Raw genomic sequence first — 288358 nt, 5'->3', positions numbered from 1 at the left:
TTTCCACATTTGAAGATGTTTTACTTCCCATCCAGGAAGCTTTTTCAATTCACAATGTTTGGATTAGCCTTGAGTTCCAAGCTTTTTAGAGTAGCCAAACAAAGCCTTGTTTTGGCTTAGAAAACATGCAAACCAGAAGAACAGGTCCACCCCTTACACTGCAAAAAACATCTAGAAATAACTAAAAAATGTCTTAAATTAAGTGTATTTACCCTTAATTTGAGCAGATAAATAAGATGATCTGCCAATGGAATGAGTATTTTTACTCTTAAAATAAGATAACTAGATAATATACACTTGAAATAAGACAAAGCAAATGTTTTTTTCTTATTTTACATGTAAATTGTCTTGTTCCATTGGCAGAGTGTCTCACTTACTGTACCTCCTCAATTCAAGACAAAATGCACATAATTTGAGCAAAAATGACTCATTGAGTCATTGAGGGCTTTGTTAGCCTGCAATACCTGATACTGGTCTATGCCTCTGAAAGGGGGGAGTCGTTAGGGGCGTTGATTCTTTCCAGTTCTGTGCAGGCAAATAACCTGACTCCGCCAGATGGATTTGCTCCGCATATCCATCTGGAAACCTTCCGTTGAAGTAATTTTGGGAAGGGGCGAAAATACTGGTTACCTGATTGGCCTATGTTGGTGATAGACGAGCCAAATAAACCAATCAGATCAACGAAGCAACGAAAACACAACCACAAGCCAGGCTACTCGTGCCGAAACCAGTCGGGAGAAGAGCAAAAACATCTTTTCCTCTGAGAAAAGCCTCCAGAGCAGTGTTTTGCTCTTCTTTCAGTGAAGAAATACTCTGTAATTCTGATAAAACTTGCTTGATAGCCGCGCTAACGCTAGTTTCATCGGCTGAAGCCGCCATGTTCTTTAGACTGAACTGTCGCGCTTCTCGTTGCGTCACACCTCAACCCGCCTCAAAGCCAACGCTGATTGGACGTTCGTTTGGTGAACGGCTCCAAGTTCTCTTTAACGGAGAGTCTCCAGACTGATCTGCGAGTGAAACCTTGAAAGCTCGCGAGATCAGGATGGTTTCACGAGGCTAACAGGCAAATAGATCAATGACAAATAAACAATCATTTTAACATTAAAGATGAGTCAACAGTTCTCTGTGTCAAAATTAGGGGACAAAGAAAGCCATCGGAGAGACCGAGGACAGGTGTCGGGTATCACAGGCGAACAAAGAAACTAAACCACCCCCATTCCAAAGGGGCGGGCCCATTCGTCCGGTTCAATTTGCATGTTTCTAAGCCAAAACAAGGCTTTGCTTTGGTCCACTCTATGAAGCCACAAACTCAACGCTATTTGTGACATTTTCAATTTAAAAAGCTTCCTGGATGGGAAGCAAAACGTCTTCAAACTTGGAAACAAAGATTGTTTGTTAATTTTTTTGGAAGGAAAGCCATCTAACATGAATATACAGGTCAGCATGGTGTGGTAAGGCTCGACAGTTGTTAATGAACCTGTGGGAAGCATGATAAACAGAGTCGATCATTTGAAGACTTTAAGCTGAGGTGGACATATATACAAATATATACAGGAATGTTGCAGTGGGGACACAGGAAAGCATGAAGCCAAAGGAAAAAAAAAAAACGGCAAGGTGTTCAAATATATTAAGAAAGCCACATGAAGTGAAATTTCAATTCAATTAGTTTAATCAACATTTTACAACTGCAAATGTTTATTTCTGGCTTGAAAATGTTCATTTGAATTATCGTTAAATTTAAAATAAAAATCCCTAAGCATAGCAACAAAAGCAACTAAAGAAATTGCAGCTATATAAATATCTAAAAGATCAAATACAGCTATAAATACTTAATTTAAGTTAAAATTACTTCTTTAAAATCTGAATTAGAACTTAAGAAAAACTGATAAATGCAGAAGATAGCTTTTTTTTTTGTTTTCACTGGAAAAATTATCTAAAAATAATAAGCGTATTTAACCTTAATTTGAGCAGGTAAATGAGATTTTCACTCTTAAAATAAGATAATTAGATAATATGCACTTGAAATAAGAGAATGCATTTGTTTTCTCTTATTTTAAGTGGAAATTGTCTTGTTCCATTTGCGAAATGTCTCTCTTACCTCCTCAATCCAAGAACAAATGCACTTATTTTAAGAAAAAAAATGACTTATTTTGATTTAGATTTTTTCCAGTGTTGAAAACAAACATTTAGCAGATAAAAACGGGGATCCTGTCTTAATACCACTGAAGCTATCACCTTATTGTTTTAAAATAATTAGTAAAGTTGAATTTTTTAAGGAAGATAATGAAATAGATCTAAAGGACCTATCAGAAACCATGTCTGTTCCAGCGCTTATCACCATTAGTATTTCTCTTAGTATTATGTCATTGGTACAGGGGCCGGCACCTGATCTACAGGGGCACTGGCCCCTGTTGGCCCCCGTCTAGAACAGCCCATGGATATACTTTACTTCTAAGATTAAATTAAAGTTATTTTTTGCAGTAGGTTGTGTATAAACTAACTGTTTACAATGTTTAGCTTTGGAGATTTAAACCAGTGCTTGTTTTAAATCGTCTCCATTTGTTCCTATTCTCTATCCTCTTATTTGCATTCTCTCTTTTAAACAATGAAAAAGCGGTTAGTTATGCTTCTGTGAGCCCGTCTGGAACCAAACTAATTTAGTCTGTGTTGACAAACTGCAGCTTAACTCAGACCTTGTAGTCCTGCTTTTTGTCACCAGGATGTTTCATATTCAGCCGCAGATTTATGGCCCGCCGTCCCTCGCTTCAGTGGGGCTACCCCTGTGTTTATCTCTGAATTACAGGTTGGGCCTCTAAATACGCTTTATATGCGCTTGTCACCCGCTCGCTGAGATTTCCGAGAAGTGGCAATTTTTCAGGTGAAATCAAAAAGCTGTATCGATTGCACCGACGTGGAGTTCAGCTCCCAAAATGAAGTGCGGAGGTGATTTTGAAGGCTTTGCAACTGAACTGAGGCACTTTGATCAGGGAATCTGAGGAGGAAACAGCTGTGACATGGTTGTCTTCACTGCAGATGAAAGAAGAGCTGTTGTCTTTTCCCTGCTGTCTGTAGCTATTGTGCATTTACAGTAAACATCGTCTGACAGAAACGAGATGCAAGTTATCCAGGATTCAATCAAAAAACGCATTTTTATGGAGTGGGGGAAAGAAAACTCTCTGTTACTTTCATGTTCAGAAGTTTTATGTGATGGATGCTTGTTGAATATGTTGCTCGGAAACTCCACAATGGAGTCCAGCCCAAAGACGGCATACCTCCATCTCCTGAGGTCCTCCATCCGTCATGGCTGATTATACAGCAGGGCCTGCCAAAGCAGAGTGAGGCCTGGCTTTACCTCTGTCATTACCATAGTGTGGATATATACACTACAACGCTTCTCTTTGGAGGCAGCAGAGGCTTTGGCTGCTGGGCACATCTGCACGGGGCGTCGACTGCCTTCATTAATGATGCAGCAGAGGATGCCTCTTCTTTTGCCAAGAAAGACAGAGAGAAGAGATGGAGGGGGGGGGTTCCTGAACCGATCAGCCCGGTGGGTTAGCCTCTAACTGCCGGGTTGGCCCCAGTCCTCGGCATCCTGCGCGCCCAACACTCCCAGTCGCCTGCAGTCCAAGTCCTCGTCTAGTTAGTCTCCAACCGCAGCCGAGGCTGAAAGTGAGCTGGTCCCAGAGCAGCTTAGGGGGTGGGGAGGTGCAGGCAGGTGAGGGTGAAACAGGAGGAAGGCCAGTAGTGGTTAAGGATGCTTCGACCGCACTTTTGGGAGCCGTACACTGCAAAAACCATCTACAAATAAGAAAAAATGGCTAACTATCTCATTTTTCTATTCAAATCAAGGGTAAATACACTTAATTTAAGACGTTTTTACACATTTCTAGATCATTTTTCCAGTGTGAACATAGCAGCTGGAATCTCTGCACTGGAAAAACGCTCCAGAAAAAAGTAGAAATGTCTTAAATTAAGTGTATTTACCATTAATTTGAGTAGGTAAATAAGATAATTTGCCAATGGAATGAGTATTTTAACTCTTAAAATAAGATAATTAGATAATATTCACTTGAAATAAGACGATGCATTTATGTTTTCTTATTTTAAATGTAAATCGTTTTGTTCCATTGGCAAAGTGTCTCAATTACCTCCTCAATTCAAGAAAAAATGACTTATTTAGATTTACATTTTTTGCAGTGTAGAGATAAGCGACATCCTGCCAGACTGGATCTCTCTACTTTTACACACGTTGTAGCTCTTTTCAACTTGTCTCGTTATTTTTTATTTTATTTTTTTTACCTGATGCAGTTTTTCAACCATTATTTTCAAGCTGAAGACATTTTTTTTTTTCTTTAATCCAGAAAAAAAAAGAAGTGTGGTGCCAATTTTGATTAAAATCAACCAGCAAAGCTTTTTGAAAGTTGTGCCATCGCTGCCCTCTGGCCTTCCTTTATCAAAGCAGATACATGTACCAATTTGTAGCTCTGCCTTTCTCAGATAACAAGACGCTGTTACTCTCAGAATATCATACTGGTAATCTTATGCAACCATATGAAATGCAGTCCCCTGCAGTGAAAACCTGAGAGGCTGTCTGGCTAGAAGTCGCTACCTAAACTCGTAAAGCTGTTTTGTTTTGGTTTCTGGAACTTATCGGCACTCGACTTCCAAGTGTTTTAAATGACTCTAATATTGCGTATTTAACAGAAAATGTAAAACGAGAGCAATTTAAAATCTTATCCGCTCAGGGGCTGCTATGAGATGGATTCATCCCACACTCTGCACTGTAATTATTTGAGTGGAAACTAAAACACTCTTCAGTGGGTTTTTTTTTTTGTTGCGCTCAGCACAAACTCCTAATGTGGATTGCGAGACGCATAGCGGCGTGATTGAAAGGTGCGCTGTCCGCAGGAGATGGTGTCTCAGCCATGCAAACTATCCCTCCTTCTCTCCATCTTCTCCCCATCCACTCGGAGCAAAGTGGCATTTTCATTTTAAGATTGCCTTCCAAGTCCCTTTGTGAGGAGAATCGAATTACGCTGAAAAGCACCAATTGATTCTTTCGGAGCACAATAGTTTTCATCATTTAAGCCAATCCCAGCAGGTTTCGCTTTCCTTCAAGTACCTATTGAATCCGGCCCAAGAAGTCGTTGTGACCATTTCATTGTTTCTAAATGGGTAAATGAGTGAATGGGAGCTGAAACACACCTCTGAGGAACCCGTGTGAAGGCGGAGGTGGGTTAAGAGTTTACCCCATATAAGCTTCAGGTCCAGGGCGTGCATTTCGTTGCTTTAACACACCGATGGGCTTGTCTCAGAGTCTATCCAGAACCAGAGAGTACTATTAAATGTTGGGATTCAGGACTGGGTTCCAGCTCATTAATTCAATTCAATTTCTATAGCGCCACACTGGAAAAATACAAATCTAGATAAGTCGTTTTTTTCTTAAAATAAGTGCATTTGTTCTTGGATTGAGGAGGTAAAGGATACATTTTGCCAATGGAACGAGACAATTTACAATTAAAATAAAAAAACACAATTAACCCCTAGAACCCTACGGACCCACCGGTGGGTCCAGCTGCTACGTGACCTCGTAATTTTAACAAACCCCCAGTATTGATGTAAAAAACACATTTGGCACAGTTTGGTGACATTTTTGGATAAATGTGCCAAAATGGCCTCTCCGCCTAAGAAATTTCTCACTAATACCATTCTAAAATAAATATGATTCATCTGATTGAGTCCAAATTTGGTATATTTTTACACAACATTTAGATTTAAAAGTCTGTACTACTTTTTGTGCTATAAATAATATTTTGGTAGTGTTTTGCAATGTTTATTTCAAAGAAAATTTTGGCGAGGTTCAAAACATGCAAAATATTTTGTATCTTGTCCCTAATATTTCAGGCAGGATCAAAGCTACAATGGTGCTGACACCAGAAACCCATTCTATGACATCTTACCTTTACAGAGGTACCAAAAGTTTCTTCTTAAATCTAATAGCTGTGAGGCTATAAGTGATTTACTTTTGTGTGTTTTTGTCAGGCAGAAATGTATTTATACCCCCTGAGGGTGTAAGAGGTTAAGTTTTCTTATTTCAAGTGCACTTTATCTTATTTTCTTATTTTAAGAGTAAAAATACTCATTCCATTGGCAAACTATCTCATTTACCTACTCAAATTAAGGGTAAATACACTTCATTTAAGAAATTTTTACTTATTTCTAGATCGTTTTTCCAGTGCATTTCACAACACATGTCATCTCAAGACACTTCACTGGAAAAACGATCTAGAAATAAGTACAAATTTCTTAAATTTACCCTTGATTTGAGCAGGTAAATGAGATCGTTTGCCAATGGAATCAGTATTTTTCCTCTTAAAATAAGATAATTAGATAATATTCACTCGAAATAAGACAATGCAATTGTGTTTTCTTATTTTAAATCTAAATTGTCTTGTTCCATTGGCAAAATGTCTCTTTTATCTCCTCAATTCAAGAACAAATGCACTTATTTTAAGAAAAAATTACTATTTTGCAGTGTTTCCAGTTCACCAGTTCATCCAGTCAGATTGATTCAAAGTTTTCTATCTGAGGCAGAGGTCTTCAACAGGGGGTCTGCGACCCGTAGGGGGTCCACTGAGGTACTGCATGGGGGTCGCCAAAGTTATGTTGATTAGACTTTATATCCCCCCCTGCAATTTTTTCCACTAATTGAAATGTCTTTAAATCCACATTAACATGAAATCAACACACTGTAGTAAACAGATAAATGGAGGCAGAAGATGTCTTTCAGTCATCAAGACCAAATGTCAGGGGGGGGGGGGGCACAGTGTTTACATGGGGGCACAGAAAAGCATGAAATAAAAAAAAAAAACAGAGCAAGGGATTCAAATATATTAAGAGAGCTGCATGAAGTGAAATTTCTCCTCAATTAGGTTTAATTAAAAATCTGATTTAGAACTCAATAGAAGCGGATAAATTCAGCCATAAAAATTAGAGCAATTTGTTGTTTTGTTTTTTTATTTAGCAAATGAAAACTGGGATCGTATCTTAATACCACTGAAGCTATCACCTTGTTTTAAATAATTAGTTAAACAGAATTTGTAAAGAAAAAACAAAATAGATCCAAAGGACCTAATAGTAACCATGTCTGTTCCAGCGGATATCATCGTTAGAATTTCTTTTAGTATTATGTCTTCAGTGCAGGGGCCAGGACATGATCTACAGGGGCACTGGCCCCCGTTTCCCCCCGTCTAGTATTGCCCATTATCAATGCACACATTCAGCAACACAATGACGAATCCGAATCAGAAATACTTTCATAATATCAGGGCAAAATTACTTTCATTACATTACTTCATCTGTTATAGAGTGACTATAAGGCCAGTTTGATATAAAATTATTTCATACAATATATATAATTAGGGGGTCCATGCTCCATATCCCCATCAGTTTGGAGGTCCTTGTTCTAGAAAACGTTGAAGATCTAAGTAAAACCAGTTGATTGCATCCATTCATCGACTCAAAGGAAATCCCTCACACTAAGCATGCTTGTAGCGACAGTGGAGAGGAAAAACTCCCTTTGAACAGGAAGAAACCTCCAGCAGAACCAGGCTCAGTTTGAGCGGCCATCTGCTGAGGCCCACTGGGGTTCAAGGAGACAGAAGCAGACATAGAAAAAGAAGCATAGATACAAAAGGCAGCTGTAAAAGGCGGCCCTGTCCAGGAAACACACAGCCAGGCAGACGAGCTCCGAGCCAGCTCCCATGTCAGAGGATGAAGAGAGCACATCCAGTTAGTCACAGTCAGAGAAACAGGACTACACTGGAAAACAGGCAGCTCTCAAACATCTATAAACAAATGTGTCGATTGCAGCAGCACAGCTGATATTTCTCTCCTCATTCCAGCTGCTGAATTAGCAGGAGAGACAACAGGTTTAACTTTCAAGAAAAGATGTAGGAGAAGCTTTTTGCTGCACGGCCCCGTTCTGATGGGTGGAGGGAGTGTATCCTGGAGGTGTTTGATAAATGAGCATCCACCCATACCCACGCTGGGCCCTCTGAGGCCAGCATAATCTCACAAAGTATGTGGCACGGTGCAGACCTAACCTCCACTTCAACAGCGATGAAAGGCAGAGCAGGTGAGGAGTTCACGTCTCCTCTCAGGCTTTAATCAACTTTCCTGCAGACATGCAGGAATGTAAAGCAGAGTATGAGAGACCGATTGCAAATCTGATGCTCTAACAAGCTCAGTTTCCCCCCCCCCTTCACTTCAGCTGCCTTATTAGTGGGGGAACGGCAGCAAAAAGCAGGGATAAAGCTTCTCCAACCCCACTCAGCAGCTTCTGACATCAGCTGCCAGATGCAGGAGATGGGGAGGAGGAGCCCAGCAGAGAGCCTCTGGACCCGACTCAGCATCCTAAGTCTCTCTGCTTTGACTGAGCTACCTGTGCAGACGGACAAAACGAGCGCAGGAACTCTGGGTAGTCAACAAAGGGTTTGAGTTGGATCTGTCGCCAGGAGCGGCTGCAAGTGATGTTCAGCCAGCGCTGAACATCACTGCTGTACATGGACGGGATCCACACCGACACTGATGCAGCGTATCAGCGAGACGCTCCAGCTCTGGAGAAATGCCAGCCTGATGACCTAAAGTTAGGCAGATTTTATTTTTTTGGACAAGTTTCACTTATTTTACATGCAGCTGCAGCAGCACCTTCTGCTTTGAGACACGATACAGGGAGAGGCAGCCTCTGTGTTGCCTGATACCTTGTTTAAAATCTGTTCTCCCTCACAAAATGAGGACGTTTAGCATCTAAAGGAAGAAGAAAGGTGATCTTATGGAGCAAACATATTTTTGGGTATTATTTAACATTTAAAGAGGGTTGAGTTATTTGACTGTTAGTGAATTCCTCTATACTTAAATAGTAAATATATTTTTAAGTATTTAAAAAAGCAAATAGTGCCTCGTTTTTTTGTGTAATCTAAGATTTAAAAACATTTACTGATGACTAACTCCTTTATTTGCACCTTAATTTGTTAGATTTGATTCTTACTGTCAGAATAGTAAATAAAATAAAATAAAATCTGCATGAAATACTGCAAAAAATCTGAATCTAGATAAGTCATTTTTTCTTAAAATAAGTGCATTTGTTCTTGAATTGAGGAGGTAAAAGAGACATTTTGCCAATGGAACAAGACAATTTACACTTAAAATAAGAAAACACAATTAAATTGTCTTATTTCAAGTGCATATTATCTAATTATCTTATTTTAAGAGTAAAATTACTCATTCCATTGGCAAACTATCTCACTTACCTACTCAAATTAAGGGTGAATACACTTAATTTAAGAAATTTGTACTTATTTCTAGATCGTTTTTGCAATGAAACCACCCAATAAGGAAGAAAGTATTTTCTAAAAACATTCTTTTTTATTTTTTTTTTTTACACTGTTATAAGAAATTAAAAACAAAAGTAAACTTAATTGTTTTATGTTTTAGAGGTGAAGCAAAGTTTTCTACGAACTTTTTCTAAAAGTTGTCAGTTTGAAAAAACTCAATCTGAAAATTTTTTGGGGGGACAATTGATTCTGTTGACAGTGCATTAAAAAAGATTTGTAATTAAAATGTGAAAATAAAGATAGAGATCAAAACAGAAAATAAAATATCAACCACCAGTAAAGCCATAGAATAGAATAGAACTTTACTGATGTCACAATGGAGAATTTCACATGTGACATCGGCTCCTTTAAACAAAAAGAATGTCCATAAAGGAGGAAAAGGTGTATCGAGTATATATATACAGAGCATCTAGATATATACAGCGGATGGTAAAAAATAAAGGAAGCATATAAGGTTATTTAGATATACAGTATCTTAAAGGAAAAGTCCGGCCAGCAAGAAAAAATTAATGGATCATTATTTATACCTAAAACTAAAGGATTTGCAGTGATTTAATGCAGGCATCCCCAACCTCGGTGCCTGCTGTCCTGCAGGTTTTAGAGGTTTCCCTGCCTGTTAATCAGCTTTCAATTAAAATCAGCTGTGCTGGAGCAAGGAAACCTCTAAAACCTGCAGGACAGCGGCCTTCGAGGACCGAGGTTGGGGATGCCTGATTTGATGAATTCAGCGTTTTTCAGTACAAAAATAAAAAAACAATAATTTTTGTCGCAGTCACTGAGCCAGGGAGCGGCCATTTTTTTTCAAATATATTAACGCCTCCCTCCTGCCATCTTCCAGCAGTGACGTCACGGTGCGGTAAGCCTAGCGCCATTCTCTCCGCTTTACAAGCTAAATCAATGGGAACTACTAGACACATCTGCAATCAACAACAATTATTGAAGATTTCCAGAGGACTTCACCATTGAAATTCACCAGAGCTATAGTGAAACTGACAATGCCCACGTGCATGGCAGCTGGATGCTGGAAAAAAATGAAAAAAAAATTATTTTACGATACCGATACCGCACCGTGAGGTCACAAACCTGTAGGTGGCAGTAGTGTTCTTTGACAAACATGGATGCCTCCAGTAAAGGACATTCACATGAAAATTACTGTAAAAACACTGATCATTTATTGAACAGGATGGAATCATTTCATATTTAAAGAACTTTAAGAAGGTTGAATTCTAAACATGAACGGACTTTTCCTTTAAAACCCATTGATATAAGAAGCATTTTATTAATATAAAAATCTAAATAAAAAAGTTAAATAACTGATATAAAACCTAAATCACTTGACATTTGTACGGAAGAGGATTAGGGCCACTGGAAAAAAAAAAGGTTAACTGATTTTTAAATTTTATTTCAGTTTAACATGGGAAAAAAGAATTATTTAATCTCAGAATTCTGACTTTAATCTCAGAATTCTGACTTTTTTTCTGAGAATTCTGACTTTAATCTCAGAATTCTGACTTTTTTTCTGAGAATTCTGACTTTAATCTCAGAATTCTGACTTTAATCTCAGAATTCTGACTTTTTTTCTGAGAATTCTGACTTTAATCTCAGAATTCTGACTTTAATCTCAGAATTCTGACTTTTTTTCTGAGAATTCTGACTTTAATCTCAGAATTCTGACTTTAATCTCAGAATTCTGACTTCTTTTCTGAGAATTCTGACTTTAATCTCAGAATTCTGACTTTAATCTCAGAATTCTGACTTTTTTTTCTGAGAATTCTGACTTTAATCTCAGAATTCTGACTTTAATCTCAGAATTCTGACTTTTTTTATTGTCAAAATTAATTCAGAATTCTGAGATTAAAGTCAGAATTCTGAGAAAAAAAGTCAGAATTCTGACTTTTTTTCCAATGTTAAACTGAAATAAAATTTAAAAATCAGTTAACTTTTTTTGTTCCCACTGGCCCTAATCCTCTTCCGTACATTTGATGCATTGTACCATTTGGTTACTTTATTGCCTTAACAGTCCTAGACACTCTGCCATTACTAAACGTCGAGCAAATGATTGGAAAGTTTATAAATACCTTAAATATCTTTAACAATTCTAACCATAAAAACTGTGCAATTAAACAAAAGATTAAAACATGGAAACATTTCTGTCATCCAGAGAGGAGCTATGGAGTAACTCCACAGGAAGTTCTTTAATAATAATTGGCAGCAGCATATTGATACTTGAGCCACGGAGTGAAGAATGAAACCCTTTTGCCTTTTCAATATTTATTCCAGTTCTTACAGTTAATTATTATCGTAGCATTAATCCAGCAGAGCAAGTTTGGTCTTTTCCCGTTTTTTTTTTTTTTTTCTCAAGATGCATTAATTTTGATCAAAGCAATTTAATTAAAGACGGGCTGATTCATTGGTTAGCCGACTCAATGAGCCAATTACTGAGAATCTGGAGTTAATCTGCAGCTGGAAAAAAAAAAAGAAAAAGTTTTACAATAATAAAATTACCGCAGGCAATAATGGAGCAAAGTTCTTCAACCTGAAAGAAGTGCATCGCAAACAAATAAGAATGTATATTTTGAAGAATGTGCTAATTTTTAATCAAATGCATGATGAATGGGAATGATTTCTCCTCAGCTGGGATTCAAAGTGAGCCTGAAGGAGAACTGTCATTTCCGGCTGCAGAGTCAAAACACAGCCGCTAAATGAATTTTAAGGCATCGGAGTAAATAATAACTTTTTTTCCTGTGAGCAGCTCTGTTTATGTGGGATGTTTTATTAAAGGCAGCTGTCTATTGTGTTTTCAAATGGAGGTCTCCTGACCTCCGGAGTGAACACTGCTGAAATATTAACCAGCGGCAGAAAGTGTCGCTTTGCCCGCTGTAGCCCGATCAGTCATGTGGCCCGGCTGACCCGTGAATACTTCCAACCCCCGGCCTCCCCGTCAGGCTACATGATCAGACCCTGGTGGCTGCTTTTGTCCTTTTCCCGCCGTAATGTAGTATTTCATGCTCTCTTGGCCGACGTGCTCGATCAGCACTATTCCCCGTGTCCCTCTGCACCTCCCCCTCGTTCGCCCCCGTCCATTTGCTCCCTCCGTTGGTTCGACACGCACGGCGAAGAGCAGAGGACTCGCTTTTCATCGAGGTGGATTCACTGGAAGTTTGGATCATGATGCGCTTATTGACTTTCCTTCGCTTCCCATCTCTGAAGCTTGTCTTGGAGTAATGGGGGAATAAGGAGAAATGTCAGAATGACCAGAAAATGATATTATACTTCATTCTGCTGCTCTTATCTAAGTAAATGTGTTCCTGATGATATCATGGAGCTGGTCACAGGGCAAGAGAGGATATCTTTTAATACCCAACTGTGACAAAGTGCTTTTTTGCGCAAAAAGAAAGAGAATTAAAGTTTTACTAAAACAGTGAAGAGTAGAAGTCGATATGTATCTTGAGATTCCTGAATGAGATCAGATATAATCCTACAGCTTTCCCTCCATCGCTGGATAAACACAGACAATCTCCAAGCTCCCTTTATTTAGATCCTTAAGGCCGAAACCCAAACCTTCACTGTATATTTTTCTTTTGAAGATCCCTTCCACGGATTATGGCGCTCCTAATTGACTCAATTATCCCGTCCCCGGCCAAAGTTTGAAAAGTAAAAGCGTCGGCCGTGAGGATTTTTCTGGCATTAAGTCGTCATCGAGGGGGCCGCTGTGTTTACCGCGTTTATCCGACCTGATGCCTCTAATGCGCGTATCAATCTCCACAATGCGTCCTGCCTCCAATATGGGTCGTGTCATCTCTGGTTAGTGGAGTCTCCTGATGAAATTGTCCAAAACTCCACCGATCAATCAGGCTTGCCGGGTGGGGGGGGTGGGGATTGATTTTCCTTCATCTTTCTGGTCTTTTCTTTCTCTTGCTGCCCATCTTGATGCTGATGTTTCTCGTTGCACGGAGGGTAAAGGAACGCTTTGACCTGTGCTTTGAAACAGTCAGTTGTTTCTTTCGCTGGGAGCGGAGCAGCGAAAAACGCTCCTGCAACCAGTTCCCCCTCTCCGACGGATCAACAGCCTTCCCGCCCCCCCCATTTCTATGGGCCTCACGACTTTCCCCGTAATGAAATATTCACAGGTCACCGGTTCCCTGAGAAATGATGGGGGTCAGTCAATTGCTTTTCAACGAGTAATTTTCTCCCCCTTCAGACAGCCCTGCTTGTCGTGTTGACAGTCATTAGCGCAGGAGGAAGGCCGGATCGAAGCGCAAGTGTGACACTTGTCAGACAGTAGCAGTCTTTAGCTCCTCTGCCTCTCTTTTTATTTCCTGCAACTCTTTTCTTCCTCTATTGTATCTGGCTTTTAGCCTCCTTTTCAGCTCCAAGTCAGCTGGATAAATCGCACCCCCCTCTTCTGAATTTGGTTAAATCTGTCCAGAAAATCTACTTCATCTTATTGTGTTGAAATGACTCGCCTGTTTTCTTCTCATGCCCCCCCCCCCCCCCCCCCCCCCCCCTTTTTCCACGTGTTATGAATCGCTGTGAAATGAGGCCATCAAAAGCCAATCAAAAGAGACACTTTGGGTTTGGCGATTGGTGATTTGACCTCTGGAAATCCCAGGGAAAGTTTAGCTAAGGCTCTTTTTTCTTTATGACTTGGAGTGACCTTTAAAGATATTAACATTTGACGTGATGAATGGCACGCAGAGGAGACAGAGACTTTTCCTATTAACCAGCACACACACACACACCTCCCTTTCTTCAAAGGTGGAGAGAGAGAGAGAGAAAGCAGTGACAGGGTGTTAAAAACAATGCACGGCTGTTTGAGTAGGGGTCTCTCCTGGCAAAGGCTCTGCAGATGGCTTCCCTGACCCTGAGGAAAACTCCAATTAGCTAACAGTAATGGCTGGGCCTGCTGCTGCGTGTCTGCAGGCGGCGGTGGAGCTGACCCTAAGGCCCTTACGTTCTCTCGTTCTGCTAAGATGTGATCGAGAGCTGCAGAGCAATCGTGGCGATCCGTTTCCATCATGTCAGCTGTCTCACAGCTGCACACACACATGCATATCTGTGTGCTCAGGTTACACCAATATATCTTGCAGAAGCCTTACATAACTCCTGGATGCCACCAGACGGGCCGCTGCCATACGATGCGGACATGACCGGTCTGTAGGAACACAGCTAAGGGTCTGGATCAGGAAGGTTTCTGTACAGGGAAGCGGATCAATTTGTCTGAGGATAAAGGTTTAAACATAAACAGCTGGATTGGGTCCAAGTGGTTTTAATATCCCTCAAAAACCTCTGTGGTTATGAATGGAAATGAGTCCTTAACATGTTTGTTTGAATCCAGATGCAGGGTGCAGATTGTGTCCAATTAGAGAGGCTTGTATTTCATGTCCCATCATTACTGGATATCTGACAAGCCCCAGTAGGGCTGCAGGTTGTAACTTACAGTATACAAACAACATTACGGTGCTACTGTTTCTGTCTCTGCCATCTGCTAATGTGGCCCAAATATAATTTTCTCTACTCTGGCCTGTGGGGATACCCACGCCGAAAACGCAATGTTTTTATAAACTCTGGCAAGTTTCACTCTTTCCAGTTTGTTTTAGTTTGAGAACAGAAAATCAGTGGGATCAGAAAAAGCCTTCATACCAAAAAACAACCATTTATTTCTAAGGATACTCTTTGGTTTTAAACGAGAATCTGATGTAAAATCTTGTAACCAGTCCAAAAAAGTAAAAAAAAAACAATCCATTGGACTTTTTTCCAAGTTTTTTAAAGCTTTTTCAATTCAAAATGTCAGGAATAGGTTTGAGTTTAAGGCTTTATACAGTAAGCCTCGTTTTTGTTTTGGAAACATGCAAATTGTAACGGACGAACGGGTCCACCCCTGGGAATGGGGGTCGTTTAGCTTCTTTTGTTAGCCTGCAAAGCCCCATACCTGTCTATGTCTCTGAAAGGGGGGTCATTAATAGCCTCCTGATACCATCCTGATCTCGCGAGCTTTCAAGGTTTCACTCGCTAATCAGTCTGGAGACTCTCCGTTGAAGAAAATTTGGAGCCGTTCACCAAACGAACGTCCAATCAGCGTTGGCTTTGAGGCGGGTTGAGGTGTGACGCAACGAGAAGCGCGACAGTTCAGTCTAAAGAACATGGCGGCTTCAGCCGATGAAACTAGCGTTAGCGTGGCTATCGAGCAAGTTTTAGTATTTCTTCACTGAAAGAAGAGCAAAACACTGCTCTGGAGGCTTTTCTCAGTGGAAAAGATGTTTTTGCTCTTCTCCCGACTGGTTTCGGCAAGAGTAGCCTGGCTTGTGGTTGTGTTTTCGTCGTCGCTCTGTTAGTACGTCATATGCTTCATTGATCTGATTGGTTTATTTGGCCCCGTCTATCACCAACATAGGCCAATCAGCTAACCAGTATTTTCACCCCTTCCCAAAATTACTTCAACGGAAGGTTTCCAGATGGATATGCAATGTTTTAAACCCCCCATCACTATGGAGGGGAACAAAATATCTCGTCAGGACAGCCAGGCCAACAATGACCCTTGGTGTCGGATATTGCAAGCCAATAACGACCTCAACGACTCCCATTATTAAGCAGTGGAGCTGAATTTCGTGTTTTAATATTTTCTGAGCCGTTACAAGGCTTTTGTTGGGCAACTGTATAAAAGCCTGGAAATCAATGCCAATCCAGACATTTAGAATTGAAAAAGCTTCCTGGATGGGAAGCGAAACGTCTTCAAACTTGGAAAATAAAGTCCAGTGGCTTTTTTTTTTTTACTTTACCTTTTTGGAATGACTATGACCTGGATGACTGAGAATCTCCACTAGTGATATTTATAAACTATCATTTTTGCCGGTTCCATATTTTATTATGAACATGTATTCTATGTATTCGATGACTTCGTAGCTCCATTTACCTCGGTAAGCTACATGTGCCTCTTCAGTGCCATGCTGCTGTGTTTACCTCCGATGAGCTGTCTGCGCATGGTGGTTTTGGTGTGTTTGTGTGGTAGTGTCACAGCGCCATCAAATGGCCCGGCGTACGCACTAACCCGTCTTCATCAGTCCTATGTACACCTTTGTAGATAGCAGATCTTCTACGTTTATTGAAATATACCATGTTCATCTTCCTGTGGACTAAGTGACGCTTATATACCCCCATACTGGTTGATCAAGGACCCCAAATGGGGTATGGAAATCCGGGCTATAGTGATATCACTGTTTGTATTGATGAAAATGCTGCAATTAATTAATATAAATTTTTTACCTTTATCATTGCTGCAAACAAATGCATTACAGAGAAGGATTCTGGAAGGAAAACTGTTGGCAGCAGCAGCAGAAGAATGTTTTAGGTTTAGATTTAGTGTTAGAAAGACCTAGTCAAAAATGTTCTCCATCCATCCGTCCGATCATGAACTGTTCCACAAAGAACCAGTTTTCATCTCTGAATGTTTAAATTTCCTGGAAGCAGACCCTAAAGTACTCGCACTCAAAGCCGGTTCTACGCGGTAGTCTAGGAGGAAGGCTCAGTACAGACGAAGACTGCCACACTTTTCAGATTTTTGTTTGTTAAAACTCTGTTTTCGTTGTCCTCTTGGTAGGTCTGCCATGCTCAGATGATCAGAGCTCTTAAAGATGTTCGATGTTTTATAAAACCACTCTGCTCTAAACTGAACCAAAGCTGCTCAGAAGGAGAAGCAGAGGAAGAACAGCTAGTTTTATGCCGTGAATAAACACATTATGTAAAACATGTTGATGTAACACGCTTTTTAGTTGTTTTTATTTGCAAAAAGCATGTTTAAGTTTGAGATTGTAACAAAAAATTGAAATCTAAAAACATTTTTTTTTCTGAAAATAACTGCTTTTCTTTCTTGAATTGAGGTGGTGAGGGAGACACTTTACCTTACATCTACGTTTAGATTGTCTTGTTTCAAGTGTACGGAGCCTCTAAAGGGACATGGAGGGAAAAAATAAACTATTGCGGGGTCACGCAAAAGTATTGCGAGATCCTGCAAAAGCATTGCGGGGTCGCGCAAAAGTATTGCGATATCCTGCAAAAGTATTGTGGGATCTCGCAAAAGTATTGCAAAATCTCGCAAAAAAGAAACTTTTGTGAGATCCCGCAATACTTTTGCAAGATCTCGCAAAACTATTGCGGGGTCGCGCAAAAGTATTGCGATATCCTGCAAAAGTTTTGCGGGATCTCGCAAAAGTATTGCGAGGTCCTGCAAAAGTATTGCGGGATCTCGCAAAAGTATTGCAAAATCTCGCAAAAAAGAAACTTTTGCGAGATCCCGCAATACTTTTGCGAGAAGTATTGCAAAATCCCGCAAAAAATAAACTTTTGCGAGATCCCGCAATACTTTTGCAAGATCCCGCAATACTTTTGCAAGATCTCGCAAAACTATTGCGGGATCGCGCAAAAGTATTGCGAGATCCTGCAAAAGTATTGCAGGATCTTGCAAAAGTATTGCAAAATCTCGCAAAAAAACAAACTTTTGCGAGATCCCGCAATACTTTTGCGGGATCTCGCAAAAGTTCTTTTTTTCTCCTCCATGTCCCTTTAGGGGCTCCGCACAAGTGCATATTATCTCATTATGAGTAGAAATACTCATTCCATTGGAAAATAATTGTATTTATCTACGTAAATTAAGGGTCAATACTCTTAATTAATTTTTTTTTACCTATTTCTAGATCCTTTTTGCATTGGATGTTTGAGATCTGAATGTGTCTTACGGAAATGCAGCTAAAAAACTATCTTAGTAGCAGAATCTGTGGTCAAATACAAAACTCAATGAAAGGACTTGAATATTTTGGAGGACTGGAGAATTTTTTTACTGGCCATACAAAAACATCTATGTCATCAAGTAGTTTAAATAATTCATCTAAAATATAAAAATTAATGCTTTGGAATCCTATTGTTTTACCCACGGCTGCAAATAAAAAAACAACAAAAGATCAGAGATTTTCACTTGCAAAAGAATCAGATTTTTCTTTTCTTTTGATAAATTTCTTTACAGTTTGATCAGAGAAGCAACATAAAACCACATTCAAAGCATGATTTTCACTGAATAAAACATGCCGAAATAAGAAAACAACAACAGTTCGTTTCATGTACAGGCCTCTATTATCCTGTCAGTCGATGTGCAGCAGGATGGTCATCAGAAGAACACCATCACAGATTGAGATACGGCGGAACGCGGAGGGGAGGCGTGCAAATACAGCAACACTAAAATGTCACGTCATTGTATCCTACCATGTTGTCCTTTCTATTTTTCTTGAAGATTCTCACCCTCCATTATGAGGCTGAATGGAAGCAAAAAGCAAATCAATGTTTTTGAGCCACTAGTTTTTTTCTCTGTCCTCCCTGTTTATTTATTAATTTTATTATTCTTTTACCCCCCCTCCCCACGTATTGCTGTCGACCACGTGTCTGCTGAGTGTGCATCTTCTCTACCAGGCGTCGCCCTGCAGTGCTCTCACTCAGCCGGCCAAAGTCTCACTATGGTTGGTTAGGCGGCTGGTTGTGGGGTAAAAGTGCTTTGCTGAAGGGCACAGGGGGGGTTGGATAGGAAATCAGAAGGCAGAGGAAGGAATAATGGGAAAAGGTTTCTGGTTTTTTGCCAGTATACTGAACAGAAACATTTAATGTAAAGGATGCAACTTGGTTTGGTCTTTTTTGGTTAAAAACAAAGAAAAAAAAACATATTTCATTTTTTTTTTCCTTAAGAAATGCTTTGAATGATCATATAAGAGGCTGCTGATTAACTGGGAAGGAAAAATCTCCCCCCATCCATCTACCGAGGGAGCAAATGTTTATAAGAAGCTTCACTGCAGCAAAGCTAAACATCCATTTTCTATCAAAAAGCTTAAAGATGGTTTGATCTTGCTTTGATTCAGATAAACATGAGCAGAACGTGGTCTTTGAAATCCCACCGTGTGAGAGCGAGTGCCGAACACACGACCAGCTGCGTATCACCGTTCCAGCGCGCGCCGACATGTAAACATCGGACGGCATCAATCATGCACTCAGCACAAGTGGACAGAGCTATTATGTTAAAAGCCCATTTGCCCCAACATGGTCTGAGCAAAGATGGCTTCCTTCCTCGATGGGAGGAGCCTGTTGTGGCGAATATCGATAAGCTCATTGATTGATCAGCGGTCCCGGGTGATTTAACGATCCGCTGCAGTTTCAAATGAGCTTCGAGTGCTTTGCTGCCCTGGGGAGGGAGGGGGGGCATGCACACAAATCTTTTAATGAGAATCCAGCAACTTATTTTGAGCTGCAACATGTAGGGTTCTCTCTTCTCTTTTTTTCGTACCCCCTACCAGAGGAGAGATGTGCTATTTGAAATTGAAAATGAAAATTGTTGCACGCTGTTGGGAGATTTGGAGAAAGATTCACTGGGGCAGAGCATTTTCAGCAGATAACTACACAAAGTCAATCTCCTCCTCCTGCAGATGTTTCACTTGGACTTTCCCGAAACGTCCTGGGGTAGTTAAAAGTGCATCGGCTCTGGATGGGCGAGTGGGATGCGTAGATTAATGCCGTGGAAAGCCATCCCTCAAAGTGCTTAGAATAATTAGAGTCAGGCTTCCAACAGAATGGGCATGTCACTGGAGGAAATTGTATTTTTATTTACTGTGTCGGGTCTCCCTCGGCCTCCCCCTTGCTCTCTCTCTGCCTCTCTCCATTTGTACGGCAACAGCGTTTCTCAGAGTGTCTTAAAGGTGCTGTCAGCGCCCCATGATGCATCTCTTCGGATTTGTATCATTGTGTGTTTCCGCGTTTGTGCTCTGATGCCGGATTTAATTACTCCATTATGTTTTATTAAATCAAAGGAAGCAGATTCTCTCAGTAAGAAATCAAGCATTTTATTTATTTTTTTTACTTAACAATAAAAACATTTTTGCAGATTAAGTCTAGATAAAACATGGAGCTTGTGTTTAATTCTCCCAAAGTGCTTCCTCATGCCTTGTTCCTGTCGGCTTCCTGGAGAGGCATTTCCCATCTTGGTGCAGTGGACAGCGAGGCGGGTCATTGATAAATTGATCAGAGTGAAATGAGACACGCTCTAAATCCCTCCCCTCCATCGCCGCACACCCCACCGCCGGGGCGCGCTCTCACGCACGCCGGCTCTGGCATCAATTATTGTGGATTGCGTGGTTGACAGAGTGTAAACCAGGTGCCAGGCCTCAATCCAATTAAAGAGATTTAATTGGGGAAAATAAATGGAGTGTGTCCACGAAGTGCTGGCTTACCCACATTTAGAAGATTTTTCCTACCTTTTTTTCAAAAGTGAGCTTTTGTTTATGAAAGACTGATTGAATCTAATAAAGCCTCAAAGCTGTTGCTTTTTTTTTCCCCCCCAGAGTGCCTTGCTCCACAGGTCAGCAATGCAAACAATCCAATTTCGCAGAACGAGAGCGGCGCTGGCATGTAGAAATGGGATTATTATCCCAAAAGGGCCCAGCTGGGTAATTTTAGGAGAGTCTTTCACGTGCTTAAAATTCCCAGGGATGCTTTTAAGGAGTCTAACAAACGCAAACGCCGATGTGTCCTGAAGCGGATCGGCCGCGGATCGGCCGCCGGGTCCTGCGTTATGGCACAACCGTCAATTCAATTCAGTTTATTTATATAGCGCCAAATTCACATCACATGTCATCTCAAGGCACTTCACAGTTCAACCAGATCATACAGTCAAATTGATACAAAGTTCTCCATCTAAGGAAAACCAGTTGATTGCATCGACTCATTGACTCAATACAATCCCTCACACTAAGCATGCTCACAGTTTGAGAAGTTCACCGAGTTAAAGAGAGACGTCGGAAGCCATCAGTTGGACCCGACTCCTCTACGCTGAACTCCTTTCTATCCAAATTTCTCTCAGGGGATAAGAGAGTGTTGCTTGTTCCCGTTTCCTCAACCCCAAAACTCCTCACGGGGGACGGACATGCATAATTCAGGATGATCTGTCTGTTGCTTACCCCTTTCTTTACCCCACCCCCAAACACACACACATCTGCACCGAAACTGTATGACTTCACATCAATGATTCACCAGACAACACCGCCTCCTCCTCCTCTCCGTTGAGGGAATCATATGAAGCCGACAGGGACTCCACAGGCATGCAACTTCCTATAATTGGAATGAAAAAAGGGCGAGCCGGGGAAACGCTGCATCAGGGATCTGGCAAAAGCAGCATAGGTGTTCAAACAGCCACTCAGCAGTGTCAAGAAGCAGATGGGCGACTGGGTGTCGATGTTTGCCCGCTCGTTAAGCACCAGGCAGAGACGGAGAGGGCCATCCTGTGCCAGAGTGTTTTTTATTTTTAAATAAAAACTTGAGTGTTTCGGCTGCGTCTCTGTGAACTGAAACGGTGCCGGGACTTTGAACGGTCTTAGCCTTCCTCCCGGGACTTCCAGCTGCGAGCGTTCCTGTTTATCCCCCCACTCACCTTTTTTTCTTCTCAAATATCACAGGGGGGAATCAGCACACGAGTGATTGTACGAGTTTTCTCAAGCTTTCGAGATTTACCACCGTTTCATCATGGATAATCACAGTTAATAACCCTTCTCATTAAGGAGACGAGAATCACGGGTCATTAATATTGTTAATATCTTCTCCCTTTCCTTTTCTTCTATCCCTCCTATTCCCTTTCCCCGCATGCCAGAGGGAGTGGAAACAAAAGGATGACTAAAAAAGAGCTTAGCGTGACAGTGATTAACCGATTGGGGTAGATGGACTGTGATAAATCAAAGTTATCTCTCAAATCTTAATAACTGGAATTAGCCCCTGATTAGATGAGCTTTGGCTACAGCGGCGAGTCGTAGGCTTCTTCACTTCAAAGAATCCCCTTTCTTGTAAACCTGTCTCTCCTATCAGTGCAAAAATAAAAGCAAAAAAGAAACGGGCAAAGAAAGATTTGAGATGTAAACACAAAATGAGGGAATGGAAGAGATAAGGAGGAGTTCCACCTGTTTTCCTGCCGGCGTTAAGTCATTATCGGGGCTCCGTCTTCACTTCCTTCCCCTCGAACATGCTCAGGGTCCAGAGGGAGGTGTCAAACTCTCCCTGACAGGGGTCATAATGAGAGTGGCACTCTCCTCCATTTGCATATGTTTGCCTTTGTCACAGCGGTCAAAGAATGTCATGTTGAGATTCCTGCATGCTTAAGTAATGGCGTTTTGTCCCCACGAGGAACTCTGGCCCCTGTACCGTAACCTTCACACACTGAGGGGGTTGATAGGGGGGGCTGAATTAACATGACAATCAGCTGGTACAAAAACAACTGTTGTCATTTCGTCCCCTGAGGGTCCCAGAAGACTCATCTATAGTCTGAGGGGATGGCGTCGCGACACGGTGGAGCAGATTTACGGGTTCGAATGACCAGAAGACAACAGCTTTACCTTTATCTGAGTATTTACCATAGTACAAACAAAAAAAAGGTTTAACAAACTTTAAGGTTGCTATTAGTTTGACAGTTTTTAGAAGAAAAGGCATTAAAAAACGACTGCGGTTTGATCCACCGAGGTCAAACGAGTGCATCTTGTCTTTTCTCTCCAAGTCTAAAACCAAAAAGGATGCATCCCATAAGTTAATCCACAGTTTTTTGACACCCAGTGTGAAGTAATTAGTCCCAGATGTAAATATCTGTTATGCAACAAAAGAGGCATCAGCACTGAAACCGACAATTATCTCCTCTTATGGTGTTGGCAAAACGCTGTGAGTCTAACCAAGTGGAACTGATGGCTTTTTCACAGGGCCTGCAGGCTTTATTTGGTTCTGTTTTCCTTTATTTATTTATCTGCGTTTTTACCACGCCGAGCCGGAGCCCAGACAGCACCGTGGGGCTGAGACAGACAGGTTCATTACATGTCACCGGAGTTCAAAGTGATCCTCTGTCTGCTATGTTTATTAAGAGGCGCTGCAGCGTCTCTGAGGTATAGTAACACTCGCAGTCGCGCCGCAAAGAGCGGTCCCATCTCGTGGCGAGGCTTTCGCAGCGCAGCGCCTCGGCTGCGGCGTAATGAAGAAATCATCAAGGGATTGGAGAGAAAATGAACTCTTTCTAATACCTCCATCCGAGGCCGTGGAGAAAATAAGTGCTCCCAATAACGAGGAAAAATCAGGTTAGAGGGGATGAAACATATGTGACACGTGAAAACGATTAAGCCCCTCGAAAAAAGCAGCAGGGAGACATGCACGCAATCCGAATTGACTCGACACTCGGTGTTTATTTTCATGAATTGATTTTTCCTCAAATGAGATGGAAAAATGGAAAGAAGGGAGTTTACAGGGAAGGAAATGTGAGACAAAACAATAACCTGCTCCAGAGCCTATTTGAAATCATAAACCTACATTTGGGGGGGGGGGGGGGTTGCCTTGTGTTGTGTCGCTAGTGGAGGTGAATCTGCATTAAATTGGGCTGCTTCTCCGCGCCAGTACTTTCTCTCTTGCGTTGCTGTAATTGGTCGACTTGGAGGAGGGGAATAGCCGCTGTCTCAAATATGCAGCTCATCATACGAATCTGTTTTGTTTCCTTGTTGTTGTTTACCTCCTCTCCACTTCCCTCTCCTGGCTCACCTTGGACTCTCAGTGTGGCATGTGGTAGTAATTAACACATGCTGCAGCCTCTGGTGAGCATAAACATAGAGACGTGGAATAAGATCATGTGGCTCTCCTAATTAAAATGGACCCAGCTACGCGCCTTCAAGACAAAATGAATGCCAGTTGCCTACAGGAATCATCTCAGGCCGTCTTTTTTCGCCCCGGCTGTCGGCGTGCGGGGCTACAATTAACCGAGCGTCAGCGCCGGAGCTGGGGACAACCAGAGGCTTTCATGTAGTCGGCTGAAAACCGCTCAGTGTTTCGTTTGTGTTGCATCAACTGAACCCCGCTCGCGGTTCGCTCCGTGACGGCCCTGCAGGATTTCGCACCAGTTTGCCAGCATCACTGTCAGCCGGTCATTAAAACCGAAATGAGCCTTGTCTTGCCAACCCTTTTGGAGAACAACAAAATTTTCTGGCGCCAAGCAGCTTAGGTTCCACTTAAGAAAATGCTGCCACCTGTAATTCGAAGTTTGTCTGCTTGTGTTCTCCATGGAAGCATGTGTTGGTAGAGAGCCCTGAGAAATGCTTCCAGCTATAAAGCTGCCCACTCCATCACATCCCCTATCACCGAGATTGATCAGCCTGCTCCCATCTGAATGATTTCCCTCCGGATTCAAGCAACGCAATTAGTCTGCCGCCGTATTTTTTGCCTTTGCGTTCCTCTTTGACCCGCCGTCGCATGTATGAGTCAGCGCAGCACTCATGTTATGAATTCCTCCCCGTATTTGGGCGTCTCCACTAAAGAGGATCACGGGGCGCTGGCGAGCATCCAGGACGTTGAACCTGCTGAGATGGAGTGATGGTTTGACCATGTGCAGCGGGGGTTAACACCAGTCAAAGTGTCTGGGAGACAGGCATCCTCAGCCCCCCCCTCTCTGACCTCTCTGGCTCCTGATGCAGACTGTAAAATCAAAAACTCCACTCCAGAAGTGATCTCCTTAAGTAAGGGTTTCCAATCCAATTTTACACAGGCAGAGTGCTTAAGATTAGAGATAGTGTTTTTATTGTGCTCTTCAGTAATAGAAGGAGTGAAGGGAGAGATTGAGGGTAGGAAAGGATGGCAGATCGATAAGGGCTGCTCTCCATGCCTGCCTTTGCTCTCCGTCATTGTGCCCGTGGAGATGAGGTTTAGGCGGCTCGTGGCTCCGGGCCATGTAAGGAGGGCATTAAAGCGTCGCAAAGGGAGCTGCTCTTCTCCCATAAACAGGTCCGCAGGTAGAGAACGCCGCCAACAGAACGATTCATACTGCAGCCGTAGCAATCTTTTCCGGGAGAATGAGATGTGGAGCGTACCTAACTGCTTTGTCAGAGGGCTTTTCATTAGGCGCTGAGGATGTTCGGCGGGGCCCGGCGAAAAAGGCCGCACCGGAACGAGCGCAGCTCCACTGATTTGCATGGGCCTTTTTTTTCTTCTCCCAGTTCATTTCCAGTCGAATAACTCGTTTGTCACATACATCAGAGGAAGGCGAAGATCATACGAGAGGCAGTGTTACTTTGTGTTTCACTAATGAGGCCTGTACTCTCCGCCTCCTTGCTTTTGCCTCTACTGCCCTTTGAAAAGCCAGCGACATGGTGCTGAAGCACTTTACCACTTCTCTGTCTCCGATGCGGAGCTGCAGGCAGGGAGGCTGCACATGTCACTTGGTTTTGTGTCCTTTTTCCAGGGTCTCGACCAGTTACTGTATGAGGAGGGCTGATCTTTCCCCCTACCTCACAGGGACAGATTTGCAGAACCAAGCTGCAAACAACTTCACAGACGCTTAGAAACCTACCAACGATCAAATTAGTGAGGATGTCAGAAACAAGAAAGCCAAACTAGGAGCTTCGCCTCAATGAAAGAAGACAGAATAAAGCTCTAAAAAGTGCTGCGTTTCATTACTGGACGGAAGGATTACCTGAAAACAAACCAAACATTTCAGCTCAATTCCCTTCACAACATGTTTATGTGAAGAGAAGGTGATTTCCGTCACGTCGCGCATCACCTCGCTCGACGAGGATCTAATTGTTATTAATGGAGGACAAGAAGAACAATATTCCTGGAATTTCATTTTCTTTTCAGTGTGTAGATCATTATCTTTCTTGCTGTATTGATCAAGTGGTGTTGCACTTTCCCTTTTTTGCCTGGCAGACACAAAGCAGCATCAATGAGAAGATGAATCTAAGGCTTCATGACTCCATCATAATGTACGCATCACAGCGCGTGCACCTCAAAGCAATGTGGAGAGAACGCCGGTTCTAGACCAAATGTTCCAGAAATTTCCATTCAGTGAGGTTTAATTAAAAAATTAAAATCTTCCAACTGAAATTATTTACTTTTGCTTGAAAATGTTCATTTGGATTATTGTTAAAATCTAAATAAAAATCCCTTAGCATAGCAAAAAAGCAACTCGAATAGTGTAGCTGTATAACTAAAAGATCAAATAAAGCTACACTGCAAAAAATGTAAATCTCAATAAGTCATTTTTTCTTAAATTAAGTGCATTTTTTGTTGAATTAAGTAGGTAAGTGAGACACTTTGCCAATGGAACAAGACAATTTACATTTAAAATAAGAAAACACTATTGCATTGTCTTATTTCAAGTGTATAATATCTATTTATCTTATTTTGAGAGTTAAAATACTCATTCCATTGGCAAATCATCTTATTTACCTACTCAAATTAAGGGTAAATACATTTACTTTTAGACTTTTTTTTACTCATTTTTAGATCATTTTTGCAGTGTATTATCTGGAATATTAGGTCAATATACATTCATAATTTAGGAATTTATAATTACAGTTTTCTTCACTGGAAAAACGATCTAGAAATAAGTAAAAATTTCTTAAATTAAGTGTATTTACCCTTAATTTGAGTAGATAAATGAGATAGTTTGCCAATGGAATGAGTATTTTTACTCTTAAAATAAGATATTTAGATAAAATGGACTTGAAATAAGACAATGCAATTGTGTTTTCTTATTTAAAATGTAAATTGTCTTGCTCCGTTGGCAAAATATCTCTTTTACCTTCTCAATCCAAGTACAAATGCACCTATTTTAAGAAAAAATGACTTCTCTAGATTTTGATTTTTTCCAGTGTATGAATACTTTTCTTCACAATCCAGAAGAGAATAAAAAAAAAAAAAAAATGTTCTCAGTCGTCACTTATTTAGCTCAATTTTTCAAATGCACAAATCAGGTTTGAATGGCATAAGTAACTATAAACTTAAAATTTCCTGGATCTTCCACGAGTCACTTAAAAAAATTGGCAGAATGCACAGAACTATAGTAAGGCCCAGCCTATAAAATGTAACTTACAATACTGCTCAACATTACTTAAAGTTTTCCATTCAACCCATTCTCCACAATTCAACCACAAAGATCCTTTTATGGACACAGCGAGCCGCAAAGCACAAATAACGCAGACATAGCAGCATGTCAAAATGTAAACATGACAAAGCAGCAACAAGAAGCAAGAATGTCTTTATTACTGCTGTTATTAAATTCATGGATAAAAAAAACAACTTTGAGTTGTGTTTGAACTGATGCAACTGGGCTGTGTTTTACTCACCCAATATTCTGAAACTAGGTGTTAACTTTCAAATAATGTATCATACAATTAATTTGGGCTTACAGTGCCTAAGTTATTTGCTTTTCCATTTGGGTTTGCAAAATAGGCGAGAATTTCCCAAAATATGGTAAAAACTAGTAGCCTGACGTAGTCCGACTCAATTCTAGTCAGAATATGAGTCTGATGCTGCTCCATAGAGCTGTGATTATGGGGCGTGTTTCGAACGAACCAGGAAAAAAAATGCCTCTGCACTCAATTGGATAGACCTACAACCAATAAGAGCAACGGAGTGCGTGACGTATGTTAAGCGATGCATAGTTGTTGTCAACAAAAATCAAAGCGTTGCAGTTGCACGCCTAGAATAAGAAGATGAGCCTTGATCGCGTTTCTCTGTTCCTCTTTTAAAATTAATTTGCTGTCGATATCTTCTAGAACAGACCTAATAGCAGAATCTACTCACCTCAACTCTCCAGCAGCAGCCATTGTTGTTGTCACCAAAGCGCGCTTTGGTCACGTGGTTGATTACGTTACTGTTGATCATCTGTCCATCATCGTATAAAGCCCGCCCTGACAATTTGATTGGCCCACCAGATATTGTGCGAGCATACTCGCGCTACTACGGGGCGGGACTAAGTTCGGAATGGCACCCAGGCTAGAAAACTAGGATCCTATCTCAATACCACTGAAGCTATCACCTTATTCTTTTTAAATAATTAGTAATACATAATTGGTTTACAGAAAAAAAAATGAAATGGATCCGAAGGACCCATCAGAAACCATGTCTGTTCCAGCTCATCTCATAATTAGAATTTCTTTTAGTATTATGTCTTAAGTACAGGGGCCAGGACATGATCCAGCAGACCAGCATACCCATAGTCAATACCTGTTTATCCCTTTAGTTTTGTATGAAAAATACACTGTAAACTACCTCAATGGGCGTATTTCCCTTTAGTCATGCACAAAAAAACAATTTAATTACTTTTTGGTCTTTTTTGAAGCGTTGAAGTAGTTTAAAGTGTATTTTTCGTAATAAACTAAAGGAATAAACGTAAATCTGACGTCTTGCGAATGCGTATTTACAATAGGTATGCTGGTCTGACCGAACACCGGCTCTGCATAGCCGTATGGCGTTACATGGCCTTGGTAGGGATCGTTTTTCTAGATGCAGAACACAGAAGCTGAACCTGGAAGCTGGTTTGGATGTGTGGGCAGCCTCAGCGTAGGTGGACGGCCCTTTTATCTTTTCAATTCTTAAAAATCACCGACAGCGTTTCGAGGGCAGGTGTGTTGACAGTGACTAAATAAAAGAAATACCTGCAGCTTTGATCTCTTTAATGACGGGAACGCTGTTTGATGTACAAACGCAGCAGCTTTGTCTTGTTTCCGGAGCTGCAGAGCTCCTTGCCTCTGCCGGACTGTCGAATCGTTGACGGACACAGGATCCGGTGGTACTTTGAGCTCTCCTACCGGGAGGTGCATCCTTTTTTTTTTTTTTTGAGGTACCAAACCCCATTCTCCTTTTAAAATGGGCGCTTAGAAGTTGAAATTTGCCAACATCAAGAGCTTCCTTGAATTAGGATGCCCTGCACTGCAAGTGTGTTATATAATGCCATGACTGGAGGCAGAGAAAAAGTAGAGCACACAGGGGTAGAGATTAAAAAAGTTTCTGCATAAAAAGAGAGGGAGGGAGGAAGAGATGAGCATAAAGGGAAAGGAGGGGGAGGAGGATTGAGGGAGAGACAGAGGAGATGGAAATACAGAGTAATAAAAATTAGAGGGGGGGGGTGAGTGTTTAGGTTGTGCAGGAGTGAGGGTCCGCCTGGCAGGAGGCTGGTCAGCTCCTCTTAAGGCTTTTTTTTCATCTAGATAATGGAGCATTTGGTTAATTGGCAAAGCGCAGTTTAGGCCGAGCTTTTGTTTGCCAACACGTCACAGCAGAATTATTTCCACTACATTTACAGCAGAGTGTTGCTCTGCTTCCTCTCATTAAAGCTTCCTGACCAGATTGAGCTTTCTGCAGAAATCTGCAGGCAGAGGCCAAAAAACCGCTGCAGCAAAATAAAAGAAGAGAGGAATAAAACCCATTTATCTCCTATCTCACCATCCGCAGCCGCCTTGTAAAGGAACAGACAGAAACTTCTCTATCTGTTTACCGTTATTGTTTTTTGCCACTCATAAAGCTCTTACTTCTGGCTGCTTCTTTTCCCTCCTCCTCTCTTATCAAAAGAGTTATGCGTCGCGCTCGCATGATCTGTATCTGTAAATTTGATTGAGGGTATTTGCAGGGGGTTGTTATTGGATTGTGCTGTTATTGTCTCACCTTTTTCTCTGAGTGTTTTTAATGCCGGGGATGGATATCCGCTCCAGCAGCACTGATCTCACCGTTCTGCTCATTAGGCCGAATTCTCAGAGACTAGTGCTTCGCAAACAATAAGACACGCACTTCTGTAGTCCAGCCATTACCCAGTTTAACAATGTGCACAAGCCGGAAAAGTCCATTATTTCTGCAGCTCATCATCCCAAGCATCCACACGAGACAAAGGGGCTGTGAAACCGCCTCGGTGCGAGGGCCCATCAATCACTAAAGTCAGGAGTGGAGAAGGCGAGGAGGGGGGGGTGGGAACATGTGGTGCACATACCCCATACTGGGAGTTCTGGCAGCATATGGGAGCAGCTGTAAGACTTCAGCAGCTTAAGGGGGGAAAAGTGTTATCTTTAATAAAAGTTTCTGAGTCAGCATAAAAGAATAACATTTAAATGAGAATGTAATCAAAACTTTGTGGATGGATTCTGGTCCATAACTACACAACAAGCTTAAAAAGAAAATGGTTCCGCATTCCTTCATGCTGCTGGATTATAAAATCCATTTATTGGGAAGATTTACTGATGTTGAAGTAAAAAACAAACATAAAAAAACATGAATTAAACTGATTTGTACATTTAAAGAGCAGAACATTAATTGTTGACTAGTTAAATCCAACAAAAACAGAACATGACTTTATCTTTTCTCATTGTTCTCCTTTCTTTCCAACCTTCTAACATATTTCTGCACATACCTGTATGCATCATCTGGCTTTGACAATTATCAGCCTTAATGTTTGATAACAGCAGGAATGATTAAAGAGGTCAGTGAACAGTAGTGCGCATAGGTGGAGTTTCACTTTTGCATCAGCGGGGTGCAAAAATATTTTTTTTCACACAAGTGATTAGACAATTTTCAACATAAGTTGTTACATTACTGTATACAGTACAACGTAGGTGCTAGGAGTGTTCATTTAAAGAAAGTCTTAACCCAGGTGTTTCCAGATCAACATTTGTTGGTACACTGAAAAAACAATCTAAAAATAAGTAAAAATATCTTAAATTAGGTATATTTACCTGTAATTTGAGTAGGTAAATGAGATAGTTTGCCAATGGAATGAGCATTTTTACTCTTAAAGTAAGATAATTAGATAAAATACACTTGAAATAAGACAATGTTGTTATGTTTTCTTATTTTAAGTGCAAAATGTCTATTTTACCTCCTTAATCTAAGAACGAATGCATTTTATTAAAGAAAAGATGACTTGTCTAGATTTCGATTTTTTTCCAGTGTACTGGCTCTGGTTCGAATTCTTGCAGGGTGTTGGCAGAGGTCATGGGATGTTTTAAAAATGTTGAATATCCATTTGCAGTTTTCACTCACTTACATGAGGCAATTCTATGCTTTAACATTTATGTACAGGCTAGCGAGATTGATAATGAGAGGGAAACCACCAATTACACTGCAAAAACGATCTAGAAATAAGTCAAAATATCTTAAATTAAGTGTATTTACCCTTAATTCAAGTAGGTAAATAAGATGATTTGCCAGTTGAATGAGGATTTTTACACTTAAAATAAGGTAATCAGATAATATACACTTGATATAAGACAATTAATTTGTGTTTTTCTTATTTTAGATGTAAATTGTCTTGTTCCATTGGCAAAGTGTCTCACTTACCTCCTCAATTCAAGAAAGAATGCACTTATTTTAGGAAAGAAATGACTAATCTAGATTTCCATTTTTTCCATTGTAGCGGACGGAAACAGTAGTCAACGTCATTATGTCACATGATTGCAGAAAAATAAATCTATTACAAAAATGTACTAGGATTCGTATTAATTTCATACTTGCATGTATTTTAATCAAAACATTGCAAATATCATTACTTATATATTTTTAACATATATATTTTGCCATTTCCTTGACTTTATGTCATTACATGTTTCAGGCCACCAGGGGGGACAGTGCCCCCCCAAAAACTCCGCCCATGGTAGTGCGGCTTGTTCAACAATCTTCCTCCTGGTTTTTTTCCTCTAAAGCAGAGCATACTCTGTACTTATTGACACCTCGGTCTGCTGGTCTCGGTTTGCCATCACAACCAGAAAGCAAAGAATGCTGCGTTTAGCAGAGCAGCGCTGCCTGTCACTACCCGATCCGTCCCAGAAGCACGATCCGAACCATCAGCTCATTTCCACATCCAGACATACATCTGGGTCACCCTTTGATTTTATTTAGTAAAAATTATGTTTTTTTTCCTCCCCAAAAATAGTGAGCGTACTAAATTATAATGTGATAAATGTTAATAATGTATTTACTAAGAAAATAAATGCATAAAAATCCTTTTTGTTTTATCTCTCTGTGCCTGATCTGGGATCTATGCTACTTCCGGTGGCTAACTTTTTTTGGCTTTGGAGTTGAACATAAATCTAGTCTTTTTGACGTTTTATGTTTTCCTATCTTGATAAACTTATGGTATATAGTCTCTTATTTAAAGGCAGAAACAACTAAAATGCAGATTAACATGGTTGTTTCATATTTTGCGGCTCTGCTCTGAGCATGTCCCATGATGACGTCAGTAAAGCAGTTAAACGGAGAAAATGCATAAAAAATCAAAAATGTATCAGAAAATTCATAAAACTTTTTTTTTTTTTAAGTTGTGTATTAGTATTCTTTAGTGAGTTAAGGATAGAAATAAGTAATTTTAGACCATAATTACACTATTTATGGAAACGGACGATCGTGCTTCCAGGACATTTATGTTCAAAATAAGTGCATTTTTTCTTGAATTGAGGAGGAAAGTGAGACACTTTGCCAATGGAACAAGACAATTTACATTTAAAATAAGAAAAAAACAATTGTTTTGTCTTATTTCAAGTGTATATTATGTAATTATCTTATTTTAGGAGTAAAAATACTCATTCTATTGGCAGATCATCTCATTTATCTACTCAAATTAAGGGTAAATACACTTAATTTAAGACATTTTTTACTTATTTCTAGATGTTTTTTGCAGTGTAGTGACAGTGCACTGAAAAAATTATCTAGAAATAAGAAAAATGTCCTAAATTAAGTGTATTTACCCTTAACTTGAGTAGGTAAATGAGATAGTTTGCCAAGGGGATGACTATTTTCACTCTTGGAATAAGATAATTAGAAAATATACACGGAAATAAGACGATGCAATTGCTTTTCCTTATTTTAAATGTAATTTGTCTCGTTCCATTGGTAAAAATGACTCACTTTCCTCCTCAATTCAAGAAGAAATTCACTTTTTTTTTAAAGAAAAAATGGCTTATGTAGTTTAAAATATTTTGCTGGGTGCTAAACGTTTACAATTCTAGCGCCCCTAGTGGCTAACAGTTGCAGTGTTGATTTAAAGGTGTGAAGCAATCATTGAAACTACATCCAGATGGAATAAAAACTGAACAAGGAAATTAAGGCTGAACGATTTTCCCGAAAACCTAAATTGCGATTTTATTTTTTCCTTGTAGATGTTTCGGCCCAAGCTTTCATTTTTTCAATGCTCGTTTGCCCAAAAATCCATAATTGCAGGACTTTACTGTAATGTTTTTGTGAAAAACTGCTTACTTCTTCTTGTCTGCATGAATCTGCTACTTTTCTGTGTGACGCCTAACCCACTCGGAGCATTTTAACCCCATTGGAGTTTGAAATTTAGTGTCTTAATGTTGTTAAATACAGTGTGATTAAAAAAAGTTGTGCTTTTGTGATCAAATTGCAAATGCAATTAATTGCCCAGTCCTACCATGAAATCAAACATCTTTACTCTTTTTAAGCCGATTCTGGAAAAGCTTAATAATGAATGTTTCCAGAAATAAAAAAACCCATGAAACCTGACTTTAAAGCTTTTTTTTTTCTGTAAGTCTGACCCACTAACCTGAGACAAGAAGAGGGGCAGGCATAGTGAGAGGCAGCAGAGTGAGACGCAGCTTTCTGCTGCTGGAAGTATGAAAGCCAGGGAGCAGCTGCTGGTTTAACAGACCTGTCACTGAAATCAAAGGGCCTAATCAAAATTTGATCAATTAATTGATCTTTCCTCTTGTGCTTTGAGATTCCCCCGGACTCGCGGCCCTCCGACTGGAAGCTGCTCCCAACAATGTAAACTATGTTCATTAGTGATGATCAAGGATTCCTCTAATGTAAGCTGAGACGTGATATGATGGCTGCTTCTTCTCGGCTCTGAAGGCAACCCTCCCGTTTGCCCCTTCAGTCTCGGGGGTGGAACCCTCATGCCTTTTAATGCTGCTCATGTTAGCCTAACAAAGTGTTTTAGCTTTAACTTTCTCTCCCCTCCTGCTGTGTGTTTCTCTCAGGGTAACCAAGAGGCCACCAACCCTCCTGAAGCGATGGCCCAGCCCTACACCCCAGCTCAGTACCCGCCTCCCCCACAGAATGGCATCCCTGCAGAGTTTGCGGCACCGCACCCGCTCCCGACACAGGACTACACCGGGCAGAGCCGGGTGCCCGAGCACGCCATGACCCTGTACACGCCCACACAGACGCACAGCGAGCCGGCCGGCACTGACAACAGCACGCCCACCATCACCGCCACCACGACCGCACCGGTCAGTGCCCTCCATCACCTGCAAACACTGTTCTCAACATGCAGTCAGCAAGTAAAATATATTCTTCTTTATACCTTTCATGTTTATGATTGACTGTTTGTGATTCTTTTTGTGCTACTGACTAAAAATCTGAGATAAACTGATAAGGGGGTAAAAATTCACAAGTTCGATTGTTCACAGCCTCTGCCTGGAAATATTTCTGAACTTTAGCGCAGAGGGAACCCGTTCTGTTTCCAGAAAATTCCAGGGTTGCAGATGTGGAGGTGCATCTCACTAAATAAACATAGCAAAAAGGCAAACCTTTAAAGTCGTAGGGAAGTCATTTAAATTTGAAATCATTCTGCCTTAAATGTGTATATAAATGTGTTCTTTATCAGACCACATTATCCCAAAATTTAGAAAATTTCTATTTAAAATGAAATCCTGTCTCAAAATCTGTTGTTTTTTTGTTATCTTATTCAGGCCAGTTAGTTTTTAGCCTGAACACCTAAATTCGGCCAATCATATATCAACGGTCATCTGTCAATCAAATTTTTTCGGTCATAGCATCTTGATTCATATGTCGCAGCTAATATACGCAACGGTTGAAATCAGAAATCAGAATCCTTTCCTTTCCCATTGAGTTCCATCCCAGTGTTCACGGGGATGGACGTCTGTGTCTTCGGCAGGCGTAGAGCTAACAGAACTGGCAGCGTTGCGAGGCAAGGGCTCAAACATGTACGGCTGGAAGCCTTCTACACATAACCAAGCTTCTGCCGCCCTGGCGTCCTCTTCCACAACATCTTCGTCCCTAACCTGACTCCGTCAGATGGATTTGCTCCGCATATCCATCTGGAAACCCTACCGTTGAAGTAATTTTGGGAATGGGCGAAAATACTGGTTAGCTGATTGGCCTATGTTGGTGATAGACGGGCCAAATAAACCAATCAGATCAACGAAGCATATGACGTACTAACAGAGCGACGACGAAGAGGAGCCAATTGATAGATCAAACTCTGCCCAAAACCAGTATGGAGAAGAGCAAAACCATGTTTTCCTCTGAGAAAAGCCTCCAGAGCAGTGTTTTGCTCTTCTTTTAGCGAAGAAATACTCTGTAATTCCGATAAAACTTGCTCGATAGCCACGCTAACGCTAGTTTCATCGACTGAAGCCGCCATGTTCTTTAGACTGAACTGTCGCGCTTCTCGTTGCGTCACACCTCAACCCGCCTCAAAGCCAACGCTGATTGGACGTTCGTTTGGTGAACGGCTCCAAATTTTCTTTAACGGAGAGTCTCCAGACTGATCTGCAAGTGAAACCTTGAAAGCTCGCGAGATCAGGATGGTCTCATGAGGCTACTTCATCCCTGCTTTCCTCCTCTAAATAAAAACTGGATGACGGAGGAGACTCATCCACTCTCCTCCTCTCGCATGTTTCCGCTGTCCATAGCGTTCCTTGACAGCGTCGTTTCTAAGTCACCAATTTAGTGCTACTTGGTCCCAATGGAATTTCCCATTGGGAACCTACTAGCACTAAGTTGCTAACTGGTTAGCAAGATGCTTCCCACAAACCGGCCACAACCAAAAAGCTTGTGAACCTTCCGCCACAACAATCCCGCCCCCTTGATAATCGACCAATCACATTCACTTTATTCACTTGTGTAAAGTCGGCAACACTTAGGAGAATTCTAAAATGCAACGTTTGGAACAGCTTCCCTACGACTTTTATAATTATGATAATAATTGAACTTTATTAATATCACATTGGAGAAATTTCCCTCCACATTTAACCCATCCTCTGGGGGAGCAGTGTGGGGTTAAGGGATTTGCTAAGGAACCCAGAGTGCAGGCTGTGGGGATCGAACCGGGTACTTGCAACCTTCTCAGACTTCATCTGTATTTTAAACAGAATTAGTAAAATGATGATAAAATCTGTGATACTTTTATTTATGTAAGATGTTGTCCTATCCTGAGCAGAAATGGCCGAGTGACGTAAAATTGTTAGGATTATTTCTGAAAGAAAAGGGGTTTGGTTTGATTACAGCAAACAGACCAGTTAAAAAAAAAAAGATTTACTGAAGGAGTTTGACAACATGAAGCAAAATCTTGGCCGATTTTCGCCCCCAAAAAGCTCTCTGACCTGTTATTGTTCTTTAGAGAAATGAAGTTTTACTTTGCTGATTCCTGCGTAAAAATTAGCTGCATTCAGCCGTTACATTAGCTTTAATGACACGTCACATAAATCATAATATAATGTGTTTGTACATGGCTTTAAACAAGGTGTGCAAACAGATTGTTTCAGGAGACTTTAGAGAATTATTTTCTGCATAATTTAACATGCACATGTGGCCCCATCTGTATTAGTGTAATATGCATTTTTAATTGTCTTCTCTACCCACCATATTGTAGCTTTATTATGTCAACATAAGTTGCATATAGGAGTTTTGCACACTGCCTCAGAGAATTGCTGCTTTCGTATTTTTCTCCATTGCTTGTGCTCCAAGCCTCCATCTACGACGGCCCGATAAAGCCTTACCGTCAACGAAGTGTCTAAACATCCACTTTATGCTATTGAATGTTTATATCAGGGGTAAAAATCCGTGGGGTCGGAATAAAGAAAAGCAGAGACATTTTTAAATATAATCCGTTTTTTTTGTATGCATCCATGTTATACATTGAATTTAAAAAAAAAAAAAAAAAAATATATATATATATATATATATATATATATATATATATATATATATATATAAAGAAAATTTTTCCATTTTAAACACTGGAAAAATGATCTAGAAATAAGTAAAAACTTCTTAAATTAAGTGTATTTACCCTTAATTTGAGTAGGTAAATGAGGTTTTTTGCCAATGGAATAAGTATTTTTACTCTTAAAATAAGATAATTAGATAATGCGCACTTAAAATAAGACAATGCAATTGTGTTTTCTTATTTTAAGTGTAAATTGTCTTGGTCTATTGGCAAAATGTCTCTTTTAACTACTCAATCTAAGCAAAAATGCACTTATTTTAAGAAAAAATAACTTTTCTAGATTTTGATTTTTTCCAGTGAAATCTTAAGTGTTTTTTGAAGTAGAGAAGAACAATTCAGTTTGGTTTATAGACAATTTCCTGATTCTCATATTTTATCAAACAGCTGAACTGACCATTTTTTATTTTTCTTTCTTTTTTCTGTCTTAATGTTGGCAGTGGGCTTTATGCTGCCCTGCAAGGCTTTAAACCTGGGTTTGAATGGAGACTAAGCCATTCTCACTCTGGAAAAAAAAATGAAATCTAGATAAGCCATTTTTTTCTAAAATAAGTGCATTTGTTCTTGGATTAAGGAGGTAAAAGAGACATTTTGCCAATGGAACAAGACCATTTACATTTAAAGAAAGAAAAAATGATTGCATTGTCTTATTTCAAGTGCATATTATCTAATTATGTTATTTTAAGAGTAAAAATACTCATTCCATTGGCAAAAAACCTCATTTACCTACTCAAATTAAGGGTAAATAGACTTAATTTAAGAAATGTTCACTTATTTCTAGATCGTTCTTCCAGTGCAAGCACTCAACTCAACTTTATTGTCAAATGTGCTACACGGTAAACATACAACACAGATGAAATTGCAGTCCTCTCAACCCCACGGTGCATAATAAAATACAATGAACCATAGCACAAAAAATAAAAAATAAAAACCTAAGATATAAAAATAAATATAGGTATCTGCTCGGATAACTAAAAATCTAACAACGAACTAGTTTAAATACTAAAGAAGATTACAAATGTGCAGATGGGAAGTGTAACTTTGTAAATTTTAAGAAAGTAACATTACAGCGGTCCTGATGGATGACTGATGCATCTGGATCCAGATTTATTGTTGATTCTGTTCATGGTGGAGAATCCTGCTTCACAGCAGCAGGTTGAGCCAAACATCCTCTAAATGTGCAGGGTCATCTTTGAGCACGCCATTTCACTTTTCTTTCACCAGTTCACCGCAGTTCTTCCAGCAGTCCACACTTTCTCTGCTCTCTTTTTCTCATGGTCTTCTCCTTCTTTCCCATCGCCCGGCTTGCCACAGGTTTGCCTGCTGTGTCTAAAAGTAGCAGCAGCAGCAACCCAGACTGACAGCTCATTGGCTCATTTGGATCACGTGCAGCCTGGAGCCGGACGCTCCCCAGGGCTTTACCGTATTAACAAGAGAAGAGGAGCAAGTGAAGTTAGACAATGTCGTCAGACAACATGCGGTAATTTATAAATGTTTTAAACCAGGTTGGTCCGGATCCGGACCGCGTCCCACTAATCCGTGACCTCTGGTTTATATAATTCCAGCTGCTTGAAAGAAAAATATGTAGAAATAAGGAAGGACTTACAGGATTTTTTACAATTTTCAACATTTTAACAAGCGTAAAAACATATGAGGCTTTTGTAAGATATTATTCCTGATTCCATATTTGCTCATAGACTTGCATAAACATGCTCATAGTAAATAAATCATAAAATAAAACAAATGATTGAAGATGAGTTTCAACGTGCAGGTACAGTAAACTATGAGCTGCAAGGTCGTTATTTAAAAATATTACACCAGCTTGACCCCATACGCCTGTGGAAAATTTCGATCAATGCCTAAATTATTATGCACATTACTATTTGTGCATAGAAGACATTTAAAGTTTTTTTTTTTTTTAAACGACAGTAAATAATCTAAACAGTTTAACACATTTATCCTTAAGGGAAAAGTGAAATGTCTGTTTCTGCTCTCTGGGGTTTTATGAACGGATCAGGAACTACGGCTGCAACTAACAATTATTTTGCAAATCAGTTAATCTGTTGATTCTTTTTTTCCAATTAATAATGGGATAGCAAAAAGGTTCCTTAAAGGAGACTTTTTACGAAATTAAACCAGGTTTAAACTAAAACTTTTCCACTTTAAGAGTTCTGGATAGAAATTATTGACTATTAAAGATTTTTTTCTATCTTACCTGCAAAATGTTCATATATATATATATATATTTACAATTTTGTTATAATTACTGCTCTACACTGCAAAAAATTTATATCTAAATATGTCTTTTTTTTTCTTAAAATAAGTGCATTTTTTTCTTGAATTGAGGAGGTAAGTGAGACACTTTGCCAATGAAATGAGACAAATTTACTCTTAAAATAAGATAAAACAATTGCATTGTCTTACGATATTGGGATTTTGGCCGATATCCGATATGCTGATATTTTAAAACTCATGTAGCCAATAACTGATATCGATACCGATGTTAAAGCTGGACAAAAATAAGTAGTCATTGAAAATAGCAGTTTTGTTATCCATTTCTGACACTTTGAAAAATAATATACTCAAATATATTTTCATATGCTGATATCAAATAGATTTTTTTAAAACGCGGTATCGATCTATTTTACTTTCAAAATCTGGTGAAATTTCATCGTTCTGTTACAAACTCTCGTGATATTTTGCAAATTCTTGTGAGATTTTGTTAGTAAAATAGATCGATACCGCGTCAATATATCAACATATAAAAATATGGCAACATTTGGTGAATTTTCGGGGGATTTCGTAGCATAACGATGACATAAAGCAATATTTCATTAGTAAAAGAGATTGATATGGTGTTTTTAAATGGCAATATATCAGCATATGAAGATATTGGGATATTTTAATGTATCAATATTATTTCCCTCGTCTTTAGAAGTTTTTAAGTCTGTAAAAAAGAAGTTTTTGAGGAAGAAGAAGAAGTAGTATTTTTATTTTTTTTTAGACTTTAGAAACTCAGAAGCTGATCAAATATCGGGTTAAATATTGGTGGGGTGGCCGATGTCTGATAATTAATTATCTTATTTTAAGAGTAAAAATACTCATTCCATTGACAAACAATCTTATTTTTTTTCCCTCAAATTAAGAGTAAATACACTTAATTTAAGTTATTTTCACTTATTTCTAGATAGTTTTTGCAGTGTAAGTGGGTCGCTCTGTCAGCTAAAGGCTCCTTTTCAAGTCTCTTTACTCCAGTTAACGATTAATCAATTATTAAGTTAGTTCATCACGATTTATCCGATTAATTGCTTTAGCTCTAGTCAGAATCTATTAACTAAACTTTTTATCCTTGGTTGTCTTAGTTGGGGCCCTTCTTGCCTTCTGAACTTCCTTAGATTGTCTTGAAGGATTTAAAATGGCGTCACTAAACTTGATCAGAGATTTTGATCCCAGTTGTAAAGGAATCACCACAGTATTTACATCCCAAAAGACCTAAAGAACCTAAAATGCTTAAACCCAGAGCCCTGCTACAGGGCAGGATGGATCCATGCTTTTATGATTAGGGTTAAATACAGATCTCGCCATTTGAATGTTGCTCTAATTCAGCCAAGCAGCATTTTTTTCCAGCCTGGTACCGTTTATGTGAGCAGGTGTAAACGATTCGCCTCGGTTTCAGTGTTTAGAGACGGTACTCCATTGCATCCCTGACCAGTCCGCCCATTGTCCTCTGCCATCTGGGGGAGAACTTTTCCATGAATAACATTTTCCCCTTTTCAGACCCTTCTCTGCGAAACCGAGAGAAGACTTTGTGTCAAAGCTCTCCTTAGATCAGAGCTTTCTGAAGTACTTAGAACAGTAAGTGGTCTTCAGCACATCTAGTTGCCTGAAGCATCGACTTGCTGCTTCGCGATTGGCTGAAAGGGAGAGTTGAAGTGCTGCTAACGAATGCAGCCAATGAGGAAAGGCATCAGGAAATAAAATAGCGCTCAGGGGTTGGGATGTTGTTCATATTGAGACCTTGTGCTCCAGGCTACCCTGAGCGCAGACTTTCTGCAGCGGTGGAGGCTCAGAGTGGTTATAGGACCTCCCTGAATGGAAGCTGAGGACCTGCAGAGCTGATGAGATGTTATTTGAAGGGTTCAGGCTCTCTGACAGGCCGACACGCCCTTCACCCTCTCTGAAAGCGGCACGGCAGAGATGCCTTTTTACTTCAGCCGCTGTCCGGTCGGATCACTTCAAGAAGAGCGCGCGTCCCGCCGTCTTCCACCTCATCTGGAGTGTGCATAAGTTGACGAAAGCCAAACATACATCTTTTACTCTGACTCAGGGTTTACATGTGACGTTTCAGATAAAAGAGAAGAAAAAAGGTGGCTGAAGCTGTTAAAGATGAAAGGAGACCTTCAGATGGTCTGCATGATAACGCCTGCTCTGGGGAGGGGGGGTCACGGCGAGGCCACAGCCCCCCCTGAGAGGGATCCAGGTCGCTCATAAAGAACGTTGCTAATACTTCCATTTTCCCGGCCTCACGATTACTGCACAGCCATGAATATTTGGCAGCAGAAAAGTGCTTAGGCAGCACAAGCCGCGCTGCAGCGCATTATCATCGCCTTGTAATGCAGCAATGTTTGATTTGAAGATCTGTGTGACATTCTCCAACCGCTCCATAGTTATATCCTGCACTTACAGTAATGGCTGACATGCAGGAGGGTTTAAAGTGAGGAGGATGGGGTGAGGGGGGGGGGACTTGGCAGGAGGTTCAGTCTCCCCCCTCCTTCCCTCCCTCCATCTGAAACTGAACTCCATTCCTGTGCTCCATTCCTCCCTGTCTCCCTTCTCTCTCCATTTCGCATTTGATTTCATTTCATCTGTTCGCCTGCTGTGAGAAAAAGCCCAGAGATTCTCGCCGTGGAGAGATGAGAGCTCACCGGGCTTCCCCTGCTCTCCTCCATCTCCTCTCCCCGCATCCAGCCGTCTCTTCTCGGGGAGGACAGAGGGATGAGATTAGTGGGGTGTAAACACGGAGCCTAATCCTCGGGGGCCACTGGTGTAGTGTCGCCCACTGCTGCGTTCCCTGCCTTTAATGACTGGCCCAGCCTGTTTGCTCTGGGTGCCACAGACGGGCCCGGGTGCCTTTGATTAGGGCACCCTGCAGAAACACAGATTGAAGGAGCAGATCAGCTTGCTGCAAATCTCCCCCCCTCGCCCCCTCTCCTGGCTCCACTCTGCTGTGCTCAGCTCCTCCACCCCGCCACGACGCTTTGCTCTGCACATCTTCTTGACTTAAAGACTTAAAAAGAGTCAAGTGAGTGAAAATTCAGCAAAACGTATGGATTCTGTGTGGATTCCCCACAGAGAGCGCAGGCTGTGTATGTTTTAATGAAGTACGCTCCGTGTCTGCTCTTGTCTACCAGTCAGAACTGGGAAGGTGGCGCTGTCCACCGCCGGATCTCTGGGACCGCGCTCTGCGTCGTGTTCAAACAAGCTGACTTGAAAGCGGGCGACTTGAGGATGAGAGGCAGTGCCGAACTTTTCTCCAAATCCTTAGAGATGAGGGTAGCAGAGGGGCTGCCGGGGAGCGAGCTCGTTATCTGGCTCGGCTCAAATAGTCGGAGGTTTGGTTGAATTTCATGAGTAATCATTCTCTTTTCAGATAACAAATTAAGGCAGTGGCATTAGGGCAGCACTCATTTCCAGATTTTTCACAGCCCGTGTCAGACTCTCCAAAGGGTATTCTGGGGGACTGTGATAACATAGAGACGCACACACTAACAGGAGCATGCAGGAAACATGCAAACACTCACACATGCTCTCTCATCTCTGTGTTTAAAGGATTGAGACGCCAGCAGGGTGTCGCTTTCAGAGACTGTGCTGATGGCATGAAGGCCACCATTAAAGGGGAACTGACTGGGTGGGAGGAATGGATGACTTAACAATTGGTAAAATTCTGCTAACTAACCAGGAGTGAGTAAACTCCACTAAAAAGAAAGTTGAGTCGCAACAAGATTTCAGACCTAAAGTGAATCAATAATTCAATATATTTATTAAATATATAATCATTAAAGTTTTTTCAGGGGTAACCAATCTATCTAGAGAGACTTTATTCTCATTTTGTACACATATGGTGCTGTGGCGGCTGGTGGAGTTTTCTACGGTGGCCCTGAAGTGCAAACTGCAACTACAAATCTAAAAGCGCAACTACATTAAGAAAAACAAAACTACATAAAGCAAAGCGCAACTACATTAAGGAAATCACAACTACATAAAGCAAAGCGCAACTACGTTAAGGAAATCGCAACTACATAAAGCAAAGTGCAACTACGTTAAGGAAATCGCAACTACATAAAGCAAAGCACAACTACATAAAGCAAAGCGCAACTACATTAAGGAAATCACAACTACATAAAGCAAAGCGCAACTACGTTAAGGAAATCGCAACTACATAAAGCAAAGTGCAACTACGTTAAGGAAATCGCAACTATATAAAGCAAAGCGCAACTACATAAAGCAAAGCGCAACGACATTAAGAAAAAGAAAACTACATAAAGCAAAGCGCAACTACATTAAGGAAATCGCAAGGAAATCGCAACTATATTAAGGAAATCGCAACTACATAAAGCAAAGCGCAACTACATAAAGCAAAGCGCAACTACATAAAGCAAAGCGCAACTACATTAAGGAAATCGCAACTACATTAAGGAAAACAAAACTACATAAAGCAAAGTGCAACTACATTAAGGAAATCGCAACTACATAAAGCAAAGTGCAACTACGTTAAGGAAATCGCAACTACATAAAGCAAAGCGCAACGACATTAAGAAAAAGAAAACTACATAAAGCAAAGCGCAACTACATTAAGGAAATCGCAAGGAAATCGCAACTATATTAAGGAAATCGCAACTACATAAAGCAAAGTGCAACTACGTTAAGGAAATCGCAACTACATAAAGCAAAGTGCAACTACATAAAGCAAAGCGCAACGACATTAAGAAAAAGAAAACTAAATAAAGCAAAGCGCAACTACATTAAGGAAATCGCAAGGAAATCGCAACTATATTAAGGAAATCGCAACTACATAAAGCAAAGCGCAACTACATAAAGCAAAGCGCAACTACATTAAGGAAATCGCAACTACATTAAGGAAAACAAAACTACATAAAGCAAAGTGCAACTACATTAAGGAAATCGCAACTACATAAAGCAAAGTGCAACAACGTTAAGGAAATCGCAACTACATAAAGCAAAGCGCAACTACATAAAGCAAAGCGCAACGACATTAAGAAAAAGAAAACTACATAAAGCAAAGCGCAACTACATTAAGGAAATCGCAAGGAAATCGCAACTATATTAAGGAAATCGCAACTACATAAAGCAAAGCGCAACTACATAAAGCAAAGCGCAACTACATTAAGGAAATCGCAACTACATTAAGGAAATCGCAACTACATAAAGCAAAGCGCAACGACATTAAGAAAAAGAAAACTACATAAAGCAAAGCGCAACTACATTAAGGAAATCGCAAGGAAATCGCAACTATATTAAGGAAATCGCAACTACATAAAGCAAAGCGCAACTACATTAAGGAAATCGCAACTATATAAAGCAAAGCGCAACGACATTAAGAAAAAGAAAACTACATAAAGCAAAGCGCAACTACATTAAGAAAATCACAATTACATTAACCTACCTGAAAAGGTAGGTACCAGTGGGAAACATGAGACATCGCTGATTGGACGACGGCGCCGTTTGACCCTTGAACCGGAAGTCATTCTGCCTGCTGCGGCTTTTGAAAACATGGATATTGTCGTTGCCCCAAACATAGCTGCCGTTATCCAGGAATATTTAGAATCAGGACATACGTACGAGGTGATACTGGATATGCTCAAGACTAATCACGGAATTTCAGTTAGTTTGCGTACACTGAAGACGCACTTAAAAGAAGCTGGACTGTTCAGACGACGCAACTTCCGGTTCAAGGGTCAAACGGCGCCTTCGTCCAATCAGCGATGTCTCATGTTTCCCTCTGGTACCTACCTTTTCTGGTAGGTTAATGTAATTGTGTTTTCCTTAATGTAGTTGCGCTTTGCTTTATGTAGTTTTGTTTTCCTTAATGTAGTTGCGCTTTGCTTTATGTAGTTGCGATTTCCTTAATGTAGTTGCGCTTTGCTTTATGTAGTTGCGATTTCCTTAATGTAGTTGCGCTTTGCTTTATGCAGTTGCGATTTCCTTAATGTAGTTGCGCTTTGCTTTATGTAGTTGCGATTTCTTTAATGTAGTTGCACTTTGCTTTATGTAGTTGCGATTTCCTTAATGTAGTTGCGATTTCCTTAATGTAGTTACGCTTTGCTTTATGTATTTTTGTTTTACTTAATGTAGTTGCGCTTTGCTTTATGTAGTTGCGATTTCCTTAATATAGTTGCGCTTTGCTTTATGTAGTTGCGATTTCCTTAATGTAGTTGCACTTTGCTTTATGTAGTTGCGATTTCCTTAATGTAGTTGCGATTTCCTTAATGTAGTTGCGCTTTTAGATTTGTAGTTGCAGTTTGCACTTCAGGGCCACCGTACAGTTGCGCCTCGGGACTTTCCCCTTCCAGTTCTTTTCCTGGGAGCAAGTTATTTACTACTCTTAACTCAAACTGGGTAAAACCATATTTTTTTTACATTATCACCTCAGACCCCGAACAGCTGACCCCATGATGACTCGCCTCCTTCATTGTTTGCAGTGCCTACAGATAAGTCAACTAAAAACCTCAAGCAGGATCGAAGTTAACACCTTCCACTGAAATGTCAAGATATTTATTAAAAATCGACCAAAACATCCAGACATTCCAGAGAAAAACTATTATCCTCCGTTTGGAGAAATGTGTGGGAACCATGTTCATGTTTCTTTTTTTTAATGCATCTCATCTGATGAGACAGTGACGTCGTCTTGCGGTCCCTCCTGAAAGCAATCGCCTACTTTGTGGGAAAACGCGTGCAAAGCTGGGTCAGAGCCGCCGCTCCTTCAAGTGATGGAGAGCTTATATCTGCAGCTTCTTTAGAGAAAGAAAACAAACCATGGCGCACCGGAAGAGGAACGTAATGAATTAAGACTTGAGCATTATAATTCTTGTGAGCGAAGACTCTAAAGCCCCCCCCCCACCCCGGCTGCTATTTAATCGGATGTAATCTACCTGCTTGGCAGCATTCCAATCAGATAGTTTCAATTATGCTCTTGTAATGCCACTCTGCGAGGAGGGGGAAAGTGCTGAGCAGAGCACTTTGCAGGCGATTTGCAAATAACAGCAAGGGAGTCTTTTAGAGAAATGACTGAACAGGAAGCCAGAGAGCTGCAGGAGTTGACAGCTCTCTCACTCTTAGCTTTGCCGGCTTTGGCGGTGATGGTGTGTTTTGCATCCCACCTCCTCCTCCCTGTGACAGCAGCTGTCGGGACAGTAAAGTGCCACTGAAGGTGGCCTCCTATGGTAATATGGAGGTAATTATTTTCCACTGCTACAGCACCATTTCACAACCAGGCAGGCGGGTTGGAGCCTCGGGAGCAGAGGCGCACAGGCAGCATTCCCCGGATCTCAGTGACACTCGAAGTTATTGAGTTAGTAGTTTGCAGTCTGGGGCGCTCGGAGTCAGCAATTCAGCGTTTGTGTTCTCAGAATGTGTGCTTGGCCCTGATGTCAGCGGGCTGCTGGCCTGTCTGAGCACCGACTGAAAGTTAATCTGGATGTCTGCAAACACGCCAGCGCGCGCGGCGTGATAAAAAGCCCGACAGACAGAGCTGGAGGACAGTGGTGCTCGGGAGTCTGGCAACATACGCTAAAGGTCGATAGTGTCATGTGTGACCGATGAAACAGATTGACCCGAGGGGCTCCGGTACCTTGTCACCCTCCACGGTCCCAGCATCTGTCTGCAACGTGTCACCCCTGGGCCCAACATGGCTACTCAGGCTATTAACCTCCAGCGCACGAGGACACGGCAAAGTTAGAGCCCCTACGCTCGTCTCTCTCTGTCACAAATCCACTCCTTACTCTGCAAATCGGGAGAATTTCCCCGGCTGGGTGACCGGACGCCGTCCGGCTCAGGTGAAACTACCTGAATGGCTGCAGGGGAGACGGAGTGGGGACCTTGAATCAAACAACTGTCACCGCTAACAATGTATGTCACCATCTCCGAATGGGCCATAAAAACCAAATAAATGACGGCCATTACGGTGGAGATTGTGATTATGATAATGAGAATAATAAAGGCGATCATCATCACGATCATGATGATAATGATAATACAGCCATGATGAATTATAATGAATAAATCCCTAAGCCCATTTCCTAAATGGAGGGAGATGTATCAATAAGAGAGGCCTGCAGCCATGCGACGGGCTCCGAGCGGCGGCGGTTATCAGACTCGCCGAGTCATTTGAATCGTTTGGACTCTGGCAACAACCTCCTCTCTTTTCACTGCTGTATCACTACAAGATTGTGTCTGTGTGTCGGAGTGTGTAGGTGTGTGTCGGAGTGTGTAGGTGTGTGTCGGAGTGTGTAGGTGTGTGTAGGAGTGTGCAGGCCGGGCTCAGAGAGCGCTTCCCAGGAGACCTTGCAGTTTACATATCACATTCAAACAGCTTTTGTGCTCAATATCTGCCACTTCCACTCTCTCAGTTCAAGATCCCCCCCCCCCCCCCCCCCCTCCTCCTGCCACTCCCCCCCCCCCCCCCCCCCCCCCATCATCACCCGCACTAAATCAGGCTCCATTTCTGTTTTTTTTTATTCATTTCTTCACTATTGTGAAACTGAAACTGTCTATCAGCAAGAAGCACAGCTACTGTTGCACATTCAAACGCCCCAAAACAAACTTTATCTTTCCCTGATGAGTGACCTCTTGTGGTCAAGATTGTAAGTACGTCATTCCAGAAGATGACATTTTATTTATTTCCTGAAACTCATAGACACTGTTTTGTTTTATTTATATGTAGATTTTTAAGAAAAATCTTCTGAAGTTCAGCTTTTAATCTTTACTTCTGTTTGTTGCAGGCAAATCTATTTAAATATATTAAAAATAAAACAGTGGAAGAGGCCATAAATAAACAGCTTTTATTTTTCTATTTTCTATATTTTTTTTTTGGTTCTATTTTTTTTGGTTCATTTTGGAAAAATTCATTCTTTTTTTCTTTTTCTTACAACAACATATGCAACACAAACATAAATAAACAAATGAAAAAAAAATCGACATAGTATGAGAAGTTTTAACCCATATTAAGAAACAGCTTCACTCAAATAAACTAACTTTAAATCCCAATTAATTTTGGAGATTGAGACTTTATTGTGGACAAAATCGAGCTGTGAGTGAATTCAATTAAGGTCTATAGCTTAGTTTAACAAAATAAGCTTAGTTTTAAGCGTCCTTTTAATCATAAAGTGTAAAAGTTATGTAAAATAAAAAAACTATTTTAGCTTGATAAAGTGTCTTTAATTCGTTTTTTTTCTTATAAACAAAACCAATTTTATAAATAAGTTTTAAACATTGCAAACTTTTAAAATAAGTTTGCAATGTTGGATAATTTTTAATCACACTGAAAAATAAATAACATTTAGACACATTAACGGTAATTTGTGCAAAAGTAGTAGAAGTTTACAATCTATTTAATACAAAAAATATTAAAAAAAAACAGTCCAGAGCAGATTCAAACACAGCATAAGATCCAAACACTAAAAAACGAATCCATAATTGGCTCAAATTAGACCCCTTTCACAAAAATAAACATTTGTATTTTGCACTGCTTTGCTTTAATTAGTGAGCAGCTTTGAACAGCCCAGAAAAGAACCAGGCTTCCAGTTTTAACGCTGAGCTAAGCTAATTGGCGTTTGGCTCCATACTTAATGCTCATGTATTGACATTTTTTTGTTTATTTACTCCTCCAAAACAAAGAAAACTTTAGAAAAAAAAACAAACTTCCGTCGGATCAGACGGGGTAAACTGTGCGTTTGACCAATGAGCTTTTTGTCCGCAGAAAATAAAACAAGGTCCGTCTAAAGAGACAAGCCAGCAGCGGGCTCGCTGAAATCCATCACCGGTGTCACACTGAGAAACAAGTGGAATTTGTCATTGACATCAGACACATCATTTATATAGAAATGTCAGCGTCGTATTCGCATAATGATGGAAACAACAACGCTGAGGGCTCTGGGCCTCGCACTCTGATGGCTGTGTGCAAACGTCACCAATAATGTGTCTTTAGTCTAGACGTGTCAGGGCTCTGGTGGGATCTATATCCACGCCTTTTTGTCAGCGCCTTCAATCTTCCCTGTTGCTCAGGAGCTAAGTGCAAGAGATTAATAAGTGGATTTGTAATGCACAACCTCAGGTTTGACACTATAAGTCATCGGCTGTTTATCGCTCAGGCTTTCTGAGTAGATTGAAAAATGGCAGATGTGGAGTTAAGTTAGTGAGCCAGGCCTCCCACCCCCTCACTGTCGCTCTCATACTGCAGGACCGGGAGGTACAGTGCGCTGTAGCAGCAGCAGCTAATGAGCAGCTTGTGTCTTTTCTGTGTTTGTTTCCCTCTGGCAGACAGATGACGTGACGCAAACAGAGGGTTCTCAGCAGCTCCAGCTCCAGCACTCAGACTCCTCAGAGAAGCAGCAGCCAAAAAGGTTACACGTCTCCAACATTCCTTTCCGCTTCCGGGACCCAGATTTGAGGCAAATGTTTGGGGTGAGTATCTCCGAGACACCCTTTTTTTTTCCAGTAGGTTTACCACCAGCCACAGCAACACTCCCACTGTGACACCTGTGACTTTTTCCAGTTAGCTCCGTCTCCTCTAACATCAGAGGAATTTATAACACCTTAAAAGTGGAAACTGGAGCTGCTTATTTATCGAGCTATGCCATTGCTGCTGCTGTCATCTAGTTTATGCATTGATTACTGTGCTGTCTGGGGAGAAAAGAGTGGCTTGGAAGATTTCGCAGGTGATAAACAGCTCAATCAGTCACAATCAGCTCTTGAACTCTGCTGCACCGTAGGTCAGACGCAAGGGGAGGGGTTAGCTGAGCGATGAAACCTGCATCTGATCGCCATCCTGCTTCTAAACGCCGTCCTGCGTTCGTAGAGTTTGTGCATCAGGATCTCACGGATCTCCGTCCTTTTTTTGGGCCGACTAATGAGGCGGTGCGCCGTTCAACTGCTCACCTTTTGTGTCGCACACAAGCTTCAACACAAAGGGAACCGAATTCAATAGCAATAATGGATCTGAATGGAGACGATAGCCAAAAATGTACTTCAAACGTTAGCCGCTAATTGGACCATTAGAAGCCAGAGGCGTTAATTTTGGCCGTTATGAAGACAACATTGAGCCGATGATATTAATTACCAGAGAGCCCTAGCTGTGGCTTTATAAATTGCACACAACATGGCTGCTTTCTCTCTCTGATTGTTGGCTTTATTGTTCCCAGCTCTGGTGCAGGTCGTGTGGAATCCAAATCACCCCGTAATTAGCTTGGAGGCTTTGTGTGCCTGGCCGGTGCATGCAGATATATGATGGAAAATTGATTGCAGCCCACCCAGCCTCCCTCAATCACCCCTCCCCGCTCACATGTTGCCCGCTCCTTCCCGTTACTCTCGCTCTCGTCGCTGGCAGGGTGGAGGATTGCGGGATTGATTGTCTTGGTGGGAGCTTGGCAAAGAGATAGCTGGTCCGCTCCACCCTCTGACATGGCCCCCACAATGGGGCCTTTGTGTGATCAGTGTGTGCAAAGCCTCATTCCTCCAGCTCTAATGGCTTCTGGAGCGCCACCGGCTCAATACGCCATTACTGTTACGCATGAGTGAAGCCCGCAGACATGGAGGGGGAGGTGGGAGGTGGTGCTGCTCGGGCTCAGTGGAACCTGGAGCCACATTTTAAGCCCAGCTGAAAGCAGGAATCAGGAAACAAGACAAGGAGAGTGTGAGTTGGCGGTCCAGGGTGCGGGGAGACCTGTGAGCTTTTAACGAGGCGCTGAATGAAGGTCTCATTAGGGCATCCACAGCGGACGTTAATCAGTAATTAGAAACTGTGATCTCTGAGAGCTAGTGAGTGCGCGGGAAATGAAAACACTCCAAGCGCCAGCGAGCTTCTTGGAGGAGCCCACGCTGCGCCGCTCGAGGGTGCCCTCATTTGCGAGGCTGGATTCTTCTCTCGATGGGCTCTCACGGCGCTCCCCCAGAGCAATCCGACCCTCACCGCCCCCCCCCTGTCCCACTGTCACGATGACTGCTGGGCTTCAACAGCCTCTGAACACACAGGCCACCGCAGCCTCATTACAGCTTTATGAGGAGCGCTAAGATATTCAGGCTAATCAAAGGTGGAGGCGCGGGGGCCTGGGCTGGAGCCAAGATAAGAGATAAGCTACAGGTTCACATCTGAGGGGGGGGGGAATATCTGTTTTTAGCTCCTTAACTTTAACTTGCAGCCTGAATTGATGTACATGTACATAAAAAAACACATTTTGTGCGTTTTTTTCCACTTCAATGAGATGCAAAATTAAAATGGTTAATTTTACTAATTAAATAGAAATGAAGGTAAAGTATATTTTGTAACAGCAACTATAACTACATAATAACATAAACTGTGACTAGCACTGCACTGGAAAAAACCCAAATCTAGATAAGTAATTTTTTCTTAAAATAATCTTAAAATGTTCTTGGATTGAGTAGGAAAAAGTGACATTTTGCCAATGAAACAAGACAATTTACTCTTAAAATAGGAAAACACAACTGCATTGTCCATTTTCAAGTGCATTTTATCTAATTATCTTATTTTAAGAGTAAAAATTCTCATTCCATTGGCAAACTATCTCATTTACCTAATCAAATTTGGGGAAAATAAACTTAATTTAAGAATTTTACTTATTTCTAGATCGTTTATCCAGTGTGGGGTGATACAAATACGTTACACTGGAAAAAATCTAAATCTAGATGTCATTTTTTCTTAAAATAAGTGTATTTTTTCTTGGATTGAGGAGTTAAGAGACATTTTGCCAGTAGAACATGATAATTTACTCTTAAAATAAGAAAAAAAACAATTGCGTAGTCTTATTTCAAGTGCATAGGATCTAATTATCTTATTTTAAGAGTAAAAATAGTCATTCCATTGGCAAAATATCTCATTTACCTACTCAAATTAAGGGTATACACCTAATTTAAGTAACGTTTACTTATCTCAGGATAGTTTTTCTAGTGGGCTGTTTGGCTACACTGCAGAAATGTTTTGAAAATGAGTAAAAATGTCTTAAAATTAGTGTATTTTCCCTTAATATGAGGAGGAAAATAGGATGATCTGCCAATGCTATGAGCATTTTTACCCTTAAAATAAGATAATTAGATATTATGCACTCGAAATAAGACTTTGGAACTGTGTTTTCTTATTTTAAACGTAAGTTGTCTTATCTCAAAGGCAAAGCATCTTACTTACCTGCTCAATTCAAGAGAAAATGCTCTTATTTTAAGAAAAATTGACTTAGATTTAATTTTTTTTGCAGTGTAATACAAGCGGTTTGTTGCTTATTAGCAACAACAGGCATCAAAGGGTTAAAAAAGACTAGCTTGTTGTCAGATCAAACACTAACATCATTCTGCCCCCTAAGAAAAATTGACTTAACGAAAAACCTACAAGCAGTTTGTTGCTTATTAGGAACATCAGGCATCAAAGGGTTAAAAATTCTAATCATTTTTGTATGTTTCTCTCCTCCTTTCTGATGGCTTTTAGTTTCCTAGGTCATCAATGTTGTTTTTTTGTTTTTTGCAATGTTGCACAATTCATTAGAATAGAATTGAAGCTGAAACGCTCAAAGATGAACATACAGTTGCTGATAAATGGTCTAAAACGACGCAGTCAGGGAAGTTAAAGTTGTTCTGTGGAGGGATGGAGGGATGGATGGAGACTCCTCCCGTCGAAGCTGCTGTGTATCGGTGTTGCTGATGCAGCTGTTTGTCTGTGTGTGGGAGAAAGCGAGTGGGTGGGTGGGGATGGGAGCGTGCGAGATCGGCGGTCCCCAGTGCCATGTGGAAATCCACAAAGACGACTTCCTCTGAAACTAATTAATTGACGCCACAAGCCCATTACACTCGGTTAAAACAATTAGCATCTGCACGTTGGGTGGGGTGGGTGGGGGGGGAGCGCCGTCTTCTCGGGCGAGAAAAAGGGGGCGTCACGCTGGGATATAAATGCCTGCGTGTACGATCGAGCCCGCGTTCCCTCCTCGAATCAGTGGAGCCGAGCGCCATACGAGACAGATGTGTGGATGGGATCTATGGAGTCTTCCTCCAAGAGGAACGGATATATAACAAGAAGGTGGGGGGGGGTAAATAACTCAGCCATTTGTTTCAAAGTTTTTCAGCTAACCCTCAGCGTTTTAAGCCCACTCCACTCACTGCAGCCAGATAATAGCCAGCTCCTCCTAACCCCTATTAGTGGCTCAGTCAAACGATCCATCCATCCCCATTGAGCGTCGACCACATGGAAGGCCCATTTCTTCCCCGTTGTGCTGAAATGAAGGCGACGCGGACCGCTTGACAGGGTAATTACTTTTAATGAAATAATACGGCCATTGTAGACGGCAATTAAAAGTGGCGCTTGCTCGACTCATTAGAGGAACTTCTAGTTTACTTCCATCCCTCTGTTTTCTAATGATCCGTAGGTAGGCCTGTTAAATCGACAGGATGGGGCGGCGTTGAGTTAAGCCCCCCCCCTGACCTCCCCCTAGGCGCCGCTGACCGTGTGAGAGGAGGCAGAAAGGTTGGTGGGAAGGTTCTCCAAAGGTGAAGACATCAAAGCGCCATCTGCTGGTTTTTCTTAATCGCGAATCAGAAACGTTGGAAACAGTCGAAGATGTAGAATTTATTTTTACAAACGCCGCTGTCTTGTTCCACTGATACACATCCAAAGGCATTTAAGCGGCCATGAGTTGCTTTAAATCACGCCAACAACCTTCAACAACTGTTTGCTCAGCTAACAAATGCAAATTGACCACCATTTCCCCACCAAAGTAACATTTCCATATTGCCTTAATGGTTCTTCTCTCTCCAGCCCATCCTCCTCATGAATTCACAGCCAGGGAAGCTCTCTGACTCCATCTCTGCTCTTCTGTCTTTCTTTTTCTCTCTGCAGCAATTTGGAAAGATTTTAGATGTGGAGATTATCTTTAATGAGCGAGGATCCAAGGTAAGTGAACTAGAACGCCAGCTGCTTCATTACCATGCACTTCTTCTGTTTCCTAATGATGGCATTAGTGCGGTGTGTACGTTGGCGGAGAGTAGCCGTCTCTAAGCCCGGTCCTGGAGAGCCGGATCCACCCAGCCCCTTGCTCTCCGTCTCCCTCCCTCCCCTTTGTTTTCATTGTTTGTTGCAGCTCTCACACAAGTTGTGAATCATTAGTCCTGTCAATCAATTTATTATTGAGCTGTTTCACATTTCGCCTAATCCACCAGCAAGCCACAGGTCCTCCAGCAGATGGGATTGAACCGCCTCCTTCAGGGACCCAAACCCGTTTCAAACGCGGGCATCGATTAGTTTGGTTTTACATTATTCAGATTTATCACCTTTGTGATGAAAGGTAGCGGTTTAACAACGCAGCTGGCTGACGGAAAAATACTCCGAGATTTTAATGATATGTTTAGAGAAACTGGGAAATTCTAACGCTCATACTTCTTTTTGTTCCCAACTCCAAAAGTGAATTTATAAACCTCCCTTTGTTGCAAATCAGGTTCAGGTTTGCTCTAAGAGACCTGGAACATTTATTCAACCCATAACCTTCTATAGAGCATGTTGGAAATCAACATTTCAAGCCAATAGTGTTATTGGAATCCAGGAAAACCTTTGTAACATTCAAAAAATATGGATATTTTGATGGGAAAAATGAATGTCAATGTTATCAGAAGAAACGCCAACTTCCCTGAATATATTAAAAGAAATAACAAAAGTGCTTCTATAAGAAATTCCTGCAAAAAAACTCTGAGAGTGAAAGAAAAACATTTTTCATGGTAGAAAATATAATCGTTAACTAGGATTATTAACTTTTCACCTTTTTTTCTTGGCTTAACTTCTTTTCCAACTTAATTTCCAGTAGGTAAATTATCATTCAAGGGCTCATCTAATGGGTCAAATGCCAGATTAAGATGTACAGCCATGTAGCAGGATCTTTCCTGAATGGCTGGATATAGATCTAGTGCTTCTAGACCTCACTGAGGGGGGGACTCCATTTAAAAGAGGTATGCAGGTGGTCAAAAATGGTAACTTGCTCTATAAAGGGATAAATAATGCTGTTTACAGTCTTAATTTGCATTAAAATAATTTAAAAGCAAGAGAAATTTTAACAGAGCACATTGCTAAAATGGTTTTGTTAAAATTGTCTTAGTAGTCTGGCCTCAAAAATAAGTTAACTCTTTTATTTTGAAAAAACTTTACTCATTAACTCAAATCAAATGTAAATTATCTTATGTCAAGTTAGCTTTTTAATTTACGTTTAGTTCACATCATCTAGTGCATACAGTAATCCACAAAGACACAGAATATGAGCTGAGGTATCTTCCAGTAAATTTCCTGAATTAATTTGATGTTGAATAAAAAAAGAAAATCAGCCAGTGTATAAAGTTTAGCAGATTCCCTGCCTTCACAACTCAATCCAAATGGTCCTGGGGAAGGAAAGAGGACCAGCAGTCTACCAGGGAGGTTTTTCTGGGGTATATTCAGGCACCGTTAACGCCGTAATAAAAGTACGGAGTAAAAAAACGACCGTTATTCCTGATCACAGTTCCTGTAGTGGAAACGCTTCAATAGAGACACACATTTGACCAGGCAGACCTTTATTTTTTAGAATTTTCTCGCTCCTTACAAGTTTTTAGTGTCTTATATCATCATGGTTGAATTTATCCAGAAAGTAATCAATATTGTTAAAAGGATACAATCAACAACCTGAGGGTCTGAAGACTGGTGTTCTTCCTTTGTACTTCAAAATAAGAGTTTCAGTGTTTCAGCTGCATCAAAATAAAACGCAATAACAATTTATTTTCTACGGAAGAGGATTAGGGCCAGTGAAAAAAAAAAAAATTAATTGAATTTTAAATTTTATTTCAGTTTAGTATGCGGAATTCTCAGAATTCTGACTTTTTAAAGTCAGAATTCTGAGTTTTTAAACTTTTTTTGTGACTTTTTAAAGTCAGAATTCTGAGATTAAAGTCAGAATTCTGACTTTTTTTCCATGTTAAACTGAAATAAAAAAAAATTTTCCACTGGCCCTAATCCTCTTCCGTAATTTTCTTTCAGGAATTCAGTTCAAATGTGAAATCCAGTTCATGTAGTCACTTGGTTGTTCTGTCAAAGTAAAAGTCCGCTCGGCAAGGAATGATCAATGGATCATTATAACCAAAACTTATACGTTGGCACTGATTTAATGAATTTTAGAAAACTAATATACTAACTAAAATAATAATTTTCGTCATGATCACTGAGTACGGGACCGACCAATTTCCCTTTAAGGCTATCAGCAGAACTGCTGACCTCCTCAGAGTTCTGCACCAGAACCACAGAAGGTTGTGTTAGAGAAGGTTAAAGGGAAGATCAAAACATGGCAGTTAAAGGAAGATGGAAAAGTAGGATAAGAATCTATGTTTAATTATGTGTTTGGGATCGAAGCTTCAGATCGACGGACGTCTCCAACTGTTGATGTCCTCACCTAAAACTAGAGCTGGTGTTCTGTCAGATGAGCATATCCCGTCAGACCAGCATACCCATAGTCGATTTGTGTTTTTTGAAGTGTTTGGGGATCTAACCTTTACAGAGAAAAAGTTCTTATCTCCGATCCATTTTCATTGTTTGGTTTTATTTGGAAAGAAAGAATTATAAAATTATCCTGGGTGGAACCAACAATCTGGTCCTTAAATCATCAAAAGAGTCTCTACACTCCAGTTAACGATTGTAAAAACATCAAATTCCCTTTTTCAACTGAATCACTAAAATGCATCAACTTCCTGATGAGGATTATGATGATGATGATGATGGACTCTGCTATGAATGGATTGAACCTCTGCTTCTCAGCTATGGAGTTACTTTTGTTCCATTATTGCTGTGAGCAAATATGTTTTGAGAATGGAAAATTTTAAAATTACAATCAAGAAGCAAAGCTTTGTTTAACTTCTTAATAAAAAAAAAAAATTTTGAGACAAACTTGGCTGTTTTTTTTCTATTTTATTTTTTTCAAATTATTAAAATCTTTCAATTTTTTTTTTCCAAATGTTTTTTTTTTTTTAAAGTTGCTTTTCTAAATTTCCTTACAAACTGCATCATTATAAATTTGTGTTTTTACTAAAGCTACAACTAACGATTATTTTGCGAACAGATTAATGTGTATATTATTTTTTCCATTAATAATCAGATAGCCAAATGTTCTTAAAGAAGATATTTTACAGAATTAAACCAAGTGAAACTACAACTTTTCCACTTGAGGAGTTCTAGATAGATCATACTGACAGCCGAACAAGTTTTGTTATTTCAAAGGCAAAATTTTTATATATTTTTTTACAATCTTGGTATAATTACTGCTCTAAGTGGGTCCCTCTGTCAGCTAAAGGCATGTTTTACAGTCTATACGCTCCAGTTAACGATTAATCGATTACTAATTTAGTTGACGTTTATTTCAATAATTGATTCATCACGATGAATCCAATTAATTGTTTCCGCCCTAGTTTTTACAGATCAAATTCTCTATATTCAACGGCTCGCTCTTGGCTACTAAAAATGTTGTTGCTAAGGTCCAGTAGACCAATAGAAAGTGATCTGTAAAATGCGATTTACAAAAAAGTTAAATCACAAAAGTTACTGCAAAAGCCAGTTTAAATTTCATTTCTGGATTGCGTTTTTTTTTATTTCCATTTTTAAAACATGTTATTCATTTGCAACAATAATGGAGCAAAGCTCACTCCATACATCCTGGACTTTTTATAATAATTGTGATGTATTACTCCAGATGCAGTGATACCACTAGACCTGAGTCCAGTAGCAGATATCTGAGCCCTCAGCGTTGTGGGATCTCTTTCCACACTAAATAAACACAACATCACTTTTATATTAATATTCAGGTTGTTTCCTCACAAACAGGACATCTATATGTTGAATAAATTAATTAAAAGGAGCCAGATGAAGGATGAAGATGGCCTTATTTTGCATTTCTTCTCGTTATATGTAAAAAAAAATAAAAAAAAATCCAATAATAAGACCAAAACTAACAATGTGCTCCTACCTTTCTCAGCACTTTCTGACTCCTCTCCTAATGCGGCGCCCGGCGCCGAGCTCACCGTTCCTACCCAGGTTGTTAGTCTTTAGAAAAAGGTCACAAATATGCAGATTTATTTAGATAAGAAGCAGCTCAGCATTTTTCCCCCAACGTGGAGCTGCTGTAGTTTGAATTAAACAAACAGAAGCGTTGGGGAATATTTCCAGTAGCAGATTAATGTGACCTGAGCTAACGTGTCCATCACTGAGTCGACATTAACTGCACTTTAAAACAGGTCTGTAATAAGCACCTGGGAGCATATGACTGAATTTAACCCCTGAATGTTTTAAAACATGGATTGCATCAATCTGAGGCCCGGAGAGAAGCGGGAGTAGCTCTCAGGAGGAAAAATGGCTCCAGCATTGAGGCGTTGCTGCAGTATCAGTCTCCTAACCACGTAGCAGGACAGGTGAAGCCTGCGGCGCTGTGAACAGCCGAGTGCTACTCATCCAGCTGTTCATTTAATAGAGTGTACTAAGCTCCACGGCTTTCCATTCATAAAGGCGACAGGCTCCCCGGCTGGGTGTTGAGGCATGAATACTATTGATTCCCATTCATACCCGGGAGTGCTTCTGGGCCGCTATACGGGCTCACAGGGAGACCAGGAACCAGCCGCTGCCGCTGCTGCTGCTCTCAGCCCCTTCTGCCAGACAAGATTGAGCACCGGATAAACCTGCCTCCTCCGCCGTAACAAGCATTTATTGTTTGTGCCCCACAAAGCCATTACCCATGATGCCTCTCTCCCTCGCGCACTCTCTATGCTATATAATGAACCTATCAGGCCATTAATAAATAATCTATTTCCTATGAAGCTTTGGCAATTTGCATTCAATATGTTTGTCTCCTTTGAAAAATGGAGCATCCACTCTCTCCTCTTGTAAGCTAATTATTTGTTCTTGATAAAAAATAAATAAATAAAATAGACACCAGAGTGCAAAGGATTCATTTTGCCCTGGAATCCTTTTTCTGAATTTATTTCTTTATCTATGTTCTTCCGTCTTGGACAGCTCCCATGTTATTTATACTAGAGGAAGCTTCCAGGGGATCGTGTGCATGGGCGGTTCTAGAAGGGGGCCTATGGGGGCCCTGTTTTTGCCCCTGTACCCACGACATAACACTAAAAGTAATTCTAATTATGATATGCGCTGGAACAGACATGGTTACTAATTGTTTAAAAACAATAAGGTGATAGCTTTAGTGCTATTGAAATAGGAACCCAGTTTTCGTCTACTAAATGTTATTTTTTTCAAAACAAATAAAAAAAATACTCTAATTTTTGCAGCTGAATTGATCAGTTTTTCTTAAGTTCTGATTAATATTTTATAGAAAAACGCTAATTTTAACTTAAATTAAGTGAAAAACATATAAAATTCCTAAATCATGTATGTATATTGACCTAATGAGAAATAGAATTTTAATAAACCTAATTTAATAGAAATTTGACTTCATGCATTCAGTTATTTGAATCCCTTGCCCTGTTTTTAAAGGGCTGGTCCTCCTCCCGCAGCAGTGTGTCGCAGTGAGCTTGTCGCAGATATTTTTGATTCATCCCCAACATTGAAGCGTGGTCCGCGCTAAGTTATTCCACATCACAAAGCAAGAGGGACAATCAGGAACTAGCTGTGGGTCTAGATGCGGCCGAGGCGCTGAGCAAGTGGAAAAATGCAAGGGGCAAGTTTGTGTGACAACGGAGGGACATGAGGGCCAAAAAGAGCGGGGATCAAGGTGGAAAAAAGGGTCCAAACATTCTCGCGCACCTCTCTCTTCTCAGTGTATTCTCATTATTAGTTCGTATGAAATCGTACGAAAAGTTATGCACCGTAATTTCGTATGTTTTAGACGTTTTTTTCGTCGCATTTCGTCGTATTTTTACGTCTTGCCTCGAGACAAGATATCCTTGCGCATGCGCATCTTACGCACCATTAAATAACAATTTAACATACAATTAACCAGAGATGGGAAGTAACGAAGTACAAATACTTCGTTACTGTACTCAAGTAGATTTTTCTGATATTTTTACTTTACTTTACTACTTATTTTTATGGCGACTTTTTATTTCTACTCCTTACATTTTTACACAAATATCTGTACTTTCTACTCCTTACATTTTAAAAATTGTCTCGTTACTTTAGTTTTGAATCATTTCAATGGAGTTACCGTTATTATTTTTCACGTCATCCATACCAAATTCAATCTAATTGGATGGGAATCTACGTTGCATTTGACGCACCACTACAAGATGAATCGACAGATTCGGCGGTATTCATTGGCGGCAAATCATTGCAGCTTGGTGGCGGTGGCGTTAGCATAGTAGCATGGACGACGAGATGATTGAAAATGAACACAACGGAGATCTAGTCCTATTGGCAGACATCCATTTAAAATGTAGGCAGCGGCATGAAAAAAATGGTTTCTACTTTTACTTTTATACTTTAAGTACATTTACAAGCCTGTACTTTGTTACTTTTACTTGAGTAAAGAAGTTTAATCAGTACTTCCACTTTTACCAGAGTATTTTTTAACACAAGTATCTGTACTTTTACTCAAGTATGGAAAGTGAGTACTTTTGCCATCTCTACAATTAACCCTAACCCTAAGATACAAAACAGCAATCAACCTAGTTAGAGACCTGAAGAAGTGATTATTGCACTGTTTTTCCCAGTTTTACGTCCGTCCGCGTTATGCACAGTATTTCGTACAAAACGTACGAAATACTGTGCATACTTTTTCATACGATTTCATAATTGATAATAAGAATATGTTGCTTGTCTAGCTGGTCCAACTTCATTAGTCGTTTTCCACAATGGCGGTCATACAAACAGAACCACTGTTGCACCGAGTACCAACCAATAGCGCACCGATACCATTTTGAGAGTTTCTTCAACTATTGTCGCCCATTCCAGTTAGGCAATAAAAAATTCTACTGGATTCACTTTGTTTTAGTCTTTTTCCTGCTTCACAAAGGTAGGCAGCAGCTTGATAAAGCCATGATGGCAATTATTTTACATCCAAGTAGTTTGCAGTTCTTCATATATACACACATCAGTTTCAAACAGATGGTATCGGTGCCAAAAACTGGTATCGGTGCAACAGTAAACAAAACAAACCAGTAAGGTAACAAACAGGAAAAACTCATAGGGCCGGATTTATCAAGATCCAATTTTGCGTGCAGTAATTTGCGCTCGCAAACTGGAATTTTGCGCGAGGGGCTGAACCATGGTTTGCGGGTGATTTAACAAGAGCGATTGCGTAACTGGTGACAGGTGCAAAACTGTTGGAGACGCCCTATTGAAATGATGGTTTTGCGCGTTTTGTGGTTTGCGGCATGGCGAGTTTGGACAGCAGAAGGCGCAAAAGGAAATTTGACCCCATGGAAATGGAGGATTTTGGTGGATGAAGCCAACAAACATTTAAGTGAGCTACAGCAAAGAAGTGTGACTGTCACACAGAGGAACGCTATTTGTGAACAAATCTGTAATAAAGTAAACGCTGTTGGTGAAACCTTGCGAACAGTGGATGAAGTAAAAAGAAGATACCAGGATATTAGAAGGCGAACCAAAGAAAAACTGGCATATAACAAAACATCTGCGAACAAAATAGGAGGGGGCACAGTAGATGAGATGCCTCTGACCAGCATTGAGGAACAAGTACAGCTGACGCTCTGTGAGGAGCAAATCACTGGAATTGCAGCTCCAAAATGGCAATGCTGGATAAAAGAAATGTTTTTATGATCGTTTCCTCCTTCATTCCAAAAATATTCACACGGAGTGAAAAAATGCGTTCTCTGCGTCTCCTTGCTTCATTTCCATGTCTCCTTCTTGCGACAATAACCGCTGCCATGTGTGCGCAATTACGCATACAGACCATTTGCACCTTCTTTTGAAACGTGTTAAATATAGAGTCAGATACCGTTAGCAAAATTGCTTTCAGGTTTAATAAATCACTTTGCGAGTGCTAAATTAATATATTTACATGTTCTCCTCCCACAAGACGCACTTTTGCGTGTAAACGCCCCAAATTGCATATTCATTGCAGAAAAAGTACTAAATGGATAAGAGGCGTTATTTAGCACGTTTTAAAGACCAAATCCTTTTAGCACGCTGTTGATAGATCAGTTTGTACATTTTTTAGCGTGCGCAGTGAAATAGCTCACGTTTTTATATACGCAAACCTATGATAGATCCGGCCCATAGTGTATAGCGAATGTAGATTTGACCAATCAGAGGCCTCCTGTCTGCAGCACTGTCTGCACTCACCTACAGTTTTGGAAAGGTGCAGCAGTGTCACACACACAGACGACCTGGTTTCTTTTTTTTTTTACACAGTGTCCTGTCTGGCAATGTGACAATAACAATAATTGTCTTGATGCCAAAAAGAGCCCAGCAGATTTTACTTTCACTTTACTTTCATGCATATAAATAAATAATAGCTTTATTATAATTATAGAGGGAGTTTTACAGTTTATATGGACACTGCAATGTAAATAGAGCAGAAAAACAGAAAAAGAAAAAAAAGAGAAAAGATGAAAGAAAGAAGAGATAGAAAGGAGATAATGACAACCTGGTTTCTGATTATAAATTAGCCTTTATTTCATGATTTTTCGTGCCCCCATGAAAACACGCCGGTCCCCTCTTGGCCCCCTGATATATTTCGTCTAGAACCGCCACTGATCCTGTGTGTGTGCATGCGGAATCACGCCGCTCGCCATCTCTCACATGTATTAAATCCTCAAGCAATTATCAGGCAGCAGCGGTTATACTCCCTGCCTCCCTGCACATACCTCTAGAAGTATATATAGAAACTAAGGGAATGGGACTTGTTTGGCCGGAATATTTTAATGGTTCCACTACAGCGCTCAGGTCCAGTATCCCAGTCCACATAACTCAGCGAAGTGACAAACCCTCCCAGGGGAGTGTTGGTGTGGAGAGCGAGAGGTGGGGGATGGAAATGAGAGGTTGGGTGGATGTTAGTCGCGTTCTAGAGTCAATATCAGTTCTTTATTCTAGCTTCTGTTGAGATGTTCCAGCTATTAGAGCTCTGAATGCAAAGCAGTCTGAGATCAAGCTGAGGAGAAACCCTCCTCTCCTCTGCTGCCGGGTTTTCCTCAAACGAAGGGAAGGCTGCAGCAGAAGCCACGCTGTCGAAGTTACTCAGATAATTAAAGCACTATTATGGCAGCCAACAGTGTTTTGCATCCTCTGCTTCCTGACGTTCACCCATGCCACCGCAGCTGTGCCGTTTAATTGGATAAAGCGGGCAGGTTTGTTGGTGTTGCCGTGTGAGGTCATGTCACTGTTCTTCTCTCCTCCTCGGATCTCTCTGTTTGCTGTTTCCTGACGCCTCACTAACTGCCTCTAATTAATCTGGCTGCTTACAACTCGACTCCACTGCCGCCGCCGCTGCTGCTGCTCACCACCTCCTGTCTTCTCACCTCTTTCTTCCTTTTCTCTCCCCCCCCCCCCCCCCTTCTGTGTGTGTGTGTGTCTTTTCTTCTCTACCTGTGGCTAACGTGGCGCTCTCAGGGCTTTGGGTTTGTAACTTTTGAAACAAGCACAGACGCTGATCGTGCACGGGAGAAACTAAATGGTACAATCGTAGAGGGACGCAAAATCGAGGTGCTTCCATTTTTCCCCTTTTTTTCCCTCCTTTCCTGCCTGCTGTGTTCTTGGTTTCCCTGCATATCAAAGCAAAAGCATGCGGCTAGCGTTTGTGTGTGGATCTGGTTGCATGCATGCATAATGGTGCGTGTAATCCGTTCTCAGTAGAATATGGAATCCATACATGTCCACCTGGACAAGTTGTCCATCATCACCTGACAAAGCAGGATGAATGCATGCTGTCTCCCTCTGGGGTCCTATTGAATCTCAGACAACCTGCACTTCCTGGTTGCCTTCGTTTGCTGCAGCTTGCTTCGAGTTACAGTTTTGTTTATAAAACAGTCGCTCCCATCAGGTCAGTGGGAGCAAACCAGTTTATTTTTCCTTTTTTGTGGCACATATTCGGTTCTTCAATCACTCCATAAAACTGGAAGAAGATCCCTTTTTCTCAAACATGTAGATGTTGCATGCTCTCCTTTGTTTTTGTTGGTTGATTTTAAAGCAGCAGGTATGTCTGTGATGGAACGAACCGTTTACAGTCCTGTGAAGCAGCTTTTCTCCCCAGGATTTCTGCTCTTTTTTGTTTTTTTTTGTCCAACAAAAGTGTTTCAGATCAAACTTATTTTAAAACCAGACTAAAAGAAATTCAAAAAAAACAATCCACTGGATTTTTTTTCCATGTTTGAAGACGTTTCTCTTCCCATCTAGGAAGCTTTTTCAATTAAAAATGTCAGAAATAACATAAAGTTTGAGGCTTTATAGAGTGGACCAAAAACAAAGCCTCGTTTTGGCTTAGAAAACATGCAAATTGAAAACTGGACAAACAGGTCTGCCCCTTGTTAGCCTGTAATACCTGATACCTGTCTACGCTCTTTCTGACATTTTGAATTGAAAAAGCTTCCTGGAAGGGAAGCGCATGTCTTCAAACTCGCAAACAAAATCCAGTGGATTGTTTTTTAACTTTTTTAAAACTTTTTTAAAATAGTTTGTCTGATGTTTAGAGTCTGTTGATGATCTGAAACATTTAAAAAGTCCAAACAGGAGAAATCTGTAGACCTGCACAATCCTCCTTTTATTTTGAGAATGTGTTTCAGTTGGTTTTGGTTTGCTGCTTTCTCGTGGCCCAGTCTGAATGTTTGGCTTGTGTTCTTAACATTTGTAAACACTCACTGTGTCCCCTCCTGCTTTAAACAGGTGAACAATGCAACCGCACGAGTGATGACAAACAAAAAAGTGGCCAACCCTTATACAAACGGTGAGTGCCGAGCGCTGCCTGCTAATCGAGCTCCTGTTAAGCCGAGGTCTAAGTGGACTTTCTTCTTTGTTTCCAGGCTGGAAGCTGAACCCAGTGGTGGGAGCTGTCTATGGTCCTGAACTGTATGCCGGTACGACTGCTTTTCTCATTTCTCCCGGTACCTTTTTTCCGCCACACGCCAGAGTCCGCTATCGGCCGCAGCCAATCCCAATCTGACCCCCTGAATTTCCACAATCAGGTTCATCCTGAACCGAGTGAACATAAAATTCGCCGTAAATCAAAGTGGATCCGATAAGCAGTGGATGATCCAAGCTTCTCTGAGTGGCTGAGGGAGCCTGAGCCATTGTTTGCACAGTGTGCAACTGTAAAGCTAAAAAAAAAAATGATTTCAAGAGCAAGCGCCTCTGCAACTGTTATCAGATTGTGGAGGCTGCTGCTGTGGATGGATTTGCCAAGTGCACCAGATTGACTTTTACAGAGCTAACCGAATAAGGGAGATTGAGTGAGAGATATTGTTGGCACCCACCCTGTCGAAGGCCGCTATTCCTTCTGGTCTCAGTAATGGAGGAACGAGATGAGCTCAGTGGGGTTTTCCCTATCTCTCTCTGCCTCGACATGCCAGCTTTATTGCTGTATGTTATATGAACCCTTTGCATTTTAATGAGGGGGAAATGGTACTATTTCATTTGGAAGAAGTGCTGAGCACATCTCGCCACTTTAACGGCTTTCCTTTCTGCTCATTAGACTAAAATCTGTTCATTCCCCGGACAGCTTTACGGCGAACCTCTAAATAACTGTCCATGACAGAAAGCAGTCATCTATCATTTTTATTTCAGCCCCAACCCCTTACCCTCATCCAAGCCTCCTCCCCTGCTTCCCACTAACCTCCCCCCCCCCGGCACTCCTTTCATTTCAACATCTTCCTCTGCTAATTATTTATGCACACAAACATGTTCGCCTCCGAGTGTAACTCTTTTAACAGCATCAAACACATTCACTTTGACGCCATCAGAAGGAATTTTCTCCAAAACTAAAGGATACGGACATTATATAAGCCTGAACTTGGGCAAACAATCGTGTTCCCGCCCCTACGTGCGCACTCAGAGCTCCACCACCTGCCCTGTTTTCTTACACTCAGACCAAAGCATAGCAGCCTACAGAAATAGATAACCTATGTAGAACACAGACACTAATACACGTCTCTTCTTTCATGCACGCTTCCTCCATGTTCCTCACACACACACTTCCCAAATCATCTCATAAATCAGAGGGAGTGTGGTCCACCACTCCAGGCAGGGGAAGCAGGAGGGGCTGCGTGATTTATTGGCTGCTAATTTTTCAAGTCGTCTTGACATGGCGCTGGAGTTTGCCAAGCCTAAACGACAACATATGCTTGCCAGCTGGGAAGATGGGAAACATAAATAAAGAGATACATTTTTGAAACCAAACCATCCCTAATCTGCAGGAAAGTGCTTCCTTTATAAAAGAAAGAACAATCCAACCCTATCGAGGACATTCCAATGTTACAGGTTTGGGAAAACCATAAAATCCTGCCGCAGATTTTTCCCAAATCTTCACCATTATGGTTTTTGCGGGGTGTTAAAATGGTATATAAAGCCGATTAATCACTGTTTATCAGTCCTCATTTCTGTGCAGGAGATCAGTGAAATTGGGAGCCATAAATCGTGGCTGGGTGACAGCACACTTCGTCTCCATTCGTCCTGGCGCTACAGGTTTATTGTCCTCAAAACCCATTCAGGAGAATGACGGATGAGAGCCTTACGCCAGCTCCCCGCTCTTAACCTCTTCCAGGGTAGATTGGCTCCTCCTCCTGATGGGGGAGGGGAGCAGGAAAGGACCCGGTGGGGTCTGCAGCAATGCCCCCCCCTCCTTCCCCGTCTCCGTATCCTCCTCAAACTGAGGGCTCCCAATTAAACCAAGAGAGCTGGCAATAAAAGTTAGCGCTGGCACAAATTATGGTGTGCAGTAGCTGGTAGGCAAACAATAACTGTGCTTACCTCTCTCCTGTTTTAATGTGCACTAATGTGATTTTAAACTCCATAATTTATGCAGAATGGACTCAAATGGCCTCACATGAACACATGGGTGTGTTAGCGATGTGAAGCCCTGATTCATGCCCTCTGTTAAAGGAAATTATTAATTATGTGAGCTATCCAGCGGTTTGATTTTATTATTCATCGAAATAAATCCGATGCAGGTGTTAGAATTGCATAAAACGGGAAAAAATAAAGATTAGAATAACTAAAAGAACTCCTCTGAGGTAGATCTGCATTCAGCGTGCATTGCGCCGTTTAGCTCATAGTGGTATAATTGGCAAACTTTTCTTCATTACTGGTGTTGGAGGCTTTCAGCGCCACAGACAGCTGTCACTTAGACCCGCCATCGTATGGCCGCCCCCTCAGGCTACCACTCAGAGGCTCTTCTCTGCAGCTAATTCCAACAGAGACAGGAGATGAGTGGCTTTTCACTCACCAATTCAGATTTTCACTCACTAAGGTGGAGTCTTTTCTTGAGGACTTGTGGAAAACCTACCAGCTGTGTAAATGACAGAAAAGAAAGGCTAATTGCCGTCTTAATATATGTAGACAGATCCTCTCATTGTTGGAGTGTACTTTAGGGGGATAATTAAGCTCCAGACTCTTGATTAGATTAAGCTGTTTTTGGTCCCCAGCGCGTGGATTAAATGCTCATGTATTTGAGCAGGAAGTATTAGAGAGATCAACCTTGTGGAAAATCAGATCTTTCTTTATGAGAGCCGGTTATGACCCCATCACTGGATTACCCCGGGTCCAACTTGGCTCTGCAGGTATTGAGCTTCTCTCAGGTTGACAACGTATGACATATGAGGTGCGGCTTGACCCTGCCGCCCTCCGGCACATAACTCATATTTTCTGCGGCGCCCCTCCCCGGAAAAAGGTGTTTGACTTTGGTGGCTCCGCCGGGTTTGTGCTCTCTCCGTACGCGGCGGCGGCTGTTGTTGCTTTTCACGCGCTCACCAAGGTGTGACAGTGTCTTTGATTTATGGGTTATTATTGAAGCAGTGTAGCCTATCGCCAACTCATTATGAGTTTACGTTCACATACATCACCGCATGCAGATCGCATACAAATTTTAGAAAAGAAAAAAAAAAGAAAGGAAGAAGCATAATTTATTTTTCTTTGGGGGTGGACTTCAGAACGAGGGTTGTTTGTGCCCTTTAGCAACTGCATTTTCGGACACCCTCCCCTCCCCTAATTTAAATGCCAAGGTTAGAGCTATAAATCACTTTTGGGGGGAAATCGGGCACAGGTTGGTACAGTGGCAGCAAACAAAGCGCCTTGTGCGTTGGTGAGGGAGGTCACCTGACCCAAAGAGATGTGAAGTTTGGATATATCCACTAATGGAGCGAGTTGTTAATGATTGCAGACGTTATAGACGTTTTCAAAAACAAAGCTAATCCCTCTCCCCGTCAGTGCGTCCAGTGGCTGCGGGGCTAACGCCACAAACATAGCACAAGTTTTTATTCTTTTAGATGCTATTTACCTGTGAGATCAGACAACCCGGTTAACAGAACAATCCCTGATGGAAAGTACAAATACTCTGGATATACGTAAAGAAGAATAAGGTGAGGCGAGGATGACAAAGGGGCATTTTGCGGAGGATGAAGAATAATGGCGGTGACTGATTTTTTGATAGACTCTGCTGTGGGGGGGGGGTTGCAGAGGTGTTAGGGAATTACAATCGCAGGAAGAGTGGAGGCCACCTTAATCATTTCTGGAGATCGGTGTGTTTGTATGCACCCCTGCAGGGCTGTAATCAGACAGCCTCTGTGCTGATTGAAGGTTAAATGGAGACCTGAAGTTCCCATTAGCTGTCCTCTAATCTCACCGTGACCGTTTTGTCACAACAACCTTTGTCTCCCCACCCCCATTTTCCAACCACCTGAAACCCATCAGCGTCAGAGATCGCCTGATTGTTGATCAGCAGCCTCCTCAAATTCATCTCCTGAGTTCAGGCTCTACCTCAGGCCTCCCACTCTTCAATTCTACTCCAAACTGTGCGAAAGCCGTGGTGCGAAACTAGTGGTACTGCATCCATTAGTCGCCCGGACTTCAAGGCTGCCCCTCGCCAGGCATCAGGGAAGAATGCGTACAGCAAATGTGGATCCTTGCTGAGTACGACACAAAGCAGTGAGCTGGGAAAGGGTAGAGTGCTCGATGAGGCGCACCTAGAAAAGATTAAATCTATTGTTTCCTTGTCTTCCACATAATGCATTCTGTCATAGGGAAAGCAGAGCCACACGTCTCTCTCTAATGTATTCTGTCATAAGGTAAGCAATGCCAAGCTGAAGATGTTCTCTGAAAGCCATTTTCTCTCCCTTTTCCTCTGCAGTAACAGGGTTCCCCTACCCTGCCACAGGCGCTACGGTGGCCTACAGGGGTGCCCACTTGCGGGGAAGGGGACGAGCTGTTTACAACACGTTCCGCACGGCTCCACCACCTCCACCGATCCCTGCTTATGGAGCGTGAGTATTTCCTCTTTACCCTTGGAATAAACGTATCAAATTTGACCACCCATTTATACCTTTTAATTTCAACGATTCAAGCTTCAAATTTTGCATTAAATCAATCACAAAAATACTGAGATCTTATCTTAAAGCTTTTGTTAGCGTGAGGCAGAGATGGTGTTACAATTCTACAAGATTCAGTCAGCAGGTTTAGGAAGGAAATCTGTGTTCACAGCATTATCAAAGAAATGTTAGAGGAAGGACAAATGCATGGAGCGGAGATAACTGCTCATATTTAGAAAATTCCTCTTCAGTAAGAGGGCCGGGTCACAAGGCTTAATGGAACTATCTGGAAAATTTGGACTTTTTCTTTTGTAAGACCTCTAGAACTGGACAAAGTTATGTTGAATGTACAGTGAGGTGGAAAGGGAACCAGAGCTGCTGGATTTGAAGGGTTGAATGTGAAAAAACAAGACAGCTGCTACAGTAGTAGCCATTCAAAATTTCCCCACTTTCCTTGAGGGGCTCTTGGCTTTTCCTTGGCTGATCCTTGGCTGGTCCTTGGCTGATTCTTGGTTGATTCTTGGCTGATCCTTGGCTGTTCCTTGGCTGTTCCTTAGCTGATCCTTGGCTGACCCTTGGCTGATCCTTAGTTGGTCCTTGGCTGGTCCTTGGATGGCCTTGGCTGGTCCTTGGCTGATCCTTGGCTGTTCCTTAGCTGATCCTTGGCTGACCCTTGGCTGATCCTTAGTTGGTCCTTGGCTGGTCCTTGGCTGGCCATTGGCTGGTCCTTGGATAGCCTTGGCTGGTCCTTGGCTGATCCTTGACTGGCCATTGGCTAATTCTTGGCTGGCCCTTGGCTGTTCCTTGGCTGGCCATTGGCTGGCCCTTGGCTGGTCCTTGGCTGATCCTAGGCTGGCCCTTGGCTGATCCTAGGCTGGCCCTTGGCTGGTCCTTGGCTGGCCATTGGCAGATTATTGGCTGGCCCTTGGCTGGTCCCCTACAATTCCTTCTTAAACATCAATATTTGCCCTAAATTATTCTTTCTTTCATGATTTGTGGACATTAAGATCTAAAGAGAGGCGTCATCTTCTGGTCAGACCCTGTAATTCAGTGAAAGGATAGAGTCAGAGTAACAAAAATATGTAAGAGGGGGGTCACTCCAGTGGCTGGAAGTTGGAGTGGATTTTGCTGGGAGTTGGAGGGAAGTTAGCTGTCATTCAGTTGGTGTTTGACTGTATGAAAGCGGTTTAGTTCCTCAGAGCATTTGTCCAAAGATGGTCACAAATATATACTTGCTTAGCTGAAACCCGTGTCTGTGCAAAACATCGTCTTTTAGTGTTCAAATGTAATATTATGACTCTTAGAGAAATTGAATCCCTTTTTCATTTGCTCTGCCTCTTCCTCCATGCAGGTCCAGGTTTTTCTTCTGGTATAGTTGGTGCTTTTGACAGTAGCAGATTTAGAGTGGGTAGCATCGGCTGATCTCTTGCCTCTCACTCTGTTCGGACAAAGGCCAGCCCCCCTATGATCAGATCAGGGTTAGTCTTGCTGTAGAGAGACTCGCTGCTGAAACCAGGACCAGAAACCCCACGGTCCCCTCCCTGCTTCTCTAAGGGCCCCTCGGTGCTGATGGCAGCTGGTTGATTTATACTTCAGAGTCACGTGACGAAGCTGCCTTCACTGCTTTCTATTGTCCTTCGCTCCTCTCTCCTGACAACAACTGCAGAAACTGGAAAGACAAACAACTTTAGCCGAGCAGAAAATTGGACAGGGATTTGAAACGGTTGCACCTTTCAGTTTAATGTGTCATTCGTTATTTGTGGTACAGCGAGCTGAAGCTGCCAGAAATCTGACCTCACCCAAGATGCAGGCGGTGAACGCTGGAGGAGAAAGGCCACGGTGTTCTGTCAGACGAGCATACCCGGTCAGACCAGCATACCCATAGTCAATACCCGTTTATTCCTTTAGTTTTGTACGAAAAATAAACTTTAAACTACCTCAACGGGCGTGTATCCCTTTAGTCATGTACAAAAATTATTTAATTACTTGGTGTTTTTTTAGAAGCGTATGTCAATCTGACCTTAAATTGATTTTGTCATACATGACTAAAGGGATAAACACCCATTGAGGGAGTTTAAAGTTTTTTTTTTGTACAAAACTCTTGCTCATCCGTATTGACTGTAGGCATGCTGATCCGACGGGGTACGCCGATCTGACAGAACAACGTCCGAGGATTCGGCGGGATGCAAAGCCAACTAACTATTGTTTCCTATTTTATGGCTTCACAGGGTGGTGTACCAAGATGGCTTCTACGGAGCAGAGATCTATGTGAGTATGGCTGGTTTTCCTCCTGACTGCTCGTTTGAAAGAGAAGTAAAGCAGACACAGGACTCGGCCCTGGAGACGAAAACGTGATCTCCTCCCCCCCGGCTCTCACCCAGCGTCGCTGCCAAGCCGGCGTCGATTAGGCCTCAGTCTGCCGTGCCAAGAAACCCGACAACAAAATTTAAAACCCCCTCAGCTCCTCCCTTCTCTGATCTCAGACTTTGGCAAAGAGGTGGACCCTGACTCAGTGTCCCTTGTCAAGTTAGGTCATTTACTCCTTCAGATTTGTCTGCGTTTCTCCTGTCCTGTTCGCTGCTCATTCAAAGGGCTTGGCTGGGATATCCCTGCCTGTCCTGGGGGAGGAGGGGTGTCTACGTCGGTCTGAGTGGAGCCAGTCTCTCCCCCCCCAGCAATCACCGTGGGGGAGATAAGAGGAGCAGCAGATAAAGGGATTTGCCATCCCTCCGGATCTGTCCGTGCAGGCGGGGTCGCATCAGAGGCAGGCCGCCCCAACACAGAGGAGCAAGGAGGCTGTGGAGATAATGCTGAAATTACCACATTGCCCCCACTTTAACATCGGTCCAAACGTCTGTGTGTGGGAGGAGAGAGGGGGGGTGTAATTTGTCCCTTTGATTTTCCTCTCTCTGCCGAGATGACAGTGAGCACGGCGGCGCTGACAGCTGCTTCTCACTTTCGCCCCGACCAGGACCGGTGTCTGGGAATGAAATGCTAAACCCGGTGTGATAGATGACTTTCACACCAGCCCACATGATAGGACCGTATTTCACTGACTTTTATTGCACAGACACCCACCGCCATAGAAGAGAGCTGGGCTGTGGTCTGAGTGATGTTCAGCCTCTACTCACAGACTCTGTGTAAGCTAACTGAGGCCTGGAAGGTTGATCCATCTTCCCAATCCAAGACACCAATGCCATTCCCTTCGGCCATGACCACTGCAGTGCTTCAAACTGCCTCGGTGTGCGTAGAGTCTCTGGTGACCAACAGGAAGCCGTCCCTTAGCGCCTTAGTGTCCTCAACTGTCATCCAGCCGATGCCACAATGTTGTCAGAACCAAACATGCACATATAAACAGGCATCACCCAGGATATGTATGTGCTAATACATATGCATGCTGCTCCGTGTGGAAACGCACCAGTACACTTGTGCACGATTGCGCCGACGTGACAAAATAACAAATGTGTAGCAGCGCCGTGTGCAGGACTTGACAATGCAGTGATTTATCGGCCACTGTTTGTTCGGGCTGTTGCCGTAATCAGGGCGGTCCCAAGGCAGACTCTGTCCCACAGGAAGTCATCCGCTTCATCTGCCACGACTTCCTGCACCCCCTCCCTGGAAAACGACGGAAAGGGAGCTAGAATAGATTTTCAGCCGCAGAACTTTCACGGACGGCTTTAAAAATGAATGAAAAGGTGCATTATTAAAAGGCAGCTATCCGGCGTATGGACACAGATGGGCAGACGCTCGGGTGGCACTAATAGAAAAACAGTGGGGGAACACCTTCATTTTTCAAAGAGAGTAATAGCAGCACTCTACAATCAGGTCTTTAATTCCTTCCCCACTCTGGCAAATGAATACAGCAGTCCTGACTCCCCAACGGTTCGAACATCTCCCTTCATTTGTGAGACGAGGGGTCGCAGTAAGGGAAAGCTGCAGAAAGTCAGCTAAAAATGGGCAGCATTTGGGGGCTCTGCTTCTCCGCCGTGCTGTTGCTGCTCCAACAGGCTTGTAGTGCGACAATAAGTTGCTCCCCAAACGTGCTGCTTCCTCAGATCATCACTCATTCCCCTAATGCCACCTCCTGCTGCATGCACCATATATCAAACAGCACCCTCTGGTGTCTCTGAGGGAACCTGCAGCTCAAAGGTGTGGGCTCAGGACCAAAACACTGTGCAGTGACATTTAAAGCTCTGAGTCTGCATTGTTGTTTGCTTGTGTATCTGAGTTCTAACCTTTCTCTGAGCAGGTTGTGCTTAATCACTAATTAATACTTTGGTATTTTAACAGGGTGGCTATGCAGCATACAGATTTGCCCAACCCACCACCACCGCTGCTTACAGTGACAGGTGAGAACCCCTCCCAGGCAGTAAACACTCCATTTTCTTACTGTTTAAAGAAGTTGCTATAGTCTATATCAGAGAGGTGTTTCCGACTAATTTAACCACTTAGTACCTGGTCTGTACTGCCTGTGGCATGTTTTAATTTCTTCATCCTACAATTACTTTACAGCTTTTTTTTTTCTCCCTTAAAAATGATCAAACTAGTCAAATTATGTCACCTATTATCATAAACAGTCAATAATTAGAAAAATTAGTTTGCTTGGAAATGTCCCACAGTTGTCTGGTCCATTCATGCGTAGCCTTGTTGTGATTGAACAAAAAGAAAATAACAATTCCCGTGAAAAAACTCTTCTTTCAAAATTCAGAAATTAAAACTTACGTTTTTTCTTACAAAAATATTAAAATCCAACAGAGTTTTTGCCCAACAGTGGCAAATCAAATCAAAGTTTGGCCGCACGTAGGTCGAGCCGAGTAAAAAATGCTTCTCTTTCTACCTCTTATGCACATATCTGAGTCTTCAATCAGTAGCCTTACCTTATAAAGAAAACTTTTAACCAATCTGTCTGAATGATTTACAGTAACAGCCATTCAAAATGGCCGTTCCCAGTCAAACGCCATCCGAATGGAGGCAGACACCACTGCAACTCCCAGCAAATTCCCCTCCAACATCCAGCCACTTGAGTGACTCTAACTCCACCCTTTCACTGAATTATATGGTCTGACCAGGAGATGACGCTTCTCTTTAGATCTTAATGTCCACAAATCATGACAGAAAGAATATTTTAGTACAAAGATTGATGTTTAAAAAGGAATTGTAGGGGACCAGCCAAGGGTCCATCAAGGAAAGTGGGGAAATTGTGAATGTCTACTACTGTAATTTAACCAAACTAAAGTCGAAATTACCTCACAGATAGCAAAATATGTTATTTCAGTTTTTAATTATGGTCAAAAAGGTTAATTCTGGTCAAAGTTGATAAATTAAGTGGATTGACCCTTAAAAGCATCCAATATTGAAAAGATGCCACTGAATCAATGTTATTTTGTGGTGAAATTCTAATGATTGGATGCTAACGTCAAAACAGTTTCGGAAAAAACCTTGTCAAAAGTTTAGCCAATGGTTGTAGCATGATTTATGATTCAGCGTACAAGTCAACAACCACTAAAATTCAATTCAATTCAGTTTATGTATGTAGCGCCAATTCAATAAAAGTTTTCTATCTAAGGAAAACCAGTTGATTACATCAATTCATTGACTCAAATACAATCCCTCACACCAAGCATGCTTGTAGCGACAGTGGAGAGGAAAAACTCCCTTTGAACAGGAAGAAACCTCCAGCAGAACCAGGCTCAGTGTGAGCGGCCATCTGCTGAGGCCCACTGGGGTTCAAGGAGACAGAAGCAGACATAGAAAAAGAAGCATAGATACAAAAGGCAACTGTAAAAGGTGGCCCCGTCCAGGAAACACACAGCCAGGCAGACGAGCTCCGAGCCAGCTCCCATGTCAGAGAATGAAGAGAGCACATCCAGTTAGTCACAGTCAGAGAAACAGGACTACACTGGAAAACAAAGGTGTTGATGGCAGCAGCACAGCTGATATTTCTCTCCAGGATGGAGTCACAGCCAAACAGGAAGCAGAATGATGAAAAAAGGGGTCCCTATGTCCTCCAGCAGTCTAAGCCTATAGCAGCAGAACTATAGAGATAGCTCAGGATAACCTGAGCCACTCTGACTAGAAGCTTTATCAAAAAGGAAAGTTTTAAGCCTAGCCTCAAAAGTAGACAGGGTGTCTTCCTCACGGACTTAAACTGGTAGTTGGTTCCACAGGAGAGGAGCCTGATAACTAAAAGATCTGCTAAAAAATAAAATAAACTGAACTGAAGTACGTTATGACGCAGCACCGTCTCTATAAATGATTGACATAAAGGGGCAGCCAATAACAAGAGCTTTACTCACACTGAAGGATATTCAACATTTACTGTTGTCCATAAAAAAGGTCAAATCTGTAGCCTGGAAGATTAGATGTGTTTTGTTTTTTTTTTATGGTGAGAACAGAATCTGGTACATAAGGCACAACATTCATCTGGAGTTATTTTGTAGTCCCAGCAGTGACACAATCTTGCGAGGTAAAAAGTTAATTATGCATCGATTACACCATTTTCTCTCGCATCAAGCTTGTTTTGTTGTGACATTTTCATAATGTCTTTATAGAAAGAGCTCCGGCTAATTTTCTTTCGTTATCTGGAAATGAGGCTTCAAGCTCTCTTGATCGGGATCGTTCACGAGCTCATCTTTAGATAACAGATCTCAAGCTTGTTTTGACGTTATAATTTCATCATATCCAGATAAGATTTCAAACCCGGTAAATTATAGTCTCTAATAACAGATCTCTAACTCTTTTTTTTTCAACACAGCTGTCACAACTTTGGATAATTAGACCTCAAGCTGGAAACATTCATGCTATGTCAATGTTTTAAATCCTTAGGCTGCTATCGAGGGTCAGAACAACAGCGTTAATGAAAGCAGATGTGACTCCAGCATTACACATTTCTGCACTATTGTCATGTGAACAAGAATCAGAAAACCCTAGCGAATGTAAATTATTGCAGCAGCTTCAGTTCAGGTTATTTAAATGAACTAAATTGTTTAGTGCTGCAGCACATATTTTTACAGAAAGTTTATTTCAAAGTAATAACGTCCGTTTTTAAGGTCTTTAACAACCTGGTCCTGCCCTACTTAGGCAGGGCCTCTCCACCTCTACACCCACAATCAGTCGGTGGTCAGGTCAGCTGACCAGTTGATCCTGGTTTCCAGCTCTATTCATGTCGGGACATGTCGGAAAGGGTGGAGTCAGAGTTAAAAAATATATATACCCATGAGAAGGAGGGGGTCACTCCATTGACTGGTAGTTGGCAGCCATTCCGCTGGCGTTTGACTGGGAGGAGCCATTTTGAATGGCGGCATGAATATCAGAAGAAATGTAAGAGAAAGAACGCCAGCTGGTATTATCTGATTATACAAGAAAGCATTTTCTACCCTTTAAAGGAAATAAATTTCAATTCAGTTTATTTCTATAGCGCCAATTCACAACACAATTCATCTCAAGGCCCTTTACAGTTCAACCAGATCATCCAGTCAGATTGATTCAAAGTTTTCTATCTAAGGAAAACCAGCTGATTGCATCGACTCATTGGCTCTTCAGCAATCCCTCACACTGAGCATGCTTGTAGCGACAGTGGAGAGGATAAACTCCCTTTGAACAGGAAGAAACCTCCAGCAGAACCAGGCTCAATGTGAGCGGCCATCTGCTGAGGCCCACTGGGGTTCAAGGAGACAGAAGCAGACATAGAAAAAGGCGCATAGATACAGAAAGCAGCTGTAAAAGGCGGCCCCGTCCAGGAAACACACAGCCAGGCAGACGAGCTCCGAGCCAGCTCCCATGTCAGAGGATGAAGAGAGCACATCCAGTTAGTCACAGTCAGAGAAACAGGACTACACTGGAAAACAGGCCAAGCTCCAACATCTAGAAACAAAGGTGTTGATGGCAGCAGCACAGCCTATAGCAGCAGAACTATAGAGATAGCTCAGGATAACCTGAGCCACTCTAACTAGAAGCTTTTAAAAATGAGTTAAAGTTAAATTAGTTAGAAGTTAGTTATTTATTCATCTAGGTTAGTATTACATACAATAATATAATTGATCAATAGTTAATATATTATATAAATTCTTAATTTCAGTCAGTTTGTGTATTCTCATAAATATTTGTCCTTGTGTAGCCTGGTGGATATAGTGAGTTGACTTTGCAATAGAATTATTCCAGTTCTCCAAAATATAATCTATTACCGCGACCTTCTTCCAGTTTCTTCAACTGGCTGCCATGCATGATTAAATGGAAGGATATGAGCTAAAGTATATACAGTAACAGCCATTTAAAATGGACTTTCCCAGTCAAACGCCAGCCCAATGGCGGCAGACTCCCATGCAACTCCCTGCAAAATCCCCTCCAACTTCCAGTCACTGGAGGGACCCCTCCTGTTCCTGGGAGTGCATATTCTTTTACTTTGACTCCACCCTTTCACTGTCTGACCAGGAGATGGAGCTGCTCTTTAGATCTTAATGTCCACAAATCATGACAGAATATTTTAGTACCAAGATTGATGTTTAAAAAGGAATCGTAGGGGACCAGCCAAGCTGGAAAATGGGGAAATTTTGAATGTCTACTAGTGTATAAACCAGGCATCCCCAAAGTCAGTCTTCGAGGGCCGCTGTCCTGCAGGTTTTAGAGGTTTCTCTGCTTTAGCACAGCTGATTCTGATGATTGCAGTTCAGAAAAAGCCTGTTAATCAACCATCAATGTGAATCAACTGTCCTGGAGCAGGAAAACCTCCAAAACCTGGTCCAAACCAAAACCAAAAACATGGCCATCGAGGATCGACTTTGGGGATGTCTGGTATAAACCAAAGCCAACGCTACCTCCTACTAACGCCACCTACTGCTAGCTTATAACAGTGTTTATATACACAATAAGCCCAGTGTAAAAGTACAGAATTGTCAAAGATTTAATTAAAATAAGCTGCAAATTAAGAAACCTCCCCCTAACAGTCGGAGAACAGCTGTCTGACGTATCAGAGCGACTTCATCAAGCCAGGAGGGTCTGAAGATGCAAAAATTCTTACGTGTTCAGATTGATTGTTTGCTTCTTGCTTATATAAATCCTTAAATAGCCACCTTGTTCCAGCAGTTTTCTCCTGGCTCCTCCTGTTCATCCGGATAACACATTCAAGCCAACATTAGCTCTAATCTTAAACTCTTATGTTGTGCTATGGCTGGTAGAGGAAGCATTTTTCTTCATCAGCAGCTGCTCTGACACTTTAGATTCAGGTCAGAAGGATGGGAGCATCTATACGATGTTCGACAAGCTATCTTTGGTAACAAGAACTTTATTGACTGAAGCAGAATTGGTTGAAGACTGAAGGACTTGCAGAGGTTGGACTTTAGCTTCACATAATTAGTGTTTTCCTAACAATAAGGAACATATCTACGGGCCAAACGTAGCTGTGATAAATGGTGGCTGCTTCATCAGCATTTTACTGTATTCTGTGAAGGTTATTTAGGGTTTCCAGAGGTTTTCTTACTCTCATTTCATCTTATCCATTAGGCATGCCACCATATTCTTTTTTTAGCTCGGAGCTAAAGAACATGCATGGAAAAAAGGCTAACCTTGTTGGACTGGATGAGAAAGGCAGTGATATATGTCGTGACTCTGTGCTTGTGATGGGAGAGTGGGTATATCACTGCGGTATTTATGAACGGCCTCGGGTCTGAACCTGAGTGATGTCACTCTGGTTCAGGTGTGCTCTGTTGGAGGAGGCTCGGCTGATTCATCTGGGCCCCTGGAAGCAGTTGTCAGCCGGGATCTGAGCTGGTTTGGGAGTCTAATCTGGAAAGGATTGAGCATGTCTCTTGTGATAACGTACACCCTGCCCGAGAGCCTGAAGATCATATCGATAATGTAAGATTTATCAGGCCGCGCTGCGGCTCGAATTATGAGCAGCCGTGCTCGGTGAGAGCAGAATTGGACAGCAGCCCTTTTTTTTTCTCCACCCCCTCTTTCAGTGATTTAATTCCTCCTTCTACTGCCCATACCTCTCCCTTAATACAATTCACACCCAGGCTGTTTGTTTTGCTTTTTCTGTTTGTTTTCTTTTAAATAAGCGGACATTCCTATTGGATCAATAGGCGTTTGTCTGTATTGCCTCAGCAATACCTTATCGGAATTATCTGAGGATTGCGGAAGGTGTGTGAAAGCCGCCGTCAAATATGAAACATTTACAGTCAGAAAGGCCGATAGCGCTTAAAGTCTGCCGTACCGAAGCCAAACCAGTAGCTGAGAGAGGCCCCGCTGGGAGAAGAAACTTCTGCTGAAGCTCTGAGGAGACGGCGTGACATCGGACCGGATGTCCGACCCGCTCCAGTCACAGCCGTGCTGCAGACATATTAGCCTCATAGGGGCCCGTGGGGTTCAGACCGTCCCACAGCCAAACCTTTCCGCCATCGTGTCTTAACCTCTGCTTCTGCTGGACTTATTTACATGGTTTAACACAACATACATCAAGCTGTATGTCTTGCTGTTTCCTTTAGGGGCTTTTTTCCTCTCCTTTCTTTTTTTCTAATTCCCGGTTGATTTGGTGCCCTCAGTCCTTGGCTGGGTGTGCCTTATCTGCTCCGAGCAGACCCTCATTTGCAAGCAAGCAGTGGGGAAAAAGGAAAAGAAAAAAACACGAAGCAAAGTAAATAGAGGAATATGTGAAGTCAAATAAATAAATAAATGAGGCAGCCACATCTTGTCCTGTCTTAGAAGGAAATTGGAAGGATTAGTTCCAAACCAGCGGCAATGAAAAGACGAGGGTGTGAGCCCAGTGTGCAGCCTGGGTAAACAAGCACAGGGGAAGAGACCAAGCCCCTCCCACCCCCACTGCTCCTCACCTATTCCATTCAGTTAATCAAGATGACAGCGAAGAGACGAGCAGAATTCCCCAACCTTTGAACCTTCCTTTGTGAACCAGCTTGTATAATGCAGGAAGCCCGCGAGGCCGACGAGGGGAATAATTGATCCTGCGAGCGACTTGAAAGAGTCGCGCATCAAACAAGCATAACTGTTCTGCACTTCTCGTCAATGATAGATCAATGACTGTCTGTCTTCTCTGTGCCTCTTGTCGTGCAGCTATGGCAGAGTCTATGCAACAGCAGACCCCTACCACCACACGATTGGCCCTGCCGCCACATACAGTGTGGGGACCATGGTAAGTCTCTGAGAGCGCCGTCTCCTCCTGTCTGCACCCTGACGCTAACATCACGATGATAGCTAGCACACGCTGTAAAATAAAGACCAGAGGCCACAGCGGACGCTGGTTTTTATTCACCTATTCTTTCATTAATTGATTTAGTTTTTGTCATGCTCTCTGGCACACCCTAGTGGAGCTGAGCAGTACTGTGAAGCCCCCCCGGCATGTGGAAGTTGGCTCAGGCATTTAGTGCAATAAACGTATGTTCTGCCACACGAGCTCACCATCATGCATCCATGAATTGACACGAGTTCTTCCTGCAATGCGAATGTTTTTCCTTTGTTTTTCATTTGACCAACTCTGCATTTTCAAGCTTTTTTCTATTTTAATTTTTTTTTCCATCATTCAACTCCGAGCGAGTTGGCTCATCTTTTTTCTTTTCATTCAGCCAAACCTAAAGGGATGAAGTTCAATCGTTAATGTCTGTTTTTAGCTAGCTTTTGCAGCTACTGTAACATCAAAGATGAAAAAAAAAAAGAAAAGAAAACGGCTCACCCTTTTTTTATGAAACTGACAGTTTCTCTTTGGTTTTGTTTTATGGCGAGGAGGGGATGGGACCGGGCTCGCAGACCAAACCCAGAGATTAAGGGCCATCAGACGCATGCAGCAGCGTGCCGTGGGACATAAACCAGAGAGCAAGATAGAAGGGGGTGGGGAGTTGCCTGGCCGTCCTCTTCTGCCCAGTAGCCTGATGGGAGGCGTGCTCTCTGCTTGAGAAATAACAAAAATTTCCGGCATGCATGCAATTTTTCAACTGCATAAAAAAAAACAAATAAAGCTTTAAGTTCCCCGGTGCAGCTGCTAGCTAAAAGCTTTCATTAATTAAGACATTTCTTTCTCCCTCTTCATTTACTTAATTAAAAAAAATGTGCTTGAATGTTTTTTTTTATTCTTTCTTCTTTTCCCTCCAAATTTCCTTCCATTTTTTCCTCACTCTAAAAAAGAAAAGAAAAACGTGCTGTCGATTGAAAGTAGACGACGGGATCTGGCCCCTAAAACGATCAGAGCTAATGTTTGGTGTGTGTTGGGAGCTTGGGAAGCTCAACAGAGACCCGAGAGAGTGTGTGCGTGTCCACGTGCGTGTGTGTGGTGTTAAACAGTGAAGCTGCTGGGAGATGCTCTGCACAGAGGCCAATATCTAATAAACTCCTGAGCTAAAGAGGAAAGACCCATTTGGTTCCTAATTCTTTAATCATATTTGATTAATGCTCCTCCAGCAGAGTGAAGTCATTTTTGCATTTAAAAGCTATACAATAATTAGTTCCTCTGAGGTTGGAAACTCTCTTTTCTCATTTCCAGCTTGCAGATGCATCTAATATGAATAAAAGTTTTGCACAAGCAGGAGGACTCCCTGAAATTAGCCTTTGAAGGAACACACTAGCCTTTGGAGTTTATCTGAATTTCTAATTGCAACAGAACCACATAGAGATGAGAGGAGGGACTGTGTGCGTGCGTGCATGTGCAGGTGTGCATGCATAGGCCCACTTGCATGCTTTATGTGTGTCTGCCCTAGATATCCTGAGCATGGTGCTAAATCTAAGGGCTAATATCCTGTGGTGTGTTGCCCCTCTAGATAGGTGCAGGCACCTCTGCTAGACATAAAAAAGGAGCTGTGATTAAAGCTCTCTGAACTTCTTCTGCTTTCGGGTGAATGTCTAATTTACAGCCCTGCAAGAAGTGAATTCTCCAGCACAAAAATATACTTATTTCTACTCCTTTTATTTTTTAATTAGAGCAGCTATTAAATTTGGAATTAGTGTTTCTATGAGTTTTATTTAAGAAAGTGCTCTTTTTTTTTTCTTTGCTCCTGCAGATTTTAAATTACATCGGCTAAGCTCTGAATCCACCAATCTACTTCGGCTCCTGGTGACCCTGTTCCTAACACACACACTCAGAGAGTATCCAGTCAGGCAATCAATTCAGCAAAAAAAAAAAACAATTATCGGCTTAAATATATCAACTATCAATCTGCCTGCTGACCGGTCCCTTTCGGAAAGTTGTTCCAACATGGAAAGTCGATAAGTTTTAAAGGAAGGAAATTTGCAGAGAAAGAGAATCCAACTAAAGCTGTCACCTGAATACTGATTGGTACTTTTTCATCTTTGATGTTGCAGGCTAGCCTATACAGAGGAGGGTACAGTCGCTTCACTCCCTACTAAAAGAAAGAAAAAAAGCGAGAAAACACAGAGAGACATTACTACCCCACCCCCCCCAAAAAAAAAAAAAACTATCTTTAGAAGAAAAAAAACAAAAAGTCAAACACGTAACAAGCAAACAGCCGGTCCTTGGTGGAGAGCTAAATCGAAACAAAAAGCTTCCAGGTCCACATGCTGAGCCCCTTCCCCCAGAAACGCTCTCAAGCAGATATTTCTACAACAACCTCTTTGATGTCATCATTGGTCTGCTCTTGTTTTGTATTCATTTTGTGCTTCTGGTTTTCTTTTGGAAACTTTTATGCACATGTGCATTATCTTGACTGCTGTATATGGGTGCTGTGTCACCATAACCAATGTGAGCCTACTGCAGCACGCATGGTGCATGCTCAGAGGTGTGTGTATGCAGCTGCTGTCATCTGACTAAGAATATACTGGGCTGTTTCTCTGTCACAGCCAACCCAAAACGGGCAGGAATCGGGTCAACACAAAATCATTTCCTTACGCAGAAATATGACTCACTGACTCAACCCATGCCCGGTAATTCTTAGCTCAAAGACAGCGCTGCTCTGACTGCTTTGTTTCTACCTTTTGTTTAACATTAGAGTGTCCTACTGTTGTGCACTTGCAGTGGAGCCTTACAAGCTGTACAATGTGGTATGACAGCATGCAGAGTTAAGGGTCATGAAGGTCAGATTTCTGTTTTTTTTTTTGGACTCACAGCATTCACACGGTGGCCGTGTCTTCTGCAAATCGCCCTTTATGCCACTTTTCTGACGTAGTGCCGTTGTGTTTTTAGGGGAATGTAACCCTGGAGGGTTGCGTTCAGGGACAACATGGTGCATAAGTACCGCCAAAGGTAAATATGGAGGATGAGCATCAGCTTTGCCCACTGGCGGCCCATCTCGTCTCATGCTCAGTGGTATTTTTTAATATTTTATAGAACCGATTGGAAGGGGAACAAAAACCAAATGAAGCATGCACTTTAAGCAGCTTCAAAACTGCTTTAAGGGCTGCTCTTCTTTTTTTTTCACTCGACCTTGTTTGGTAAAACGTCTCCAAGCTCAGGCTTTTCACTATTAGGAAAGCAGCTCTTATGCTCATAAACCTCGACCACTGCAGTGATAAAGTAAACGGAACTTTTGGACCGAGAGAGAAGAGACATCGGGGTTTCTTTTGAACGTCGTAGCTTTTAGAAAATCCGTCCGTTTTCGAGTTAACGTGTCGTACTGGAGCAGAAACCTACGTTTTATTAGATTAAAAACCATGAAAAATCAGTCGAGACTGTAGCCTGTAAATAAGATTTATTACACGACTGTTGTAATGGATTACTGTAGAGAAATTAGATTAGCGGATCGACACAAGTTGCTTTAAAAACTTTGCTTCGTGTTGTAATTGCATATTGAGCTTCTCCAGGTTTTTTTTTTTTTTATTTTCATTAGAGCCAAACTGGCAGTTTGAAGATGTCACCTTTGACTCTGGAAGCTAAAGATAAGCGTTCTCTTCCATTTCTTCACGCTTCGCCGCCTAAATGAGTAAACTGGATAATGACATTAGCATTACAGTGTGCAGGGCTTTGATTGTCTGAGGCGTACCTTCCCCTAAAATCGGCGTCGGAAAGCCAAATAGTTGCAACGGGGGACTGGATTTGCAGCAGACCCGGTCACGTATCCTACCCCACACACGGTGGGAGTTCATGTGTGCATAAAGACACAGCTCCAAGGAAGGGGGGGAAACCCTTCAACAAGTCACTGGTACCTTTTCTTTAAGCATTGCACAAAATGTTTTACCTCAGGATAAGCTAACTAAACTTCACAAACTAGGATCCAGAGCTGCTCACTTCTCAGCATTCAGGACACTTCCTTTCTTACGCAACCAGCACGTTAAACCTCTCCGCAACACTTTGCTCTAAGAGGGGCTAAGATATTTTTTGTTTTTTTGTTTGAGACCCCAGGAGAGAATGATAAAACAAGACTGTACTGTTGTTGTGAAACACAACTTCTGTATTATATAGATAGACATATACTGTATAACACATTTTACACTGTATACACAAACACTGGAGTACAGGAAATATCCTAAAAGCACCCAGGCGTTAGATGTGTGTAGAGAGCCACAGCGCTCGCCTCTTAGCCCACATCCAGTCATTGCATCGGCTTCTATCTGTGCTACGTGAGTCGGATTTAAAGAAAATCTCTGTGTAGCTACTGTTAGCTGATTTCGGTGCAGCTATGGAAAAATCGAAGCTATTGCCAATAATATTTACTTTACATGTACTCACAGAAGTGTTTGTGGTCTCAAAAAAAAAAAAATGTCTGTTGCACTTTGTTTTTTTTTTTTTTTTTTTTTTATTTCTGTTCAAACTTTCTGAGATGTAACATATTTATGAAATCTCTCATATAAAGCTAGTCATGTTTAGTCCAAATGTTTAAATGACAGAGTAATGTTGTATATCAGAGAAAAAAAAAAAAAAAAAAAGAAGAAACTTAGCTCATTATGTCACGAGTCAAAGAAAAACTTTATGTGGATATAAAAAAGAAACAAATATTGTTCTTCCTTTTCTATGCTAGTGTGAATGCAACCCCCCCCCCCCGCCATTCAGGGGTTTTATAAGGAGCGAAACAACCTTTGAGAATTATTTTTAGCGTTTGCAAACTGGAGAGTTTCTCCAATAAACTCTGCAGCAGAGTTCCTGTGTGGGTGTTCAGTTAGTGACCACTATTAGTAAGCTAGACGGAAATGAATCTGTTTTTTTCTGACCTGAATGTGTGTGCCTATGATGTGCTATATAAAGACATAGATATAAAAGTATATATAAATATGCATCAGAATGTTTGACTGTGATGGAGGAATGGGAAGAAGGAAACGCAAACAAACTGTTTTCTGCAGGAAGTGAGCATGACTTCACTCAGCGTCCCCGTAATAACATCACCCGATCGCTCAGAGAAAAACTCATTTATTGGACGTTTTTCATGGATTGTTTCAGCGTTTTGGACGAGGCGGATCTAAAAGCCGCATTAGTCCTCAGGATTCCGACTCAAATGTCAGAATTTCTCCGTTAATTTGCCCCATTTCAAATGCTTACTCATAAATAAAGCTTTTAGAAAACAGCGGCCATTACTGCTCACTGTTCTGATCAGTCAGGTTAATGTCTGCAGCCACCAGAGAAACGGAAAGCATCAGTGCTAAATGTACAAGATTATCATTTTCCTTTTCATATTTTCAAAACAAAGTCTTTAGCTTTAGTGGCTCTGAGTATCTGGACCTTCCCACCAGCTTTAGAGCTGAGATGTCTCCTTTAAAAGATCTTCACAGAGCACAGGATGTATCTGGCTTTTCTTTTGTTTTCCTTAAAAGCAGTTTACTAACTTTTTTCTTCTTCATTCAAATGGAAAGCATCAAATTTAGCTTGGTTTTTATCTGCTTGGTGCCTTAAGATCCATTCTGATCTAAACCGTTGTTCTATTAAACAGAATGAAATATTTTTAGTTTTTAAAATCACTGATGGATGCAGTTTTATTTTAAGTAATCTTTATCTGATATGTAGAATGACCAGAGGAGAACAGGAGTGAATTTATCGGGCAGTTTCCGGAGCATCCGATATTCTAAGTCACACTGGGAAAAAAAAGTAATTTTTTCTTAAAATAAGTGGATTTTTGTTGGATTGAGGAGGTAAAAAAGACATTTTGCCCAATGGAACAAGACAATTTACACTTAAAATAAGAAAACATAATTGCATTCTCTTATTTCAAGTGCATATTATCTAATTATCTTATTTTAAGAGGAAAAATACTGATTTCATTGGCAAACTATCTCATTTACCTGCTCAGATTAAGGGTAAATACACTTAATTTAAGACATTTTTTCCAGTGCAGGTCTGGAGTTGTGGGTTTGCAAGAGGCTTGGTGGCAGTTTCACACATTGTAGGGGGGGGGGGGCAATTTCGTCTACCTCATTTAGGTGCCTACGGCGTCATTCTAGACATCCTAGCTCTTTGCAAATCAAATCAACGACCGGTCTGAATCTGGACTTTTCATCATGGATGCAGACTAATAATTAGGGGCAGAATGATGTTAGTGTTTGATATTTAGCTCTGATCTGACAACAAGCTAGTCTTTATTAACCCTTTGATGCCTGTTATTGTTATTAAGCAGCAAACCGCTTGTATTACACTGCAAAAAAATGTAAATCTCAGTCAATTTTTCTTGAATTGAGCAGATAAGTGAGGCACTTTGCCATTGGAACAATACAATGCACATTTAAAATAAGAAAAAAACTTCAGTCTCTTATTTCAAGTGCATAATATGTAATTATCTTATTTTAAGGGTAGAAATGCTCATTGCATTTGCAGATCATCTTATTTTCCTACTCATATCAAGGGTAAATACACTTATTTTAAGACATTTTTACTCATTTTCAGAACATTTTTGCAGTGTAGGCAAACAGTCGCCATAGCGTTTTTGCATCACCCCTCACTAGAAATAAGTAAAAATGTCTTAAATTAAGTGTATTTACCCTTAATTTGAGTAGGTAAATGAGATAGTTTGCCAATGGGATGATTATTTTTACTCATCCTATAAGATAATTAGATAATATGCACCAGAGGCATAGCCAGAAAAAGTTAAGGGTGTCCAGGCAATAACCAATGTACACTGAGGGGTGGCCGAAAGCGGATAGGTACCACAACCTCAGGGTCAAGCTACACCGTTCCAACATGAAAAAATCCATATTTTCTAAATAAAGACAAACTATATTTTCCTACAGCCTTTGCTAACAAATAGATTCATATATTTAAACATCCGTAATTTCTAGATAAAAGGTATAGTGGATAAAACTCAGTTTTTAATTCAGTTTTTCATTACTTACCTACTTGTATCAATAAACATTCTGCATAAAATTTATATTTACAAGCACTGATATCTACATAAATTCATTATTTGATAAGTTTTTTAACAAAATTGTTATCTATGATTTCACTGAAGACTCCAAGATGACTTGCAGAGACATATTTTCTCTTTACCCCATAAAAGAAAACATCTAGTTCTAAAAAAGAGCATGAATTCTGTATTCATCATCTTTGATATTAGTATAGTGATGAGAGTATTGTTGCATCCAATATCTGTACACTAGAAAAATCGACACAAGTAATTTTTTCTTAAAATAAGTGCATTTGTTCTTGAATTGAGGTGGTAATTGAGACACTTTGTCAATGGAACAAGACAATTTACATTTAAAGTACGAAAACAAAATTGGTTTGTCTTATTTCAAGTGCATAATATCCAAATATCTTATTTTAAGAGTAAAAATACTCATTCCATTGGCAAGCTACCTCATTTACCTGCTCAAATCAAGGGTAAAAACACTTAAGTTAAGACATTTTTACTTATTTCTAGATCGTTTTTCCAGTGCATATAAAGGGAAAAATGGTCGGGGTGTCCACAGGGGTGGCCAATGATTGGCTAAAGGTGGCCATGGCCACCCCTGGCCCCCCATTTAGCTCCGCCCCTGATTTGCACTTGAAATAAGACAATGCAATTGTTTTTCCTTATTCTAAATGTAAATCGTCTTGTTCCATTAGCAAAATGCTTCACCTTCCTCCTCAATTCAAGAAAAAATTCACTTTTTTTAAGAACAAATAGATTTAGATTTTTTGCAGTGCAGTGCTAGTCACACACTGGAAAAAATATCTAGAAACAAGTAAAAAATATCTTAAGTTAAGTGTATATACCCTTAATTTGAGTAAGTAAATGAGATAGTTTGCCAATGGAATGAGTATTTTTACTCTAAAAATGAGATAATTAGATAATATGCACTTGAAATAAGACAATGCAATTGTGTTTCCTTATTTTAAATGTAAATTTTGTTCCATTGGCAAAATATTTCTTTTACCTCCTTAATCCAATAAGAAATGCACTTATTTTAAGAAAAAATGACTTATCTAGATTTCGATTTTGTCCAGTGCAGGGTATGTTGTTACACTGCAAAAATTATCTAGAAATAAGTAAAAATGTCTTAAATTAATTGTATTTACCCTTAATTTGAGCAAGTAAATTTAATAATTTAACAACGGAATTAGTATTTTTTACCCTTAAAATAAGATAATTAGATAATATGCACTTGAAATAAGACAATGCAATTGTGTTTTCTTATTTCAAATCTAAATTGTCTTGTTCCATTGGCAAAATATCTCTTTAATCGCCTCAATTTAAGAAGAAATGCACTTATTTTAAGAAAAAATGACTTATCTAGATTTTGATTTTTTTTTCCAGTGTATGTAGTTATAACTGCTGTTACAAAATATACATTATTTCTATTTATTTTGTAACATTAACTATTTTAATTTGTCATCTCATTGAAGGGGAAAAACATGCACAAAATGACTTTTTTTTATATATATATAAACGTATATCACTTCAGGCTTCAACGGGTTAATACATGAAGATCATGGAAGGATTTGGTTTGAACTTTAAAGAAGCGTACAGGAGAACAGCGACAGGAAAGCCGGCTGAGCTCATTCATCAGTCTAATTAGCAGAGAACCTGTCAGGTTAATGTAAAGACAAAGAAGGGGAGCTCAGCGAGGAGGGAAAGAAAAGGCTGGATGAATACATTTGAAACATAATTGAACATCAAAGCAAACTCTAATCTCCAACATGAAGGAACAATTTATCACAGGACCCGCTGTTAATCACAGAAATTGTCTATCAAGCATTCATGAGCTCATTTGAATGACTACTTTTAATATCAGAGGTACAAATTTAGTATTAAGTATTAATTTGCACTCAAATATTAAAAGCAAAATGTCAAATCGGAATAATGATTAAGGCGGAGTGATAGACGACACCTTCAGGTTCTCGTTCTGGACGGATGTTTTTTTTTAGGGAAACAATTTAAATTTGTTGTTCTGGTAATTCTAAAGCAGCTTAATTAACTTGGAGATGTTTTATTCTGTAAATAGATTACAGCTTTGATAATAGTTTCTCCTAATGATTTGTGATTCATACTGCAGAAATGGACTTTTTAATCCATTATGGTCATCAGCGTGCGCCGATGCCCTAATTCGCTTTTGGTAATTACAGCGAATGTTAAAGCATTAGCATATGCGACGCAATTAAGAGGAAATGGAGATCTGTTTGTGAATGTAAAGTTATCCCGACAAACATCTTGCCACGAGCCAAACTCGTGACTTTCTTTTCTTTTTTTTTTATAATTTTTTTGTCTTGATGTGATGTTATTTCTGGGACGAGTCTGAGTGTCGTCGATGTCTGGAGCTGCTCCTAACAGTCTGCACGGGTTCGTCAACAGTTTACAGAACTAGTTTAAAATTAGCTGTTACAGTGTCAGCTTATCAAGGCTTAAATGTTAGATAGTATATTAATTAGCATTCTGTATAGTAAAGATCTAATGCATTTTATCACGCTTATAGTAAGTCAAATGTGAATTTATAGTAAAAACAAGAAAAAAAACGGCTAACTTTTAGGTTTGTTTGCTTTTGTTGTATTTCATAACCAGCTTAATATGCAACCAGTCCTCTATTTGATCCACCTGTTTACACTTATAGTAGTACTAAGCTATGTTTACATATAAGAAAATACTCGTTATGCATCATTTATATTTATAAGTATTCACTAAGCCCTGATAAGCTGGCAGGTGAGTTTATTAATCCACCCAAAATATTTGTACAAAAGAAAACCAAGCAAAAAAGTTGCAGCACTTGTAAATACATTTAAATGTATATACACACAAACTATATCACGATTCTCTGATTAACTGTTTTATATGTATTCCTATATGAAGTGGGGTTATATGTGTATTTTCAATTTAGCTCAACTTGTTCTTGAACTCTATGTAATTTCTATAATGAGACTATATTGTCTGAAAGGTGTAAAGTAATTTCCTTTGAAATTGATTTCATAGGTAAAAAGTTTACTATTATGACATTTTTTTGGTTCTTCTTGAGATCTTTCTGTTGTCAGTATGTGACATATAAGTAATCACTGATTGTTTTCTGAGTGTCAGAATAAAGCAGTTATAAGAACATAATGTTTGCCTTCACACATGGATGTTTGTTATCAGTCTTTGCAAAGAAAACCTGAATTGATGTCATTTGTTTTTCTGTTATTTCTCTTTTATTTAAAGAAGAAAACATGCCTGGATGTGTCTGGCCATACAGATAATAATCTGTAGGAAAAACAAAAGAAAAATTTGCACGTTTTATTAATTACTGGTGATTTTTAAAAGCTTTTAGTCATCTGTATACCAGGGCTGAAACAATTAATTGGATTAAACGAGCTACCAATTTAGAGCAGAAATTATACCAAATTGTTAAAAAAAGAAAGAAAAAAAAACATATATATACACAAATTTTGCATTTAAGATTTAAAAATGTCTATGGATATAAGAGCGATTAACCTACTATAGGAGTGGAGCAGAAATTGCAGTCTTTTAGGTCTCGACTTGAGATATGGGCAAAGAAATGTTAAATTAAATGCCATTTTAGTTTCAGTAAATAATATCTGTGTTAACATGGCCCTAATCTCATTTTAGCACGTTTTGATCAACTCAAAATCTACCGAAAAGGAGTTATTCAGTTATATGATCAGACCCACACTGGAATCAGAGTTGGGAGATGAATACATCAAAAACCATCAAGAAATCTACACCAGAACATAGATAATCAAACATGTTTGATTATCTATCTTTCCCAAATAGATTGTTATGACAGCCAAAGCAAAAGTATAATCTGGTACAGATGAAAAGAAAATCCACAGGAAAGCACTGATTGATCAGTGCTGCTACATCGTGATATCTCACCGTCTTAGGTTTGTAGCAGGCGTTCCAAATACATCTAAATATCTAAAAACCTCAGTGTGGACAGAATTCAATTCAGTTTATTTCTATAGATACAGATCATCCAGTCAAATTGATTCAAAGTTTTCTATCTATGGAAACCAGCTGATTGCATCGACTCATTGACTCGAAGGCAATCCCTCACACTGAGCATGCTTGTAGCGACAGTAGAGAGGAACATTCTCTTTTAACAGGAAGAAACTTCCAGCAGAGCAATGCTCAGTGTGAGTGGCCATCTGCCGAGCCCGACTGGGGTTCAACAAGAATCAAATTCCTAACAAGGGGTGTGGTGTAAAATAAACTCAATTTGCCGATATGACGTGATTTTCGGCTACCCGATATAAAATCCATATTTCAGTTCCTATTATTTGTGAAATTAGGGAGCTCAGACAGAGGCAAGAAAAAAGCTTCGAATTTATTTAAAGGCCTACTATGCAACATTTTTCAGTTAATTAATGTGTTCCATAACGTTTTGGATGATTAAATTAGTCATTTCAGGTCGAACAAAGGTTTTCTCGGCCGCCCTGGTGGTCTGTGGGGGAAATACCGTACTTGCAATTGCAGGAGCACCGACCCGCACCCACAGGCTCAGAAGTCTCGTCGAGAGTCAGTCTTGCTTTACGGCGAGAACTGCTACACGCCCCCAGTTAAAAGCATTCTCGTTGCTAGCGCAGTGGCGATATTTGTGCAGTTATCATGGCGGAACCAGCGAGAATTTTCAAACTCCAAAACTGGAACAAAATAGTCACTTACCGCAGTAGACATTGTGATTCGTTGTGTTTGCCTTTCTGCTAAGCTCAAAACAACCGCGCCTGGCTTGACGGAGAAACCAGGAGAACAGCTGAGCACATTTACGACAGTGCACTTTTACTTTCGCCCTCTGGGGGGAGCCTCGCTGTAAAATCAACACCGGTTGCATAGTATACCTTTAACGTCCTCCGACAGAGAGATAAGGCTCTGAAAGGACAAAGCTCAGTACCTACTTTTATACCTTACAAAAATCCAAACACACACTCCCCCCAAGGGAACCAACCCACCCACCGCATAAAGAACTTTCTCACACTTGAACAACAACTTGAGTTCAAGACCATTTGCTGTTAGGTTAATATATCTTTCACTGGCTAGATGGATCTCCTAATAAGAGCAGTCCTGCCCTTTATGCCATGGAGGCAGCTGTGTAATTCATTCATGATCTCTCATGACCTTCGTTTTGAGCCTGTGAGGCTAAGAACAGACATATCTTAACATTTTTTACTCCAGAAAATACAGATTTTCTACCTAAAACAATGAGAGAAAATGGGCTACCAAGGCAGATGGTGCTGTTTGGCCCTTTTGCTGCGCAGTGCATGGCCATATCCTCAGTTGAGGCAGTTGTGGTAGAAGACGTGGGCGGAGTCAATGATGAATATATACAACACTTGCTTTATCTATACATTTAATTTTGATAGCTGGGAAAAATATCACTTATGGCATAATCACGATAATAATGTATCTCGACCCAAGTATCGTGACACATTACGTATCGCAAGACCCATGCCAATACTTGACCCAATTGCTAACTATACATCATGCAATGCATTCGGCATAGAAGTCCCTTCTAAATTTTAATTTAAAATGAAATTTTCTTGATAATAAAGAAGTTAGCTTCCACTTCCAAAGTAATGGTTTAACGTTCAACTAGATACGCATAACAAAGAGCTCTAAAGAAGTGTGACAACCCTAACTGGAATGTTTCCAGTTGCATGGCTGCAGAAAGATATCTGAATGGCTCAGACCTACCAGGTTTTAGCAGATTTCTTAAACAAGCACAGAGTCTAACACCTGAGCTAACTCTCTCCTGAATCCTTCAAGTCTGCAGTGATTAATATATTTGTGTCTGCAGTCCTTCCAGGACTAGGCTCCTGTCAGCGAGGACTATATGTAGCTCTGCAGCTATTGTGCTCCCTCCCTGCTGAGTTGTAAGGCTGTGTGTGGATATTTTTGTATGGTGGCTCCCAAGTGAGCACACAGTAAATCTGAGGTATAGAAGAGAGCACGGTGGGGAAGAGCTTGGGCCAGTTTTGCTCTATAAGAAGAGATGGATGGCCGGATGGAGGGAGGAAGAGGAGGGGCAGGTCGGATGCTGATTGAGCACGCCGCTTGTTTCACTGTTTGTCTCTCCGGATTGGAAGTTGGACTACAAAGCCGTTTTGAAACGAACGCCTTATCTTCTTTCATTTCCCTATTTTTTCATCAGAAGCTCCTCAGATCACTGTGAATTAGCGAGCTTCTGTCACAACAAGGGTCCTGGGACGCTCGCTCGCCTGCCCTCTATACCCTCGCACCACGCCCTCTCCCCTCCGCTGCCATCCAGCCCCATTACGCTGAGACTCTGCACTGCGCTCTGCCAAAGTGCCGATCTCCACATGTATGATTACAGCTGGCTCTGATCTTTATTCTGGAGAGAGCAGCAGGCAGCGCTCGTCTTGGCAGGCCTCCGCTCGGGCTCCTTTTATGCTGCATTACAAGAGTGGGATGGAAACCGAACGAAGCGATTGTCTCAGAGTTTCCAAACTTTCTAAATCAGAGTTCCTCTCGGGTGTTAAGACTCTGTGCTCATCTTGAACTCTCCTTGTAAAATCCTACATTATACATATAGGAGGAGGTTCAGGGACGTTTTTGTTGCATGTTTTGCTCCATATGTTTCCTTTTTCTTTGACAAGCTCCACGACCATGAAAAGAAAAATGGCACACACTGACTCTCCACTGCACCTCTCAGTACGCACATCAAAATGAAACATCCCATTCTGCATATTTACCCGTTCTTCCTACTTCTCTCCCCTTTTTCTAGTAAATACAAAACGAAGAGCTGTACTCAGTATTGATGGACATCACAGATGAAAACAACGAAGAGAGGAGAACTAGCTTTAAGAAAATAACACAAGAAGAAGATGAAAAGGAGTCCCTCTACTGAGGCTGGCGAGGGAAGACGGGAGGCGTACAAAGTGGCGCCACGGCAGTGGTGTCAAACCAGCCACAAACTTGACAGATGGAGTGAGCCAGTTTCCACCAGGGACCACCTTTTTGCCGGGTAGAAAAAAAAAAAAAAGACAGAGAGAAGGAAGTGTCCCGTTATTATAAAACATTTTATTTTTCTATACTTTTGTGATTTACAATGGTAAAAAAAAAAAGTGTGTATAAAGCAGTATATATGTACAAATCTGTTTTTATGTTTTTTGGTAAGGGAGATGAACAGTTGGCCCTTGATGCTGATTCTGTGGTATGCAGGAAGGAGGAGGGAGGATGACCTCCCCAACCCCCGCCTCCTCTCTCTATGGCACACTGCTCTGTCACAGAGGTCGTGTAAAAAAAAATGAAACGAAAGAAAAAAAAAATAAAAATTCACCAAGGTGGCAGGGAGAGCTCGGCATCCAGGCAGATGCACTTTCTACGCTGTACTTCCTGTAGGCGGAGTCTCACAGCTCCGCCTTCTTCCTTCCAACCTCCTTCCTTTTTTTTGGGGGGTGGGGGGGGCCGATGAAGATGATGCCACCTCCACTTCCGCGCCTACTGTAAAGCAGCGTCCCCCCCCCCCCCCACGTGGATACTGTCGTGATGTCACTTCCTTTTTTTTTTTTTTGGCGGCATCCCCGCCCTCCCCAATGGGCAGCGTCGCTAGTTTACAGCTTTGGGGAGTGGGGGGGGTGAGCCACGGCGGGACGGTGTACAGCCGAGCCTCCCCCGTCTGCCCCTCTCCACGCCCCGGCAGAGGTCACTGACTTTCGGACTACTTAAGAGGGTAAAAATGGCGCCCACTGACTTTACTCACCTGCCAGACTCCGAGCCCAAGCCTTTGTGTCACTTTGCACCGACGGATGAACTGTCAGACCAACACGAAAAACAAGGTGCGTACAACTACCAAGGATGCACGTTTCCATCCGACGAGAATAACTCATCCACATCCATGTAACAAATTGAATTATAACCCAGTAATCCCATCGTACTACATCAGCAGGTGCATAACCAAAAGACAAGCCTGAGGCATATAGACTGTGTCGCTAGATGAAACATTATAGAAATACAGTAGTGCCCATCCAACAGTATCAAGGAACGAGGGCTGAAATATGTGATTTCTTTTTGTCAATGTATTCTGAGAATATTTGTATGTTTTTTTTTCAGCACTCAAAACTTTTGAACAGAAAAAAAAAGTTTTAATTTTATGAAAGCAGAACCTTAATTCTTTATATCAGGAGTCACTGTAAACGTGTTTAATCAAGAATGTTGGTTCAGTTTCTGAATGTAGTCTAGGGTGTCCAATAAGTATGTATTCTTTTTCTGTATATAAATATATATACATATCTATTATATGGGCTGTGGTGATGTCAGGGAATAGAGGGGGTGGCAGGAAAGCCTCCGGACCCCCGAGCATAGTTATCAGAACCCCCCCCCTCCTCCCGCCCCCCCTCAAACTAAATATGTCCCTGATATTTACTGTAACATGTGATCATGTGCTATATGATTGAAAGTGTGACGGTGATGGTGTGAACTGATCTCCCCTTGAATCCCGACTTTTTTAACCCGCAAACACGCTGTGCAGTTTCCTCCCAGACCAACGACACATGCTGGATTACAGACCCCATCAGAGCGAAGCGCCGTAGCCCGCTTTCCTTTCCGGAGACAAAGGTTTACATTCGCAGTAACTCTGACCCCTTCCACCGGAGCTGCAAAAGACTTCCTAATTAGCGTTTTAAGGTGTTGTTGGTGTCGGATAAAAAGTTTATGAATATTGATTTGTCTTTCTTACCAGAACCAAAGTATGATTTTAACACACAGGCTCAGTGCTCTTTGATCAGGAGACAGCGGGACTCTGGGAAGACGGCGGAGCCCGGATGCATATTGACGTGACCCAGATTTCATTCACTCATCTCTACAGAGGAAGAGCTCGCTTTTAACGAGCTGTGCTGGAGGAGCCCTGCGCGCAGCTTCCTGTGGCGGCCTCGGTTTACCGACCGCTAGTCTCACGCTGACCCTGGTGGGCGGCAGCTGGTTTCTAACTGCATATTGGATATAACCTGCTGGCCCTCACCAGAAACTTTTACTTTTTCTTTTTTTTAAAACAGAGGTGAGCAGGTTGGGGTGAAGCACAACTTAGTTTGAGAGTTCAGGGTACGCTACTTGGTTAGTGATGGATTGTGAAGAAGGATATTATAGATTAAGCTCCAGACTTCCTGTACAAAACAACACAGTGTACTGTTAATATTCTGTACAGTAAATCTCACCTCACACGTCTTGATTAACTTCATCTTCTTTCAGGTTAAAAATAAGTGAAACATAGACTCGTTCTGAATCAGGGCTCCTATCCACGCGACCTCTGTTCATCTCTAGACAGCCTCCTATATATTACAGAGTATCTATATCATGGCAACTAACTGTTGTGAAGTCTAATTGGGGTAAAGTCGGTCATTTGTCCCCCCCCTCATACAGCTTTCATCTGCAGATTTAGCATCTTCATAATTGTTGGTTTGTTTCTGAGAGTCATCTAGATTGTTCTGGCCTACTTAGAGCTCCGCAGACTCGAGGTGGGTCAAAAAAAACTCATGAGCAGGTTGGAGTTTTAGTTTGCCGACAACTTCTAGGGAGCCAGAGATAAAGAGCCACAGTTTGTCTCCTCTTCCTCCTCCTTCCTCTTTTTTTGTTTTGTCACAAAGTTGGAATTTATCCACTGAATAATCTATGCATACAGCAACAAAACACTTGATGTCATGTGTGATAGGCACATTTTCTGAAAGAACACTGTTGTGTACTTATTCTAGTTAGCTACTAGCAGATCAAATCTGACGGGATGAAGCTGGTATTATTATTATTATTACGTGTTTTAGTTTTGTCAACAAATCTAAGAAAAAGTGAAAAAAAATGTGTGTTTGTCTTCAGTACTCTCTGACTTAGTTACACTGTTTTTACAAACTAGAAAGAAAAAAAAAAGTGTAGTTTCTAGCAAATGCTACTCCGATAGTAAGTGAGCTCAAGTGCATTTCTTGGGGACTATTTTCAGCAGCGGATGAATTCACAAAACGTGCTGTTGTGAGTTTTTTTTTGTCAGTGGATGTGATAAAGGAACATTTCTCCACCTGCAGCAGATTTTGATGTATTTTTCTTTAGGGAACCATCAAGCTCTCTGTATCTGTTTGGGTTCAACTTATTTTTAAATCTGTTTTTATTTTATTATTTTTATTTTTTTTCTGTTTCAAGTTGAAGGACACAGCATTACTTTGAAGGAGTGATGTCAAAAAAAAAAAAAAGGCATGTATGATATCAAGCTGCCTCCGCTTCAGTTTATGCAAACCACAAAAAAAAGTTAACAAATTTTTAAACTAAAGGTTTGAGCTCTGAAAATAGCAACATTTGCAGTAAATTGTGCAAAAATAAACGACCCAATCTTCATTTGTTTCTTGTATTAAGTGTCGTAGATGTAGGAATAGGAAATAGGGGCTGTGTGCAATGTTGCCATTCTAAGTATTCTTCTGATGTTTACCTTCAGCTCATTTTTGATCCACGGTTCACAGGTAAAACCGACACAAAAAAAAACAACCTAAACTGAACCAATGACACTCGTCACCTCTTCTACAGTACTTGTTTCAAACATATATGCAGCTTTGCAGCCAACTTTAAAGTGCAGGTTTTGTAAAAAATAAATAAAAAAGCAAAACACAACTGAAGAGAAAATAAAAGTTCATGTAGAGGTGTGGTAATGGAGAGTCCCACCATGCTTATTGCAGCTCTTAATGCATGAAGGTATTTTGTTTTTAAATTTTTTTTTTCCACCTACCCACTACAGCTCCCATGACCCTCCCTCCCCCGCTGACGGCGTGTAGCTGCCACAGCCATCATGTGAGCTGCAGTTGAACAAACTAAGAAAAAAAGTATAAAAGATGAATTTTATTGCCTTAGAATTTTTATCCAGTTGATATGAAAATACTAAATAGATTTTAAATGTATAAATGGAAGTAGTTAGGCGTTAGCAGTGGTGAGGTAGACCTTGAGAAGACACTGTTTTTAACCTTTTAGGGCCGCTTTGTTCCCACTGTGGTTGTTTGTCTCGGCTCGCCGGCGGACGCTCTGAACCCAAACGGCGTCCAGAGCGTTCCTGTTGAGATAAAGGAAAAAAAAAGGCCGATCTAAAACTCCAGCCTGCGTCGTAGCAGTGGGACGGAGCGGAGGAGGGGTGTGGGGTTCCAGCGACCCTCTCTTCCTTCCTTCAGATGCCTTTAATTTAAGAAAAAACAAGAAAAAAAAAAACGGTCCTGATCTTCCTGAGCACAACTGCTTGAGCTGTGACACTTGCAGGATGCCCCTCGCTTCCATTTTAGCCCAAATAGCACCCCCACCCACCCCAGCCTTCCAGTATGTGAGTCGACTGGCCCCTTTTGTATTCCTGGTGTTCTGTACATAATAACCTTCACTCCCCCAAATGATCTCTTACTTCCTTTCAGGGGGAAAAAGAAGAAAAAAAAATGTTAAAAACATAAAAAAAAAAAAAGAGACTATCCTTTGACTCCCGAAATCTTGTATTTTGTTCTAATGATGACAAAATTTATTTATAAGGGATTTTTTAAAATGTATTTCTTTCTTCCTTTTTGTAAATGTTCCAGTTAAATAATGTTTAAAAATGTTAAAAAATGAAATGGATATATTGAAAGGTTAAAAAATATGTCTCTAGAAGTCCCCGCCCCCCCTCCTCTGGCTCTGTACTCTGAACTTTGTGTTTTTGTTTTTTCTCTTTCTGTATGCTTCTCTTTATGTGCTTCAGATGAAGAGTTCTATTTATTACGACATTAACGTTATTATAATTATGACTAATTATTAATATTATCATCCTCATCATCCTCATTATTATCATTAATAAACTTGTCTACTTCAGCTGCTGTGTGTCTGGGTTGTTTATGGTGACTGATGGCTTGCCATACGCTCGGCCCGGACCGGGGAGTCCCACGGCGCGACCCAGGCGCCCCATGTGATGAGGCAGGTGGAAATGGGCGTGCCTTTTTTTCCTCCAGCAATACCTCTTCTACCAAACCCTTGTGGGGCTACAAGATGGAGAGCACCCGTCTGCTGCAGAGGCCGACATTTACCTGCACGACGCCACCTTTTCAGGGCGCAGACGGAAAGCGAATACATGTAAATATTACAGAAGATCAGTTTCTTATCATGGTTGCTGGCTTTGTTTAATCCTCGGAGCCTGTGCAAACAAAAAGACATTTTTCTATCAAAAAAAGATGGAAGGTATCGGAGATCCATTGTTGTTTGTGTTTCTCCATCATCACATCAACATTTACACAATGAGACCTCTGAAGGCCTCATTCAGCAGATATATCTTAGCTGTTCCTCTATTTAAATGTCACATCTTTTCCTAAAGGCCATAACTTAGATTTCTGCCGGTAACAATATCTGCAGACACTCGATCGCTACTTTTGTCAATAGCTGATCCAAAATGAAACAAATATGGAGTTGTGCATTGTTCTGACATCTTCCCTTTCAATGGAAAACAAAGATCTGAATCAGAGCTTCAGAGTTCAACTAATTATAACCTCAGTCAAAAGCAATCTGAGGCAGAATAGGGATTTCTAGTTTGGCGCCACCCTGTGGAGAGAGGTGTTCACAGTGAGGTCTTACAGAAACTCCAGTGCAGGAAAAAACAGTGAAGGATTGTTTTATATTAACATGTAAAGGTAAAAATCCCAGATTCTATAAAAAATCTTTTTAGTTTCAACTCAAACTGTTTTTTTACCTTATTTTTTCAAAATTCCGTCTTTTCCTTTCAGTCCATATTTACTGACTTTGAAAGTTTATTTTTATATAATCAAGAAAAAATGATTCAACAAAATAAAGACTGTAACTGAAGAAATACATAAAAGTACTGAGGCTCATTATAATACTCAGCATTTTTTTTAAGTTGTCCTTTTAAATGAATAACAGAAAACTTCACAGATTACAGATTTTACTGCGTATACAACTGTTCCACTTAACGGAAAAGTCAGGTCATACTCAGAATTTAAACTCCTAAAAGTACTTTAAATGTGAATTTATTACGTACTGTTCAATAAATGATAAATCTTTTTAATTAGGAGTATTTTTCATGTGAATGTGCTTTACTGGAGGCATCCATGTTTGTCAAAGAACACTACTGCCACCTACTGGTTAGTGACATTGTCACGGTGCGGTATCGGCTGTTGATCAAGTCCCAGTGCTGTATCTGGTGTTTGTCACAACGCGCTATTATCCAAGTCATCTTGAAAACATTCTTCTTCCAAATGTTGGCTACATATTACGGGTTTTTTCTCTGGCCAGAAGTTCGATGGCAAATCCTCCCTCTTCAAGTTGGCGATCCAACGACCAACCCGTCCGTGGCGGATCAGGAATCAGAAAGGTGCAATAACTCTTTTTTTCACTTTTACCCGATGTATTTCAACATCCAATACCATGCACGTGGGCATTGTCGGTTTCACTATAGCTCTGGTGAATTTAAATGGTGAAGTCCTCTGGAAATCTTCAGTAATTGTTGTTGATTGCAGATATGTCTTAGCCTGATAAACCAGACTAGTAACAGAAAGCTGTAAGCAAATAGCCTGTCGGTAAAACGGCGAATACGTCCTTTTTAAAAATGAATGCGCGTAGAGCCTCTTCCTGCTCACATTTAACGAAAACCTCAAGTCTAATCCTTCCAAAACTGATTCTAAAGCTGAGTCAAACCAGAACTGCTCTACAGTTGTAGCCATCTTCCTTGTTGTGCTTTCTCCAGCGTCGCGCAGCTTTGTTGTCGCGCCCTCAAACCCCGCCCGCTTTGCTTCCAAAAATTGAAAACACATCTCTGCGTTGTGATTGGCCCGCCAGTTCTAGGGCCTGGGGCATTGATCAAGGCTAGACCAAAATGATTTTGGCTGCTGGCGGGTGGGGCTGGTTTACAAGCAAAATCAATGGGAACTACTAAATATACACCTTCTTCTTGTCCACACTCGATGTCTCGCTCACTCCTGGCATACAGCTTGATGTCATCCATGTAGAGGAGGTGACTGATGACTGTTCCGCTTCAGAATTGGTATCCATAGCCAGTCTTTGTGATGATCTGGCTGAGGGGGTTCAGGCCTATGCAGAACAGCAGCGAGGATAGTGCATCGCCTTGGTATATGCCGCACTTGATGGTGACTTGTGCAATTGGCTTTGTGTTGGCTTCCAGACTCATTTTCCACAGCTTCATCGAGTTCTTGATGAAGGCTATTAGAGTCCTTTTGATCTTGTACATTTCCAAGCATTCCAGTATTCATCAAGTCAAGTCAAGTCAGCTTTTATTGTCACTTTCTTCATATGTACAAGACATACAAGGGAAATTAAATTACATTTACTCTCTACAATATACATTTATACAAGAAATATACAAGACTGACATTTAAAAACTGACAAAGTGCGGGTCGTGACAGGTAACAGTGGTAAGATAAATATAAATATGAAGTATAGACATTACAATAAAATCAATAAAACAGCAGCAATAGTTTGTTCCAGGCTGAGGTAGTGCAGGTAATTCATGTATGTGGTATTGAGTCATAGGCTTTCTTATAGTCAATCCAGGCAGTGCACAGATTTGTCTGCCTGGTCTTACAGTCTCGAGTGACTGCTCTATCCACCAATAGCTGGTGCTTGGCTCCTCAGGTGTTACTGCTTATTCACCTCTGGGAAGAGTGCATGTATTGAGCCATGTGCCTACTCATCTTAGCCGCTATGATGCCTGATAGGAGCTTCCATGTTGTACAGAGGCAAGTTATTGGCCGGTAGTTGGATGGGATTGTTCCCTTCTGGGGATCCTTCATGATCAGAATTGTCCGTCCTTGGGTTAACCATTCTGGGTGGGTCCCATCCATCTGTAGTTGGTTCATTTGTGCTGCAAGGCATGCATGAAGTGCGGTTAGTTTTTTCAGCCAGTAGGTGTGGATCATGTCAGGGCCTGGTGCTGTCCAGAGCTTCATACCTGCCGCTCTTTCTTGGACGTCTGCCCTTGCAACAGTTTCTGGTTCTTGTTCTGGGAGATTGCTGTGATCTATTCTTAGATCCACTAGCCACTAAGCATTGGTGTTGTAGGATGCCTCCTTCTCCCATATGTTTCTCCAGTACTGTTCAGTCTCAGCTCTGGGTGGATCTGATCTCGTATTATTACCCTGCCACTGTGATTACACTTTGGATGGGTTGGTGGATAACATCTTGTTTATTCTCCTGGCTTCTGCTTCTCCCTTGTATCTCTTCAGGCGGGTGGCCAGGGCGGTGACTATTTGGTGGTTTCTAGAGCCTCAGGAATCAACAGCTTGTTGTACTTAGGTAACCTCTTTCCTACACCTTTTTCTAGGTCTGAGAGCTGACTAACCTCTTCGTGTTGCCTTGATCTTGGCCTCCATCCTTCTCCTCCATGGGGGTAATGCTCTTTGTGGCCTGTGGTGTTTATCTTATAGCCAGGCATCTCTAGGATCACTGTAGCTGTGGCGTAGATCAGCTCATTGGTCTCAGTTATGTCTTTATTAGGGATAGTATGTAGCGCTGCATTTTATTTAGTTGCTAGGGAACCAGGGCAACCTAATGAGAAATGGGCTACTTGAACAACTCACCAGGGAGATCAGGGAGATATATATATCTATATTTGTTAATTTATTATGGTCGAAAAACAATTAATCAGATTAATCAACTATTGAAATAAATGAAAAATATAGCTTTTGGTTTTGTAAAAACATCTTCTCTAAGGAATCTTTTGCTATTCAAGTATTAATCCATTCATGGAAAAAATGGACAGATTAATCAATTTACAGATGTGTATATATATATATATATATATATATATATATATATACATACATGTATACTCGCATCAATTAATAGAGAAATTGTACATAGTTTACATTTTTAAATGTTTACAGCTTAAATTTTTTGAGTTATCTCTTAATTACAGCTGTAGGTAGTGGAGATCAACCAGGTTTTGCTAATGTTTTTTAATAATAATAATAATAATAAATCCAATTTTGTACCGCACTTTTCATTAAGAAAAATCTCAAAGTGCTACACAGTGCAAATAAAATCAAAGATAAAAATCAACCATAAAAATCATGTGGTCAATAAAATCAAAGATAAAAATAAACAACATAAAAATCATGTGGAGGCAGAATAGGCTTGCTTAAATAAAAAAGTCTTCAAGCCTCTTTTAAAATCATTCAATGGTTGTGGAGCTCTCAGATGATCTGGGAGAGAGTTCCAGAGACGGGGGGCAGCGACAGCGAAGGCCCGATCTCCCATGGACCTTAAAGCTTATACTAATTATTCATACTAATATATATATATTTTTTAAATCTCTCCCAGACGTTTCTGCAACATATTTTCAAAAATTGATTTCCATCTCTTTAATGGGGTCGAGATGAAATGTAAAGGTTTTCCAATAGGTGCTACTCTGAATTGTATTGCTGCTGAAATGTGTGTCATAAAAACACTAGCCTTTCTTATGTTTTAATATATCTATTAAATTTAGATCTGTGCTTCAAAAAACAGGAAGGTCTGAGAAGATTCAAAAACAAACAATATCTTTAAATAAATACAGTTAACTTTAAAATATCCAATCCTTTTCTTTAATTATTTAAATGAAGTTAATAAAGCTTTATTTTACTTTCCTGTACTTTTCCTTCATAACTTATACTCTGTCTGCAATGTATTCTACCTCCCACATGGTGGCATAATTCATCAGTGTTGAACAACATGGAGGCTCAGGCAGTCATATATTCCTCTCAGCAGCTTCAGCTGTCTCTGTGCGCCACTTGTTTGTGTTAAGTCGAGTGTTTGATCTTTCCTCTGAGCCTCGGTGTCTCCCAGCAGCCTCTCTCACACACCTGATCCGCCTCATCACTAAAATATGATCTCCCTGTTTTATTCATACATGCAACGCTTGATTAAGGTCAAATAGGGATCTAAAATATGATAAAAGCATCTGTTGGACTCAAATAGAATCCGTCACCCCAACCACAGCAATTGACCATAATCACACAATTATGAAGTGATGAGACACTTTGGCTTTATGGGGAGGGTGCTTTACTAAAATGGCCCACGTAAAATCCCATCTGTACAAATGGGCCTTGGACTGGAGCCAAAGCAAGGGGCTAAAAGATCCAATATATCAAGTCACGGCACATCTAACAGGGGAACGCCGAGTGGCTGACAGAACCAAGGGTCTGTTGGGGTCGAAGAAAAACACGGCTGAGATATCTGTGAGTGCCGCTGGTTCTGCAGGTACAGGAATCTACTTTGCATCTTTGACAGCAAATCTAATTTATGAAGATGATTAATGAGCCAAACGACGGTTGAGTCCTGGTACCGGTTTGGTCCACAGTTTAGTCGTCCATTTCAAAGGTAACGTCGGTGCGATTAAACACACACCCGGAAAGCCAAGACGATTTAATGGCTGCAGTCACGATGCGTATAGGAAATATATGAAAACAAAAGTGGGATTTACAAACTTAAAATGTGATTCGTTATAGAAAATAATTTTAAATGCCATTTATTAAACACAATCAATTAAAATAAAAATAAAAAAGCAGTTTGAAAACGAATTAGATCCTTGGTTCTTCTATGGGATTTTAAGTAACAGAAAGATGTTTCTCATTAAAGGCTGTTAAGTCATCATCAGGCTGAGACATCACTGCAAAAAATAGCTAAAAATAAGTAGTACATTACTTAAAATAAGTGTATTAGGGATGGAGCGGTTTATGAAAACCGTCTAACCCAGTCGGTTCGATTCGCGTGTGTTTCGTTCGTTTCATGCGCTGCTCCTTTTTCTCACAGGCGAAGCGTTTACACTCCAGAGCAGAAGGTGGCGGTACTGCGACCAAAGCCAACCACCAGTAGTTAACAAGAAGAAGAAGAAGCGAAGCAGCGTAGCAGAAAAAAATCTGTTGTTGTGGAGAATTGTGTGGGTATGGCGAGTGGGAAAGAACAGGAGTTGGAAGACGCGCCAGCAGCACTTTATAGGTCTGCTGTATGGGACCACTTTGCATTTAGAGTGACCTACGATGACGGTGGAAAGAAAGATGTGGATAAAAGTGTGCAAGCATTGTGCAACACGTTTTGTTTATGCTAACAGCAACACGACCAACATGTCATGCTAACAATCAACATATACCGAACCGAAAACCGTGACCAAGAAACCGGCCAGAGTAGAAATCTAAATCCTGTCCCGTCCCACTCCTGGTGAAATTACTCCCACTCCCATCCCGCTCCCATTCAGAATGACTCCTGCTCCTGCACCACTCCCATTCTTGTTGTCTTCAATAAGATTTCTGCCAATACATTGAATCTGAATTACTATGAAGGGTCAGTTAAGTTCCTGTTTCTAACTGTAGTAACTGTTGGTCCCTCCATTGTTGTTTTTGAGCGCGGGTGAAAACTCAGAGCGGAAGCACTGTTGGTTTTTGGGTCGTGTAGTTTTTTTTGACTCGCATTATAGTGTAGGCTTCAAGGAAAAAAACTACAAAATGGCGGCGCCAGTACTGGATTTTTTTTCTTTCTATTTTATTTTATTTTTTGGCATCGATCCTAGTTTTTTTTTTGTTACAATTGGTTTGCTCCTGCTCCCGTCTGCTCCCGTTAATGTTTAATCCTGTACCGTCCCAATCACCTGATCGTTACTAATACTGACTCCCATCCCACAGGAATCCCACGGGAATCCCGTGACCCGTGGGATTCCCGAAAAAAATGTCAATCTCTACTGGTTATCCTCCTGCAGCAGTGTGTTACAGTGAGCTTGTCGCAGATATTTTTGATTTATGCCCAATTTTGAAGCGTGGTCTATGCTGTTATTCCACGCCACAACCCCAGAGGCCACCTAGCTGTGGGTCTAGGTACGGCCGAGGCGGTGAGGAAGTGGGGTAAAGTTTGTGCGACAACGGAGGGACATGAGGGCGAAAAAGAGCAGGGATCCAGGTGGAAAAAGGGTCCCAGCGTTCTCGCGCACCTCGCTCTTGTTGCATCTTTACGAGTCGTTTTCCACAATGGCGGTCGTACAAACAAAACAAATATAAAAAATATGCATAGTGTAGAGCGGATGTAGATTTGACCTGTCTGGGGTCACTGACAATTTTGGACAGGTGCACCAGAGTGTCCGCGGAAGGGGCGGGGCATATCTGCGTTAACTGCAACACACACTGACAACCTTGTTTCTGAGTATAAATCAGCCTTTATCCAGCATTAGCCTGACATCCCAGAATCTCCTAAAACGCTGGCATACGCTGAACTTTCTATGTTTTTTTTTTTCAATTTTGGGCATTTGCATAGAGTATTCATAACGAGTCCAGAGCTTATGTCCAATGAGAGCCAAACTTATGCGTAATGTACGGCAGCGTAATGCCCATTAAATGATGCACAAGCGTCCTGAGGAGGGCAGCAACCGTCTTGCATGAAAAGATTTATCTAGCTGCTGTTTACCACCCACCCGAAAAAAGAAACAAAAAAAGAAAAAGAAGAGTTTTAGTGGCAGCAGATTGAGCGTCATGTCTGCTAGGAAGTGTGTTGGTGGTGGGCGTGAACGCAGGGAGGATCCATCACTCACCTTCTGGCTCACCCTATGATGGGGATGAAGTCTGGAGGAGAACTGACGGTTTCCTCCTGTGAACCCCCTTTATACCAAAACGCTGCCAATACGCCATTATACAGTAGCTGGAAGTTAGAAACACGTTCAGCGCTCGTCTGGAACACGTAAAATACAGGGATATGTGTTGGAGAGTTACTCATTGGTTTTTTGATAAACTGGATGTCACGACTTATGACTAGCTTATACTTAAAGCATGTCAACGATCAGATAACTTACTTGTAACTTATGGCCCACGCGTGGCATACGGTGGCAAACTTAGAGAAATTTTGAGCGTTCCACCGTGTTTCAGCGTGCTCATTACTTATACAAAACGCACCTATAACTTATCCAACGTATGCCAGAGTTTTAGCCAGATTTTTGATAAGTCAGGCAAACGTTGGTCTAAATCATCAAGGTATGACAGGGTCTTTAAAAAGATGATCTGCCAATAGAATGATTTTTGCACTTAAAATAAGACAATTAGATATTATGGACTTGAAATAAGAATTCGTCCTCTTATTTCAAATGTAAATTTTCTTTTTCCATTGGCAAAGAGTCTCACTTACCTGCTTAATGCAAGAAAAAATGCACAAATTTTATGGAAATATTACTTAGATTGAAGTGATTTGCAGTGTGACCACCAGTTAACTACTGACTGGAATAAAAATGTCATCTCAATGTGAGCTTTAGTCAGTTATTGAGAAGGTAGCTTTACTAAACAGAATCTGAATTCACGCTGTGTTAAAAAATTGCAGCTTCTCTTAATCACCATAGATCACAGGAAATATGCATATGCTTGCTATAAGATTAAAATATCATGAAAAAGTTTATTTATTTCAGTAATTCCAAAAATTAGTGAAAAATGAAACCTTTGTCAATTAAATTCAAAGTAACAAGAAATAAAAACTTCAAATACATCGGATTGTGAGTAATGAATGGATATTTGGTTTTTTATTGAAAAAAAACAACTTTTCATGATGTTCTAGTTTCATTACCTGAACTTGTAAAAAAGAGTCATTACAATACTAAAACTAAAAATGTAAAATTATTGATACCTGGGAAAATATTCAATAATGTGAGCATAAATCCAAAAGATTATAAATTCCATCCATCCATCCTCTTCCTCTTATCCAGGGTCGGGTCGCGGGGGTAGCAGCTTCAGTAGGGAGGCCAAGACGTCTCTCTCCCCAGCCACTTGGTCCAGCTCCTCTGGGGGAATCCCAAGGCGCTCTCAGGCCAGCCGAGAAACATAGTCCCTCCAGCGTTTCCTGGGTCTCCCCCTGGTCCTCCTCCTGGTGGGACATGCCTGGAACACCTCACCAGGGAGACGCCCAGGAGGCATCCTAACCAGATGCCCGAGCCACCTCAACTGGCTCCTCTCGATGTGGAGGAGCAGCGGCTCTACTCTGAGATGACTGAGCTCCTCCCCCTATCTCAGAGCCCAGAAACACTACGGAGAAAACTCATTTTAGCCGCTTGTATCTGGGATACAAGCGGGAGTTCAGGTCAGGGGGGCCATTCCTCCCAACCACACCTCCCCAGGTCTCACTGTCATTGCCCACCTGAGCGCTGAAGTCACCCAGAAGAACAAGGGAGTCCCCAGAGGGGCACTCTCCAGTATCCCCCCCTAAGGACTCCAAAAAGTGTGGCTAACCTGAACTGCCGTTTGGTGCATAAGCACAAACAACAGTCAGAACCCTTCCTACCACACACGAGGAGGGAGGCAACCCTCTCGTTCACCGGGGTGAACCCCAAACGTACAGGCACCAACATGAGGGGCAACAGTATGCCTACTCCTGCTCGGCGTCTCTCACCGGGGTCCAGCCCCTCTCAAGGACACTGGTTTCAGAGCCAGAGCCATGCGTCAAGGTAAGTCTTTGATCATAAATTAATATATAAAAAATATTTTAAGTGACTTTTTCAATCCAAACACGGAACATGCTTTATATTCAGATGCAGATAGGAACTGAACATTTTAGCAAATTAATGCAAAATAAGTATCCAAAATATAACAGTTTCACAATATTGTTGGAGGTGTTATTCTGTCAATGTGCAAATAATGCAGAATCTAAAAATAACATCAAAACTTGCTGAGGGATTGCTGTAGAGTAGAGTCAAAATTACCTGCTCAACCAGGAGGAGACGATGCTGCAAAGTCAGTGACTGGATGCAATGGGGGTGGGGGGGTTACCATTAGGTAACTGGGGACCCATAAAACTCTGGTGCCATGTATGGTTAATTCAACTATTTCTTATTTGTGCACATCAATCATGTTTTTGATAAAAATCTTTTTGCTAAAATGCATCAGAACGCTGATAATACTAAGTGTGTCTCAGATAATATTAAGTGTGTAGTAGTAATATAATACTACTAGTGGCAAACATCTTGCCTGTTATGTTTTCTGTTTTTTCTGTTCAAATTCAGGGCAACTCCTACAAGGGATGAATAAAATAAAAGTTTTTAAAAGTAACTTCTGCCTTTCAAAATGTGCGATCATGAAACTAAAAGTGTAATTTAAAAAAAATGATTTATAGGATTTTATATAAAGAAAATCAGAGATATTATTTTGTAGCCGTGTCGTTAAAGGTAAGATCTGTGTCTGCACCTTGAAGCTTTCTCTCTCCACTTCTTTTCCCTGAAAAGAGATCACACGGGACAAACTATTTAAATAACTCTTCATTACTTATAAGAATACACATATTCTGATAGAAACTGAAATCTTACTCAGATCAGAGAAGTTGCTTAGAGTTACAGAAGGCAGCTGCTTAACAACTGGGCTCACTTCCTGGGAAAAGGCCCCAATTAACAGTTAAGCATTTTAATCAAACTTATTTTACATCATACATGTTTGCAGATGAGGAGACGTCCATGGCTCCAGCTTTATCAAAATATTACTTTGTTATTAGCTGAATCTTAGCCACGTACAAAATGAAGATTATAACTGTATATAGCTGGATAGAGGAACTGTCTTAATTAGATAAACTACTGGGGAAAGAATCAGTTCTGACATACAACAGGCAGCTAATATTAAGGTCTAATAAACTCACACATCATCAATGATAATTATCCTAATGCGGTTCAGCTCAGCGGCTCCTCTTCATCGTAGGTTTATGAGTGTTTCGACCAACCTCTTGGGTTTTGGTCTCTTCTGCTCTCTCAGACTTCTGAGCGGATTTGATGGAACTTCCATCCTCAGAAGATTGGCAGTCTTAAATCCTTTCCTCTTGGGAATAACGGTTTCAGCTTGTAGAACGACGGACTCGAGTTCGTCTTTAAATTGCCTTAAAGCCGTTTTGCAGACAACCAGCAACGGAGGATTCCCTCAGGTCATCGCAGTCGTCTTTCCTTATCGGCGTTCTATAAACACGCTTCAGGATAAACAAACTGCCAAAGCCCCAGAGGTGTTCACACATGAAGGTTATACTTTACCTAACTGGACAGTTTAATTTTCCAAGAGCGAGCAAACAAATAAATATATCAATAAAACTTTTTGCTCTATATTATAATCAATAAAGAATTTTATGATTAAAATCTCTATCACACTCTTGGTTCTACTGTTTTCTGTTGCCAACACCCCCATATAATGAATATCCAATTTAAACTCCATAAAAGTGAGAACCCTACATTAGAGAATGATTGGTTCTGTATGTTGAGGATCAAATATAAAATTGCTTCATATTTCTGTCCATCATCTGACCAGGCTTATGAGCAGAGCTCCTCAACAGCCTCTTTCCCATCAAACAATAACAAGTCTCAGCGGGGCAGAATACAAACCACATTACGGCTCTAATAAATCAGCCACCAAAACATTTATCAGCTTTCTCTGTGTGTGTCGTCTAGATGTTCAAGAGCTATGAAGCCTCGTCCCGTGGAGCCGCTCGGAGTTTCTCAGATGATGGGGGAGCAGCAGGTTTCATGTCTGGAGTTTTAGACAGAGCATCCATCAGCTCAGCACTCCACCATCTGCTGCAAACACTACGGCGCTCGGCCTGACTGGAAGCCATCTGCAGCCATTTCACCCACATCTCTGTGAGAAGTTTTCATTCTGAGCCGAGTGGAGCAGAAGCAAAAGCATAAAACTGCTCAGATGTAATTTGGTCGGTTAGAAGAGAAGCCTTGAATAAGAAGGGCTCCATATTTAATATCATCATCTACTTGCTGAACATGTTAGGATGTTCCTTTAAATGTGAATCTCACTAAGTTGTGGTTACATAAGATAACCTGCAGTTGCATTGGATGACCAGATGGTGGAGACAAACCACACAATATGAGAGGTCTGACCATCTAAGAAGAACAGTGTTTCCAAAACAAGCATAAAAAAAACTGCCCTTTTTGTATTACGGGTATAGATTATTTAAATCTGATCCCAGCTGTAGAACCACCCCCCCCCCCCCCCCCCCCCCCCCCACACACACACACACACACACACACACCTGTATTTAGTAAAGAAAGTTGAATGTAAAAAAAAAAAAACTTTTTCAAGAAATTTAGAAAATCTTTGGAAAACTAAGAGATAAAGAGGTTGAAGTACGTTTCTATCATCCTATCACCACTGTAGAACTATTTCAATGACGGGATTATTCCGGAATGACAGAAAATATTCTGTCAACATTCCCTGATCTCCTAACTGAAGGCGTTCAGCTGGTGGTCGGACACCAAAATTTTAACAGTCAAAAAGAAATGGCAGATATTTCCGGTTTAGATGAGAAGGAATCTATTAAACATCAGATTTAGACTTTAAATGTTGCTTTTTCTACATGATTTAAAGCTTTAAATAATTTTTGTTTTAAAGATTAGAATTAAATACCTGTTAGATCACTGCACGGATGTTTACATTTACACTAAGTTTTTGTATATAGTGTTTTTTATGAAAACTAAGGCCAACAACCGTTTTTTTTTATATATATATATTTCAAATACTTCACTTTTTTCAACTAAAGCCCCAACTTTCAATAGATTTTGTTGCTACTAATGTCAGAATCAGAAAGGACTTCATTGCCAAATAGTGTTTTACATGTAAGATTAATTTGTCTGGTAATGAGTTTTGTAACGCTTATTATCTAACACTCCTGCATTACATAAAAATGTAATTAAGTCAAAATAGAAAAATACTAAAACTGCATATTTTCATCATCGTATCAAAATCTAATTAAATCTATTGAGTCTTTTTTTAAAGAACTGCAAAATTCTTTTAGCTTAATTTGCCAAATATGAATTTTTTTGTACGTTAATAAATCACTTCTCATTTAATATTGTCATAAAGGCATTATACCTGCCTAATTCTATGCTACTGTTGCAATAAAGGAATTCTTCCTTTTTTGTAATATTCATAAACACTTTTAACTTTTATTTAACACAAAAACAAATGAACAAATCACTGTAAACAAATCCAATATAATTTGATAATTTATTAAATGATCACAAACTAGATTTCTGTTCATTCCATCCATTAATTTACAAATAATATATTATTATTTAACTCCCTGAATTTCTTTTTAATAACTTTGATTTGGTTGCACATGTAGCTTCATTTGCTGAGTGGCAAAACCACATGCTTTTTTTTTTTTTTAAATGCATGGGCTACCAAAACAATATGTGTTGTAAGAAAAAAAGATGCATTTTCCTAAAGCATATGATCTTACATACAAACACACTCAATATTCACCTATTCTTAGTGTGATGTTAGTTTCCTCCTCATGCAGGATTTGTTCCCTTGCGGTTCAAAATAATGAATTCCTTATTAAAAAATTCCCCTACAGAGAATCAGAAGATCAGCACCATGGACAGTGAAGCCTTTATTCCATTGGCAACTTGGAACACAAGTTTAGGACATTCTGAGCTGTGTTATCTGGATGTTCAACCACTGAAAAAAAAAAGTAAACTGATTTTTAAATTTTATTTCAGTTTAACATGGGAAAAAAAGTCAGAATTCTGACTTTAATCTCAGAATTCTGACTTTTTTTCTCAGAATTCTGACTTTAATCAAAGAATTCAGACTTTTTTCTCAGAATTCTGACAATAACAAAAGTCAGAATTTTGAGATTAAAGTCAGAATTCTGACTTTAATCTCAGAATTCTGACTTTTTTCTCAGAATTCTGACAATAAAAAAAGTCAGAATTCTGACTTTTTTCTCAGAATTCTGACAATAAAAAAAGTCAGAATTCTGAGAAAAAAGTCAGAATTCTGAGATTAAAGTCAGAATTCTGACTTTAATCTCAGAATTCTGACTTTTTTCCCATGTTAAACTGAAATAAAATTTAAAAATCAGTTTACTTTTTTTTTTTCAGTGGCCCTAATCCTCTTCCGTACAGGTTAGATAACATTTGATCTTTAAATTTATAATATTTTCAGATAGTGTGCAATACACAGACAAACAAACAGAGCGTATATATACATCAAACGAAACAATTGCACATTTTATAGGCAGAGCAGATAGTAAGGAAATGTTTAAAACAAAAAGAAACAATGAAATAATGTATTTATTTATTGTATTTTGTGAAGGAAAAACCAAACTCTTCTCTAAAGGACTCAGATGTTTGTTATAAATTATAGGAACTCCAAGGAGCAAAAGGTCTGGATGAAAGTTCTTGTTCAGACTGAAGCGGGCCTCGGTATTAAAACTATAAACCAAGGAGTGCAGTCCCACAATGGAACCTGGTGGTGGCAGCATTATGCTGTGGGGATTCTGTTCCTCTGCATGGAAAGGAAAAGCTGACCAGAGGTGATGAGAAGATGGAGGGAGACTGCAGAAGACCTGAGATTAGATTCTGGTTCATCTTAATCCTGTCCATCAGAACCAAGGTCCATGTAGAGCAGTTAGGACTGATCTGCTACGATGGCCCAGTCAGTTTCCTGATCTAAACCAACTCAGGGCCTGAAAAGTGATGTTTACCTAAGCTGAGCTTTAAAAAAAAAAAAAAAAAAGAATGGTCAGAAATCCCAGTCTCTACAGGTGGATTAACAGATGAATGCAAAAAAGTCATCTTGCTAATTTATATTTATGTAAAATTTAAAAACTAGGGCTGGACATAATTAAATATCACTATATATGACAATATAACATTTATTCATTAACAGTTCCAATATATCAATATATATTATAGTCTGTTATCAAAGCATTTGTTACTAACAGTAAGTATTTTTATGTATTTTATTTTTAAAAGCAGATATTTCTAAAGTGTTATAATGAAAGAGTTTAATGAACACTAAGTCATCATTTCTTACAGGCATTAGTTTGCAGTTTTCATGGCAGTATTATAAACAATTTTGACAGCATATTATATTGACTGATATTAAATTTAAAATAAAAGAAGGAAAAGTCGCCCCAAAGTCAATCATCAAACTGTCACCCACCTCCCCCCCAACCTCCTCCCTCTTTCTTAGTCCCGCTCACCCTCTGGCATTGACTCATTGACTCAAATACAATCCCTCACACTAAGCATGCTTGTAGCGACAGTGGAGAGGAAAAACTCCCTTTGAACAGGAAGAAACCTCCAGCTGAACCAGGCTCAGTGTGAGCGGCCATCTGCTGAGGCCCATTGGGGTTCAAGGAGACAGAAGCAAAGACACGAAAAGCAGCTGTAAAAGGCGGCCCCGTCCAGGAAACACACAGCCAGGCAGACGAGCTCCAAGGCAGCTCCCATGTCAGAGGACGAAGAGAGCACATCCAGTTAGTCACGGTAAGAGAAACAGGACAGATGAACAGAAATGATGAACAGTTTAGTTTGTGCCTTCAAGTTGTTGCCCATAGGAAGACGTTACCTAGATATAACCTAACGGAATATCTTCAGAACGGCTCCAAATGACACAAAACTCATACGTGTGAGTAGAACATGATGGAATAACGTAAAATCAAGGGCCCAATGTAAAAAACCTGGCGTTCCCCTTCAAGTCTTAACAGGTTGAATTAAGTAGGAGCCTAACATTTGAAGATTATGATGATGTCTATTATGTTTCTGTTGGCAACATTTCAACCTAAAAAATTGGCGCTCAGACCTCGGCAGGAAACATTAGCAATGAATTTAGCTTTAATATTCATAAGCAGGTGTATAAGAACAGGGATGTTTCACCAAACATGGACAAGTAGCTTTAGGTTGTTATTATTCATTAATCTGGAATAAACTGTCTGAAAGTTGTAAAAGAGCTAAAACTCTCAGCTGCTTTTTATTTGATTATAGGAATTTGGTTTTGAAACCTAAACATTATTTGCAAAGTTTTCAGTCATACTTTCAATAAATTCTTTTTATCCTTTTATTTTTCTTTAACTATTATTTTATGTTTTTGTATAATCTTCTTATTTCAATGGTTGACTATTATTCTCTTTATTATTATTATATTTATTATTACATCACTTTAAATTGTCTTTCCACTGAATGTGACAATTTTAAAAATTAAAGCACTACATTCCTGAATGCTTGTGAAATCCACCTTAAACATGTCAATAAGAACACCTGAGTTTTTACACCCAGAAAAATCAGATTTTTTGATGATGCCTGAGCTTCGCTGCTCCGTCTGGCCCACATGGGATCCACAGTGAAGCTCCCACACTGAACCCATAACGTAACAGTGTCTCTGCGTTTGCATGGTGCCAAGGCACTCAGGATTTAGAACAACTACTGGTGTCCATCTGCACACCGGATTTAAACTGCGGCTTCGCTGCGACCCGTCTGTTGTGTGAGGCCTCTGGAGACGGAGGGAGGCGAGAGCATTGTGCCAGGAAACGTCCCCCCCCCCTTTAAACTCAATGCTCTCCAAAATAATCTCAATTATATTGCTTTTATTTAAAAGCACACACTAACCACAGGGAATGATCTTTAACTGATTGGTTAGGATGAAGATTTTTTGCTGCAGCAGCAGCTAAGATTATTGCAGGTTTGTGTGTATTTTAGGTTTAAGTCAATGTGGGGGAAATGTTCATATGTTGGTCTAAAGTTGGTTTTATAAACACTGATACAAATTGAGGATGTACATGACAGGATCTGGGTTGTGTACAGTTCTGCCTGTTTGGTTTAAGGCAGCTTACTGTGAGTGTGCTCAGGCCAAATCCATTTTTATTCACCCTGTGGATTATACGATGAGTTGGCAGGGCTGCTCTCGTGGAACAGAAGCCAAACAAACACATGCAGGTGGAGGCAGAGCATGAAAAGAAGAAGCACAATCTTTACACATTGTACACGACTTATTTCTTTGATATTTATTTTCAAGTTAGGTGAGAGGATTTAAAAGTAAAGTGAAGCAAATTGTTGTTTGAATGATGCTCTGACTGTTGTCTAAATGGCCTCTAGAGGGCACTGTAACACTGGTTATGAGAGGAGGCGTCTGCATGGGTGCTGAGGATGCACTTCTCTGCCACTGCATGTGTGTGAAACCTCAGGGTTGGTGCTAACTAGTGAAGGTGGCCTGCAGAGAATCTGACATCAGTGATTCAATAAAAAACGTTTTAATTCAAGAGATCTTTATTCTTATGTCAATCTATGAATTTTAATTGGAGTTACACAAACCCAAAAGCTCTCTTAAATTCCCAAAAACATTTATTTTTATTCATTTTTCCAAATGCTATATTGAAGATCTCAGATATTGTCTCAGTAAAACCTTCACTGCTCTCATGTTTTCACCTCAAAAAAAGCAAAAGTACAGCATATATATTTTATATATAAAGAGGAATGCTGTAATAAATGAATATTCCAAAGAAGTAAGAAAAAAAAACAATCTATTGGACTTTGTTTCCAAGTTTGAAGATGTTTTGCTTTCCCTTGTAAAAGTCGTAATTGTGTAGTGTCTCTTTAAGATCCTCTGGTATTGCTACATGGCACTGCTTCTACTTAGGGAGCATGGGATACATGTGATGCAGAGCGATACAGGTCCTCAGACGGACATATTAAAGGCATACTATGCAACATTTTTCAGTTATTTAATGTGTTCCATAACGTTTTGGATGATTAAACGAGTCATTTCAGGTCGAACAAAGGTTTTCTCGGCCGCCCTGGTGGTCTGTAGGGGAAATACCGTACTTGCCATTGCAGGAGCCCTCGGCCCGCACCCACAGGCTCAGAAGTCTCCTGCATCGCGAGAGTCGGTCTTGCTTTACGGCGAGAACTGCTACACGCCCTCAGTGAAAGGCATGCTCGTTGCTAGCGCAGTGGCGATTTTTGTGCAGTTATCATGGCGGAACCAGCGAGAAAACAGCAAAAGCCCATGTCATCCGACAGTCGGATAAATGTATGGGAAACTCCAACTTGGCTAAGTACAATCTTTGTTATTTAGACACATGCACAACAAATAATGTATGAAAACATGCTAAATTTTCAAGCTCGACAATTGGAAAAAAAATAGTCACTTATCGCAGTAGACATGGTGATTCGTTGCGTTCGCCTGTCTGCTAAGCTCAAAACAACCGCGCCTGGCTTGACGGAGAAACCAGGAGAACAGCTGAGCATATTTAGGACAGTGCACTTTTACTTTCGCCCTCTGGGGGGAGCCTCACTGGAAAATCAACACCGGTTGCATAGTATACCTTTAATTCCCTATTTTTCTTAGTAATTTTATAGGTTCTTTGGACTCTGCTTATTTTTCATGTTTGAGAATATAGCAGCCGTTCAACTGGTGTTTATTAAAGAACAACGCTGTGGAATTCCCAGTACCAGTGTGGTTTTGAGTTTTTGACTTTCTTATCTTTCGTTAAGCCGGGCATACGCTGTGATTTTTTTTTTTTTTTGCCCTTTTTGGGCCGATTTCCCAGTTGTGCGAGGATTTTTCGATAGGCCCGACTTTCAGCCTGATCCTGAGTCGTGTAGTGCAGCGGTCCCCAACCTTTTTTGCACCACGGACCGCCATATGTCAGACAATATTTTCACGGACCGGCCGGGGGGGTGGGGTGGGGGTGTGTGGGTTGGTGGGTGATACGATCAAGTAAAATGATAAAATCAAATACAAAGTGCATAAAAATAAAACAAGCCGGTCCCATCATGGTGTAATCGGAGACAATGACACACGAAGTGTGCTCCTGATGTCCAGTCTGCTCCGTAGCTTTGTTTTGGTCGCTGTAACCGCAGAAAATCCCGCTTCACAAAAATAGGATGTTATAGATAGGATGAGTCTTGAACTGAATTAACCTGAGTCAAGAGGCACAGATGCACCGACTGATATAGTTGGGAGAGAATACCGCAATTATTTTATATTTTTCAAAATAAAACATCACTCAGACTCTGATCGTCGATAAATTATATATATATATACTTTTTTCTGTGCAGCCCGGTACCAAATGACCCGGTGGTTGGGGACCGCTGGTGTAGTGTACAGAGGGTAACAAGGGGTGATCAGCCTCTCATGACCACCTCCTCGCAGGAATCGTAAGGTCGGGAGAAAATCAAACTCCGTAAAAGTTTAAAAAACAATCCACTGGACCTGGTTTCCAAGATTTTAAGACGTTTCGCTATCTCTCCAGGAAGCTTTCTCAAGCTTCCTGGAGAGATAGCGAGAATCTTCATCAGCATAGAGAAAATCAAACAAGTCTGAAATTCAGTCGGCCGTCGTAAGGTGGTTGTGGACAAATCGCTCAGCGGGCAAACAAAGATTATTCTTCTACCTCTCAGTTGTAAACACAGAAGCATGGCGGGGGTGAAATTAGTGAAATTTAGTTCTTTCTGTCAAATTGTCAGACCGTAGTAGCCACGTTTGCTCAGCCATGTCTTTGTCCAAATACGTCGTCTCCTTTTCTTTTTAGGGCTTTCAGCTCTAAATTCAACAAATAGCCAAGGCAGCGAGTTTCACTCTAGTGAGCTTCAGATTTATTTCATAGCTGTTTCATTTGACTACAGCAGAATTGAATTTAGCAGTAAATAACCATCTTAATAGTTTAACATTAAGCCCCTGATATCATGTTTGTCACTATTCTAGAAAGCCAAATATTGGAATATGCAAATTCCAGCTTAACCCAAATGCAATAAACTAGACAGAAGTTTCTTTAACTTGTTCTAATAGATTTCATCTGGTGTCGTCGCCTGCCAAGAAACAGACTGACAGGCAGGCAGTTCGGATTTGATTCGCAGTCATGTGTCCCTCATGGTACAGACTAATACCAGCTTGTCAGTACAGGCATGATAAACCTTCTAACTGCCGAGTAAAGAGCAGAGCTGCATGTTCTGCACAGTTTACTCTGCAACATACAAACCTTTTTCCAATTCCCAAAGCCTCCGTTGGTTTTAATTTACTTATGTCATATTTGCAGCTTTTCTCAGATGGATGGGGGAAATGTTAGAAGCCCGTATCTGCGATGTTCAACCGTTTTCACAGAGAACATCATTCATCAGGCAACAGGTCTCAGTCTGGCAGAAGTTCTCAGGGAGCACAGATGCTTAATGACTTAACAGGTTGATTCCAGGCCCTCTGGCTGCAACTGAAATGCTGCAGGCTGCAGGATGGAGACATTTACTCGCCTCAGGACACCCAGTGGACACAGCGATCCAGACATAAACAGACACCAATTGCAGCAATGTACTCTGCTTTAAGACGTCAACTCAGACAATAAAGTGCTTCAGTTTTGTACAGTAGGAAGTTACCAAGGAAAAAGTTCCAGAGAAGCAGAGAAATTACATATTTTAAGAAAAGGGTTATCAGTTCTCAATGTATATGCATTCTTTATATATATATATATATATATATATATATATATATATATATATATATATATATACATAAGTATATATACATATGTGTCATGAACCGAGGACAGTTGGACCCAGTATTCAAGGAGAGACAGTCAATAGGAAAGTTCAAAACGTTTATTAACAAACAAAACAAAAACTAAAGTGGAACTGTGGCTCGCGGAGCACCGCCCAATCTCAGACATTCTGGTAAAACAGTCCAGACCAAGAATGTCCCCAAGCGCTGCAGTCCCAGAAGTCATGCTGGAAGCCGATCCTGGTCAGGGATCCAGAACCGACAGAACAGGCAGGATCCAGATAAGGCAGGAACAGAACAGGTGGCAGGATCCAGACTTCCAGGCATCCACAAGCTCCCAGGGGGGTTCAGAGTCTGACAGGGTCCGAAAGCGAGACCAGACGGTCACGCACACGAGCAGACAGGATCAGGTGCAGACTGGCAGTGGCAGAGGGTAGCCAAGACAGGACATAGAACCAGAATTTGATGCAGGAACTTTAAACTGGTCTCCTCCCTGAAGCCAGGCTTACTTGGATAAAAACTGAACCTCCCCACATATTGAGCCAAAAACCCAGAGGTATCCGCGGGGAGGGGGAACAGTGGATGATCAGGAGATGAGACAAACACTAAAACCCTCTCTCCACTGGCTGCTAGGATCCAGGACATGAACCATGAAATAAAAATAACAGAAAGGCTAACAGAAAGACAACAAATGATCTGGCCCTGAATGCTCAGGCTGAACTGAATATAAACCAGAGGAAACAGGTGAGGGGAATAAATTATAATTGAGGCAGGGAGGGAAAACGACAGGTGAAAGGAATGACTAATTAAGGGAGAGCAAACAGGCCAGATCATGACAATATGACAGCAGCTTATAACTAAATGTTAATGAATGTTTAACTATAAATGAGAGTTAATTCAGGCATCACTTACCTCAGTATAAACAGTGAAGCCAAGAAAATTTAACAATAATACTTTTATAGGACAAAGTCCGGTTAGCAAGGAATAATCAATGGATCTTTATCGTAACCTAAAACTAATACGTTTGATTTGTTGTTTTTTAGCAAATCACCTCAAAAGTAAGATTTCATGTAATCTTTAATAAAAGTTCATCAAATTAAGATACAGGGATATAAGGTTGTAAAAAAGTCATCACCCTACTCTGCAGCCTGTAGTACTGGTACTAGATGTAGTCTTTGCTTTATTATTCTGTCTCAATGGATCAAAAGCTTTAATTCAATTTTTAAGAAAGGATTTATGTGCATGTTTACACGAAGACAGGCTTGTAACAGAAATCCAGGCTGAAACATTGCCGGTCAATACTCAGAGACACCTGGGATAAATCCAGCCTCTCTCCTGGGATGCGGAGCCCAGTTTAGCATTTTCACTTGCTGATTTTTCAAGGCTCAGCCAAAGAAACGCTCCTTAAAAATAGCTCCCGGCGATTCAAGTAACGCAGGAGGAAAAAGTGATGTGAAAGGCCAGGGGGACGTCTAAGATGACGATGGATTAGCCGTCTGTGAGGATGTTATTCGGAGTCAAACGCATGTTTCTGCCATATTGTGTGATGAAGCAAGAAGGCCAGGCCACTGAGCGAGGAAGCATATGTCAGCCTTTTCTCTCTGCTGTCATCCTCCTCCCTCGTCCCACCTGCCTGATCAACGCCTTACAGTTAGATCTAAGCTTTCTTTCCCTGTATGTCTTTAGATTAGGGACTCCCTTTGGCCATGCTAAGATTTTACATTTAGTAAATCTCCGACAAAAATGGGACTTTGGATTGTTATCCATCCAATGCTTCACATAAAATAGATCTAAGACCAAATATTCTGGGGATTTCTGAGGATCCTTTTCTTCACTTTTCTTGATTCATCTTTTTGGCCAAAAGATCCTACTGTACTTAGAAAATTAAGTGTATATATAAGTGTATATATACATACCGTTCCACTAAAGACAGAAAAAAATTAGCTGCCAGTAGGATAAATTGTAATTGACAAAGTAATAATACATAAAAATTAAACAAAATCTAAATCATGACACTGATTTTGTGTTATATATAGTAACAAATGTATATGTAACCATATATATGTATATTAAATATGCATATTTTCATAAATAAAACATGTATACAAGGCTGAACTATAATTTTGTTGAGCAACACTTTGAGGCAATTATTGAAATCAGGTGTTTTCTGTGATGTTTAGTCAAACTTCTGCACCTGTTGACAAGAATGTTAGTTCACTCTTAAAGTCGTAGGGAAGCGGCAAGTGGTGCACGACTTTACACGAGTGAATATAGTGAATGTGATTGGTCGTTTATCTAGGGGTCGGGATTGTTGTGGCGGAAGGTTCACAAGCAAGTTTGGTTGTGTCCGGTTTGTTGGAAGCATCTTGCTAACCAGTTAGCAACTTAGTGCTAGCAGGTTCCCAATGGGAAATTCCATTGGGACCAAGTAACACTAAATTGGTGACTTAGAAACGACGCTGTCAAGGAACGCTATGGACAGCGGAAACATGCAAGAGGAGGAGAGTTTAGTGTCGGAGGTCGTGGATGAGTCTCCTCCGTCATCCATTTTTTATTTAGAGGAGGAAAGCGGGGACGAAGATGTTGTGGAAGAGGACGCCAGGGCGGCAGAAGCTTGGTTTGGTGTAGAAGGCTTCCAGCCGTACATGTTTGAGCCCTTGCCTCGCAACGCTGCCAGTTCTGTTAGCTCTACGCCTGCCGAAGACACAGACGTCCATCCCCGTGAACACTGGGACGCAACTCAATGGGAAAGGATTCTGATTTCAACCGTTGCGTATATTAGCTGCGACATATGAATCAAGATGCTATGACCGAAAAAATTTGATTGACAGATGACCGTTGATATATGATTGGATGAATTTAGGTGTTCAGGCTGACGTAGAACTAACTGGCCTGCAGAAGATAACAATAAAAACCCCGCAGATTTTAAGACTGGATTTTTTTTTAATAGAAATGTTCTAAACTTTGGGACAATATCGTCTGATAAAGAGTACATTTATGTAAATGTGTAAGCCAGAATGATTCAATATTTAAATATGACTTCCCTTCGACTTTCATCATCAAGGTCCTTTAATTTTTTCACAGACAGTTTTTTACTAAATAATCGTTTAGTAAATTTTTATTATCACTTTTTCAGTTTTGTGTTATTTGAATAACTAAAGCGAATTTATCATTTTCTTTAATGGGAGGTTATGTTGATTTTCCTCAGAACTGTATATTATATAAATGTTTTCATGAAGTTATTTTAATAGTCACAGTACATAATTAGGCCAATTTTAAATCAGGCGACAGACTTCTCATTAATACAGTTGTCAAAATAACAGATTCTAGTGATGTTATGAGTTGAGCCGAGGCTTCGAGGCGTGTGTCAAATAGTTGGGGGGGGGGGGGGGGGGGGGGTTGCTGCAAAGCGTGTGTCGAGGCTTGCTTCATTTGGGGGAGGAGCCAAAATAGATGACGTCTGAAGCCTTGCTACCTCGCCATACCACATGACCGCTTTGGGAAGTGGTTCAGCTCCCCCAGAACTTCGGCAGGCATTTAAACAGCCTCAGTGTTCAGTCAAGATGTAGAAGTTTGTAGGAAGGTTGGATAGAGTTTGGATATGTTCTTAGAATAGATTTGTTGGAAAAACTGTCAGAAAACGGGACAGATTGACCCATTGTTTAAGGTGAGACAGTCGGTAGGGAAGTTAAAAATGTTTATAAAAACAAACAGACAGAAACACCACTGAGGCGGGCTGCTGAGGATCTGTGGACCTGCAGCGTCTGCAGGAGGGGGGCAGGGCTACGCTCAATCACTGACGCTCCGGTTTAACAGTTCAGTCGATTCTCTCAATCATAGGCAGGATCAGCTGATACAGTACCAATAAGATGCGGCCCTGAGCCGTCCAGACGGTCTGCGATGCAGTAACCCCAGCGAGTAGGCAGGACTTCGATCCAGGACAAGGATTAAGTTCAGATTGAGTAGTTCTGGACTCCAGGAGTCCGCAGTCCGTTCAGGGGGTTCTAATAATCTGGGTTCCAGGAATCCATCAGAGCTTGAAGGCAGGTTCAGAGTCCTGTGCGTCAAGTGTCCAGCTCAGACAGAAACGCAACTGGGAGGCAGAATCCATCAGTCCAATCGTGGTTGAGGCGAACTGATCAGGCAGGGACAGACAGGGCCAATGGGTGAGAGGGAATGGAATCAGGAAATCAGAACCCCTAGGGAAATGCTTAAAAGCTCTAAACACTGGGTACGGAATAACTCACCTGAGGACACTGGCATGAGAATAAACTAACGGGAACAGGGACATGAACCATGGAAATAAACCTAAAACTAACAAAACTGACAGACAGGACACTAACAGAAGGCAAACAGGGAACAAACATCAAACAATGATCTGGCCTAGATAGCTGGGCTGGACCGAATATAAAGCAGAACCTACAGGTGGATGAGATCAGAGATGATTAGGAACTGGGCAGAACTACGCAGGTGAGTGAAATTAAAACTTAAGGCCAGCTATCAGAGCAGATCATGACAAAAACAACCAGTCTATTTGGTTTAAACTATTTTCGTTAGATTCAACAATGTAATGATAAAAATCTGAGCATGCCTCTGATTACAGTTGTAACATTAGCGTTAAGTATTGCTTTCTGTTAACTGTCACCTTTCTAGTGGTGTCAGCTGTAAGACATCGACTTATATTCCAGAGGTTGGGGGTTCAAAATCCACCTCAGACTTTTGAAAGTTGCGATAAAAAACAACAAGTATTTTGGGTAATGTGACTAATTTGTGTTGGTTTATCCTTGTGCAAATATAGATTGAGTAAAAACGTCCAACCTAATCAAGACAAAAAAACTGTGGAAAAATTATTATGTTTGAATAAAATGACTAAAACTTTTCATTTAGCTCATCATTACCCAATTTGCACAAACTTTCACTGTCTGTTTGAGCTTATTTCACTAAAATGACAGAAAAAACTGTGTACCTTAAGTGATTGTTCTCTTGTAAGAAATTTTACACACCAAAAAAAACTACAAAATATTTTATTATACAGACCAATCATTAACAATTTTAAAGGAACTTAAATGGGGAAAAAAAAAGAAAACACTTTCAAAAAATCACAGATTATACACTACTAAAAAAAATTAAAGGAACACTTTGTCATCAGTATAGCATCAAGCTAGTTAAACTTCTGGGATATTGATTTTGTTAGGTCAGTAGCAGAGGGGTGGTTAATCAGTTTCAGCTGCTTTGGTGTTAATGAAATTACCAACAGGTGAACTAGAGGGGCAACAACGAGACAACCATTGAAACAGGAATGGTTTTACAGGTGGAGGACACTGACATTTTTCCCCTCCTCATCTTTTCTGGCTCTTTTTCACCAGTTTTGAAATTTGGCTACGGTCACTGTCACTACTGTTAGCATTAGGCGCTACCTGGACCCTACAGAGGTTGCACAGGCAGTCCAACCCCTCCAGGATGGCACATCAATACGTGCCATTGCTAGAAGGTTTGCTGTGTCTTCCAGCACAATCTCAAGAGTATGGGGGAGATTTCAGGAGACAGGCAGTTACTCCAGGAGAGCTGGACTAAAACCCAACAGCAAGACTGGTATCTGCTCCTCTGTGCAAGGAGGAGCAGGAGGAGCACTGCCAGGGCCCTACAAAATGACCTCCAGCAGGCCACTGGTGTGAATATCTCTGACCGAACAATCAGAAACAGACTTCATAAGGGTGGCCTGAGGGCCCAATGTCCTCTAGTGGGCGCTGTGCTCACTGCCTGGCATTGTGGAGCTCGATTGGCATGGTGCTATAGCCTTGCCTGCGTAAAGCATATATTTTCACTGACATCTTGGCTTTGGTTGCATTGGTGCATTGGTTAAGCTGAAAACTTAATTACAATGGAAATATACAGATTAAGTCCCTAACTTTTAATAAGAGTAATGGCCATAGAACTGGTGATAACAAACACAGAGAAGAGAGGTGACAATAAAACTGAAACCTAAATACCACCTTCAACAGTCTGGAGAGGAAAGTGTCTCCTGGACAGTCTGAATTGAGCAGCAGGTCTTCAACTAGTTCATAAATCTGAGAGTCACAGTCCTAAAATGCTGAGCACAGACTTTATTAATAGTTTTAAAAACTTTGACAAAGTAAAAAAAAAAGGCTGCCAGGCGGAGTCAAGGATTCGATAGACTTCATCTTTTTTTTGAGCTCCAATAAAATGTTTTTGAACAAAAACGCTTACATAGCTTCATATAATACGAACTTGCCCTTAAATTTAGTAACTATTAATGTTGTTATACAGTAGCTGTGTCCTGCACTATACCAACGTCTCAGACAGCTGTCAGTAGACCCAGCAGAGTGAAGCCTGAAGTAACCTGGACTGGATCTGGGATTGATTTATTATGAACCATATTGGAATTCAGTCTTGAAGAATAGATAAAGCGGTTTCAAATAAAAATGTAATGCAGGGTACGATTTTTGCTCGTCAGAGAGAGATTTATCATACATTATGGACACGTTTTAGCTGCATTTTTTTTTCTTCTGCTTTCTAAGACACAAACCTAAACCGTTGCAGTATTCTTTATTTTACAGTCCTGTCTGTTTGCCTTCTCGATCACTACGAAGCCTACCTAATCAGGTGTTGATCACAGCAGGCTGAATCGTTATTGTTCGCTATGGATGAGGTCATGATGCGCCGCCTCCAGCTCCAGAAACAAATACAGCCTTACTGTCACATCCTTCAGTTCATCTCTGACAGCCTCATAAAATCCCCACAAATTCTCCAGGCTAAGAGAAAGTAGCCATTTTTCAAGGGTTTCATCCATACGGGCAAGAAATGATACTGACAAGAGCGCTTCTTTACAGTTAGGGGAGAGATAAGAACACCGCAAGCTGTCATGTTCCTCCCTCAGGCCTGCTAATTTGGCCTGAAACTGCACCAATTTGATTATTGAAGATCCAAACTCAAGTGAAGAAGAACAGTTAGAAGGTAAAACTACTAATAGTTTCTTTTTGTTTTCTGAAATCATGCGGGGGCTTGAGCTCCCCAGAATGATTTGACATATAAATATGATTTCCCATACGACTTGAAGGTTGAGAAAGATGGCTAAATGCGCTAACCTGACTCTGCCAAATGGATTTGCTCCGCATATCCATCTGGAAACCTTCTGTTGAAGTAATTTTGGGAAGGGGCGAAAATACTGGTTAGCTGATTGGCCTATGTTGGTGATAGACGGGCCAAATAAACCAATCAGATCAACGAAGCATATGACGTACTAACAGAGCGACGACGAAAACACAACCACAAGCCAGGCTACTCTTGCTGCTCTAGCTGAAACCAGTCGGGAGAAGAGCAAAAACATCTTTTCCTCTGAGAAAAGCCTCCAGAGCAGTGTTTTGCTCTTCTTTCAGTGGAGAATTACTCTGTAATTAAACTAGCTCGATAGCCACGCTAATGCTAATTTCATCGGCTGAAGCCGCCATGTTCTTTAGACTGAGCTGTCGCGCTTCTCGTTGCGTCACACCTCAACCCGCCTCAAAGCCAACGCTGATTGGACGTTCGTTTGGTGAACGGCTCCAAATTTTCTTTAACGGAGAGTCTCCAGACTGATCTGCGAGTGAAACCTTGAAAGCTCGCGAGATCAGGATGGTCTCACCAGGCTATAAATGCGCCCCAGCACTACCATAAATGTTTACTTCCAGAAAAAAAAAGCACACATGCTTGTGAGGTCATTGCGTCCTCTACTGCGCATACGGGCCACTTACGTTTCAATATTGAGCATAATTTAAAAATGTCTGTGTCAAGCTTGCTGCAACACACTGCTGTAAGAGTATAACCAGGAAGCGAGGTAGGAGGGCAAAATAGGTTTAGCGCCACCGCAGCACGGGAGGGAGAATTACGTCCAGGAGCAAATGGATAAAAATAGACCGGAGGAAAAAGAAAAAACATGAATCGATTATCTCACGGACGTGTCGATGCATCGGATCGTCGGCTGTTGGATCAATGCATCGATACAAAACGATTATTATTTACACCCCTAGAAACAACCTCCTTCCCTCAGTTAGGGCCGGATCTATCAAAGGTTTGCGTGTATTAAAACGTGAGCTATTTCACTGCGCACGCTAAAAAATGTACAAACTGATCTATCAACAGCGTGCTAAAATGATTTGGTCTTTAAAACGTGCTAAATAGCGCCTCTTATCCATTTAGTACTTTTTCTGCAATGAATATGCAATATGGGGCGTTTACACGCAAAAGTGCGTCTTGTGGGAGGAGAACATGTAAATATATTAATTTAGCACTCGCAAAGTGATTTATTAAACCTGAAAGCAATTTTGCTAACGCTATCTGACTCTATATTTAACACGTTTCAAAAGAAGGTGCAAATGGTCTGTATGCGTAATTGCGCACACATGGCAGCGGTTATTGTCGCAAGAAGGAGACATCGAAATGAAGCAAGGAGACGCAGAGAACGCATTTTTTCACTACGTGTGAATATTTTTGGAATGAACGAGGAAACGATCATCAAAACATATCGTTTATCCAGCATTGCCATTTTGGAGCTGTTGGGGGAACTCCGAATGGATTTGGAGCCAGCCACAAGGAGGACCCACGCAATACCAGATATCACGAAACTCCTTGCAACATTGCACTTTTTTGCATCTGGGATCTCCCAATCTCGTTTTTCAGAAGTGCTGTCCGACGTTTTAAATGCCATGTCGCCCGGACGCCCTAACGGAGAACCCCGACCTCTGCGCCTGTGGAGCAACATGCCAATGCTGCGGGGATGCGTTTTTTTTTTTTTTACTGCAGTGAAGTAGAAATTCAGCCACATACAACCTTAGGGAATAAAGGCTGCCAAAGTGTGTGTATATGTGTATATATATATATATATATATATATATATATATATATATATATATTTTTTTTTTTTTTTTTTTTTTTTTGGGAGGGGGTGGGGGTGTCACTGTAATATTAAAATTTCTTAATGCACTAGTTTGCACAAACAACAAACTACTTTGCCGCAAACCACAAAACGCGCGAAACCATCATTTAAATAGGGCATCTCCAACAGTTTTGCACCTGCCACCAGTTACGTAATCGCTCTTGTTAAATCACCCGCAGACCATGGTTCAGCCCCTCGCGCAAAATTCCAGTTTGCGAGCGCAAATTACTGCACGCAAAATTGGATCTTGATAAATCCGGCCCTTAGAGCGTTGAAGATGGGTGGAACCTGGGTTTTCCGACGTGACAATGAGACAAAGCACACGGCCAGGATGACCAAGGATTAACTCTGGAAGAAGCATATCAAGGTTCCGGTGTGGTCTAGCGGCATAATACACACACAATGTTTTTATCACTGCTGCTTACCTTTATCAAGGCTGCTCTTTAAAAAATGAAAGTCTAGAGAGCTGCACTTAACAAAATTGCTTTTTGTATACACTTGTGTGTACAAAATGACAAAATAAAATCTATTTAAGTCTCTAACTGTGGAGGCCACTGTGCCCTTAGGAACCTTGAGTGCTGCAGGAATTCTTTTGTAACCTTGGCCAGATCTGGGCCCTGCCACATTCTTAAATATGAGTGTCACTGCAAAGCGACTGAATACCTATGACCATTTGATATTTCAGTTTTTATTTTGTATAAAATTTGCAAAAAATTCTACTTTTCAGGTTTTTTTTCCCTGATTTTTTTAATGAGAAATAAAATTAACTTTATAGATTTTAGCAAATGGCTGCAATGAAACAGAGAGTAAAAAACTTAAACTTGACTTGTCTGAATACTTTCCTTAATCACTGCATATATATATATATATATCACAACAATGATCCCTTGAGGCTTTTCCTTTACAATATAGGAGCCACAGCCACACCTTCTAATCCTGTTGGATGTGTGTAAAAGTTCAGTTGAAGCTAGATTTCCATTATTCCTTATCGCCAAACCAAACCACATGGGTATCACTACATCCCAAAATCTGTCAGAAGATCCAGAGACTTTACAACAGGACTGATTTCCACTGTCTTCATACACGAGAAGGACAATCATCATACTGCACTCTGGTGGATAAAATATTTCACAGCAACTGTTTTCTGCACCATGCAACTCACACTTGACTTCATTCTTTTTTCTCTTTTAGAAGCTAGTATTCATTTGCTAACTGTAAACCTAAATAATGAAGAAATAATATATTCAACTGGGAAAAATAGACAGGAAAGAAAAAAGAGATAACTCAGATTTGACTCCTTCCATTTTTCAAGGGCAAACCTGTTGAGACGCAAGCGTCAACGAGGCAGACACATTGCATAAAAAGAAAGAAGCGATGCATGATGGCACTTTAATGGTTGTAAAGTAGGTTGTTAAAATGCTGAGAGTTGTAGGACGGTCGGTGCACCAACAGCAGAGCGAGGGAAATAAACGGGATGGGTGGAGGGAGGGACTGATAGAGGAGGGAGGGAGAGTTTGTGGATAAATCCTTACTACATAATGATTAGAGCTCACAAGCTCTTCCTGTGACATGGAATGTAGGAGTCAGGATTACAGCTGGCAAGTGAAGCCAGGACAGGAGCTGTGCTGATAGCAGGAGGAGGGATCCAGGTGGGAAAACTAGACAAACGCAACTGAACAACAAGTGCTGCCTAAAGAAGAAAAGAGCAAGTTTTGTTTCAAAGGAGGCCAAGAAGAGCATCCAATAATTTCCTAACTCCGGCAGCAGACTTGCATCTGGACCCCTGCTCCGGCCATCTGTCGCTGGCCGCTGACAGGCAGCTGGATCATTTCTCAGACTCCTAATTTGATGGAGTGGCTGGTTGCACCAGAGAAGGAGAAAGAGGGAGGATGGGAAGCACAGATGAGGGTGACCCTGCAGAATCTGTGAACGATGGGGCGCACAGAGCTGAGGACCGTCTCACCCTAAGATGGAGTTTTTCTGCGGCTTTTTGAAGTTGGGAAGCGATAAACGAAGACCAAGGGTCTGAACTGTGAACATTGGATATGGCTGAAGTTTGAAAGACGTTTCACTGGACGTGATGAACTCCTGAGGACATGAAAAAACTGCTTCTTTAATCTCAAATATGACCAGAACTCTTTTCAGAACCATCTGGGATATCTAACCTTCAATCTGGAACATTTAGCAGCTAAAAAAGACACTGAGGACAGCCATATTTTGTTAATTGTCCTTCCTCCCGTCTTCTTCCTCTGACACCTGCTCACCTTCATCACTTTTTTCCTTTCTCCTCCAGCTCCTCTTCTTCCCTCCTCCCCTTCAACCAGCGAGTGATAATGTGACCTTCTGCCAAAGTGCTGGAAAGCATGCCACCGTCGCAGCAGGCTCGACTGTTGCCGCTACTGAAATAGACTCAAACAAGTGCAGGGGGAGGAAGAAGAAGAAGAAGGGGGAGAAAAGGGGGAGTAGGGGGATCCAAACAACGAAGAAAAAAAGGATAGGAGGGGGGGAAAAAAAGGAGAAAGTGGTAAAGGACAGCTGAAGCCGAGGACGAGGGATGAGTGGTGATGAGCCAGAGCTGGATGTGAACTGCGGCCACAGGTAAAGATTCACCTTCATCCAACACTTTGTGCTGCTTAGATGTGTCACCATCACTTCATTCAATCCTGGAACGCGTGATCAAATGGTCTAAATTGAGTGCTGGATAGAAACGCTGTCTGCTGTGTTAGTTCTGCTGTACCCCCCCCTCCTCCTCCTCTCCCCCTTGTTGAGCGGATCATACATCAGGACCGTCAGCCAGCTTGCTGCGTTTGGCTTTTACACAAGTTGGGAGTGTTTGGAGACTGTAACTGTTGCTTTAAGTCGGTCCGCTCAGGGGAAGATTAGGCACACCGGATCGATGCATCACTCTAAACAGTTTTTGTTAAAGCTGGCGGCTGGAAGAGAGAAGCTGCTGCTGCATGACTTGTTCTCAAAACCAAACTATTAACAAGAAAGATTTTTAAGGTGCTGAACTGCACATACAGGAGAGACAATTAAAACACAAAAAATACACAAATCAATTCAAAGACTTCTGCATATGTACGGAAAATATAGATTGTGCTTATGGAGAAAAGCTCCTAATAATGCAACATCAGAATGTTCTGATTGTTCTGGAGACCAGAAACTGAACTCACACTGGACGGTTTTTGTTTGCATTATTATTATTAATATTTCCACCCGTGACATCAAGGTCGCAGGTCAGCCGAAGTTAAAAGGTTCAATTGTTTGAGTGATTTGAGCGAAGAAGCAGGATGAAGGATAATCAGTACAGATTTGCTTTGGTCTCTTCCTCTTTCTCAAGCAATACAGCCATATTTTTACTTAAGAGAGAACCTCTAGAGAAAAAAATAAATAGACTCTTTCTTTTAAATTCCCAAGATGGAGCGTGGATGCAATTAGCATATTTTGTAGCCATGATTCATGTTTGTTTTGTTTGATATTCTTTTCTAAATAGGAGTATACGAATAAATCCACCAGCTGATCTAATCTATCTGTAAAAATCACCTTCTGTCAATTCTCTATAATTTGTATTTACAATTTAGACCAGCTATTTATTATTTAAAGCGTTTTTATTAAAACAAGATGGAAATATTGAAGGTGTCTTATGATCTTATAACAAATGACAGTGAAAGTAATTAAAAAACAAAACAGAATTGGTCAAAATGCTAATCGGTGTCATGTTTTTTAAAGATCTATTATTGGTTTATTTATCCCCATTTTTCTTTTTTGACTTCAGTAAATCAGATTCAATCAGGTTTCCAAAAAAAAAAAAAAGAAATGTAAAAACAATCAACTGGACTGGAATGAGACTGTTTTTAATTTTCTTTTTTCAGAACGACTATGACCAGCGTCAATCAGGTTTCCTTGATAATGACATCACAAATACAACTTTCTTAAGTCCACATATAGTAATGGGGACAAAATCCTCGACTCCACAGGTGAGAGCAAGCTTTCCCTCCAGGAGAAAAAAACGAGACTGTGGGCTGAGACACTGCAGCAGCAGTTAGGCAATTGAAAAATGGCTCTTCATTATGTTATGCCAACCATATCTTGGTTTCAGTAATTGGATGTATGCAACCTGGTGTAATTTAAACATCTGTGCCTGTGTGTGTGTGTTTGGCTTCGGGGGGTGGGGGTGTTACCTGTCTAGCCCTCAGAGTGAGAAACCATTTTTCCAATTTCACCATCAGATTTAAGACCAGCTGTTGCAAAGTGAGGACATTTTGCTGGTCCTCACATGCTATCTTGCTAATGGTTAGGTTTAGAGCTGAGGTGTCAATTGGGTTAGGGTGAAGTACGCATTGGCAATTGTTAAGGTTTAGGGTTGGTTTTAGGGTTAGGGCATAGAAAGGGTTGAAAATTATTGAAAATCTATGGGAAGTCATTGGAAATCAACACATGGTCCTCACTTCATATAGCAGAAAAATGTGGCCATGGCTTTAATACCTGGTGGGGACAATTTCCTAGGAATATGCTACATTTTGGGGACTCATAGGTACTTGTGGGGAACAACAAATGGTCCCCATAAGGAAAGTTTCTCTTCTTGGGGTGGGGGTTAGGTTTAGGACTAAGGTGTGAATTGAGTTTAGGTTAGGTTTAGGGATAGGTATGTGTCGGTAATGGTTAGGTGTAGGGCAAGGGTCACGGTTAGGCCATAGAAATTAGTGGGAAATGAATGAAATTCAATGGAAGGTCCCCACAAGGATATTGTGACACAACATGTGTGTGTGTGTGGATTTGTTTTACCTACAATGTAAAGGATTTTTTTTTGTAACATATCCCAAATGTCTCGACTTACATATACATGTACATATGGGGACATTGCAGGTTAAGTTAAGTTATTCAGCCAGGCCAACAATGCCCTTTAACCCTTTAAAGCCCGATCCAAGAATAAAACAAAACAGAAAATAACTTTTTTTTGGTTTGAAGTCCTTATTTGGCCTTTCAACAAAATATGTAAAAAGAAAAAACAGAAATACATTTTTGATATTAATAATTTATTACTATGCGATAAGTCAAGATTATTTTTTGTCTAGTCTTCTGCCCTCTGTTATCAGGTATATCTGATTGTGTACTATAGAATTTTGAGCAAAGTTTTTACCATTAAATTATGCAAAAGGTGTCAGACGCAAAACATTTCAGAAACCGTATGTATCAAATACGATACATTTGGCATTACAGGGTTAACAACCCCCTTTCAGAGACATAGACAGGTATGTAGGGTTGGGAATTGAAAAGATTTTCACGATTCCGATTCCCTTTTCGATTCTATGAAACGATTCGATTCTTTATCGTTTCTTTTTTCGATTCCAATTTGGGGAAAAAAGGAGAACAAACAGTTTGATTATCAGCATCAACTTTGTTTACTTAACCATTGCACAATCTTACAAACTCAACAAGATCAAGATGTCCACAGGAAATGTGAAACTGGAGTAACATCTGTGTTTAAATGAAAAATGAATACAAGAACAAACTTAATAACCAACAATGTCTAATAACAAATGATGGGATAATAACCTATTTTAAATAACACAAAATACTGATTATAAAACAGTAGTAGGGAAAATTAACAGTTCTTTTGCAGAAAGATGAGGATATCTGCTTTTTCTGGAAGGATACGGGATCTTTCAGGGCTTATGGTGTCCAGCCGTGGAGAACACCCTCTCAGATCGGGTGGAGGAAGCCTGCACACAGAGGTCGTTTTCAGCCAGTCCAGATAGCAAGGGCAGAGTATCTTGCTTGTTCCACCACCACAGTGTGGCGCTATCCCTGCAGGGGATGGAGGGCAAGCTTTTATAGAGCTGGATTTCCTGATCTACCCTCTTTGATTCACAAAGTGACCGCAGCTCGTTGTCTTCCTCCTCGAATAGTTCTTCCAACTTGCGTAACTTGCGTAACTTACGTGAAAAACGTGACGTAAGTCGTGCTCCCCAGAGCCGGCGCTTTAGGCTCTGGTGCTGCGGGAATCGAAAAAAGAATCGTTCAGCGAGCTGCCAAACAATGCCATGGAATCGGAAAATACGGAACCGGTTCTGAACAGGAACCGGTTTTCGATTCCCATCCCTACAGGTATGGGGTATAACAGGCTAACAAAAGAAGCTAAATGACCCCCATTTCAAAGGGGTGGACCCGTCCGTCCGTTTCAATTTGCATGTTTTCTAAACAAAAACAAGGCTTCTTTGGGCTACTGTTTAAAACCTCGAACTAAAAATTATTCCTGACATTTTGAATAGAAAAAGCTTCCTGGATGGGAAGAGAGATATCTTCAAACCTGAAAACAAAGTCCAGTGGATCGTATTTCACCTTTTTGGAATATGGGGACATTCAATTGGTTCCCATATGGTAAAGTTCTGTCCTGTCTGTTGGTGTTAGGTATATATTGGTAATAGTTAGGGTTAGGGTAAGGGTCTGGGTTAGGTCATATAAAAGGAATGCAAGAGATGTCCTTATATGTCATGAAAACTCAGCTGTGGGTGTGGGGGTATGTGTGTTAAAGAGCAATGAAACTATTGCAACAGATCACGAAATAATCTCACACACAAAAATCACTGCAAAGAGCAACGCACCAGCAGCCACCATGAGAGAATCTGCAGCTGGGTGTCAGACTGAAGCACAAACTGATCAATAACGAGTCATACAGTCTGGGAATAAACTGCCTGTTTTTTTTCTTCTTTTTTTGTTTAAACAGCTAAAACTATTTCATGCTCACCTATTCTTACACACACAAAAAAAAACACTTCAGTACTTTAAAATAAAGGTTGATTTTACGCAGACAAATACAATCTTTTATTCAGCATACACCTAATTATCCGACTGGCACAAACTCTAAACAGGACGTTTTTTTATTGTTTTCGTAAAGCTCTGAAGCTGCAGCGTTCTGTCTCTGGGTCCGTCCACATGTTCCTTCTATTTTATTTATGATGCCGCCGTCAGTCTGCCTCTGCTGATCAGTTTCAGATCATTAAATGTTTCCATCTGTTCTTCAAACAGGGGGAACTCAAACAGATCCTATACAGTTTTATTCTCCTTCGTCAGTCAGTCACCTGCAGATGTTTCACGGGAAACGCTTCATGATCCACTGATAACTGATTGAGCTTCTGACTCCAACCCAATTATCCAGGATGGGGTCATATCCTCTCACCAGGAGTGGCAGAGAGAGCGGACCGATCGGCTACAGCTAAAACCCAAACACTACGGTGTTAGTTATCTTTTTGACTTTGGTTCTATTTCCCCAAAGATCACAGCATTTCCTCCTCATCACGTCTGGCTGATTAGTTTCAACATCAGTTAAAATTGCCTCCTGGCTCACTTTAGCAAAAACGTGTTAATGTGCTTCTGTTTCTTCAGCTATTTAGAGGAAGAAATATAGCACCTGTTGCTAATTCAAATGTTCTGTTTCATTCATTGCTGCTGCAAAAACATGACTTGAAGAGGAATAAAATAACCAGAGATTTGAGCGCTTGTATTGGCAGTAGGACTGTGAATAATTCATTGTAATTACGGTAATCAATTTCTTCATGGACAAGCATGTGTTGATTAATTAAACCACTTTGTCAAGGGGTTTAATTCACATCATTTTGATGGCTCCGAATTTCAGAGGTAGGGCAGCAGGTAAATTGTCAATGGGTGTAAATGTTGCATCCATCCATCTGTCCGTCCGTCTTCTTCCCCTTATCTGGGCTCGGGTCGCGGGGGTAGCAGTTTCAGTAGGGAGCCCCAGAGGCCTCCTCCGGGGGAACCTTAGGGCGTTTCCAGGCCAGCCGAGACAAAAAAGTCCCTCCAGCGTGTCCTGGGTCTCGCCCTGGGCCTCCTACAGGTGGCTCAACTGGTTCCTCTTAAAATGGAGGAGCAGCAGCTCTACTCCGAGTTCTCTTCGGATGACTGATCTCCTCACCCTATCTCTAAGGGAGAGCCCAGACACACTACGGAGAAAGCTCATTTCGGCCGCTTGTATCTGGGATCTCGTTCTTTCGGTCATGGCCCAAAGCTCATGACCATAGATGAGGGCAACAGTTGCAGAGAGTCAGTATTGATGGGGTTTAAAGCTACAGTGTGTAATAATTACAGGGATATACAGTCAGAAATGTAATATATTATACATAACTATGTTATTTATCATCATCTACGAGCTCAGCATCTTAACCTTAATATTTGCGTTGCCTTAGAATTCGTTATTTATAATTACATAAAAGCGGGTCTCGCAGCCATGGAGGCAGACATCTTTGCGCTACGGCAGCGCCGAGCCAACAAACTAGCGATTGCGAGATCGCCCATTACGCTCGAAAGTAACTACGGCAAGTTGAGAGAGATGAACTGAGACGGTACTGAACAATAGATGGCAGTATTATGCCTGAGAATACTATCTGTAAAATTATCTATGTAAACAAACCTCATCACTTGAGAAGGTAGGTGATGTGGACGTCGTGGAAGACATTTTGTCCTGTAACGCTCGCTGTACTGTTGGGGGGGAGAAGCGGTGGCGGGGAGATGTTCATGTTGCTGCAGTCTGCAGTCTGGACGTTAGATGTCGCTAAAAATTAAACACTGTAGCTTTAAGCTTGATTTATCCTTGAAGCGTCTGCGAGGCGCATGAGGTTCTCGCAGCCCGGCGGCCAAATATACATAAATTTGGGCTCCAGAAGGATCTATTCACTTACGTATTACAGTATTAACCTGACTCCGCCAGATGGATTTGCTCCGCATATCCATCTGGAAACCTTCTGTTGAAGTAATTTTGGGTAGGGGCGAAAATACTGGTTAGCTGATTGGCCTATGTTGGTGATAGACGGGCCAAATAAACCAATCAGATCAACGAAGCATATGACGTACTAACAGCGACGACGAAGAGGAGCCAATTGATAGATCAAACTCTTGCCGAAACCAGTCGGGAGAAGAGCAAAAACATCTTTTCCTCTGAGAAAAGCCTCCAGAGCAGTGTTTTGCTCTTCTTTCAGTGAAGAAATACTCTGTAATTCCGATAAAACTTGCTCGATAGCCACGCTAACGCTAGTTTCATCGGCTGAAGCCGCCATGTTCTTTAGACTGAACTGTCGCGCTTCTCGTTGCGTCACACCTCAACCCGCCTCAAAGCCAACGCTGATTGGACGTTCGTTTGGTGAACGGCTCCAAATTTTCTTTAACGGAGAGTCTCCAGACTGATCTGCGAGTGAAACCTTGAAAGCTCGCGAGATCAGGATGGTCTCACGAGGCTAAAAGAATATATAATCGGGCTTGCAACATGGTGTAAAACTGGTTCCTGTTGTCTGGTAAACTAACTGTGGCTTAGAGCCATTCATGACGCTTTGATTTTTGATGCCTTGTGATATAGGAAGTTGGTGAACTGCATCAGTGCCAGATCCGCTCCCAGTTCAGCCAGTACCACCAACTGCTCCAGGAGCTGCAGCTGGATAATTGCGTATAGTGGAGATTGCTGAATTTGATCTGTCCAGGACCCAGTGTCAAGAGTGAGCTGCTGACTGTAAAAAGCTTCATGGCCGCTGCTATACTTGACCTCATGTCACAGCCACTTCCAGCCCCTGATTCTTTTTCTTTTCACTTTTGCTTCGCTTTTATGAGGAACTTATGAGGAAATGACAAATGTGTGTGCGGGTTGGTGGTATGAGTATGGCTGCTGGGAATATGATTGGCCAGCAGTCTTGGTTCAGGTGTGGCATGCCATCCACCTTGGCGTAGGTGTGGGTCTCCCTCTGGTTGTTTCTTCACTTTGCTGTGGTCAGCCCTGGGCTGGGCTAGAGGCTATGTCAGGCAGGGGGCGGGGTTTAACAGTGTGGGTTGGGATTTTAGGGCTGGGGGCCTGCTCCTGTTTCGTGCCACATTGCTCCACTAGTGGAGAGTGGAGAGCATGGTGCCTATTAGGGTCAGTAGGGGAACTAGCTCCCTGGGAAAACACCTTTGCACAGTTCTTTGCTTATAAGAGATTATCACTAGGGTTGTTCCCCATGCTTGTGGTGGCCTATACCCCAATTTTAAGGAACATCCTAGACTGCATCATTAATAAAATTTCAAAGACATTTGTTGGGCATCAGGGTAGACATATCTGGAAATGGAGGTGGGTCAGAGTTTCTGGCTGTGCTCCCGATGCTCATGCCTATCTGTGGTTGTTGGAATGCATGTAGACATTTAGGGTTTAGAGCTGGAGAGGAGGAGGGGAAGACATTCCTACCCACAAGTTTTAAATATGCAGTAGTCCAACAGGCAACAATACTACCTCTGTTCTTTCCACTCTTTGCCGGGATGGGGCTGGGCCCTTGGGGTTGGTCATGGCTGGATAGCTGGGGTGCCGTACTTGGATTAGTGAGGTGGACTTCCTTGGTTGGAATTGCCAGGCAGCCATAGGTATGAGAGGAACATACAGATGTGTGGGGCTGGAACAGCTGATTGGCTGAGGGATGGCGCTTCAGCGGGTTGGCTACCTGCTCTGCCATCTTTGGGGGCGGGTATGGTGGGAAGCCATGGAGGTTGGTGGATGGGATGTCCCCCTTGGGGGTGGGTGTCGAGGGGAGCCTGGGGCTAGACCTGGACTACGTTGCTGCTCTCCTCCCTTTAGAGCTACAGTCGTCTGCCCTCTTTCCACCTTTGGGGGTCTGGGGTTCCCCTCCCTTGTCTGTTGGAAAGTTCCCCCTAGAAGGGTTGGCCAGTAGAGCCAGAAGGATAGTGTATGTATGAGGACTATAAGAATATGTTTAGTGTCTGCCCGTTGTACCTCTGTTAAGTGCCTTTATATGTCCGTATTTGTCTTAGTCTACTTGTCAAGTTTAATGTTTGGCTCCCCCCACCTACTGGAACTTCAATTATGAGCAGGGCCTCTGCCTTCTTATGCTCCGCCTGATCAGAGGTTCAATGATCTTTCTCTAGGTGTGGGTTTGGGTACTTTGGTGGGCGCTGTCTAATTCCTGGCAGCTGCTGGGCCTAACTTAGGCATCCTGGCCCTGTGAGGTCCCCACTCGTGGATAATGTGTCTCCGTGCCTCAGACCCTCTGGGCTATCATTCGGGTCCATCTTGGGCATAACCGGCCACCGGCAAAGCCCATGGGCTTGCTTTTGTGGCCCAGTGGGACCTCGGCAGTATGATCTCTGGGGTCGAGCCCTTCAAGTACTGGAGTTCTCTCGTATGCTCTTCTCTGGTGGGTGCTGCCATCCTTGTCTGCCCTCCTTGTGTCCCAGTGATCTGGGGTGCCTCTGGATATCTGGGGCTTGTGTTGCCTCTTTATTGATCCTGGGCCGAGTCTGGGGCTGGATAATGAATTTCAGCCTATTTTATGAATCCAAATTAAAGTAATATGATCACTAGTAATTTATCTATATAGGATAACATTTTAGTACTTGTTTTATGGGGTCCACACAGTCAGAATTGCAGACAAAAACTTTATTTTTACATCATTGCTTCTTGTTTATGTACTTGGCAGCATGTGGATTTTGAATCTTGAGCTACTCCACGGATCCTGGCTTAAAAGGTTTGCTATATTGGATTGTTCCAAATAAAACCTCATTCAAAACTAAATCAGTGTAAACCAATTTATTCCAGTCTTTGAATTACAGGATATGGCCTTTTCATGGTATCCGTAATTTAGACCTCGCACTATTTTTCCTCTGAAAAAACGAAGAACAGTGGGATGAGACTGAGAAGACAGGAGGAAATAAGGATGAAAATGAAAATAAAACCAAAGTAGCTGGACTGTTGGTTTAAAAAGCACTGACTGACAGCCAGCAGCAGTTATCCTGGACAGTAACCCTGTTATCACAAGGGAGGGAAAGCTGCAGGATATCAGAGCGATCCACTCAAGGTCAGCAGAGAAGAGTTGTAAATCCGACTCCAAATCAGGTGACAGTGAATCTTCACATGATCTATTTTTTACCCATCATAGGGCTCGTGATCCATAGGTGTGCTCCAGCAAAGATCTGTCATATTATTACTGTTAAAGTGTTACTGAATGATTTGGAAGGGGTGTGATGAGACCTTAAATATGAGGCAAACAAATGGTAGCAGGTTGTGTTATTCTTCCTCACCAAGTTTACGGCTGCTTTCAGAAGACAACAGACTCCAGGTCCATTTATATTCATGCTGCAGCGCCGCTTGCACCCGTCTTCGGTCCTGTCCCTGTTGAAAAGGAAAACTGACACGTTGTAGGCTGGGAAATGAAGGACGGGGGTGGGGCAGGCGCCGGCTCTCTTATATTGTCATTCCTTTACCTCTCACAGATTCAACCTGAGTGGGAATGTGCGGTCCCAGAGTGTGCACACGCAATTTGTAACACAGGAAATTGATTAGTCTAATCGTTTTCTGTAGGCTCTCGCGTGTGCGCTGCTTCATTTGTCACATTTAGCCCTAAGCTATGACAGGGTGAGGGGGAATGATGACAACGATAACCTTAGAGGGAAAGGAAAAAGACATCTTTGAATGTCTGAAAAGAACAGGGCATTCGACTTTGCAGGATGCATCTGAAGAAATCAGGGCAACAAAAAGTGACACAAAATGTTCTGGTGTCTCAGCTGGCAGAGGTGACTTGTGATGGTGACGTACTTTGGGCTTTTTTTGGCTTTCTTTCTTACACATTTCTTCAGTATTGCCCGTAGCTCGTCACTTTGGAAAAGCAGCCAAAAATGTTTAACAAAGCCAGAGAGACAAATTTTACACACAGGCTAAACTTTCAGCACAGTTTTGGGTCTTCAAATTGGTTTTAAAAAATTGTCAGAAGATGAAGAACTGCTTTGACTCCTTCTAGATGTTTATTTCAGAAAAATCAATACATCATTTCAAAAGAAAAACTATGAGCAAGAAATATTTACGATGAGCCACTCTGATTGCTTTCCAGCGAGTTATTTTCACGAGTTTTAGCAGGCGTTAAATCGATAGGGATTGAGGGATGTTCGCCATTTACAGATTACACTTTACTAAAAAGGCCTTATGTCAGTTTAAAATGGCATTAATGAGCATATTCAAACTGTTACCCCTGCTGGAAATTATGACTTATAATTATGAAAAATCAATAAAATATTAAATAATTTTTTTCCCCCAAGTTTTAGTTTCTAAAAAAGGAAAGGCAGAGAAACATGTTACATGTTAGCCAAGTCTGCATAATGACAGAAAAACCTGCAATGTGTTAAATGTCATTAATACCACCATGTTGATAAAACTAGCACTTCCCTTTTTCCTTATTTTGTAATTCTACATCAGGGCTCTTCAACGTTTTCCTTACCATAACCCAAGGACCCCCAAACTGATCGCGAAATGGAGACCTCTAATTATGGGACCCCCTAATTATATATATTGTATGAAATTGTATAAGTTATATCAAACTGGTCCTATAGTCACTCTATTACAGATGGAGTAATGTAACAAAAGTAATCCCTCCCTGGGATTATTAAAGTATTTCTAATTCTGATTCCTGGTTGATGGGACAGGTGTTGTGAATGAAACAGTGCCCAGCTTGAAAGAGCTCCTGTGTGTCGCTGAATGTGAGCATTGATCACTCTTTTTCTGTTTACTATAGTGTATGAATTCATGTAAATGCTTATGTAAAGACATTTACATTGAGAGCTCCACAACCATTGAATGATTTTAAAAGAGGCTTGAAGACTTTTTTATTTAAGCAAGCCTATTCTGCCTCCACATGATTTTTATGTTGTTTATTTTTATCTTTGATTTTATTGACCACATGATTTTTATGTTGTTTATTTTTATCTTTGATTTTATTGACCACATGATTTTTATGTTGTTTATTTTTATCTTTGATTTTATTGACCACATGATTTTTATGGTTGATTTTTATCTTTGATTTTATTTGCACTGTGTAGCACTTTGAGATTTTTCTTAATGAAAAGTGCGGTACAAAATTGGATTTATTATTATTATTTAAAAAATTGCAGAGGGGAATATAAAAAAAAGTCTAATCAACCAAAACTTTTGCGACCCTCATGCAGTATAACCTGACTCCACCAGATGGATTTGCTCCGCATATCCATCTGGAAACCTTCTGTTGAAGTAATTTTGGGAAGGGGCGAAAATACTGGTTAGCTGATTGGCCTATGTTGGTGATAGACGGGCCAAATAAACCAATCAGATCAACGAAGCATATGATGTACTAACAGAGCGACGACGAAAACACAACCACAAGCCAGGCTGCTCTTGCCGAAACCAGTGGGGAGAAGAGCAAAAACATCTGTTCCTCTGAGAAAAGCCTCCAGAGCAGTGTTTTGCTCTTCTTTCAGTGAAGAAATACTCTGTAATTCCGATAAAACTTGCTTGATAGCCACGCTAATGCTAGTTTCATCGGCTGAAGCCGCCATGTTCTTTAGACTGAACTGTGGCGCTTCTCGTTGCGTCACACCTCAACCCGCCTCAAAGCCAACGCTGATTGGACGTTCGTTTGGTGAACGACTCCAAATTTTCTTCAACGGAGAGTCTCCAGACTGATTAGCGAGTGAAATCTTGAAAGCTCGTGAGATCAGGATGGTCTCATGAGGCTACATGCAGTACCTCCGTGGACCCCCTAGGGGTCGCGGGACCCCCTGTTGAAGATGTCTGTTCTATATGGTATACCAAAAGAGTTAAAAAAAACAATCCACTGGACTTTGTTTTAAGTTTGAAGACGTTTCCAGGAAGCTTTTTAAATAAAAAACGTCAGAAATAGCGTTGAGTTTGAGGCTTTATAGAGTGGACGAAAACAAAGCCTTGTTTTGTTTAGAAAACATACAAATTGAAACGGACGAATGTGTCCACCCCTTTGGAATGGGGGTCGTTTGGGTTCTTTTCTTAGCCAGTAATGCCCCATACCTGTCTATGCCTTTGAAAGGGGGGTCGTTAAAGGGAATTGTTGGCCCGGCTGAATAGGTGATGTCTTCTGTTCTCCTGTAAAGGGGTTGGGGCTGCGATGATAGCACACAGAATAGCAGGTTTTCATATTAGACGTATTCTGAACAAAGCTTCACTGACCTTAGGGAGAAGTTATTGCATATTTTAGTTACTGATTAATCTAAAACACTTAGATTTAAACACATCTACAAATAAAATTAAAAAGAAAAACATTTGGAGAAAAATAATCATTCATTTTAATTATATTATAAATAGCAAAAACTTGTAAATAAAGAAGATTTGTGACCATAAATGGAACATTTGGTAATGGCCTGTCTGTGTACCGTTACGTTAGCTAACCATTCAATCACCAAATTAGTTGACGAGTAATACCATAACCAATTAATTCTATGAATGGTTTTAGCCCTAATGGTGTCAAAATGACCACTTTATTTTTACAGCCTAAAAAGGATCTATAAAAAAGGTCTATATAATGTATAAAATAAAAACAGCCTTATATATTCCTGAATTCTGCCCAACAAGTTTATTTTCTACCTTTTTTTGCATCAGTACACTATAACATGCTGCGACTAATGTGGAAGTAATGATATATAATACAGCAGAGGAAGAAAGTAGAGTGCTTTAAAAGCAAAAGAACACACATTCGCCAGACAGATTAGGAACAAAGTGGTATGCTCACATGTGGATTACAGCATATATGTGTGTGTGCGTGTTGTAGGTCAGCTGCATGTGTGGACAGACGTGGAGTCTTCTGTGACAGCAGGCTGGTAACAGCTGGATCAGTGGCAGAGGTGGCGGGGGTTGTTCTGGTTCTGCACCGGTAGGCACAGTTTCAGCTTAACCAGGGTTTTACACTGATCCCTGCTTTACATGTGGCTGTGAGGGAGGCTATGAGCAAAAGACCCCTGTTCTAACCTCCACATCACCAGACATGACAAGTTTACCGTCAGGTCAGCCCAACAACTACTGTTAATATCAGCAGGTCATGTCAGAGCCTTAAAGCGTAACAATATACTAAAAACAAACCCCAGAAACATCTGGTGGAATATCCTGTATTATATTTAAATACACACACACACACACACACACACACACACACACACACACACACACACACACACACACACACACACACAGACATATACATATATATATATATATATATATATATATATATATATATATATATATATATATATATGTATATATATATATATATATATATATACATATACATATAATATACATATAATATACATATAATATACATATTACATATTGTAATATGTATATTACGGGTTTTTTCTCTGGCCAGAAGTTCGATGGCAAATCCTCCCTCTTCAAGTTGGCGATCCAACGACCAACCCGTCCGTGGAGGATCAGGAATCAGAAAGGTGAAATAACTAGGAATGCACGATATTGGGATTTTGGCCGATATCCGATATGCCGATATTTTAAAACTCATGTAGCCGATAACCGATACCGATACCGATGTTAAAGCTGGACAAAAATAAGTAGTCATTGAAAATAGCAGTTTTATTATCCATTTCTGACATTTTGAAAAATAATATACTCAAATATATTTTCATATGCTGATATCAAATAGATTTTTAAAAACGCGGTATCGATCTATTTTACTTTCAAAATCTCGTGAAATTTCATCGTTCTGTTACAAACTCTCGTGATATTTTGCAAATTCTTGTGAGATTTTGTTAGTAAAGTAGATCGATACCGCGTCAATATATCGACATATAAAAATATGGCAACATTTGGTGAATTTTCGGGGGATTTCGTAGCATAACGATGACATATAGCAATATTTCATTAGTAAAAGAGATTGATATGGTGTTTTTAAATGGCAATATATCAGCATATGAAGATATTGGGATATTTTAATGGATAAATATTTTTTCCCTCGTCTTTAGAAGTTTTTAAGTCTGTAAAAAAGAAGTTTTTGAGGAAGAAGAAGAAGTAGTATTTTTTTTTTTTTTTTAGACTTTAGAAACTTAGAAGCTGATCAAATATCAGGTTAAATATCGGTGGAGTGGCCGATGTCCGATATTCACTTTTAAGGCCGATACCGATAGGGGGCCGATTATATCGTGCATCCCTAGAAATAACTCTTTTTTTTTTTCACTTTTACCCGATGTATTCCAGCATCCAGCTGCCATGCACGTGGGCATTGTCAGTTTCACTATAGCTCTGGCGAATTTCAATGGTGAAGTCCTCTGGAAATCTTCAATAATTGTTGTTGATTGCAGATGTTGACTGCTGGAAGATGGCAGGAGGGAGGGGCTACTATATTTGGGCAAAAATGGCCGCTCCCAGACTCAGTGATCTCAACAAAAATTATTGTTTTTTACTGATTAACGCTAAATTCATTAAACCACCACAAACATATTAGCTTTAGGTATAGATAATGAATATTCCTTGCTGACCCGACTTTTCCTTTAAAGCAATTATTACTAAAATAAGTGTTTGAACTTGGCATAATACCGTAAAGTCCGAACTATAAGCCGCTACTTTTTTCCTGCTGTTTGAACACTGCGGCCTATAATACAGTGCGGCTAATACATAGTTTTTTTGATGGTGCAAAAAACAGAGCAATAAAATTGATGAGTATTTACAGTTCTCAATGCGTGGAGCCGTGTGAAAACATCCAGCATCACCGCAGAGGTTCAGAAGGCTGGGCTGCTGCGGGATGAAGAGGACCGCGAGTGCTCAAGCGAGAGCGACAAGGAGGAGACTGAAGTCAGTGACGGCATCCTGAAGCTGTTTTAGAGGAAGAAGAAAGTGATTAATGACTTTTCCTGGTCGGCTGCAATGTTCTGTGCGTTGTTCAATTAAAAGTACCGGCATATGCAGCATTATTTTGCGTGTTAGCGACACATATATTTAAATGTGTTACAGGTAGTTTGAAAAACAAAAAAAAGCATTCTTAATATGCACCGTATTTGTTTGTTATATTATACGGATTAAATCAAACGTTAAAAAAATGCTCAAGTGTAATATCTTTATTTGTAAATATCTCATACAACGTGGGAAACCTGCGGCTTAAAATCCGGTGCGGCTTATAAAAGCACAAAATTGATTTTCTTTCTAAAATTAGAGCTTGCGGCTTGTAATCAGGTGCGCTTTATAGTCCGGAAATTACGGTAATTGTCCTAAGTTTGTACAGGATTCTGTTGTTGGCATTCCTGGCCGTCTTTCTGAGGCTTTTATTTTTTCTTAATCAAAATTTTTCCTTACCAACTGAAATTAAGAAGTTATGTGGATATAATTCTTAGCTTTATTGTCCACCCTTTGAATAATTATCTATTTCATATTTGGGCTTCCAGGGTGTAAAGTGTTCTGATTAGTGCTGTTAGTATACAGAGAATATGAAAATGCATCCTAGCATCTCTTTATAACTAAAACAAAAGCAGATAGATAGTGCAGTGGCCATTCCTCAGACTGTTCAGCTCTATTTAGGATGACCTAGATGGGATTTTTTTTTGTGTGTGCGTTTGATTTCAGACTATTTGCAGCTTGTCTGACAGATGCAGTCCCTGCAGCCTAAACTGTTTATGTTTTAATAAAGCTTACTGGTGTTTAGATCAAGTTCTTTTACTTAAAGACAACAAACCAACTGACTGCCAGCTTTTAAGCATATCCAGAATTTAAGAAAACACACAGAGGGGGACAACGATTAATGGATTTCTTTAAACCTCACTACGCATCACTTGTTCAGGTTAAATAATTCAAGCAATTAATCAGATTTGTGCATGAGATTTTCTAAAAGGCACAAATTTAGGATAAAACAGGAATAACTAAATACAATTATCACAGCCAGATGATTTAAAATCCTGAGGTATATAAGAAGCACTAATAGTTTAACAGATCAGATGAGAAAAGAGAGGCGACATCAGTCTCTCTGGCAGCTGATCTGTGGAGAACGCTGTTCAGAACAACGCCAGCAGAGTGGCACAGATTTAGTCCTGTCCGTCCACTCTGCTCCCTCTCAGACGTGTGCTAAATTAAGCGTTGGACTCAGTAGTTGTCTCCTAGGAGTCTTAGCTTTGTGCAGATGTCTCAGTTTTAATTTGACGATAACCAGTAAAGAACGGCAACATCAGAGAGGAGTGTGCTGCATTTAGAAAAAAAACAACCCCGCAGACATCTTGGAAACAAAGAAACTACTTAAAAAAAACAATCAGGAGATATTTTAAAAAACATTTATAACTCTGACATTTTTCTGTTGTTCAAATCAAAGCGTTTCCTTGGTTTTGTATTTCCGTTCTTGGCTCCAAACAGTCGGCTCAGCTTGAACTTTCTCTCACCCGCTCTTTCAGGTGAATTCTTATCAGCTTTACTTCATCTCAGGTAACATCTGTCTGAATCTGATGGGAAGATCAGACAGTATTTGGAGAGGTGAGCTAAGCTGCGCTCAGCTGAAGTGGAAGGAGTGCAGCTGAATTCTTTGCTTTAGAGCTGGTTTGGGATTGTTGATTATGTTTAGCACCAGGCAGCGTAGAGCTGTGCCAGAGACAGACTCATGAAGGAAAACAGAACAGTTGTTTTCTTAATCCCAAGGCAGCTAAAAATACATAGGTTTTTATGAACCGCCATGCTGCAGCTCAGTAGTTAGGATCTGACTCAGACGGTGCGATAAGAGCAGTTAAAGAAGTCAGACATTTAAACCAGAGACAAACATGACCAATTCAGGCTGGACTTGGGTCAGGAAAAAATTCCCAAGATAATGTGAGGATTAGTCATTTTATAATTATCTGGTTTAAGTCTGATTGGGCTTTCCTAAACTGATTGCACTGCAAAAAATCTAAAAAGTAATTTTTTCTTAAAATAAGTGCATTTGTTGTTGAATTGAGGAGGTAAAAGAGACATTTTGAAAATGGAACAAGATAATTTACACTTAAAATAAGAAAACACAATTGCATTGTCTTATTTCTAGTCCATATTATCTAATTATCTTATTTTAAGAGTAAAAGTACTCATTCCATTGGCAAACTATCTCATTTACCTGCTCAAATTAAGGGTGAATACACTTAATTTAAGAATTTTTTACTTATTTCTAGATCGTTTTTGCAGTATTGAAAGGATTTATGACCAGCAGCCCTTGGTTGAACCACTGAACATGGAGGTGTTTGGTTTTAGGAGTTTTGCTACGTTCAGACCACACGCTGCTGAAGCAGCAGAAGCAGCTGGTTTTCATGCAAAGTCAAGGCTGCAGCACTGCTGATGCAGAGCGCTATGATCACTCCTCTGAAACAGTTTATTGACGCCTAAATTAACTTAAAATGTCAAAACCTGCCAGCAAAATATGTTTAATTTTATTCTGGTGCCTGCAGTTTGGATTAGTCCAGGGGTCACCAACCTTTTTATGAACAGGGGCTACTTCATGGGTACTGAGCAGAGACTGACACAGGAGTGGATTTTCACTCCTGTCCCGTCCCACTCCCACAGAAAAAAATGGTGTCCCGTCCCGATCCCGGGCCAGAGTAGAAATCTAAATCCTGTCCCGTCCCACTCCTGGTGAAATTACTCCCACTCCCATTCAGAATGACTCCCGCTCCTGCACCACTCCCATTCTTGTTGTCTTCAATAAGATTTCTGCCAATACTCTGGCTACGTCTCAATTTGCAGGCTGCGTATTGAATCTGAATTTGTTGTTTTTGAGCGCGGGTGAAAAACTCAGAGCGGAAGCACTGTTGGTTTTTGGGTCGTGTAGTTTTTTTGACTCGCATTATAGTGTAGGCTTCAAGGGAAAAAAACTACAAAATGGCGGCGCCAGTACTGGATTTTTTTTCTTTCTATTTTATTTTATATTTTGGCATTGATCCTAGTTTTTTTTTGTTATTATCGGTTTGCTCCCGCTCCCGTCTGCTCCCGTTAATGTTTAATCCTGTACCGTCCCAATCACGTGATCGTTACTAATACTGACTCCCATCCCACACTGGAAAAACAGTCTAGAAAAAAGTAAAAATATCTTCAATTAAGTTTATTTACCCAAAATATGAGTAGGTAAATGAGGTAGTTTGCCAACAGAATGAGTATTTTTACTCTTAAAATAAGATAATTAGATAATATGCACTAGAAATACGACAATGCAATTTGTTTTCTTATTTTAAATGTAAATTGTCTTGTTCCATTTGAAAAATGTCTCTTTTATCTCCTCAATCCAAGAACAAATGCACTTATTTTAAGAAAGAATGACTTATCTAGGTTCTGATTTTTTCCAGTGCACGGGAATCGCACGGGGAATCCCGTGACCCATGGGATTCCCGAAAAAATGTCAGTCTCTAGTACTGAGTCACAGGATGGGCTACTAATATTGACCTATGAACTGGAGGAGTCAGCGTTCACCTAAACTTCATAGATAATAAACATATTTCTATTGTTTCTTTACATTTCTAATTTGCCTCTAGATATTGTCATTTTGAAATCCCTGTAAATGCTTATATGTTTTAAATAACTGATATGATGAAACGCTCTATAAATGATAAAACATAACAGCAGCAGCAAAAAATAACATTCAAACTTAGTCCACTGGTAAGTTGTTCTGTTTTCATAAGATGCTGAGGGAATCCCATGTGGTCCTTGAGGGCCCCTTGGTGCCCGCGGGCATCACGTTGGTGACCCCTGCTATAGTCAATACGCATGTGCAAGACATCAGATTTGCGTTTATCTCATTAGTTTTGTGTGAAAAATAGACTTTAAACTACCTCAATGGGTGTGTATCCCTTTAGTCATGTACCAAAAAAACAATTTAAGGTCAGATCGCCATACGCTTCAAAAAACACCAAAAAAGTAAGCAATTAAATTGTTTTTTTGTACATGACTAAAGAGATACACGCCTGTTGAGGTAATTTAAAGTTTATAATTTGTACAAAACTAAAGGGATAAACTAAAGTGATAAATAGGTATTGATTATGGGTATGCTGGTCTGACCGGGTATGCAGAACACTGGTGTACAGGGGTTTTGTACGGAAGAGGATTAGGGCCACTGAAAAAAAAAAAAAGTTAACTGATTTTTAAATTTTATTTCAGTTTAACATGGGAAAAAAGTCAGAATTCTGACTTTAAAGGTGAGTAAAAGTAAAAATAATCACTCCAATAAAGTATAGATAGCTAAAATTTCTACTTAAGTAAGGTAACAAAGTATTTGTTCTTTGGTACTTATCCACCCATTATTTGGGAAATCAAACTGCTAAGAAAGGATGATGTTTTAAACCTAATAATAAATGTCAAAAATACACTTTAATGTTTCCATTTGTTATTCTGCCAGGCAAAGCAGATGGGCATTCATCATGATCAGAAAATGGATCAGTAATTTCTATGCATAACATTGTTTTGAATCGAAAATTGTTTTGAATTGAATTGTGGCTTTAAAAATCGAAATGGTGAAAGATTTCCTCCCCTAGTTATTTATTTTTTCAAGGGTTCTGTTATCGTTATGGTTCCTTTAACCCAGTGGTAGAAGTTCCAGCATCCAATAAACTAGTATGTTAGACTTACCAATGAAAAGCAACTTTCATATAAAAAAAAGGCTCTAAAAAGTTAATAATACGACACACAGAGATCCTTTAAACAACTATTTCTTAAGTATATGTTATTAAGATTTCATGAAATAGTAGATTATAAAATTCTCTAGGCTTTACATAAAGCCAGTAAGAAAAATGTTGGTGAATCACTCAGTGGCACTAAGTGGAAACAATCATCTGATCAAAACAAGGGAGATAAATGTAGATTTCAGTAAAAACTAGTGATGCGTTGAAGCCATTTTTGGCCCCGATGCAGAAACCTGGCTGCGCACAATCGATAACGATGTGTTTGAAACTGATGTGTGTGTGTGTATGAAGAACTGCAGACTACTTGGATGTAAAAGTCCTCATGTTAAGACTGGAGTCACTTGATGAGATGACTGGAGTCTGGTGAGCTACTGATTGGTTGCAAAGAAAACCTGCTGTTATGGTTCTTCCCATTTGTTGTGACTGAGTTTTCAGTTTTCTGTTATCAGTTGTTTTGTTTGATTTATTTTCCATCATATTCAAGCATTCTTTAGTTACTCTCTGTTGCCCCCTTGTGCTTGTTTTCTTTCCCCTTGGATTCCCTCTTGCCAGTTCCACTCACACCTAACCTGACTCCGCCAGATGGATTTGCTCCGCATATCCATCTGGAAACCTTCCGTTGAAGTAATTTTGGGAAGGGGCGAAAATACTGGTTAGCTGATTGGCCTATGTTGGTGATAGACGGGCCAAATGAACCAATCAGATCAACGAAGCATATGACGTACAACCAATAAATACCTAAGAACTCAAATACAATAAAAAATAACCCGAATTACTAAAAATGGAAATAAAACCAAATGAAAGCTCAAAGATAAAACTTAAACAACCAAAACCGTGACAAATTCCTAATTTGATATTTTCAAGCAGTAGCCTAATTACAGAAGCAAATGAGATTGACTATAACTATCAATTTACTGATAGTTCCAAAAATGTGGTACTCTATGCACCATTATAATAACCTGACTCCGCCAGATGGATTTGCTCCGCATATGCAACTGAAAACCTTACGTTGAAGTAATTTTGGGAAAATACTGGTTAGCTGATTGGCCTATGTTGGTGATAGACGGGCCAAATAAACCAATCAGATCAACGAAGCATATGACGTACTAACATAGCGACGACGAAGAGGAGCCAATTGATAGATCAAACTCTTGCCGAAACCAGTCGGGAGAAGAGCAAAAACATCTTTTCCTCTGAGAAAAGCCTCCAGAGCAGTGTTTTGCTCTTCTTTCAGTTAAGAAATACTCTGTAATTCCGATAAAACTTGCTCGATAGCCACGCTAACGCTAGTTTCATCGGCTGAAGCCGCCATGTTCTTTAGACTGAACTGTCGCGCTTCTCGTTGCGTCACACCTCAACCCGCCTCAAAGCCAACGCTGATTGGACGTTCGTTTGGTGAACGGCTCCAAATTTTCTTTAATGGAGAGTCTCCAGACTGATCTGCGAGTGAAATCTTGAAAGCTCGCGAGATCAGGATGGTTTCACGAGGCTAACCCACACCTGCTCCATATTCAGCTCATTAGTCCATCCTTTGTTCTGTTCTCCCTAAATACTCCACCTACGCAGTCACTCAGTGCTATTTCCTTGTCATTGCTGTACTTGTCTACTCAGCTCGTCTCTCCGTGGCTCCTCAGGCTCTTTTGATGTCTCCATGGTTTTTGGTTTGTTTAACATTTATGTTGGATTTCTGGATTTGTACCTCTGTTTCCTGTGTTCTTCAATTCAATCTGTCAGAACTCAAGCAACCTCACCACCCATTCGTGACACCTGCAGCCTCATGGCTATATCTGGAACCAGTTTGAAATCCCTGATCTAGAGTGTTTCCCCTCATCCTGACGGTTATCTTCAGAGAACAACTAAATGCAGGACAATGAGGCCTTTACACTCCCTCCATCTGTTCTGTGAAGCGCTGCAACTCGTCTCTTATAAGCGCCTGTCTCACCAGATGATGATCCTGGAACCTAATGTCCGTTCACTTCTGACAGGTAAAGTATGTGATGTGGTAATTGCAGAGGGTTTGGGCTGCAGGCTGAATGAGGACTTTACAGCGGAAACACCCTGATGTGCGCTTCGCCTGTTCACATTAAATCCCAGCAACCCTAAGAAGATCTCCTGAACTCGACCAAATACATTTTTCATTCTGGGAGAATGATGCTGGAAAAAAAAAAAAGAAATCAAAAAGGGGCGCCAAGCCACTGATGCATTCAACCCTGTAGGAGCTGTCCGACTTATTTATGACATTTGACACAGGATCCGTGTTTCTCCACAAATGTCACTTTTCTTTTGGTTCTCCACTGTGTTTCCTGGCTATCAAATACCTTCAGTGTGCAGAACTCCTTTAATTACCTATAATGGATCACTGCTTCCTCTCAGATCCCCTTCACCTCTCCCTAAAGCCACGTTACACCTTGACGATTTAGACCAGCATATGCCTGACGTATGGAAAATCTGCCAAAAACTCTGGCATACATTGGATAAGTTATGGGTAAGTTTTGTGTACGTTATGAGCACGCTGAAGCATGCTGGCACACGTCAACTTACGGCGAGTATGTCAACAAATTTTGAGCATGTTCAAAATTTCGTTCGTAATCGTTGACATACATTAAATGTAGGTTACTCATAAGTTATGGCATCCAAAAACTATGAGTAACGTCTCCTCCAGACTTCATCCCCATCATAGGGTGAGAAAGAAGGTGAGTGTGATTGTTCCTCCCTGCGTTCACGCCAACGACCAACAAACTTCCCAGCAGACATGACAGAATCTGCTATGACTGCAAACCTTCTTTCTTTCTTTTTCTTTTCCTTTTTATTTATTCTTTTTTTGGAGGCAAGCTGTAAACAGCAACCAGGTTAATACCGAGATCAAAGACATATTTTTATGCAGACTGGGCGCCTCTGTGGGCATCGCTGCTTCTGAGGGGAGCAGCTTTAGCTGATGCTCCGTACGCTGCCGGGCGTTATGCATAAGTTAGGACGTTGGACGTTAATTTTGGATTCTCTATGTATGCGCCCAAAATTAATAAAATACAGAGAAAGTTCAGCGTATGCCAGTGTTTTAGGAGATTCTGGGATGGCGGGCGTATGCTGGATAAATAGGCAAGGTCTGACAGGGCCTAACGGACCCTCATCCGTTCTCCAAGTAAGCACTCAGTGTCATTCCTTAGTTCAGATCAGAAGTCCAATTCTCACCTGTATCCCGTCTGTCTCCAGAGTCTTAGTCCATCTGTTGTCCTTTATTGGTTCCTCCATCATCGCTCAAACAATTTACTGTCAGTATTATTTCAACTTGAAACCAAAAACCATGAGGGTATTGGTTAGAGGTAATGCATTAGATCAGCTGGCCAATGTTTGGGGCCCATATTGGTGTTTTTCTCTGGCATTTCAGAGAAAATAGCAAATTTCTTCAATTGATTAGTGATTCAGCAGCCATGCCTTCAGTTTATGTGAAGCACATGCATTGCTGCTTCCTTTTTTTTTGCTTTTGTTTGATAATTCTTTCTTTATTAGTTCATATTCAACTTTGGCGGTGGGCTTTTCTCTAGACTGAGGAGCGAAGATGCATTTTTATTTGTCTGCTGGACGTTAACAACTAAAACACTGCTTTGGTCAATGAGAGCATCAAGAGCGAGTATTTGATTTGGGCTTAAAGTAACAAGAATTTGACCCGTATAACGCCATTTGAAAATAATCAAATTAGGTGAAACTCAATCTGAAATACAGAAATAAATTTGAAAAAAAAATATATATATAGAATCTATTAAAAAAATAATATCTTTCATAAAATACTGAATTAAACCAATTCATTTTAAAATAATTGTTTCAAAAGTTTCTCAAAGTTCAGGTGTGCTTTGGTAACAGAATGGTTATTATGCACACATGAGCCGTCTAGATACGGTTGAGGCGGCGAGGAAGTGGGGGCAAGTTTGTGCGACAATGGAGGGACATGTGGGCCAAAAAGAGCGGGGAGGGGGCATATCTGCGACAACCTGGTTTCTGGGCATAAACCGGCCTTTAAGCCTTGGGCCGACCAGGGTTCTAATCCGACCTGTGGTCCTTTGCTGCATGTCTCTCCCCCCCCTCTCATACTCCCTTTCCGGTCAGCCTACTGTTGAAAAAACAAGCCACTAGTGCCATAAAAACTAAAAAAAAAAAGTTTCTCAAAGTTTCATTTCTGGATTGCTTTTTTAGTTCCATTTACAATATGTGTTTTTATTTGACAGACAATAACTGGTCAAAATTGTCTCCAAAGTTTTGTTTTTTAAATAGACATTTGTTCTGTTTGTACGGTGGCCCTGAAGTGCAAGTTGCAACTACAAATCTAAAAGCGCAACTACATTAAGGAAATCGCAACTACATAAAGCAAAGCGCAACTACATTAAGAATATCGCAACTACATAAAGCAAAGCGCAACTACATTAAGAAAATCGCAACTACATAAAGCAAAGCGCAACTACATTAAGAATATCGCAACTACATAAAGCAAAGCGCAACTACATTAAGAAAATCGCAACTACATAAAGCAAAGCGCAACTACATTAAGAATATCGCAACTACATAAAGCAAAGCGCAACTACATTAAGAAAATCGCAACTACATAAAGCAAAGCGCAACTACATTAAGAATATCGCAACTACATAAAGCAAAGCGCAACTACATTAAGAAAATCGCAACTACATAAAGCAAAGCACAAATACATTAAGAAAAACAAAACTGCATAAAGCAAAGCGCAACTACATTAAGAAAATTGCAACTACATAAAGCAAAGCGCAACTACATTAAGAAAATTGCAACTACATAAAGCAAAGCGCAACTACATTAAGAAAATTGCAACTACATAAAGCAAAGCGCAACTACATTAAGAAAATTGCAACTACATAAAGCAAAGCGCAACTACATTAAGAAAATTGCAACTACATAAAGCAAAGCGCAACTACATTAAGAAAATTGCAACTACATAAAGCAAAGCGCAACTACATTAAGAAGATCGCAACTACATAAAGCAAAGCGCAAATACATTAAGAAAAACAAAACTGCATAAATCAAAGCGCAACTAAATTAAGAAAAACAAAACTACATAAAGCAAAGCGCAACTATATTAAGGAAATCGCAACTACATAAAGCAAAGCGCAACTACATTAAGAAAAACACAACTACATAAAGCAAAGCGCAACTACATTAAGGAAATCGCAACTACATAAAGCAAAGCGCAACTACATTAAGAAAAACAAAACTACATAAAGCAAAGCGCAACTATATTAAGGAAATCGCAACTACATAAAGCAAAGCGCAACTACATTAAGAAAAACAAAACTACATAAAGCAAAGCGCAACTACATTAAGAAAAACACAACTACATTAAGCAAAGCGCAACTACATTAAGGAAATCGCAACTACATAAAGCAAAGCGCAACTACATTAAGAAAAACAAAACTACATAAGGCAAAGCGCAACTACATTAAGGAAAAAACACAACTACATAAACCAAAGCGCAACTACATTAAGAAAAACAAAACTACATAAATCAAAGCGCAACTACATTAAGAAAAACAAAACTACATAAAGCAAAGCGCAACTATATTAAGGAAATCGCAACTACATAAAGCAAAGCGCAACTACATTAAGAAAAACAAAACTACATAAAGCAAAGCGCAACTACATTAAGAAAAACACAACTACATAAAGCAAAGCGCAACTACATTAAGGAAATCGCAACTACATAAAGCAAAGCGCAACTACATTAAGAAAAACAAAACTACATAAAGCAAAGCGCAACTACATTAAGAAAAACACAACTACATAAAGCAAAGCACAACTATATTAAGGAAATCGCAACTACATAAAGCAAAGCGCAACTACATTAAGAAAAACAAAACTACATAAGGCAAAGCGCAACTACATTAAGAAAAACAAAACTACATAAAGCAGTAGTAGCTCTTAATGTAGTTGCGCTGTACTTTATGTAGTTGCGATTTCCTTAATGTAGTTGCGCTTTGCTTTATGTAGTTGCGATTTCCTTAATATAGTTGCGCTTTGCTTTATGTAGTTGCGATTTCCTTAATATAGTTGCGCTTTGCTTTATGTAGTTGCGATTTCCTTAATATAGTTGCGCTTTTAGATTTGTAGTTGCAGTTTGCACTTCAGGGCCACCGTATGTTTGAGTCAATTTATTCCTGCAAATGCAAAATTAAAGCAGCAAATATCTGTTAGACTGTTGTGAATATAATCGGTGGCATCGGCCTTAAAAGAACCCTGTATTGGCCGATCTCTGTTAGCAACCATGCTGAGCTTAACTCCACAACCTGATTTGGAAAACTGACATGTTTAGGATTTAACCAGCTTCATTGGTGGTTTAATCAGAAGCAGCTCAAAAAGCGGCTGCTCTGAGTTTCTTCATTGTTAGCTGATATACCAAGATTCTGAAATCTAAACTTTGCAATCAAATGAAGTGCTCTGCCATTGGGATCGTGCCTCATTAGAGGAGACGCTCACACCTGACATCCATGATAGAGCACCAGATGCTAAAGGTCACACAGAGGAGCAGGAATCATAAAAGATGAGAAGCAGAGGACTGAGCTGTAGCATCTCAGTGATATTCAATGAGAACATGGTGCTGCTTCATGTTTTGGTATTTCATCAGATTTAGGTAAAGTTTTCAGACGGAGCTGAGGCTGCAAAGCTGATGACTCAAAGCAATTATTATAGAGATACACTACACTGCAAAAGAATGAAATCTCTATGAGATAAGTGCATTTTTTTCTGGAATGGAGGAGGACATTCAGACACTTTGCCAACGGAACAAGACAATTTAAATTTAAAATAAGAAAAAAACAATCGCATTGTCTTATTTCAAATGGATATTTTCTAAGTATCTTATTTTAAGAGTAAAAATACCGTTTCATTCCATTGGCAAATGATCTTATTTACTTGCTCAATTTAAAGGAAAAGTCCGGTCATCAAGGAATAATCAGTGGATCATTATCTATTCCTAAAACTAATATGTTTCCAGTGATTTTATTAATTTAGCGTTAATCAGTAAAAAAATAAAAACATTTTTTTTCATTCGGGAGCCCGGGAGCAGCCAATTTTGCTAAAATATAGTAGCCCCTCCCTCCTGCCATCTTCCAGCAGTGACGTCACGGTGCGTTAAGCCTAGCGCCATTCTCCCCGCTTTCCAAGCTAAATCCATGGGAACTACTAGACACATCTGCAATCAACAACAATTATTGAAGATTTCCAGAGGACTTCACCATTGAAATTCACCAGAGCTATAGTGAAACTGACAATGCCCACGTGCATGGCAGCTGGATGCTGGAATACATCGGGTAAAAGTGAAAAAAAAAAGTTATTCCACCTTTCTGATTCCTGATCCTCCACGGACGGGTTGGTCGTTGGATCGCCAACTTGAAGAGGGAGGATTTGCCATCGAACTTCTGGCCAGAGAAAAAACCCGTAATATGTAGCCAACATTTGGAAGAAGAATGTTTTCAAGATGACTTGGATAATAGCGCGTTGTGACAAACACCAGATACAGCACTGGGACTTGATCAACAGCCGATACCGCACCGTGACGTCACAAACCAGTAGGTGGCAGTAGTGTTCTTTGACAAACATGGATGCCTCCAGTAAAGCACATTCACATGAAAATTACTTTTAACTTAAAAGATTTATCATTTATTGAACAGTATATAATAATTTCATATTTAAAGAACTTTCAGAAGTTTGAATTCTGAATATGAGCGGACTTTAAATTTAAGGCTAAATACACTTAATTGAAGACATTTTTACTTATTTCTAGATTTTTTTTTTTGCAGAGTCCAAGATAATCCAGCAGATTTTTGCTTTTAATTCGATTGTTCATATAACTTTGCCCTCTTAACTTCAGAGCAAGGAGAGACAAGGTTGTAGCAGATTAATTTATAGAAAATCAATATTATTTCTCAATCAGATATATCAAACCAGCAGAGCGACTGTGGAGTGACCTCAGCCTCTCTCTGCGGTTTGTTCGACCGTTATCTACCGTTAATGATGCTGAGGATGGATTTGTCGGCAGATGTAACCTGCTGCAGATGCATGGGTGAGTCAGATCATGTGACAGAGGGATGGGACAGGTGCAGGCAGAGGCTTCATGCCCAGAATATAAAGCCAGTCATTAAATACTGCGCAGATGAGGCCACACCTCTGAGCCAGATGTATTTACCGCTGCAGGGTCTTTCTAACAAGCTGCAGGCATCACATGGCAAAAATTACACCGGTCACTGATAAAGGACACCTTATATCTCATCTGGTTAAAATGGCCACCTTTAGAGGAAACACAGCTCTCTGTAGAGGAGATTGGAGATGTAGTTTTTTAAATGGTACTAAAGAAAACAGCTGAGAAACAATAAGAGAACTGTAAAATAAAACCACATCAAGCTGCCCAGCTGAGGAAACACTGGTGAGTAATGTTTGATAAAACTAGATCAAAGCCCTGCAGCTCCTTAGAGTCAACCATCATTTATGTAAAGAAACTGTTTCCTTTGTATATCACCCACTAGATGGGGTTAAGCACATCTGCAATGTGTGTCAGGCAAAGACTGATTAGCAAACAGAAACCGACTGGGAGCACAGGAGGCTGATGCTTGGTACTGGTTCCCATCGCCATGGTTATTTAACTGGATACAATTTTCACTATACAAACAACAAATATAAGCGATGAGCATCCCCTTTCTTTAATAACCATAAAGCCTGGATTTCTGCACGTCGTTAAATGTTGTTTGCGCTTCTAATCAATAAAGTGAGACACAAAGGAAACGAGAGAAAAACTCCTTCTGAAAAGAAGAAAATAGAAACTTTCTCGTCTCTGTCAAACTCAACGTTAACTTAAATCATAAGTTAGCAATGAAAATGTTATGAGGCAAGGGAAAAAAATGCTTTAATTATTGCAGTTTTTCTCTAAGCAAAGGAAATTTACTTTTTTTTTTGGTTTTGGTGTTTAAAGTAGTGTTTCTGACAGGATTAAATAAGGAAGCAGCTGTTTTATTTATGAGAACATGGTTTATTTATTTTTTTTTTTTATCTTCTTGAACCCCAGTCGGCCTCAGCAGATGGCCGCTCACACTGAGCCTGGTTCTGCTGGAGGTTTCTTCCTGTTCAAAGGGAGTTTTTCCTCTCCACTGTCGCTAAAAGCATGATTAGTGTGAGGGATTGCTGAAGAGTCAATCAGCTGGTTTTCCTTAGATAGAAAACTTTGAATCAATCTGACTGGATGATCTGGTGAACTGGAAAGTGACCTGAGATGACATGATGTGAATTGGAGCTATAGAAATAAACTGAATTGAATTTCTTAGCTTTTTCGTGCATTACTACATGTGTATTCACTGCGATCAACCGGTCTTCCTTAAGCCCGGCATACACTGTATGATATTTTCAATCGTTGCACACAGCTACAACTCAAAATCTTAGGTTTTAAAAGTTCACAGCTCACGATGTTTGTTCTCACACTGCGCAGCCCGACGCTCTGATGCGATCTACCTGCTCGCTCTGCACGACCAAAAACCACCCGTCAGACTCAGCGCTGAGAGATGGCGCTGGTCGGACTCGTTAATCTCGAAGAAGAAGAGGAAGAACTCCCTTGTTTGCACATGTGCAGCGCTCAAAGTTTTGGTAAATCTGCTCGCAGCTCTGCTTCAACAGCAGGATTTGTCCACGTACACCTCGCAATGGCTGACTGAATTTTAAACATGTTTGATTTTTTTCTGGACCTCAAGATTCCTGATCGGGAGGTTGTCGTTAGAGGCTAATTGTCCCTCGTTACCCCCGTACATTACACGATGCAGGACGCACGATCAGGCTGAAAGTCGGCTTGATCGAAAAAATTCCAGCACCACTGGAGAATCAGCCTAACCTGACTCCGCCAGATGGATTTGCTCCGCATATCCATCTGGAAACCTAATTTTGGGAAGGGGCGAAAATACTGGTTAGCTGATTGGCCTATGTTGGTGATAGACGGGCCAAATAAACCAATCAGATCAACGAAGCATATGACGTACTAACAGAGCGATGACGAAAACACAACCACAAGCCAGGCTACTCTTGCCGAAACCAGTCGGGAGAAGAGCAAAAACATCTTTTCCTCTGAGAAAAGCCTCCAGAGCAGTGTTTTGCTCTTCTTTCAGTGAAGAAATACTCTGTAATTCCGATAAAACTTGCTCGATAGCCACGCTAACGCTAGTTTCATCGGCTAAAGCCGCCATGTTCTTTAGACTGAACTGTTGCGCTTCTCGTTGCGTCACACCTCAACCCGCCTCAAAGCCAACGCTGATTGGACGTTCGTTTGGTGAACGGCTCCAAATTTTCTTCAACGGAGAGTCTCCAGACTGATCTGCGAGTGAAACCTTGAAAGCTCGCGAGATCAGGATGGTCTCACCAGGCTAGAATCAGCCCAAAAAGGGCAAAATGTCGTACAGCGTAAGCCTGGCTTTAGATAGAAAACGTATAATTGGCTCTATATAAATAAACTGAATTGAACTGAATGGTGTATCATGGTGTATAGAGTATCACATTTCTGAAACTATCAGTAAATTGATAGTTATAGTCAATCCCATTTGCTTCTGTAATTAGGCTACTGCTTGAAAATATCAAATTAGGAATTCGTCACATTTTCGTTGTTTAAGTTTTGAGCTTTCATTTGGTTTTATTTCCATTTTTAGTAATTCGGGTTATTTTTGATTGTATTTGAGTTCTTAGGTATTTATTGTTTGCCCTCTTGTGTCAGTCTCCTTTCTCCTAGCTCCCTTCTAGTCTCCTCAGTCCACATCTGCTCCCAATCTGCTGATTGGCCTGGTCTTTGTTTCTCTCTCCCATATATACACCTCCTGCTCAGTCACTGTTGCTGGTTTATTGTCATTTCTTTGCCCCTTGTTTTGAGTATTCCCTGCTTCTCAGCTTTTTTGGATTTATATTTTTGGATTTTTTTCTTCTGTTTCTTCTTTTTGGATGATAAATCTGCAAGCTACCTCCTTCAGCTTCAGTCTGCATTTGGGTCCTCCGTCAAACCTCCACACAACTGTAACAGAAACAAAGAGTTTTTTAGTTCCCAGAGCTTTCACTCATCAAATCAAATTGCACAAGTTACCAATAAACTTATATATTTCATTAAACAAGTGACATAATTAATAAGGATAAGAACCTGCCACTGTTTCAAATGTTAAAATGTAATGAATACTTCTTATTCCTCTTATTCTACTGTATTCATAAGCTAACTCAATACCTCTAAGTAATAATAAAAGGAGGGAGAAAGCAGGCGCCTATCACAAATGTTCCACAGCCTCCGTCAGCAGGGACCCAGTGACTCATAGGGAATTGGAGCAGCGCTGTGACGTCAGCAGCAACCTGTCCCTCCTTTCTGATTCTACCTACAGAGCTGAGAGCCAAACAGACGGCGTGAAGGGAAAACACAGGATGGATGTAGCTGCATTTAAAAAACAAAATAAAAAACAGATTTCAACAGTGACAAATAATTCTAAAGAGACGAAACACCAGCAGTCATATCAGCAAAGGCATCTATTCTAGAGTTGAGAAAGTCATTTCTTGACCTTTAACCTTTTTTCAATGTGAAAAAGGATTTTTAAGCCAGTGCAGATGTATGTATCCCAATGATGTTTTAACAGGATCACCAAGTCTATAACTTTTGAGGTGATGATTTATAATTTGCAAAGATAAAGCACAGTTATCACTGTACCCCTCAGGTAGAACAATATACGATAATTTGATTCATTCCTTTTCACTAATATCAATTACACCTGCAGAGACTCACATGGAGGAAAGAAAAAGTTAGAAAGATTTTATTGACATGAAGGAAATAAGTTATTGGCACTTGGAGCCTGACAGTAAACACAATATTTGAGTCTACATGCGCCAGATGAAGAGATTTATAGCATTATTCCCCTAAAAGAGGGGTGAGGTTAGGGTTGGGAATTGAAAAGATTTTCACGATTCCGATTCCCTTTTCGATTCTATGAAACGATTCGATTCTTTATCGATTCTTTTTTCGATTCCAATTTGGGGAAAAAAGGAGAACAAACAGTTTGATTATCAGCATCAACTTTGTTTACTTAACTATTGCACAATCTTACAAACTCAACAAGATCAAGATGTCCACAGGAAATGTGAAACTGGAGTAACATCTGTGTTTAAATTAAAAATGAATACAAGAACAAACTTAATTACCAACAATGTCTAATAACAAATTATGGGATAATAACCTATTTTAAATAACAAAAAATACTAATTATAAAACAGTAGTAGGGAAAATTAACAGTTCTTTTGCAGAAAGATGAGCATATCTGCTTTTTCTGAAAGGATACGGGATCTTTCAGGGCTTATGGTGTCTCCAGCCGTGGAGAACACCCTCTCAGATGGGGTGGAGGAAGCCTGCACACAGAGGTAGTTTTCAGCCAGTCCAGATAGCAAGGGCAGCGTATCTTGCTTGTTCCACCACCACAGTGTGGCGCTATCCCTGCAGGGGATGGAGGGCAAGCTTTTATAGAGCTGGATTTCCTGATCCACCCTCTGGGCTAAGGAAAGACGGGGCTTTGATTCACAAAGTGACCGCAGCTCGTTGTCTTCCTCCTCGAATAGTTCTTCCAACTTGCGTAACTTGCGTAACTTGCGTAACTTACGTAACGTACGTAAAAAACGTGACGTAAGCCGTGCTCCCCAGAGCCGGCGCTCTAGGCTCTGGTGCTGCGGGAATCGAAAAAAGAATCGTTCAGCGAGCTGCCAAACGATGCCATGGAATCGGAAAATACGGAACCGGTTCTGAACAGGAACCGGTTTTCGATTCCCATCCCTAGGTGAGGTCCAAGCTAAAGAAAGCAGAACTGTGGTAACCGGTAGATAATGGAAACAATTATGCTAGGTAGATAAAAGGATGTGCTTTTTGGAATGCGATGAGACTCAACCTGATGAGAAATGAAGATATTTGCACCGTTATGATTGCAATTGGCAGAAAAGGAATCTGGCATGATGCAATGCAATGAGACACTTGGCGAATCACGCTCACCCTGATGCACTGATGATGCACTGGTGAAGTGATGCCCCTCTGATCACCAGTGCCTCACTGAGCTACAGGATCGCCAAGAGAGGTGATGCACTGATGTAGCCTCGTGAGACCATCCTGATCTCGCGAGATTTCAAGATTTTACTCGCTAATCAGTCTGGAGACTCTCTGTTAAAGAAAATTTGGAGCCGTTCACCAAACGAACGTCCAATCAGCGTTGGCTTTGAGGCGGGTTGAGGTGTGACGCAACGAGAAGCGCGACAGTTCAGTCTAAAGAACATGGCGGCTTCAGCCGATGAAACTAGCGTTAGCGTGGCTATCGAGCAACTTTTATCGGAATTACAGAGTATTTCTTAACTGAAAGAAGAGCAAAACACTGCTCTGGAGGCTTTTCTCAGAGTAAAAGATGTTTTTGCTCTTCTCCCGACTGGTTTCGGCAAGAGTTTGATCTATCAATTGGCTCCTCTTCGTCGTTGCTCTGTTAGTACGTCATATGCTTCGTTGATCTGATTGGTTCATTTGGCCCGTCTATCACCAACATAGGCCAATCAGCTAACCAGTATTTTCGCCCCTTCCCAAAATTACTTTAATGGAAGGTTTCCAGATGGATATGCGGAGTCAGGTTAGCACTGAAGGTTGATATGGGCTTGAGGGTCCATAAAGGATGTTAATGAGGGCTTATCGTGTTGCGTTTCTGAGCAAATTAAAACATAGCAGCAAAACGGTGGCCAAAAATGGCAGAAAGCTGCAAACTCTGACTGAGTTTGTTCAGCTTGAATGCATTCAAACTGAATGAGAAATAGGGGTTCCATTACCTTAAAACAAGAATAATTTTAGCCGAACAACGTGAGTGAAATTAATGGACAAATGTGAGCTTGTTAAGCTAGATGAGGACAATTTTCTTGCAATGAAAACATGGAATTGTTGCATTAAATTATGGTATTAGTTTAAATAACTAATGATACAAGATGCAGAACAAATCAGCATTTAAAGTTAATGTTGGAGAAACTTTCACTGTCATGACTAAATGAAAAGCTAAATGCATAATAGTGAAATTTTCTATTTTGTTATAAGAGTATGCAGAAAAAAGACCTAAATGATGATTTCATTTCATTTTCTTTGGTTGTGTTCTTTATTTTTGAATGCTTTATGAGTTGCGCTGATGCTTTTTGCAAAAAGAAAGCCAATTTTTTGTTTTTAATTTTTTTGTTTAAACACAATGAGTGAAATAAATGTAATCAATGAATCAAATAAAAATGAACCCTCATGTTTCAGAATAGTTTGGGTCTAGATTTCCTAGCCTTCGCATTGGTGACCTCCAGTCAAAGCCAAATGCCCTTCAGTCGGGCGACAGAGCTGCTCATGCGTTTAAAACAAACTGTCAATGGGCAAAATACCCAGTCAGTTCGTCCCTGTTCATTCTTCAAAATGAGGTTATCAATTAACATTAAGATAATTGAGTTTGTCACTTGTAAATGGATTCAGAAACATCACTGTCCTCACCTTGCTGCATTTAAATTAGATTCTACTCCTCACCTCTTGCTGCCACCACCGTCCCACTTACTCCCACTACATGCACCAGTTCCTGGCATACCCCTCACCCATCTGCTGGTGGATCAAATCACATCCAAGTCAAACCTTTATCTGTTTTTTCCCCCAGAGTTTTTCTAAATGTTTAATCTGAAGAAAAACATTCAGGCTTTTTCTTTTCTAGCATTCCTCTCCCATGTGTACAAAACATGCAGTATCTCATTCATGTCATTATATATATATATATATATATATATATATATATATATATATATATATATATATATATATATATATATATATATATATATGTGTGTGTTTTAATCCAACGGTTTTTTTAACACCTGATATTTTACAAAATTTCAATGTAAAACTACCTCTATAGAAGTGAACAGTACATGAATATTTGTTGTGGCACAATTCCCTGTCATGATTTTTATCTAAGGTCTGACCCCAAGATGCAGAAGACCAAACGGAGAGACCAGGGAAAAGTTTAAACAGGTTCATTTGAGAATGGTGAATCCAGTGCTGCTCTGAACACCACTCAACAGGGACTGAAAGGTGAGGGGAAGACACTGCGGTTAGTTCAGGCTCAGTGGGAAATTTGAATCTTAGAATTAGAGGTTGCAGACTCACTTCTCCAGGGAAAGGTGTCCTTTATGGAATCCAGACTGAGAGGATTGTACCAGAGAGTGTCTTGCTTGGAGATGGGTGGACTGGGTTACTCAGACTGCGGTTGTTCCCTGGTGAATGGAGAAGCTGACTGCCACTCAGATTTCATGCAGTACTTGAACGGGCTGCGGTGCTGATGAAACCTTTGCTTGGTGTGAAGCTCAAACGATCTCTTGGGGAAAGTGGATCCAAACTTCCTGTTTGGAACCCCAGCTCAGTTAGAAGCTCAGTTGATCCTTCCAGAGAGAGAAGGACCGAACAAATCAAGTTTGCAGGATGACTTCCTGCCGAGGGGCAAAGACAAAAACAAAGTTAAGACTCAGGTTGACAAAAACTCAGTCTGACTCAGAAAAACTTAGCTTGACTAGAAAATCCAAAAATGGCAAACAAAAACTCAGGTTAGACTCTGCTAAACTAAGCATGGCTAGAGTACCCAGTATTGGCAAGCACTCTGGCGTCCAGGTAGTGGCAGTCAGCTGCTTAAGAACACTCCACAGGTAATGAGGAAATGAGCTGCAGGTGTGCAGGGAGACCCAATGAGGACAGGGCACCACCTGGTGGATGAGGAAAGGAGACACAAAAACAGACCACACAAACTGGATTCCTGACATTCCCTCCATATGGTTTGATCTATATATAGCAACAAGGTGTACAATATGTATCTGTTGTGGTGAAGAGAGAGCTGAGCCAAAAAGCAAAGCTCTCGATTTAACGGTCGATCTACGTTTCTACCCTCATCTATGGTCATGAGCTTTGGGTCATGACCGAAAGAACGAGATCCTGGATCCAAGCGGCTGAAGTAAGTTTTTTCATTTCTCAGTCATCCGGGGAGGACTCAGAGTAGAGCCGCTGCTCCTCCACATCGAGAGGAGCCAGTTGAGGTGGCTCGGGTATCTGATTAGGATGCCTCCTGGATGTCTCCCTGGTGAGGTGTTCCAGGCACGTCCCACCTGGAGGATGCTCAGGAGGAGACCCAGGACACGCTGGAGAGACTATGTCTCTCGGCTAGACTTGGAGCGCCTTGGGATTCCCCTGGAGGGGCTGAACCAAGTGGCTAGAGAGAGGGACGTCTGGGCCTCCCTACTGAAGATGCTAACCTTGCGACCCGACCCAGGATAAGCGGAAGAAGATGGACGAATGGACGGACGGATGTACAGTATTGCCTGTAAACAGAAGATAAAGTTTAATTTCTAACACTGACAGAACTATAACAATTCAGCTCTGTATAAACTATTCCCTTCGGAAGAGTAACAATTGCTATTTAATGTGCAGCATGTTGTAAAAATAAAAAGTTTAAGGCTATCAATGGAGGCTCATGTTCCTCGTTATGCCAGTTAAATATTTTACAAATGTTCTCTGGCTCCGTCCTTACTGTTCAGATTAGGGGTGTAAATAATAATAATTTTGTATCGATGCATCGATCCAACAGCCGACGATCCGATGCATCGATACGTCCGCAAGAGAATTGATTCATGTTTTTTTTTTCCTCCGGTCTATTTTTATCCATTTGCTCCTGGGTGTAATTCTCCCTCCCGTGCTGCGGTGGCACTAAACCTATTTTGCCCTCCTACCTCGCTTCCTGGTTATACTCTTACAGCAGTGTGTTGCAGTGAGCTTGACACAGACATTTTTAAATTATGCTCAGTATTGAAGCGTGGTCTGGGCTACACGCTGTGGGTCTAGATACGGCCGAGGCGGAGAGGAAGTGGGGGCGAGTTTAGTCCGACGACGGAGGGACATGAGGGCCAAAAAGAGCGGAGATCCAAGTGGAAAAAGGGTGCCAGCGTTCTCGCGCACCTCGCTCTTCTAGCGGGTCAAACTTCACGAGTTGTTTTCCGCAATTTCGGTCATAAAAACAAAACAAGCCGGCCTCCTGTCTGCGGCACTGTCTGCGGTCAGCTACAATCTGGGAGAGGTGCAGCGGAGCGTCTGGAGGGGGGGGCGTCTGGAGCCGAGGTATTGAATTTAGGGATGCAAGATATAATCGGCCCCCTATCGGTATCGGCCTTAAAACTGAATATCGGACATCGGCCACCCCACCGATATTTAACCCGATATTTGATCAGCTTCTGAGTTTCTAAAGTCTAAAAAAAAATATACTGCTTCTTCTTCTTCTTCCTCAAAAAGTTCTATTTTGCAGACTTAAAAACTTCTAAAGACGAGGGAAAAAATATTGATACATTAAAATATCACAATATCTTCATATGCTGATATCTTGCTATTTAAAAACACCATATCAAACTCTTTTACTAATGAAATATTGCTATATGTCATCGTTATGCTACGAAATCCCCCGAAAATCCACGAAATGTTGCCATATTTTTATATGTTGATATATTGACGCGGTATCGATCTATTTTACTAACAAAATCTCACAAGAATTTGCAAAATATCACGAGAGTTTGTAACAGAACGATGAAATTTCACGAGATTTTGAAAGTAAAATAGATCGATACCGCGTTTTTAAAAATCTATTTGATATCAGCATATGAAAATATATTTGAGTATATTATTTTTCAAAGTGTCAGAAATGGATAACAAAACTGCTATTTTCAATGACTACTTATTTTTGTCCAGCTTTAACATCGGTATCTATATCGGTTATCGGCTACATGAGTTTTAAAAAATCGGCATATCGGCCAAAATCCCAATATCATGCATCCCTAATTGAATTGCACTCATTGCACTGATTTTCTGCAGTATTTTTTGATGCAACTTTTCTACTTCTGTTATTTTAGGGTGACCAAACGTCCGTATTTCCCGGGACATATCCGTATTTCACGTCCTGTCCGGGGCGTCCCGGGTTTTTTTTAGAAAGTGAGGAAATGTCCTGATTTCACTGCGCACGACGCTCCGTGTGACGTAATCCCTGAGCCGCGTCAGTGCGGGCAGCCCTGTTCTTAATCAGAGGCTCTGTTAGAAAACCTGGCCTGCATCCTCCAAGGACGCGGTCTACCTAGACTGGATCCTTCGAAGTCCTTGAAAATAAGGAGGCCGGAAGAGTTTTGGCTGTAAATTTGAACAGGTCCACCCTTCAGCGGGTTTTACCGTTGTATGCTCTGTTACTTAGCAACCGTGAAAGTTGACACACAAAGCAGGGAAAGAATCAATACCGAGGTTTTTAAAACTGTTTGTTTGTTTATATATTTTTTTAAAAGTTAAAGTGAACAAAGACTACACTCACAAGAATCCAGAGTGGAATAAATGTTCCAACCACCGGGAGCAGGAACAAATAAAATCAAATGTAATGATAGAAACCTTAGTCAGTTAAATAACCTGCTGCTGTCATTCTGCACAACTCTGATGTTGCTGCTATTTTCAAATATCCATTATTGTAAAAATGTCCATAGCAGCATATTGGTTATTTATTCTCCAGTTTTATATTGTTAAAACACTTTACAGTATTTTATTGTTTATATTTTAACTCTTCCCTATTATGTTATTCTTATACATTTTTCTAAGGTCCTCATTTGTGTGACCATTTTCAGTAATCTTTCTGCTGCTGTAAATTTGCCCATTGTGGGACAATAAAGGGATTTTCAATTCTATTCTATAAAAGGGTTAGAAATATATAAGTAAATCTAAACAATGTATGTATAAAAATATATCTGCAAAATCTCTAATATTCAACAACAAAAAATACTTAGTTAAGCATATTGTGCAAAACAACAATAAAAAAAATTTAACTCCTATCAGATTTATAGTTCCCACTCTGCAGATCTATTAGAATCTGTCCTTAAATTACAGCCAAACTCATTTATACAGTAACAGATTAAAACCTTTAGCTAAATCAAACATTACCGCCACATATCTGACTCAATAACCATTAAAACAACTATTTTCATTCATTTCAGACGGAACTATTCACAGAGTTGTATTATATTAAACTGAACTTCCAATTCCCGATGATGAGACATTTGTTCTTTCAATCAACCCCCCCCCACGCTCCAAGGTGTCCTGGTTTTCCCAAATGAAAATATGGTCACCCTAGTTATTTGCTGTTGATTCTAAAAAAAAATTCATGACGATATTACAGCTTTCATTGATTTATTTCAAACTTGAAACTTTGTTTAGCCTGTAAGGTCTAAAAAATAAAAATTTATCTATTAATCGAATCGTATCGTGGTGTATTCTTGAGTATCGAAAATAATCGAATCGTTGGGTCAGGAAATCGATACTGGATCGAATTGCCACGATGGATGTGATCTACACCCCTAGTTCAGATATATAGTTCTTGTTATGGTGATCACAGTTTCCGTACCACAGCAGATTAGATGTCCATGCCGATTACAGTAATTCAGTAAGTACACCTCGCTGTAGAACTTGTAATCGGTTCAAGCCATGATAATTCTTAGTCTGTGGACCAACACCTGTGATGCTGTCAGATTTACAGGTGTACAAGAAACAGCGACTACAAAGGTTCCCGCTTGGGATTTTAGTATGTATATAAGAAAATGCATTTAATTGCATACATTTGTTAAATGTTTTAATATTGATTCTAATTAATTAATTAATTGAAATGAATGCATTGAAGTCCAGACCCTAGTCAAAATATTAATAGCGAAGGTCTGCATAGGGAGTGGAACCCAGTAGATACCTGTTGCAGCATTGTTTGTGGTGTTTTTTCCCCCCATTATAATCACAAGACAAGGCTACTTTTAATTTTTGTTGAAATGTTAAAAATATTTTTTACATTTTTAAAGATGCAATCCGGAAATAAAACTTTTAAAAAGTTCTTTAAAAAAAAAACTGCTTTGAGAGTAACTGCTGTGTTCACAATTTTTCATTTTTTTATTACAAATTCCTTTTTTTTTTATTTAATTTTATACATTTTTTTTTTCATTCAGGTTGAGTTTCAGGAATTCCCTCTTTTCAAATTGCATTTCGCAGATCAGGTCCTCTTCAATTCTCCATTAACAGAAACACTCTTCAAGGAATATGTTTTTGTTCCTCACTCCGGAGGAAAGGCTGCCCCCAGAAGCAGAAAATGTGTTAAATTTAAATCAATGCAATTTGTAAAATTGTATCTGGAAAAATGAAACTTTACAATATTAAATCTGTTAAAAAAAATTTAAAATATCTAAAAGAATTGCTTTAATGGAGCCCAGGCGCAAGTTCAACTGAATAAACTGAGCACTCGCCTTCATCTGCCTACGACCGCCAATTAGCTTTGAACCATGCCGCCACGAAAGCCAATCAGCATCCAAAGTTGATCTTAAAAGGCCTCCGATCTGCAACTTCATTCAGATGACCACGCTTCAACCCCCCTCCATCCCCTCCTCCACCATCGTAGCTAAAACTTCATCAGTTTCATTCCTCCTGGACTCTTACTGCGTTCTGCGTCTCATTTCAGCTGGTCCGGCATGTTGAGCCTGGTTTTGCCAGAGGTTTCTTCCCAATGGAGAGTTTTTCCTCTCCACTGTCGCTTTATGCTAGGTCATAATGGACAGGTTCACTCATCCTGTGTTATCCAAACTGGACTTCCATCTTCCAGGTGCCTGAGTGAAGCTCTAGTATCAGCTCAGTCCACTGGATCTCCCCATAAAGCTCAGCAGACCGTCTCACTAACCAGCAGTCTACAGACTGACCACCTTCATCTATCTCCACTCCACCACCAGTTTCAGGCCTGGGGGGGGAACAACCCTGTTCTTTACTCCTGTTCATGCATATTTATCCAAATTAAGCGCTATGTTTCCTGTCGAGGTCTGAGCGCCAAAGACTAATTTATTCTAATTGTCTTTTCTTTCAATGTGAGTTTTTCAGAATGCAATAAAACCTAAAAAAAAATAAGGTTCCCCTTAAAAGCTTATTTGATGAAGATTTTTTTAATTATTTTTGTGTTTCATTTCTGAATTGCTTTTCTTGTGCTCTTCCATTGCAACAGTGATGGAACAAAATTCCCTCCATGGCCTTTCCGGATTTTTTTTTTGCGTAATTTTTTTTTTTGTGATCAATTTTTTATTGTTTGTCACATTTTGTACATTAGAGGGGAAACAGGTGCACCAACCACAACTAGTCAAAATTTTGTACAGTGTATACAAATTTGTGTCATCAATAGTAGAACACCCTGTCTCCCCAGCCCCTGCCCTCATTTGCGTAATTGTATTTTAGGATGTGAGATAACTGGATTGAGGAAAAAACACCGCCTCAGACATGGAGCAGAATTAAACAAAAGTTTCTAAACTACAATCAAGCTGCAAGGCATCACGCCTGTCAGGGATTACCCAGGGATTACAATATATTCGCCCCAATGGGATTCCATCTCATGGTGGATCAGAGTCCTGTGACAGGGAACCATTGAGGAGTTCTCCCTAAGAGCCACAAACGTTACTGTGACGGATTTGGCAGAGAGCTCAGCCCCGTCTGAAAGCTCAACACAAACTGCTGCCTGGCAACAACACCAACCCCACAAACACTGCAAACTTTTCCAATAGCATTTAAATAGTTCCGTATATCATTCCTAAAGTTGAAACTGATCATGAAAAAGCAGAGAAAGTGAAACAGAAAAGCTAACAAAATCTTAGTCAGGAGAGAGAACAGCATGCAAAAGAAGACTGCAGACAAAATGAGGTAACAGCATTAAAAATAATGTCACGAGAGAAGAAAATCCAAATCCTCTTGTTCTCCATTTGTTGCATTAAACACTGGACACCATCTGTTGGGCTGGCAGGCTGAATACAACAACAGCAGGGTGGCAGCTGCCGGCCTGAGACGCCACAGCCTGGCCAGAGCTCCCTCCTGTATTTATGTCGCCTTAAAGCATCGCTCTAGGCCTCGTTAATTGATGCTTTAGTCAACTTTCCTGCTAGAGCAATGATCAAGATAAACGTTATAATTGTCCTTTGATAAACAGGGGAGTCTCTTTGACATTGATGTAAAGTTCTAAACTTCTTCTCTTTCTCTCACTTCTTTCCTGTCTGCAGGCAGTAGGTGATGGAGATGGGCCTTCGTCTGGGCTGTTGGAGTGACTCCCTATGGTGGCCGCCACCGCTGCCGCTGTTGCTGCTGCTCTTCTGCACAATCCCCTCCTGTGCGGGTCGGCCATTCGGGTTTCCCGTGCCGTCCGTGAACGTAGCAGTGGTATTTAGCGGCTCGGCCTACCAGACGGAGATCAAGGGCCGTTTGAGTCGCGAGAACTTCATGGATCTGCCCCTGGAGGTGAACCCCATCACTGTGCTGGTCAACAACACCAACCCACGGGCGCTGCTCACCCGAATCTGTGACACCTTATCCACTAACCGGGTCCATGGTGTGGTGTTCGAGGACAACGTTGGTTCTGAGGCAGTGGCACAAATTCTTGACTTCATCTCTACCCAGACTGCCGTTCCAATTGTGGGCATCAGTGGAGGGTCTGCGGTGGTCCTACCATACAAGGTCAGCTGGGGCAAAGTTTAAGGGGCACGCAAAAAAACGATGTACAAGCACAAGTCACAAAACAAAACACTAAAGCTGGATGTGGTAGCCTTTGAAACTATTTTAGGTTGTGAGACAATGTTGAAAAAACAGTTCAATCGTGTAGCAGGATAAATTATTACCTACTTATTACAGCTCTGACGTAATAACAAAATAACACAAAACAACGCAGTTCTAACCCCAACATTGTAGTTGCAAAGTAGGGCTGGGTGATATTAGGCCCCGTCCACACGAAGTCAAAACGAACACGAAACGCTGATATTTTCCAAAACGTTTGCCGTAAAGACGGAGACGTAAAATAAATGTAAGCGTCCACACGAATGCATGAAAACGCTGCAAAATGTATGCCAGGCCTGTAAGTGGCGCTGTGGTGCCAAAGCAAAAATAAGCGACGAAATGCTGGGCATGCGCACTAATATTTATCCATGGTTGCCCTGCGGGTCCATTTTCGTGGTTAAGTCAAATTCAGGTGCTGAACTATGTGGTCAATATTGCTCTGTTCTTCCTGGAGATATTCCAGAAGAAGAAGATTCTGTTGTAAGCCCGACAGCAGGGTGAGTAGCATTAGCAGCAACGGCGCCATTGTTGTTGTGATACTGTGTCGCGCATGCGTGTTTAGAGGCGACGCTATGACGCATGCGTGTAAAAAAAAAATATGCGGTTAGAGCGTAAAGATGGAAACGCGAAAACGGCTTTTCAGAATCTTCCCACTCTGAAGGCTGAATAAAAAAAAGATCGTTTACAGACCCCCGAAACGCCGGCTTCGTGTGGATGAGAGGCTGGTTTGGTGAAAATTTTGTGCGTTTAGGCCAGGGTTCGTCTTCGTGTGGACGGGGCCTTAGCCTCGTGAGACCATCCTGATCTCACGAGCTTTCAAGGTTTCACTTGCAGATCAGTCTGGAGACTCTCCGTTAAAGAAAATTTAACCCACGTGCATAGCAGCTGGATGCTGGAATACATCGGGTAAAAGTGAAAAAAAAAAATTAGTTAATCAATTATTTCACCTTTTCCATTAATGACGGGTTGGTCGTTGGATCGCCAACTTGAAGAGGGAGGATTTGCCATTGAACTTCTGGCCAGAGAAAAAACCCGTAATATGTAGCCAACATTTGGAAGAATGTTTTCAAGATGACTTGGATAATAGCGCGTTGTGACAAACACCAGATACAGCACTGGGACTTGATCAACAGCCGATACCGCACCGTGACGTCACTAACCAGTAGGTGGCAGTAGTGTTCTTTGACAAACATGGATGCCTCCAGTAAAGCTCATTCACATGAAAATTACTCTGAATTTAAAATATATATAATTTATTGAACATTATGTCATAATTTCATATTTAAAGAACTTTCAGAAGTTTCAATTCTGAATATGAGCGGATTTTTCCTTTAATCCTTCACTCAAAATTAAAGCCTACATATTAATAACTGTCCCGATTGCAGAAAAAATTAAACTGCTTCAATCAAATGATTAGACAGCAACTGTGTTGAGCTGACAGACATTTACAAAAAAACACTTTTGTTTTTATAATGCTCAGTCTGTGTGCAGAGGGACTATATTTATGGAAGTTAAGAAATGAGACCGGAAACCTTTCAGATTTAATCTGTGGTTTAGTTGTTGATCCTCATAGCAGTCACCGTCGGTGCTTGTGCCATATGTTGTGAGAGGTGAGGCGTGGCAGAAGGCTCAAGAGATGCTTGTGACACATATGAGTGTTTAAACTTTGTCTGGGTTGAAGCTGGGAGGTTTAGCAGCAATGATCCATGGAGGAGGCACAAATACTCTCCACAGAGGGATCAGCCACAGGGACGGATCGCGATCCTTTTAAAAGGCTTTTCTCCCGGTGACATTTTAACTGTCGTCTGCAACAGATAGCACTACAGAAGCATGGCTGGCAGAGAAATGGATGCCGTGGGAAATTCTTTTTCAAATAGATGATCTTAAAAGATTTCGGGCAGAGTGTACGCCATGCTGGGATTTATCGATAGTTTAAAAATCAATCCATGTTTGTCTCTTGAGATATGCAAATGACTCCAACACTACGATCAATAAAAGATGTCAAAAAAAATCTTTATGTTACTGTGTGGGATTTGCTGAAGGTTTAGTCTGCCCCAATGCTCCTGAATGCATGAAAAAAACAGAATTAATTAGTTTAAAACTGTTATGTATGTGATGAAACAATACATTAGTCAATGGTACTATTTTGTCTATGTGGAAGAACACCAAATATGGTATCAGTGCATTGATCTCACCGTATTCTGGAAAAATATGTTGAATAAAACAAAGTAATGTTCCACTGAGGTTCTGTTAAGTTTATATAATTAAGTTATGAAAAGAAATAACAAAAACCATGAACATTTAGATTTAGACGAAGAAGAACATCTCTACTACTCCTGCTGCGTTCACACCAAAGGCCTTGTGAGCGTCCCAAACGCACTGACGCAGAAATCTGGGCGTGATCGAGCTGCTTTGCTGCTTCGGTTGTTTGTCGGCTCTGTTCTGTAGCTTCAAGCTAGAGAGCAGCTTGGTTTTATTTATTTTGTGAATTGGAAAAATAGTTTTAACACTTTTTTAAGTGAGAAAGTCCACCTCCAAACATGATCTGTTCATCAGGATTATGATCCCACTAAAATATACAGTTCTTGCTGGGAACGGCAGACCTCCAGCGTATCGCCGGGAGGCAGTGCTGGGAATCCCCGCTGAAAGCTCTCTGCTGCGGCCAGCATGTGGGGGATTTCCTGCTGCCGTTCGTAGCGGCCGGAAGTGAATAGAAAGAGTTTTTAAGGTTTGTGGTAAAAACTGCAAGAACCAGAATAAACAATTGAATATTTTTCGTCAGCAAGTTTTAACATTTTAAGTTAATTTCGGTATTTATAAACTTTTTAGTCATAGTTAATAAAAAAAAAATGCTTTATTGCAGAAATAATTATCAGAGCTCACTCTCTCAAAAATCTCACCTGGTCAGCCAGGACAACAATTACCCTAACGACTCCCTATTCAGAGGAATAGGCCAGTATCGGGTATTGCAGGCTAACAAAGACCTCAACGGATGGACTTGTTCTTCTGGTTCCATTTGCATGTTTTCTAAGCCAAAACAAGGCTTTGTTGGTCCACTCTATAAAGCTTGGAACTCAACACTAATTTCAGACATTTTGAATAAAATAAGCTTCCTGGATGGGAAGCAAAACGTCTTCGAACTTGGAAAAACAAGTCCAGTGGATTGCTTTTTAACTTTTTTGGAATGACTATTAGGGATGGAACGGTTTATGAAAAGCGACCAAACCGTTCCGTTCGACTGTCTCGGTTCGGTTTGCGTGTGTTGCGTTCGGTTCATGCGCTGCTCCTTTTTCTCATAGGCGAAGCGTTTACACTCCAGAGCAGAAGGTGGCGGTACTGCGACCAAAGCCAACCACCAGTAGTAAACAAGAAAAAGAAGAAGCGAAGCAGCGTAGCCGGTTGTAGCAGAAAAAAATCAGCTGTTGTGGAGAATTGTGTGGGTATGGCGAGTGGGAAAGAACAGGAGTTGGAAGACGCGCCAGCAGCACTCTGCTGGGGCGTCTGCTGTATGGGACCACTTTGCATTTAGAGTGACCTACGATGGCGGCGGAAAGAAAGTTGTGGATAAAAGTGTGCAAGCATTGTGCAACACGTTTTGTTTATGCTAACAGCAACATGACCAACATGTCATGCTAACCCTGAAATCCCACATACTCCGTCAGCGCTCCGCCCCGCTGCGCTCCAGACCGGCTGCTCAAAGCAAAGCCTACAGCCTCCACTGTGGCTCCCGTCCGCTCCGCTCTGAGTCCCTTGGAGATGGTAGAGGGCATGCCCCAGATGAATAAATTCAAAACAGCAAAACATGCGGAAATGATCCATGGTTTCCGCGGATCATTAAAAATAATTACAATTCATTAATTTTTTGGGATTTTTTCATTAATTTAATAAACCTTTATTGGATTTCGGTGTAACAATCAACATATACCGAACCGAACCGAAAACCGTGACCAGGAAACCCTGAACCGAACCGAACCGTGGATTTTGTGAACCGTTCCACCCCTAATGACTATAAGCTGGATGACTGAGAATCTTCACCACCAAGATTCTATGTGTTTTTTTGCAGAACCCCTCCTGTGCAATTACGTTTTTTTTTTTTTCATATGATAACATACGGCAGTTATTTTTTATTACTAAATTATTATTTTAATAATGGATTAATTACACTTAAGCTAAATGACGGATTAAAAATATACAAATATTTAAAGTTAGGATCGTTTTTTCTTTTTCTAGAGGGGGCAATTTCAATTGTTTTATCATCCAATGTTTGAAAAAGTAGACTAAATAATGCATATTTAGTTTCAAACTAAGTGCACTTTAACAGCCTGCGAAATGACTGAGATTCACCAGTCAGCCCTGAGGGGATTTTTTTTGTTTCTCTGGAAACTTGCTGAGTTGTAATTCCACACCCATTTGAACCAAAATCCTTTTTTTGTGTGTTTTTCTTTCTCTCTCTCCTTAATCTGCCCTTCATAGCATATGCCAGAGCAAGGGTTGACAAAGAGAGAGAGAGAATTTGGTTTTAAGTGAACAGATTTGTTCTTCTATAAAGAGCAGAGATGTTTTTTCTGTGAATCAGTTTACTAACAGATAATCAAACCCACAGATGCATCGATGGATTCATTACAGGATTATTTACACTTCAGAAATTCAATCATTAAAAAGACATTTCAAACATACACTCAAAGCATTTATGTGAGATACATTGGGTTGAATTTTTTTAGTGTGTAAAATGATGTTTTTATTCCTAGTCTTGTTCCATCATCTGTTTAATTAGAAATAAGTTAGCACCAGTAAAAGCGCTGCGATCGGATGTGTTTTCAGACGTCTCTCCCATCATCCGCATCCGTTTTAACAGGCTTGCTGTGGGATGTGGCCGTCATCAGAGTTCTCTGGGGTAATGAAAGAGGTTTCATTCGTCATTTAATGGCTCTTGCTGCTCATTTACACTAAAGCAATTCTAGACTAAAAGTCGGGGAGAGCAAATCAATCACCATCACTTAGAGAATAAACACGTGTACTATGAAATAAGATGGTAAATGTTGAAATCAATCACTGGTCTTTACTGGTAGTTAGACAGTAAGAGAATTTAATTTTATCCATATATGTCATCTTGCGAAGGCATTAAAGCTGCATTTCAGAGAAGTAATATCATCGTGGTGTATCCCTGTGGGGAACGTGATGTTCTGACCCCCTACGGAGCACCATTGCCAGACTGACATGTCTCCCAGGATTATATCTTTATTTATTAAGCCTTTGGGTAATAATGTACTCTATATTCATTACATCTACTACATATTTTAGGTCCTTCAAGGCATCTCAAATCTATCTGCTTTTTCTGCCTAAGAAGGTCCTGTACCTAACCTTCCTGTACAGTTTAGTACATTAACAGATGCGTTTATGGTCATTGTGATCCCAACTTACATGGGATTATTAATGTGCTCCTTTTGTGCAGTTTTGGACTCATTCCACAACAATCTTATGTCATCCTAACCCCCTGAGATCAAGAATGGAAATAGAATGACTAGATATTTGCCTTCAAGTTGATGTTCTTGTGGTTCATTATGATCCTGCCTTGAATAGAAAAGTACGGAAGAGGATTAGGGCCACTAAAAAAAAAAAAGTTAACTGATTTTTAAGTCAGAATTCGGAGAAAAAAGTCAGAATTCTGAGATTAAAGTCAGAATTCTGAGTATTTTACATCCAAGTAGGATGCAGTTCTTCATATAGAGACACATCAGTTTCAAACAGATGGATATCGGTATTGGCCAATACTGCACAGCCAGGTATCAGTTGTCGTATCGGGGCCAAAAATTGGCATCTGCTCAACACTAATAACAGCCTAGGAGGAACCAATGAGAGATCTTCAACGGTTTTGGATTAACCAGCTGCTAATTAGGTTTTATTAACTGGAACAGATGTTCAGTATTGCTACAGCTGTGGTTAACGTTTTGAATGTTAAGCACAAATATCTGAATGTAATCAATTAGCTAATTGTTGGGATTAAAATGTTTTATTTTAGTGCATTTACACAGCTGTCAGATGTGTTGTGTATTTCAGATGGAAAAAAGGCCAACCTCATCCAAACACATTTGACATTTCTTTATCAATTAGTGTCCTTGTAAACACAGAAACGCCGTTGATTGATTAATGTGATCCTGTCACAAGCAGTTGAAGCATTTGGGTTTCATTTATTTTTAAATAGATCACTAAAAGTAAACTTTGTTGTCTGAAAGTGACAGCTTTGTCTTTATTTTATCATTTTACTTTCTTCTCTAACAAAATTAGACTTTGTTGGGCACAGCAAGGAAAACACTTCGACATTTGGTGTTTGCAGGTTAAACTTATCAGAGCTGGCAGCTGCATGACAATTTAAAATGGAAGAGAAAGCTTTGATTTTGTGAGTGGAATCATAAAAATGAAAGGGCTAATGTCACAGACACAGACGTTCTCCGTTAGTAATCTACCTATCAAAGGTGTAGCTGTATATAATTGAAACTCCACTTCAATCATAAAAGTATTGGCTTGATATTTGAAAGCTTCCCTATAGGTTTCTAATCTGTAGACTGACAGACCCCATCCTGAGAACCAAAGTGTTTTCAGAGAGCAAACTGTAAGTCTTGCATGAACAAAACCGTGATCGTCTTTGCAAGAACAAGAGCCTGAGGCGCTCTTCTAAACTAGAGCAGCTCCTTTTTTATCTGTCTGTCTTCTCTGCTTTTTGGACTCGTTCTCTCCAAGGAGACATCATGCATTTTAAAACTGACTGTACAGTTATGGCGTGACTTATTTCAAACTGAAGGTCAGTAAGAAACGCTGATAAAAAGCAGCCAGCAGGGATAATGCACATGCATGAAGTCCGACTTCATTTTGAAGGAATCATAAGATGGAAGTAAATCTGAGGTGCTTCATTTCAGAGGGTTTTGGAAATGATTCTAACTTTTTTTGGGTAAATGTCACAAATAATAGAAATGAAAGTCTCCCTGGGAAGGTCAGTGCAGAGTTTTTTTTAAGCTCTCTGCTTGTAAACTATCCAGTTTTTGTTAAATCAAAAGTCAATTATCAAACTCCTCTGTGCTCGTTGACATTTTTAACCACGCAGGAAATGTTTTGTGAGAAATCCAGGACAGTTAGGTGTCCGTCCAGGTCTGTCGTCGTGCAGGATCCATGTGACGTCAGCAGCACAGGAAGCTGTTGCCAGGGCACTTCCTGCTGCGTGGCGGAGGTACACATATGTCACAACCGAGAGACCTGGCCAGAAGTCCCTCTCTCCGTGAAGGAGGGATTGGTTGCAATTAAATCAAAATCTCTAAAACAGTTTTCTCTTCCGCATGCTACTGATCGAGTATAAAAGCAAAGATGGTTTTCATAAGATTGTGATGTGATTCCTGAGGCAAGTTAAATGTCCAAAAAAAAAGATTTTTTATTTGTTTTACTTATCAAATACATGGTTCAGATTTTAAATATACCAATAAATTGTAAAATGCACCGTTAAATTATTGTCACGCATTTTAAATATTTTATAAAAAACTGCTGTTTTTTACTAACTATTTTTTACTGATAAAGAAATATACAGTAAAGTAGTTTTGGATTTTCTTAGGGGTCACATTTCTGCTGCATTGTTATTTTTAGTAGCCTCGTGAGACCATCCTGAGTTCGCGAGCTTTCAAGATTTCACTCGCAGATCAGTCTGGAGACTCTCCGTTAAAGAAAATTTGGAGCCGTTCACCAAACGAATGTCCAATCAGCGTTGGCTTTGAGGCGGGTTGAGGTGTGACGCAACAAGAAGAGCGACAGTTCAGTCTAAAGAACATGGCGGCTTCAGCCGATGAAACTAGCGTTAGCGTGGCTATCGAGCAAGTTTTATCGGAATTACAGAGTATTTCTTCACTGAAAGAAGAGCAAAACACTGCTCTGGAGGCTTTTCTCAGAGGAAAAGATGTTTTTGCTCTTCTCCCGACTGGTTTCGGCAAGAGTTTGATCTATCAATTGGCTCCTCTTCGTCGTCGCTCTGTTAGTACGTCATATGCTTCGTTGATCTGATTGGTTTATTTGGCCCGTCTATCACCAACATAGGCCAATCAGCTAACCAGTATTTTCGCCCCTTCCCAAAATTACTTCAACGGAAGGTTTCCAGATGGATATGCGGAGCAAATCCATCTGGAGGAGTCAGGTTATATTTTTAGGGCCACAGATTAAAATAATTTTGGAACCTCTAGCATGAGGAAATATCCAGGCATAAGCCAGATTGATCCGTGCAATTCATTTTGAATTCCGGTCAAAGTGTGTAAAAGGGAAGGACATTTAGTACAACTCTTCGAGCCGATTGGGTAAATTGCAGTAAATCACCTGCAAGGCATGTCGAGCTTTTAGCCAATCACAGCAGCAGAAGCAGCGGCGACATATCAGATACTGGATTTTGTTCACAAATTTAGCTGATAAATAAAATTCAGATCCAGTAGGGAGGAAGAAGACATAAATATCTCCCATCTACAAACGCAATAATCACGTCTTTTTCCCTTTTTTTTTTCAAAAGTAAATAGAAGAAATTTCAGCTAAAACCAGTGCAGCCATATTTGTTTTGTTTCAATTTCCCTATAGGCTTCTGGAAAGATGCATTTATGGGAGCTTGTGAATTCACTTGCTTTACAAAAAAAAAAAAAAAAAAAAAGCATTAAAGGTGTATATGGAAAAATGCCAGGGCCGAAAATCGTTCCCAGTTAGAGCCTATCCACCACCAATACCTTTAATGCCTTCATATTATCACCCTGGCTTTGATCATCCATGAAAATATTTGCAAGCCTCCAAATTACTTAAGAACATTGGGAAAATATTTCTATGAGAACCATTCGCAAACAAAGTTAAAGGTATACTATGCAACATTTTTCAGTTAATTAATGTGTTCCATAACGTTTTGGATGATTAAATTAGTCATTTAAGGTCGAACAAAGGTTTTCTCGGCCGCCCTGGTGGTCTGTAGGGGAAATACCGTACTTGCAATTGCAGGAGCCCTCGGCCCGCACCCACAGGCTCAGAATTCTCTTGCATCGCGAGAGTCGGTCTTGCTTTACGGCGAGAACTGCTACACGCCCCCAGTGAAAGGCATGCTCGTTGCTAGCGCAGTGGCGATATTTGTGCAGTTATCATGGCGGAACCAGCGAGAATTTCAAGCTCACTTACCGCAGTAGACATGGTGAATGTTGCGTTCGCCTGTCTGCTAAGCTCAAAACAACCGCGCCTGGCTCGACAGAGAAACCAGGAGAACAGCTGAGCATATTTACGACAGTGCACTTTTACATTCGCCCTCTGGGGGGAGCCTCGCTGGAAAATCGACCACCGGTTGCATAGTGTACCTTTAATGTTTGTTTTTATCTTAGCTGGAAAAAGCTGTTTCTATATACAAACTTTAACAACATAAATATACCGTTTGAATGCAAGACATTTGAGATTCAACTGTAAGCCATTTTCATCAGTTTTTTATTTTTACTCTTTCAGATCTAAGCTTTTGTTCATTCCAGACTAAGATCAGTCTACAGGCAACATTCTTCCATTCTGAGAACCATTGTTCTCTAAACGATTGCTGTCATTTTATTCCCTGCAAGTACAAACCATGGATAGGGCTTTGCAGGCTGACAAGACGGTCGTGACTCCAGGCTTTGAGCTGCGGCAGTGCCCGCAGAAATGCCCCAGGCTCATTTGGACCGGGCCATCTGTTTGCTCTGCGCTAATTGAGCTGTTCAGGTCTGAGGAGCTTAAGGTAGTTTGTGGTTCCATGCGCAAGCAAGCGAGAAGAGATAATTGAGAAACACAGAGCAAAGCTATAAAGACTGTAAACAAACATCTTCATAAATACTTATCCGACAGCCATGGCACCTGTCAGTGAACCAAGTGGTGCTGCGGATGACGGAACAAGGCAATACTACTGACAGATCTGCAGCGGGACGGTGAAGAGTAGATTTTTTTTTAGATTGTGCAAAGCTTCTCTGTGACTGACCTGCATGAAATCTCTGCCTCAAACCTAAATGTTCGCCGCTGGTCAGCCTCCAGTGCACGCTAATCCATCTCTGTCCACGGCGGGTTCACCAAGCAGAGCCAATTCCCACAAAAGAAGCAGATAACCAAATGTCCCGTATGCAAATATAGAGAGACCAGCCGTTTGAGGGCGACAGTGGCGTTGGATGTAGGAGTTTGCCCTGTAATCGGAGGGTTGACGGTTCAAGCCCCGACTCCGACTTTCATTGTCGTTGTGTCCTTGGGCAAGACACTTCACCTGCATTGTCTACTGATGGTGGTCAGAGGGCCCGGTGGCGCCAGTGTACGGCAGCCTCGCTTCTGTCAGTGAGCCCCAGGGCAGCTGTGGCTACAATGTAGCTTGCCACCATCAGTGTGTGAGTGTGTGTGTGAATGGGTGAATGAATGTAGTGTAAAGCGCTTTGGTCAAGTCTCCTAACTTGAATAAAGGCGCTATATAAGTACATGCCATTTACCATTTACCATTTAAGCAGAATATATGAGCTCTGGGCTGACGGGATGAAATGAAAAAGAATTGCTGCTAAAGAACAGAAACTGCTTTAAATCCCATTTTGCTTTTATTGGGCAACACACTTTCCTACGTCCTTCTCGATTCAAGAAAGTGCATGAAAGCTGTATTTGTTACCGAATTTTCTGAAACGTTTAAGGATATATTTGGGGGTAAAGTGAAGGGAAAAAAGGCTGCTTTCATGTGAGCAGGAAGCAGTCAGACTCACAGAGGCAGTGGATTTAGCAACAGCGTCTGAAACTTTGAGACGCTAATACGTCACGAGACGGCTAAACCTCTCAAGGACAACAGGGAGTCAGAATGAAGACAATCACAGGCTGGCGGGCTGTCTCAGGACACATGACCCCTCAGTTTTCTGAGCTGTAGGCGCTCAGGAGAGAGCGGGTTCTCCCCAAGCAGGAAAATGGGTCAGAAGGTTTAACACAGAGATAAAATCTCAATATTCTGCAGCAAAAAAAACAAAACATTTTGGCTGGACTTATAGCTGTGAACCAAGCATGAAGTCATTATACAGAACTCAACGTTTTTAAATTCTGATTGTCAAACCATAGAAAGAGGCTTATGGAAAATGTGTTAAAAAGAAAGAGATCCCACCGCGCCATGAGCCGGTATCTGTTCCCCTCATCTCTACTCCTTCTGATAAAGCACGGAACAGAACCACAGAGCTCATTCGTCTTCCAAGGTGAAAACAGTTACAGAACAGGGAGATAAAAAGAACGCGTTCTGCTGAATGTGATAGCGTGACACTTGCGAGTGTCGCTCCAGCCGTGTTTGCACAGCAAAAAGAAGTCATGCAGGATGAAGCAGTGAATGAGTCTGCAGCTCTTCAGACGCTGAAATGCATGGAGGCAATTTGGTTTCTTTGTTGTTGCCGAATTTGCAGTTTGATGTTTTTTGTAAATTTTGTAAAAATTAAATTTCAATAAACTTCTTAGCCAGCGTAATGTTGCTGTTTTATATGATTATACGTTTAACATAATCTACATAATTTCATGTAGATTATGTTTTTTTAACATAATTTTCTTTTTTTTGTTGAATTGTATTTATTTTATTTTATTCTTTTTACATTTTCTACAATAACATTTATTTTTTTTTCAAATTTCTATTTTTCAGAATGAGTTTCAGAAATTACATTCTTGTCATAGAGTGTTTTAAAGATCAGATTTGCCGATACAAACACTTACATTGACCAGTAAAAATCTCGAATCAGCTTTTTGCAACTTATTCCAGAGGAAAGCCTGCCCTGAGAAGTGTAGAGAATGTGATGTGTTTGAAAAAATAACATTTGATAAAATATAATAAATGCAAATACTACAATCTAAAACCGCTTTCATACCTTGCCGATTTAGCCAGCGTATGCATGACGTCCCAGAATCTCCTAAAACGCTGACAGACGCTGAACTTTCTATGTATTTTTTTTTTTATTTGGGCGCTGTTATAGAAAAATGATTATTTTTAGATTTTAATACACTTAATCTTATGGCATGTGTAAAAGGTATGTTGTATACTCTCCTTGTGAACATATTTCTTACTTTGAACAAGTTTGTGAAGATAACCTTTCCTTGAACCAGATTCGAAAAAATTTAAGTTTGTTCATGAGAATTTATGGTGAGGCCCCCTGCATTCCACAAGCTGTCTGTGGGAGCTTATCTTGTGTTTTATGACCCTAAGAATTCTAGATGCCAGGACAAGCTTTCCGCCTTTTCTTGTTAAAACAAAGAAGCAAATGACCCCAGATGTTTGCAGTAAATAAGGGGAAGCCCTAGCAGTGTCAGAGATGGCTTTTGGTTGGAGGACCGAGGGCCAGCCCTTTTTGAATGGATTAGATACAAGAGGATAAAGCTTTCTAAATAGAAGAAAAAGATCAGATTTTGCTCTTGCAAACTCTCCAAAGATGTCTTGTACGTCTTTGCTTTCTTTCCTCCTATGTCAGGTAATGGAATGTATGTCTCTGTTGTTCTGCAGTTTCTGGTGTAGGTTTGTGCATTGTCTTATTTCTAAGTTTATGCATTGTCTTATATTGGATTAAACTCTGTAATTCTGTGATGTCAACACGCCTTGCTGATTTTCATATTACCAAACGCAGCTCGCCGGGTGGACCTGGAGAGGGAAGAAAATGAAAAGCCAACCTTTTTCCAAAGTTAACTATGTTAGAATATTTTCTTCCTTTACAATTGGGGGCTCGTGCCGGTTTTGGAGTCTCGGCGGGCGGCTGTTTGGTCCTGATTGATCCGTTTCGGCCCGACGCTTCGGTGTGGTAAGACAGTATTTGATTATTTTTTAGTTGTCTGAAGCGCCGTGTGTCGTCGGACCGGGGCTGATTTGCTGTGTGCGGCCTCACAGAATTCAGAAGCTGCAGAGGTAGATAAAATCCCTCCTAAAAGAGTCGGTTGTTTAAGGATTTGAATAAATACACATTACAGGGAACTGTGGCTAGTTCAAACAGAGCCTTTACGTTAACTCTGACTTAAGCTGGGTTTTTTAAAAGAAGGTTTTATTGATTGATTAATTGATTAATTAATAAAGATTAATTTATTCTTTAGCCCTGAGGAACAATGCCTGTCCCTCTAAAAAAGAATTTCGGGTGTCTGTGTATTAATTAGCAGGGGCTTGTATCAGCCCGGAGATTTCGACTCATCTCCAGTGGACTTATAATTATTTGGGTTAATTGGATCGAGTTGTATCACTCATGGAAAAGGACTAATAGCAGGTTGGATCACCTTTCTTTGGCACCCTTAATCGGGTTGCTTATAGTATAAAGGACTAAAATAAATTATTTGATTTAATACGGGTTCAATCGCTCTCCCCAGCTGAAAAAGAAAAAACCTTTTGTCACTGGGCGGATTGAGTGATCGAATAAACTAAATTGAGGCTTATTTTCGCCTCGAGCTTGACCCAGCTCTGAAGTGTAGGACTGAGAAGTTGAAATGAGAATAAAAGGGATTTGTAAAATTGAAATTGGACAATTAAAAGATGCGTCATACATTCTTTTAGCCGGCACCTGACGTTTTCTTTTCTTTTCTGTCTTTTCTTGACTGAACTACAACGTTGTCTGTGTTTCTGTGTTTTGTATGTTTCTTTGTGTTTGTGGCTGTGTGTCTGTCTTCCCCCGTTATACTGTAGCCTATGTCCCACCACGCGCTGCTGTCTATTCGTCTGTCTGTGTCTGAATTGTGCTGAGATTGTGCGGAAGTGATTTGTGTTTCAAGATTGTGTTCTGAAATATTGTTAAATATTTTTGCTGGATGTTGTATTACTAACTTTCTGTTAAAATGTGCTTCTGTGGGACAGAGGTGTCTCCGTTTTGGATGCAAGTTTTGTTTCACAGCAGGGGGACTGATTGACCCCCCTTATTTGCATTTTGGGAGTGCTTCAGTTCTGTGCTATTTCCAGCTCACGCTTTCAGGATTCTTGGATTTTGATGTGAATTGCTTTTAGGACTGTGTTTTGTGTTGAGAAGAAAAGTACAAAATAACAGATTTACAGATGTTTTTACTTTCTCAGTGGGTGAAATGTGTGGCATCAGTTCCAGGCTAGAGCACTGGAATGATCCAATTGTTTTTTTTTTTTTTTATATAATACTGTAACATTGACAATCACTTAAATTTCTAGGTTTCCTGACAGGATGGAACACCCTCACTGATTGTAAGAGAACAAAAATGAGAACATATGGATGTTTTTCTGCGTAACAGTGTTTTCTACACCGTTAATGTGGGACATGTTGAAACACTAATGAATGACTTTGTTTCTTGTAGGACAATCTTCGTGTGCAGCCCATTTTGCATATTACATGACCACATGAACGGTTTTTGGGTTTTCCTACAGGGGTCTAGGTAGCCATTTAATAACAATGGGCTATCATGAAATACGGTTGTGTGTATAATATGGAGTTTTTACAAAAGGTTCACTCAAAACTGAACAATATTGGACCTATTGGAAAATTGTTATTTTTTTCAACCATGGTGTTATAATAATTGTGTTTAAGACTTTCATAGGACGAATTTTGGTTTGAGATCTGGGGTAACATCCTGCATCTTTCTTACAATGTGTTGATGAGTCTGCTTGAGTGTGAATGAGAGTGAATGTGTAGGCAGATGGCCTTTGATGGGTTTTAGGATGGTCTGTGTAAATATGACCTCAGTTTAGTGTGTAGCTGTGTGATATTTTTCTTATTTTAAACTATCTAGGGACAGTGAAGGTTTTGTTTCATAAATATGTTTTTATTACTGCTTTAAGGGACAATTTTAAGGTAATGACGATTTCATATTTTGCTGTCACGATCTGGTTAAAGCTGAATCATCTGCTTGTGCAGTGAAATTAATATGAAACGAGAATTCAGCCTTGGCTTAAAGCAGATAGATGTAGTTATTAGGAAATTGTGTTATCCACTTTGACTAACAACACTAACACACTAACCTAAATTCTACCTTAATAAACTTGGTTTATATTTCTAATGGGTAACTGATTGGACATGTTGAAATTTTAGCATAATGGGGGAAAGTTCTCCCATTTTTGTTTTTCCACCTCTAAATTGTTTTTCTTTTGGAAATAAGAAAACACAGGGGGATGTTACAAAGATAAGATATTACGGATGGAACTTTGAAATTTACATCATCTCAGTCTAGTTTGAATACTAGATGGAAGATTTGGAGAAATGGTGGAGTCAGTGCACAGCAGCTGAGGAGCCACGGCGCACGCTGCAGGGCATACAGGAGAATCTACAGTCTCAACCTGCGGTCGAGGAGTGTCTGAGGCACATCACAGCGCGGAGGAGGATCTGCATTTCCGGGCAGAAGTCTGCCAAAACCACTTCATTTTCCTGAATTACAAGGCTTAAAAGGCCCAGACAGGCACAATAATCCTGTTCCGGTGTCCTTCCATTGAGAAAAGGAGATTGCACCCTCTCCTTAAACTCACTGTTAAATTGGCATAATATTCCAATTTTCAGTGAGCAACGGACACTCAGGTGGAAAACCTGAGGTTTACAACCGAGGAGGAACACGTGAAGGATCCAGCTACAAGATCATCATTAACTTATCTTCTTTTTATTGCGTGTTTTCGTTTTTTGCTAACTCTTCAAGAACATTCGTTTCTTTTGCGCGTATTTTTGGATCGTTTCCTGACGAAGAATTCATATTCATTTTTGAAAGACTATCGAAGGAGCATAGAGACGAACTCTAACTTCTTATTGTTGAATTGTGAAAAAAAGAAAGAAAAAAAAAAGGTCTTTTGTAATTTTTATGTGTTTGTGATTTATTTTCTTCTTTGATGTTGTTATTGTTTTGTATTGACAAATTGTAATTTTTGTGGCGAGTATTGTTTTTTAAGTCTGCTGAGCATTTTTTAGTAATTTCGAGATATCTTGCTCTGGTTTTCTAATTTTATACTTGGGCTAATATTTCTATTGTGTGTTTTCTTCTATTGACATAACTGAGTTTTATGATTTTTCATGTTTGATAAGTGAAATGTATTTTTAGTTTAGTTTTTACTGGTTAAAATTTTGTGGTTCATTAGGTGAGTATTAAATTGTTGGACAGCGCAAGATACATTTGATAAGTTTAGATTATGGAGTTCAGCTTCAGACACATGACCTGGCAGTGGAACTAGGAGGTGCTGTTTAAAAAGGGGACTGTTATAAAATTGGGCTAATGTTTTAGTTTTTTAGTATACTAAATAGTTTTTTGGTTCTTCTATTAGAAGGCTTAATCATTTTATTTGTGAGGTCTGTATGTCTCAGACCTCAAAACGGGGACTGTTATAGAAAAATGATTATTTTTAGATTTTAATACACTTAATCTTATGGCATGTGTAAAAGGTATGTTGTATACTCTCCTTGTGAACATATTTCTTACTTTGAACAAGTTTGTGAAGATAACCTTTCCTTGAACCAGATTCGAAAAAATTTAAGTTTGTTCATGAGAATTTATGGTGAGGCCCCCTGCATTCCACAAGCTGTCTGTGGGAGCTTATCTTGTGTTTTATGACCCTAAGAATTCTAGATGCCAGGACAAGCTTTCCGCCTTTTCTTGTTAAAACAAAGAAGCAAATGACCCCAGATGTTTGCAGTAAATAAGGGGAAGCCCTAGCAGTGTCAGAGATGGCTTTTGGTTGGAGGACCGAGGGCCAGCCCTTTTTGAATGGATTAGATACAAGAGGATAAAGCTTTCTAAATAGAAGAAAAAGATCAGATTTTGCTCTTGCAACTCTCCAAAGATGTCTTGTACGTCTTTGCTTTCTTTCCTCCTATGTCAGGTAATGGAATGTATGTCTCTGTTGTTCTGCAGTTTCTGGTGTAGGTTTGTGCATTGTCTTATTTCTAAGTTTATGCATTGTCTTATATTGGATTAAACTCTGTAATTCTGTGATGTCAACACGCCTTGCTGATTTTCATATTACCAAACGCAGCTCGCCGGGTGGACCTGGAGAGGGAAGAAAATGAAAAGCCAACCTTTTTCCAAAGTTAACTATGTTAGAATATTTTCTTCCTTTACAGCGCATACAAAGAGTGTCCATAACGAGTCCAGAACTTCTGTGTTACGACAGCCTAACTTGTGCTTTAGCACGACAGCGTAATGCTTGTGAAATGATGCACAAGCCATTGTCCTGAAGGGGGAAGCGATGCGCCTAGAGGCGCCTGGACTGCATAAAAAGATGTCTTTGATCGCGGTATTTACCTGGCTGCTGTTTGCCACCCGCCAAAAAAAAAAAAAAAGAAGAAATAAATCAATAAAAAGAAAAAAAAAGGTTTGCAGTGGAAGCAAGGGCGAAGGTTTGATTTCAACTTTGGTAGGGACTAGGGGTGTAAATAATAATCGTTTTGTATCGATGCATCGATCCAAAAGCCGACGATCCGATGCATCGACACGTCCGCAAGAGAATCGATTCATGTTTTTTTTTTTCTCCGGTCTATTTTTATCCATTTGCTCCTGGGCGTAATTCTCCCTCCCGTGCTGCGGTGGCGCTAAACCTATTTTGCCCTCCTACCGCGCTTCCTGGTTATACTCTTACAGCAGTGTGTTGCAGTGAGCTTGACACAGACATTTTTAAATTATGCTCAGTATTGAAGCGTGGTCTGAGCTACACGCTGTGGGTCTAGATACGGCCGAGGCGGTGAGGAAGTGGGGACGAGTTTAGTCCAACGACGGAGGGACATGAGGGCCAAAAAGAGCGGAGATCCAGCTGGAAAAAGGGTCCCAGCTTCTCGCGCACCTCGCTCTTCTAGCGGGTCAAACTTCACGAGTATGTTGACGTGTGCCAGCATGTTTCTGCATGTTTTTGCAAGCTCATAACTTGTACAAAATGTGCCTATAACTTCTCCAACGTATGCCAGCGTTTTGGCCAGATTTTTCATACGTCAGGTATACGATGGTCTAAATCGTCAAGGTTTGACAGGGGCTGTGAAGAAAACTGCAGAGTTACTCTCAAATCCTTGTTTTGATTAAGTGTTTCAAAGTTTTATTTTTTAATTGCAGTAGTTTTTTCAAATTTCCTTTTACATAACAGGCTCTTTGATTGGATCAATAATGAAACAACATTCACTCCATTAAAATAAAGCTTAGCTGCTCTGCAAAGCAGAGTTTGTTTAAAATATGCGATCTGTCATGGTATAAATAATGTCCTCCAGAGGTCCAGGAACAAATGATTAGCAACATACTGTTGAAGATTCTCAGTCATCCAGGTCATAGTCATTCGCGGCCCCCATCCCCATGCCAAGCCAACAATTCCCTCTAACATCACCCCTTGCAGAGACAAAGACACGTATCGGGTATTGCAGACTAGCAAAGAACCCAACGACTGCCCATTCCCAAGGGATCCGGTTCAATTTGCATGTTTTCGAAGCCGAAACAAGACTACCATATAAAGCCTTTAATTAAACGCTAATTTTGACATTTTAAATTTAAAAAGCTTCCTGGATGGGAAGCAAAATGTCTTCAAACTTGGAAACAAAGTCCGGTGGATTGTTTTAACTTTTTTTGGGATGACTAGCATCATGCTGAGTAAAGAAAACAATGCCATGTTTTTCTCCTTTACCTCCAGGGTGAAGGTTCCAACTTCCTCCAGCTGGGCTCCTCCATTGAGCAGCAGATCAACGGGATGTTCAAGGTGATGGAGGAGTACAACTGGGACAGCTTTGTGGTCATAACGAGCCTGTACCCCGGCTATGAAGCCTACGTGGATTACATCAAGTCCTTCACCGACACCAGCTACTTCCTGTGGGATCTGCAGGACGTGTTGTCCTTCGACATGTCGGCCGACAGCATGAACGACATACGAGCGCGGAGGTTGCTTCAGCAGATTGATGCCCAGGTCCTGTTAGTCTACTGCTCCCATGAGGAGGCGCAGTACCTTTTTTCATTAGCAACTGAAGTTGGACTCGTAGGGCCAGGTTACATCTGGATTATCCCCAGCATGGCTGTGGGAAACCCAGACATCCCGCCGCCCGACAGCTTCCCGGTGGGCTTAATCAGCATCATCACGGACCGCTGGAGGATGAGTTTGAGGAAGAGAGTGCGTGATGGGGTGGCCATCGTGGTTAAAGGGGTTCAGAGCTTTAGGAAACAGAGAGGCTTCGTTCCTGAGGGCCACAGTGACTGTCATAACCCCGTCAAACAATCCGCTACCAACGACACCCTGTTCAGGTAAGATATCGTCTTTTCACTGATCTACATATTTAATTCCTCTATCATCACTGCGGTATTTTAAATGTATTATAATGGGTGTTAGGTTTATTATTTATAAATCATGTGCGTTGTTATTCTGTTAGCCAGATTAGACAGAGTAGATGGCCTTCCTTCACACTGTGGATGTCACTGTGTGTACGGAGGTCATCTAATCAGGACAGCCTTCGTGTCTTTAAGAATGCACAGGATATGGGCACATCTTGGAGCCGGTCTGATAGAGGAGAGCTATCTGTAACCCTGAAGCATAGAAGCAAGCTGCATGAAGTTCAAGTCAGTTTCTGATACGGACAGCTAACCATCAACATGATGCAACACATAGACTCATGAGCTATAAGAAGCAGGAGATGACCTTCATCGGGGCTCAATCTTTGCCGGACGCTCGCGGAGGTGATTTTTGAGCCCACAGCTGTGCAAGCTCCAAGCATTTTCTCTTTCTCTTTTTACTCCTGTTTTATAGTCCTTTTTTATATGATTTTACCCAGTTTGAGTTAAGAGTAGTAAATAACTTGCTTCCAGGAAAAGGACCGTGAGGAAGCCCTCGAGGCGCAACTGCTTTTTTAGGGGACATAACTTCCTCATTTTAACACGGGCATCACCTTTCTTATTTTAACTAATGTTTATTATAAGCTATAAAATATTTAAAGGCTGTATATAAAAACAGAGCTTTAGAGCATTAATTTAGGTGTGATCTCTAATGCTGGTTTCACACCAAACGCATTTTCAGCTTCAAAAATACTTAAACTACGGAATTTGGAGGCTGGATCAAACTGTGACCAAGTTGTTTTGGCGCTCTGGTTGTTTAACTGCTCTGTTCTGCAGCTTTAGGCTGGAGACCAGCTTTGCTTTATTTACTTTATGAGTTGGAAAAATTGTTTTGACATGTTTTTAAGTGAAAAGTCCACCTCTAAAAATCCTCTGCTCATCAGGATTTTGATCCCACTAAAAGAGAGGTCACGGATTGGCGGACCGGGGTACGAATCCAGACTCAACCTGATTTAAAACATGAATTTGTGCATTTTTTCCCGACCACCGTGTCTAATTTCACTTGTGCCTCTTCTCCTGTTAATACGGTAAAGCCATCCGGAGCGTCCAGAACCAGGCTGCAGGACCAACACTGCAAAAAATCAAAAATCTTGATAACTAATTTTTTCTTAAAATAAGTGCATTTGTTCTTGAATTGAGGAGATAAAAGAGACATTTTGCCAATGGAACAGGACAATTTAGATTTAAAATAAGAAAACACAATTACATTGTCTTATTTCAAGTGAATATTATCTAATTATCTTATTTTAAGAGTAAAATACTGATTCCATTGGCAAACGATCTCATTTACCTAGTCAAATCAAGGGTAAATACACTAAATTTCAGAAATTTGTACTTATTCCTAGATCATTTTTCCAGTGAAGTCGGAGATTGTCCATTTTGTTATCCAATGCACTGCAAAAATTATCTAAAAATGAGTAAAAAAGTCTAAAAGTAAGTGTATTTACCCTTAATTTGAGTTGGTAAATAAGATGATTTGCCAATGGAATGAGTATTTTAACTCTCAAAATAAGATAAATAGATATTATACACATGAAATAAGACAATGCAATAGTTTTTTTCTTATTATAAATGTAAATTGTCTTGTTCCATTGGCAATGTGTCTCACTTACCTCCTTAATTCAACAAAAAATGCACTTAATTTAAGAAAAAATGACTTATTGAGATTTACATTTTTTGCAGTGAGCGGACGTTGGATAGCAAGACGATGCAAGATGGGATCTGTTTTTTTTTCTTTGTTTTTTTTTTAGTGGAGAGGGCAGGTCTTTTTAAAAAAAATTGCAAAAAAATCCTTCGCTATACCTGTAAAACAGCAGCAAAACACCAGGACCCCATCCCAGGTGTGTGAGGCCCCCCAGTTTCCAGCAGCAGAGCCCGCCCTACTCAGTATATGTAGAGTATTAAAATTCAGATGCAGCATGCAGCCACACATAGCACCCCACACATCAAAACCCTGCTGCTGTGGTCAGGGAGAAGGGGATGGAGGCCAAGGGGCCAGGAGCTGCTCTATATTGTACATATATTGCTCATCAGTCTGTAGAAAATAGATAGTGAAATGGGGCCGGTTGGAATGAAACAATTATCAGCAAAGATATTCAGAGTGTCAGGGTTTCACTGCATGCCAATGTAATATTCATCCTGCTGGATGGAGCCTCCCAGCAGCAGATGCTCACACTGGACATAGAGGACAAGATGCTAAAACCACAATAAGAGCTGGAAACAGCTCTCATCATGTGATCTTTTTTATTGCAATAAAACTCTAGATTTTTATATGAATATTGAGTATTTTCCATAACATTTATTTCACTGATGGGTTATAATCTATAAAAAATCAAGGGGCTTTTATTCTCCTACATCAAGTTTAAGTGATTTTACTAATCTAAAAACAAAAAAACAGGCAAAATGGTGAACAGCACAATGTGTAAGGAGTTCCCATCTGTTTGTCCGCGTGGTGCATATTTCATGGTGCCCTACTGCCATCCATCTCTCGTATCTCGCGTGGAGAATGTGAGGTAATTTCCTAGGAAGGAGGGGTAGTGAAAGCAGAACAAGGCCTGGTTTTGCATCAGTTTAACTACGCCCAAAAGAGAAATGTGACGGCATCTGTGCCAGGAATCACAGAACAAATCCCCTTTTTTTTGTAAAAAAAAAAGTGGTTTAATCAGCAAAGAGAAGAGGAGAAAAAAATAAAAAAACAGCTCCAGCAGCTTTTAACGTAAGCTTGGGTTAGTCAGGGAGAATGTTTATATGACCGGTGATAAAAAAATAACCAACAGTCAACAAGCATAATCAGAAACTTCATTCATTATCAGGAGTCATACAGGAATGAGTAACTCTAAAAAAAACTCTTTGAAGTTATCTTAAAGGAATAGTACACCCAAAACATGATTAGCCTTCATTTTCTACTCACCCCCATGTTGAACAACACTCTGGAGTACTTTTTTGATATCTCAAATGCATCTGGAGATCTGGGAGGCTTCTTGCTGTCTGCTGACATTCAAATAATGGAGGTCTATGGCGCCCGAGGCAGAAAGGTCCATAAAAGTCCACAAAAAACGTGTCAATATTCCTCCATACTGCTCGTCCAATGTATTCCAAGTGTCCTGAGTGGGTAGCATCCAGAATTTACTCGAAACGAAGTCATTTAGAATGATTTTAGAGCATAAACAGTAGTGTATAGGATTTCCTAAAAGCGCGTTCACGAGTCTACGGAAACCGCGGCAGACCAAACCAGACGAAAGTGCGCATTCAGCTCGTCAAAGAACTCATGCTCTTCCTCAACACTGAAGTCCTCAGACATTTTTCTTTCGTTGTTTCTTTCTTTGCACAGGTAAACAGCACATTTCTTCTTCTACGCTTGCATTATCGGCAGAGCAGACGCTGAATGCGCACTTTCATCTGGTTTGGTCTGCCGCGGTTTCCGTAGCGTCGTGAACGTGCTTTCAGGAAATCCTATACACTACTGTTTATGCTCTAAAAACATTCTAAATGACTTCGTTTCGAGTAAATTCTGGACGCTACCCACTCAGGACACTTGGAATACATTGGACGAGCAGTATGGAGGAATATTGACACGTTTTTTGTGGACTTTTGTGGACCTTTCTGTCTCGGGCGCCATAGACCTCCATTATTTGAATGTCAGCAGACAGCAAGAAGCCTCCCAGATCTCCAGATGCATTTGAGATATCAAAAAGTACTCCAGAGTGTTGTTCAGCATGGGGGTGAGTAGAAAATGAAGGCTAATCATGTTTTGGGTGTACTATTCCTTTAATGCCATCAAAAAGTTCCCATGACCCTCATATATATCCCTCATATATATATGGTGGATGGTCTCCCCCTTTTTTCCTCCAAGCTGGGGTCCTGGGAGTTTGAGGGTTCTGCCAGTATCTTTGCTGTTCCTAGAACTGCATCTTCTGGACCGAGATGTCTGATGTATTTCCAGGGATCTGCTGTAACTCCTCCAGTTTGGGGGCCACTGCCCCGAGGGCCCCAATGACCACAGGTACCACTGATGCCTTGACCTTCCAGGTTTTCTCCAGCTCTTCTCTGAGCCCCTGGTATTTCTCTAGTTTCTTATGTTCTTTTTTCCTGATGTTGCAGACACTTGGTATCACTATGGCAACCATAACAGCTTTCCTCTGCTTTTTGTCCACCACTACAATGTCCGGTTGGTTTGCCATTACCATTTGGTCCGTCTGTATCTGGAAGTCCCACAGGATCTTGGTTCTGTCATTCTCTAACACCTCTGGAGGTGTTTCCCACTTTGACCTTGGGGTTTCCAGCCCAGACTCTGCACTGATGTTCCTGTATTCTATTCCAGCCACTTGGTTATGGCGCTCCATGTAAGCAGTCCCTGCTAGCATCTTACACCCTGCAGTGATGTGCTGGATTGTCTCAGGGGCCTCTTTGCACAGTCTGCACCTGGGGTCTGGTCTGGTGTGGTAGATCTGGGCCTCTATTGATCTGGTGCTTAGGGCTTGCTCCTGTGCAGCCATGATGAGTGCCTCTGTGCCATTGGTAGGATTTCCTGATGTCTGACACTTTAGTTATGTTTCGGTGGTACATCCTGTGTAGGGGCTCATCCTCCCATGATAGAACCTCTAGCATACCGTAAATTCTCTAATATAGGCCCGGGCCTTTATTTCACTCAAGTGCATCGCGGTCCAGGCCTTTATTGGATAGAGGCCAGTATTAGAGACAGGCCTCTATTGCTATTTGAGCAAAACAGACTACCAGTGGAATGAATAAAAATGAGATTTTGTGTCTATTTGAACCTATAAAACACTAGGATCATTTATTGAAAAAGTACAGTTACCATGTCTCGCTTGGTTTGAAGTAAAAAAAAAAAAAAAAATCGTCCAAATCTGTTTAATCCTCCTCCTCAGTTTCCTCCTCCTCTTCATCTCTCCCTTTAATCTCCTCATCACTCGCGCTGCTCCTCATGTTCTGCTGCGTGTCTGTTCTCTTCCTCGCGCAGACGGGCAGCAGTCGGCCTGTCGTCCAGCTGCGCAGGGCTGTGGTACTTGTATGTTACTACCACAAGTATAATGTTGAGGTATGCCCAGAAAAAACGTTTATAGCCCTGGCCTGTATTAGAGACCGGCCATTATTTACCTCCTCTGACAGCGAGACCGGCCATTATTAGAGACCCGGCCGCTATTGGAATACAGGCCAATATTAGAGAATTTACGGTATATATATATATATATATATATATATATATATATATACATAAACACACGGCTAAATCCTTTGTCATCTTTACCGTCAGGCTGCAGCCATGTCCCAAATTCCTTGTTTTTCAGCCTCTTTTGTTGAAATTTGCAATTTTTCCCATTCTCTAGCTTTTTCTCCACTCGAGCTTCTTTTCCAAAACTATGGTTTTTCTTCAGGGATAGTATCTAGGTGTTACTTTATTGTATCTCTTATACTATATTGGTTGTGCTGTTCTTTTTACCTCTTTGCAGGTGATGAAGCAGATAGAAGATGTTTTATCGTTGTCTCTCTTTCATCTTTTCTCCTTTTTTCCTGTTTTTCCTTTCCTGTTCTACTGACATTGCAGTGTCCGTATAACCTGTAAAACTCCCTGCATGAATTATAATTAAGCTATTTATACGCATAAATGGAGAGGAACACTTTGGCGATAGCCGTACTGCTCCACTTGTGGAAGTAAAATCTGCTGGGCTCTTTTTTTGGCTTGAAGACAATGCCACATCGCCAGACGATGTGACAAAACAAAAAGAAAGAAAATAAAAAGTAAAATAAAAAATAAAATGTTATTAAATTAAAAAAAATATGGCTTTTCGATCAACCGGTAGCAGTTCCCCGCAAACATGTGGAATCAGTTATATCCGATATAATATACCTGACGAAATATGTTTTTATGAAAATCAAATTTAATGAATTTTAATGCCAATTAAGGCCTTAATTAAAAAAAATAATAATTTGAATGACTTTTAATGATTTTGTAATGACCCGTGGAATAACCCTGTTTAAGAAAAATCATCCTGTCCCTGATTCATTATCTATTTCTCTCTTCAGTCGATGGAGTCTGTGGAGATAAATTCTTTCTGTAAACTTAAACCATTTACACTTTTAAAAAATCTGCAAACATAATTGCCTTCTTTGATCAACTACAAACCATATCATTCATACACGCTAAACCCAGCAGGAACATGTTCAGCAAGACGAGTAACTTGGGTCAGTGAAACAGAACAAACGCTTTAAATTAGCTCTGTCGTCAGATCTCCCCTCCATGCAGCCGGATCAAACGTGAGCAGCCTCCTCTATGCTTGGATTCGCGCTCGCTAGATCACACAATCTTTTCAAGCGAGCTTCAGATAATGAGCCGGCTCACCTGTTAATAAGATTATCACACCCTACCAGATTAAACAGGCTTTTCACACACACACCGGGCTGTGGGCTGTTCTCCTCCCACCAGGCTTTCATCACCTCTGCTGGAGTGGTGTGTGAGGAGATGCAATGATGGCAGTGAGTGAGGCAACAAGAGAATCAAAAGCAGCTGCTAAATGCATCAAGGAACTGAGATTATTCTTCAACACAGATATTGGGATAAAAATCGCAATTGAGGTCCCAGATCAGAGGAAAATGGCATCTTTCAGCAGCGCTGTACCATAATGTCCCGAATGTAAAGCCTACTAGACCAGGGGTGTACAAACCGGCCAGTACACAGAAAGTTGTCAAAATTAGGCTGAAATTAGACCTAAAATGACATTAAAGCTCCAAAATGAAAGGACTGTGTAGTGGTAGCGGCAGACTGCGGCTTTTCTTGTCCTCCCATTCATCCTATTCAGCACTGATCTCATTTCTACTTATCGCCTGAGGTGGAATATGTCTGCAAAAACTGGGATGCTGTCTCTGAGAGAAGAAGATGATTTTATGTCTGCACAAACCTAGGAACTATGTCTCTTTAAACACCATGATTGAACTGAACACAGAGTAAAATAGAGATAAGTGATATCTGATTTCATTATCAAAACTTTTAGAAATCTTAATGTGATACTAAAGTAAAGAGATTGCAAGTCTATGCTGTGTTTTTCCTCACATGCATACATATGTTTATCTTGCTCATCATTTATAGCAACATTTCCACTGGGTTCCCAATGGCATCAGTGGCACCTAATCCACAGTTTTAAGTTGCAGCATCCATTTACCCAACTGTCCCACCTTTAAATGAAGGTAGAATGATCACTAGATGATCATTCTACCTTCATTTATAAGAGTAAACATAATTGGACAAACATTGAGGAGTTTACATTATTTCAAGTAGCTGGTTTCTGATCTATGAAGCCTTTAACTTTGGAAACAATTTGATTGCTTTATAATTTCTCCTCCTTCAAATTCAGCTGTTTCCTGCAGTTTAAAGCTGTGTAGCATGCATAGTTCGACGAAAGGAATCCAATTAACTTCCTTTCATTAGGGAGACTTTAAACAACAAACTTAATCTCTTTTTTTATCCTTGAGATGTCATCACACACTCACCGGCCACTTTATTAGGTACCCCATGCTAGTAACGGGTTGGACCCCCTTTTGCCTTCAGAACTGCCTCAATTCTTGGTGGCATAGATTCAACAAGGTGCTGGAAGCATTCCTCAGGGAGTTTGGTCCATATTGACATGATGGCATCACACAGTTGCCGCAGATTTGTCGGCTGCACATTCATGATGCGAATCTCCCGTTCCACCACATCCCAAAGATGCTCTATTGGATTGAGATCTGGTGACTGTGGAGGCCATTTGAGTACAGTGAACTCATTGTCATGTTCAAGAAACCAGTCTGAGATGATTCCAGCTTTATGACATGGCGCATTATCCTGCTGAAAGTAGCCATCAGAAGTTGGGTACATTGTGGTCATAAAGGGATGGACATGGTCAGCAACAATACTCAGGTAGGCTGTGGTGTTGCAACGATGCTCAATTGGTACCAAGGGGCCCAAAGAGTGCCAAGAAAATATTCCCCACACCATGACACCACCACCACCAGCCTGAACCGTTGATACAAGGCAGGATGGATCCATGCTTTCATGTTGTAGACGCCAAATTCTGACCCTACCATCCGAATGTCGCAGCAGAAATCGAGACTCATCAGACCAGGCAACGTTTTTCCAATCTTCTATTGTCCAATTTCCATGAGCTTATGCAAATTGTAGCCTCAGTTTCCTGTTCTTAGCTGAAAGGAGTGGCACCCGGTGTGGTCTTCTGCTGCTGTAGCCCATCTGCCTCAAAGTTCGACGTACTGTGCGTTCAGAGATGCTCTTCTGCCCACCTTGGTTGTAACGGGTGGTTATTTGAGTCACTGTTGCCCTTCTCTCAGCTCCAGCCAGTCTGGCCATTCTCCTCTGACCTCTGGCATCAACAAGGCATTTCCGCCCACAGAACTGCCGCTCACTGGATGTTTTTTCTTTTTCGGACCATTCTCTGTAAACCCTAGAGATGGTTGTGCGTGAAAATCCCAGTAGATCAGCAGTTTCTGAAATACTCAGACCAGCCCTTCTGGAACCAACAATCATGCCACGTTCAAAGTCACTCAAATCACCTTTCTTCCCCATACTGATGCTCGGTTTGAACTGCAGGAGATTGTCTTGACCATGTCTACATGCCTAAATGCACTGAGTTGCCGCCATGTGATTGGCTGCTTAGAAATTAAGTGTCAACGAGCAGTTGGACAGGTGTACCTAATAAAGTGGCCGGTGAGTGTGGTCGCATCTTCTATTGGCTTTTTTGGTTGTCTCCTTTTATTCCCCCTCCACCACTACTCCTCTAATATTAAGTTCACAGTATCCTTTCATTAAAAAAAATAATAATAATTTGAAAGAAAATGTGCTGGGAGAATTTTTTAACCAGTCTTGTTAATTTTCAGATGTTTTTCCATTTAATTTCTCTTTCTATTGATGATTAAAACTGTAGCGTTCTCAGCAGGATTGAGAGGATAGTGGGGAATGCTGTGTGCTCTTTGGGAGAGCTGTTTGTGTGGAAACCTTTAGAGGCCCGATCACCATAAATACCAAAGTATCCAGGCAGGATGATGAACTAATAGACAACATGATTCCCTTTACCTGTCCGTTGGTTTTAACATTGTTGTTTACATGAATTCTAATTCATAAAGAAGTTTTGGCTAACAAACAGAGAATTTTTTTTCAAAATAATAATTATATATATGTATAATTTATGATTTTGGAATCTTTTAAGTTGAAGGACCTTTTAAGGGGGTCAGAGCGGCGGAGAACTCGTGATCGAATTAACAACCTGTTCAACCAGTAGCCTGATTGTTGGGACTGTTAGGAGCAACGGGGATTATTGCGCCTAATAGGAGCTGGACGGAAGGATCTGCAGAGGCGCTCCTTTGTGCATTTACAGTAGCAGCCATTCAAGATTTCTCCACGTTCCTTGATGGGTCCTCGGCTGGTCCCCCTAAGATTCATTTTTAAACATCATCTTTGTACTAAAATATTATTTCTGTCATGATTTGTGGACATTAAGATCTAAAGAGAAGCGTCATCTCCTTGTCAGACCCTGTAATTCAGTGAAATGTTGGAGTCAGAGTAAAAAAATAAAGCAGGATGGGGTCACTGCAGTGGCTGGAAGGTGGAGGAGCCATTTTAAATGGCTGCTACTGTAGGACAGGTGTGTGAAACACATGTTCATATCTATCCACTACAGCAGGGATAACAAATTAAAAATTTGCAGGGTCCGAATAAAGAAAATCAACAACCAGTAAAGGTCCAGAGACATTTTAAATCATAATCTGTTACTTTAAACAGAATTTACCACTGAAATAAAATGCAGGTTTTTATGCATCCATGTTACACATTGAATTTTTAAATAGAATTTTTAAAATCTATAGTGTTTTCTGAAGTAGAGAACAACAATTCAATTTGGTATATAGACAATTCACATATAGACGAATCACATATTTTATAAACCACCTGAACGGACAGTTTTTTTCTTTCCTTTTTCTGTCTTAATGTTGGCAGTGGGCTTTAGGCTGCCCTGCAAGGCTTTAAACCTGGGTTTAAATGGAGACTAAGATCTAAAGAATTCAGTTAAAGGACGAGTCAGAGTAAAAAAAAATATGCACGCCCAGGTGAAGGCCAGTGGCTGGAAGTTGGAGGGGATATTGCTGGGAGATGGAGGGAATTGGGCTGCCATTCAGCTGGTGTTTGACTGGGAAGGGACATTTTTATTGGCTGCTACTGTAAGATAAAACATTTTTTTTTCTCAATCTGCTCTATCCACGACTCCTCAAGTGGAAAAGTTTTAGTTTAATTCTGTAAAAAATTGTTTCTGAGGAACGTTTGGCTGTTCATCAAAAAAAATAAAAAATAGAAACAGATTAATCAGTTTGCAAAATAATACATCGTGTAAATGATGGATTAACTATTATAGTGGTAGAAGAATAAGAAAACTTTATTTTTATTGGATAGCACTTTATTTATCACTAGCAACAACATTAGAGGAGAGGAATCCTTTGTATTATTAACTCTACTACATCTTTAAAAATGTTCCTGTTATTACAGACAATTGTGACAAAGTGGTTCAGTTTGTGTTCACCGCTTGTCCCTCATTCTTATTTCTGATTCATAATGCAGAAATGAATCAGAACTTTGCCTCATTTACTATCCTGGATTTGTTTGTATTATGTTACAGTTTCCATCTATTTATATGTTTGGGTTAAAGCTGCTACTTCTGGATTATTGATTGAACTTGTTTATTTTGTTTCAAAGTAAATTCATGGTATTTGTTTTCCTTTTTACTCACCATTGTTTTTCCCAGTATTTCCTGCTAAATTGATAGATGATGATGATGTCATTGATTACCTTACTGGGTTCTGAAAATTAGAGGGTTTTCTTTGGAATAATGTTTTGTTTGTTTTTCTTAAAAGTAACTTTTGGAGTTATCTGGTATCACATTTTTTATTTTGCAGACTCTTTCATTATGTAGATGAGTTTGTAAATTAGATTAATAACTTTACTCTTGTTTCTCTGTTTAGACTTTTTTGTTTTTGTTCTACCTGTTTAATTGTGGATTGGTCCACTTGAGTGCAGGTTATACTAGCACATTTAGGCTGTGTTCGAATTTACGGGCTGCTTCCTCTAAGGTTTTTTTTTGCTCTCTCTCGGATTGCAGTCGGATCGTCGCCTAGCAACCTTTCCAGCCAATAGAATGACAGCCTCAGAAAGGGTGCGCTTGTTTAACCCTACTGAGTGTGCCTGTGCTACTACGCCACTTATAAGAGCGTCAGCTGAAACTGCTATTTACAGGAGTTTTGTGGCTGATTGTTGTTTCAAAATAGAAAACATGGTTTCATTTCTTAGTTTTGCCCTGGATTTTGTAGCGTTTGTGGACGCTACGTCGCTACTTGATTAAAACAATAACGTCACTACAGGAAAGTTACTTGATAAATAAAGCAGCGACGCTACGGTCAAGCTACTGGAAAATGTAGTTAGACTAATAGCTTCGCTACATGTAGCGGCGCTACTGCCCATCACTGACATTGGACCCATCCCCATCCCAGGCAAAAAGAGGGACGCATTTGTAGGCCAATTGACGAGGAGTCTTGAGTCCGACCAGACCTCAGCGCCGTGCTGTGACATAACCGGCCTTCGAATCTGGCCTTCAGAAGATTCAGCCCATGAATTCAAACAGAGCCCTAGAGTTCTTGGAAGCTCAGAAAAAATGGTTGTGAGAGTGAAAGATACAAAATAAAAATCCTCAGAGGAATCTGAAACCAGTGGCTGATCCAGTTTTTTTGTTCACCTTTCTAATCCTTGACCATCCTACCTCACAAAAGAAGAAAGTCTAAAATTAGACTAATCTCTATAAACATTAATATGACTATTTCTTTCATCCAGCTTCCATAAGAGACGACCGGCTTTAAGTCACTGATCTCTTTTCTCTGTTTTCTTCCTTCAGACACATGCTGAATGTAACATGGGAGCACAATGACTTCTCCTTCAACAGTAATGGCTATCTGGTGAACCCAGCCATGATTGTCATTACTCTGGACAGAGAGAGACAGTGGGACAAGGTAAGCTTTGGATGGCTGAACAAAGTTCTCTGTACAGAATAACTTCCTGAATGTTTCAGTCATCGCTGCTAAACATGAACCGTACCGATTCCAATGAAGCAGTTAATGAAGCATCTTCCTCTCCCACACATTACAGTCATGCACACTTAGACGGCAACCTTCATTTTGAAAACATAATAGAACAACACAAGAGTCGAGTGACTGCACTTCGATTTATTTGGAGACGGATGTAAGAATATAGCCGAAGTGGTGAATGAGATATGCATCGCTTCCTCCTCTGGTCTGGAAAACATTCACATAACAGCCGCAGGCATTTTAAAACTAATTATGTTATAAAGATAATTTCAGGTGCCATACTTAGTAAATTTCAATGAGTCACCAGGACTCTGAGCTAATGAGGAGCTGTAATGGAAAACAAAATTACTTTTTTGGGGGTTTTTTTTTTTGGTTTTTATTACAAAAAAAAAAAGTGAGTTATATTCTGTCTCAATGATCCAAAGAAAATACTAATATAGTTTGGTGATATGATTACACTTATTGTAAAAATCTAAAGTTTTATCAAGATATATACAGTATCAGCTGGACTGCTGCCATCGACACCGTTGTTTATAGATGTTGGAGCTTGGTCTGTTTTTCAGTGTAGTCCTGTTTCTCTGTGACTAACTGGATGTGCTCTCTTCATCCTCTGACATGGGAGCTGGCTCGGACCTTGTCTGCCTGGCTGTGTGTTTTCTGGATGGGGCCGCCTTTTACAGCTGCCTTTTGTATCTATGCTCAGCAGATGGCCGCTCACACTGAGTCTGGTTCTGCTGGAGGTTTCTTCCTGTTCAAAGGGAGTTTTTCCTCTCCACTGTCGCTACAAGCATGCTTAGTGTCAGGGATTGCTGAAGAGTCAATGAGTCGATGCAATTAGCTGGTTTTCCTTAGATATAAAACTTTGAATCAATCTGACTGGATGATCTGGTGAACTGGAAAGTGACCTGAGATGACATGATGTGAATTGGAGCTATAGAAATAAACTGAATAGAATCAAGATAAAATATGTCTGGAATTGCAAAAACTGATATTGATGAGAAATGCTATAAAAAACAAAAATTAAACTCTTTGATTAAGGGTTGAAAATGTTAATTGGATTGAAAATGATCAACTGATTATTAAAATAGTCGTCAACTTGTGGCAGGTTTCTACATTTTAAGTTAATTTAGGCGTTAATAAACTGTTTCAGAGGAGTGATCATGGCGCTCTGCATCAGCAGTGCTGTGTCTGACTCCCTGCCAGCTCCCAGATCAGCTTCTCTGATTGGTTGATTTGTAGCATCCATCTGCTGCTTGTGAAACGTGTTACACGCGTCAGATGCTCAGAAGCTCATGATGCTCTGCTTCAGCTGCTCGAACGCGCTGCAGGACCTTTTGCTGCGCCTTGATGCGCGTCAACCATTGACTTTGCATGTAAACCAGCTGCTTCTGCTGCCTCCATCGCGTGCGGTCTGAACGCGGCATTTATTTATCTGCATGTGAAATAGAAGCTGTTTTTACTGCTTTGATAAACAAGCACGACGCCTGAGGATAAAGTAAAAGTTTATTCATCCCAGAATGTTTTATTAATTTCAAATTTTTATTTACTTGATAAAATGCCCGTAAGTGGAATCAGAATCAGAATCAAAAATACTTTAATAATCCCAGAGGGAAATTACTTTTGTTACAGGCTCCCGTTACAGTTTTATACAATATATACACACATCCAACTATACAATATAATAAAGATAAAAATAAGAAAAAAAAGAGATAAAATATATAGACATATAGCTCTTCTTTATATATATATGTAGGTATATCTATGCACATGTAAAAACTAAATCCAAATAAAGTGAAAATCCAAGTAAAGTGAAGTGTAAAGTGGAGCAACAGTATCAGAATCAGAAATACTTTAATAATCCCAGAGGGAAATTACTTTTGTTACACGCTTCAGTTACATAGTTATATATATATATATATATATATATATATATATATATATATATATATATATATATATATATATATATATATATATATATATATATATACACACATCCAAATACACAAGATAATAAAGATAAAAATAAAAAAGATAAAAATATATACACATATAGCTCTTCAATGCTCTTCTATGACTGGCATCATAGAAGAGAAAGTCCAAGCACAGATGAAATATTCACACTTCTCCCCCATTTTGTTTTTTTCACCCTTTTTCATTTAAATGTTACGAGCTAAACTCACTGCAGGGCTGAGATAGGATTGCTTTTCTCCCCCACATAAACAATAGAGATTATGTTGGCGAGGGAAAAAAACAACACTTTGTTTGGACACTTTGTTTATTCGCTGGAAGTTATTGACATTTATGGAAGCAGTCACTGAGTTCTTAATGTTAAACAAGAAAATTAGCTCACATTTACGTTGATTATCGCACATCTGAAGGTGGTGAAGCATAATTCTAACACTAAAAGTGCTTCCTGGGAGAGAAGGTTTTTCATTTTGCTGTTATATAAACTTAAAGTAGGTTATACGGGTTTACTGCTCTTAAAAACAAGCTGTCTTTTCCTCTTTTCTTTTTTTTTTTGTTTGTTTTATGTCTGATTTTTCCAGCTGTTCCTTCCTGCCACTATATATACAAATATAACTGGATATTAGGTGATTATGATTAAAAAAAGATTAACAGATTAGCATCTGAGAGTCTAAATATGGTCTATTTCTTTAGACAGCTTGATATAAATTAGAGCTGAAACAATAATCGGATTAAGTGTGATTAATCTATTATTAAAAATAATTGTCAACTGATTTAGTACTTGATTAATCATTACCTGGAGTATAGAGCCTGTAAAACAGGCCTTTAGCTGACAGAGCGACCCACTAAGAGCAGAAATTGTATCAAAAAAGTATTAAAAAATATTTAGCATTTAAGTTAAAAACCTTTCTACCGTCAATATGTTTTATCCAGAACTCCTCAAGTGGAAAAGTTTTAGTTTTACTGGTTTAATTCTGTAAAAATCTTCTTTAAGGAACCTTTGGCTATCTGATTATTCATCAATCAATAGAAAAAATTGTAGACAGATGAATCAGTTCCTGCAACATTGCGTGGACATCAGAGGCAGTTCCCCTGGATTGGAATTATGATCATTCACCGTTATGTTTGAGAATGCTGTGTTCTAGGGCTGCACTAACGGTTATTTTGCAAATCGATTAATCTGTCGATTATTTTTTTCAATTAATAATCGGATGGCGAAAGTTTCCTTAAAGAAGATTTTTACGGAATTAAACCAGTGAAGCTAAAACTTTTCCACTGGAGGAGTTCTGGATAGAGAAGAGTGGCAGAATAATTTTCCTTTTTAACTTAAATGCTAAATATTTTTTTACAATTTTGATATAATTTGTAAAAATTATAACACATTTTAGAATCTCTATGGCCTAGTAAAGTAGCCCCATCTCATACTATATACGGTAACACCTTACATCTCCCATTTAGTCAGGTTTACCAGGCTAGAATCTCTATACTCCAGCTAATGCTTAATCTTACGTAGTTAGTTGCCGACTATTTCAATAATCGATTATTTCAATAATTGATTAATCAGGTTTAATTGTTTCAGCCATACTGTGTCCTAACATCAATAGCCTGTAAAGATTGTGGAAAGTAATACTAATCTAGGGATTTATACTGATCTAAAAAGACAAGATTGCAAACAAACAGTAGTTGATGCAGTTTTATAAGGCTGGACAGTTTAATATCAATACGTACCGCGAGATCTTTTTATTAAAAGATAAAGCAAAGCTTGAGCATATTTTGATATTTTTCAATAAAGGCTGCAGTCTGTGGTTACACCGTTTCTCACTGACTGAGAGAGAGGCACATTTGTACGCCACAGGCTCCACCTGTGGCGTACAAATGTACAAATGATTTGGTGCACAAATAAGAGAAACTAAATTTCAGACCAGAGTTACTAGTGTTATTAAGGCTCGCTGTAACAGCTAAGAAAAAAAATAGAGCTGGGATCTTTTTATTTTTGCTTTGCTGTAGATGAGAAGGTCAAAATAAAGTAAGCCTAATAAAAGAAAACCAAAAAAATCAAAACTAGAGTAGCAGAGGTTTGAGACAGAGAGGAAGAAATGTTAACAGAATGATTTTAGAGAACTAATTGGATTCCTTTAGGTTGTTCCTTTCAGGCATAGGAGCGTTTGTCTTCTTCCACATGTAGAGTGAAAGGAAGAAATGACAAAGAAATTGAAAGAAGCTAGATGCCATGGACTGGGGAATATGAAGAGGGACAGATGATCAGCTGGTTTAATGTGCATTTCATCTGTTCAAGCTTGTAGCTCCCAAAAAAAGATGTTTTTTCTTTAAAACAATGATTCCTAAAATGAGAAAGTACATTGTAATATACATTTTGGTTAAATAATCCAGCTCAAAGTTACAGCATTGATGGCATATTGCTGATTCCCTCTCCCAGAAGTTTTTGCTTTCCTTCGAGAGTATGATGAAAGTCATCTGTTGATATTGATTTTTTTGCTGCACGTTGTGCTGATTCCTTTTTTTCTTTTCTTCACTCCTCCAGGTGGGGACGTATGAGATGGGAATCCTGCAGATGAGATACCCCGTGTGGCCGCGGTTTGGCTCCTACTTTGAGCCTGTGTCTGATTACAGACATCTGACTGTGGCTACACTGGAAGAGCGGCCGTTCGTTATCGTAGAAGCGGTGGACCCTGAGACTGGTACCTGTGTTAGCAACACTGTACCCTGCAGACGACAGTCCAACAAGACGGAGGCGTAAGCTCACTGTTATGAATAGTGTTCCATAAACCATTAAGGAAAGGCAGCAGCTTTGTGCTTTTCCTCTGATCCGTTGAAAATACAAGGCTGAGCATTCAGATAAAGATTAACAGCAGGTCTTATATATAATATGATAAAATCAGAGGGTACAGTGACATTTTTAGTTAAAAAAATTCGCAAATTTGTGTGTCTGTATCTAGTTTTGTGTGTGCAGTGGGATTTGAAAATGTATGAGGAGATTTATCTGTCTGTATGAGTATCTGCAAATGTGTAAAAAATTCACCAATCTCTTTTCAGATCTACGAATGTGTGCTAAGATTTGTAAATGACAAAAATGTTTATTTTTTTACTGATTGAGGCTAAATTCACAGCAAACGTATTAGCTTTAGGTATAGATTATGATCCATTGATTATTCCTTGCTGACCAGACTTTTCCTTTAAAAGTTTATGTTCAATACCATGAGGCCTTAAACAGTAGCAGTTAAATGATGGTAAATGTTTGTTCATTATTCAAGCCTCATTTTCCTCAGTAGAAACAGTGAAGCTAACGTTAGCTTATATCATTCAAAATGTAAATGTTTGGCTTAAACATGTATTTAAATGTGCTCTTTATCAGACGATATTGTCCCAAAATTTAGAAAATTTCTATAAAAAAAAAATCCTGTCTTAAAATCTGTTTTTTTTCGTTATCTTCTGCAGTAGTTAGTTCTACGTCTGCCTGAACACCTACATTCGGCCAATTATATATCAACACTCATCTGTCAATCCAATTTTTTCGGTCATAGCATCTTGATTCATATGTGGCAGCTAATATACGCAACGGTTGAAATCAGAATCCTTTCCTTTCCCATTGAGTTGCGTCCCAGTGTTCACGGGGATGGACGTCTGTGTCTTCGGCAGGCGTAGAGCTAACAGAACTGGCAGCGTTGCGAGGCAAGGGCTCAAACATGTACGGCTGGAAGCCTTCTACACCAAACCAAGCTTCTGCCGCCCTGGCGTCCTCTTCCACAACATCTTCGTCCCCGCTTTCCTCCTCTAAATAAAAAATGGATGACGGAGGAGACTCATCCACGACCTCCGACACTAAACTCTCCTCCTCTTGCATGTTTCCGCTGTCCATAGCGTTCCTTGACAGTGTTGTCTCTAAGGCTACGTTCACACTGCAGCCTGAAGTGACCCAATTCCGATTTTTTTGCCCATATGTGACCTGTATCTGATCTTTTTATGACAGTCTGAACGACACAGATCGGATTTTTTCAAATGCGACCCAGGCCACTTGGATATGTGGTCCTGACCGGATACGTATCTGATCTTTTCAAATGCGACCTGTGTCTGTACGGCCAGGTCGCATTCATCCGACCTACACGTCATTGATACTTGACAAACGTTACTAAACATTACTAATCTGCGTCCTACTAAGCGGAGGCGGGAAAAACTAACAACCATGGCGGAAGATAACACAGAGAGCAGTCAATGGAGAGAAAGTGAGGTTGCTGACTTAATTCATATTTGGAAAGATAGCTCGATTCAGACCAAACTCGAAGGGTCTTACCGGAACCTGGCTCTCTTTCTTTTTGATCTTCGTAAAAAGATTTTGTTCGTAATGTGCCTGCTCCTGTTGCAGAAGAACTTAAAGAACGCAATATACGCTGCGGTATTACGAGTCATGTTTACTTCCGCAAACACTGAGGACGCTTGCTACATGTGACGTCATCGCGTCCTCGAGTGCGCATGCGGGACACTTCGGTTGAACGCTTTCAGTTCACACAGTAGATCACATACAAGTCGCATATACTTGGAAGTATGAACGGACACGCAAAAAAATCCGATTTCACAAAAAAATCGGAATTGAGCATTAAGGCCTGCAGTGTGAACGTAGCCTTAGTCACCAATTTAGTGCTACTTGGTCCTAATGGAATTTCCCATTGGGAACCTGCTAGCACTAAGTTGCTAACTGGTTAGCAAGATGCTTCCGACAAACCGGCCACAACCAAACATTCTTGCTAACCTTCCGCCACAACAATCCCGCCCCCTTGATAAACGACCAATCACATTCACTTTATTCAGGCGTATAAAGTATTGCACCACTCGGGAGAATCATGAAATGCAACGGTTGGAACGGCCGCTTCCCGACCACTTTAATGATGACTTCACTTAAATTTTGCACTTTTGAAGAGAACACCTAAGATGCTTTGCAAATGTTAATAATCACAACTAGAAAGAGGAAGCATTTCCTGAAAAGTAGCCAATCACTGGCCATTTACTTCCTGGTTTCCTCTAGAGACTCACGGGATTCCCGTGGGATTCCCGTGGGATGGGAGTCAGTATTATTAACGATCACGTGATTGGGACGGTACAGGATTAAACATTAACGGGAGCAGACGGGAGCAAACCAATAGTAACTAAAAAAAACTAGGATCGATGCCAAGAAATAAAATAAAATAGAAAGAAAAAAAATCCAGTACTGGCGCCGCCATTTTGTAGTTTTTTTTCCTTGAAGCCTACACTATAATGCGAGTCAAAAAACTACATGACCCAAAAACCAACAGTGCTTCCGCTCTGAGTTTTTCACCCGCGCTCAAAAACAACAAGAATGGGAGTGGAGCAGGAGCGGGAGTCATTCTGAATGGGAGCGGGATGGGAGTGGGAATAATTTCGAAAGGAGTGGGACGGGACAGGATTTAGATTTCTACTCTGGCCCGGGATCGGGACGGGACACCATTTTTTTCTGTGGGAGTGGGACGGGACAGGAGTGAAAATCCACTCCCGTGTCAGTCTCTAGTTGCCTCTACCAGCCAGATCAAAAAGGAACATGCGCTCATTCCTGTGGCCTATTTGCGCCTCATGCTATTGAATCTGCTTGCATAACGTGGTCAAAATGTGCATGGAGAGTAGTTCATATGTGTGCTGGTATGGATATTTATTACATGTGTGCCCTTTTGACAGAATTTTAACTTCATTAAATCAGATAATTTAGTTGATGGAAAAGATATTAACCATGTTTCATTTGATCAATTGAAAGCTGTAATGTTATTCCACATGATTTAGTTCTGTACTGCCACTGTGGCAGAGTGAGTCAGTCATTCAATCAGCTTGACCAGAACAACCCCTCCCTTAACAAACCAACATCTGATCAGTCTAGAGTCCCTCAAACACCCTTATGTGCGAGCAGAGCCATCTTAATTGATTTTGTATCTAACTTGAGAGTGCCATTAGCCATGAGATTAAGAGGCTCTTCCCCTGCCATTAGAGCATGCACAGCCTCTTATCACTCAACGAGGTGAGATACTCATTAGGCTGCTTGGCCAGAGTGCAATATCCACAGGATCACCCAGTGACCCAATCAGGGAAATGTATGCGCTGCATGGCGAGGTATCAATTAGATGGGACGATTAGACCATGTCATCAATCCTTAACACCTAACGACTGATATTGCTGTTCATTAGAAAGGGAGAGAAGCGTTGGCCATTATCCATTACTGACAATGGTGTTAACGAGGTGAAGGGAACAGAAGATGAATATCGCACCCCTTCAGTGTTATGAAGCACTGTGGCGTTTTATCACTCAAGCTCATTGAATCCTCCAGACACTACAAAAAAAATCTGTTAGAGAACCTTTTCATTAGGCAGAACATTTATAAAAAAGGAATCAGTCAATGAAAGGTCAATGGGCTGGTCAGCTTTCAGCTGAAAATGTCTGAAAGTGTAAGGAGTTGGAATGGGGGGACTGTGTTGCTGCCATGCAAAGTGTGTACAGGTGCAATCAAGTGAATAGTTTGGCTTTATTTGCAGTGATGAGTGGAAACAAAGTAGTTTTAAGCCTTTCTTTAAGACAGAAAGGATACCTATTGAATTCAATTCAGTTTATTTCTATAGCGCCAATTCACAACACGTCATCTCAAGGCAGTTTACAGTTCAACCAGATCATCCAGTCAGATTGATCCAAAGTTTTCTATCTAAGGAACGCACTAGGCATGCTTGTAGCGACAGTGGAGAGGAAAAACTCCCTTTTAACAGGAAGAAACCTCCAGCAGAACCAGGCTCAGTGTGAGCGGCCATCTGCTGAGGCCCACTGGGGTTCAAGGAGACAGAAGCAGACATAGAAAAAGAAGCATAGATACAAAAGGCAACTGTCAACCAGCTCCACAGGCGGCCCCGTCCAGGAAACACACAGCCAGGCAGACAAGGTCCAAGGCAGCTCCCATTTCAGAGGATGAAGAGAGCACATCCAGTCAGTTACAGTAAGAGAAACAGGACTACACTGAAAAACAGGCAGATCTCCAGCATCTAGAAACAAAGGTGTTGATGGCAGCAACACAGCTGATATTTCTCTCCAGGATGGAGTCACAGCCAAACAGGAACAGACCAGATGAAGCTACTATGAGAAAAAGCAGAGAGAGCAGAAGGTTAGAGATTGAACTAACAGATTCTGCAGAGTGGGAGAATAGAGATAGAATGAAGCAGAATGATGAAAAGGGGTCCCTATGTCCTCCAGCAGTCTAAGCCTATAGCAGCAGAACTATAGAGATAGCTCAGGATAACCTGAGCCACTCTAACTAGAAGCTTTATCAAAAAGGAAAGTTTTAAGCCTAGCCTTAAAAGTAGACAGGGTGTCTGCCTCACGGACTAAAACTGGTAGTTGGTTCCACAGGAGAGGAGCCTGATAACTAAAAGATCTGCCTCCCATTCTACTTTTAGAAGTTCTAGGAACCACTAGTAAACCTGCAGATTGAGAGCGAAGTTAGGAACATTCTATTCTGGATTTAACAGGAAGCCAATGAAGAGAAGCCAGGATAGGAGAGATATGATCTCTATTTTTAATTTTCATCAGAACTCTGGTTGCAGCATTTTGGATCAGCTGAAGGCTTTTAACTACAGATCTTGGACCTCAAAACAACATGGCATTAAAAATTAGAGAGCCGCATATTTAAATACTTAAGTCCATTAAAACTGCTGATCTCAATTTTCTGGAAAAGGTTTTAAAAAATCAACTCAAGTATAAGACTTTGAATTTTACCAGACTTCACAATTTCCAATAAGAAGGGAACACATGTTCCTTTATATAACATACAAATTAAACAGATGTTTTGCCATTTTTCTAATGCATAGTGTATAGTCAAGCACCATATTGTTTTTACACTCAGTTATAAAATATTCCTTTCTTTGAGAAGTTTCTAAGTATCTAGCAGGGGTAAATATAATTTGTGACCCTATTATTTTACTTAATCTTTGAGAACAGGTCACCTTCTTTTATCGCTATCTCCATATGGCCTAGCATTCCCTCTAGCCCTAAAAGTGTCCCCTGCTCAGACCAACATCACTGATTTTCAAACAGGGAGCCTCTGGTCATGCAGGTTATCCATTTCAATCCCTTGGCCCCTCAGCTATGCATTCAGCTTGCCAGGCAGACCATCTGTGTGGCTCAATCAGGCTTCCTCAAACAAACAGGGCTGGCTTTGACTTGGTAACAACAGACTGCAGCAGCAGCAGCCTTCGTCCAAGAAGTTATCCAGAGTTACCCGAACAATCTCTGGCTGGCTCTAATTCTTTAAGATCTACAGGGACCTAGTTTTCCCTCATAGCACTCTGGAGATGATTAATTCAGAGGAAACCTATTAGTGAAAGATGACATTAAGCTGCAATGATAATCAGACTTGAACAGGCTTCAATAAGAGGGAGATCAGAAGTTTATTTAATTAAACATTTAACTGAGCGCAACAGAAGTTCAGCAACAAAAAATGTTAATACATTTTTGATCATTGCTGTGACTGTAAATTCTGACAAAGTTTAACCTGGCTTTTTTTGTCACTTCTTCAGCCAACCATGACACACAATCACATATTTTAAAGGAAAAGTCCGGTCACATTCAGAATTCAAACTTCTAAAATTACTTTAAATATGAAATTATTACGTACTGTTCAATAAATGAAAAATCTTTTTAGTTAAGACTAATTTTCATTTGAATGTCCTTTACTGGAGGCATCCATGTTTGTCAAAGAACACTACTGCCACCTACTGGTTTGTAACGTCATGGTGCGGTATCGGCTGTTGATCAAGTCCCAGTGCTGTATCTGGTGTTTTTTACAAGGCCTATTATCCACAATGGAGATGACCAGTGCACTATGCAAAGCAGAGAGTAACGGATTAAACACATGTTTTTTCTCTGGACTGAAGTTCGATGGAAAATCCTCCCTCTACAAGTTGGCGATCCAACGAGGAATCCTTCCGGTGAGGATCAGGATTAGGAAATATTGTGAAATAACAATTTTTTTTTTTTTTTTCACTTCTTACCCGATGTATTCATCCAGCTGCCATGCATGTGGGCATTGTCAGTTTAACTATAGCTCTGGTGAATTTCAATGGTGAAGTCCTCTGGAAATCTTGAAGCGTTGATAGAATGATTCTATAGGGTATCTGGTCCTTCAGGTCTCTGAATAGGGTGAGTAGAAAAAAAAAGCAATAAATTAACCTGAGGTATTAGTTACGGAAGAGGATTAGGGCCACTGGAAAAAAAAAAGTTTACTGATTTTTTTATTTTATTTCAGTTTAATATGGGGAAAAAAGTCAGAATTTATTCTCAGAATTCTGCCTTTAATCTCAGAATTCTGACTTTAATCTCAGAATTCTGCCTTTAATCTCAGAATTCTGACTTTAATCTCAGAATTCTGACTTGTTTTTCTCAGAATTTTGACTTTAATCTCAGAATTCTAACTTTTTATCTCAGAATTCTGGCTTTAATCTCAGAATTCTGACTTGTTTTTCTCAGAATTTTGACTTTAATCTCAGAATTCTAACTTTTTATCTCAGAATTCTGACTTTAATCTCAGATTTCTGACTTTTTTTCTCAGAATTCTGACTTTAATCTCAGAATTCTGACTTTTTTTCTCAGAATTCTGACTTTAATCTTAGAATTCTGACTTTTTTTCTCAGAATTCTGAACTTAATCTCAGAATTCTGACTTTTTTTTCTCAGAATTCTGACTTTAATCTCCGTATTCTGACTTTTTTTCTTAGAAATTCTGACTTTAATCTCAGATTTCTGACTTTTTTTCTCAGAATTCTGACTTTAATCCCAGAATTCTAACTTTTTTCTCAGAATTCTGGCTTTAATCTCAGATTTCTGACATTTTTTCTCAGAATTCTGACTTTTTTCCCATATTAAACTGAAATAAAATTAAAAAATCAGCTAACTTTTTTTTTCAGTGTCCCTAATTATTAGCACATTACATATTTTGTCATTAACCAATTACCCCCCCCCCCCGCCCCCCCCCCCCCCCCACACCAAAAAAAAAAATATATAAATTAGGGTATAAACAGTGATAAACAGCGCTTTAGTTTCTTAAACGTCTCATTATGCGCCAGATAATCCTTAACGTCATGTGAGCGACTGATGTTTACAGTTTCTGGCATAGTTATTATGGAGCTCGACAACGTATTTATGCAGGTTGATGTAAATGACAAATTTTTTTAAAACAATGTGTGTACAATGTTATTGAAAACGAAGGGGGGGAAATATTAGCTTCTCTTTTATTTATTTATGCTCCGCCTACTAGGAACACAAAGTGGCAAAACTTAACAGGAAGCATTTATTTAGGCCAAAGCAGAGGGAGCATGAAAGCAACAATGCCCTGCTTCTGCTGTCAATGTATAAGTGAAAATAACATTTCCATTAAGAGACAGACATTTCTTTTCCTGAACTACTACATTTATTAATTCATTTCTACTACCAAACACATAGGGGGCATGTCCCCCACTTTGGGAACCACTAATTTAAAAGGCATAGTGGAGGATTTTTGTGAATTTCTGACAAGACCCGTCCTCTTCACTTTTAAAAAAAGAATGCACATGTATGCACATGCACAACTCCGCTCCCTAGAAGGAACGCCTATTAAACTCATGTGAGAGCGTGCACGAGCCCATGTCTCCTCGTGCACGCTCTGTTTACTAGTTGCTGTTTGCGTCGCTCATAAAAGCTTACTTTCCAAAAGAGGATTTGCAATTTATCCAGTATGTCAGACTCACCACTAGTAAGTGAAAAAGGGTAGGAGCACGTAGGACATACGTAAACATATCACCAGGATGACTGTCAATTAGGAGGACCACTGATTTAGATGATCCAGGTGATCATCCAGGTGAAAAAGGGTGATGAATAACAGTCCAACTACCTGTTTAAGTCTTGCAGCAAACATTTCTTCCAAAAGAAAAGCATAAATTAACAAAAAATAAATAACACTGGCGACATCACTCAGTGCACTTTGACCTCTGGGACTGAGATCAAAGTAATCCTAGTTAAACTAATTAAGAAAGAAAGACTGAAGATTATATCTACAAAATGGTTTAAGTGTAATTAAGAACTATGGTTTCCTGAAGAAACTGCAGAGATATTTTGAGGCTCACAAGCTCAATTATGACCAACAGTTAATTTATAGCTAATGGCTAATTTCCTACCTGAACCATGACAGCTGGTGGGACAGCGTGCTGGGACCTCCATGTTTACTCACCCTCCACTGTGACAGGTTGATTTTCCTCTGAAGAATTTATGTTTCTGTTTGTTCTTTTTCTGCCAACTTGCTGCCTCCCCTTTTCATCCCATTACCTCCTGGCCTATGATGTGTGGTTCCAGAAGCCATTAGACTGCCGGTCTGGAGGAGGTTAGGGGTAATGTGCCATTAGAGCTCTGCTTTGCACGTATGGCTTCCTAGTTACCTAACACACTACACCATGCATCATAAGCAGGTGGCTCATTCGGGTTCACTAAAGGAAACCAAAAGATAAAAAGTTAAACTTTAATGTCTTTGGAAATTTTTAAAAATTTAGATAAAACAGAAAAAAAAAATTCAATTTTTATTTTTGTCTGTATTCTGTTTTTTTTGTGTGTGTGTTTTTTCACTACTTTTATAGCTCATTTTCCTCCATTCTACATTTTTATTCTAACCATATTAACTTGAAAAGTGAATAAATATAAAGATAAATAGCCAAAGATTCTACATTTATTGACTGTTACCCCACTTTCACAAATAAAACACATCGCTGTGGTTCATCAGAACATTATATGCTTTAGGAAGGAATTAAGCCGTATTTAAAAGTGATTTTGTCAGCGTTTGGTTGAGGTTCTGAGGACCCAAATGCAGAGGCAGGGAGACAGAGGCGAATTTTGTAGCTTTAATGTAGTACTCACAGGCAACTGAGGTAGTAATTCAAAAATCCAACATAATAAGTACAGAAAAAAAAAACAGAACCTTGGAGACTTTAGGGAAAACATGCAGTAGGAGCCAAGAAAAGTCGGGGAACCAGCACTGAGGAACTGCACAGGGAGAGTATATATGGGAGACTAAACAAAGACAGGACTAATGAACTGATGGGAGCAGGTGTGAACAGAGGATTCTAGAAGGGAGCTAGAGAAAACGAGACCAACACAAGAGTGCAAACCCAAAGAACTCAAATATATCTACAAAACACAACAAAATAAGAATTAAACCAATAAAAGTAGAAAACAAAGAAAAACATGGATCTAAGTGAAACTGAATACTTAAAAAGAAAAATTAACAGAACCAAGAATGTCACAGATTTAGAGTTAAACATAAATGTCTCATAAAGAAGCATAAACCTTAACGAAAAACTTCTATTTCTTCACTCTTTCATGTCAGAGTTACTAAAAACAATATTTACCTGTCTTTTAATGTCAAAACCACATTATAAGAAAAAAGGTCCCCTTTAAAAAAAAACTGAAACAGTTAAAAGGGTGATTCATGAAGAAACAAAGCCTGTAGAAAACAATTTCTAGTGCATATTTCTAGGGATGCACGATATAATCGGCCCCCTATCGGTATCGGCCTTAAAACTGAATATCGGACATCGGCCACCCCACCGATATTTAACCCGATATTTGATCAGCTTCTGAGTTTCTAAAGTCTAAAAAAAAAATACTACTACTTCTTCTTCCTCAAAAACTTCTTTTTTACAGACTTAAAAACTTCTAAAGACGAGGGAAAAAATATTATTACATTAAAATATCCCAATATCTTCATATGCTGATATATTGCCATTTAAAAACACCATATCAATCTCTTTCACTAATGAAATATTGCTATATGTCATCGTTATGCTACTAAATCCCCCGAAAATTCACCAAATGTTGCCATATTTTTATATGTTGATATATTGACGCGGTATCGATCTATTTTACTAACAAAATCTCACAAGAATTTGCAAAATATCACGAGAGTTTGTAACAAAACGATGAAATTTCACGAGAGTTTGAAAGTAAAATAGATCGATACCGCGTTTTTAAAAATCTATTTGATATCAACATATGAAAATATATTTGAGTATATTATTTTCAAAGTGTCAGAAATGGATAACAAAACTGCTATTTTCAATGACTACTTATTTTTGTCCAGCTTTAACATCGGTATCGGTTATCGGCTACATGAGTTTTAAAATATCGGCATATCCGATATCGGCCAAAATCCCAATATTGTGCATCCCTACACATTTCTTTATACTTAATATCTTTAATTCCCTCTCCTCTGAAAACTCATACAGCTCTGCTGTTTGAAACCCAAGGTGCTCTAAAGCCAGCAGAGTGCGACAGTCCCACCGTCGTGTCCGGGTCGTCCCCTAGCCTGGTGCAACTAACCTGGAACCCCTCTGGAGGGACGCTTCCAGGGAGCACCTAGAAAATCTGACAGAGCCGTCTCAGCTGGCTCCTCTCAATAGCTACATTTACATGTGAAAAAATAATCAGATTGTCATGAAAACATGTCAGACTGAAGATTCTGATTTGATTTGGTCCGATCAGGAAGAAATTTAATTCCAATTGAGAAAGGTGTCTTTATCTTATCGATTACGAGTGCATAGGAAAAATTTACTAGAAATATGTAAAAACTTCTTAAATTTAGTGAATTTACCCTTAATTTGAGTAGGTAAAGGAGATAGTTTGCCAATGGAATGAGTATTTTTACTCTTAAAATAAGATAATTAGATAATATGCACTTAAAATAAGACAATGCAATTGTGTTTTCTTATTTTAAGTGTCAATTGTCTTGTTCCATTGGGAAGATGTCTCTACCTCCTCAATCTAAGAACAAATGCACTTGTTTTAGGAACAAATAACTTATCTAGATTTTGATTTTTTTCCAGTGTGAATAAAGTTAATGTGATATGTTGTTTATCAAGGGAAGGTTTGCAAGCATTTTGATTGTGGCCGGTTTCTCTGAAGCATCTTGCTAACCAGTTAGCAACTTAGTGCTAGCAGGTTCCCAATGGGAAATTCCATTGGGACCAAGTAGCACTAAATTGGTGACTTAGAAACGACGCTGTCAAGGAACGCTATGGACAGCGGAAACATGCAAGAGGAGGAGAGTTTAGTGTCGGAGGTCGTGGATGAGTCTCCTCTGTCATCCATTTTTTATTTAGAGGAGGAAAGCGGGGACGAAGATGTTGTGGAAGAGGACGCCAGGGCGGCAGAAGCTTGGTTTGGTGTAGAAGGCTTCCAGCCGTACATGTTTGAGCCCTTGCCTCGCAACGCTGCCAGTTCTGTTAGCTCTACGCCTGCCGAAGACACAGACGTCCATCCCCGTGAACACTGGGACGCAACTCAATGGGAAAGGAAAGGATTCTGATTTCAACCGTTGCGTATATTAGCTGCGACATATGAATCAAGATGCTATGACTGAAAAAATCTGATTGACAGATTATATGATTGGCCACATGTGTTAATAGATCAAAATAATACAGATGTGTCCAAAGTGCTAAATTGATGATATACATGTAATATGCATGGATTTATTACATTGTTATGTTAATTATAGCTTACATTTTTATCTTACATTTACAATCTTAAGATTTTACATCAAGACTGAATTACAAGTATGTCTGTATCGTATTTTCCTATTTGCAAATTGTGCATGCATGATTCCATATACTTTTCTGCTGTGTCTACATAGAATTCAAATATGAAATAATTACAATAGAGCTAAATTAATGAACCAAATTTAATAATTCCACAGTTTCTACACTAGCAAAATCACATAAATTGCTAAAATAACAGGCAACGTAAAGTTCATGTTTTGCCTTTTTCTTTTAGTAACAACAAGAATCTGATAATTTCAAAAAGCTAGTTAAATTACCTGTGGAACGTCTTGCCACAGGTGGCAAACTGCTTATTTTTGCAGCCAAATGCTACACAGGTAGACATTTTTACTGCGTGTCTCCGTGAGAGTTGGAGTACCAGCATGGCGGACGGTGGCTGCAATTTTTCGGGCAATCAGCACTCCAATGAATAAATAGAGATCAGTGGTATGATAGCCTGCTGAGGGTGACTCAGAAAGTGTGGTGTGTAGTAGGTATTAGCACAGCTGTACGACACCTTTTAAAGCTGTTTGCTTGTTTGAGATTATGCCACATGCCAGCAATAGCTGGTGTAATACTAAGGAGAAAGATGATAACATGCCAACAGATGACATCCTAATAGTACATCGGCTGTAGGAAGATAAACTCAATTTGGTAAGATTATCAACTTGTTGCTGTGAAATTATTCTCAAAGCTGTTCCAGGTTAGTTTAGAAAACATTTTTAAATGACAGCCCTCTTGAAAATCTATATTACAAAATGTCAGATATTTGACAGATTTTTTGAAAATTGTAGATTTTTATTTAGTTTTTCTCTTCTGGTAAAATTTAATATGATTAGTTCCTAGCTTATATTAGAAACTAAAGGAAAATACTTTCTCTACTTCAGAAATAAATCCCTATAAGATTTGTCTATTGGAAAATAACAGACCAATAGCTCTTACAGCTGTTGTGATTTCAATTCAGTTTCAATTAAGTTTATTTCTATAGCGCCAAATTCACAACACATGTCATCTCGAGGCACTTTACAGTTCACCAGATCATCCAATCAGGTGGATTAAAAGTTTTCTATACAAGGAAACAGGTTGATTGCATCGACTCATTGACTCTTCAGCAATCCCTCACACTAAGCGTGCTTGTAGCGACAGTGGAGAGGAAAAACTCCCTTTGAACAGGAAGAAACCTCCAGCAGAACCAGGCTCAGTGTGAGCGGCCATCTGCTGAGGCCCACTGGGGTTCAAGGAGACAGAAGCAGACATAGAAAAAGAAGCATAGATACAAAAGGCAACTGAAAAAGGCGACCCTGTCCAGGAAACACACAGCCAGGCAGACGAGCTCCGAGCCAGCTCCCATGTCAGAGGATGAAGAGAGCACATCCAGTTAGTCACAGTCAGGGAAACAGGACTACACTGAAAAACAGGCCAAGCTCCAACATCTAGAAACAAAGGTGTTGATGGCAGCAGCACAGCTGATATTTCTCTCCAGGATGGAGTCACAGCTAAAACAGGAAGAGACCAGATGAAGCTACTATGAGAAAAAGCAGAGAGAGCAGAACGTTAGAGATTGAACTAACAGATTCTGCAGAGTGGGAGAATAGAGATAGAATGAAGCAGAATGATGAAAAAGGGGTCCCTATGTCCTCCAGCAGTCTAAGCCTATAGCAGCAGAACTATAGAGATAGCGATAGTGATGAAAGGTGTTTGTGTTGAAAATTAAAGCGTTCAAACTTCTGATACACCCAAGGTATAACTCTGTAACACCTGGATGTGTTAATAAGTAAAAAAAAAAAAATTATAATTTTCGTCCCGATCACTGAGTCTGGGAGCGGCCATTTTTGCCCAAATATAGTAACCCCTCCCTCCTGCCATCTTCCAGCAGTGACGTCACGGTGCGGTAAGCCTAGCGCCATTCTCCCCGCTTTCCAAGCAAAATCAGTGGGAACTACTAGACACATCTGCAATCAACAACAATTATTGAAGATTTCCAGAGGACTTCACCATTGAAATTCACCAGAGCTATAGTGAAACTGACAATCCCCACGTGCATGGCAGCTGGATGTTACATCGGGTAAAAATCGGGGATGATTTATCCAATTTGCGCGCATCCATGAACATCAATATCAGGGAGACTCCTGGAACTTCTGGGAAACTTGGGATGTCTGAGTAAAATTGTGGAAAAAAAGAGTTATTCCACCTTTCTGATTCCTGGTCCTCCACGGACGGGTTGGTCGTTGGATCGCCAACTTGTAGAGGGAGGATTTGCCATCGAACTTCTGGCCAGAGAAAAAACCCGTAATATGTAGCCAACATTTGGAAGAAGAATGTTTTCAAGATGACTTGGATAATAGCGCGTTGTGACAAACACCAGATACAGCACTGGGACTTGATCAACAGCCGATACCGCACCGTAACGTCACTAACCAGTAGGTGGCAGTAGTGTTCTTTGACAAACATGGATGCCTCCAGTAAAGCACATTCACATGAAAATTACTCGGAATTAAAAACACTGATCATTTATTGAAAAGTATGTAATATTTCATACTTAAAGTACTTTCAGAAGTTTGTATTCTGAATATAACGGACTTTTCCTTTAAATATGTTGATCTTAAATTACTTTACTCTATTATTTACTAGTGCTTCTAACAATTTATGTGACTTTGTTGACCAGTTTTCAAATTAATGGCAATGAACTCCTGAATTTTATCCCTTTATGTCTATCTTGTCAGCTTCACTTGCCTAAAATAAATTGTTGGTGATGATTCTCAGTCATCCAGGTCATATTCATTAAAAAAAAGAAAGTTAAAGACAATCCACTGGACTTTGTTTCCACATCTTCTAAGTTGGAAACAAAATCTAGTGGATTGTTTTTAACTGAGATAAGTTGTACTACGGGCACAATAACAGACACTGAACAATATCTGCATCCTTTTTTCTGTGAGGTAATGTAGTGGCTTTGAATAGGGCGGGTCAAACTAAAATATAATTTCACCATTTATAACCCATAACCCGTGCCAGAAAGGAAATAAAGAGAGAAAAGGGACACATCTGGTTTCTGAATTACACAGACATGAGTGTGTTGGATTTAATAACCAAAATCAGATATGCAGATTTAGTGCTCGAAAGATCAGATAAAAATAATTGTTTTTCATCTGTATAATCTAACAAAATAAGCTGACTTTAGCTTTGCATTCTCTGAAAGCTGTACATTTTTGTTTAGTTTGTGTTGGTTAAAAAAAAAAAAAACCCCAGTAGCTGATTAGATCCCATAAAAGGAGGGAGCAGGCATAGAGCAGGTGCCCATAAGTGGTCTTCCTGCATCGAATCTATTGCAAGGACCAGTCCTTCAAAGCTGCGCAACTGAAATGTCTAATATCCAAATATGTTAGATTTTTATTTCAGGGACTAAACTGTGGTTTAAAGTGCTTCTCCCTTTTCTCACCATGGCTGAAGCATTAAACCCTGTCCAGATAGGGAGCACCTTCCATTAGTTCAAACTAGTGTTACTCCGATACCAATTTTTGGCCCCAATACCGATACTCGATACCTGGCTTTGCAGTATTGGCCAATACCATACCGATATAATCTGTTTGAAATTGATTAACCACAACTGTAGGATATTTGCAGCAATACTGAACATCTGTTCCAGTTAATAAAACCTATTTAGCGGCTGGTTAAGAAGAAGAAGATCTCTCATTCGTTTTTCCTAGGCTGCTACTAGTGTTGAGCCCGTGCCAATTTTTGGCCCCAATACGATACCTGGCTGTGCAGTATTGGCCGATACCATACCGATATAATCTGTTTGAAATTGATGTGTATTATATATGAAGAACTGCATACTACTTGGATGTAAAAAAATTGCCATCATGGCTTCATGTCAAGCTGCTGCCTACCTTTGTGAAGCAGGAAAAAGACTAAAACAAAGTGAATCCAGTACAACTTTTTATTGCCTACCTGGAATGGGTGACAATAGTTGAAGAAACATTTGGCTCTCAAAATCGTATTGGTGCCCTATTGGTTGGTACTCGCCGATAAAGATACCACCATTTTTAGTGCAGTATCTCAACCAGTTTGAAGCGGAGTAGAGAGGAACCAAGCGAAGCTGCATTTGATCATGGAAAACTGTCATCTTGTCAATGCAAAAGAGGAACAAATCGTGCTTTTCAACAACGTTTCCCCTTTTGTTTTTCAGGATTGTAGGTCACACCGAGCCATACACAAAACTGTGCTGTAAAGGATTCTGCATTGACATTCTGAAGAAACTCTCACGCACCATTAAGTTCTCTTATGACCTTTACCTGGTGACCAACGGCAAGCATGGCAAGCTGGTCAGAGGGATTTGGAACGGGATGATCGGAGAGGTATGAATGACAAAAAGAACAGAGCCTAGCTTTTTTCCAAGTCTGACAAGCAACTTATTATGACTTGCTAGTCAGACTTGGCAAGGTTTTTATGATGGAATTGGAAGCAATCCTGGGTCCCCTACATGGCAGGTAGAGACCTAAAGGGATGCACCATGGGGCATACCTGTTTGAAGGGGCATAGAAGCAAAAACAAAGAAAAAAATCCAAAAACATAAATCCACTTAAAGCTACAGTGTGTAACTTTTAGCGACATCTAGCGGTCAGACTGCAGACTGCAGCAACATGAACATCTCCCCCCCACCGCTTCTCCCCCCCAACAGTACGGCGAGCGTTACGGGACAAAATGTCTTCCACGACGTCCGCATCACCTACCTTCTCAAGTGATGAGGTTTGTTTACATAGATAATTTTACAGATAGTATTTCATTAGTCTGTGTAGGGTATAGATTTCATGTAGACTTAAGATAATAAATATACCCGTTATTTTTTCTACATCGTTGTGACGTTTTGGCAATCTCGCAATCACTAGTTTGTTGGCTCCATGGTTGCGAGACCCGCTCCTATGTAATTATAAATAACGAATTTTAAGGCAACGCAAATATTAAGGTTAAGAGGCTGAGCTCGTAGATGATGATAAATAACATAGTTATGTATAATATATTACATTTCTGACTGTATATCCCTGTAATTATTACACACTGTAGCTTTAACCAACAAAAATACAGAAAACCAGAAAACTAACTTGAAGGGGAAGAAATGCCGACAAACCTGCAACAGTGACTGAGCAGGAGGTGCATATATTGGAGAAAGAAACAAAGACCAGGCTAATCAGCAGATTGGGAGCAGGTTTGAACAGAGGAGTTACGGAAAATGAGACTTACACAAGAGGGCAACAAAGGGGAAACAAGAAATGCCAATCAAAATTTACTAGAATAACACAAAATGGAAATAAAGCCAATGAAAACTCAAAGATCCAACTTAAACAGAACCAGAACCATGACACAGAGAGGTACCAAGTGTTAAGCACTTATAAAACAGCCACAACTGACAAAAGTGCTGTACAGAAATAAATTATATTGGGTACAAGTTAAACCAAAACAACTAAAACATAGGTAAAAATAACATTCACACGATCAAATCTATAAAGCTGGGTAAAGATAAAAGGATACAATAAAATAAAGCCCACTGTCTTGTTAAGTGTCAGAAGCCAAAGCAAAATGTCAGAGAAGAGGCCTGTCTAATGTGCTGAGGCAGGTCATTCCAGAGCTTTGGAGCTGCAACAGTGAAAGTGCGGTTCCCTCTGATCTTCATTATTGTGTGTTTTGATGAGCAAAATGAATCCAAGGCAGATGAGACATTGATTTAAGTTCTTGTGTGACTGGGACTGTAGAGATTAAATATGACCTAATTCATTAACCTTTAAAGTTCTTATTGGAACACAGACTATATCCCATATTCCTAAAATCAGGACAAAAGTAGTGTCGTAAAAAAAGACAAAAGGTTAGCTCCATTCCACCTTAAAATGCAGGAAATAGTGTTTCAGAGAGTCTACATTTCAACATTTTCCAGGGTAGGACACCCCAAGACCCCACTGCGGCGTGCAAAGCCTAAAGATGTGATACACCAAGGAGTCAGCCTATGAAATATTCCTATCTAAAATCCTCCTCACATCAGAAATGCATACGGCACTGACAGAGATTTAACCCAGCCCTCAATTTAGACTCACACCCTTATTTATGTTGTTCTCTTCTAATCTTATCATTTGTTAAAAAACTTTGATATTCATAAACTACCATTTACAAGAAATTCAACCCATTAAACTGTCAATTTGCCTTATTGTGAATAAAGACCCTGGTTGGTGCAAGTAGCTCCCTTCACAATGGGAAGTTTCCATCTTCCTGTCAAATGTTGAGTGCCTGCACCACACAGAAATCTGTCTATAAGTCTTTATTTTGTCAACAGGTGTTCTACAAACGGGCGGACATGGCTATAGGCTCATTGACCATAAACGAGGAACGTTCGGAGATCATTGATTTTTCGGTTCCATTTGTGGAGACGGGGATAAGTGTGATGGTGGCTAGAAGTAATGGAACGGTGTCTCCGTCAGCTTTTCTAGGTGAGGAACCAGTTCTAATATCTTGCTGCTCAACTAAAAACCCAAACAGATGGTATCAATCACCAACTAAGGCTGGATTAGAAGTGGTTGACTTGGACGTCAGTTCTTCCTAACACACCTGTTTTCCTTTCCTTTGCAAAAAAGTTGGATATGAGTGTTTTTTTCCCCCCTTCCCAATCATGCTGTTTGTTTCCACAGAACCATACAGTCCAGCAGTCTGGGTGATGATGTTCGTCATGTGTCTGACAGTTGTGGCAATCACTGTGTTTGTCTTCGAATACTGCAGTCCAGTTGGGTATAACCGCAGCCTGGTCACCGCTAAAGGTAAATCTTATGTAACCCAGGTCCCTTTTAATGCTAGAGCATTTAAGAACAAGGCAATGATCATAACTAATTAACCACTAAACCGGTTAATAACGTTTTTTTTCCTTCTCTATATATTTTTATAAAATTTCTCAAAAGCATAGCTAATGTCAGTGGGAAAAAAGACCATTTCTGGCCGTGCGTTCACTTTGCCACCGTCAGGCTCTATCCAGGCTGCTGTTACTATTTTCTATTCCTTTTCCATCTAAACAGTGGATGAACCAGACTTTGGTTTTCAGGTTTTGAAAGCAGCAAAACTGCCAACCGTCTGAGCAACAAATTAACACAAATGGTATTTTCTGCTAGCCTCGTGAGACCATCCTGATCTCACGAGCTTTCAAGGTTTCACTCGCAGATCAGTCTGGAGACTCTCCGTTAAAGAAAATTTGGAGCCGTTCACCAAACGAACGTCCAATCAGCGTTGGCTTTGAGGCGGGTTGAGGTGTGACGCAACGAGAAGCGCGACAGTTCAGTCTAAAGAACATGGCGGCTTCAGCCGATGAAACTAGCGTTAGCGTGGCTATCGAGCAAGTTTTATCGGAATTACAGAGTATTTCTTCACTGAAAGGAGAGCAAAGCACTGCTCTGGAGGCTTTTCTCAGAGGAAAATATGTTTTTGCTCTTCTCCCGACTGGTTTCGGCAAGAGTTTGATCTATCAATTGGCTCCTCTTCGTCGTCGCTCTGTTAGTACGTCATATGCTTCGTTGATCTGATTGATTTATTTGGCCCGTCTATCACCAACATAGGCCAATCAGCTAACCAGTATTTTCGCCCCTTCCCAAAATTACTTCAACGGAAGGTTTCCAGATGGATATGCGGAGCAAATCCATCTGGCGGAGTCAGGTTAATTTTCTGCATTCCTCTGCAATCGAAAAACCTATTTCAGGTTGCATATTTGAGATGGCACAGTTAACAGGGTTCTATAATATAAATAAATGTTCTAGGTTATACATTAATAGTTATTCGAACAGGGTGTTTACATTTTTATTCTTTTACTGAGAAATAAAACAGACAGAAGCTACTAAAAGCATCAGTTTCAAATACTGCCAGAGCTGAACCTATAGAAAGCTGTAATTCTGGACTCTGGACTCTGAAAGGATCAGCGGTTTAAGAGAAAATGTAGTATGAAAGCCTATTTACAGTGTTCCCACATTGGATCAATTCTTGAGGAATCAAGATACTACGGTTTCATTTCAGCTCCAGTAATGGATAAAAAAAAAGTAGCAAAGGGAAAAGTCAGGGCTTGCCAACTGATCTTTATAGGACATGTCTTTCTTTTTATATTTTATGATTTATACCAGCTTTTACCTTTCAGCTCAGATGATTTCCACTCTGTATATTTTAGATATGAAGTTCTGTGATAAAACATTTCAACAGCAGCACAGGCCATCAAATACTTTGATTTTTTTTTTTTTGGTATTAGATGTTAAATAGTTTGGACAATGTTAGATAAGACGTTTTAAAAGGCGGATATGTTTAGTATAAACTGTAAGGGAAGTGGATTTTTTTTTTTTACTTTTTGTTTGGAATGGCTATGATCTGGATGACTGAGAATCTTCACCAGCGCTCAGATATTATGCTTAATTTTTGTCATATAAGGATAAAACATTTGGTCATTTTCATATTTTATTTTCCCACTAAAACAGGAACTGAACTTTTTTCTTCTTTGTTTTCATTTATTTTCATGTTTAGATCCCGGAGGTCCCACATTCACTATAGGGAAATCGGTTTGGCTACTGTGGGGAATCGTCTTCAACAATTCGGTTCCCATTGAGAATCCAAAGGGCACCACCAGTAAAATCATGGTACTGGTCTGGGCCTTCTTTGCTGTCATCTTCCTGGCTTCCTACACAGCCAATCTGGCTGCCTTTATGATCCAGGAGCAATACATCGACACCGTGTCCGGACTGAGTGACAAAAAGGTACAGACCTTTGTTTTATACATCAGGGTCTTCAATGTTTTCCAGGCCAAGGGCCCCCAAAACGATGGCGAAATGGAGCGGTGACCCCCTAGTTATATATATATTCTATGAAATTGTGTTATATCAAACTGGTCCTATAGTCACTTTATTACATGGATTCATATAATGTAATTTCACCCTGAGATTATTAAAGTATTTCTGATTTGGATTCCTGGTTGATGGGGCAGGTGTTGTGAATGAAACGGTGCTGAAAGACATCTTCTGCCTCCATTTATTTGTTTACTACAGTGTGTTGAATTTATGTTAATGTGGATTTGAAGACATTTTAATTAGTGGAAAAAATTGCAGGGGGAATATTAAAAAAGTCTAATCAACCAAAACTTTTTCAACCGCCATGCAGTACCTCCGTGGACCCCCTGGCGGTCTCGGACCCCCTGTTGGTCTCGGACCCCCTGTTTAAGACCTCTGTTATACAATATTTGTTGTAGTTTCTTGATAGATAAATAAAACACCAAAATGGCCCTTTAAAGCCGAGCGTACACTTTACGATTTTTTGTCCTTTTCCAGCTGATTCTTCAGTTGTGCGGAAATTTTCCGATCAGGCCGACTTTCAGCCTGATGGTGCGTGGTGTAGCATACAGCATACATCGTATGCTACAGAGGTTAATGAGGGGGAATCAGCCTCTAACGACCACCTCCTGATCAGGAATGGAGAGGTCGGGAGAAAATCAAACATGTTTGAAATTCGGTCGGCCGTCGTAATGTGGTCGTGGGCAAATCGTTCAGTGGGCAAACAAGGATTCTTCTTCTTCTTCCTCCATTCAGATGAAAACCCAGAAGCATGGCGGGGGTGCAATGAGTGAAATGGAGTTCTTTCTGGAAAATTGACAGATCATCGTAGCCACGTTTGCTCAGCCATGTCTTTGTCCGAATATGTCATCGCCTTTTCTTTTTAGGGCTTTCAGCACCAAATTGCACAAACTGCGAAGGCAGCGCGTTTCCCTCTAGTGGCTTCCAGATAGATGAGTTTGAGTAGCTTTATTTCACTGCGGAGCTGAGTCTTACGTGGTTTTTAGACGTGCAGTGTGAGCAGGTAGATTGCATCATAGCGTGGGGTCACACAGTGTGAGAACATACTTCCTGACCTGTGAACTTTTACACCTTGCGGCTACATTATAGTGTGAGCTGTAGCTGCGTGCAACGATTGAAAAAATCGTACAGTGTTTGCCTGGCTTATTAGCCTCGTGAGACCATCCTGATCTCGCGAGCTTTCAGGGTTTCACTCGCAGATCAAAAGAAGATAAAAGAAGAGCAAAAGAGATTTGCTCCATGGCGCAGAATAGTGGTGAAAATTGGAAGTTCAGTTTAATATAATACAACTCTGTGAATAGTTCCATCTGAAATGAATGAAAATAGTTGTTTTAATGGTTATAGAGTCAGATATGTGGCGGTAATGTTTGGTTTATCTAAAGGTTTTTATCTGTTACTGTATAAATGGGTTTGGCTGTAATTTAAGGACAGATTCTAATAGAGTGGGAACTATAAATCTGATAGGAGTTTAATTTTTTTATTGTTGTTTTGCACAATATGCTTAACTAAGTATTTTTTGTTGTTAAATATTAGAGATTTTGCAGATATATTTTGTAGATACATTGTTTAAATTTACTTATATATTTCTAACCCTTTTATAGAATACAATAGAAAATCCCTTTATTGTCCCACAATGGGCAAATTTACAGCAGCAGAAAGATTATTGAAAATGGTCACATAAATGAGGACCTTAGAAAAATGTATAAGAATATCATAATAGGGAAGAGTTAAAATATAAAAAATAAAATTCTGTAAAGTGTTTTAACAATATAAAACTGGAGAATTAATAACCAATATGCAGCTATGGACATTTTTACAGTAATGGATATTTGAAAATAGCAGCAACATCAGAGATGTGCAGAATGACAGCAGCAGGTTATTTAACTGACTAAGGTTTCTATCATTACATTTGATTTTATTTGCTCCTGCTCCCGGTGGTTGGAACATTTATTCCACTCTGGATTCTCATCAGTCTTTGTTCACTTTATAATAAAAAATAACTAAATAAAGAAACAGTTTTGAAAACCTCGGTATTCATTCTTTTCCTGCTTTGTGTGTCAACTTTCACGGTTGCTAAGCAACAGAGCATACGCCGGTAAAACCCGCCAAAGGGTAGACCTGTTTACAGACAAAACTCTTCCGGCCTCCTTATTTTCAAGGACTTCGAAGGATCCAGTCTAGGTTAGGGTGACCAGACGTCCCCGATTTCCGGGGACTGTCCCCGTTTTGGACCACCTGTCCCCGGCTAAAGCTGTCCCCGGAAATGTCCCCGATTTTACCGAGGCGAAAAATGTTGCGTGTAGACTAAGGTGACCAGATTTCTGAAATCAAATCTGGGGACATTTCTTGCTCGTGGATAAAAATCAATACATCTTATCGAGATGAAATTAGGAAACGGGGACAGTAATGGTTTCATATATTTTTACGTATTTATTAATATTTAAACAACAAAAATCAAGTGTAAAAGCCAGGAATGTGCCTTTCCAAACGTTTAGTATATCCTAAGATTAATAACATGAATAGTGTTATTAGTAGAAAACTAGAACTGTGTCTCTGGGTTGGGGCAAAGTGGTGGGGGTGGGAGCGGAGGGGTCAAGGGTCATTAGCAGGGCTTTCCAATTTTGGGGGCCCAATGAGCTCTGCCGCCTCCTAAGGGGAGAGTGACATGAGGAAAAGAAATTTAGAAAAGTAAATACAAATATTTATTCTATGCCTGTGGCTGTCTGTTGAGACAGAGTTTCCCCACCTCTTCAAAAAAGTGCAACAAATACTTATTCTGTTTACATCTACTGTACATACCTATAAGAAATATTTTTTTCTTCATTAACATAAAAAAAACAAGTAGTAGTCAAGCCTGCAGGTAAAGGTTCATATATGTTTCTTACTGTCACCTAGCCAGATCAATTCAATTTAGTTTATTTATATAGCGCCAAATTCACAACACATGTCATCTCAAGGCCCTTTACAGTTCAACCAGATCATACAGTCAAATCGATACAAAGTTTTCTATCTAAGGAAAACCAGTTGATTGCATCGACTCATTGACTCTTCAGCAATCCCTCACACTAAGCATGCTTGTAGCGACAGTGGAGAGGAAAAACTCCCTTTGAACAGGAAGAAACCTCCAGCAGAACCAGGCTCAGTGTGAGCGGCCATCTGCCGAGGCCCACTGGGGTTCAAGGAGACAGAAGCAGAGATACAAAAAGCAGCTGTAAAAGGCGGCCCCGTCCAGGAAACACACAGCCAGGCAGACGAGCTCCGAACCAGCTCCCATGCCAGAGGACGAAGAGAGCACATCCAGTTAGTCACAGTCAGAGAAACAGGACTACACTGGAAAACAGGCCGATCTCCAACATCTATAAACAAGGGTGTTGATGGCAGCAGCACAGCTGATGTTTCTTTCCAGGATGGAGTCACAGCCAAACAGGAACAGACGAGGCAAAGCTACTCTGAGGAAAAGCAGAGAGAGCAGAACGTTAGAGATTGAACTAACAGATTCTGCAGAATAGGAGAACAGAGAGAGAATGAAGCAGAATGATGAAATGGGGGTCCCTATGTCCTCCAGCAGTCTAAGCCTATAGCAGCAGAACTATAGAGATAGCTCAGGATAACCTGAGCCACTCTAACTAGAAGCTTTATCAAAAAGGATAGTTTTAAGCCTAGCCTTAAAAGTAGACAGGGTGTCTGCCTCACGGACTAAAACTGGTAGTTGGTTCCCCATCAGGGGCCTGTGTGTCTCAAAGTAGCAGGTTCATTTTTCCTACTAACCTGAGTATACAGCCACTCTGTGTTCCACAGCATACTTTGCACATTACATCACTCGATATGTTAGTTTATCACTCAAATCATGTCAACGCTTTATCACTTGAACTCTATTAATACATATTATACATTTTAAATGTTTGAAACTGAAATATTAACTGAACAGGGTCTGAGGCAGTGGCCCTGGTAATTTGGGTAAAATAATATAAGAGAAGACATAGCAAGTAAAAAGCAAAATAACCTTTTTAAATGTCTTAAACAAGTTTAACCATTGAACAGCAGAATAGGCTTAACATCAACACAATGTATATAATCCAAGAATAGTCCATATTTATAAACAGCAATAACATATACATATATAATTTCCTTCTTTTCACAGCTTCTGTATTGTGCATTAAGGCTTCCTCTTATGTTTCCTGCTCTCTGCTTTACTCCTCAAAGTAAATTTTTCTCCCTTCTTGTCAACCGTTTTTTCTATCAGAGTTCCTAGTTTCCTCCTCTCTCATTCAATCTCCTTTCTGTCTTTCTATCTTCTTCCTCACTCCTCCAGCATCAATCTTACATTATTCTAAAACAGAGACATTATATAATCAAAATCACCTCCAAAAAAATTAGGATGTGCAACATGAAAACTTATTATTATTAATATCTCATCTAAATACTAAAAATGCTAATTACCACAATATTAGGAGCTACAAGCAAAAACCACATAATAAATGAACATTAAACAGGTGGTTATCTCTTCCTCCATCATTCTCAGATCATGTAGATCTTGTCTTATTCAGTTCTCCTGTTACTGACTCCTATTTTTTCACAAGGAACTTTCATATATATTCAAACTGAGCAGTAAAAAAGCACACCAAAAACTGGAAGTCTATGCTCATAAATCACAACCATAAATCATCAAAACAAATTGAAATAACTCTACTTATAATACCTATCTGAAATATAAACTAAAGGTCACCTATCCATTCTAAATCATCTTTATACAAACCCTTGTTGATCCCTGGAGAACCAGCGTACCAGATTAGCGCCTTACAAGGAGTTTTCAATCATTTTGCTACATTTTAACCCAGCGTCTTTTACTCATGCTCAACTCGTGGTCTTGTCTTACTTTTTATTACTGTTTTAACCTGGACACAAACCAAACATTTATCACAAGATCAGCCCGATCAGAATAAAATTAATTGATTAACACACTCACCATCACTCAGCGTAGCTCCCCATCAGTTGCCACAGGTTGTAAAAAACGAACTTCCACTTCTTCTTCTTCTTATGGGATTTTATGGCGGTTGGCAGACTTGTGAATTGTGCATTACCGCCACCAACTGATATGGAGTAAAGCAAGATAACAGGAAACGATTCACCCCCCCCCCAAAAAAAAAAAAAAAAAAAAAAAAAAAAAAAAAAAAAAAAAAAAAAAAAAAAAAAACCTGTGTAACTTAAACCAACATAATACTAAATCACATTTGCCCATATAATTTTAATTTACTCTAGGTCATCTTAACTCTGCCAGTTTCTGATGGTCCCATCGGTCCTCCCATCATACTTCCAACCATCTCCCAGTTCAAATCTTTAATGTCCAGATATTTTTCTGCAGCCTTCACTATTATTTTGATTTTTTCCGTTTTTTTTGTTGTCTGTGCAGTACAATTAATTACTTCTACCATGAAAAGAACAAAATTTGTCTTTTTAACAATAAGTGAGTCTTCATTAATTTTTGGAGATTTCTCTAGAGGTTTGGAATTTGCTGTGTGTTGAACTGTAGGTTTGGGTTTTTCTGACTGAGATGGGATCCTTTTTGCAGCTTCAGCGTAGGTTATTCCGAGCTCAAATTTCATTTTTTTAATTTCCTCAGACCTTTTGCTTGCTTCACAGCCGCGATAGGCAGCAGTATGTTCTCCACCACAATTACAGCATTTTATTTTAGCTTCTTTTCCACATTTTCCGTACTCATGTTCTCCTGCACACCTTCCACACCTCTGTTTCCCTTTACAAACTGCTGCAACGTGACCGAATTTTTGGCATTTGAAACATCTCAATGGTGGAGGATTGTAGATTTTGACATTATAGCTTATGTAACCGATGAATACTTAGCTTGGTAATTGCTCTTCTTCGAATTTAATTAGCACAGATAAACTGTCAGATCTTTCTCCGTTTCTTGTTGTTTTTAACCGTTTTACTTCTTTTACTTTTGCACCGCTTATGTTTTCCAGAATCTCTTTTTCAGAAATTTTTAGAGGAACTCCTCCAATGACTCCCCTGCTGATCTTTTTGTTCTCCATTAGGCTGCACTGAACTCTTATCCCGTCAATTTTGTTGATACGTATTGCTTTGCCTTGCTGGGCGCTGTCTCTGCAGTTAATTAGCAGGTCTCCACTGTACAGAATTCTGGCACCTTTGACTTCTCCGACAAGTTTATTGATGGTTTTTGTTAAGTGAACCGGATTCCAATTTGTAAAAGAGTCTGCCTGATTAACGACTTTGAATATGACTTTGAATTCATTTTGTTGTGCTGTGGAATGTATGGAATGATCATCACTGGATTGTTCTGAACTAGATTCCCCTTGAACTGATCTCTGTTTTTTCCGCTTTTTCTCATTTTTTGATGTTGCTATTTTCCAACCTTCATTGTCACTATTTCCCTCTTCCATCCCACAAGAATCGCTTCCTGTTTCCTCACTACTCACGGCCCAAGACATTTCTCCATAAGCAGCTTCAAAACACGCGCCATGCACCAAACGACCATCCACCGAGCCTCAAACACTTCTTGTGTCAACGTGGCTCCCGATCTCAAGTCTCGAGCTCTCGAACTTCCACTTCTTTTTCTTCTTCTGTTTTAAAAGTGATGCGCTCTTCTTCCTCTTTGTCTTTTAATGGCAGCTGACATCCAAAAGGATCATTACCGCCCTTCTAGTGGTGCGCTCTGTTCCTTATCGTTATGTTATCAGCAGCGCAACCAGCTACCGTAATACCTATTTTTGCGCGCAACAGCTCTACTGTAATAACAGTCTACACGCAACATTTTTCGCCTCGGTAAAATCGGGGACATTTCCGGGGACAGCTTTAGCCGGGGACAGGTGGTCCAAAACGGGGACAGTCCCCGGAAATCGGGGACGTCTGGTCACCCTAGTGTAGACTGTTATTACAGTAGAGCTGTTGCGCGCAAAAATAGGTATTACGGTAGCTGGTTGCGCTGCTGATAACATAAAGATAAGGAACAGAGCGCACCACTAGAAGGGCGGTAATGATCCTTTTGGATGTCAGCTGCCATTAAAAGACAAAGAGGAAGAAGAGCGCATCACTTTTAAAACAGAAGAAGAAGAAGAAGTGGAAGTTCGTTTTTTACAACCTGTGGCAACTGATGGGGAGCTACGCTGAGTGATGGTAAGTGTGTTAATCAATTAATTTTATTCTGATCGGCCTGATCTTGTGATAAATGTTTGGTTTGTGTCCAGGTTAAAACAATAATAAAAAGTAAGACAAGACCACGAGTTGAGCATGAGTAAAAGACGCTGGGTTAAAATGTAGCAAAATGATTGAAAACTCCTTGTAAGGCGCTAATCTGGTACGCTGGTTCTCCAGGGATCAACAAGGGTTTGTATAAAGATGATTTAGAATGGATAGGTGACCTTTAGTTTATATTTCAGATAGTTATTATAAGTAGAGTTATTTCAATTTGTTTTGATGATTTATGGTTGTGATTTATGAGCATAGACTTCCAGTTTTTGGTGTGCTTTTTTACTGCTCAGTTTGGATATATATGAAAGTTCCTTGTGAAAAAATAGGAGTCAGTAACAGGAGAACTGAATAAGACAAGATCTACATGATTTGAGAATGATGGAGGAAGAGATAACCACCTGTTTAATGTCCATTTATTATGTGGTTTTTGCTTGTAGCTCCTAATATTGTGGTAATTAGCATTTTTAGTATTTAGATGAGATATTAATAATAATAAGTTTTCATGTTGCACATCCTAATTTTTTTGGAGGTGATTTTGATTATATAATGTCTCTGTTTTAGAATAATGTAAGATTGATGCTGGAGGAGTGAGGAAGAAGATAGAAAGACAGAAAGGAGATTGAATGAGAGAGGAGGAAACTAGGAACTCTGATAGAAAAAACGGTTGACAAGAAGGGAGAAAAATTTACTTTGAGGAGTAAAGCAGAGAGCAGGAAACATAAGAGGAAGCCTTAATGCACAATACAGAAGCTGTGAAAAGAAGGAAATTATATATGTATATGTTATTGCTGTTTATAAATATGGACTATTCTTGGATTATATACATTGTGTTGATGTTAAGCCTATTCTGCTGTTCAATGGTTAAACTTGTTTAAGATATTTAAAAAGGTTATTTTGCTTTTTACTTGCTATGTCTTCTCTTATATTATTTTACCCAAATTACCAGGGCCACTGCCTCAGACCCTGTTCAGTCAATATTTCTGTTTCAAACATTTAAAATGTATAATATGTATTAATAAAGTTCAAGTGATAAAGCGTTGACATGATTTGAGTGATAAACTAACATATTGAGTGATGTAGTGTGCAAAGTATGCTGTGGAACACAGAGTGGCTGTATACTCAGGTTAGTAGGAAAAATGAACCTGCTACTTTGAGACACACAGGCCCCTGATGGGGAACCAACTACCAGTTTTAGTCCGTGAGGCAGACACCCTGTCTACTTTTAAGGCTAGGCTTAAAACTATCCTTTTTGATAAAGCTTCTAGTTAGAGTGGCTCAGGTTATCCTGATCTATCTCTATAGTTCTGCTGCTATAGGCTTAGACTGCTGGAGGACATAGGGACCCCTATTTCATCATTCTGCTTCATTCTCTCTCTGTTCTCCTATTCTGCAGAATCTGTTAGTTCAATCTCTAACCTTCTGCTCTCTCTGCTTTTCCTCAGAGTAGCTTTGCCTCGTCTGTTCCTGTTTGGCTGTGACTCCATCCTGGAAAGAAACATCAGCTGTGCTGCTGCCATCAACACCCTTGTTTATAGATGTTGGAGATCGGCCTGTTTTCCAGTGTAGTCCTGTTTCTCTGACCGTGACTAACTGGATGTGCTCTCTTCGTCCTCTGGCATGGGAGCTGGTTCGGAGCTCGTCTGCCTGGCTGTGTGTTTCCTGGACGGGGCCGCCTTTTACAGCTGCTTTTTGTATCTCTGCTTCTGTCTCCTTGAACCCCAGTGGGCCTCGGCAGATGGCCGCTCACACTGAGCCTGGTTCTGCTGTAGGTTTCTTCCTGTTCAAAGGGAGTTTTTCCTCTCCACTGTCGCTACAAGCATGCTTAGTGTGAGGGATTGCTGAAGAGTCAATGAGTCGATGCAATCAACTGGTTTTCCTTAGATAGAAAACTTTGTATCGATTTGACTGTATGATCTGGTTGAACTGTAAAGGGCCTTGAGATGACATGTGTTGTGAATTTGGCGCTATATAAATAAACTAAATTGAATTGATCTGGCTAGGTGACAGTAAGAAACATATATGAACCTTTACCTGCAGGCTTGACTACTACTTGTTTTTTTATGTTAATGAAGAAAAAAAATATTTCTTATGGGTATGTTCAGTAGATGTAAACAGAATAAGTATTTGTTGCACTTTTTTGAAGAGGTGGGGAAACTCTGTCTCAACAGACAGCCACAGGCATAGAATAAATGTTTGTATTTACTTTTCTAAATTTCTTTTCCTCATGTCACTCTCCCCTTAGGAGGCGGCAGAGCTCATTGGGCCCCCAAAATTGGAAAGCCCTGCTAATGACCCTTGACCCCTCCGCTCCCACCCCCACCACTTTGCCCCAACCCAGAGACACAGTTCTAGTTTTCTACTAATAACACTATTCATGTTATTAATCTTAGGATATACTAAACGTTTGGAAAGGCACATTCCTGGCTTTTACACTTGATTTTTGTTGTTTAAATATTAATAAATACGTAAAAATATATGAAACCATTACTGTCCCCGTTTCCTAATTTCATCTCGATAAGATGTATTGATTTTTATCCACGAGCAAGAAATGTCCCCAGATTTGATTTCAGAAATCTGGTCACCTTAGTCTAGGTAGACCGCGTCCTTGGAGGATGCAGCCCAGGTTTTTGAACAGAGCCTCTGATTAAGAACAGGGCTGCCCGCACTGACGCGGCTCAGGGATTATGTCACACGGAGCGGCGAAAAAATCAGGACATTTCCTCACTTTCTAAAAAAAACCCGGGACACCCGGGACAGGACGTGAAATACGGATATGTCCCGGGAAATACGGACGTTTGGTCACCCTAACTGAAAGAAGAGCAAAACACTGTTCTGGAGGCTTTTCTCAGAGGAAAAGATGTTTTTGCTCTTCTCCCGACTGGTTTCGGCAGGAGTAGCCTGGCTTGTGGTTGTGTTTTCGTCGTCGCTCTGTTAGTACGTCGTCTGCATTTGTTGATCTTCGTTGATTGGTGTATTTGGCCCGTCTATCACCAACATCAGCTAACCAGTATTTTCGCCCTTTCCCAAATTTACTTCAACGGAAGGTTTCCAGATGGATATGCGGAGCAAATCCATCTGGCGGAGTCAGGATACCGGCTTATGGCCCAGCAATCTGTTTGGCTGTCCAACTACTGTTAGCTAAGTTAGCTCTGGTGTTTACAGAGAGCTCAGACTGCTGTAAAGACTGACCAATTCAGAAAATGATCCGACCCTCTCAGGTTATATAGAAGTTTAAAGAAGATCATGATAAACCTAAAGTGATAAATATTGGCCTGAAAAATCGCTAAATATATTTTGAATAAAACCAAACCTTGGGTCAAAAGTTAGGCAGTACTAATTCAAGGTTTTGTAAAACTAAGCATACCCTCATCGTACAAATTCGTAGTATCAATAAACCTATTAATTCCAACAAAATAATAATGAAAATTAAAAGATAAACACTGATTAATCTTCTCTGTGGTTTATAATTTCTTGGTTTTATTTGTTTTTCCTCAGGGATGATTGATGAAAAAATCTGCAATAAACCATCAGCAGTAAAAAAGTGATTTTTAGTCTCTTTGCTTTCAGAGCACTGAGGAAATTAAAGGTTTGAGGAAAAGGACCAAGCTCTCCGCTCCTCATTAGGATTCTAGGAAAGTCACTAGCAATTCTGTTTTCATTATTCACCGACTATACAGCGCGGTGCAAGAAACAAAGCTGTTTTGACGCTGACGCCATAGATTATACAACATCACTCTGCATGTGGTAACGCCGTAGGAATGTAGAAGTGAACCGCTGTTTGACCAGCTGCGGTAAACTCCTCAGGGCTGCTTTATGGAAATAAGGTAAAAAAACACAGGGACACTTAAAATGACCTTGTTGAAAAGAAAGGAACATCTACTCAACGCTGCACTGTTGGGATTAACACTTCTTAATTAACAACAAATGGCCTTATAAGTCAGCGGCTGGCCTTCACCACATTCATTAAGTGAGCTTTATGTAAAATTCAGTCAGAAATTTTAAGACAACATAAATTTATCTCTTAGTACAGATATTTATTTGAAAATATATCAGTAGACTTTAAATAATGCTCCATAACTTCAAACGGGACTTCTAGACTCCTGAAATACGGTTTGTGTCCATATATATAAAACATATGGCATCAAAAGCATTTGCATAAGGTTAATGAAAAAGTCAATCCTGGATTCCCAACCGTCCTACTTTCGCTCAATTATAATGAAATGCATCTAGAAGTGCCAAAAGGGAAAGAGTTTTTTTTTTATCCTTTCAGAAAAGACATTGAAAGGATGAAGTCAATCTGGTTCCCCCTGGAAAAAATGTCCTGGACATGAAGTTAATTTCTATAAAAGCAATTTAAGATGTGTCAATTAACCCTTTATAGGGCAAGTTAGCATTTTTGATCACCTGCATACCCGTTACAAATGGACCCTCAGTGAGGTCTAGAAATACAAGATCTATATCCAGCCATTCAGCAAAGATGCTGCTACATATGGAGGATAAAAAGTGCCAAAATTAAATAAATAAATACAGCATTAAATAAATAATTAAATGTGTCAATAATTAATTAAATGTGGAATTAAATAAATAAATGTGTCATTCATTAATTAAAACCACATCACTAATATAAAGTGCCCCAATTAAATAAATAAATACGGCGATAAACAATTAATTAAATGTGGAATTCATTAAATAAATAAGGAATTAAAAATGTAAATGTGTCATTAATTTAATAAAATATGTCTTCATTTTATTAAAAATATATATATAATTATTTTAGTGTGCATTTAATTATTTCATGGTCCTGTGTCGCAGCACATCGAAACCATTAAAAGAATTTGTCAAACTCACCCATCAAAGTTAGGGGGCGGTTATCTAACACCTGATTGGTCACCCTGCACATTAAGGCGAAGCAAATCGATTACAGAGACTCGATTCGCGTTAACCCCGCCCCCTAACTTTGATGGGTGAGTTTAACAGATTCTTTTAATGGTTTCGATGCACTGCGACACAGGACCATGAAATAATTAAATGCACACTGAAATAATTATATATATTTTTTTAATAAAATGAAGACGTATTTTATTAAATTAATGACACAGTTATATTTTTAAATTCCTTGTTTATTTAATGAATTACACATTTAATTAATTGTTTATCGCCGTATTTATTCATTTAATTGTGGCACGTTATATTAGTGACGTGGTTTTAATTAATTAATGACACATTTATTTATTTATTTGATTCCACATTTAATTAATTATTGACACATTTAATTATTTATTTAATGCTGTATTTATTTATTTAATTTTGGCACTTTTTATCCTCCATAGATAAACGGCTGTACATCTGATTTTGGCATTTGACCAATTAGATGAGCCTTTGAATTATATATTGAATGATTTTACAGTAGGTTAATGATACATTGTATATTAAGTTGAATAAAAACTTAACAAGTCAAGAAAAAAAGGTAAAAAGCTAATTGAAAAGTTCAAAAGTAAAGTTCAAAAGTTAATAAGCCTAGTTAACAATTATATTTAGGTTTATAAACTAAAAAATGAAAGTGCGAGTATCAGCGTTACTGCTTCTAAGGTTATGTTGTACAAAAAAAAAGTGTTACTTTCACTTTAAGAGTGTTTTTCATGAATAAGGGTTTATACAGGACTGAGTAACTGTAATTTAATGCTTCTTAATGCTCTTAGAAATAATTTTAATACCATCAACAAGTATGTGTGATAGAAATTAACTTCATGTCCAGTAGGAATATATATATATATATATATATATATATATATATATATATATATATATATATATATATATATACACTCACCGGCCGCTTTATTAGGTACCCCATGCTAGTAACGGGTTGGACCCCCTTTTTGCCTTCAGAACTGCCTCAATTCTTGGTGGCATAGATTCAACAAGGTGCTGGAAGCATTCCTCAGGGAGTTTGGTCCATATTGACATGATGGCATCACACAGTTGCCGCAGATTTGTCGGCTGCACATCCATGATGCGAATCTCCCGTTCCACCACATTCCAAAGACGCTCTATTGGATTGAGATCTGGTGACTGTGGAGGCCATTTGAGTACAGTGAACTCATTGTCATGTTCAAGAAACCAGTCTGAGATGATTCCAGCTTTATGACATGGCGCATTATCCTGCTGAAAGTAGCCATCGGAAGTTGGGTACATTGTGGTCATAAAGGGATGGACATGGTCAGCAACAATACTCAGGTAGGCTGTGGCGTTGCAACGATGCTCAATTGGTACCAAGGGGCCCAAAGAGTGCCAAGAAAATATTCCCCACACCATGACACCACCACCACCAGCCTGAACCGTTGATACAAGGCAGAATGGATCCATGCTTTCATGTTGTAGACGCCAAATTCTGACCCTACCATCCGAATGTTGCAGCAGAAATCGAGACTCATCAGACCAGGCAACGTTTTTCCATTCTTCTATTGTCCAATTTCGATGAGCTTGTGCAAATTGTAGCCTCAGTTTCCTGTTCTTAGCTGAAAGGAGTGGCACCCGGTGTGGTCTTCTGCTGCTGTAGCCCATCTGCCTCAAAGTTCGACGTACTGTGCGTTCAGAGATGCTCTTCTGCCCACCTTGGTTGTAACGGGTGGTTATTTGAGTCACTGTTGCCCTTCTATCAGCTCCAACCAGTCTGGCCATTCTCCTCTGACCTCTGGCATCAACAAGGCATTTCCGCCCACAGAACTGCCGCTCACTGGATGTTTTTTCTTTTTCGGACCATTCTCTGTAAACCCTAGAGATGGTTGTGCGTGAAAATCCCAGTAGATCAGCAGTTTCTGAAATACTCAGACCAGCCCTTCTGGCACCAACAATCATGCCACGTTCAAAGTCACTCAAATCCCCTTTCTTCCCCATACTGATGCTCGCTTTGAACTGCAGGAGATTGTCTTGACCATGTCTACATGCCTAAATGCACTGAGTTGCCGCCATGTGATTGGCTGCTTAGAAATTAAGTGTTAATGAGCAGTTGGACAGGTGTACCTAATAAAGTGGCCGGTGAGTGTATATATATATATATATATATATATATATATATATATATATATATATATATATATATATATATATATATATATATATATATATATATATAAAACACAGCAAAATCCTTCTTTACTGTCAAGAGGCTGCAGCAATGTCCCGAATTCCTCGTTTTCCAGCTACATTTGTTGAAATTTACAGTTTCCCATTCTCTTGCTTTTTCTTCGCCTCGACCTTCTTTTCAGAATATATATATATATATAAATATATATATATACATATATATATATCAGAGATGGGAAGTAACGAAGTACAAATACTTTGTTACTGTACTCAAGTAGATTTTTCTGATATTTTTACTTTAATTTACTACTTATTTTTATGGCGACTTTTTACTTCTACTCCTTACATTTTTACACAAATATCTGTACTTTCTACTCCTTACCTTTCAGAAAATTGGCTCGTTACTTTAGTTTTGAATCATTTCAATGGAGTTACCGTTATTATTTTTCACGTCATCAATACCAAATTCAATCTAATTGGATGGGAATCTACGTTGCATTTGACGCACCACTACAAGATGAATCGACAGATTCGGCGGTATTCATTGGCGGCAAATCATTGCAGCTTGGCGGCGGTGGCGTTAGCATAGTAGCATGGACGACGAGATGATTGAAAATGAACACAACGGAGATCTAGTCCTATTGGCAGACATCCATTTAAAATGTAGGCAACGGCATGAAAAAAGTGCTTTCTACTTTTACTTTTATACTTTAAGTAAATTTACAAGCCTGTACTTTGTTACTTTTACTTGAGTAAAGAAGTTTAATCAGTACTTCCACTTTTACCAGAGTATTTTTTAACACAAGTATCTGTACTTTTACTCAAGTACGGAAAGTGAGTACTTTTGCCATCTCTGATATATATATATAGATATATATATATATATTTTTTTTTTCTTTTTTACGCTCAACTGGAAACTGTTCCGCGCAAATAAATCGCAATATAGTATATCTGAAGAAATTGTTTTTATAAACTTTTATATATATATATATATATAAAAAAAAAAACTGTTTTCTCACCCCTCGTGGGGTGGTATGTGTCATCCTCAAGCTCGGGTCCTCTACCAGAGGCCTGGGAGTTTGAGGGTTCTGCGCAGTATCTTAGCTGTTCCTAGGACTGCGCTCTTCTGGACAGAGACCTCTGATGTTTTACCTGGAATCTGCTGTAGCCACTCTCCCAGTTTGGCGGTCACAGTCCCTAGTGCTCCAATTACCACTGGCACCACTGCTGCTCTTACTTTCCACATCTTTTCTAGCTCCTCCTTCAGTCCTTGGTATTTCTCAAGCTTCTCGTGTTCTTTCTTCTTGATGTTGCTGTCGCTTGGGATTGCCACATCTATCACTACTGCCTTCTTCTGCTGTTTGTCGATCAACACGATGTCTGGTTGGTTAGCCATCACCTGTTTGTCAGTCTGGATCTTGAAGTCCCATAGGATCTTAGCTCGGTCATTCTCAACTACCTTAGGAGGTGTCTTCCATTTTGACCTTGGGACTTCCAGCCCATACTCATGGCAGATGTTCCTGTACACTATGACAGCTACCTGGTTGTGGCGTTCCATGTATGCACTTCCTGCCTGCATTTTACACCCCGCTGTTATGTGCTGTATTGTTTCAGGGGCATCTTTGCACAGTCTGCATCGGGGGTCCTGCCTGGAGTGGTAGACCCTGGCCTCTATTGATCTTGTACTGAGTGCCTGTTCTTGTGCTGCCATGATTAGTGCCTCTGTGCTGTCCTTCAGTCCAGCCTTTTCCAGCCACTGGTAGGATTTTTTGATATCAGCCACTTCTTCTATTTGTCTGTGGCATACGCCGTGCAGCGGCTTGTCCCTCCATGATGGTTCTCCTTCCTCTTTCTTGTCCTCACTTTCGGTTTTCTCCTGCCTGAGGTACTCACCAAGCCATTTGTCTTTGGGGGCCATCTTTCTGATGTACTCCTGGATCTTAGTTGTTTCATCCTGGACAGTGGTCTTGACACTCACTAGCCCTCGGCCTCCCTCGCTACGCTTGGTGTACAGTCTCAGAGTGCTGGATTTGGGGTGGAACCCTCCATGCATTGTGAGGAGCTTTCTCGTCTTGATGTCAGTAGCCTCTATCTCCTCCTTTGGCCAGTTTATTATGCCAGCGGGGTATCTGATGACTGGTAGGGCATATGTGTTGATGGCTTGGATCTTGTTTTTCCCATTCAGCTGACTTTTCAGGACCTGCCTTACTCTTTGTAGGTATTTAGCTGTGGCAGTCTTTCTTGCCATCTCCTCGTGGTTTCCGTTAGCCTGTGGCACCCCAAGGTATTTGTAGCTGTCCTGAACATCTGTTATGTGGCCTTCTGGTAGTTCAACCCCCTCGGTTCTGATCATCTTCCCTCTCTTTGAGACCATGCGACCGCACTTGTCCAGTCCGAATGACATCCCAATGTCGTTGCTGTAGATCCTGGTAGTGTGGATCAGTGAGTCGATGTCTCGCTCACTCCTGGCATACAGCTTGATGTCATCCATGTAGAGGAGGTGACTGATGATTGTTCCGCTTCGGAATTGGTATCCGTAGCCAGTCTTTGTGATGATCTGGCTCAGGGGGTTAAGGCCTATGCAGAACAGCAGCGGGGATAGTGCATCGCCTTGGTATATGCCGCACTTGATGGTGACTTGTGCTATTGGCTTTGCATTGGCTTCCAGACTTGTTTTCCACAGCTTCATTGAGTTCTTGATGAAGGCTATTAGAGTCCTGTTGATCTTGTACATTTCCAGGCATTCCAGTATCCATGTATGTGGCATTGAGTCATAGGCTTTCTTATAGTCAATCCAGGCAGTGCACAGATTTGTCTGCCTGGTCTTACAGTCTCGGGTGACTGCTCTATCCACTAGTAGCTGGTGCTTGGCTCCTCTGGTGTTGCTTCCTATTCCCTTCTGGGCAGGGTGCATGTATTGAGCCATGTGCCTATTCATCTTAGCCGCTATGATGCCTGACAGGAGCTTCCATGTTGTACATAGGCAAGTTATTGGCCGGTAGTTGGATGGGGTTGTTCCCTTCTGCGGATCCTTCATGATCAGGATTGTCCGTCCTTGGGTTAGCCATTCTGGGTGGGTCCCATCCATCAGCAGTTGGTTCATTTGTGCTGCGAGGCGTGCATGAAGTGCGGTTAGTTTTTTCAGCCAGTAGGTGTGGATCATGTCAGGGCCTGGTGCTGTCCAGCTCTTCATACCTGCCGCTCTTTCTTGGACATCTGCCGTTGTAATGGTTACTGGTTCTTGTTCTGGGAGATTGCTGTGATCTGTTCTTAGATCTTCCAGCCACTGAGCATTGGTGTTGTGGGATGCCTCCTTCTCCCATATGTTTCTCCAGTACTGTTCAGTCTCAGCCCTGGGTGGATCTGATCTTGAATTACCCTGCCACTGTGAGTACACTATATATATATATATATATATATATATATATATATATATATATATATATATATATATATATATATATATATATATATATATATATATATATATATATATATATATATATATATATAAATATATATATATATATCAAGTATTTTAAATGCCATGATAATCACATTTTATTAATTTTAATGCAAATTAAGGCCTTAATTTAAAAAATGATAATTTAATTTCTTTTAAATAATCTTTAATAACCCGCGGAAAATTCCTGTTATAGAAGCACTTTTGTCATTTTTCTTTCGTTTTTGCCATTGAAATATCCTAAATATTTTTGAATTTTGCCACTCAGTGGCACAGTGGGTAGCACTGCTGCCTTGAAGCAAGAAGGTTCTTGGTTCGATTCCTGGCCCAGGGTCTTTCTGCATGGAGTGTTCATGTTCTCCCTGAGCATGCGTGGGTTCTCTCCAGGTACTCCGGCTTCCTCCCACAGTCCAAAGACATGACTGTTAGGTTAATAGGCTTCTCTAAATTGTCCTTAGGTGTGAGTATGTGTGTGGATGGTTGTTTGTCCTGTGTGTCTCTGTGATGAACTGGTCCAAGGTGTACCCTGCCTCTTGCCTATTGACTGCTAGAGATAGGCACCAGCACCCCTCATGACCCCAATTGGGACAAGCGTGTAAGAGAATGGATGGATGGATGTTACAAAGGCAATAAGGTCTTGTCCTGGATTCAAATTACCCTATTGGCTTAAAATTTTGATTTTCAAAGTATTTCACTGAGGTCCCTATAAAGGGTTAAAAGAAAACAAAAGCTGTGGATAGTTATAGAATACTCTACAGCAGTGAGAAAGAAAAACAATAACAAACAGCAGACATGGTCATTGTCTGCTGTTTGTCACACTTTAAAATGACAGAATATTTCTGTAAAGTAAAATGAAATCCATGGTGACGGATTTAACCCCTTCATCACCTCCACTTACACCTATCTAAATGTATTAAATGATATGCAAATGACTTAAGAATGATGTTTGCTATTATAAAATGTTCTTCAACATCCAACAGTTTCAAAAGCCACAGGAGCAGTATCCTCCGTTCCGCTTTGGTACGGTCCCAAATGGCAGCACGGAGCGAAACATAAGGAGTAACTACCCCGAGATGCACTCCCACATGGTCAAATACAATCAAAAAGGAGTGGAAGACGCCCTTAACAGCCTTAAAACAGGGTAGGTCTCTGCAAACAGTCATACGCACACATTGTGGCAGTGGAATCGGAGCCAATCAGCTAAATTATTTGTGTGATCTCTTTTACAATGTTAGGAAACTGGATGCCTTTATCTATGATGCTGCTGTGCTGAATTACATGGCTGGCAAAGACGAAGGATGTAAACTGGTAACCATTGGCAGTGGGAAAGTGTTTGCAACGACTGGTTATGGCATTGCTCTGCAGAAGGATTCCCGCTGGAAACGGCCCATCGACCTGGCCCTGCTGCAGTTCCTTGCTGATGGTATCTGCTGTGCATTCATAAACCTGAACTAACAAAGTCATGATGCGTCACAATAATACAATAAAATCTAATAATATCATAGAAAATCAATAGCTAGCATGTTCCAGGGTAAATATTTATATATAACAAAAACTCCACAAAGAAGGAGTTGATCTGAAGGACTGGCCACAGATGCAAGTCAATAAAATTAATCTGGAGTTGATTTGTTCACTTTAACAATAACAGAAGCAGAGTGACCTTGAGGTGAACATATCACAGACTGCAGGAGAAATACAAAAAGATGCCTAATAGATAAATGTCAAACTGTATGGAGGACCAATCCTGCCATGATTAAAAATACATACAGAAATAAATAAAGGACTTAATCATAAAAAATTGCTTGAAAAAGTAGCTAATAATATGAATTTGTGTGCCATTAAATGTGACAAAATTATAAAAATAAGATATTTTTTCAACATTTGATCAACAATTGACCAAATCCAAGCCCGCGCGCTCATGCTCAGTAGCGGTTTTGGGTAGCTAGACCTTGGCCAATAATTGTGAAGCTTTGCCGTTGACGCCGCCAATCTCCTCCTTCCATCGTTTTAACATTACTGCTGCAGTCAGACGACCAGGTGGAAATAGACAAGGTGGAAAAAGGGGCGGAGAAAACAAAAAATGGAAGACAAAAATACTTTGGGTAAAAAAATCTGTTAGAAAAATTCGAGCCAGAAATGACTCATTGTTTCAGAAATAGAAGGAAGTTAAAATAAAATGAAAATAAATATTTATGGTGGAGTAAAAACCTCCTTTAAAAGCAAAAATAAAAAGACTTTTTTTTTTATTTTGGTGTGAATAAATATGAAACAATAAAAAAAGTTGCGTTGGAAATATGGAACAAAAAACCCCAAAATAAAGACTTCAAAAAATGTATAACAGAAAATAAGTGGGTTAAAAATCAGAAATTCCAGAAGAAAAGTAAGAATAAAAGTGGAAGTTAAAATATATATTTTTAGATAATCTTTTATTTTGTCACATTTAATGGCACATAAATTCATATTATTAGCTACTTTTTCAAGTAATTTTATATTAAGTCCTTCATTTATTTCTGTATGTATTTTTAATTCTGGCAGGATTGGTCCTCCATATTGTCACAGAGATGATTGTATGTAACTTAAACCTCTTATTCCCCCCACAGGTGACACACAGAAGCTGCAAACTGTGTGGCTCACAGGCATCTGTCGTAACGAAAAGAAGGAGGTCATGAGCAGTAAGCTCGATATTGACAACATGGCTGGGGTCTTTTACATGCTGCTGGTTGCTATGGGCCTCAGTCTGCTGGTGTTTGCTTGGGAACATCTGCTCTACTGGAAACTTCGGCATTCGGTTCGCAAATCCGAGCGACTGGACTTCCTACTAGCTATCAGCAGAGTAAGTAAAATTAACTCTGACATGGAAGATATTGTTAAAACATGGAGAAGCACCACCTGGGATTTTCTGGTAGATTTTATTTTACTGTTTTCTAAGTTTCATGATGGAGGTAATAGCTTTGAATTATGGGTGAGACAATATGAAAATCTGTACCAACATCAATATGAAACGGTGAAACGGGGTATTTTTTTGGAAATTAAAGTCGTAAGGGAGTGACACACTGAAAAAACGACCTAGAAATAAGTAAAAATTTCTCAAATTAAGTGTATTTACCCTGAATTTGAGTAGGTAAATGAGGATGTTTGCCAATGAAATTAGTATTTTTACTCTTAAAATAGGATAATTAGATAATATGCACTTGAAATAAGACAATGCAATTGTGTTTTCTTATTTTAAATGTAAATTGTCTGGCTTAAAGGAATAGTACACCCAAAACATGATTAGCCTTCATTTTCTACTCACCCCCATGCTGAACAACACTCTGGAGTACTTTTTTGATATCTCAAATGCATCTGGAGATCTGGGAGGCTTCTTGCTGTCTGCTGACATTCAAATAATGGAGGTCTATGGCGCCCGAGGCAGAAAGGTCCATAAAAGTCCACAAAAAACGTGTCAACTACTGTTTATGCTCTAAAAACATTCTAAATGACTTCGTTTCGAGTAAATTCTGGACGCTACCCACTCAGGACACTTGGAATACATTGGACGAGCAGTATGGAGGAATATTGACACGTTTTTTGTGGACTTTTATGGACATTTCTGCCTCGGGCGCCATAGACCTCCATTATTTGAATGTCAGCAGACAGCAAGAAGCCTCCCAGATCTCCAGATGCATTTGAGATATCAGAAAAGTACTCCAGAGTGTTGTTCAGCATGGGGGTGAGTAGAAAATGAAGGCTAATCATGCTAATCAGGTGTACTATTCCTTTAAACATATATATATAAATATACTCTTTATCAGACGATATTGTCCCAAAAGTTAGAAAAATTCTATTCTTATAAAAATCCTGTCTTAAAATCAGTGTTGTTGTTTTTTTCGTTATTTTGTGCAGGCCAGTTAGTTCTACGTCAGCCTGAACACCTAAATTAAGCCAATCAAATATCAATCATTATCGACCCCCATGACCCATTCATCGGTTACCATTTGCATGTTTCCAAGCGTTACAAGGCTTTGTCTATATAAGACTCAAACTCACTGCGGATCCAGACATTTGAACTGAGAAAGCTTCCTGGAGAGGTGGAGAAGCGTCTTCAAATCTTGGAAACCAAGTCCAGTGGATATTTTTTGAATTCTTGTTTCATGTGATGTGAATTGGCGCTATATAAATAAACTGAATTCAATTGAATTAATATAAGCCAGTTTGATCTTATCAGAGTTAAAAATGTGCGGATGCGCGATGTGTCAGCATCAGCTGCTACATCATGAATCCTTACTTAAATGAATAAATAAACAGATTATCAAAAAACCATGAAAAAGTGTGTTTGTAAAATTTTTTTTAGACAATTCAAAGATACTTTTTAGTTAAGATTAGCCAATGTAAACAACGAGGAAACAATTCTATGATTCTAAAACAAATGTTTGTTGGGTCTGTGTTAGGATTTTCTACCTTCATGCAATATTTAAACATTACGCTCACCAAAACTAACAAACTCCGAAGGTACAATTAAAAGAAAAAACATTTAAATGCATAAGTAGATCAAATGATTCTGTAATAATAGTAATTTGAGGATAAAAACAAACAAAAATATGAAACTACCTTGCTGGGGAAAGAGACTTTAATAGGTATTTGGGGAAAGAAAGAGATGGTCATGATCCTTTAGAAAGTGAATTTAAATAACTCCATTAAAAAGCTTCATCTCTGTATCAGCTCTGGTCAAAGGCGAGATTCTGCAGTCTGAAGCAAACCATGATTTGAATGGGAAATAAAGATGTTGGGGTAAATTGAAAAACTAATATGCATGATCAGCAACTATCGTATTTATAGGACTGCCTTTCAATCACAGTTACACAGCTTTAAAAGACAAACAAGAATAAATATTTATATTAAAAGCACTTCACCTAATCCACTCAGTTAACCTGACTCCGCCAGATGGATTTGCTCCGCATATCCATCTGGAAACCTTCCGTTGAAGTAATTTTGGGGAGGGGCGAAAATACTGGTTAGCTGATTGGCCTATGTTGGTGATAGACTGGCCAAATAAACCAATCAGATCAACGAAGCATATGACGTACTAACAGAGCGACGACGAAGAGGAGCCAATTGATAGATCAAACTCTTGCCGAAACCAGTCGGGAGAAGAGCAAAAACATCTTTTCCTCTGAGAAAAGCCTCCAGAGCAGTGTTTTGCTCTTCCTTCAGTGAAGAAATACTCTGTAATTCCAATAAAACTTGCTCGATAGCCACGCTAACGCTAGTTTCATCGGCTGAAGCCGCCATGTTCTTTAGACTGAACTGTCGCGCTTCTCGTTGCGTCACACCTCAACCCGCCTCAAAGCCAACGCTGATTGGACGTTCGTTGGGTGAACGGCTCCAAATTTTCTTTAACGGAGAGTCTCCAGACTGATTAGCGAGTGAAACCTTGAAAACTCGCAAGATCAGGATGGTCTCAAGAGGCTACCACTCAGTGTCTTCATGGGAGTTTTTTCTTAAATGGCTAAATAATCTGTGATAGAAACATTATCAGGGGCTCAGCAGAGAACAGGCTCGTTCTGGTGAAGGTTGTAATTTCCCCTTCCTGTTTATTTACAGGGCATCTACAGCTGCTTCAATGGAGTAGAGCAATCTGACCACAATGGAAGCCTGCAAAGTCCAGACATCACCACTAACTACACACAAGCCAATATGCTGAAGATGCTGAGGACGGCCAAAGACATGGTGTCCTCCGCCAGAGTCGAGAACTCTCTGGACAGTGCCACTAAAACAATAGAAAGCTGGAGCAGACGTGGAGCCGACAACGTGCGAGCTGGCCTTCCTCCCAGAGTTACAACCACAGATGTAACCCACGGCCGTCTGCCCTACATCTCCAGTATAACGGACAATCACTCCCCATATCCTCAGAGGGCCATTACGCCAACATTCCCAGTTCATTACGGGGATACGTCAACCCAGCCGCTCCTTGAGAAGGCCAGGGTGGTAACCCGACCCACGCCTCTGCGGTACACGCTGCCCGCCCGCGGCAGTCAGCACCTGTTAGAGAGAACTCTGCCCATCTCCAGCCTCAGCAGCCCACACATCGCCATCAGAGATCCAGTTCCCTCTGGGATTTCTAACCCCCACCACAGCAGCAGGCTGTATGTGGAGAACCAAAGCCGGCACCCCGCATCCCCGTTTGTGACTTACAGGGAGTTCCAGGTACCTGACATTTACATGGAGCACAGGGGACCCCTACGGAGAAAGTTTAGCTACCCCCCAGACTGCGCGAGCCGGAGAAGGAGGTCATTCAGTTATCTGTTTAATAACCCAGAACCCAGAGTGAGAGTTGACTATGATGAACCTCGGTCCTGCTTTGCTGAGCTGAGAGCTAATCACCTCCTGAACAACCAGGGCCCTGATGGTGTGGCTACGACATGCCCTGCAGGACACTACCCCGGCACCAGCACGACCTGCAACTCCTGTATGAAGTCCTACCTGGAGCCAGAGATGGACGACATCCCCCTTTTGGGAAAGGACAAATTAAATCGACGAGCCTCGTTTCTCAGAGCCACGTGGGACAATGAGAGAATCCGTCAGGTAGATGAAACAAAGCCCTCCACATCCACAGCTCCCTCCACCCGAACAGATATTCCCGATTTATTCCATCAGGGGGCTGGGCCCAATCCAAAGCCTCACAAGCTATACGGCAGTCTGGGGCACAACCTCTCCTGTTACCCCCTGGCCGCTGAGCCGGCCTACTTAGACCCAGCCCATATGGGTTCCTACCCCTACAAGCAGAAGATAAAGTACGCCGACTCTACCCGACTGCCCTCATACAGGGAAGCCATGTTGCAGAATGCTGCTGCCCTCCGCCGCTCCTCTTCCACAGTGGTGCACAGACATTACTCCACCTACCTGAACTCGTACACAGACTTACCGGTGTATGTGGGGCCACTCACACAGGGACCATCCCAGCTCTACAACAATTCAAAGGACATGTGCCACTTGTTTCCGTGCACCAGCCACTGCCCTGACAACGCAGCAATGCTCCCTCGAATGAGTGACAGGCAGCTGGTTTACCACAACAACATGTTTGGGCCTTATGATGTCAGAGGAAATAGGGAGGACTTGGGCTCGGGGAGCCGAGAACGGAGGCAGGTGCTGGTGGCGCGAAGAGTCAACAGTCCCTATGTGCCAAAGCCCTGGGGCAGAGTGTCCAGCCTGGAATCCGAGGTCTGAACACGCTCTCTTTATTCGACCTCTTCTAGGTCCACTGACTAGATTCCCTCTGGGAAGGAAAATGTCCGGAGGTTCTTCCTTAAGCAAAAACGAAACCCTACTCCAACAGTGTACTTGAGAGGTTCCTCTCAATTATCAGTGCAATAATATCTTGAGCAGCAAAAAGGAGAAGTAAACCCTGGAGGGGGTAAGTTATCGCTGGGACTTTGTGAGAAAGACATTGAATCTCTTAAAAAAAATAAAATGGAATATTGAAACATATTTAATGGATAAGAATTTAACCTGTGACTGGTTGTTAAAAAGATTTTAACAGTTTCTCAGTGAAATATTGTTGGGAGACAATATACTACAGCCTCTCCGATTCCCCAAACATTACAACATTGGATAATTTTTTTTTTCCAACATCATTCCACTATCCACAATGTCTGAAGGCAAAATATAAATATAATTTTGTCAATCAAGCACCGATATGTCTTCCGTACATTTTCTAAGTCTACAACAAGGGGTGCATCAAGACTAGATGTAATAATGCTGCACTTTTAAAGCAAGGGAAAAGCATATTAAGTATCATGTGTATTTCCATTGATAACATACCCTTTAATAAACAAAAATGTTTAAAAAAAAAGCCATTTGGATGCCTCTTTAATTTACAGATATTCTCCTCTTCCCATCACACTGAATAAAGGGTTTTAGAGGAGAACCTTTGCAGAACAACAAGTACTTCACAACAATCCACCAAGAAATTTTGTCCAAAATCTACACAAATCACACTGCTGAGCTACTATTTTAGTAGCCTGGGTGCCATTCCGAACTTAGTCCCGCCCACAACGTTTGAGGTCGGGAAGTTCGGTCTGGCATTGCTCAATCGGTCTCCGCCAGTCACGTTACATTTGTTGCTAAGACGCCATTTTAGGTGGAAAAGGCGTAGTGTAAACAACCGCAGCATAGCTAAACGAAGGACTAAAGGCCCGTTTACATAGCAGCCTGTCCAAGATAATTCATTACAGTTAACATGAGCCTGAAAGCAGGGGCGGATTTAGGAAAATCGGTCTCCGCCAGTCATGTGACATTTGTTGCTAAGACGCCATTTTAGATGGAAAGGGGGGTAGTGTACCGCGCCCGAGGTAAACAATTGACGTCACTTGGCGGAGACCGATAGTAGCGCGAGTATGCTCGCACAATATCTGGCGGGCCAATCAAATTGTCAGGGCGGGCTTTATGCGATGATAGACAGATGATCAACAGTAACGTAATCAACCACGTCACCAAAGTGCGCTTGGGTGACAACAACAATGGCTGCCGCTGGAGAGTTGAGGTGAGTAGATTCTGCTATTAGGTCTGTTCTAGAAGATATCGACAGCAAATTAATTTTAAAAGAGGAACAGAGAAACGGAGGCGGGACACAGTCCAATCACTAGCACTAGCTGGAGGGAGAAACACAGGTATGTGACTACAATAATCGGACAGGGGATGATTTTCCATGTGAGGCACTTACCTGGTTTAACAGATCATCTGATAGACCGCCGAACTGGATCCAGGGCAGAGCCATCCAGGGTGTCCCCGATCTATGCAGCGACCACAGAGAGCTGACAAGAGACTGATCCAGATCAGAACCGGACGGTTCTGAGAACCAGGAGTCCTTAGCTCAATTAGGAGTTCCAATCCACACAGGAACAGACAGAAAGGGTTCCAGGAATCCACAGAGCATCCAGGCCGGTTCTCAGTTCCAGAGAGTCCAGCAACATGTTCACAGAGACACGCTAAGATGCAGATAGGCAGGCTTAATGGTTAAAGGACAGATACAAGACTTGGAACCAGGATTTCTGCAAGACTTTAAACTGCTCTCCTCCTAGGAGCCACACAGGAACAGACAGAAAGGGTTCTAGGAATCCACAGAGCATCCAGGCCGGTTCCCAGTTCCAGAGAGTCCAGCAACATGTTCACAGAGACACGCTAAGATGCAGATAGGCAATGGTTGAAGGACAGATACAAGACTTGGAACAAGGATTTCTGCAAGACGTTAAACTGCTCTCCTCCTAGGAGCCAGGCTTACAGGAATAAAACTGATCCACTCCGTGTTCTGAGCCAAAACCCTGAGGACCAGAGCACGATCAGGAGACAAGACAAACACAAAAACACTCTCAATCTGCTGGCTGCCAAGAACTGAGACATGAACCATGAAATAAACTAAACAAAGCAGACAAATTAGCAGGCATAGACAAACAGACAATGATCTGGCCCTGATAGCTGGACTGGGCCGAATATAAAGCAGAAGGTACAGGTGGATGGGATCTGAGATGATTAGAGACCAGGCAGAACAAAGCAGGTGAATGATATAAACAATTAAGGCTAGCTATCAGTGCAGATCGTGACAATAGCCTAACATTTTCCCACTTTAATGATGCGTTCATACCGGAGCCGGTGAACGTGGAGATTTCAACGAGCCTGCATTTCAGATGCAGTGTTTACACCTCGGGGCCGCATCATCTTCTGTAATCATGTTCTTATGAAAGTTATAAAGACAATATAAATATCAGTAAAAGTCAGGTCCAGCTTCTCAAGCTATTTAAATATTGGTTATCTGCCAGAAAACTAATCATTGCACCATTACTGAAAATCTTTATGGAAAACACACAAAACAAAAACCAAAAGGTGACAAAAGTATCATTAGGTATCATTAAATGAACGTTGGTATTCAGGATAAACAACCGATTAAATCGGTCAGCATCTATCTAGGCACTTGTTCAGATTATGTCATTTCGAATGTAGGTGGAATAATAATCTGACCAGCACATGTCGAGGAAGCAGCAGCTGAGTTTGAAGGTTAATTTCCTCTTGAAACTGATCCTTTCTGCATAAAATCTGGTGCAAGAAAAAAAATTTATGTTCAGATTGTTTGATTTTTAACCCATGCAAATTATGTACTCTGGATTTTTGCTCCATACCTGAACACATTTTCGTCTGAACATCACATTTTGTATAAAGCAAACCGAAAGCGAAAAAAAAAAACCCACTAGACTCCAGACAGCTTGGCTTCAGGCCTCTCTATTTCATCTCCTGACCTTGAATTATAAATAAAAATGGAGACAAAAAAGTTTTATCTGAAATGAGGACTTTGGAGCCCTGAGCCTCAGTCCAGTTGTTTTTCTCCATAGTCTGGGAAAAACCCTTCTGTCATCTCAGGTTTAGCAGCAGCTCAACACAAACAGTGTGAATGAGGCATGGGAATCTCTCGCAAACTGGAGATTTGCTTCACAATCCTCTAAAAGCTTTAGTTATCCCTGTCACCTCTGCACCTTGTTTTCTAGCACACCTTTACTTTCCCTCCTAAGAACCAGCTTCTCTGATAATAGCCTTTTAGGGCTTCACTGGGTAAAGTTTACCCCTCCTAACGTTAAAGCAGTTGTTTTCAAACTTGATCCATGTGACCCAAAGTGCCACACCTGCATCTAATGATTGCTCTCCCTTTTTAGCAGCCACAAGGAGCTGCAGGGACCTGCCAATAACCGGTTTAAGTCAGGTGTATGGAAGTAGGGAAATACCTAAAACATGCAAGACGGTGGTTCCTACCTAACCTGACTCCGCCAGATGGATTTGCTCCGCATATCCATCTGGAAACCTTCCGTTGAAGTAATTTTGGGAAGGGGAGAAAATACTGGTTAGCTGATTGGCCTATGTTGGTGATAGACGGGCCAAATAAACCAATCAGATCAACGAAGCATATGATGTACTAACAGAGCGATGACAAAAACACAACCGCAAGCCACGCTACTCTTGCCAAAACCAGTCAGGAGAAGAGCAAAAACATCTTTTCCTCTGAGAAAAGCCTCCAGAGCAGTGTTTTGCTCTTCTTTCAGTGAAGAAATACTCTGTAATTCCGATAAAACTTTATCGATAGCCACGCTAACTCTAGTTTCATCGGCTGAAGCCGCCATGTTCTTTAGACTGAGCTGTCGCGCTTCTCGTTGCGTCACACCTCAACCCGCCTCAAAGCCAACGCTGATTGGACGTTCGTTTGGTGAACGGCTCCAAATTTTCTTTAACGGAGAGTCTCCAGACTGATCTGCGACTGAAACCTTGAAAGCTCGCGAGATCAGGATGGTTTCACGAGGCTAGTTCCTAACCACTTTAAAGGAAAATTCCGGTCAGCAAGGAATAATCAATGGATCATTATCTATACCAAAAACTAAAACGTTTGCAGTGATTTAATGACTTTAGCGTTAATCAGTAAAAATTAAAAAATATTTTTCTTAGCGATCAGAGTCTGGCAGCGGCCATTTTCCCCAAAATATAGTAGCCCCTCCCTCCTGCCATCTTCTAGCAGTGACGTCACAGTGCGGTAAGCCTAGCGCCATTCTCCCCGCTTTCCAAGCTAAATCAATGGGAACTACTAGACACATCTGCAATCAACAACAATTATTGAAGATTTCCAGAGGACTTCACCATTGAAATTCACCAGAGCTATAGTGAAACTGACAATGCCCACATGCATGGCAGCTGGATGCTGGAATACATCGGGTAAAAGAGAAAAAAAAAAAGTTATTCCACGTTTCTGATTCCTGATCCTCCACGGACGGGTTGGTCGTTGGATCGCCAACTTGAAGAGGGAGGATTTGCCATCGAACTTCTGGCCAGAGAAAAAACCCGTAATATGTAGCCGACATTTGGAAGAAGAATGTTTTCAAGATGACTTGGATAATAGCGCGTTGTGACAAACACCAGGTGCAGATACTCACACTGAGCCTGGTTCTGCTGGAGGTTTCTTCCTGTTCAAAGGGAGATTTTCCTCTCCACTGTCGCTACAAGCATGCTTAGTGTGAGGGATTGTCCTTGATAATGGGTTTTCCTTAGATAAAAAACTTTGAATGAATCTGTTAAACTGTAAAGTGCCTTGAGATGACGTGTGTTGTGAATTGGTGCTATAGAAAGAAACTGAATTGAAAAATCGAATTAATGTACTTAGATGTAATGATCGCACATAATATATGTTCCTTATCAGGTTATATACTTTGGGAATGAGAACTTGAGATTGCAAATTTAAGGACAACTGCTTCTACACATTGTGGGCTCAGAGGCATCTGAGAGTAACCATCAATGAAAACGTGGACTTTGGTCTTACAGTGTGCTCCAGATGGAAGACAAGGATCCACATCATTTATTTAGTCTTTTATAGAGGTGGGTAGAGTAGCCTAAACCTGTACTGAAGTAAAGGCAGCACAACTTCATCAGGATTTCACTTAATTAAAAGTGAGAAAGTGCTATCCAAGAAGTAAGGGTAAAAACGCTTCTCAGGTAGCTAAGATAAGATAGACTTTATTGATCTCACAGTGAAAAAATTAGCTTGTCACATCGGCTCAATAGTCAAAAAGAAGATGCCAAAAGGAGGAAAAGGCACATGGGATATAAAAGGGCTTCCAGATATATACAGTGAATAGAGAAAAAAAAACAAGAAACAGGACAGAGATTTAAGGTAACTTATTTGCTGCAAAAAATAAAAATTGAAATAAGTCATTTTATCTTGAATTAAGGAGGAAAGTGAGACATTTTGCTAATGGAACAAGACAATTTACATTTAAAATAAGAAAAAAAAACAATTGCATTGTTTTAATTCAAGTGCATATAATCTAACTATCTTATTTTAAGAGTGAAAATACTTCCATTGGCAAACTATCTCATTTACCTGCTCAAATTAAGGGTAAATACACTTAATTTAAAGAAATGTTTACTAATTTTCATTTTCCAGTGTGTGCATTTAAGGTGACTTATACACATATGGATTTGGAGTTCTGCATTAAAGTGCTACCAGGTAAGGAACAACAGTGAGGTGGTGAGATACCTATAACTGCTGAAGTCTCTTATTTAACAGGCTTACTGCAAAGGTTATTGCACAGGGTATTAAATAGCAATTGCACATTATTGATTGCACAAGTTATTGCAGTTATACTGCTGCATTGTAAAGTCTGATGGCAGCAGGTGGGAATGTTCTGCGGTAGAGCTCCTTTTTACAAACAGGGTGTAAAAGTCTTTCACTAAAGGAGCTGCTGGGCTCCTCTACAGTCTGGTGCAGAGTGTGGAAGGGGGTGTCCATGATGGATGGAAGTGTGACTCGCAAAGGGGGGAACTTCTTCAACAAGATGCACCAGAATACAGAATAGTCTGCAATATTTTATCACACAAATCATTAAAACATTTCTTTGTGTTAAAACGTGGCTTTAGGCCTGCTACTCGGTCCCTGGAAAGAAAAGGGATCATAGGAAATAAGGGCAATTTAAATTATTCCGAAAAAACCTGTGAACAAACAAAACATGCAATGCAAAAGAAAACAAATTAGTAAATCAAAACAAAAGCAAACACATTAGCAAGTTCAATAATAAGCAAACATGGCAGCGAGACGTTTGTTAACTCCAGCGTCCTCCAGCTTCCCCCTCGGCAGAACCAGTCTGATGGTGTTGAAAACGCTGTAGAAGTCAAAGATCATGACTCTCACAGCGCCCCCGGTGGTCTCCAGGTGGGTGAGCGCTCGATGCAGCAGGTTGATGATGGTAGCCTGGGTGCCATTCCGAACTTAGTCCCGCCCACAACGTTTGAGGTCGGGAAGTTCGGTCTGGCATTGCTCAATAGTAGCGCAAGTATGCTCGCACAATATCTGGCGGGCCAATCAAATTGTCAGGGCGGGCTTTATACGATGATGGATAGATGATCAACAGTAACGTAATCAACCACGTGACCAAAGCGCGTTTGGGTGACAACAACAATGGCTGCCGCCGGAGAGTTGAGGTGAGTAGATTCTGCTATTAGGTCTGTTCTAGAAGATATTGACAGCAAATTAATTTTAAAAGAGGAACAGAGAAACGCGATCAAGGCTCATCTTCTTATTCTAGGCGTGCAACTGCACGCTTTGATTTTTGTTGACAACAACTGTGCCTCGCTTAACATACGTCACGCACTCCGTTGCTCTTATTGGTTGTAGGTCTATCCAATTGAGTGCAGAGGCATTTTTTTTCCTGGTTCGTTCAAAACACGCCCCATAATCACAGCTCTATGGAGCAGCATCAGACTCATTCTGACTAGAACTGAGTAGGACTACGTCAGGCTAAGATGAAGGCATCCTCCACTCCAATGTTGGGCCTGTAACCAAACAGCAGCAGGTCCAGGGCGGGGCTCACCACGGTGTGTGGGGGAGCTAAGATGAGGCGCTCCATGGTCTTCATCAGGTGGGAGGTCAGGGTGACTGGTCTAAAGTGGGCCTTGGCGTTCAGCGTTTTGGGAACTGGTACCACACAGGAGGTCCACCACAAAGTGGGGACCACCCCCAGGCTGAGGCTCAGATTGTAGATGTAACTGAGGACCCACACTGGAAAAACGATCTAGAAATAAGGAAAAACTTCTTGAATAAAGTGTATTTACCCTTAATTTGAGTATGTAAATGAGATAGTTTGCCAATGGAATGAATTTTTGTACTCTTAAAATAAGATAAATAGATAATATGCCCTTGAAATAAGACAACGCAGTTGTGTTTTATTATTTTAAGTGTAAATTTTCTTGTTCCATCGGCAAAATTCCTCTTTTACCTCCTCAATCAAAGACCAAATGCACTTATTTTAAGAAAAAATGACTTATATAGATTTTGATTTTTTCCAGTGCAGAGCTCATCTGCAAAGGTCCTCTGCAGTCTTGGGGGGCTGCCTTCCGGTCCGGAGGCCCTGCTGCTCCTCTGCCTAAAGCTGTAGCTGATCTGCTTTTTATATCAACTGATTTGATACTTCAAAAATGATGGAAAGTTGCATAATATATAAATTCTGGTGTTTCAAATATGAAAATAAAACGCTCACGATCAATAGTTGATGTATGTTAGAATAGGGAACGTTACAGTAGTAGATGAAAAAATATATATATACATATACATCCATAAAACCAAAGAACAAATAAGAAGTAGGGCTGTTTCTTTCTAGCCCATTTTTGCCCAAAACAAGTTACAATTGAAGTTAAAAAGGTTAAAGTAGCCAGAAATGTATTCAAAAGTAGTGCTAATTTATTATATTTTCACTTCAATAGTAAATCTCAACCTAAAAATATATAATTTTCAAAAGTTACTCAATTAAATGTAACTGAGTAAATGTAAAAAGTTACTTCTGTTCCTTTTTTGATGTATTTCAATTGGAAAAACTCACACGGAAAGAAAAGACAATTAGAAGAATTTTATTGATAAAATTGCTTTAGTCTTTGGCGCTCAGACCTCGGCAGGAAACATAGCGCTGAATTTGGTTTGATACGCAGGAATGAATGATATGGATGTTTCCCTCCAGGCCTGAAACTGGTGGTGGAGTGGAGATGATGAAGTTGGTCAGTCTGTAGACTGCTCGCACGATATGCTTGAGCTTTATGGAGAGACTGTGTGAGCTGATACTAGAGCTTCACTCAGGAACCTGGAAGATGGAAGCAGATGAGCAAGCATGTAGCGACAGTGGAGAGGAAAAACTCCCCTTTGGGAAGAAACCTCGGGCAGAACCAGGCTCAACATAGTGGTCTTCTGTCGGCCTCATTGAGATGCGACAGGGAACGCAGTAAGAGTCCAGGAGGAATGAAACTCTGATGAAGCTTTAGGGGGTATTCTTTATTTTTTATTTAACCTTTATTTAACCAGGAAGTCCCTTGAGATTGAAATCTCTTTTTCGAGGGAGACCTGGCCAAGACGGCACACCGGTTAAAAATTTCTTCAGTCAAACTTCTGCCTAGGCTCCATTTCCAAACATCTGACCAGCAGAAACATAGAATCTCTTACTCTTCATTTATTAAAATGTCACAATGGTAAAAAATATTCAATCCTGAAAAAGTGAGCTTAAAATAAATATGTATCTATAAATCTATTGCTTCCTATAAGACATGGCAACACACATAAAGACATAATTACCCAGACACAATCATGCTGGAAAGCTTAATCAGCTGTAATGTAGTTTGTGGCTTGTAAATATCCATGTTGGCTCAGACACAGGCAGCGGTGCAGCAATGAGACCCTTCCATGTTCTGTGCTGCTCTCTGAGACCTGCAGAGCTGATGGGAGCCCCGGCTGATTGCAGCAAGGATGATAAATGAGTCTGCACAGGCGGATAAAATATGAGCGACAATGTGCTGTCCAACATCCAAAATATCAACAGACATTTAGCCTGATGCTGTCCCACGCACGGCTGGGAAATCTAATACAATTAGAAAGAACAGCTCGGTTGCCATTTCTTTGGAAATATAGAACAGAATGAATAAATACAAAAAAGACAGGATTTACTGCACCGTATGATTTCCTTATGAAAATGAAAGGAAATGTGATCAGTCTGGAGAATCTGTTCAAGTGTTTCTAAAGGTAGAAAACTTGATTAAATGTTCTTAATCCTTGATACATCTTAGTCCAAAATAACTGACTGATTCACTTCAATTCGATTCAGCTTATTTCTATAGCGCCAGACTGGAAAAATCTAGATAAGTCGTTTTTTTCTTAAAATAAGTGCATATGGATTGTACATATTTTTATTTCTTATTACTTTATTTCTTATTTTTATTTTGTTTTTCATTGTTTGCGATACAGGTACACTTGCACCTTAATCCTTACTTACCTTATTTACCTCGATATACTCTATATACCCAGATATACTATATATATATATATATATATATATATATATATATATATATATATATATATATATATATATATTTATTGTTTATTCTTAATGCACCTTTTCCTCCTTGTTTGCACTTTCTTTGACTTCTATGGCAATATGTGAAAAGTGAATTTCTCCGCTGTGAGATCAATAAAGCTCATCTGATCTAATCTAATCTAATCTAATCTAATCTAATCTAATCTAATTTGTTCTTGGTTTTAGGAGGTAAAGGATACATTTTGCCAATAGAACGAGACAACTTACATCTAAAATAAGAAACCACAATTGCATTGTCTTATTCCAAGTGCATTTTATCTAATTACCTTATTTTAAGAGTAAAAATACTCATTCCATTGGCAACCTATCTCAGTTACCTACTCAAATTAAAGGTAAATACACTTCATTTAAGACATTTTTACTTATTTCTAGATCGTTTTTCCAGTGCAATTCACAACACGTCATCTCAAGGCACTTTCCAGTCCACCAGATCATCCAGTCAGATTAATTCTAAGTTTTCTATCTAAGGAAAACCAGCTGATTGCATCGACTCATTGACTCTTCAGCAATCCCTCACACTAAGCATGCTTGTAGTGACAGTGGAGAAGAAAAACTCCCTTTTAACAGTCTGACTGGACTTTTCCTTTAAGACATGGACTATTAGCAAAAGGCATTATATGTGAAAAGTACTGCAAAGAAAAAAATGAGGCTAGTAAAAAGAAAAAATAGGTTACCACACGAACACACAGAAAACATGCCGCAGATGCAAAAACAACTGCAAGTTAAGAAAAGCTTTAAACAAGCTCAGCATAACAGGCGTTCCTGCAACTGCTGGGGGGAAACAATCATCCACTCATACTCTGCAAAAGAATGAAATCTGAATAAGTGCATTTTTTCTTGAATTGAGGGAGTAAGTGAGACACTTTGCTGATAGAACAAGATAATTTAAATTTAAAATAAAAAAAAAATGCATTGTCTTATTTCAAGTGCATATTGTCTAATGTACACTTATATCCGATTTTAAGGGTAAAAATATTAATTCCATTGGTAAATAATCTTATTTACCTGCTCAAATTAAGGCTAAATACACTTAATATAAAAAATGTGCACTTATTTCTAGATTGTTTTTGTTCTGTATAGGACCAGAAAATAACATTTTCTGGACCAGACAAAGACATTACTATAACTACACTGCTAAAAACGTAAATCTACATAGTAATTTTTTCTTAAAATAAGTGCATTTTTACTTTGATTGAGGAGAAAAGTTTGACATTTTGCCAACGGAACAAGACAATTTACATTTAAAATAAGAAAAAAACAATTGCATTGTCTTATTTCAAGTGCATAATATCTAATTACCTTATTTTAAGTGTAAAATACTCATTCCATTGGCAAATTATCCCATTGACCTATTCAAATCAAGGGTAAATACACTTAATTTAAGAAATGTTTACTTATTTCTAGATAGTTTTTCCAGTGTAATTTCTATGAACCAGACCCTTAGCAATAATTTAAACAGGAGGCCCGACCAAAAAACATTTGGAGGGACAAAAAAAGGAGCATCTGTTATGTGAGGCTGGTTTGCAGCTTTTTTACTCTCAGTTTTTGTTTTTTTTTACTACTGCAACTTTTCCCTTTGCAAGCATTTTGTGTGTTAGTATCATTTATGTGTTTGCAGTGGGCTTTGTATTGACTAGTTTGCACATATGCACTGTGCTGCTCTCTGTTTTCAGTGATTGCAACATCACACGTTTGCAGGTGTTCTGTGTATTTGTGTATTTTTCAAATTCACAGCTCTTTCATATACATGCAGGACTTTTACAGCTCCTGGCCACCATAGAAACGATGTTCTTCCTGAGAACACCAGAGAATTTAGTGTTTTTACTGTTTTATATGGAGCAGCAACAAGTGTGGCTGTGGGAAAGAATACTGACTTTTAATTTGTACAAGGCCTTTCTGGGTTAAATCCTGTGAACCTCCATCTCAGCATGATAGACTTTGTATTCTCACCGATGGCTGCAGCTCCGTGTCGTCCAAAAACGTGACTCCTAATTGGACAGAGAGAGATTACAGCCACAAGCATTTAATAAGTGTGAGAACCGACTCTCAGCTGAATTAACTCATTTCTGAAAACATGAAGTAAATCTCTGCAGGCAGAGTGAACTTTTTTCTCTTAGCTGTGCTCACTGACCAGACCAGTCTCCATTAAATTCACTCAGTAATTAATGAGATATTCTCTGATGTGTGCACTCCGTAATGTGTCACATTCATTACCCCTCAGTCCTTTCTGAAATGGATGAATTCACAGAAGATGTGCATCCAAAGATGAGCCATGCAAGATGAATCATTTCCCAATATCACCACATAAATAATGGACGGGATTATATTTACTGTCAGGAAATATGCTGGTTTATGAATATAATTTCACTCTTCATTTGCTCTGAACATTGAAAACATTCAAATCAGATGGTAGCAGGTGTATGAGCTGCTGATGGGCGTCAAGAAGCCCCAATGAGCAATATGACACCGCCGTCTATTTCATTATTCAGGATTAGGTACCGAGGGAAAACAATATTGGCCTGGATCATAAAGATCAATCGCATTATTCTGATATAAGCACAGAATAACTGCTGTTTTGTCTGACAGCAAAAAAAATTGCTACTGTTGGAAAAAGACTCTATAAAATGCAAGAATTTGAAATGTTTTCAATTCAATTCAGTTTATTTCTATAGCGCCAATTCAAAGCACATGTTATCTTAATGATGCAGAGACAATTCAAACAGATCATCCAGTCAGATTGGTTCAAAATGTTCTATCTAAGGAAAACCAGCTGATTGCATCGACTCATTTTCTCTAAAGCAGACGTCACAGATCAATGTTCGGATCCTGCTGGCTAATCCGGACCCAACCTGATTTAAAACATTTATAAATTACTGCATGTTGTCTAACGATAGTGTCTAAATTCACCTGCCCCTCTTCTCCTGTTAATACGGTAAAGCCCTCCGGAGCGTCCGGCTCCAGGCTGCACGTGATCCAAATGATCCACACTGGAAAAAATCTAAATCTAGATAAGTCATTTTTTCTTAAAATAAGTGCATTTGTTCTTGGATTGAGGAGGTAAAAGAGACATTTTGCCAATAGAACATGATAATTTACTCTTAAAATAAGAAAAAAAAAGATTACATAGTCTTATTTCAAGTGCATAGTATCTACTTATCTTATTTTAAGAGTAAAAATACTCATTCCATTGGCAAACTATCTCATTAACATACTCAAATTAAGGGTATATACACCTAATTTAAGAAAAGTTTACTTATCTTAGGATAGTTTTTCTAGTGCAATGAGCTGTCAGTCTGGGCTGCTTCTGCACTGCAAAAACAATCTGAAATTAAGTAAAAATTTCTTAAATCAAGTGTATTTACCCTTAATTTGAACAGGTAAATAAGATAGTTTGCCAATGGGATGAGTATTTTTACACTTAAAATAAGTTAATTAGATAATATGCACTTGAAATAATACAATGCACTTGATTTTTCTTATTTCAAATGTAAATTGTCTTGTTCCATTGGCAAAGTCTCTCATTTATCTCCTCAAATCAGGATAAATTGCACTTATTTTAAGAAAAAATTACTTATTTAGATTTACATTTTTTGCAGTGTGCTGCTACTTTTAGACACAGCAGGCAAACCTGTGGCAAGCCGGGCGATGGGAAAGAAGGAGAAGACCATGAGAAAAAGAGAGCAGAGAAAGTGTGGACTGCTGGAAGAACTGCGGTGAACTGGTGAAAGAAAAGTGAAATGGCGTGCTCAAAGATGACCCTGCACATTTAGAGGATGTTTGGCTCAACCTGCTGCTGTGAAGCAGGATTCTCCACCATGAACAGAATCAAAAATAAAAGCTTTGGGGATGGAATTAGAGCAGTGCCCTTCAGCTAAGAACAAAGTGTAATATTGGATACCTTTTTATAGTAGATTTTTATAGCTGTGTTTAAAGATATTGATGTGGTTTGCACTTCAGGGCCACATGAGATAAAAATAAGGTCCATTAAAAAAAAAATCCTCTCCATCAACATCCCCTAAGTGAAGTTTTTCCCCTTTCAAACCTACAGGAAGTGTAGCGAAGTGCTTTGGGGCAGTTTGAAGCCTGCGTTTACTTCCTGGTTCCTGACCCAATCATGAGAGTTCCCAGGCGGGGCCGGCCCTACCTATAATCAAAACAGACGCTGTGCGTAGGGATTCCTTTTTCACACAGTACCGGATATGTGCCTCCCTTCCGCATAAATTACCGTATTTTCTGGACTATAAGCTGCTAATTTCTTCCAACCCTTTGAACCAGATCAACTGAACACTGGAAAAACAATCTAGAAATAAGTCAGAATTTTTCAAATTATGTGCATTTACCCTTAATTTTAGTAGGTAAGTGAGATAGTTCGCCAATGGAATGAATGCTTTTACTCTTAAAATAAGATATTAAGATAAAATGCACTTGAAATAAGACAATGCGATTGTGTTTTTTTATTTTAAATGAAATTTGTCTTGTTCCACTGGCAAAGTGGATCTTTTTCCTCCTCAATCCAAGAAAAATTGCACTTATTTTAAGAAATTATGACATATCTAGATTTAGATTTTTTCCAGTGATGAGGATTTTTTAAATCTGTGAATATTTTTGCTTTGTTTATGTTGTGAACTTAAGAACATCTAAGCTTTAAGTTGAGTTTTTTTTTTGGTCGGAAAATAAGCTCACTTTATTTGTCTAAGTTCCTTTTGTCTTTTCTCCCAAAAAAATCTTTTTTAACATGTCTGCAATGAGCTTAATGAAACCACATGGAGGAGCTGGCAGAGCGCCACAAGCTGACCCAGTAGAGCCCCTCACATTAGCTGAGCAGTAAGGAGAAGACCTGACACCAGGCGGAGGCCTGCTGGCGGTTTGATGCATCCTTGAACTCTCCTTTCACTGCAGGAATGACAGCTTCTGTGTGAAAGAACAGACACAGCAAAGCTGAGGGGAAGAAGCAAAACCTGCTCTTAGGAACATTTTAAAGTCGCTCTATATCAGGTCAGAGTCAAAAACAGACACATGTTAAAATTGATTTTTTTATATATATATTTTTTTTAATGATGAAAATGAGCCAGTAGGAGCAAATAGTTGGTTCAGTTTGCAGAGATGTAATGGACACATTTTTTGTATAAACTGTGCAACAGAGCAAGCCCTTTGCAGAATTCAGACATTCAATGTAAAGGCGTAAATATGTCAGTCAGTTTTTATAATAAAATAATCAGAATCAGAAATACTTTAATAATCCCAGAGGGAAATTACTTTTGTTACACGCTCCAGTTACAGTTTTATATAATATATACACACATCCAACTACACAATATAATAAAGATAAAAATAAGAATAAAAAGAGATAAAATATATACACATATAGCTGTTCTTTATATATATATGTACGTTTATCTATGCATATGTAAAAACTAAATCCAAATAAAGTTATAAATCCAAGTAAAGTGATACGTGGCGTGCAAAAATAGTGCATAAATGTCAGTTACGGGGGGGGGGTCAGAATCACTTGAGCACTGGAAAAAAAAAATCTAGATAAGTAATTTTTTCTTTAAATAAGTGCATTGTTCTTGAATTGAGGAGGTATAATTGACATTTTGCCAATGGAACAAGACAATTTACATTTAAATTAAGAAAACACAATTGTGTGTTCCTATTTCAAGTGCATTTTATGTAACTATCTTATTTTAAGAGTAAAAATTTTCATTCCAGTGGCAGATCATTAAATGTACCTACTCAAATTAAGGGTAAATACACTTAATTTAAGACATTTTTACATATTTCTAGATCGTTTTTCCAGTAAGGGAGGCGTTATACACTGCAAAAACGATCTGCAAACGAGTAAAAATGTCTTTAAATTAGTGTATTTAGCATAATTCAAGCAAGTAAATAATAAGATTTGCCAATGTAATGAGTATTTTTACTCTTAAAATAAGATAATTAGATAATATTCACTTGGAATAAGACAACGCAATTGTTTTTTCTTATTTTAGATGTAAATTGCCTTATGCCATTGGCAAAGTGTATCACTTAACTGCTTAATTCAAGAAAGAAATGCTCTTTTTAAAATAAAAATAAACTTACTTAGATTTCAATTTTTTTGCAGTGTAGAGATTGATGACCACAGGAAGGAATGATTTCCTTTGGCGCTCTGTGGTGCATCTGGGTAAGAGGACTCTTCTGCTGAAAATAAGGGCATTGTCTCTGTTAATGGAATAAAATAATTTATGTTGAAAATAAGCAATAAGAAAACTCAATTATCTTCTTTTAAAGGGAGAAATACTCCTTCCAATGGCAGATCTACTGATTTATCTGATCAAATTAAGGGCAAATATGCTTATTTTAAGAAATGTTTTACTTATTTCTAGATCAGTTTTAGGAGGGTGGCAGCAGATTAGGTTAATAGCAGGAGTGATTCTAGGACCAGAGGTTTAGAGGTGCTGAGCACCCAGCGAGCTGTCTGGCCAGACAAGATTAAATCCCAAGTTTGCTACACATATTTTTGAAACTTGCTCAGTGCGTTTTGCTAATGACGGATCCATCATTCACTGATGCATAATATCTGAGACGTTTACCAAAAACCCAACAAGCAAAGAAAAAAGCAGAATTTTTTAGAGAAATATTCCAACCAGTTAAAGTCGTAGGGAAGCGGCCGTTCCAAACGTTGCATTTCTGAATTCTCCCGAGTGGTGCCCGACTTTACATGAGTGAATAAAGTGAATGTGATTGGTCGTTTATAAAAGGGGGCGGGATTGTTGTGGCGGAAGGTTCACAAGCAAGTTTGGTTGTGGCCGGTTTGTCGGAAGCATCTTGCTAACCAGTTAGCAACTTAGTGCTAGCAGGTTCCCAATGGGAAATTCCATTGGGACCCAGTAGCACTAAATTGGTGACTTAGAAACGACGCTGTCAAGGAACGCTATGGACAGCGGAAACATGCAAGAGGAGGAGAGTTTAGTGTCGGAGGTCGTGGATGAGTCTCCTCCGTCATCCATTTTTTATTTAGAGGAGGAAAGCGGGGACGAAGATGTTGTGGAAGAGGACGCCAGGGTGGCAGAAGCTTGGTTTGGTGTAGAAGGCTTCCAGCCGTACATGTTTGAGCCCTTGCCTCGCAACGCTGCCAGTTCTGTTAGCTCTACGCCTGCCGAAGACACAGACGTCCATCCCCGTGAACACTGGGACGCAACTCAATGGGAGAGGAAAGGATTCTGATTTCAACCGTTGCGTATATTAGCTGCGACACATGAATCAAGATGCTTTGACCAAAAACATTTGATTGACAGATGACCGTTGATATCTGATTGGCCGAATTTAGGTGTTCAGGCTGACGTAGAACTAACTGGCCTGCAGAAGATAAAGGAAAAACCCCCCACAGATTTTAAGACAGGATTTTTTGTTTTTATAGAAATTTTTATAGAAACTTTGGGACAATATCATCTGATAAAGAGTATATTTATGTAAATGTGTTAGCCAGAATGATTCGACATTTAAATATGACTTCCCTTCGACTTTCATCTTCAAGGTCCTTTAATATTTCACAGACAGTTTTTTACTAAATTATCGTTTAGTAAATTTTTATTATCAGTTTGTCAATTTTGTGTCATTTGCTTTCATGGCAGGTTATGTTAATTTTCCCTCAGAACTGTATATTATACCTTTTTTGATGATAAATGTTTTCATGCGTTATTTTAATGAGAAGGCCAATTTTAAATCAGGCAGACTTCACATTAATACAGTTGTCAAAATAACAGATTCTAGTGAGTTATGAGTTTGAGGCGTGTGTCGAATAGTTGAGGGGGGGGGGGTTTCCACGAAGCGTTTGTCGAGGCTTGCTTCATTTGGGGGAGGAGCCAAACGTATGTCTCATAGTATAAATAACAAAAAAAACAGGCCTGAAAGTGGGAAGAAAACGTATTAAATCCCACCCCGATGCTCATTCATAGTAAGCATAATAATTGTGTAAGTATATATATATATATATATATATGTGTTGTGTCTTTACTCCAACATAATATAGCAAATAACGATTCAACTCCAGGTGAAAAGGAACGGAAACTTTACTTAGCTTTTTGGTAACGTTCACAGTTACATATCAATGCGCCGGCAAACAACCAATAGGCAAACTCAGTAGCTTGGGGAGTGCTTCCGCCAAAGTAAATAGATCCACCTTATATACTACACTCCTCCCCTTTTAGATTAATGCTACATAACATACAACACTGCCAATGCATCAACAAAATGTGTTACTCAATTGAAATACAAAGAAACACCTTTTTTTTGTTTTTTTTTTGTTTTTTTTTTATATATATATAAGTCCCGTAAGTGAACTTATAAATCCAATCTTTTCGGTAGTGCCCTGAGTTGTTCAGGGTTGCGCCTGGGAACTTGCGGAGTGCTCACTACAGGAGGCGCTTCTTCTGCAACTGTGGGTGCCACTGTACTGTGATCAGAATTGGTTCCAGGATCAGGTGGACATGTTGGTTGCTGCGGTGTGTTTGGTTGGGCATTCAACAGTAGATCCACATGACGTCTCCAGGTATGTTCACCCGTGTCCACCTCGTACATCAGAGGGCCGCTCCTTGTGACTATCTTCCCAGGCGTCCACTTGTCCCCTCGGTAGTCACGAGCCAGTACATGCTGTCCCACATCGAAGCTTCTTGCTGTTTCACCTGAAAAGTCACTGAACTGTTTGTTCTGCACGTCTCTCCTCAGGTTGGGCTTCAGAAGGTCCATACGAGATCTGAGCCGTCTGTTCACAAACAACATTGCAGGCGTCTGATTCGTTGTGGCATGGACAGAATTGCGGTACACCAGAAGGAAGTTGTCGATTTTGTGTTGAAGAGAGATGTCTTCTTTGATCATTGCTTTTATGGATTTTTTGAATGTTTGTACGAACCGTTCTGCTAAGCCATTTGTTGCTGGATGGTGAGGTGCTGACTTGAAGTGCTTGATACCATTCTTTCTCATGAACTCTTGAAACTCTTCAGAAGTATACTGTGGGCCGTTGTCACTCACAATTTGCTCAGGCAGGCCATTCCTGGCGAAGATGGTTCTCAGGACAGAAATAGTCTTTTCAGATGATGTTGATTTCATTGTGACTACTTCAGGCCATTTTGAGTGTGCGTCCACAGCTATGAGAAACATGGAGTTCATGAATGGACCAGCAAAATCAATGTGTACTCTCTGCCAGGGTGTAGACGGCCATTCCCATGGGTGTAGGGGAGCCTGTGGCGGCGCGTTTTGAATGCCCTGGCATCCTGGGCAGGTTTTGGTGATGTCCTCAATTTGTTTATCTATCCCAGGCCACCATACGTAGCTACGGGCCAGACTTTTCATCTTCAGCGTACCCACGTGACCCTCATGTAGACTGTCCAACACTCTGGTGCGAAGCTTGGAAGGTACTACCACCCGTGATCCACACATCAAGGTTCCCAGGCAGACTGACAGCTGATCACGTCTTGCTGAAAACTCCGGAAAACATGGATTCCCATGGGCAGGCCAACCTTGTAAGGTGATGTCATACACCTTGGAAAGTGTTGGGTCATTCCGCGTTTCTTTTCGTATCATGGCGTTTGTAACTGGCAACTGGTCTACCAGTGTTGTGTGGAACATTTCTGCAGGGTCACCCTTTTGTGATGGTTCATCCACAGGTGTTGAGAGTGAGAGGCGTGACAAGCCATCAGCATTGCAGTGTTGTTTAGTCCCCTTGAACTCAATGTCATACGAGTGTGCCCCTAAGAACAGGGCCCATCGCTGTAGTCGTGCGGCTGACATCACTGGGACTCCTTTCCTTGGATTAAATATTGATACTAGGGGCTGATGATCAGTCACTAAGGTAAACTTTCGGCCATAGAGGTACTGGTGGAACTTTTTAATACCCCATATTAGGCTAAGGGCCTCCCAGTCTATCTGTGCGTAATTGCGTTCGGCACTTGAGAGGGACCTTGAAGCGAATGCAATTGGGCGTTCAAGTCCATTATCCATTGTATGCGACAAGACTGCGCCAATGCCGTACGGGGACGCGTCACATGCTAGACGGATGGGTCTGGAGGGATCATAGTGGGTCAGAAGCTCGTCAGATGTCATCAGTCTTTTTGTTTCTGTGAATGCTTTTTCACATTTTTCTGACCAATCCCATTCCACTCCTTTCTGTAGTAGTGCATTTAATGGATGCAGCACCGAGGCAAGGTTCGGTAGGAACTTGTGGTAATAGTTGACGAGACCCAGATAGGATCTAAGTTGTGACACATTTTCAGGTTTAGGTGCTTTTAGCACCGCCTCGATCTTCTCTTGTGATTTATGCAGGCCATGCTTGTCGATTACATGACCGCAGTATGAGATTTTGGTTTTGAGAAACTCACACTTCTCTCTCTTTGCCCGTAGGCCACACTCATTCAGCCTAGTGAGTACTTTGCTCAGGTTCTGGAAGTGATCATCATCATCTTTTCCTGTTATGATAATATCATCCAGGTAGCATTGAGTTCTAGGTATGTCCTGGAGCACCTGATCCATGGCTCGTTGCCAGATGGCTGGGGCTGAAGCAGCACCAAACACAAGACGATTGTATTGATAAAGTCCCTTATGTGTGTTGATGGTCAGGAACCTTTTGCTTGACTCCTCTACTTCCATCTGGAGATAAGCCTGTGATAAGTCAATCTTCGAAAACTTCTCCCCACCAGCCAATGATGAGAAGATATCTTCAATTCGTGGCAGGGGGTACTGCACTGTGCGCAGCACCGGGTTGATGCTCACCTTGAAGTCCCCACATATTCGCACTTCACTTTTGCCTTTCTTCATTACGGGGACAATGGGCGTAGCCCAGTCACTCCAGTCAACTTTTGAGAGAATGCCAGATTCCTCCAGGTTCTGTAGTTCGGCGTCTATCTTGGGACGTAATGCATATGGCACCGGGCGCGCTTTGTGGAATCTTGAGTTGGCATCTTTGTCAAGTTCGATTTTTGCTTTCAAGTGTTTCAGTTTTCCAATGCCTTTCTCAAACACTTTTGCATTAGCCTCCAATAACTGTGACAGTCTCTGTTCTGGTCTGTAGGTTGCGCTCTTGAAGCCTGTTGAGATATTCAGGGCTTTTATTGAATGCCAATCAAGCTGAATTTTTCTCAGCCATTCACGTCCTAGTAGTGCTGGGCCTGAGGTTTTCAGTACATAAAGCTCTAACTTATGTGATTGGTCACCGTATACAACATCCACATTAAGTTTCCCTTTTGGGGACACTTTTTCACCTGTATACGTTTTTAACATCACTGATGTCTTTTTTAGTGGTAAGCTGGAGAATAGTCTGTCATAGTCAGCCTCAGAGATCACAGACAAGGCTGAACCTGTGTCCAGTTCCATTTTTAGTTTTACACCAGACACTGTTGTTGTGACCCATATTATTTTTCGGTCTTCTTCAGTTATGCTGTGCAGCTCTAAGCATGACAGGTCATCTTCCTCACTGCTGTTTGTGTTGTCTGAATGTTCTGGTACTTTATGCATTTCATTTGCTTTGTCCCTTGCTTTAGGTTTAAACCCTTTGTTCTTCACAGATTTTTCTTTTTGGGCATTAGTTTGGTCTGATCTGCATGCTCTTTCTATGTGGCCTTGTTTATGGCATTTCCTACATGTCTTTTCTTTGAACCAGCACTCGTTTGCATTGTGCGAGGATTTACCACACCTGTAGCATTTTTGCTTTTTTCCATTTAAGGACATGCGATGCATTTCGTTTTCTAATGTTTTCTTCTGTAGCTCTGATGCACCCTTCGCTGCTGTTTCCATTGAGATAGCTAGTTCGAGGGCTTTTTTCAAATCTAGCTCTTTTTCCGACAGTAGCCTTTTTTGCGTGCTTGTACAGTGAATGCCACAAACTAAACGATCTCTCAAGGCATCCCCAAGTCCATCTTTAAAATCACAATGTTGTGATAGCTTGCGCAGCTCGGCCATATACTCAGATATGCTTTCATCCTTTGTTTGATTTCTCTTATGAAATCTGAATCTTTCTGGTATCACTAGTGGTGCGGGATTTAAGTGCTTCTGCAGCGTGTCCACAATGTCTTTATATGACTTGCTTGACGGTTTATCGGGGCTCAGGAGATTACGTAGTAGACTGTAAGTTTTGGCTCCCATTAAACTGAGGAGGACGGAACTTCTTTTCTCGTCATCAACATCATTAGCGTTGCAGTACAACTCCACTCGCTCTATGTATGATTCCCAGTCTTCACTTGCGCTATCAAACTCCTCTACTTTTCCCACGTAGGCCATTTCGAACATGCAATTCTGATGTTATCCGCGTATCCTTTCACTGTGTGCAATGCACTGTTACTCACGGATCCTTTAAGTTTCGTTTTCGTTCCTTTCTTTCTCCTTCCCTCCGGTTTAAACCCTCCTTTCGTGCCGTGGTTTAGGGTCCAGATTACTCGTCGCCAATTTGTTGTGTCTTTACTCCAACATAATATAGCAAATAACGATTCAACTCGAGGTGAAAAAGAACGGAAACTTTACTTAGCTTTTTGGTAACGTTCACAGTTACATATCAATGCGCCGGCAAACAACCAATAGGCAAACTCAGTAGCTTGGGGAGTGCTTCCGCCAAAGTAAATAGATCCACCTTATATACTACGATATGTATGTATCCAGATATTTTTTTTTCTTCACTACTGAATGTTTTAATACATACAGTATTAAAAAAAACTCATATTTTAGGGGTGCTTTGATTAAAATTGAGGTTGCTACAGCACCCCTTAAATAGGCTAAAAACGCCAAAGGTTAATAGAAGTAGAAAATAATGCTGCGACACTCTGATGCTACCGAGTTTAAACCTGAACACAGATCAATACTCTGATTAAAAGCGTCCAGAACTGAGCCAGTGTCTCCGCTCAGATAAACCAGCTGACAGATGGTTCTGCTGCTGACGCCCCGCATTCATCTTACTGCTTTAGATTCTGGCTACATTTCAAATTACTTTCATTGTTCTTGTCCCTTTTTTTCATGAACGGTCAGAAAAAAAACTAATTTCCCTGAAACAAAGTCCATGTTTAGCTAATTCAGCTGAAAACAGAATTTGATCTAAAGAGAATTCATTAGGAATGTAAGTCCACAGCCTTGCGTTTGATTCCCTCAGACATTAATTGGTTCCATTTAAACACAGCTGTGATTAAAGAGCATCGCATTTAATCAATAAACAGCGCATCTTCTATTTAATGCCACTTTAGTCAGGGTTAAATTAATGAATGCATAAATGTCACGACAAGTAATTAACTTGATATTTAATAAAATATAAATGATTCACTATACGACTCACTACAGTTAATGCATCCTGTTTGTTTATATGAAATATATATATATATATATATATATATATATATATATATATATTATATATATATATATATATATATATATATATATATATATATATATATATATATATTGCATTTAGATGTTTTATCATTTTAATGAGTTTTTTAATGACTTTCTGAGAACATCTAAAATCTTTTTTGACTGCTTTTTGCTTATGAGAACAGTGCTTTGCATATTGACGCTTCAGAATGGTGTGCATCTAAAAAAAAAAGATTAAATTCAATATTGATTTTTTGCTAATATGAATAAATTATCTTCTCCATTCCATGTTTTTGACAACACGAAACTGTAAGGTCCAAAAAATTGATTCAAGTACATCAAAGTCTCGCTTCGGCATCGATTAACATCATGATTTATGTCGCCATGCTTCACCACCATCCAGTAAACTCAGCGCGTATCATCACAGGCACGGAGTTACTCGGGTAAATTTCAGAGAATAATTACAGCTTAGTTACATTTAATTTGCTCTGGATTATTTCAAAGCTTGATGGATTTCTAAATAAATCAAATAAGGCGTTTGGTTTAAGACGTTTGGCTAAGTGAAACCAACCTGTGATCCGACAAGGCCGTTTAGATCGCTCTGGGAAAAGACGGTTACACTGCAAAAACGATCTAAAAATGAGTAAAAATGGACAATATTAAGTGTATTTACCCTTAATTAGAGCAGGTAAAATAGACGATTTGCCAATGGAATAAGTATTTTTACTCTTAAAATAAGATAATTAGATAATATACACTTGTAATAGGGCAATATAATTGTTTTATTCTTATTTTAAATTTAGATTGTCTTGTTCCATTGGCAAAGTGTCTCACTTACCTCCTTAGTTCAAGAAAAAATTCACTTATTTTAAGAAAAAACTCACTTATTGAGATTTGAATTTTTTGCAGTGTAGAAGGACAAGGTTTAAAGCTGAGGGATGTGAACTTTCTTTACATCAGAGGAAATGAAAATGGATAGAAAGCAGGCAAAGCCCAAAACAACATACACCTTCAAGAGGTCGAAGAAGTCATTTTACACTGCAAAAATGATCTAGACATAAGTACAAATGTCTTAAATCATGTGTATTTACCCTTAATTTTATTAGTTAAATGGAATAATTTGCCAGTGGAATGAGTATTTTACTCTTAAAATAAGATAATTAGATAATATGCACTTGCAATAAGACAATGCAATTGCTTGTTCTTATTTTAAATGTAAATAGTCTTGTCCCATTGGCAAAGTGTCTCACTTACCACCTCAATTCAATTCAATTCAATTCAATTCAATGCTAATTTAGATTTCAATTTTTGCAGTGTAGCTTAGTTTTTAGCATGTTGAGAGAATCAAGTTTAAATATTCTGTGTTGTCCAGAGTTAAAATGATCCAGAGCAGCTCATTAGGGGACAGGGAATGTGGAGGGGAGATAAAGAAGATCTGGTTTCAGCGCAGACATTTTGAGAGGTAATAATAAACGGGTTTAATCATTGGAAGAGGAGTCTCTGAAGTTCATTTTAAATACACGCCTCTGCCCACAGCTAATCAAGATGTGTGGGATCCCCGGCGGAGGAGAAATAAAAATAAAAATGAGATTTGTTGTTTTATTTCGAGAGCAAAATACCCAATGCAGTATCTCCTTTATTAGCAGAGTGAAAATGTGTCAATGACTGCTCCCAGAATGCATGTGTGGAGATGGGAGAGAGTGTTTGGAGATATGCATATGTTTGTTTCTGCAAATAGAGTTAAAGATAAAGTTGTTGGAATTGATAATAATGTTTATATTAGTTCAGAACCTCTTTTCTCTCTTCTTATACCATGGTGTCGGGTTCCATCGATTCATTTGTTTTACTTTTCTATGTTTTCTCTTATTTCTATTTGGGGCATTATGTTTTTTTTTTTAAGCAATCATTTTCTGTTTAGAGTTTTTTTTTTTCTTTGCTAGATTTTTAATTTTTTACCTTTTAATTTCATGTTTTGGTTTTGCCTTAATCCTCTCATTACCCACCCCAAGGAGGTTGTGTTTTAGGCACTGTTGGGCATGTTACTTTGAAAAAGTAATTAGTTATAGTTACTAGTTACTTCTCCCAAAAAGTAACTGAGTTAGTAACTGAGTTACTCCACAATAAAAGTAACTAGTTACTAGTAAAGGCAACTATTGCGTTACTTTTGCGTTTCTCGCCCCCGTAACCCTCCCCACCCGGCCCCCACCTTATCGTGGTGTGTTTCCAAAGCCAGCTGAATAGAGCGGACGACAAAGACAAGAACCTGCAGAGAGTTTAGCATTTATTGCAACTCAACGTAAATGACATCAGGGGGCAACGCCATGGGAAGTTTTTTAACAGGGCATTCAGATCTGGTGAGTGAATGAAATTAATAACTGGGGATGTCTAATTCTGAAATCCTGTGTGTTTGGGTTGTTATAGATACTGCAACATCTATCTATCCATCTATCTATCTAGATCTATACTCTGTGAGTGACATAAAATATGGATCTCCATCCCTGCCACAAAGGCCATCAAATTATGTTTAAAATAAAAAATACAGTAGGTTGAAAAGGCAGAGTATCCATCCATCCATCCATCCATCCATCCATCCATCCATCCATCCATGCATCCAACTCGTGCCATTTGAAATATCAATGCAATGTTCATAAGCTGTATGTAACGCAATTTCGTTCTGTATGCACTCTGTGCATACAAAATGACAAATAAAGGAGTCTAAGTCCATCCATCCATCCAGATTTCTCCCTTTCTCCATCTAGGCTATCATTTGATCGTTCACGCTCTCCATAGTTCTCCTGTGGCGCGAGCAAAGGGCGACTGTTATGCACCTTTAGCGAGCATGCGCGTTTCCTGTCGCTTCTCGGTCAATCGTGCCGCCTGCGCTGTGCGGAGATGCAGGGGAAACCGTATCTGATGGGGAAACGCAGCTCGAAGTAACACCGGTATTTCCATCAGGAAAACGCTGTTTTGCTGCTGGAGTCCTCCTCACTCTCCATCTCTCTGTGTGTGCTGTACGTTAACACCCGCCAGCGGAAACACCCACCTACCCAACTGACAGACGGAATCTCACTATACATCAGCCATTCTCATCCTCCCCTCTCTCATGACAAGGCGCGCACGAGTCCTATCATGAAAAAAGGTTCATTGTGCGACCTGAGTAACGCGCAGTAACGGGGTGTCTGCAATGGTAACTGCCTTATAGTTACAGTCAAAGTAATTAGTTAGATTACTAGTTACTAAAACAAGGTAACAGCGTTAGTAACGCTGTTACTTTCAACGCCGTTAGTCCCATCACTGGTAAGTTTGTGTGTCTTTCATGAAATTTTTAGCAAAGGTGAACCTCAGTTCAGGGAACAATCCATTACATTTTGGCCATGATCCATATCTTAATCCAGAATCTTTTTAACAATTCTGTAACATTTGGTGGAACAAGCCGTTCTTCCCTAAACCAGAGGGTGGCATTTGCTATTGACAACTTCAGCATCAGACTCAAGAAATTCTGTCATGACCTTGGCACCGATGACTCGCTTAATTACTCATTCCGTTCACCTGTATAACTCTGACCAGTTTCTCATCACTGCTCATCTGATCCACCTGCTCCTGCCTCTATTTAAGGAGCTTGCTTCCAGTCATCAGGGCCAGATTAATCTTGTTCTCTGGAAACCAGTGGTTAGAGTGTTTTTAGAGTTTCTTGGTGTTTCTGATTTCCTGATCCTGACCTGTTCTGCCTCTCAACTAGAGACCGACACGGGAGTGGATTTTCAATCCTGTCCCGTCCCACTCCCACAGAAAAAAATGGTGTCCCGTCCCGATCCCGGGCCAGAGTAGAAATCTAAATTCTGTCCCGTCCCACTCCTGGTGAAATTACTCCCGCTCCCATTCAGAATGACTCCCGTTCCTGCACCACTCCCATTCAGCTTGCGTTGCAAATCAAACTTTTCGAAGTCCAGTTCGCCACTAACTGTTGGTCCCTCCATTGTTGTTTTTGAGCGCGGGTGAAAAACTCAGAGCGGCAGCACTGTTGGTTTTTGGGTCGTGTAGTTTTTTTGACTTGCATCATAGTGTAGGCTTCAAGGAAAAAAACTACAAAATGGCGGCGCCAGTACTGGATTTTTTTTCTTTCTATTTTATTTAATTTTTTGGCATCAATCCTATTTTTTTTTTAGTTACTATTGGTTTGCTCCCGCTCCCGTCTGCTCCCGTTAATGTTTAATCCTGTACCGTCCCAATCACGTGATCGTTACTAATACTGACTCCCATCCCACGGGAATCCCACGGGAATCCCGTGACCCATGGGATTCCCGAAAAAATCTCTCAACCACTGGGCCTGCCTGTTTTCATCTGAACTCTAAGCAACTTCTCTGATCTGAGTAAGATTACAATTTCTATTAGAATATTTTATCATGTCTCCTGGTTATTTAACACATATGTGTTATGAAATGTTATTTAAAGAGTCCTGGGTGATCTCTTCTCAGGGAAAAGAACTGGGGAGAAAGGAAGCTTCAAGTTGTAGACACACAACTTACCTTTAAGAAACTAAAAGTTTGAGCTCCAAACCATAAAACCTTCAGGTTTTACCAACAAAACGTTTAACTCTATGCTCTACAAAGACAGGAAATGCTCATCAATGGGATGTTAGGAGCTGACATTGACCATGTGAGAGAGGATGAACCCTGGAAATATATGCGCTCAAATTTCTTCCACTGTTTTTTCAACAGGATTAATGAGGGTGAAAGAACAAAGCTATAAAGAACGTTATGATAAAACTGCATTTAAGATCTGCCGGGTGTTAGAAAAGTCCAGGCCCATATGGCTTTGCTTCTGCTACCACCCTTTAATCACCGACCATCTCCAATCACATTTAGCCATCTGGATCAGGCACTCAGACAGGAGACCTGCTGTTTGCAAACACCTCTGCACACTGTGATGATGGTGATGATGCTTGCCATCGACTCCATGAATCAAATTAAGAAAACCATCTGTACATCTAATTTTTTTTCATGTTAAAGGAAGCAAAAATCTGGGGACAGATATGAAACTGCTTCCTTAACAGATTCGATCAATTATATCCAACCAGCTGGATCTGTTTGGATTTTTCATGGAAAATGACATGCAAATCTCAGAGGAAGTTAAACAGCACACTGTGGCATGTCTCTTATGTGAAATGGTTTAATCAATTGATTAAAAAAAAAGCACTGAATTAAGAAAATTAGACACAAAAATGCTTTTATGTATGGAAGTAAAACAGTCTAATTGAAATCTCCTTTTTTTTGTTCACCGAATTTTAAACGCTGAATTTTTTTAGTACCGTATCTTAATCACAGAATTTTTTTTAGACATTGAATTCCTTAAACTGAATTTTCATTTGGGGAAAATTAGGCTGCAAAAAAATTCCCTGCAAAGAATTCAGCTGCAAAAAATTCAGCTGCAAAAAATTCAGCTGCAAATGTGTTGATCTTTTAATGAACTCAAGCCAAAGCAACCTACACTTGATGCAGTTGAGCAACTTCTAGTTTCTAAATTAGCTCATTTGGTCCAAAAAAAAAAAAGTTTGCCGCTGGCCACTTCTTACGGATCAAACCAAGAGCCTTAGCAGACGGGGGTGCAAGACTGTTTGGCACAAAGTACCTTTTTCCTCTGATCACGGAGCAGCCGCATTGCTTGGTCTCGCAATGAATCCTGGGATAACCAACGATAGATAGGATCGGACCGCATTTTAAGGCCACATAACGAGGAGTTATGGAATCCGACCAGACCTCAGCACTATGACGTAATCGGCCTTCTAATCTGGCCTTCAGAGGACGCAGCCCATGAATTCGAATAGAGCCGTTGACTCTTCAGCAATCCCTCACAAAAAGCATGCTTGTAGCGACAGTGGAGAGGAAAAACTTCCTTTTAACAGGAAGAAACCTCCAGCAGAACCAGGCTCAGTGTGAGCGGCCATCTGCTGAGGCCCACTGGGGTTCAAGGAGACAGAAGCAGACATAGAAAAAGAAGCATAGATACAAAAGGCAACTGTAAAATTATTTAAAAAAAAGATGGATGACCTTGTCTTTCTGCCATTCAAGCATCTTGTAGCTTCCACAAAACAGGTTCTCAGGCGTCAGTAAGATAAACCCCAAAGGTCTAACCTTGCAGGTGTGAGTGAATACTTTTGTGCATTTAAGTAAACAAAACAAATATTCAGAAGAAAATGGAGGAATAGATTGGAACAATTCTTCCCACATCATATCGACCATTTTTTAAACATCGGTCTATAAAAGACAAAGTACATGTTTGTAATTAGTCTACATCTTTATCAGCCTCTCTCTCATCCACAGAAGCGAATTCATCATGATAAATAGTAAAGTGACTCATCTCTACGTATTCCAGATGCAAAGATGAGTCACTCCCAGACATTGAAGGAGGCTGAAAAAACGATAAGACTTGGAAAACGTAGAAGCATAGAAAGCAGAACTTTCCAGTGGTTTTTAAAGCAACACACAATAACTCACTGTAAAACAGGCTGTAGTCGGAACAGTTGCTGATTTTTAAAAACTGTGTGCAGGATCCATGGAGGTTATTTTTTTATTTTATTTTTTATTTTTTGGATGGGGGGGGGGGGCAGCCTTAATCCCTTCTTTCTGGTACGTTTTGTGATTTTGACATGATTTAAACAGTCCAGGAGTTATAGTTTTGGAGAAAAACGTGGGTTTGCATGTGACAACAGATAGTGATGGAGTAGATAGATAGATAGATAGATAGATAGATAGATAGATAGATAGATAGATAGATAGATAGATAGATAGATAGATAGATAGATAGATAGATAGATAGATAGATAGATAGATAGATAGATAGATAGATAGATAGATAGATAGATAGATAGATAGATAGATAATTTCTCTTGTTTTTTGTAAGTTTGAAGACGTTTCGCTTTGAAAAAGCTTCCTGGATGGGAAGCGAAAAGTCTTTAAACTTGGAAACAAAGTCCAGTGGATTGTTTTTAACTTTTTTGGAATAACTATGGCCTGGATGGCTGAGAATCTTCACCAGCACGCTGAGTTCGATTTTTCCATTGGTGTGATATAATATGAGCCTCTCCAGGCTAACGGAGTTGTCCGGTATGGATAGGCTGAGCCATGTCTCTGTCATAATGACAGCGCAGCAGTTACTAAACTCCCTTTATGAAGAGAGTTTTTGTTGTAGATGGTCTATTTTGATGTCCAGTTGGTGGAAGTTGGAGAGCTGGATTGAAGGGAGCGGCGGTAGGTAGGGGTTCTGTCAGGTTTATTCGATGATGATTATAAAATTATTGTATGTGCATATGGAGCTTTAAAAATTGAGATGCTTAACTCTGTTTACTGCAAACTGTCATGCAACTTTGGTAGAAAACTGCTGATGTGTGTGCAAGGCTAATCACAGTTATCGGGAGACCACTCTATTCTGTGATTCAATCAAGAGGAGCATTTTGTCCTATGACCTGATCAATTGCCTTGTCAAAAGAACACTATTCTGTAACCCACCCCATGTGTTATGATCTGCTAATAAAAAGGCTTCTGCTGAGGAAACCCACCAGAGAGCAAGATGTGGCTGAACGTGGCTCTCTCCCTCTGCAGAGGCCAAAAATCCCTATTCTGTGCGGACTTAGTTTCTTTTTACTAAACCTGCAATTTTGAACGTAACAGATTCGCTTTTAGCTTCGCTGTTAGCCCGTGTCTGTACCCACGCTTTCGTCTATGGTCACCCCTTTTTCGTTGCTCTTCCCCCGGTGTGTGCTGTTCAGTGAGTCCTCTAGATTATGGGCCTGTGGGCCTTGTGCTCAAAGTACTCCGAAGCTCCTTAAACAATCCAGAGTATTTAAGAGTCCAGAAAAAAGCCTTCAAAAACTAACTTACTGAATTGATGCATAGTTTGTAGCATGCTAGGCGGCATATTTGGAATAAAATACTCGCAGGTTGCTGAGAGCTGAGCCATTACGGCGCCACCATCTTAAAAACACTTGAAACAATGTTGTCAAACTGTAATTGTTTCTCATGATCTGCCTGTGGTTTTAATTTTATAACTTTTGCTACCTCTTGGTCAGGACACCCTTGTTAAAGAGATTCCTAATCTGATTAGACAAATTTAGGAAAAGGTGGAATCGAGGGCTGAATTCATCTGGTTTTCACCCTATGACCCAGTGTCACTCCCATGCCTCCGCTCGGCCTCCCATGCCTCCTTTGCTGGTGCAAAGGAAATGAGAGTGCTTTAAAAAGTCCTCCTCTATTTCATTTCTAGATGCTTACAAAAGATCGGGATGAAAAGGGACAAGCTGGATCATTATAAAAATCATTGTCTTCTTTTGTAAAAACACATTCAAGGTCAGGTTTACAGAAAAAGGACAATGTTCAATCAGCCATTTATGCCTTTTGCTTTTCTTCCGTCAGTGTCAGTCAGAAGACAGTAGAGGCTGTATTTGTATGCGAGGTGAGCAGCCTGTAAGAAATCAGAGGAAAATCAATAGGAGCTCGAAGAAACTCCAATGTCAACATGTTTGTCTATTTTAACTCATCCGCCTTCAACACAAACACACACATCCTTCATTCCAACCTGCTTCTTCAGGTGAAGGAACAGCTTTACGCAACCCATCAATCAGTGAACCAGAGGGTGTCAGTGCTACAAAAAAATAGGAATGTAGTTTTGTCAAAGCAAAGAGTCTTTACTTAAAGACATAGTGGAGGATTTTCGTGAATTTTTGAAGAGACCCGCCCTCTCCACCTCAAAGAAATCTGCATGCACAACCCGCTCCCGAGAGGGAACGCCTAACAAACATCTGCGAAAGCATACATGAGCCCATTTCTACTCATGCACGCCATGTTTAATAGTTACTGTTTTCACAGCTCTTACTGTAGCCTCGTGAGACCATCCTGATCTCGCGAGCTTTCAAGATTTCACTCGCAGATCAGTCTGGAGACTCTCCGTTGAAGAAAATTTGGAACTGAAAATTTGGAGCCGTCCAATCAGCGTTGGCTTTGAGGCGGGTTGAGGTGTGACGCAAAGAGAAGCGTGACAGTTCAGTGTTAGACTTAGACTTAGACTTGACTTTATTAATCCC

General features: G+C 40.3%; 3 protein-coding genes across 12 annotated transcripts in view; 2 read left to right on the top strand and 1 right to left on the bottom strand.

Annotated features, from left to right (window-relative positions):
* The window catches only part of rbfox3a (RNA binding fox-1 homolog 3a), a 389771-nt gene extending 294340 nt beyond the window's left edge, over positions 1-95431 (top strand). For 3 of the 10 annotated variants that reach the window (XM_038288295.1, XM_038288304.1, XM_038288297.1), the window contains 12 exons: positions 34190-34492; positions 49738-49881; positions 54311-54364; positions 63992-64084; positions 65261-65321; positions 65398-65451; positions 69714-69846; positions 72120-72159; positions 74182-74240; positions 80956-81034; positions 84029-84088; positions 94909-95431. In XM_038288295.1, the coding sequence (XP_038144223.1) occupies positions 34190-34492; positions 49738-49881; positions 54311-54364; positions 63992-64084; positions 65261-65321; positions 65398-65451; positions 69714-69846; positions 72120-72159; positions 74182-74240; positions 80956-81034; positions 84029-84076 (1068 nt within the window). In that variant the 3' untranslated portion in view covers positions 84077-84088; positions 94909-95431. Of the gene's footprint in view, positions 1-34189; positions 34493-49737; positions 49882-54310; positions 54365-63991; positions 64085-65260; positions 65322-65397; positions 65452-69713; positions 69847-72119; positions 72160-74181; positions 74241-80955; positions 81035-81207; positions 81277-83190; positions 83316-84028; positions 84089-94908 lie in introns of those variants that run through there. The other 7 variants (XM_038288301.1, XM_038288302.1, XR_005281053.1 and 4 more) reach the window with 6 other exon arrangements.
* Positions 95432-131773: 36342 nt separating this feature from the next.
* Positions 131774-256833, top strand: grin2ca (glutamate receptor, ionotropic, N-methyl D-aspartate 2Ca). Its single transcript, XM_038288306.1, has 13 exons — positions 131774-131906; positions 173910-174360; positions 193031-193632; positions 205650-205764; positions 210350-210561; positions 226602-226770; positions 228735-228888; positions 229087-229212; positions 230945-231174; positions 250018-250178; positions 250273-250460; positions 251638-251870; positions 254621-256833. The coding sequence occupies exons 2-13, from the start codon at positions 173920-173922 to the stop codon at positions 256241-256243; spliced, it is 4254 nt and encodes a 1417-aa protein (XP_038144234.1). The 5' UTR covers positions 131774-131906; positions 173910-173919; the 3' UTR covers positions 256244-256833.
* A 6498-nt stretch (positions 256834-263331) lies between these two features.
* On the bottom strand, positions 263332-278205 carry LOC119785568 (uncharacterized protein K02A2.6-like). The gene is made up of 5 exons (XM_038288291.1): positions 278091-278205; positions 274497-277016; positions 267904-267941; positions 267716-267747; positions 263332-263584 (listed from the first exon to the last, which is right to left on the bottom strand). Exons 1-5 carry the CDS (start codon positions 278203-278205, stop codon positions 263332-263334), a joined length of 2958 nt encoding a protein of 985 aa, XP_038144219.1.
* Positions 278206-288358: the final 10153 nt, after the last annotated feature.

Source organism: Cyprinodon tularosa, unplaced genomic scaffold, assembly GCF_016077235.1.
Source record: "Cyprinodon tularosa strain WSP-4 unplaced genomic scaffold, ASM1607723v1 ctg250, whole genome shotgun sequence".
Classification (NCBI taxonomy): domain Eukaryota; kingdom Metazoa; phylum Chordata; class Actinopteri; order Cyprinodontiformes; family Cyprinodontidae; genus Cyprinodon; species Cyprinodon tularosa.
This window is presented reverse-complemented; position numbering and strand designations above follow the sequence as displayed.

Excerpts from the sequence above, each read along its gene's own strand:
- LOC119785568 (XM_038288291.1), bottom strand. The coding sequence starts at position 278,205 with ATGGCCTACGTGGGAAAAGTAGAGGAGTTTGATAGCGCAAGTGAAGAC. Across the intron at positions 267,942-274,496 it reads GATGTACGAGGTGGACACGG|GAGTCACGTTTTTGGACGAC; the intron begins GTGAACATACCT and ends CTGTCCAATTAG. Across the intron at positions 267,748-267,903 it reads ACACGGAGCTGCAGCCATCG|GAAGAACATCGTTTCTATGG; the intron begins GTGAGAATACAA and ends TGGTGTTCTCAG.
- grin2ca (XM_038288306.1), top strand. The coding sequence starts at position 173,920 with ATGGAGATGGGCCTTCGTCTGGGCTGTTGGAGTGACTCCCTATGGTGG. Across the intron at positions 205,765-210,349 it reads GAGAGAGACAGTGGGACAAG|GTGGGGACGTATGAGATGGG; the intron begins GTAAGCTTTGGA and ends TCACTCCTCCAG. Across the intron at positions 226,771-228,734 it reads GGAACGGGATGATCGGAGAG|GTGTTCTACAAACGGGCGGA; the intron begins GTATGAATGACA and ends TTTTGTCAACAG.